A 288,358-nucleotide genomic window follows, 5' to 3' on the forward strand; every position below is an offset into this window, starting at 1 on the left:
CCAAGTTTTCTCTCATTGCCAAGCATGAGCAGCATAGCCCTCAGTCTCGTCATATGAGGTAAGTGGTGATGCAGGGTTTTATTTGTAAGGGGGGTAACTTTGCACATGGTGGACACTTCCCCAAATAGGAGCAGCCACACCCCAGCATGGTCACACCCCCACCACATGTGGCCATGCCCTCACAAATCATGTCCTACTCATATATGGATGGCGCACATGGGCATGCTGTAGTTCTACAAACGCCAGCATGCAAGAACACCCATGGGTTGTAACTCATACTTGCCGACTTTTGAGTAGAAGGATGTGGGTGGAGGGACAGGGCTTGGTGAAGTGCGTCATTTATTACCCTGCCCCCGGAGACATAATGATGCTTACGCATCATTTTGCAGTGAGGCCAAAATGACGTGATTCTCAGGCGCCTGTAATCTGCCTGCTTCACTAGGAAACGGGCAGATGCGGGAGAATGCCCTACTCTCCCAGGAGTCTGGGAGACCTACCTGGAATTCGTGAGTCTCCCGGATATTCCGGGAGAGTTGGCATGTATGTTGTAACTGTATGCGCTACATTTTCACATTATTACCTTGGAACCCACCGAGGTACTAGGAGGGGTTCAGTGCTAAAAGGCATTGGGTCCGACCTCTCTAGGTGTGGGCACCCATTTGTTTTTTGGGCCCCCCCTACCCCATGCTGAGCAGCCTCGGACTGGCCTGCCAGGCAGCAGGACTATCCACCGGTAGGCCCGGCTGGGTTGAAGCCCCACCCCCTCCGCTGTTGGGGTGGAGCTTACCGGAGTTCAGATGTCAGCGGCGGCATAGCCGGATTAAGGGGGGGCACGTGCCATTAGCCCCCCGCCGCCCGCATCAGATGATCTCTAAATCTTTCCAATAGTACAGCACCGCAGCTGCTGTACTACTGTCAAAAATGTCCGAATTGGAGCTTCTGCGCATGTGCAGCAGCAGCAGCTTCAGGAAGCAACAAGAAAGTGCGCAGGTGTGAGTCAGTTTCACTGTGCACAGATTGATACCGTTAAAAACTAATAAATCATATATAAATAAATATCAAGAAGGCCCTTCACAGCATAGCATGTTTATTGCTTGATTAAATATGTCACCTATAGCAGTGAGAATATATATATTTTCTTGCTGCTATAGGTGGCTACATTTGACATATTTAATCAAGCAGTCAAGTAATAATCATGCTATGAAGGCTCTTCTTAAATATGTATATACATATGTTTATTTTTTTATCAGCTATATCTCAATAAATATACACTGAACATTAATATTAATGTTTCATTAGTAAAGTAATCACATAAGCCAGCCACTTATATTAAAGCTTGAATGAGAATTTAGTGTATATTTATATATATATATATATATATATATATATATACATACCTCCAAGAGAGGAGTTAGGTGTTCATCTGAGTGTCTGCATGAGAGGGCTGCATACAGGATTAAGTCCTAGCCCAGTGGAAATCCAAGGCTGAACACACACAGCTGGTGGACAGGCTATAATGAAGCAAACAGACCAAAGGGAGAATTTTTTTGCTCATATACCTGAATTGTGGATTTGTACAGGGAGACCGATGCCAGACTGTGACCGGTGTCTAGACAGAAGGATTATGATTAGTAACAGTAAGGTCGCCTGGAGTGATCCTGGCAGAAAGTGTGCTGTGTATCTGTGACCGTGACGTGAACAATAAAAGTACCATTTATTTAGCAAGAAGTTGCTCGGGTGTGCATCACCAGAAGGTTCCCGTGCCACTAAAAGTACATATAAGTACTCCACCCACATCTATATATATATATATATATATATATATATATATATATATTCCTGGTTGACAATGCTGAAACATGAAGCTATTGGGGTCCTGACATTGGACCTCCACACTTCTGCAGATTCGGAGAGTGGGGATGTTAGCAAAACATTCATTCAAGGTTCAAGTCAAATTCATTTTTTCAACACCATAATACTGTATTTATTTACTAGTCATATAAATATGTGTAATGGAACCTAATCACAGGAGCCCAGCTGTGCACCAAATGCTCCTCCAAGGACTTTTCAGCCGTCTAATCAGATCAGTTACGTTATGCTGCCTGATAAATGAGCAGGGTAAATCTTGCTACTTAAGGTTGGAAAGATAATGAATATTGCTTCTCAGATGATAGCTCAAACACCTTCTGAATATGTCATTTAGGATAATTCCATAACTGTAAAAACCTGGGTTATGCATCCAAATAAGTTCCAATTGTATTACTTACAGTCGTTTTCATTTTATGCCTCTTAATGTCGATCTTTTAAGAAAACATTACTTTTAATGGCTTCGATTTTTTTAAGGCAATCAACTTCTGCAATAACATTCTGTTAACTGCAATGCACACTGAACTGTCTCTTAAAAGCCCACGCTACTTTCATTATCTGGATAGTCTTTATCTACTTAAAGAGGAAACTAGTTTCCTATTTCTTTTATTCATAAAAAGATTGCATGATTTTTGAATTCTTTCAATAGGTCAGGATCTTTATCTTTCCCTTTGCTGATTGGATGATACCATGATGATCTTTTACAGCAGGTAGACTCACGCCTCTTGTTCCAGCCTACACTAATAGATCCGGGCCAAACAGCGGATCTATGAGTGGTGGCCATAAGGCCGACCTAGCAGCGTCTCTTGTGACTCCTGAAGGTTCCCTTTGGCTATAAAAACAAAAAGGCAATAATAAAAAAATCCGACATGCTTCTCTCCGTTCAATCTTCTTCACCGCTTATCAGAATTCTCTCTGCCCTGTCTTACACTCTCCTTCCGTCCAAAGCTAGCTGCTTCCTCGTTGTTCTGCTGCAAGGATCTGTGGAAGATGGGAGGCTAACTCTCCCCACGTGATCTCATTCCTAACATTAGTCCTTACAATAAAGAACCATCATTTATACATTATTTAATCTTACTGTATGCAGGGCCGTCTTTCCCATTGGGCACAATGGGCAGGTGCCCGGGGACCCTGCAGCCCAGGGGGGCCCGTCGGAGGCAGCAAAATAAAAAAAACCTGGAAAAAAAGACCATGGAGGGAGCCGGATCGCCAGCTGACCGCAAGGTAAGTATTGTCTTTTTTTTTTTTACCAGGTTTTTTTTTTTTTTTTTTCTGTCTCCGACGGGCCGCCCTGGGCTACAGGGCCCATATATATAATAATTATTTTTTTTTTAATATATATATATATGTGTATATAGGGGCCCCGGTGCACTGCTGTGCCCGGGGGCCCAAGAAGTTAAGAGGGCCCTGACTGTATGTGAATCAAGGAGCTCCCTGTGGGATGCAACAGAAAGATATATTAATTTTTACAGTCACTTCCAAGGGTTCTGCTCAGGACATTTAAAAGGTTATGTTATTACAATTCCTAAAGAAAGGGCTGTATTTCTATTTTGTATAACATGCTATGCTCGGTCAACTAAGAAATCCTCATGAAGCATGGAAAGGACTGGGAGAGAGACCTTGGCCTCCCACCAGATAAAGATTATTGGGCCAACTCAGATGCAGAGTTGCCAGGGCCTTTATTTCACCTTTAATTCTCATAAAGGTGCTTTTCATGTGCTAAATGCAGCTAAATTTACCCTAGTCAAGAATCCAGCACCCCTCCTCTGCAGGTCCTTATATAGTACTCCATGACCTTACAACAATTGGCTATCAATTACAAGACAGAGGGGATAAATATAATATAGTTTGGGAATCGCCGGTTAACCTTCTTCTCCACAGACTGGGTATCTTCTTATCATCATCCTCATCATCCATTTATTTATATAGCACCACTAATTCCGCAGCGCTGTACAGAGAACTCATTCACATCAGTCCTTGCCCCATTGGAGCTTACAATCTAAATCCCCTAACATGCACACACAGACCGAGAGATACTAAGGGCAATTTAATAGCAGCCAATTAACCTATCAGTATGTTTTTGGAGTGTGGGAGGAAACCGGAGCACCTGGAGGAAACCCACGCAAACACGGGGAAAACATACAAACTCCACACAGATAAGGCCATGGTCGGGAATCGAACTCATGACCCAAGTGCTGTGAGGCTGAAGTGCTAACCACTGAGCCACTGTGCTTATTGAGTCAAAACATAACATTGTATAATTTTCTTAAAGCTAACCATAATCTTAGTCTTTCAAAATAAGCTCTCCGTGGTACTTGGGGTGAACACTCCTCCACCGCAACCTTACCAAACCTCTTCCTTCACCACCCTACCCCGCCACATATTGAGTGCCCTATATCACATAAACGTTTAAGGGGTAGACTTACTAAAGTATGGTTTAGTATGCGGCTGCAAACCACTACACATCAGATACAGTTTTCAGATCCAAACCGCAGGATTTACTATTTTATGGTTTGGAGGCTGAAATCTCAAACTGCATCTGATGTGTGGTGGTTTGTACTATGAGAAATAAAACATTTTTGCAACCCATAAAAGTTTTAAAAAAAAAGAAACTGTGCCTATAATAAATAATTACCTAGAACCTTCATTCTTTCTTGGGCTGACGTAATCCAATGGGACGAAGGTAATTAATATGGGGAAAAAAACCACATTGAATGGATGGACTGCTTCCTATTTAATAGTGGGACAGCCAATCAGGAGCGGTCTCTTATCGGTGACTGGCAGAGCGAACTGGGCCTATTCTGAGTAGAATGGGCTTTAAGAAAAAGAATGGGAGGTTACATTTTTATTTGATAGCTCAAACAGCATGTCATAACTATGGGCCTGATTCATTAAGGATCTTAACTTAAGAAACTTCTTATTTCAGTCTCTTGGACAAAACCATGTTACAATGCAAGGGGTGCAAATTAGTATTCTGTTCTGCACATAAGTTAAATACTAACTGTTTTTTCATGTAGAAAACAAATACTTGATAGCTTATTTGTACACTGAAATTTAAAGTATATATGTGTGTGCTACATGAAAAACAGTCAGTATTTAACTTATGTGCAAAACAGAAAACTAATTTGCACCCCTTGCATTGTAACATGGTTTTGTCCAGGAGACTGAAATAAGAAGTTTCTTAAGTTAAGATCCTTAGTGAACCAGGCCCTATGTCTGTATGCTTGTCATTTATACAAATCTCGAATGCGGTTTCAAATCAAGCAGTTTTGATGCATGCACTTTGATGTGCGTCTTGGACTTTAATAAATCACGTGGATTACAAACTGCACTTCAAAACACAAGAAAAAACACACTTTAGAAAATCTACCCCTAAAAGTTGTTAATAAGATGACTAATATATTTGTATTACAATTGTACTTTAGTAAGCTTGAACTCTTATTTACGTTCTAATCTTTCAATGTCGTTGAGAAATAAAAAAGTTTTTAGAAAAAAAAAAAGTTGTTTTTTGGTGAAACTGAGTAATTAAGGGGTTAAATGTGGGAGCCAAAACAATTAAGAAAAAAGTTTACCGTAGTGTTTTAAATTATTAGTAAAATAATATTTTAATACAGACATAATAGAGGCCATAGAGCTTGGAATAGTGGTTGGATGATATATAGCAACATATTTCCATCCTGCCCGACCTACACACAGTAGATTTTTGGAGCACAGATGAATTGTACAAACAGCGATGGAACTCCCCTAAAAGTCATGTTCTGAATCAAACTGCAATATAATCCTTTCACAAATGTGGAAATCTTCAATTGAAGGGGATTTTCCACTTTAATGTTAATTTTAACCAACTACCTTCTCTTTTCTGAGAATACTTTTGCTGTACTTAGTAGAGATCCATTAATTCCATATAGCTAGGCCGCTAATGATCACCTCTGGCGTTGCTCGCGTTTCCCAGGAGAAGAGTAGACCTGACAAAGCACTGTTAATGAAAACAATGTTCTGACTGGAGGAACTAGCAGCCAGATTACATTAATAGCATTTGGTCAGATCTCTCCTGATCTGCAGAGAACCTAACCACACAGTCAGACGACCTGGCTATATGTGAGTGCGGGATCCTGTAGAACACCAAGGGCTAGATTTACTAAGCTGCGGATTTGAAAAAGTGGGGATGTTGCCTATAGCAACCAATCAGATTCTACCTATCATTTTGTAGAAGGTACTAAATAAATGAAAGCTAGAATCTGATTGGTTGCTATAGGCAACATCCCCACTTTTTCAAACCCGCAGCTTAGTAAATCCAGCCCCAAGTGAGGGAAGTTGGTTAAACTCAATATTAAATTTAAAAAAACTCTTTTAACACTAGGAGGAGTGAAAGTTTGATTAGACTGAGGTACTGAGTACTATGTAAATGTAGACATAAATATTTGTAATGCTGATGGAAAAATGAGTAAAAATAAGACGTTTGTGTTGCAATATGAGATCTACATATTAAACAGGAACAGTCTGACATGTACTCTACTCTGCACCAGTGATGTGACCTTTTCAGAAAACACACACGTAACATTTTAGCTTGTAAACACATATCTGTTACAATATATATTATATGACACAGTCTCGGGGATGAAAAAAAGATAGATTGAGATGTACAGGTTTTCTTTTGCTTTTACTCATGTTTTTTTGTATTCCTATTATTTTTCTTTAAAGTTTGTCCATATTGTTCCAAAATTACAATTAAGCTTTGGGTAAATGCATATAACTAATATATATCCAAGATGCTCAGGGCTGTATTTCCTATATAAACACAGGGGGGTGTTGGGTGGCTGCCTGAAGGGGGCAGTAGCAGGCTGGTTTGTTTTTAACAATTTTGTTGTTCTTTTCCCTTACTTGAGGCCAAAATCTGATATAGGAAAGCCGTAGCAGTGTGGTTGAGGAAGGGGGAACGGGGGGGTGGAGGATGCGTTCAAAGGTCACATATTTTGTCCCAAAAAAGGCCAGCAATTCTGTTTTGATTGGATACACACCACATGAAATCTAAGCACATCGGAGGACTGAATGCAGATAAGCTGAATGCAGATAAACGCACCTGTTTGTCACGAAGCAAGCACTTACCTTACAGGGTTAAGTCAGGTGACATTCTGCAGCCTATGGATGCAGGAGGGTGGAGCTAGGCTGTGTTGATATATATTACTGCTTCAATAGGCGTGTTCTCTCTTGACTTCAGGAATTCCCTCCCACCCTCCCAGTTTTGGAATTTTATTTAATTTAGATGTGTTTACTATGTTAAAGGGGGCACAGTAGGCGGGAGAGCTTTTGCAATCAGCGGCTAATTCCCACAGTGCTACCGCTGATTGGCCGCACGTCACTACTCTTTTCGAAGCACCCTGGCTCTTGGTACCTCTGTGCGAGGCCCCCTTGACCTGCCCTGTACGTGTACATCCTTGCGAGCCCATAGGGGAGTAGTCACGATGACGCCAGATTTAGCACTGGCCGATCGTAAAGGACTAGGTTCTGGGACCAGTGGTTAGTGCCCGTGGGGCATACACTGTTCGGTTTTGCAATTAGTCGTTAGCTGATTGGATCGCTCTCGCCGCCACCCTTTATAATTTGTAATTAATAAACTGTGACCTTTTGTTTGCCAAAATCAAGTTGTCAGTGTTTTATTTCAGAGTGTTAAGTTAACCGTTATTATGGTATGGTGCAATGAAGAGGGAATCAGCAGTATGCAGTTTATTAGTGCTACTATAAGGGTGCAGCCAGCATTCTATCAGGACATATATAACACAGGAACATGATTGTGTCCATGATACCCCCCTGCTCCCCAGCCCAGCCTGCCCCTGAGTGGATGGCACTTGCTCTGGTGCATTTGTTTGCCTGTACATGTGTTATATGAAATGTATCTGGACAGTACTTACACTGTCTGGAAGGCTTGGTGCAGTGTGACTGTCCTATGTGGCCTGTCTGCTTTACTTATATAGCTCACTTGACAACTTTCCCACGTACTGAGCCGTGCTTGTCATTTACTCACAGCGGCTGAGAGGTGACTTAAGGGGTTGGGGCTGAATCTGTTGACACCCAAATAGTGACAGGGTAAATGTCAACAGATTCGTTCTGTCCACATGTTTAAAATGTAGACATTGTAAATGCCTTTAAATCATTCTAAGATAATACACATTAAGTAGGGAAAGTCTCTGTTTTGGTTCTGTTTGCACTCACCTCCTTTAGTAAATGAGATTAGTTTTAGGAGTGCCACTCATCTTTCATTTCTGTTGGTATGAGGAGGCTTGGTTTAGATAGGCTGGGTACACACTACTGGTGTTTTCAGCTGATTATCGGGCCAATCACACGATAAACGATCGCTCGGCCCGTACTAAAATTGTCGTTAAACGACGGATCGATGTCGTTCCAATTCTGCACCGGCAGTGTCCATAGATCTCTATAGAGTGCGCAGAGTCAGGATCTTTTCAGCCGATGGTTATGACAGATGAAGAGCACAGGTCTGGTCTGGGGCCCGGGAGTGAGGGGTCTCCACCTTCTCTGAGAACCCGTGGCTCCTCCCCTGAAGGTCCTCTCTGCTCTAAACGAAGTCCTCTTCTGAATGAAGCATGCCCCCTCTCTGCTCTTTTCACCAGGACCTCGGGCATTAAAGGATCATTTTTTGTGGACATTTTTTTTTGTACATTGGTAATGTAATGGGCACAATACAAATTACTGATTATTTTCTACAGTGTTAATACAAATAAATAAGACATATACATAAAAGTCTCTTTTTTTTAACACTCACTTTTTTTTGGGGGGGGGGGATGGGGGGGCAAGCTCTCCGGTAAATATAGAAGCGGATCACAAGTAAGACTTCTGCAAATGAACTGGCTGACTTCCTGCACAGCATCGAGCGATTTGCATAATATTTCTTAAAGACACGCTCAGGCTAGCTCTCAGCAGCTGGGTTCCGCTGCCGCTATGATTACTATATTTTAGATGTGAATTTATTTGCATAGTTTATCTCTTACTCTAAAGTTTCCATTCAATTTAAAGGAAGCTGCTAAATGTCTGAAGTTGAATAATAACGACTGCAAGTGGTGACAAGAAAAATAAAACATAATTAGCAGTTGGGACAAAAATAGTCAAATTGTTATTTATTGTCGGGGTGGTAATTGAATTTGTCCTGATAGGAAGGACATTACTGTAGGTCCAGCAATTTATATTTAAGTGAAAACGAGAGATAGCGTTATCATCCTCATCAACATTTATTTTTAAAGCGCCAGCAAATTCCGTAGCGTTTTGCAATTGAGAACAAACACAGTAATAAAACAATACTGGGTAATACAGACAGACACAGAGGTAAGAGGGGCCTGCTTGCAAATTTACAATCTATGGGATTATAGCAGCATTATAATGCTGCTATAATCCCATAATACCAGTGGTGTAAGTGAGGGGTGTCATACCGCCACTTCTCCTACTGCCTTTAGGGGCGCACGCAGGGGGGGTTTCTGGGTCTCCTTTAAAAATTCCAAATGGAAATGACAATTAATGTGAATAGACGTACGCAAATCCATATAATATAGCAGCAACGCCAATGAAATAAGTAGTCAGCTGGAGACAAGGCTCAATCAGCCAATCAGAAGCATCATCATCATCATTACCATTTATTTATATAGCGCCCCTAATTCCGCAGCGCTGTACAGAGAACTCTCCCACATCAGTCCCTGCCCCATTGGAGCTTACAGTCTAAATTCCCTAACACACACACAGACAGCGTAGGGTCAGTTTGTTAGGAGGCAATTAACCTACTAGTATGTTTTTGGAGTGTGGGAGGAAACCGGAGCACCCGGAGGAAACCCACGCAAACACAGGGAGAACATACAAACTCCTCACAGATAAGGCCATGGTCGGGAATTGAACTCATGACCCCAGTGCTGTAAGGCAGAAGTGCTAACCACTACGCCACCGTGCTTCCCACAGCTAGATAATGCTGCTTATAGTCACTATCATCATTGTGTGCTGTTAGCCTTCAGCACCTGCAAGACATACACATACCTGGGCGCAGTTACTGTGCTTACACATGTCCGTCCGGGAGCCGATTCTACAGGTGTAAGGGAGCACATGTCCAGAATACACTAAAACTAGACACAAGCGCATTTTCAGAGTGCATGTGCATTTTGGAAATGTGTATCTTATGCAAGAAAGTTGCCGTATGCCAAACTGTGAGGCCCATTATGTTTTCAATTAATTGGTACTTGTATGCTTATAAAAATGTACCTGTATGCTGAGAAATACTTCACGTTTAAAATAATCGCCATAAGCTAATCCAACAAGCTCCTCTAAATGTGCAATTTTTACCCTTAAGATTATTTTAATATCCTTCCTGCAAAACAAATCTCAGTATTTTGTGTGTAGAATGAGGCACAATTCCGCATTCTGCAAATAACATCCCAATCTGTCCCCTTCATCCCCTCAATAGCAATTTCTGCTTATTATGCTTTAGTCCAGGTGTTTAGTCATGCTCAACAAGTGGAATCCCGCAAAACATCCCAAATCCCGCATGACTACTTAGTTACCAGGGATAATTTCTTTGGCCAGGACCTGATACTCAAAACTGTGCAGGTACTTTACAAAGTTCAAAGCATCTGCTGTTTGGTGATGGACCACGTCTGGACCCGTAACCAATTAATTTGAGCAAGTTTCCACTTGGTGGACTATGGGGGATGCATTTGTGGAGGAAGAAGTTTGCACAAGGCCAAGTGGAGAAGTTGGAGCAAAGTCAGGGCATTCCTTGTAAAAGCAACGGTGTGCCTAGTTCAGATGGGCAACCCTTTGGCTCACTTTTAGCCAGGGCATGCTGGCACTTTAAACATATATTGATTTGGCCACATTCTAACAAACATTTTTCTGTTGTTAATATAATATACATGTAATGCAAAGTAACCAAGAGATCTTAAGTCTAAATGAGCCCCAATAAATTTATTTATTTCGTAAAATTAAAACAGGGTATTCATAAGTACTAATAATAATGTGTGTGGTGTATATACAACAAGGATTCTACATTCTTCAGTGGTTAGGCAGCTAATCACAAGAGTGCTCTTACAGGAATAGCCGATTATTAAAATCTTCTGTTCAATTGGATCATAAAACAAATACAAAACTTTATTTCAAGACAATTGGTTTACAAATTAAATTTATTATGAAAGCAATTCCAACCCTGGAAAATTGAACTATAACAATATAAGAATAGAGTACTTTAATTTAGTTAAATGGATTGTTTATGCTACAAATTACGGTCTAATATTTATACCGTAAAATATCAAAAATTGTAATTCCACCTATTTAACTTTCTTAGCTGAGGATAAAATTGTTATGATATATGTATATTATTTATTGGTAATGAATTACAATTGAGATGGTTAAATAATGTTTTTATATTATACATATAAAAGATCTTAGTGTGCAATAGGAGTAATAAACAATGGCGCTCACAACAGTATTGTATAGGTATGTAAATACAAGTCCACATAAAACACCTCTTCCACGTATGGAGGCAGCCTTCCTTAGAAATGGTAGGTAAGTCCAAGATATTAAAGTGTATAAAGTGCAGGATATGGCGCAATCAGGTGCGTTAACAGGGGTATATAGCCCGAGTTCAAGTGATTAATAATATAGTTCAAGATAGTTCAATGGTTCAATTGTCCTGGACGATCCTTAAGGACCACAGGTATAAGTCCAGTCGGTAGACATTAAAAGACAGAAAAAAACAGGTATGAGATCAGTGTGTTAGTAATAGCCCATCACCTAGATAAATACACACCATAAGAAAAAAGGTTGCTTATCTGCATATATCTTTTCCAGAAACTGGAACACAGCTATAACACGGCTGTTCTCTCAATGATATATAATCAGCATTCTCTCCAGGGAGGTAGTAGAGTCAGCAAAACTGCATGCCTGCTCACCAGCCATACAACAGCAGCATACTGTAAACACCATAACTCTCCTCCACAAAGAATAATGCACTATATGCGATTTTTGTAAAAAAAGGCAGATAGTGGAGAGTGAAGCAGGAGAAGTGACTGTGAATAGAAGTAATGAATAGATAGTGCTCAAATAGATAAAGGTGGCCATTAACGGACCCCAAAGCTTTCACTGGGTCACATGGTCTTAGCGGTGGCCATCTTGGTGAAGGAGTAATCAATAGTGTGGCTTCAATATCGGCCATCTTGGTACAGGATATGCGTGTATAGCAGCAAAAGTGATTACAGTGATGGGATAATTGTACAGAAGGTCTGTATAAACAAATAGGCATTGGTATATGTATTAAAGTGATCAGTAGGGTAATAGTGACCCTATATGATTAAACATTATATATGAACAATGTTCCTGATATACATGCAATAAATGTTTGTAAAAAACACATATGATAATTACCCACATAGGGCATATAAAAAACATATACATAACAAGTAACAAAGCATAGTAAAAAGGACCAATTATCAGCAATATAAAAAATACAGACAAATATAGTAATAATAAAACTACAATAAAATACAATAAATGAGTTTATAAAAACGGTGCAATTTCATAACCCTCATTAAAGCCAGCGGGAGCCAGAGTACCAAGTTGAAAGATCCAGAACATTTCGCGTCTAGATAGCTTGGTCTGGATGTCTCCCCCTCTACTCCCTAGACGGACATTTTCAATACCTTTAAAAGTAAGGAAACTCGGATCTGAATTATGGGTGCTGATAAAATGTTTGGACACTGAGTGTGACTCTACTCTGTTTTTTATATTTCGGATGTGTTCCTGTATTCGTAGTTTCAATGGTCTTTTGGTCTTGCCCACATATTTCAAACCACATGAGCATTCCAACAGGTAAATGACAGATGGTGTCTGGCAGTTCATGAGTTGTTTGATATCATATTTCATACTATTGTCATAGTTGTAGAACATTTTTTTTATTGGGGTTTGTATACTTGCACACGTTGCAGTGGTTACATTTATTGAATCCATTTATTTCAAGGAATGTTTTCCTGATACTGGGGTTATTTTCAGGTATCATACTGGGGGCTAGGGAATCTTTTAGGTTTCTACTCTTTCGGAAGACAATATCAGGTCTAGGAGGTAGAATGTTAGCTAAGATGGGGTCCATTCTCAGAACCTCCCAATGTTTGTTTAATGTTGATCTAATTCTACATTCACACATGTTGTAGTTTGTGATGAACGGGATATAGCCTGTTCTTGTTTCTTTGTTTTTATACTGCATTAGATCAGACCTGGTTGTCTCTTCTGTTTTCATCAAAGCTTCTGATACTAGTTTATCTGGGTATCCTCTATCTTGAAAACGTTGTGCGTAAATGGAAAGTTGAGTTTTGCATTCAGAATCATGACTACAGTTACGCTTAATTCTAGAGAACTGAGAGAGGGGAATATTTGTTTTCCATTGGTTAACATGGCCACTTTTAAAATGTAGATAACTATTCGTGTCGACTGTTTTTTTAAAATTTCGGGATTCGACTTTATTGTCCGAACCCGTCAGGACCAGATCTAAAAATTCAATGTTGTGTTTATTACGATTTGCAGTGAATCTGAGGTTGTAGTCATTGTTTTCAATATATGTCAGAAAAGAATCAATGGATTCATCATCTCCTTCCCAGGCCAATATTATGTCATCTATATATCTTTTATAGATTTTAATATTCTTAGAAAAAGGATTTGGATTGTAGATATACCTTTGTTCCCAGCTCCCCATTAAAAGATTAGCGAAATTGTTTTTTCATGTAGCACACAAATACTTGATAGCTTATTTGTACACTGAAATTTAAAGTTGATATTTGTGTGCTACATGAAAAAACAGTCAGTATTTAACTTATGTGCAAAACAGAATACTAATTTGCACTCCTTGCATTGTAACATGGTTTTGTCCAGGAGACTGAAATAAGAAGTTTCTCAAGTTAAGATCCTAATGAATCAGGCCCCTGGTGCTTACACTCAGCAAGGTCCGTCTTCAGACTCACATGGATATTTGTGTTATTGATATAATACACAAGTTTCAATTTGAAACAAAGCCAGTGGCTTGTGTCAGGTGACCCTCACAGCCATGTGTGTGTTTATTCCACAACATTCCATCACGGAACACTTTCACAATCCGTTACACAAACAACACCACTATTCTCGAATATCAGGATAGACATCACTGCTTACCATATATGATATATTGTACGTAATATTTTAAATATATATTAATGTTATGTGTGCATTTAGCTGCTAAAGTTAAACAAATTAAGTATAGTTATCCTTCCTCAGCTATCCATTGCCTTCACCCTTGATTAGTAGGACCTCATTCTGCTTCTAGGTTGAGATTAAAACAAAATAATGAAATCCCATCCACAGTGTTTTTCTTTTCTCGGATAACTAGCACCTGATCTGTTGTAAGGGTGCAGGTTCTTGCAGCAATGACTTTAGGTCACTAATGATGCTCAGAAATGTCAAATACAATTATATTTTGGATCGGCCATTGTTAATGTTGAACTTGGTGAATAATACATAATTGAGAATAATGATTATTCTCTGAAGGTGATTCTTTTTAAGATATGCAGTTTAAATGTGCAATTCTTTTTCTATTCATTTAAAGCACAGCAGTTTCATGTTGGCAGGAGGTTAAAATAAGAAATACTGTGGTCTTGAACTAGGAATAGTATTTGGGGAGGGCAGAGTGGGCATTGCCAGGAAGAGTTTAGTAAAACTAGAATGCAGGAAGAAGGTGCTATAAACCTATAGCAAGAAGCCAGATATGTGCTTTGATTTCCTAAACTGTAACTTCAAAGTGACAGTTAAATGTGGTTGCTATGGGTTACACCACCCCTTTTCACTGCACTCATTTTCATGGGAGCTGTTTATTTGTCAGTGTTACTTAATAATGGGTGTTTGGATAATACTTCAGTCCCAGTTACATGTGAAGGCTCATCATTCACTTTTGGTGAAGGTGTCCCAATTTTTATACAAGAAACAGGGACGTGATGAAATTTAAAAACTTTTTTCAAACCTTAATTTTGGGAGACCCACTGCTACAATTACATGTTCAGCAGTCAAGTTCCTGTAAAGCCGAAAAGTGTGTTGTAGGTTTTAATTTATTATAGGGGCTGGTGTGGCGGTTATTAAATATATTTGGGGTCTTGTGGAAGGCGTGTGGAAGCATTGCCTGGGACAGTCTCAGGTCTAGAAGATTTGTCTATGAACTGTTTTCGTTCCTAAAAAAGTCCCTATTTTTTTCAAGTTTAACCATCTACACAGTACAATTCCTACTATTTTATCTATGGAATGGAATTCTCAGTATCTATTGTTATTTTCTGGGCTTTATAACATAACGGTGATTGGACAGCAGCTTTGACAATTCAAATTAAAGGGAATTATAGCCAAGTTCAAAAAGGCATACAATGAGGATTGTAGCCCTCAAATTTTCACTTAGACTGTATCCTACATGACATGGCTCAGCACCAAAATGTTCCTGAAAATCATACAAAAATTTGGGCAACTATGCAATTATGGACTTATTATTAGGGGCAGCACGATGGCTAAGTGGTTAGCACTTCTGCCTCACAGCACCGGGGTCATGAGTTCAATTCCCGACCACAGCCTTAGCTGTGTGGAGTTTGTATGTTCTCCCCGTGTTTGCGTGGGTTTCCTCCAGGTGCTCCGGTTTCCTCCCACATTCCAAAACATATTAGTAGGTTAATTGACTGTTATCAAATTGACCCTTGTCTCTCTCTATGTCTGTCTTTGTGTGTGTGTGTTAGGAAATTTAGATTGTAAACTCCAATGGGGCAGGGGCTGATGTGAGTGAGTTTTCTGTACAGTGCTGCGGAATTAGTGTTGCTATATAAATAAATGGTGAATTACCCAACGCTGAGTGGATCTCCTCCCATAGATTGTAAGCTCTCACGTACAGGGTCCTCTCTACTCTCCGTCTCACGTCTGCGCCTTCTACGTCAACCTCGCATGAACTTTTTCTCTTTTTATGTGTGGTTGGTCATTATGACTCAGTCACTGCATAGTTTTGCAGCCTCTTACAAATAAAGAATGATGATGATGGCACTATGCACGCGAAAACACTAAATATGATATTATGCCAAATTTGCATAAAAGAGGCAGATCAAAGCAGAGACTATAAAAGAGCTTTCACACAGCGCGTCCACTCCTCAAATCCAAAGATCTGAGAGACACTTTTTCTCATAAACACATTATAAGATAATTTAAATTCCTTTTTTTAAAAACACAATTCACGGCAATAACTATCTAAGATGAAAGGGAACAAAATCTAAAGCCCGTAAATTCCCTTTCATTCCATACATTACATTTATTGCATTTTTATTTTAAATGTGCCACTGTTAAATTATATAAATATTGATATATGACAGTTCACAGGAACAGGCGAGAATATTAGCTTGGAAATAAAACAGTGGAATATAATGTAATGGAACGTGCGCTACTTACTGTTTTGCATATTAAACGTCTGCTCCTCACGTTCATAATTTTACTCAAGAGCTGGTAGAACATTTGATGAGTAATCAGCCCAATTACTCCACCAGAAACCTGTCTGATTTTTCCTCTTTCAGTGCTAAATATATGACGAAGGAAATATAATGACTGTAAAACAGGGGTTTGTACTGTACTGGACCAAAAATCTGTTCATAAGCAGAGTTATTTCTAAAAAAAAAGAAAAGAAAAGTAAACTTTGCTAGGAAAAATATGTTTCCTCTTTATAAAGTAAATACAGTATCGTCTTTTTACATATATAGTATAGGCCTCTTTCTGCTGGCTACAATATTACCAGAGCCAGTGCATGTACCCTGGGCACCCTAGCTACTCTTTTTCTCCGTTAAGAGTCCCACCATAGGTGCTGCACATCCCCATCCTGGCCGCCCACAGGGGGTAGACCAGGGAAACATCGGGGAGGTAAATGTATCAAGCTGAGAGTTTTCCGGCGGGTTTGAAAAAACAATCAGGAGTATGGTCACACCCACATCTGGCATGATCACGCCCCCAGCATTTCGTAGCCTTGCCCCCATCCCGCATACCTGGGCTCCGCATTGTACAGTCACTAATCATCTGGGCTCCGCATTGTATAGTCACTAATCATCTGGGCTTCACATTGTATAGCCGCTAATCATCTGGGCTCCACATTGTATAACCACTAATCATCTGGGCTCCGCATTGTACAGCCATTAATCATCTGGGCTCCGCATTGTATAGTCACTAATCATCTGTTCTCCGCATTGTATAGTCACTAATCATCTGTTCTCCGCATTGTATAGTCACTAATCATCTGGGCTCTGCATTGTATAGTCACTAATCATCTGAGCTCTGCATTGTATAGTCACTAATCATCTGTTCTCCGCATTGTATAGTCACTAATCATCTGGGCTCCGCATTGTATAGTCACTAATCATCTGAGCTCTGCATTGTATAGTCACTAATCATCTGAGCTCCGCATTGTATAGTCACTAATCATCTGTTCTCTGCATTGTATAGCCACTAATCATCTGAGCTCTGCATTGTATAGCCACTAATCATCTGAGCTCTGCATTGTATAGTCACTAATCATCTGAGCTCTGCATTGTATAGTCACTAATCATCTGAGCTCCGCATTGTATAGTCACTAATCATCTGAGCTCTGCATTGTATAGTCACTAATCATCTGGGCTCCGCATTGTATAGTCACTAATCATCTGAGCTCCGCATTGTATAGTCACTAATCATCTGTTCTCCGCATTGTATAGTCACTAATCATCTGTTCTCCGCATTGTATAGTCACTAATCATCTGGGCTCCGCATTGTATAGTCACTAATCATCTGAGCTCTGCATTGTATAGCCACCAGAGACCTACCTTTATAAAAGGGCTGACATTGTGTAGTGATCACTATTATGCACTGTGTTTTGTATAGGGGTCAGTAAGGTGCTATCTGTACTGTATGTTGGCCACTGGAACACTTTCCATATTGTATAGAGGACAGGAGGATGCTCTCTGTATTGTATATTGGCCACAAGGATGCTTCCCATGTAGCACTTTGAAATATTTCTTTTACTGTATATTTCATTGTCTGTGTAAAGCCACACCCACATTTGCGCCAGGGTGTCTATATGGTCGGCTCAGAGCACATCCTGGTGCTCACCTACTCTCGTTCCCGCCAGATGCCTCCGCAAGCTGGAAGTGCACCTAGGTGTACAAGGAGGCAGAAAAATCTGCCATGGGGCACTTTGCAAAAGTGTAAACGTTGCATCAAAAGTGCAATCTACATCTATATATTATCAAATAAAACATTGTGTTTCTTTACGCTAATATAAGAGTAAGGGGGAAAAATATGTTCCATTAGAAGCAGGGGATAACACTTCGATGTCCGTTAGCTCAGAGTTTGGGCAAAAATCAAGTCCTTTTGCTCAGTACAAATGTTTATGCGCCCTTCTGCACCGCCTTTAAAAATGCCTCCTCAATGCCCCTATTTATTTCATTTCAATAATCTTGCTCCATAAAATGAAATCACTTTTTGCACTAATCTGCAAATCTAGGCGCAAAAAAAGCGCCTTCACTCAACTCCACCTATCGGCCAGTGTAACCATCTGCTCCACTGCAAATGTCGCCATCTTGCCCTGTAAGCCCACGCTCTGTGAAAGACATCAAGGCGCGTTTAGATAAACCGAGTCATTTTGCCCAACGTAAACTTTGAATTTCTTTCCAAAAATGAATAGAACACCACTTTGCAAAATAATTATATAGTTATAATGTATTTAGCATTTAGTGTCTTTAAGCCTCCCCAATGTTGTTCAGATTCTTCTTGATTTATTCACATTTACACAAATCAACTGTTTTCTAGAAGATTTCCCTATGCTTCAAAGAATAAAAAAAACTATTTCATTTTTGTCAGTTGCACCACAGGCCTACTGCAGATTGAGGTCACCAAGGTAATCTATATGAAAAGTAATAATGGCTTTGTAGCGAGATCTCGGCATGAACATTGTTATAATTAATATAGAAGACAAAGGACAAGTGAGATGAAATTCTAAAGCAAACACTGGCCCTGGCGTTTCTTTAACTTCAAACTGGAATTATCACTTTTGAAAATCTGCTTTAGCTTTTTCCCAGTTGACTGATTGTGTTAGGTATCATACAATTGTATTCTGTTTGAACACACAAATAACAGTTCTAAAATAGATTTAATAGGGGCTTTGGTTGTCTACACATCTCCTGTGTGGGACTAAAACAATCATCAATTCTGGACATCTGGGGGTAAATGTATCAAGCTGAGAGTTTTCCAGCGGGTTTGAAAAGTGGAGATGTTGCCTATAGCAACCAATCAGATTCTAGCTGACATTTTGTAGAATGCACTAAATACATGACAGCTAGAATCTGATTGGTTTTTCAAACCCGGCAGAAAACTCTTAGCTTGATACATTTAGCTCTTGGTTGGGATCTTTCAGAATCTGTTCAGACAATGGTCGATCAGTGTGCTACATAGTTGCCAACCTTTAAAGACTGGGTTCCTGGAGTCTCGGAGTAGAGGTGGGCGTGAGGGGGACGGGGCTCTGCTAAGCTCGTCATTTTGGTCCTGGCTCCTGTGACGTAATCACGCAAATGCGTCATGTTAACACGGGGTGTCAGGCCAAATGATGCGATTCCCGAAAAATCGCATCATGGAGGCTTGCATTTTGTTTGCCCCTTCACTAGGAAGTGGGCAGATGTGGGAGAATTACCAGCTCTCCCGGGCGTCCGGGAGAGTTGACAAGTATGGTGTGCTATCTGGGACCCTAAGCAATCTGGTCGCTGGGCCAAGGGTCGGGATGCACACCATTTGGTTACCCACATGTATTGACAAATTGGACACAGATGTGGCAACTGAATTTGTGTATGGGCAGTTATTGTATGGAAGTAAATTGACTTTAGCCTTTCACTGACAACACCATAAGTTATAGTTGCCTACTCTCTCTGAATATCCAGACGATTCCTGAAGACAGAGAGACCGACCAGACTCCCAATAGAGCAGGAAGGGCGCGTGCCAATGTGCAAGATGGACGGATATATGATGTGATGAGGTAAATTGTAGTATCAAATCATGTCCACCAAAGTGGTTTCTAAATTATATAAATAGCTTTTGTATTGTCATTTTTTTTATTTCTTTCCTCATGGCTATATATGTGTATGTTTTGCATGGAAGAACTACAGTGCTAGAGCGATGTGCTGGTCATACATGTTGAGGAAGCTGCACATATATGTTATAAATGTATATGGGAGAATACAGAATTTTAACATATACATTGGTTTTAACTATTTGATCTATAACATTCTATAATCTATAATATTGAATCCATAAAAACTTTCTCAAAACCTTGACAATGAAAGGAGTTAATAAACTTAAAAGAACTCACTGCTGGATAATATTCTATACAATATGCACAGAAACCTGCTTAATAGGATTAAATAATTGTTTTAAAGTGTCTCATGGGTAGTGAAATGTTTTGCACAGATTGCTGGAGTGACACACGGGACTAAGCTATCCTTTGTATTTTAGCCTTTTGAATCCTCTCAGCAGCCGTTGCAGTCTAGGGATGGTATTTTAGTTTTTGTGATATATAAGGAGTAAATAGTCCATCGCACTCTATGGTTTAATTAAAGATACCTACGTTGGGAAATCAGGGAAGGCTCGAGCATTGCACTTCAACTCCTGGGGGAATATTTACTAAACTGCGGTTTTGAAAAAGTGGAGATGTTGCCTATAACAACCAATCAGATTCTAGCTGTCATTTATTTAGTACATTCTACAAAATGACAGTTAGAATCTGATTGGTTGCTATAGGCAACATCTCCACTTTTTCAAACCTGCAGTTTAGTAAATATACCCCCTGCTCTTTAATGCATGCCCAATGGTACCCAAACAGTGCACCCCATCCAGATCTATTTATCTAAAAACCATCCACAGTAAGAACCTGGCAATGAGTACGCAAATACTTTTTTGGGTCTGCTTTCCACAATCCATGCATCTCATTCACAGTGTTAAAAATCCCAGGTACATGCTTCCCCATTTTAATAAGAACTGAGCTAAGAATTAAGCAGTCTCTGCGGTTTGGACGTTGGCCACTCACCCTCCCTCCCTGTATGACGGTTCTTGGTAGCACGGACACAGGACTGGATGCGTATCGTGTTGGTGCTCAGTTATTGGCATGCTGGCACGGCTGGTGGTGATCCTGGATAAAGATTTGACTAAAAACGCAGTACAGTCAAAGACATGTGGTTGGGGCGCACAGTACGGTAATGGGCACGCTGATCCCGCCTCTCTTCGAGTGAATCGGCTATAGTCTTGGTACAGGTACCGCCCCTGTGGGTTGCCTTGTGGTTGCTCTCCATCTAGCCCAGAGGATGGGCGGGTTCTGTAAGCCTGGGATGCGGTGTCCTGCTAAGGTAGTTATGTGCGCCCGGGGTTCAAGTGTCCCCCACTTGAACCTGGGTTTTGATTGATTGTCCCCCAGTTGATGAGGTCCCATGATTAATTGCTGGGACAGTTGGGTTTTGTCTGGCGGACGTCGGACTGACTGCTTTCATCTCCACCACCATATTTAAATAAACTATCTAAATTTGCCACACTCAGGTCTTGTGTCAGTTATTTAAGGTTATAGTTAAATAAGAGTAAGAAGGTAAAGTCCGGATATCAACCAGAAAGCCTTTTATGACCCTTGTGCTCTTCCGTTCTCTTCTGCATCTCCATCAAACACTCAGAAAACTGAGCGGAATGTAGACAACACAAAGCCAACCAAGCGTACGTACCTGAAATACTACATTACCAAGGAGCTATATGAAATATATGCATAAACAAAATATATTTATTGCATGCATATAATGAAATTACTACCCTGGTGTGATATTTAATTTTGCACAACATATCAAAAAACTACATATAGTTATTCTTTATTTAGATTTAAAATAACAAACAATATCAAACCTCAGTTTATGATGTAATTCCTTATTTAATCGTTGCTATCTATTTTCAAAGCCCACACAGGGAACATAGTCATAACGTATATGATGCATTAATGCTGGTAAACAACTTTTTGAATCAAGGTTGTTTTTATTTGTAGACATTATCAATATATACCCAACATAAGACAATCACTGTGACGCAGAGAAAATGTTCATTATTCATTTCACAAAGAAAATTGTCAATTCCCTCCTTAGTGGAAAATAAGGAAGGGATGATATAATTGGTAGAGAAAATATGTACGATTCTGTAGTTCATAAAGGATTTATATGGCTCGTGCTTATTAGAATACCACAAAGTTTCCTTTATGATTATTAAGGGGAAAATAAATGAGAGGGAAAGAAATTTGGTTTTTGCATCATGACATGTATATGCCTAAAGGGACTGAAAATGATAAGTGCTGCTGTATATTTCTCACGAATGTGTTAGACGGAGGTATTTTAATGCAGTGATAAATTACTGTAAGTTAATTTGCCGGCAGTTGTTTTTGCCGGGAGGATATTTTTTTTAATTTAATTTTTTTAGATTTAAAGTATTAACACAGAACAATTGACGCGGGTAATCATAGCCAGCCAGCCGTATCTATAGACTACAATGGAACATTCTGTGCTTTGGGCCATTACTCCATCATTTCTTCTGTAATAGAAAGCCATGCGTCTGACAGTGTGTGGGCCTGCTATATATTCTTACATTGAGCTGTTATTGCAATACGGTACCCTAATGCTAACCTTATATGTTGTAAGGCTCTAGCAGAAGAAGACAACCTGCTTTAGCGCTTTAGTTGTTATGGAACTACAAGTTTCAGCATGCCCTTAGTTCCATAATAACTAAAGTCCTGTGTTTGTTGTAAGTGTGCTTCTTTACAGCCATATCTACACTACAGGGCATGTGTAAATGGTGACTGATATTGGTGACCGTTACAGGAAAGTCTTTGAATTAAAAGTACACATATGCATGCCAGTAGCTATCACAGAACAACTATGTCCGGGAGACTCCCGAATTTCTGGGAGAGTAGGAACAACTTCCCGGATTCCGGCAGCTTGGTAAGGTAACCTGAGGGGGCGGGGCTTAGGACGCAATTCCAGCGTCATCGTGGCCCCACCCCTGCTGTTATAGGTAAAAAATGGCTATGACCGTTTAGAGGGCGGGGCCAATGGCGTGATTCTCTGAGCCCCGCCCCCAAACGCCCACCTGCCCCTCGGACCTCCCGGAAAGCTAATGCCAAGAGTTGGCAAGTATGATTTATATACATGATTATACTGTAAACCGTACATTTAAATTTCGATCAAATAAAAGTTTTTCGAGTTCTGATGTGAACTTTTATTATACTTATGCGTATACTGAAGTCTGTTCTATGTGCCTACGTACAAGAAGTACTGTGTAGGCAAAGCGTGCTTCCACTCAGATTCAAATTGAAACATATCTTGAGACACGCTCGGATTTGAATATGTCCGGAGCTACGTTCAAGTCGCACGCTCTTATGTGCAGGTTACGTTCAGACATGAAGCAGGCCCATAGACTGCTTGTAACCACCCCAGCCAGAAACTGGAACATTAAGCTGCACCGTGGTACAAACATTGTGTAATAACAGCATGATAAGAAAAGAAGAACTGCTCATCTTCAGTGCATTAGGTGAGCTCAACTACATAGAGACAGAACAGAAACTCTCTTATTTCTGTGCAAGAAAGGCAACGGATATACCCCACAGAATATAGAATGTCAGCAAACTCACAGTAACATCAGGCTGGAATAGCATAAACACAGTTATTTATATAAGACACATTAAAAATGTTTCACAAGACAATGATTAAATACATTTTAAAGACACACCTACATCATTTAATCATAGACATAAAAGCGAACATGCGTTACATAATTAAAGGGAAACTAAAGTTATTTTTTTATGTATACATGGCTGTAGGAGCTCCACTTTTTCCACTGTAGGTCCTATTGAGTGTGAAGCCAGTAAATCTGCCAACATGTTTTTGGGCCACTGGGAAAGTGAAGTATCTGGAGGAAACCCATGTGAACAATGGTAAAGCATTTAAGATTTACACAGATAGCACTATGGTTGCAATTTAATCCAAGGCCACGGTACTACGAGGCAACATTGCTATCCACTGTCCCACCATGCTATAGGACTATTATGGTGAAGGATCCACAGGAAATTACACCTTTGGATATCACGTAGGTGGGTCAGAGGGTCATCAAGACATATGAGAATTGTGCACATCACAAAGTAAATGGTGGAAACACTTCTGTCATTCTATTGATGGGGATATGTGCTCCTGAGTGACCACACATCTCTGGACTCCAGCCAGAGTACTGGGGAAATCAAGGGTAGTCCCTACGGGGCCTGTGTGGGCCCCTGTAGCCTGCCCTCCATAATGAAAGAGCAGAGCCAACAAATTGCCCCTTCAGAGTCACGTGCAGGTGTACCCCTGCCAATGCAGAGAAGAGTATAGTTTGGAGAATGTACCACTTTTGTATACATGGAAGTAAGTGATCAGTGGAGATCAGTAGGAACACTGTATGTGGGTTCTGCGGGCAAAGTGTGCCACTGTAAAGTGTGAGGGGGCGCTCCATGGACCCGCCCTGTGTCTTGTATATAGAATTACTGTAATAATCTGTTTCTTGGGCATGGTTCTGAGCCCTGAGTGAACCTTTAAACCTGGCACCTGCTGATATCCTGATATACGAGGCACGAGGCACTGGGAGAAGAGCCGCTTCAAGGGGATGCTGCTCAGAGTGGCGGTATGTGATACTGTGGTCTCCATGATATGAAGAATACCTGTTGTGTTACTGGACAATTACAACCAATCAAATAGTACACTAACTGCAATACCATAAAGATCAATTACAAAAATGCTAAACTCGTGGGCATTCAGAGATTCTCAATTTTCTCTAATGAGCCTAATTGTCCACCTAGTGCATTCCTAGGTGTACCAATAACCTAGTTTTTGTCCGAGCTATTTTGCTAGGAGGAAAATGCTCTGTGGTTCTCCTCTAAACAAGGAGGTTATATGGTAACTCTTACTTGCCAGGTGGGTCTCCTGGACTCCCGGGAGTGTATGGCAGTCTCCCGCATCTGTCCACTTCCTAGTGAAATTGGCAGAATTAGGTCCAAATGCCGGAATTCCCGGAGAATCGCGGAATTTAGCCCTGACCCACCCGCTGTAAAAAAAGATGCGTTTGCATCATTACGTCACTGGGGCGATGACGCGATTTTCAGATCCCCGCCCCCCACACACCCACCTCCCCCCGGCAGCTTCCGGACGTCAACTAGTCAATTTGCAAGCTGTCTCCTAAGGGGTCTAAGATTGAGATGCAAAGTAAGATTTGTAGATGGGTATATATTTAAACTCTAGTTACTGCAACCAGATGGCAGAAAACTTGTGAACCCTATCTATTGCCGACGTGGTGAGGAAGGGGAGAAACAGAGAATAAGGTGGCTGGGCCCAGAGCCGTAACTTAGAATTCTAGCGCCTGGGGCGGGAAAGACAAACGCCGCCCCCCTAGCCCTCAATTTTAACCAAATTAACCTAAAATATTCCTAAATTGCGCCCCTCTTCAGTGTTGCCCTAGTTACGGCCAAGCCTGGGCCTCCTGGAGGAGCCAGCCACCAGAAGCACAGTAATATGGCTGTGAGGGAAACGAAATACACCCGCCAGGCTGCATCATCTGTCTTGCGGCGCCCGGGGACACTGTGATGATCTGAGTGAGGAGTGGCTCATAGCCACTCTGCCATTGCCGGTACTCATTGCAATAGTCAGTGTGGCCCTGAAATCACATCTGAGCTGGTGCCCCCCTCAGCCTTGCGCTCAGGGCGGTGGCACATGCCGCGCTACCCTAGTTATAGTTCTGTTCACACTATTGAAGGGTCTGAGTTTTTTTTCTAATTGGCAATGGGTTATAGGCAAAAATAAAAGGACCATACCTCCCAACCGTCCCAATTTGTAGACTATGTCCTGCCATCTCGATAAGGACAGCTTTATGAAAAAGTTGGTAAGTATTGTCTGTTCACTGCTGCTCTGCGTGACAGAGCAGCGGTGAACAGGTGAATGAAGGTGTTTTAGGGGAGGGGAAGCCTAGCACTGTCATCTTTAGAACTGTACCGTACTTGTGATTTGTATGATTTTTGAGGATTCTCCCAAAATGCTTGGGAGACTCCCGAAATAGTCATCTCTTTCCGCCTGTGGAGGGACAGAAGACGCTGGAGCCGGTGCCCGTGAAGAGGGCGAAGATATCCGGCAGCGCTGTGCCCCTGGAGGGGCTGAAGAGGTCCCCGATGGTGCCCAGCTACAAGAAAGAAGAGGAGAAGTACTCACCCGTCCATCGATCCAGCGGCGGTGAGTATAACTTCTTTTTTGCAGGTCCTGTGCGCGGGGGAAGGATGAGCCAATCAGGGCTCATCTTTCCCCGCTGGCCAATCAGCGGCCGGATGCGCGAGCCAATCGCGGCTCGCGCCCGGCCATTCAAAAGATTGGCGCCGACGCGAGCCAATCAGCGCTCGCGCCGGCGGATGACGTCACGCCGGCGACTATATAAGTCGCCGGGTGGCGCCATTTGGGCAGAAGTCCGTCGGCGGAGAAGAGAGAGGACGTCTCTTCAAGACGTCCATCAACAGAGCCAGCAGCAGCGGCGGCAGGGGGCCCTTGTAAGGGCCGTGAGCTACCCTGCCGCCAGAAGACTCCAAGCAAGCCGCCGGAGCGGAGATCGCCGGCGGGGAGCCCTTGTCAGGGCTGAGAGCGCCCCCGCCCCAGCTGCAACTGGAGACACAGCGCCGAAGAGGAGAAGAGGCGCCGCCGGCTGGAGGGTCTGGAAGACCCGGAGAAGAAAGGAAGAAGACGGCGTGTCAAGTTGAGTATCCTGCGCAGAGCAGGTAAGTATACTCAACGTTAAGTTCGGGCACTAGGCCCGTGGGCACATTCGGGCACAAGGCCCGTGGCACTGTAAAGTAGGGGCACAAGGCCCAGGGACCTGGGCACTAGGCCCCAACGTGTTAGTGGGCCAGTAGGCCATTAGTATATGTATATAAAGGGGACAAGCCCCTGTTAGATAGAGAGGGGGACTCTGAGCCCCAGAGGTACAAGGGCACAAGGCCCTTAGGTAGTTAGGGGCCTAGAGGCCATAGGAAGGCCAGAGGGCCTGGTTAGGGGCTGGTAGCCCATCTGCTATTAAGGGCACAAGGCCCTCAGTTAGTTAGGAAGGCCACAGGCCTCAGGCAGGGGCTAGGACCCCTAGGTAGTAGGGCACAAGGCCCTAGTGAGTGGGCTCAGAGCCCTGAGTTAGAGAGGGGGCTGAGGCCCATTAGTCAGAGCAGAAGGCTCTGTGTGTAGCTGGGCAGAGACCCATGGTGTGTAGGGCATAAGGCCCTGGTGGTGTGAGGTAGAGGCGTGGGAGCCTCGTGAGAGTAGGCGCGGTCCTGTGTGAGGTGAGCACACGTGGTTAGGAGGTACGGTCGAGCGTAGGCTCCCGTGGTGCTGTAGCAACCTGCTGGTTGGCTAGCAGCGGTGTGTTCGGGTAAGTAGCGGCAAAGTACTGTAGACTGTATTTATTCTGTCTGTGTGGCGAGTGTAGTTTACATTACAGTATTTTGGTGTGCTTTCTAGCTGTGTCCAGGGGCAAGACGTCAGGCCCCCATTAAAGGTAGGCTCTTGTTTCCTGTGGTTTTCCTGTGCTAACCCGTGCTGTGGGGGACAAGTGTAAGTACCAGCATACACATAGTCAGGGGAGAACACATGTAGTTTCCCTGTCCCTTAGGTCCCCGGGGTCACACTGGTACCCAGAGGGGGTGGCTGAGTGAGTTGGTGGCAGTACAGCACACCTTGAGGCAGTTCCAGGGGCGGCCGTGGTTCTGATCAAGGGTCCTCAAGGCCGGTTCCGTGCAGGTGGACCTGTGGTTCCGGACGTAGGGACACGTGTGAGATACCCGAGTACAGGCAGTCGGGCGGTTCAGTTCGATCGGCTGTTCCGTGCGGCAGTCGGCCCGCGGGTTAGTGTGCTGTTTTACTGAGCCTCAGCCGGGCTTAAAGAACCCGTACTTAGGGCCTGTGTGTGACTCCATAGCAAGAAGGCAGCTTCTTGGTACGACCTGGGTGAGGGGGTTAGGAACCGCCCTCCGGTTTAGGCTGTGAACACCGGCTGGTGTTCCCCGTAGCGTGTAACTAGTAGTTCCGTTAGTGCACCACATTTAGTTAGTCCTAGTGTTTGACGTAGTTGCGTTGCCGACCATTAGAACGTTGTTAGGGTCGGGTCGCCGTTTGTAGTTAGTCCAGTTTGTGGGTGCCATCTTAGTTTCACGGAGAGCGTAGAGGGAGGCTGTGTGTTCTTGTCATCCGCAGGAGTCGGGAAGGTGCAGGAGAACCGGATCGGAAGTGGGAGTGTCCCGGTGAGTATCACGCTCGATTCCTCCTTTCGGTTAGGCCCTCACCGGCAGGTGTGTGAGGCACTTGAGGTGGGATTAGTCCTCGGATTAGTCTTGGCCTTCAGTGCCTGTAGTCCCCCGCGTCTTGGCAAGAACAAAGTGAGGAGGCGGCAAGGAGCTTGGACTGACCGTGTCCTTGTCCTTTGCCGTAGTCTCGGACAGCCCTTACCTGGTAGGCACGGCCGTAATCTCTGCCTCTATCTTAGAGGGACGTGATTGGAGGTGGCTGCGGATCTGCTGGGATCGGATCGCAGCTGGGAAATCAGAAGCGGACTGGAGGTGACCATCGTTTACAAGGTGAGTTATTTTCTGTTGCGTCTGTCCCTGTCTTTCCCCGCAGGGGGCGTTACATTTTGGCGTAGTCGGCAGGATCAACGATGGCTCATCGGGGGATCATTCCGCTGTACGAGGGATACAGCTGTGTCATCTCTCGTGACGAAGTGGCAGCGTTCACGAAGCAAATCCTGGAACGTTGTGAGACAAGGAAGAAGAAGAACAAAGGTACTAAACGGCAACCGGTGGAAGAAATGCTGTGCTGGAAGTGTGGGTTGCCTGGACACTTCGCATACCAGTGCCCAGTTGCCGAGGAGCTCTTTGATGAATGGGAGGACGAAGAAGTCTCCGATGAATGGGAAGACGTAGAAGTCTTCGAGTGGAAGGACGAGGAAGCCTTCCATCCATGGTCTCAAGAGAAGTCGGAATCCGGAGGGAAGGATCGGCAGAGCCTGCTGACTGTTGGATCGCAGGTGATCGTCCCGTCCAAGCAAGATTCGCGACAGGAATACCCGCGTCAGCCGGATGCTGGAGCCGGGGTATTGGAGACGTCGGATACGTCAGACGACTTGTCCGTGGCTGTGGAAGAGTTGGTCCCTGAAGACGAAGGGAGAACTGAGCAGACCCTCCACGGGGCAACGCTGTGTCCGGAGACATGTGAAGATGTCTGCCCGGTGGTACCTGAGAGGATGGAAGCCATCAGTACCCCGGAAGAGAGAGCTGCTGAAGAAGTACTGCCTGAAGAAGACTGTACTTTAGAGAGCGCAGCTGGAGAGTGGTGGATGTTGTCACCTTCTGAAGAAGCTTCCCGCACAACCGAGGAGGTATCGGACGGATGGGAGGTTCCGGCATGCGCCGAGGAAGAGACTCCCTGGATACCGACTTCGGGCGAGGAAGTTGCCAGGATGGTGTGGATCCTGCGCGAGAGGGCTTTACCGCGAAGGACCCGGTGGACGCAAGTCAGGGATGCCGGTAAGCGACCCTTGGAGGTGGACGTAGAGGAGAAGACGTTGATTGCGGGGACCACAATGGAAAAAGGCGGCGGAAATGTGGAGGGACAGAAGACGCTGGAGCCGGTGCCCGTGAAGAGGGCGAAGATATCCGGCAGCGCTGTGCCCCTGGAGGGGCTGAAGAGGTCCCCGATGGTGCCCAGCTACAAGAAAGAAGAGGAGAAGTACTCACCCGTCCATCGATCCAGCGGCGGTGAGTATAACTTCTTTTTTGCAGGTCCTGTGCGCGGGGGAAGGATGAGCCAATCAGGGCTCATCTTTCCCCGCTGGCCAATCAGCGGCCGGATGCGCGAGCCAATCGCGGCTCGCGCCCGGCCATTCAAAAGATTGGCGCCGACGCGAGCCAATCAGCGCTCGCGCCGGCGGATGACGTCACGCCGGCGACTATATAAGTCGCCGGGTGGCGCCATTTGGGCAGAAGTCCGTCGGCGGAGAAGAGAGAGGACGTCTCTTCAAGACGTCCATCAACAGAGCCAGCAGCAGCGGCGGCAGGGGGCCCTTGTAAGGGCCGTGAGCTACCCTGCCGCCAGAAGACTCCAAGCAAGCCGCCGGAGCGGAGATCGCCGGCGGGGAGCCCTTGTCAGGGCTGAGAGCGCCCCCGCCCCAGCTGCAACTGGAGACACAGCGCCGAAGAGGAGAAGAGGCGCCGCCGGCTGGAGGGTCTGGAAGACCCGGAGAAGAAAGGAAGAAGACGGCGTGTCAAGTTGAGTATCCTGCGCAGAGCAGGTAAGTATACTCAACGTTAAGTTCGGGCACTAGGCCCGTGGGCACATTCGGGCACAAGGCCCGTGGCACTGTAAAGTAGGGGCACAAGGCCCAGGGACCTGGGCACTAGGCCCCAACGTGTTAGTGGGCCAGTAGGCCATTAGTATATGTATATAAAGGGGACAAGCCCCTGTTAGATAGAGAGGGGGACTCTGAGCCCCAGAGGTACAAGGGCACAAGGCCCTTAGGTAGTTAGGGGCCTAGAGGCCATAGGAAGGCCAGAGGGCCTGGTTAGGGGCTGGTAGCCCATCTGCTATTAAGGGCACAAGGCCCTCAGTTAGTTAGGAAGGCCACAGGCCTCAGGCAGGGGCTAGGACCCCTAGGTAGTAGGGCACAAGGCCCTAGTGAGTGGGCTCAGAGCCCTGAGTTAGAGAGGGGGCTGAGGCCCATTAGTCAGAGCAGAAGGCTCTGTGTGTAGCTGGGCAGAGACCCATGGTGTGTAGGGCATAAGGCCCTGGTGGTGTGAGGTAGAGGCGTGGGAGCCTCGTGAGAGTAGGCGCGGTCCTGTGTGAGGTGAGCACACGTGGTTAGGAGGTACGGTCGAGCGTAGGCTCCCGTGGTGCTGTAGCAACCTGCTGGTTGGCTAGCAGCGGTGTGTTCGGGTAAGTAGCGGCAAAGTACTGTAGACTGTATTTATTCTGTCTGTGTGGCGAGTGTAGTTTACATTACAGTATTTTGGTGTGCTTTCTAGCTGTGTCCAGGGGCAAGACGTCAGGCCCCCATTAAAGGTAGGCTCTTGTTTCCTGTGGTTTTCCTGTGCTAACCCGTGCTGTGGGGGACAAGTGTAAGTACCAGCATACACATAGTCAGGGGAGAACACATGTAGTTTCCCTGTCCCTTAGGTCCCCGGGGTCACACTGGTACCCAGAGGGGGTGGCTGAGTGAGTTGGTGGCAGTACAGCACACCTTGAGGCAGTTCCAGGGGCGGCCGTGGTTCTGATCAAGGGTCCTCAAGGCCGGTTCCGTGCAGGTGGACCTGTGGTTCCGGACGTAGGGACACGTGTGAGATACCCGAGTACAGGCAGTCGGGCGGTTCAGTTCGATCGGCTGTTCCGTGCGGCAGTCGGCCCGCGGGTTAGTGTGCTGTTTTACTGAGCCTCAGCCGGGCTTAAAGAACCCGTACTTAGGGCCTGTGTGTGACTCCATAGCAAGAAGGCAGCTTCTTGGTACGACCTGGGTGAGGGGGTTAGGAACCGCCCTCCGGTTTAGGCTGTGAACACCGGCTGGTGTTCCCCGTAGCGTGTAACTAGTAGTTCCGTTAGTGCACCACATTTAGTTAGTCCTAGTGTTTGACGTAGTTGCGTTGCCGACCATTAGAACGTTGTTAGGGTCGGGTCGCCGTTTGTAGTTAGTCCAGTTTGTGGGTGCCATCTTAGTTTCACGGAGAGCGTAGAGGGAGGCTGTGTGTTCTTGTCATCCGCAGGAGTCGGGAAGGTGCAGGAGAACCGGATCGGAAGTGGGAGTGTCCCGGTGAGTATCACGCTCGATTCCTCCTTTCGGTTAGGCCCTCACCGGCAGGTGTGTGAGGCACTTGAGGTGGGATTAGTCCTCGGATTAGTCTTGGCCTTCAGTGCCTGTAGTCCCCCGCGTCTTGGCAAGAACAAAGTGAGGAGGCGGCAAGGAGCTTGGACTGACCGTGTCCTTGTCCTTTGCCGTAGTCTCGGACAGCCCTTACCTGGTAGGCACGGCCGTAATCTCTGCCTCTATCTTAGAGGGACGTGATTGGAGGTGGCTGCGGATCTGCTGGGATCGGATCGCAGCTGGGAAATCAGAAGCGGACTGGAGGTGACCATCGTTTACAAGGTGAGTTATTTTCTGTTGCGTCTGTCCCTGTCTTTCCCCGCAGGGGGCGTTACACGCCCACCATGGACGAACCACTGGTAGTAACCATGAGGAGGTGTGCTACAAAAAAATGGCCATCACTTTCTAGCACACAGATGTATATTCTTCTCCCCAGTGTTTGCTCAAGATAATTAGCCAGTGAAATTGTCCTGCACACATATTATAGTTGTGAGATTCTAGATCTATCCTATATTAAGGGATATTTCCTTAGGGTTTTGTTTTTTTCAAAAGTAGGTAAGTATAGCATTATTTTACTCTTGTGTTTAGTGCTGTGTGTGCAATACAAATAACACAACAGACAACACTTAAGTTTCTATGTGCCAGGCAGCCGCCTTTTGTACGGGAGATTAGCTTACCCTCCTGGTAGTCTTCTGGATATTTTGGGAGAGTAGACAAATATTGATTTGATTTAGATTTCTCATCTGTTCATTCACTTTGCATTTTTTTAATTGTTAAAAATAAACTATTAACACTTCTATAGCCTAAAACATTTGCACAGTTCAGTATTTCAAATAATTTGGTGGGTAATATTGTGGTGATTATTACTAATTTAAGCCACTTTGTGTTTTAACTTAACTTTCAGGCATTTACACTTTAGGCCGTTACAATTAATATTGGGGGCTACAATATTATTTTTAAATACTTTCAATTAAATCTGATTAATTTCGTGGTGACTTTGCATGAATTTAATCTTTTACCATCACTTGAAAACCTTTTAGTGTTTTCATGTGGATCTGTGGGTGTAAAGTTGTAGAGTTTTACATGAAATGGGTGTGCCTAATATTAAAGGTTATTAAAAGTTATATCTGCCTCAGTCAAAACACCTGTTAAACTAATGTTTGGGAGGAACCAGAGTAAACATAGGACTGCCCAGCCCCACCATATTTTTATTTGAAATATATTTTTTTTTACTTGACATACATATTGTTTTGCATCATGTAATTGGCATGCAGAACTATGCAAGCATCTAAGTACATGCAGGAACATCTTATATAATTACTGTGATGCAATAACAAACGAGAATCGCAGTGTACTGTCCCATCCCGCTCGCCGTACACAGCCGGTTTCACTTTGTTGGCTGCTGAAGTCCGGTACACGTAATCACTGTGAGAGTGTGCGGACCGTCAGCATGGCCCGGGATGGGATGAAGCACCGGGACGGCCGCCCCGAAATGAGCGGCTATAGTGTGTACGAGGAGGAGAACGACAAACTCACCGAGAGTCTCCGGGTCAAAGCCAGCGCGCTGAAATCTGTGAGCATTGACCCCTCCGGCCCCCCGTACAGCTCAGTAGTGTCTATAGGCCTCTCTGATATTGGACTACAACTCCCAGTATGGAACTCTGCTAGCCACCTACGGGCAGAGGCGTGGAGGCATGCTGGGAGTTGTAGTTTCAAATTAACTGTAACTGATTGTGGCTCTTTCTTATCTCTGTTTCATCCCTAGACAGTTTTTGGCTCTCCAGCTGTCTTAGCACTATAAATTCCAGCATGACCATGACATCTTTTGGCATGCTGGGACTTCTAGTTCCATAGCTGGGAAGTCACATGTTGCATAAGACAGTGTCATGCCTTCTAGTAGGCAAGATATGAAGACTTCATCAGTGCCTGGTGACTGCACACATTAAATGACAGCTATTTAGCTATGTTCCAAGGCGGTAAATAATCACCACTTTCTATATCCCACATGCACCTGCTGCACTGTAGTGTGACATGATTGTGGGTTAAAGTATAATAATAGAGCACTATGTGTACTCATACAGGTGACAGCTGTTTTTTTTCAGGTAGTGCTGAAAAAAAATAACTCAAATGGGGATTCCTGATATGTTGTTTCATGTCATTATTACAATGAAGTCGCTGGTTTCAGAAAAGTAATTCCTGATCTGGAAATAAAAATGTGTATATGTTGTCAAAATCAGATCTTTTATGAATCCCACCCTGCACTGTGTTTGTGGCATGTTTATTGGATGAAGTTCACTGTGATTTTTATTTCATATTCAGAAGAGATCATTATAGGGTTAATTTAGGAGCAATTTCAGCTACTGGGTGCAAACATTTTACCTGGATCATCATCACTTATTTATAGAGCACCACTGATTCTGCAGCGCTGTACAGAGAACTTATTCACATCAGTCCCTGCCCCTTTGAGGCTTACAGTCTAAACTCCCTGTAACATACACAGAGAGAGAGAGAGACTAGGGTCAATTTTGATAGCATCAAACCGGAAACCGGAGCACCCGGAGGAAACCCACACAAACACTGGGAGAACATACAAACTCCACACAGATAAGGCCATAGTCGGGAATTGAACTCATGACCCCAGCGCTGTGAGGCAGAAGTGCTAACCACTTAGCTACCGTGCATGCACATGGATAAAATATTTTGTACTGCAGTAAAGCGTAAAATGCAGAACTTTATTTCCAGTTGTGATGGGGGCACGGCCTAGCCCAACTCTAAAATGCAGTGTGAAAGTAGGGCAGGTCAATATGTGTGTGCAGCGTTTGCACCTCTTGCAGTGCCTCATGGTTAGCTCGACTACAAATTCTGCATCCTGGGAAAATTAACACTTAAATCAGCTGCCGTGTGAGCTGCTCCAAAGTCTAATGTGTGACTGTTCCCTAAGCTGTGTGTCAGATAGTGAGTGCTTGTGAGTTTGCACTTGTAGATGTCACCACTTAAAGCATTGTAGCCCAATATTTATAGGGATAGGGTTAAGAAGTACAAATGTCAAACTTTATGGATCTCCTTTTACCATAATTTTAGTATTTTGTTTATTTTGATCTCCCTGAGGGGCCGATTTTTTGTAAAAGATACTTTACAATCCTCATCACATTATTGAAAAGTTAATTTCGTACATTGTTAAATAGCATTACTGCGCACTCCCCATACACTGTTATGGGGAGTGCTCAGTAAAACGATAAGACATGCAAAGCAGCAGAAAGCGGGGATTTAACAGGGAAAGCGTTGATAAATAGGCCCCTATATATGGTGGAAAGCTCTTTCACATAAACCCCACTTCAGAAGTCTCCTTTTTGTTTTTGACCTAAATTATATTTAAATCAGATTTAAAAAAAAATATATAAACATAATAACCATAGCAATATCAAGCAGTTGGTCAGTTATAGCATTGTACGGAGTCCCAAAACGACCCTCATGCTCAACAAAGGCCTTCAGTTCTTCTATTAATTTCCCCATACAATTATGCTATATTGACTAAGTTACCACATATCTACATTGTGGGCACCTCATACCTGCACAATATTATTTGCATGTCTACATATCCCTGACTAGCTATAGCATCATATACTAATCTGCAGGTATTGATCACCGAATGACATGATCTATCTGGTGATATAATTTCCTTTTCAAACCAGTGAGTTTGAGTCAACACTTTTATGTATTTCCACATAACACCTTCACATTTCTGTGGAGTGTTTATACCCTCTCCAAATTAAGAAGACTTTATTTGTATGTCCTCTGTTCCACTTTACAATCTGCTAAATCTGATATATTATCAGATTGATGTACAACATATTTGATTTACTATTATAATTGATATCTAGTTTAATTGATAGGGTTTTATTCTTAACCCAATACTTATTTACACCAGTGTTATTCACTATTTTAGTAAAGTATGTTATTTTAGCTTTATATATTTTAAGGTCATTGTTTTTTGGGTGCTGAAATTTATTCTATACACTGATCTTATTTAATTTATTCTGATTAGAGATATTTATCTGTAGTTTGCATTATTTTCTTTTTCACTTTACTATTCTCCTAGCGTGTGTATTATGGTTAGCCTTTTGATTATATATTGGCCTTTGTCTGTGGTCTTCTATAACCTGCTCTAACAGGCCCCAATGGGGGACAGAAGGTATATGGCTGATCTGCATGGGAGCTAAATGGCTTTATCTCTACAATTTACTCACCTATGTGTGTGACCAGATTGGACTCTGACCATGTCACTCGGACCGAGCAGCAAGATTGTAATGTGTGTGGGCGGCGTTAGTGTCACAACCCCTCATCCAACTTGGGTGATACGTTTTTCGTGTAAACTCCAAAATGCCCTGTAGTGACCTTCACAGTATGTGGATGGTTCTGACTCTGTCACCAACAACACTGATTCAAAGCAACGTTTACCACACAAAAAACATTTGCCATAGTCTGTCTAACGTTTGACAGCCACTAAAGCAGTATTTATAAAACTGCTGTTGTGTGTGTTTCGTTACCTTGCCTTATTGTACCTGGGCTCTTCAGCGTTCAATTGTGGTATTTATTTACAACGTGTAACTAGGTGTCTAATATGTTGATAGCCAACCAGGGGCCTCATCATCATCACCATTTATTTATTAGGCACCACTAATTCCACAGCGCTGTACAGAGAACTCACTCACATCAGTCCCTGCCCCATTGGAGCTTACAGTCTAAATTTCCTAACATAAACACACACAGAGAGAGAGAGACTAGGGTCAATTTGATAGCAGCCAATTAACCTACCAGTATGTTTTTGGAGTGTGGGAGGAAGCCCACGCAAACACAGGGAGAACATACAAACTCCACACAGATAAGGCCATGGTCGGGAATTGAACTCATGACCCCAGTGCTGTGAGGCAGAAGTGCTAACCACTGAGCCACCGTGCTGCCCAAGGATCTTAATTCATTAAGGATCGTAAATGAAGAGGTATCTCATTTCAGTCTCCTGGACAAAACCATGTTACAATGCAAGGGGTGCAAACTAGTTTTCTGTTTTGCACATAAGTTAAATACTGACTGTTTTTTTCATGTAGCACACAAATACTTGATAGCTTATTTGTACACTGACATTTAAAGTTGATATTTGTGTGTTACATGAAAAAACAGTCAGTATTTAACTTATGTGCAAAACAGAAAACTAATTTGCACCCCTTGCATTGTAACATGGTTTTGTCCAGGAGACTGAAATAAGATACCTCTTCATTTAAGATCCTTAATGAATCAGGCCCCAGGTTCTTTGCAGGTGTATTTCAGATAGGATAGGATATCAGTGTATGTTGACTTGAAAGAGACAAACTGGTCACAGTGTTTTCTATATACAAGTGCTCCTTACTTTAGTCACTATAACTTGTTTTTGGTTTGTTGACAATATTTGCAGTATTCCTGTAGAAAGAATAAAACTGATGCAACAAGGAGGCTATATGACCTTTTACATAAACGTGTTGCACATGCAGCCGGTGTACATTGATGAGTGGTGGCTCAGTGGTTAGCACCTCTGCCTCACAGCACTGGGGTCGTGAGTTTGATTCCTGACCATGGCCTTATCTGTGAGGAAAGTCTTCACAGGAGAGGTGTCACTTCCCCGGGGTTCCCAGAGTAGCCCCGGCATGATGCATTCCAGAGGTGCTTAAATATGCATTGCTGCGATTTGCAGCAATGCATATTTAGTGGCACCATATTTTTTTAATGCATAGACCCCCTGAAGGGCAAGTCCTGACAATGGTATGCACCCCAATAATTTGGTTTACCCTATGAGTGTGCAATGTATAATTTAAAATGGAGGTCGGCAACTTGTGGTTTTTCAGCTATTGTGGCACTACAGATACCAGCAGAAGGAACCACAGAGGACCACTTATTGCTGTCTGCTGTGTGTAAACAAACTGTGCTGTAACCCATAGCAACCGGATGTGACCTTTCATTCGCCCTGACCTCAAAAGACCGCTAAAAGCCGATACAATGTGCAAACATTACCTCAATTAATACAAAAATAACGCAAAGGTACAAAAGAAAATGGACCTCAATAAAAACAAAGTTGAATGAAGTTATATTTTAAAGGTTTACAATATGTTAAAGACAAAACATTAAAAAAACCTTTCCAAAGCTTCCCTAATCCCTCCTCTCATACCTACACCACATCATGCATTGTGTGTGACACAGTGAACTATTTTTCCCATTGTAGCTTAATTTTCCCTATATAATATCCATAAAATATAAATATATTTACCCCAATGTGTTATCAGAAGAAACCTTTATCTGTCCTGAGAAAGTCCATATAAAATTCACTTGCAGGGACCAAAGAATAAAAAAATGATGCCCATTTGAATTGGCTTATTGCAAAATCTGAATTTTGGTTTGGTAATGATGGAGGAAACCCTGCGGTCTTGTGGTTACTATGGGCGAGGGGGGTAATGTTAAATTGTTGAACTGAAGTGATCAGAGCTCCATTTTAATTACAATTATTACTAAACCTTGATATTTAGGAAGATTTCCCAGGTACAATATGTAAATAAACAACTCCAAAGGAAGAATCGACTTCTGTAAAGCGCTATGGAATATGTTGGCGCTATATAAATAAATGATGATGGGTAATGCCATTGACTGAAAGGGCTACCGACCGTGTAAAATGGAATTAAAAGGTGCTGCTGGATGAACTTGTTATATCTAAATTCTAAATTTTTAGATTTCCAGTTTTTAGAACTACTTACACTTTTTTTTTTCTCTTTCTCTTTAGCTTTCTATCGATATTGGGGCAGAAGTAAAATACCACAATAAATTTCTGGGTGAACTGGTGAGTAGTCCGTGCCAGGGGCGGCAAACGATGGAGGAGACTTGTGTTATAGATCAATATTATCTCAAAACGTAAAACAACCACATTTTCATTTTGTATTATTATTATTATTATTATTATTATTATTATTATTATTATCTTTTATCTATGAAGCAGCAATATATTATGCAGCACTGTATATTAAAGGACCATAATACCTTAAGTACAGCGACATAAACAGAGGGTAAAATGCCAAAACAATTAATTCATAAGGTAGCGGAATAATAATTGTGGCTGGCGGTGGGGAAAGTGTGTGTGGACGCTGTTGAGCAGAAGCATTCAGTCACCAATATTAAAACATCTATTGGCATTTAATGCACAAAACATACAGGTTGGCATAGGGGTCATTGATCACTGACATACATTGCCCAAAAATTGCCAATGGCATTTTATGCAAATGGGACAGTCGACCAATCTGGTAGAGAATCTAGTTCCATTCCACATCACTCTTTCCCTACTAGGCACCTGTCCAATAGAATCTCCCACTAGGTGCTTCCCTTTGGGTCTTACAGATAACGTCACGGTCAGGGAGCTATTACAGGTGTAACAAGGGGAAGGGAGCCCAGGGAGGGGTTTCTATTTTGGAAAATGCCGCATAAGACAAAAGTAATGTGGAGTGTTAGGAGATATTTAAATGCACACTTTAATATGAAAAATAAATGTCTAGTTACTGTACAGGCCTGGCCACATGGTGCCTCTCCAGCTGTTGTGAAACTACAAGTCCCAGCATGCTCTTGCAGCTATCAGCTGGCTACCTAATGGCAAAGCATGCTGGGGCTTGTAGTTTCACAACACCAGGCCTGAATCTAGAATCTTTCATTTTACTAAGTTGAATGTAACTCATTACCTTTCTAATACTGTTGTTATCTTTTCTCCAGGACACTGATTTTGACTCGACTGGTGGTTTTTTAGGGTCTACAATGGGCAGACTGAAAGTGTTATCCAGAGGCAGCCAAGCTAAGCTTCTCCTGTACATGATGGCTTTTGCGTTTTTTGTTTTCTTTGTCATTTACTGGTTCGTGAAGCTCAGATGATAGGACATTTTTATTAAAGATTGTGCCAATTTTCAAGCATAATTCTTTTTGTGTACTATACCTCTCAGCGCCCGTCTGAGAGGTGGAGTCATTTTAAATATTACTTAACTGATGCTGACACCGGTCCGGTGTGCGGTTATCAGGATCTACGAGGCGCTGAGTCATTCCGGTAAATCTATAAGAACTTCTCACCTGTGAGTTAATGATCCAAGAAGAACTATTGGGAAATACTCTGTTAAACTGTTTCTAATTACGAACAACATCATCGAGGTGCATTATGGAAATGAAAAATCTCCGTGCTGGGATATTGCAGACGCCACTTTTATTTGTTCCTGTTTTTTTCAATGGAAACTATTGTTATTTCAAGATTACATTTGTTATTAATTTGTAGTAAATGTTAAGAGCTGTTTAATGTCTGAAATATTTCTTTAACATTGTAACAATTTATATAGTATTTTAATTTTATCCACCAACTGGGTGCGTTCTACAGCACCTTATTAATACCAGTGAGTGGTTAGAATGGACGCTTTACATATGTGTTGTTGTAACAGAATTAATAGTTACTCGGCCCATATTTTTTTGCATGCTAGAATGTAGCCAAGTAGTTGCTGTGATTTACCAAGTAACTAGTGTTCAGAGAATGTGCATTTGTATTCTGTGTAATTGAGAGAAAGTGTAAATAAAGTTTTGGATGGACATTCCCTTAAAGTGTACCTGATGTTTACATACAGTAGAGGGAGCCATTTAATGGGTGGAATCAATATGCACGAGTAGGTAGCCTATCACATCACTAGGAGCCAATGACTGCACAGTGGCCTAGTGGTTAGCACTTCTGCCTCCCAGCACTGGGGTCCCGACCATTGCCTTATCTGTGTGGAGTTTGTATGTTCTCCCTGTGTTTGCGTGGGTTTCCTCCGGGTGCTCCGGTTTCCTCCCACACTCCAAAAACATACTGGTAGGTTAATTGGCTGCTATGAAAATTGACCGTAGTCTCTCTGTCTGTGTGTGTGTGTTAGGGAATTTAGACTGTAAGCTCCAATGGGGCAGGGACTGATGTGAGTGAGTTCTCTGTAGAGCACTGCCGAATCAGTGGCGCTATATAAATAAATGGTGATGATGATGACTGATGTCCCTAGTTGCTAGTGGATTGGTAGGCTGCACTTTACTTTCATGTTTTAAAGATTAAGTAAAGTTCCCATTTGGCATGAGTGAGCTGAATCTTCTCCATGAAAGTGACTTCCATTTCAAAAACACTGTGTGGATCAGATCATCATCATCATTTATTTATATATATATATATATATATATAGCGTCACCAATTACACAGCACTGTACAGAAAATGTCATTCACATCAGTCCCTGCCCCATTGGAGCCTACAGTATAAATTACCTAACGCTCACACACAGACTAGGGTTAGTTTTTGTCAGCAGCCAATTAACCTGCTAGTATGTGTTTTTGGAGTGTGGGAGGAAACCAGAGAACCTGGAGGAAACCCACGCAAACACGGGGAGAACATACAAACTCCACACAGCTAAGGCCATGATTAGGAATTGAACTCAAGACTCCAGTGCTGTGAGGCAGAAGCGCTAACCACTAAGCCACCGTGCTGCCCCAGTTGGTTGTTTTGTACATAGGGGGCAGGACCAGTGATGTCAAAGCAGCTCAAATGCCTGCATTGCCAGAAACCATCAGGACAATGTCCTAAAGATGTGGCAGAGGCTCCAGCTGTCTTTAATGTAGTGGGAAGGTGATACTTTATTTTATAACAGCCACACTGGAATGCCAGGTTAGTACTAAGCTGCAGAGCTCACCATTAGTAGTACTTTGTTCTCAGGAATATTGGTTCAGCCCATAAAATTGCTGCCTTATTGTCTGCAAGTGACAAGTAGACTTTAAAAGCCCGGTGTATCTTTGTATGACTTTGTTTATTCTTTTCTAAGATGATTACACATTGGGGTCTTTTTTAAATACAACAATCATGTTTCTGTGATATCTTTTTCTAAAATAGATCTGTAGCTACAACTGCAAATTAAAAACTGTGAACAGCTTTCTCCACATTTAACAAAAATATTTAATATTTTACAGTAATTTATTTTTATGTACATGATTTTATTTACATTTTCAACATTTGCAACAGATTTGTATCACAGAACGTATTCAGAAGACCTGTATATGTCTTCTGTCAGTGAATGATAACCCATTCAGTTTTTAACTTTGTTTTATTTCTAAGACCATACTTTAGTTAGGAGTCTTTAAAATGTCTCTCAATTCACTTGAGTGGGATTTTCAAAAAATACTGAAAGCTCTCATAAACGTCTGAGTGTTTGTCTTTAAAAAACAGCAGGTAAGGTGTTGAAAATGAAGACCGCCTCATAAATAAATAATAAAGTTTTCATGCTGAACAGTTGTCACAAATGTTTACCATTGTATTCAGTTCTGTCTATTCCGTTGCTCATCGAGATATCAAATAATCTTCATGGTGGCAAAAGAAAACATGCTAAGGGGCAGATTGTATTCCTTAAATATCCGTGCGAGGTGTCTCTGGGATGGTTCAGAGACACCTTGCGCGGATATTTTTTGACAGAAGTAATGCTGATTTGTACTCGCACCCCATAGAGATGCGAGCAAAACTCAGCGTTACTTTTTACCGTACTAACGGTAAAAAAGCGCTTCCATCGTGGACAATTAAATCTGACCCTAAATATAATCATTTTGGCGGGTGTTGAGGAAATTAATAAAGAAATGAAGATGAGGTTTTTCAATGAGCAGGTTAATAGTTACTAGTTCTATGCAAAACTGAGAAAAAAAAACCAACCCCCTTCTTATTTTTCGGGTCCCTCCTAAAGTACCGGAGTTTTTGTTTATTTTTCAAAGGTACGGTTCTTTCCTAAGCAATGTTAAAGCGATTTTCAGCACATTTACTCACCTCCCGCCATAGGAACCAACTTTGTGGTTCACCCCACAATTTTTGTGCTGCCTCAGCCACTAGCCAGGTCTATGCCATTTTTCAGTCCTATGGGGGAGGGTTGACGGGACCTTTCTCGCCCTATAATGTTCCCTCAGCCCTTGCAAATGGGGCTTTTTATTACTGCAGATTAATTTGTTTGTTTTAATTATACAAACAGCAACACATTAATCATTTTGTTACTTACATGGCTTTGCAGTTAGTCTTAACGTTAACCTATCACATGCACATGAAGGCGGCCATTTTGTGGACCAAATCAACATTCACGACCGTGCAACTTATCAGTTCATGAAGATCCAGTGACATCTGAGGTACTTTATTTGCAGATATTCTTTAGGTGCTGGTTCTTAGTAAACTTTTGGGCTGCATTTTCATTAAATTAGTGAATCCACAAAACAATGACCGATACATTGTAAATATAATGGCTATGTTTTGCAAGTTATATCCATATTGCAGATGTTTACACTTGTATGAAATCTAAAGAAATGTACATGGTTATGTACTTTCCAGTTTAGTTAATTTGTTATATTTTCTACTGTGAGAAGAATGTGCCTTCATTGGAACACAATATTAGTTATCCATGATAAATGCTTTCACAATGTACACAGATTTATGGTACCTCAGCTGAGGTATTTTGATCTACAACCAAGACATTTGGTTTTTATGTGTGAAATCTAAAAAATCCACGATGTCCAAGTTTTACTTTTGTCTTTTTTTTTTTTATCATAATTCAGAATGCTAAAATAGTTACCTCAAAAACAAAACAAAATGGCTGCCGCTTACACTTTTAGTTTTGTGATTTTAAAGATAAATCTCAGCATTGGGCATAAAGAATAATTCTGTCAGGAGACAATGCAGATTTTAGAGGTAATTAAACCACATATCTATTTTCAGAACCTAGTTTCTCAAACCTTCCTCCACCTACATATCCACGACGATGGTGCTGGCTGGGCGAACAGCTGGTATCTTTCCTATCAGTGCTTCTATGTCATTAGGGACTGCATATAATAAGCATGATGCTTGTCGTGCATTAATTGGACTCCATGTAATTATAGATCACAGCACTGCAGGCACAGAGGGTTGGCAGTACATATTTTATAATTGGCAGGCTTATATTGCAGGTTTCTCCTAAATTCTGCAAAAATAGGCCTCTTGCATTTAAGAACAAAATAACCTGTAATAAGATAGGACTGAAGGGCAGAAGGTATACGCTAGAGGGAGAGAAATAAGCATTGGTTGTCAGTGTGCATAGGAAGCCATTAACTTGAATACTGTATACTCAGTGGCAGATCATCTTTCTAATGTCTGGTAGTAGAAATTTGAAAGCCATATTAATTTTGCCAACAAGTGCACTGAAGATGTCAAATCTGTCTTTTGCATTTGAGATGAGTCGATTAAGGGGACCGTAAAGAGCACTACAGGTGCGTTTGTATTACAGATTAGGGTTAAAAACCTGGATTTAGCCTTTTTTTTCACAGACATACCGATCAGCAGAAGACAGTCTGCACTGTGGTTGGGGGGACTATTGATGAATCTCCGTAGAGGTTTTAGCTCAGTAAACCCCTCCCGAAACTGCAGTTTTTGTAGGATTGCCACATTTTAAAGTACTGTGCCTATTTGTTATTAGAGGATCGCAGCAGATATCGGAGATATATCCTGTGGTCCCAGCATCTTTGATTACGGATATCTATGGGGACTGCAAAAAAGCCCTCTTTATCATACGTGCCAACTTTTTAAGATTTGGGGGAGAAGTCGTGACAATGGGTAGAAGGGGGGCGTGGTGTGGTGACATTGTCGCGTCACCATAGCTCCGCCCCACTATAAAATGCTGAAATTCACGGCATTAAATGGCGAGGACGGGGCTTAATGACACGATTAAGCCCCGCCCCTCCATTCAATGCCGTGAATTTGGGCGAACGCGGGAGCTTTGCCTACTCTTCCAGGAGTCCATGAGGACTCCCCGAAATTCGGGAGCCTCCCGGGAATTCTGGGAGAGTAGGCAAGTATGATCTTTATCAAGTTACAAGATTGACCCTGACAGCAGATGGCGTTAGCTGTTTTATCTTCTGTAGAGAGCAACGCAGGAGAGGGATCTTTGGCCCCCCTCCTTCCTATCACAAATTATGCAAAGGCCATCAGAACCTGTAAGTGTTATAAACTCTGCACCGAGACAGACTCCTGTCTGAGCCATGGGGGTATATTTACTAAGCTGCAGGTTTGAAAAAGTGGAGATGTTGCCTATAGCAGCCAATCAGATTCTAGTTATCTTTTGTTTAGTACATTCTAGAAAATGACAGCTAAAATCTGATTGGTTGCTATAGGCAACATCTCCACTCTTTCAAACCCACAGTTTAATAAATATACCCCTTTGTCTCAGCTTAACAATGTTAATAAACAGACAAGTTAAATAATTTATCATTGCGATAAGAAATGGTAAAGTGGAGAAAATGCGATGGGCCAAATAGCAATTTAATATCGCATAAATATTATATAGCAATATGGCATAGTGTACAATACAAATCTCCACTACGGTATTGCCCTTAAAATGTTTTAAGTGCATTTTGTTTTTTTCGTTTCACACATTCAGTCACCTTTCCATTTGATGAATTTGGGTCTGCAGACCAAACCCCCCATTTTATTTTTACTGCCTATATCAGGTGCAACAATTCTCACCAAACTAAAGTGAATATTGATTACATTGGAGTTAATGAAAGTATTTTAATATGTGGCAGAGGGGGGTGGATGTTGCTATCATTCCATTTCTTAACCGCCAGGACAGCTATTTTTATTGGAAAAAATCATTCAAGAGGTGTTCCCTGCACACTGCAATATTTCTGTGAAAGTCCATCCCTCACTTGAAGTTACTGGGTTAATGAAACAAACTGTCGCACACAATGCACTGCAAATGCAGAAAGCTTTTTAGTAATCCTCATTGTAAGGAGTCGTTCCCCCTGCTTCTGGTTGCACATTATAATGATTATCAGAAATTGCACAAATGACTTGAACTGACAAAACAAACTAATCATACAATAATTTATAGAATAATTTAGTTAAAGAACTTCGCTGTAGCTTTTTATCATATGTCATGCATCCGTTCAGCTACAACAGTGGTGCGATTCAGGATTCTACTGACAGCAGCAGTTGAAGAATCTACTGATGCTGATTTGTTGGGAGGTATTTCAGAATAACGAGGGCAGTAGACATTGGCCCACAGCCGCTCTATTAGGGGTTAATATGATAAAAACCCAGTTACGGGTGGCACATTTTTCTTAAAATATTTGTATTATGCAGTACTTATTATATAGTACATATCACCTGTGTGGACGTGTTCGTTTTCTGTAGTTGGCGTTTAAAAATGATTGCCATATAGGATTATTGCACACATATGGAGATACAGACATACCGGATGGCATTCACAGATGGTTCTTGCCTTCATCAACACACAGCGAAAATAAAAGAAAACATAAAGGGAAAAACAGATGGTTATTTCATCCCAAATTGCCCAGAGTTTGGCCAAGACTTTCTTCCCGTAGTCTAGAACAGACCGCGTACCGCAAGCAGATTGTAGAACTGAAAAATGTTTGATCTGATTTGGACTTTTAATCATAGAACTAGTTCTATAGCCAAAGTCCTTGTTTAGACAATATTCTAACATCATTAGCTGTTGTGCTTTCTCGGGTTCACAAGAAGAGAAGGAATGAAAAATTGTTAAGGGCCGAGAAATTGTAGCACCTAAGGCCACAGCGAGTCATAATACATAAATGGGATTTGCTTAGAAACTATGGTACCCTGTGAATTTGCTTTTATTGATTCAAATATTAATGGCACGCAAGTGTTTATAATGTTAGCTGTAAAGAATTACATAAAATCATTTGAAAAGTAAAGTACAGGAAAAATCTAAAGGTCACAGAAAATCATGTAAGAGACCAGAAGTTTGTTAGTTTATATGTCATTACCAGGACCGATACTACTGTTAGGCAGCTGCCTAGGGCGCCGGGCTCTGGGGGCCGCCCGCCTACGCACAGCTTCAGATACAGAGAAGGTGGGGGGGGCCGACCCGCCCCCTCTCCCTCCCCCTCCGATGAGACACACTATCTGTTGTGTGTGTGTGAGGGTACATTTGCATCCTTTTCTGGTTCAGTATTAGTTAATTTTCTAACCTCCCCTTTATTATCCACAAATTTATTCTATTTACATTCCCTTTATACCTATGAAAGGTGCTTTTTCATTTTTGTTGGTTACCCCCCTTTTTAATTATGTGTTTTCATTTTATTCTTGTACATTGTCTCTCATTTACTGCTCTTCTTTCAATTTTTTCATTTAATTTTTCTGCAATTGCACTTGTGAGCAGGGACCAATGAGAGTGAATTGGGATGGCCTTAGAGGCGGGTCCCTTATGGACATAAATACCGCCTAATTTGAATTGTACCCATTACTGTCTTCCATCCTGAGGAAGCCCAGGCTTTGAGGGGTGAAACGTGTTGATTGGAGGCATTATACATCTACATATCATCGTTTTATATTGAGAAAGACCACTGTACATTTGCAAATCTTTGTATGAACTCCCGGCGTACGGCTCAGAAGTTCGGCATTTGGAACGCAGGCTTGTTTTCCAAATTACAGGAAACTACAGGAGAACCACTGAATGAGCCGGAAGGAAAAGTTCACCTTGTGGAGCCCCTACATGTCTGTTAAAGATCTTGGACTATCGATATCCTTATGAGATACCACTTGAACTTTCATTTGAACTTTCATTTGTAAGTACTTTTCATTTATCTTTGCTCTTAACGGATTTTTTTATTCATTTTTTTATTTTTATTTTTTGTGTATACACATTTTAGGTTCTTTTTCGATATTTCTATACTGGAGTCTATTGAGAGCCTGCTTTTGGACACCTTTTTTTGGACATTTACCATGAGATCACATATTGCAAAAATCACCATTTGGATTTTGAACTTTCATATTTATTTTATGTATATCCATGTAAGATTTATATATAGAAGATTTTCTTGTTAATCTACATTTCTCATATACCATTTTTTTATATATCATTTTTTTAGCCAGTTAGGCATATCTACAATAAATTATCAGTTTGACATATTTGTTTTTTTTGTAATAATTGGCATCTTTAGCAGTTTGCTCATAAAAAATAACAGTTTAATGAAATGTAATAATTATGCTTGATATATACGTGACCTTTTAGATTACTTTTTGGGCAAATCAGATGTTTCACAGTCTGGGTTATGTATTTTTCTTTTAGCGGACAATATCTTGTACTGGATATAATAAGGAGGTACAACATTATGCAGAGAATTATAGGACTTCACAGCATTAACAAAAATCTGGGTACAAAGTTGAAATATGAAAACAAAAACCTTCAGTACCTAATAAGTAGCATGCCCAATGTTATCTGGTATAGTCAGTGCATACAAGAGGACACAAGCATTGCAGAATTTACTGCACAATCATCATTGTTATGCAAAGATCCTCTCCCTCTATAATGATAATTTTAATGATTCCGGTAAACTCCTACAGAGAACTGTCTGCAGCATTTGCTTTGTGTCTGAGAAGAAAGATCAAGACAAGGGAATATCTGTAATATCAGTTTGTTGTTCATTTTTAAAATCCAGAAGGTAAAGCCCAGCAGGAGATTTTTAAGCATTTACGTTTAGAAATTAGAATTAATATAAATGATTTGCTTTACTTGTACAAACTGGTATCTGGCTATAATTCAGTTCCATAACACATTAGACACAACGCTGCACCTAGAAGTGAGAGGATGTAAAAAATGCCAGAAATGACTACAGTAAGCTGGAGGAACATAAACATTAATGATACTTTTACCGTTACAGGAGGATTATAGCCCAGAGAATTCAAATCTAAAACGAGCATAAAATAGGAAAATACTGTTATAGTGTTACTGTATTTTATACATGTATCTTATATGCTCATTTGCACTCATTTTAGACTGGTCACACACCCATGGGGTGATTCTCCCACTCGACCCAAGCTTTGAGTGACACATGCAGTCGGCCAAATCAGATGATGGACGGATATTCAGCACTCGGGCTGGGAATCATCATAGCAGCCAGTGTGGCCGTTAGATGACTACACACAGTGACAGATATCATCAAACTCATACTTGCCAACTCTCCCTGAATGTCAGGGGGTCTCCCTTAAATAGGGGTGATCTCCCTCACTCCCTGAAGTGTCTGGCATTCTCCCTGATGCTGAGCCAGTACAAGACGTGGTTGGCTTCACCATCTGTGGCATGATGACACAGTTCAGAAATTGTGTCCTATGTCCATGTATGGACATAGATGGGTATAATGGGTGCTGGAGAGACAGTTCATCTAAATAATGGTATGTAGATACTTATTGACTGTCGCCTTGATGCTTATTGTGATTTTTAGGTCGATGTCCTTGTTGTCGTTATTGTTGACATCGTTAATACGTACCCCACCCGATTGTTGTAGATTATTGTAGTCATAGTGAAACTGATTACCACCAACAACATTCTTGCGCCTTTATAATAAGCCCTTATTGACAACCTTATTTTTAGTTAATCGCTCTGGCTTTTTCCCCTTCCTCTTTCTTTCTCCCCTCTCCCCACTATCCATTTAAGTTCAAAAAATATTAAAAGGACATACAGATCATTTCCTTTCTAGAGATGCTCATTGACCCCCGTGAATTGGTTTTGGTTTTGGATCTGGATTAGCTTCGTGTTTTGGTATTGGCAAATCCGCCCTCGTGTGTTTTGGTTTTGGAATTTTTTAGAAAAAATCCTAAAATATGCTAAAATCACATAATTTTGCTCTTTTTTTGTTCCTACATTATTATTAACCTCAATAACACTAATTTCAAGTCATTTGCAGTCAATTTTGACCACCTCACAGGTCACAATATTATTTTCATACACTTTCGGACAAATACTGCAGCGACCTGGCTGGATGCTAAGTGACAGAGCAATGACACAAATACACGGCAGTTCCTACCACATCTACTACACATTGGCACACAGCAGTGGCAGAAAAGAAAAATGGTGCAAGATGGAATTGTCCTTGGGCCCTCCCTCCCACCCACCGTTATGTTGGACCTTAAAAAGGAATCCAAAACTCACGAGATCCGACGACGTCACAATGACATTTTGCCTCATTTTCAATTCCGAGGGCGCGCAACAGTACCGAGCCGAGCGATCCCCTAAGTTCGGGTGTGTTTGGTTCTCAAGGAACCGAGCCTGAGCATCTCTAGTTATTTCCATCTTTTATTGCTGTTTTTTCAGTATTGCATTGCCGCTATCTTGCTGAACAAGTTTTGCTTATTTCTTCTGTTTGTGCAAGTTGTGAAACGAAACTAAAACGTTTAAAACAAAAAATGTGTTACATATCTATTTCTTTATTCAAATGAATAAAACAACATGCTTCGTCATTCGCTTGACCAGTGCTTTGATATTTTTCCTAATTACAAAAATGCGAGCATACCCCAACTCCCTGTATTATAACTAAATCCAGCCCCTGAACATGCTCGGCTGGTTATTATATGGCGAGAGACACTGACATGGTCACTAAACCCCAAGTGGGTCAGTATGTGGCTGGTTTCTGTCATTTCCTTATACATTCCTTGTTGACTTTAAGGGGGTCATTCAATTGTGCACAAAGTTCCATCGTTTTACTGAAACCAGGAAGTGTGAATTGAGCTCTGCCGCCATGACAACGCAGTGTGGACACAAACTGGGTCACATGACATGCTAGTGTGGAATAACTTTCCATAGAGCAGTTCTCATGGGGTTAAGTAGTGTGGCACTCATTGTGGAGGGCAATACGACCTCTACCTGGATGCTTTGTAAATAGACATAATGCTTTCTCTTTCAGCGACTGGATTCCGGCTGCGACAGACTAAAGAGAACTTTGGAAACTTTATAGGAAGGTGCATTATTAGCAACACATTATTTTCTGGAGTGAAGCCAGTTTATTTATATAAGAGAGTCAGAGTGCTATTAAGTGCTGATTCAATGCTACCAGTAAGCACACCCTGGAGTACACTGAAGAAAAGCATCTTAGGTTATAACTCTGATAGATTGGTAACCCCTGTCCAGCTCCACATCCTAAAGACCCACATTTGTTTTTAGAGATGTTGATTTTTGTTTTATGATGTGTAAATTCCCTGGGAGATTTATATCTGTTTCATATAAATGAATTCCTTGGTTATAGCTGTATAGTGTCCCCTATCTGTGGTGGATCTACAGAGTAAAGCAAGTAATAAAATGAATACTAACAGAACACACTACATATTTTCATGCTGCATTCTAGAAAAACATACGCTTCAATAATGTCCCCTATTGTGTATCAGTTCAGTGAGGTCCCTTACGTGAGACTCCAACCATTAACTTGTATTCAACGCTGCCGTCAGAGGAGAAAACTTCCGAAGCTTAAAGAGTTTGTATAATGCAAAAAGGAAAATCACCAAATGTTTTGGGGCACGGTGGCTTAGTGGTTAGCACTTCTGTCTCACAGCACTGGGGTCAGGAGTTCGGTTCCCGACCATCTGTGTGGAGTTTGTATGTTCTCCCCGTGTTTGCGCGAGTTTCCTCCGGATGCTCCGTTTTCCTCCCACACTCCGAAAACATACTGGTAGGTTAATTGGCTGCTATCAAATTGACACTAGTCTGTGTCTGTGTGTGTGTGTATATATTAGGGAATTTAGACTGTAAGCTTCAATGGGGCAGGGACTGATGTGAGCGACTTCTCTGCGGAATTAATGGCGCTATATAAACAGCTGATGATGATAAATTGATTGCGTTTTAAGGTGCCTCAGTGACACCATGGAATCTTGTGTGTATATAATATATATCACATACTAGGTTTCTTGCTCCTTCCTAAGCCTGATACTCATATTTAGTAAGCTTAGGTAGGCGAGAGCTCGCTGGTGATTGGTGGAGGGACTTCCTTTAATTATAAAGGAGTGGAAGGTATTGTGTTAGTCATGTTCACAGAGCAGACGGAATGCTCTACTGAGAGCTCCCATATAGACTCCCCTTAATAGGCGGGTCTATGGGGTGTCAGTATGCTCATAAAGTCACTGACAGGCAGGTAGAGTTTGCAAGAGGAAGTGAGTAAAGGAGAATAAATAGTGATACACAAGATTCTACAGCAGGGGTCAGGGAACTTTTTTACCTTTTACTCCAAAATATATTTAGATAAGCCGACGTTATCCCCTTGATTTGAAAGGAATAAAATCATATATTATTAATTATTGGAATTCAAAATTGTATTGAATCTATTCAAAATTTCTTTGAAAGCTTCAACTTCAAAACTTCAGGTTTTGGAGAAATAATGTTGCTTCATTTTTGATACGAGAGCATCAATATTGGGGCAATTTGATGTCAGAGCAATTTGGATACAGTCTTCAGCGTCCAATCGATTTCTCCGATTTGTTTTTATGTTCGTTAGAGTGGAAAATCCTTGTTCGCACAGGTAGGTTGTTGCAAAAGGCAGCAACTTTTTGACTGCCTCCTCATGTGCAATTTTGATGCCTTTGTAGCTGTCGACATCCAAAAATATGACAGATCTGCTTTGTTTTCAAATGCAATACGTGCTTCATTATTGCATCGAAGTTTAAGAAGTGCCTCTGCCAACCCTTGAGGCTCTTCTGGTACAACAGCAATTTCACATTTAAAGGGGTCTACAATGCAACTGACAGCATGTGAATCAGCAGCAAAACCCCCAGGAATTTCATTTTTACCCCATTTGGGGTAATTTACCCCTGTCCCCTGACAGTGATATAAATTTGCACTGACCTGCAATAATTTAGCCCATAGATTACAATAACCGATTGTATTTTTTTTTCCATTATACAATCCTTTTAAGAGGGGTACAATTAGGCAATAAAGACATACCTTTGCATAGCATTAGTGAAAAAAAGAAGAAACATTTATAGCTTTGAATTGATAGTGTTCTTATCTATGGTTAGAATATTTCACAACCTCTATATATAGGGATAAGTACACTGATCACACAACTTATTCTACAAGTAAGGACACAAAAAACTACAAACAAAAGCTTTGTTTACTTAATACAAATAACACCCGTCAACCAAGAAATAATTTAAATTTGTGAGGTATTTATTCAAATATTATGTAAACATTATTACGATTGTAAGCAACAAATGAGAACGGGAACAAACAGAAGATTATACATATTTCTGTTGACACAATGTACTTCTTTAAATTGCCTTATTACATTAGTATTTGATTTTTACTGTGTTTCGGTAATCGTATAAAGTTGATCTTTTCTGTTAGGACAATAACAATGTTAGATAGATTTATTTTTTACTTGGCAGAGTTCCCATATATTTGCATATGATTGCAAGCATGACTTCATCTGCACCGGCTCCGATGGAGAGTAGCCTGGAGTCTCTGCAGAAAGACAAGGACGAGTTTAGTTCAGAGTATACTCCTAATATCCGTACCACAAAAGGAACCCACTTTCACACATAATTTACATCACAGTTTTACACGGATTTAAATTTCTGTATCCTGAGGCTGCTTTTGTACCCCTAACACCTACTCCACCATGTATCATCTCTATACACAAACATATTACTGTATGAGGATACAGACCTCACCATCCCCTTCCCATCAGAAGTACCTACTGATAAATTTAGAAGGAAAATGTTTAATAAGGGTATTAGAGACTGTTAATCATACTTGCCAACATTTTGGATGTAATTGGGAGATTTTGGTGGCAATTGAGGGGCACGTTGGCGTTGGAATTGCATCATCGTAGCCCTTTGACTCAATGTTGAGATTTCCAGCATAATAAAGTGGCGACAGAGGGGGTTGAAAGTGGGGACAGGGGACAGGGGGTAGGTGGGTCCAGGATCAAGGGATTCACTGTAAATCACATCATTAAGCCCTGTCTCAGCCCACATCACTAGGGAAGTGGGTTGGATGCAGGAGAGTTGCCTGTTCTCCCAGAAATCCCGGAGAACTCTCAGAATTCCGGAGTCTCCCGGACATTCAGCTACGCTGTTAATATGAACACAGGGATGCCACTACAATTTTGCCACCATATGCCAGGATCCATGTCCACAATACCACATAATCCAAAATAAACATGCAGCAATCAGAAAAAGTCCCACAAATGTGACATGATTTTTTGGGAGGCAAAATCTGTATTTTTAATATTGACCAAATTCACAGTACAACTTTTCGTGTTCCATAAGCTGATGCAATTCTCACTGCCTGTTCTTTAGGCTCCACAAGCTGATTTTCTATTGATAGAAACTATTTACTCTGCATTTCAGTAAAATGACATGATCAACGCAAGCAATTTGCTTAGATGCACTTCCCCACAACTAAGCCTTTGGAAATGGTATTTAAGTACAATGGTTATTACAGTGAAAACGAACAGGAAGAATATACTGGGATTAGTTTAATTTTACACTTCAATTTTATTTTGTATATTTGCATTAAATGATCAGTGCTGAGGCAAAATTAAGTCCAGTGGCACCGAACTACCAGTCAAATCATCAAAAGCATAACTTGAGATTACAAGAACTCTCTTTGCAGTGACTATAAACAGTCTTCACCTCGTTATATTTCACGTTTTATTTTTTACATGAAGGATTCAATTATTTTAAAATAATACATTTTTTAATAATTACATTTTAACAATTTGACAGTGAATAAATTAGTTGGAACTCTCTCTGGCCAAAGTAATCTTATTAATAAAAATTGAATATTTTATATCTTAAGCACGCCCATAAATACACCTAAATTGGCAGAAGTGAGTGTCTAGATTTTCACCCATCCACATGGAATAAGATCACAGCACTTGGAGGTGCATCAAGATATTGGCAATATCTGTTCTTTCACCACTAGGAGGAAATATAATGAAGTACTAAAGATTTATCCAGACTCCTCCTCCTATCAGAAGACACTCCTGCTACAGGATGTAGTCTATAGTCCCATTAGCAAAGCCAGGACAGTGAGCTGTAAAAATGTCATCCAAAAACCGTGTGGGTCTAAGTACTCTGACATTGGGGGCCTCCAAAATAGGATTATATGGTAAGTGAATATATCCCCTTTTATTGGAATGGCTCTATGTCAGCGGGGTGGACAGCACGGTGGCTTAGTGGTTAGCACTTTTGCCTCACAGCGCTGGGGTTATGAGTTCAATTCCCGACCATGGCCTTATCTGTGTGAAGTTTGTTCTCCATGTTTGCGTGGGTTTCCTCCAGGTGCTCTGGTTTCCTCCCACACTCCAAAAACATACTGGTAGGTTAATTGGCTGCTATCAAAATTGACCCTAGTCTCTCTCTGTCTGTGTATGTTAGGGAATTTAGACTGTAAGCTCCAATGGGGCAGGGACTGGTGTGAATGAGTTCTCTGTACAGCGCTGCGGAATCAGTGGCGCTATATAAATAAGTGATGATGATGGGGATGCCTCAATGTCATCAAGGAAAAACAGAACTTACAAATAAGTAAAAAAAAAGGAAGAACGAACAACAGCCTGCAAAACTTTACAGGACAACTATGCAAACTGAATGTCATCAATGTGACAGATCCTCTCCACTGATACCATAGTGAACTGAGGCCGAGATGAAAATCCACACACTTGTGAGATTACAAGGACAAAGGAAACCAGAATGCCAATGTGCTATATTAATAGTGACCGCCAGCTGGCAATTGTGTATTGACGCACCATAATTTATCAGTACACAGTCGCTCTACCTGATGCATCGTATCAGAGACCACATACCAGGTCTAAGCTATGGAGTAATTGTTTCCCTTTGCTGCGCAGGTGAGGGCTAAATTACCAAAAGGGCAGTTTCCTTATCAATGTAGAAGGAATCCTCTGCTTTAGTTAAAAATTACTTTCACTACAAGAAAAGGTTCAGAAACTCAGATCAGAGAGCCAAAAAAAAAAAAAGTTCACGGGAGACCAGCCCAAAGGGAGGACCAGATGGATTTCTGAATGGTGGTTGAATAGTGCAAACAACTTGGAAGAAACAGCAAATGACAGGGCGTTGTTATCTATTGTCTGTATAGTAGTTCCAAAGATGCAAATCCAGTAGCAGGAAAATCCAGTATATGTGTAATGTCGCAAGACCAGGCAGGATAGCCGAAGAAAGGGACACCATTGTATGTAAAAAAATACTCTCTATATTGTGTGATACACTCTTGAAGTACATGACATTCTTGTTTAAAGCCAAGTCTTTATAACAAAGACTTAGAATGCCTTCGTTCTCCAGATATGGGCTTCCTTTGCCAGCTATAAACAAAGATGAACTCCCCGGCGCTAAGATAAAATGATGGAACAAGAACCAAAAAGGGATAAGGGTAAATTGTTTATAAACATATATAGTAAAAGGAAATAAATAATACCTATTCTTTCCACATTATACTTGATATTCAAAGGATATCTAAAACAAACACATAAAAAACAAACAAAAAAAATGTCTGCAGACAAAAGTTAAAATCGCAGTCCAGAAGAAATGTATATAAAAACAATATGTATAGCTGAAGCAAATGCAGCCGATAAAGATTTTTTTATCACCGGGGAGTTCATCTTTGTTTATTCTATATTTATTTAGCGAGGATTTGGGATCTCCCCATAGTTTTGGCAGCCTTATTTGTAGGACTCATAAGGAGAGCACTGGTATCTTTCTTTTGTTTTTTTGCCAGGTAGTCTAGTGGGTAAATAGTGTAATTCTGGTTAAAGGGGTAACTTCTACGGCTGGCACGCTGACATGTTGTTGATAAGATTTAAGCATCATGAGATGGTGCGATCAGGATAGCACAAGCGACTCCCATACTAAGCTTTCGAATGATGTGTTGAAACTGTGAAATCATATAGACCACCATAAACTGTCATGGAATAACCAAGATATGAACAAACACAGTCAAATGAGAGCAATGTCTGTAACATTGCTGAAAAACCTTTTTGTGTAGTGAACAGGAACACGCGGGTCCAGGGTGTTATAGCTTAGGAAGTCCACATCCAGATTTTCTAGGCCTGGAAAGATCTCCGTTATCTGTTCAATGCATGATTTTAGAGGCTTTCTGCGTGATCTGGGTGGAATCTGTGGGTTGAGTCAAGTGGTGTTTTTCTTAAGCATTTTTTTTAGAGCCAAGTGGAGAATTTCCATAGTTGGTTTAGGCTCTGTTCCTGTTCCTCTAGTCTGGATGGTGTTAAATATCCAGAGTGGTGTGGTAAATAGTTTTCTCCAAAACATTTTTGGGGAGCAAGTGGTGGTGATGGTGAACAAATAAAAGTATAACACTGAATAATAATGGAAGATAATGTATAATACAGTGATAAAGAAATGGGTTGGCTGCCAGGTGAATATCAGTAAAGGAGACGCCTTATAAAAAGCAATCAAGATTTTATTACATTCTTTACAAGATCTAGGGAGTCGCAATAACAGAGGTCCTGGCACCAGTGTTTAGTTTTATGTAATAAGTTGGCAGCAGCTGATGTAAGGATTGCAGTCGATTAAAATCTTTATATAATGATGTTTCAATGCACTTGTCCGTGGGTTCCTGCAATGAGAAACCATACTCGTTGGGAAGAAAGGTTTGTTCCACACCTGCATAAATCCTTCTAGCCCTGGAAATATGTGATAAAACTTTTTTCCTAATACGGTATGTCTCTGTGGTTGCTTCTATTCCTGATTTAGAATATTCATAATGGATATGAAGAACACAGGAAATGATCTAAGGTTGGCAGGAACTCCGTCAAAAGCATTTTGATTCTGAGGTGGGGTAGCGGAAGAAGTGGAATCTTCAGAAGAGTCCTGATCTGGTGACTGTGGCTGGGTCGCTTTATCTTAACATATATTGCTTAGGAAATAAAGACGGCTGAAGATGAGGAAGGTGAGCGTGGTCTGATTTTGACCTTTTTTGTTTGTGATCGCTGTTGTGTTAGATCAGAAATACTCACTGCCCCCAAAGTCTGAGGAGCTTCTTGAGAGGGCCTAGTGGGCACCATCACTTGGGTTCATAGTGTGCTGTTGTCTTCTGAAGCATCCTACGAAAAGATAAATGAGGGATGGTCAGAGGATACCCCAGGGTTTTTTGTAGTAAGTGGAAGGTCCTGGGCCCAACTGAGATCTTGTAAACCCAGTACGCCTGGAAGTTACAAACTTTACTCAGATTTCTGGGGCTAGTTGGGTAGAAGAAGGATTTGTAGATCACATGTATCACATCTTGATCTACAGGAATCCATAACACATGAGGCAGATGAAGGATTAACAGAACTAAGCCATAAAAGAACAGGCAGTGTGGTGTGTGTAGTAGCACCGAAGCTGAATGTAAACAATAAATAAATAATAAATCAGTGTCAGGAGAGGCTGAAAGAAGTGTCACCAAAAAATGGCCACATGAAGGAGCTGTGAAGGTGCAAACAGGCAGCTGAAGGGATGTCCCACTGCTCCCAAAAGCCTTCAAAGAGGCAGAAAGGGAGTTTTAGGAAAAACCTGAAGCCGACTTCTATGCCTCAAGTGGGCGGACCTGAAAATCAATTAAACACTATCAGTGGCCAAGTGCAGGAGAAAGCGGTCTACCACTATAGTCCACTTTCTGCAGCAGGGTTGCCCGGAGCCAGGAAAAGGAGTTGTCAAGTTAAAACTTCAGTATTAGATTGTCCTGTCTCCCAGACACCACCTCGTCCCTACTGACATCGAGCCGTTCCAAGAAATCATACGATACAATGTCAGCTTTCTCTTTGGCCAAAAAGGAGCTTCCCTACAAACAAACACTCGCTGGGAAATAAGCAGACATTAATTTTTTCTATTTTTCCTATTGCTGTAGAAGGTACAAAAATAAAAAAGCCAGATGAGAAGTTTCTGTTCCAGGTCACAGCTTTCTGGGAATGTGCAAAATGTGAAAAGTACATTTCCATTATTGGTAAACAGTAGGTCCAAATTCTTGACCTCATCCATCTATCCTGCTGCAAAAAAACCCCCAAACTCCCCATTCTCAAATATTAACTTTCATCGGCAGAAAGATGAGACAATATATTTACAAGACGTAAAAACTGTAACAGTTTGTAATGCTAGTTTTCATCTTGTATTGCAAAAAAGGCAAGAAAATGATATATAAAAGACAACAATGATTACAAAGGAAAACAGTAGCTAGCAAACAGAAAAGTTTACTGCATGCAAACACATGCTTAGCCTAAAATAGCATTACATTAATTGTAGCAATCACTAGGTCATAATTGTTGTTCTAAAGTCCGATGATGCTTAAAGGACTCACTGTTTTTTTGTGCGTGTAATGAAAATAACACATGTACAATTTCAGTCATTTACTGTTAAGGGATATAAAAAGGTTTGTTTTAGACGTAAGCAGAGAGAAAGTAATGGATTAAAACATTGGGCAAGTGAGGCCGTACCAAGCACTGACTATATCAAAGTATGTAAAAATACCAGGCATCTTACAGTGTTAGAAAATCCCGGCCTGCAGCAACAAGAGAAACTATAGCAAAGAAGATTGTGTAACTGACACTAAACAGTGATAATGTTACATGGATTTAATATAAATCAAAGTGAAATAACAGAGTCTCTTTGCATGTTGCAAACATGAAATCACACACTCTATATTTACAATAATATATGACTTAATTTTGTTTAGATAAATAAAAGTAGTTATTTTATGATTTTAATGAACGAAAAAACAAAAACAAAAAAATAAATTTGCTATGAAGTTCTTGTAGAGTTGAACTAACAACTACACACTTTAGGCTCTTGCCTAGGTCTAAACAAGGCTAAGGGGTCTTTACAGTTCCACCTGTTTTTACAGAAATAAACTCTGGTTAGAATTACTATTTATTGAAAGAGGAGCAAAGTTTTGCTCCTTGTGATGGACAGGGCCATCTTTTCCATTGGGCACTATGGGCAGGTGCCCGGGGGCCCCACTGGCAAGGGGGCCCCATAGGCATGGCTCTTAATTAGAATAAATATCCCTGCAAAAGAAAAAACCTGCAAAAAAAAACCCTTCAAGGGTCACTGAGCAAGTACATCTATCTATCTCTATTTCTATATATCTATATCTATATCTCTATACATCTATATCTATATATGTAGGGGCCCCGGTGCACTGCTTTGCCCGGGGGCCCATAATGTTGTTATGATGGCCCTGGTGATGGACCTGGCTGGATATGGAGAGATTAGACCTGTGTACGAAGAATGTGCCACGTTAATGCGTTTCTGTGCATGAGTATAGACATTATATATTATGGGCAGCACGGTGGCTAAGTGGTTAGCACTTCTGCCTCACCTTCCCACTACATTAAAGACAGCTGAAGCCGCTGCCACATCTTTTGGATATTGTCTGATGTTGGCTAAAAAAATGACAATGCAGGCATTTGAGCTGCTGTGACAGCACTGGCCCTGCCCCCTGTGTATGAAACAACCAACTGGGGCAGCACAGTGGATTAGTGGTTAGCACTTCTGCCTCACATCACTGGGGTTATGAGTTCAATTCCAGACCATAACCTTATCTGTGTGGAGTTTGTATGCTCTCCCCGTGTTTGCGTGGGTTTCCTCTGGGTGCTCCGGTTTCCTCCCACACTCCAAAAACATACTAGTAGGTTAATTGGCTGCTATCAAAAAAATGACCCTAATCTCTCTCTCTGTCTTTCTGTGTGTGTGTTAGGGGATTTAGACTGTAAGCTCCAATGAGGCAGGGACTGATGTGAATGAGTTCTCTGTACAGCGCTGCGGAATCAGTGGCGCTATATAAATTAATGGTGATGATGATATATTCTAATAAAGGGGTGGCATGGTCACATTTTTGGAGGCATTCCTCACACCTTCATCTGGCTTCCTTAATGTGTGTCCTACCCCAACCCCACTTCCTTTGTTTCACCTGGATCTCAATCGGTTGCTGCCCTGTCATATTTAGCAAGTCATCTTCTGACATTATTGAGGGCCACCGATAATTGATAATCCATCAGAGGCACCAAATACTTGCAGTTGGCTAGTGATTTGCTTTGTGACCTTCTAAGTTGCACAACCAATGAAGAGGACGGACTTAACACAGCTATTGAACAGTTGCAACCTTTTTTGTTTTTTTTTGGTGATGTTCAAATTTTTCCAGACGCACCATTTGCCTCGCTGACGCAGTTCTTTACATCCTCATCAGCCCGCAACTTTACATGACAGTGCCCATTGGATATGGGGTACAGTCTGGGGCACCAGACTATAAGAAGAGCAATGGAAAAGTCGAGAGGGGTCAGAGGCGGGTATCTTCATTATTATAGTGACAGGAAGGGTTAAATTATAAAGAGAGGTCAAAAACAAGGTTTATTTCCTTTGGGAAAAAAAGGTGCCTTAGAGGTGACCTAATTATCATGCAAAAATATAGGTCAGTATAAAGATTTGGCCAGCAACCTTTTTGTACCAAGGACCATACAGAGGTCAAGGGGTCAACAATTGTGAATGGAAGATGATTTCACCATGAACATAGGAAAAGGGTTCGTTACTGTAAGGGTGGTTAATATGTTGGATTTCTTGGAATTTATAAAAGGTTGACCTCGATGGACTGGTGTCTTTTTAACCTGATTATGTAACCTACAACTTTAACCGTACTCCAGCTTAAACTGCTTCATTATAGGTTTCCGTTAATCAAATTGAATCAGCTCAGCATAGAAGACAGCAGAGCGCAGAATACTACATAATCTGTTATTCAGGACATATTAGACAGCAGTGGGTGTTAGATAACATAACGTGATAATTGTCCTTGTCATACTACTAACATTTTATTTATTCATTTTGTTTTTGACGAGCCTGTAAAACATTCTTGGAAATCTGTAAAATCCTATTTGCAGAAAAAAGCAAATGTTGTGGCTCCAATGCAAATAGAGTAAATACAATTCTGATATTATTATTTATACAGAACACTAAAAATGCTTAAGACGTGACTCTTTTTCTCATGCCTTTGGCAGTATTGAACATGTAATGTAACAATACAATGAAGACCATCTACAAAACGCAGTCGATGCACCGTGCCAAGCACCTCGATGGACCGTCCTGTGCATATCAACACTGCGTCTGAGGGAGACGCCTTTGCAAACTAGGAGCGTGACTGTGTGCGGAACAATCTGGACTTTAGAACCACTACTTTCATTCAATGATGTATTTTAGAGCCACTACTTTCATTTACTAATGTACTTTAGAACAATTATTTTCATTCAATAAAACGTTTCAGATATTTTCTAAAACACTGCTCATTTTAGCCTCATTTACGGCTTTAATTAATGATGAGAGATACAGGTTATCAGAAGTGTCTTAAATTACATGCGGCACATTTGTGTGTGAAGCTATTTTTTACATTAGGCAACGTGCATCTTGGAATGCGCTCCTCAACCGGAAAGGTGCAAGGTGTGTCCCATTACAAGTGTACGACAAGGCTTGGGGCTAGATTTACTAAACTGCGGGTTTGAAAAAGTGGAGGTGTTGTCTATAGCAACCAATCAGACTCTAGCTGTCATCTTGTAGAATGTACTAAATAAATAACAGCTAGAATCTGATTGGTTGCTATAGGCAACATCTCCACTTTTTCAAACCCGCAGTTTAGTAAATCTAGCACATGATCTGCACCAGGTCAGAGCTCTTGCAAAAATCAAGTCCTTTTGAGGAGTGAAGATGGCCGTGCACCACTCTGCACTGCAAGAAACACCCCCTAAATATTAACTATTTTCACCTCTTTACACAAGTTCAATAATCTTGCACAAATCGAGCTAGTTTGCACTTCTTTAATAACCTTTAATGAGTTATGAATACGAAATGTTGATTGAATGAACTAATTTGGATGTCTTTGTTTGAGCACAGGTGAGTCAGTAAGACATTTTGGCCTCTCGATGACCGCTTGCCATATATCTACAACAGGATTGTGCAAAGTAAATAATTGACAGTTAACGGTGACACACACAAGACATCCCAGAGTTCACTGACTCCACCGGACGTTGTGTAATCAGGTCAGGCCAAGTTACACAGTTCGTTACATAGTGAGCAAAGAAAATGATCCTGCAGACGTTCAGTGAGCAGATAACACCCCTGCACTGAGTAATAATGAGAGCAGTGACTTAGTGATGTCATTGCTTCCTTGTGACTTTGATTTTTATAAATATGGCCGCCTCCACTGTTTTTACGCAACGAGTGTCCTTTAAGCAACAAAGACAGGAAGAAAAAAAAAAAAAAAAAGGGGTCTTTTAATATTTGACTTACCTATAAAACCGGCTTATATGAACCTCGTTAGTGAAGCCCATCCCTCCCCAGAACTGGAGGCAGCTGTCGCTCAGCTCTCTCGCCAGACGTCCAGCCTTCAATTTGGCCATGGAAGCGAGTTTAGTGACGTCGTTGCCTTCAATATATAATCCTATAATCACAACAAAAAACAAAGCAACGAATAGTCTACAACCCTTGTGATCAGCAAAACACTTTGGAATTGATATCAGACCGGCAGCTCTATTCACCATCATCTGCATTTCTACGCAGCGGCAGGTCAGATTCCTGGACGTTTTTTTAGGTGTTTATTGTAATATTTTCGTAAGCGTGTTACTATTACAAAGCCCATAGCAATGTGTCAGCGCAATCAGAATGTGGCTGCCTCTATAAACCCTGTACTGCCCTGTGATACCGTATGCACGCCAGTTCCGCTATATGCTGATCTGTTAAGGCATATACGATATTCCCTGCGCTTTCCTATATCAAGTCTAGACAACCTGCAGCTCTCCAGGGGTTGTGAAATGACAAGCTCCAACATGCTTTACCAGCCAATAATTTACAAGGTATGCTGGGATTTGTAGTTTCACAACATCCGGAGAGACACAGGTCCTCCACGACTGTCCTGTATGATGCGACAAAAGGCTCCGTTCCATATTTATGGGGGTTATTCTATAGAAGAGGAAGAAAGGAAATGTTGCTTTAACTTGTCTTTAGGAAGGTTGTTCCTTCTAACCTATAGTCTGTAACATAATATCACAACATGTTAATTAGTAAAAGGTGGACGTTGTTTAGTTAATGTCACAATAAAGTGTCACTCCCATAGGATACATGTAATGTAGTCATTTGTATTTTGTTACTGATTCCACATTAAAAACGGAGGAAATGATCCTGTCTAAAGAGACAAGAGAATGACTGTAGGGCCATTTTTCATCCTAAATAAATACTTTTAATAGAATGTCACGTAAAAGTGAACAGTTGAACATTTTCCATTTCCTTTATGCTTTTAGAATATGTTGTATACGCCGCTCTGTAATACCAGACATGACCATGCTAAATGTCCATGGGCAGGTTTATTCCACCTGTGCTGCACCCGATTTTACTTTCGCTAGACAGCAGAGCGATGCCGGAACACTAGGGAAGATTAATTCCCAAGAGACAGAGTGTGATTGGTACACACAATAGTCTTCACACCATGCAGGATAGAGGTGAATGGGAAAACATTGCATGTTCCCTTTTCTCTTTGTCACTATGAGCGGCAAGATTGATTTTCCTTGCAAATCGTTATTCCTCTGCTGAATCACTCTGTCAGTCTCTACACTGGTTGCCTGTTTTCTACCGAATCCAATATAAAATACTTTTACTAACCTACAAGGCCATCAACAAAGCTGCACCAACATAAATCTCCTCTCTTGTCTCAAAATATCTCCCAACTCGGCAACTCCGTTCTGCACAAGATCTGCGTCTCTCATCCACCCTCATCACGTCCTCCCATTACAGGACTTTTTTCGGGCTGCACCCACTCTATGGAATTCTCTCCATCGCACAATAAGACTCTCCTCTGGTCTACAAACTTTCAAGCATTCTCTGAAAACCCACCTCTTCAGGCAAGCTTATAATATTCCTCAAACACCCTCTTAACCTCACTAGATTACCCTATTACCACCCGTTACACAAATTCACACAAGACAACTACCCACTGACCAACATTGTTGTGTGACAGGATCATTTAGCTTATGAGTCACTTTTACCTTTGCAGTCTGGCTGGACCGAAATGCAAAATGTAGACTTAACCTCATGTATCAAACTCCCATTGTCCCATAGATTGTAAGCTTGCGAGCAGGGCCTTCTCACCGGTTTGTCTGTTTTACCCAGTTTGTTTCTTACTGTATTTGTCCCCAATTGTAAATCGCTACGGAATATGTTGGCGCTATATAAATAAATGATGATAATGATGGGTTAAAAACTTTTTTGTGCACATACATACAAGTTGACTTGTTTTGTTTTCTGTTATTTCCACCCCAGTATTTCAGGAGAATGTGACATCACTGTAATGCATAACCCACCATGTCTAGTTTACCATGTAGTGGAAACTTGATATTGTGATTTCTGTTTGACCAACAGCGTGGGAGTAATTATAATTTGCCTGAACACAGAGAACATTGTCAAACAAAACGTATTATAGAAAAGATGATCTACTACATAGGTGGGAGTGTGCTCTGTGTGGCATGGAAACTCACCGACCGTACGATGTAGCAATGACCGCAGGAGTTCAACCTCAGTGCTCAGCTCTGCCAGGCGGAAATGGACAATCTGGTTGCTCAGTAGCGGTTGATTGAAGATTTTCCTCTGGTTTGTGTAGTTTATAGTTTCTAGAATGAGGTTTTCCATGGGAGTCAGGACTGAAATTGGAACAGGAACATGTGCAGTTAGACAGATGTGTAAATATCATAAGCAAATACAATATTACAACAAATAGCAAATATATGATGGCCGACAGAGAGGCCACGATGTGAGAGGCTGAGGAGGGCCGCTGACGGCACAAATAGAGGAAAGGAAAGTCAACATCTCCGCCATGATGTACCGCTCATTAGAGGAAGAGATGCAGAAACAGGAAATCATACATCCACAGAGGAGGACTCCGTTCCACCCATCACCCAGGATATCAGCCACCGCCAGCATCAGCTTCAGGCACTGATTACAATGACCACAGAAGGACCAGAAGGCAGTAAGCCTGAAGTTTGGAAGAGAGACTGGTGTCACAGTGTCCTGAGGACATTTACACTACCTGAGACGGCTCATTGGGTCTACACTACAATATCCAGAGACTACCCAGCTATCCCCATTGCCACCATGGAGGACGCACACCAGTGAAAGTCGTAGTACATGAAAGCTCCTATTTATGAATGGATGAATAGCCCTATTGGGTGTTTTCTGCCAGCAATAGGGCTTCTTTTGGCATAAATCTATGGATCAACCAACCCCATGGAAGACTCTCCTATCCTTATGAACAAGTATCTCAGATAGCATCATCAGAATACAAAAGGGAAGTTCTTGGGTCTGTCCATTATTCGGGCCAAATCCCTATTTTTTCCCCATTGCCCCTTAGCCCTCTGAACCCCCATCACTATCCCTCCCTTTACAGTGGGTGAACCATTTTACCAACATAGTTTTGGTGAGATCAGCAGTTCCTCAGTCACCCACTCAATGGCTATAATGTATTATTATTGGGGTCGGCAAATAAATTATTTAAAATCCTGTTGTCCTAGTCAGTCTTGCTCTTCCTGATTTTCATTACTACTGTTAGCTTGCTGAGCTTTGTCACATTTCCCGGTGATATGGTTGTAATAGTCCCTAAGTTACAGGGGGTCAAAACATCAAGGTACTTAGTCTACAAGCTATTAAAAAGTTATCTTGGCAGCTCAGTCAGATCATCACTAGAGGTATTTCCAATCCACTCATATAGTTAAGGATGACTACTCAAGATATCCAGTGTCTAGCTTTTACTTGTGTCTGATTAGAGAGGGGCATGCGTCTAGATTGCAATAAAGACAATCTTGATGTCTCCTCAATCTCATGATTAATTTAGGATTTAAACGAGGCTTAACGGAGTAGCATTTTAGAAAAAAAAATGTAAAAGATTAAGTTAATGAAGGGGTGGTATCTTGGCCTTAGTAGTACAAAGTTATAGTTATAGTTTGAAACAGTGGAAATGTTGCCTACAGCAACCAATCAGATTCTAGCTATCATTTTGTAGAATGTACTAAATATATGATAACTAGAATCTGATTGGTTGCTATGGGCAACATCTCCACTTTTCTAACCCGCAGTGTAGTAAATATACCCCTTACTGTCTTTGCTAGTCATTTAAACCATCCACACTTGGGGGTAAATTTATCAAGCTGCTGGTTTGAAAAAGTAGAGATGTTACCTATAGCAACCAATCAGATTCTAGCTATCATTTTGTAGAATGTACTAAATATATGATAACTAGAATCTGATTGGCTGCAATAGGCAGCATCTCCACTTTTTAAAACCCACAGCTTGATAATTGTACCACTTGGAATTCAAGAAAAATTAGGAAGTAGCTCTCTGGGCGTAAATATATTAGTAGACTCTGTCAATCCTATATGACCTTCATCGCTGACCAGTTTGGCCATAACAGTAAGTGCAGGGAAGGGGCAACAAAAGTGGAGGAATCTGAATATGTTATTGGAGTGACTGATGGACTATACAATTTCCCACCATAATCCATTTAAAAAAAATAATATTTTTTACTTATTATGTAAAAATGTCTCTTTATTGGACCCCTTTCAGCTCTTAAAAAAAAACCTGCATTTCATATAGATGATCTTTTTGTTACGGCATTAACTAAACCACACCCATTTTTTTCTCAGCATATGGAGAGGTGAAAGGAGCTGAAATAATGGTAACTTAGCGTTCCATAATACGGGAGTACAAAGAGGGACTATACTAGAGACGAGTCAAAGCAAAATTTCCATTTCTTCTCTATTATAGCATATCCCCTTATTAGGGATAATGCAATTCCACTTTAGTGCATATCTGTACAGCGTTGCTGAACCTTTGTGTTGCCCAATGAATAAAGGATAATAATAATAATAATAATAATAATAATAATAATAATAATAATAATAATAATAATAATATCAGATGTATTTTCCTCACCTGCCCTATGAATTTATGATCTTTTTAATTTGAAACTATTTGGTCACCCAACAGGCGCAGATAGAAACACAAAGAGAGCAGGTTGCGGTCCCTGTAGAATGTACGATGATGACCTCTTAAGAGTGGGACAGCCATTGTAGCGAATCCTACGATTAATCATATTGATAGAATTAAAAAATTAGGTGACTATAAAGAGTATTCACCCCCTTTGACATTTAATTTAATTTTAGAATAAATGTATTTGAGAATTTTAACAAAAAAAACTCTATGGGCCTTGCTTACGGCAAGCACTGGATGCGCACCGCCAAAAGGCCTTGGCTTTGCACAGAGACCGTTTTCTCCACGCATACGGAGGTGCGCGTCTACTCTCCTCTCTCTGCCGCCGCAAACTAGAATTGGATCTAGGTTTGTGGAGAGGTGTAAAAGTGTTATCATCACATGAAAGGTTCACCTGCTTACCTCTATATAATCGTCCCTTCTAAAATAACAAACACAAAAAAAATAATCTCTTACTCTTTTCTTCTAAAATAACGCTCAGTGTAGCCTCATCTATGCATTAAATGAACCATGAGGGTGAGAAGCATCGGGGCCGTCTGGATGACACTTTTGTTCGTTTGGCTATGAAGCGCATTTCTAGTTGCACTCTGTCCAATGTAAAAATAAATAGATAAAAGCTTTAAAGTGCAATGAAATGTTGTAAAATACGGTTCAATAAAAGTACAAGATGACACCTAATCTCTGACCAGCTCTCGCAGCTGGTGCTAAAAAGAGGTCTTCTGTGTGGAGTGCAAACGGATGTGCACCCCTACGTACAGGAAAGAACACCCCTAAATATGTGCTATTTCCACCCCTTTATCTCATTTCAATAATTTCTCTCTTCAAAACGAGATCTAATGTTTACACCGATTCACAAAGCTGTGCGCAACAGTGCGACTACTCATAGCTACATTCTATACAACAATAGGAATGGAGGTTTTGTCTTAACTCAAACCCTGTTCCATATTCTATAACATTCTATTGTTTTTTTACAACTTTCTTTTCCTGCTGCTATTAGAAGTTATCTTTATACCTACAGATCTATTTTTATGAAGTTGCCATTTTGTATTCAGTATTGAAGGTTATGTAGGATTTGAAATATATTTATTCTTCTTTTATCTCTATATACAGAGATGTAATTTTGGCCAAGGAATATGAGTCAGGGGAGCCTGTGTAATGTACAGTTGTGTAGGGGGAAGGTCTGCTGTGGATTTTGCCCAGAACATGACGGGTAATCACTTTTGTAACACACTAAAGCAAGACTTAAATGGGTTTTTATCTTAAACATGAAATACAGCCATCGCTGGGCACTGATTTATAGTGGAGCCTGCGTTTTACCGAGCTACATAACAACCTGTGAAACTGAAATGTTTATTACTAACATTCTTCCCAGCTGGCTCTCTCCGCCATTGGACTGGCTGTTCGATGGGTAGATTGGCACAAGCTTGCACAGAAATGGCCCATGTTTCAATGCGTCGTGTGTATGAGAACAAACGGCATAATAAAGAATAGAATAGTACCATCCTGAGGGCCTTATGTAGAGTTGGATGCATTTTATGCAAAACACATGGGGCTTGAGTTGTTAAGGAAGGCAAAAAAAAAAAAAAAAAAATGAGTAACTTTGCACCTTGGCAAAACCATGTTGCATTTGATAAGAAAGCAAATTAAAAATGTGAGGCAGATTTATATTTGGGGTAGAGCATGTCCTAGATCAACTTTAAATTTCAGTGTAAAAATAAAGCATTTGAGTGCTACATTAAAAACGATATAATAAACTAATCTGCACCCCTTGCATTGTAACATGGTTTGTCCAGAAGACAATGTACTCTTTTTTTTTGCCTTGCTGCTGCTGATGAAGTTGATTAGTGCCCTATATATAGAGAAGCTTGAAGGGGTATTCATAACATTTATCCCACTGACATCTGTGACGAAACTGTGATTTATAACGAGGCGAGGAAGATCAGGATTTCCTTTTGCGACTTTCGTCATTGAATTTGCAACACGCACTATTGGAGACTTACACTGCAGGAAATCACGGCAGAAATCCACGGCATGAGATCCTTTGGACCATCTACCATTCTGCAAGTACTTAGCGAAAAATCTTCATCTGTCCGGGTTTACTTGTGTTTAATTGCAAGTGCACTTTTTCAAAAATATCCATTGACGGGGACCTTGTTTCCTTTGCTAAAAGCTTTTGCGACGCTTTGCCGTTCCTCGCGAGCCTATAATTGTTTATTGTTACGTCTATTGATCACCCAAAGACCACACACACACAATTGATTTAGTCCCCATAAATATTTTTAGAATACTAAAATAAAATAGCCTTTTACTTTATATATGTGGATTGTGGACTGAAGTGTTTATGGTTTGACGGTTTTCTTAACAGTTGCTGCAGGGCCGTCTTTCCCATTGAGCACAATGGGCAGGTGCCCGGGGGCCCTGCAGCCCAAGGGGGCTCGTCGGAGGGGGCAAAAAAAAAAAACCAGAAAAAAAACCTGGAAAAAAAAGACAATACTTACCTTGCGGTCAGCTGGCGATCCGGCTCCCTCCATGGTCTCCTCCTCCGTCGCGCACGCAGTGCATGTCGGGCGCGACATCATCACGCCCGCCCGACATCCAATGCGGAGCGCGACGGAGGAGGAGACCATGGAGGGAGCCGGATCGCCAGCTGACCGCAAGATAAGTATTGTCTTATTTTTCCAGGTTTTTTTGTTGTTTTTGTTTGCTGCCTCCAACGGGCCCCCCTGGGCTGCAGGGCCCATATATATATATATAATACCCGGTGCACTGCTGTGCCCGGGGGCCCAAGAAGTTGTTAAGAGGGCCCTGAGTTGCTGATCCAATGTTCAAATTCAACATACATCAGTGGCAGCAGAAGGGTTAATACTCAGAATGTTGGTGTGTCTGTTTGTGTAACACATTTCCAGCGAAATTAGTAAAATCAAAAGCCCCTCGAGTCACCTCCAGTCTGTGTGGGACTCACTGCAGCGAGGAAATGGCTTTGGACAGCTGGCAGTATAGACTCAGCCCTGTCTAGCTAATTCTGTGACGCTATGTGGTCTTTAATATTTCACTATTTCATATTTTTCCTACTTAATCATTCAGATATTCCCTGGCCACCGACAGTTCAGTGGAACTCCAGAAAAGCACGTCACTGCAACCAACGCAAGAGATCCTATTTATACACCTCCTGCAAACGGCTAATCCCATTTTACTATTTAATAATAAAAACGCCAGTCGCATTAATACTGAAAGTTACAACATATGAAGCTGTGAACGGGAAATAAGTAAAAAAGAAATAAAAACATTCACATTGAAGTTTCTCACTTCATTTCCTTAGAATAGGCCAGGAATAGAATGAATAACAGTCTTACCGTTGGCAACTCCCCACATTCGCTCCTCCTGAAATTGCAACATCTGATAGACGAACCCCATTCCCTCCTCGCCGATCAAATGTTTGCTGGGAACTCGGACGTCCTCGAAAAATATCTGAGCCGTGTCTGATGACTTCATTCCCATTTTGTCAATTTTTTTTGTGACATGAACACCTAAGAAAAAACAAAAAAACAAAAAACTAAGACTAAGAGCTTGAATCTATTAACAGAAAAATCAGGTAATGTCTATTTTCATTATATAGAGCCGAGTAATAAGGATTGGTAACCCTCTGAGCTTTCTAGCCAGGCCTTCATAACATCAAGCAGTGTTATTAGATAACACACAAAGATACTCTCTGGATATAATTGTATCCAAGGCCGGAAGCAAAATGGAGCGGTTTTCTATCTCAGTGTAACACAACCTCTCTGCCTGATGATATAAATACCTGACTGAGAAGCATAACACACAGCTGGAGAGATTAAACAATATATTCAGTATAAACTGCAAAAGGTTATACACCAATAAATAATGTCATCTGCAGGTGAACAAATACTTTAAAGCAGAATCCAGTGAAACGGAACAATAACAAGTAACTGTTATTAAGGCAGCCCTGCGGGTTCCAGATTCCAAGCATTGAAATGCTAAGCTGTGAAACCCTCTAGTATAAGAGTCACCTCAGACAATTGGTCATGTTATAGGTGCTGAAAGTGACAGGTTAGTCAGAGAAATACAATGCAGTACTCTCCTTAGAACAACCTTCTCTTGTTACCTGCAGTTAATAATCACCTTAAAGAGATGTATATATTTGCAGTGTGACTGTTGACAGGGGCTAATTTAGTAACATGATGCAAAGCAATGATGGGCTTTAACCCATAGCAACCAATCAGAAATCAGCTTTATGTCACTAATAATAACTAATACAGGTAATATCTGATTGCTTGGGTGATGATTTACGTGTTCTACGAACACTATCTTGTAAATACTGTAGACTACAGTGCAGACTATTCTATCTTTGTTCCTTTGCAAACATGGTCATCTTCTTCTTGGAACAATCCTCAAAACAGGGACAATCATATAACATTAGAATCATGGACACTATATAACAACTCTTTTGTCACTCATTCGCTATGAAAGTTACCAGGGTAGAGCTTCTCAATTTTTCTGTAGAACATACCCCTGACGAAAGTAAATGTTTGCAAAATACCCCTTATTGTAAGCAAATCTACCCCACTAAAGTGTATACATTCCTTTCAAATACCCCCCTAATGTTATGCCATTGGTTACTTAAAAATCCCCATCAGGTTTGCTTTAAATGTGTTTTAATTATTACGAATGCATTAAACTTATAAGTTTAAAGGCTATGTCCACCTTTGGACTTTTTTTTTTTTAGGAGATAAATGTGGATAATAGAAAGGGACTATAATCCTTAGGACACGTCTAATCATTTGCCAGATACACCTGGTGGGCTTGGTGCATGTGGACCCCATTGCCTCTAATAAATCCGACATCACGAGGTGTGAACGGAGAAGCCAATAGCATTTCCCGGTGTTCCGTTCAAATATATAACGTTAAAATGACTGGAGGTACCTAGAAGCCCCCAAAAGGCGGAGAAGCTCAAGAAGGGAAAGTGGAGGACTCGGCAACAAAGGGTTAATATAGGACCTCTTGATTCTATTTTGCCCATTTAACCACAGGTGGACGTATTCTATAATTGAACATTTCTCTCTTGAACCTGTCTGACCAGGTTGAGTGACCCTGACTTATACAAGACTTCACTCTACACAGTCATAACGAGAAGGAACAGAAAAGCTATGCAACAATTCTAAAACCTTTTATAATATTTTAAAGTGAGAAACTCACCCGGTGACTTCATGGGGACACATATGAGCGACTTATTTTTGTGAGCGGGTCCTGTGCTTGTATTGGTGAGAAGACAGATCCAGTCAGCCTGGCAGCCATTCGTGATCCACATCTTGCTGCCATTGATTATATAATCCTCACCTTTCTGCACGGCATTGGTCTTAATACCTTAGGAGAAAAAGCACAAACCATTATAACAAGAATAACACTTTTGCTATTATACATGGGCTGTGTTATATAATAAACGAGTGATCAGATCCATAGTAAAGAGAAATATGTTATTTCATTTTTTTTATTTTTTTTTTCAGTTGACGAAACGGGTATGACACTGAAATACTATCAATTCTATATTCAATCATTTACGTACATCAATAGATACAACAGGGGCTGGTGTTGGTAATACCGGAGATCTGGAATAGACTAAGGGGCCTGGTTATAAACCCTGCAGAAACTGCTTTTTTATTTTCATGATTTGGGCATTTTTAAGTAAAATATAAATTTAAAAAAACACTAACGCAGGAGATATCTCCTGCGCTAGGCAAATTACCACATTAACCGTAGTCCCCATAATACTCAATGGGGACTGCGGTTTGGGCAATTTTATCAAGTTCCGAAAAAGTATAGCTTTTGGGAACTTTTCCGCAATGGCCTTAACCATTGAATACTATGGGGAGAGAGTGTTGCGGTAGAACGATCTTCAGATCAATATCACAAAGCAACTTTGTCATAGTGACCGGAGTTTTAAGGTAAGTAAATTCATCGCTGGGACAGACTCTATTTGGACGCCCTGTCCCAGGATGATTTTTTAATAAATGATTACGAAAAATCATCTGTCATCGCAATGACAGGTGATTTGATGATTTTACGTAATCATGTATTAAAAAAATCCCTTTTAATTAATAAATAGGCAACTAAATCATGTCTTATGTATAAAATTTAAGTCTATTTTTTAGAGGACTATTTTATTTATTTTTTTACTTCAGTTTACCAAAATTTAAAAGTAGTAGAGTAGTGTACAAAAAAAAGTGCTGTGCTTGTGTGTCAGTCTCATTCTGTATTGTGCAAGCTATGACAATTACATTAGCACAGGATACAGCAGAGATTCAGTGACTCTCAGCGATGTGAAAGTAAATATGACTCATAAAAGGAGAACACAAAGAAGAGTATAACATTAACTGCAATCTCTGAGGTCAGCCGGGGTGACCTTGTATGGGGGCCACTCTCACAAACTAGAGGGATGGGATAAAAGATACTGCGTCACCAGTCCCTCCACTCCCCCCCCCCCCCCCCCCCTCCCATGCCCGTGACACAACAGTACATAGAGCCTTATAAGTCAGCTCTCTTTTATTCACAATTCTTTATGTTTATACTTTTTGCCAACAGAATGAAACAATTGTCACACACCGCTCTCCGGTTATCTCCACCCGAGCCTCAATTGTCACGGTCGTCTGAATTTCTTGATCCGATTCGGGACCCTTGGGACTAGCTGGAGCAGGAGTGAAACAGAACTTAGCAGCCTGGATGAACTTCTTGCTCATGTTCGTGCTGATTGTAGAATATAGCAGGGGAATTAGCAGTCTGGAACTGTAGACAGGAACACTGCACTTGTAATGCAGTCAGGAACACTGCACTTGTAATGCAGTCAGGAACACTGCACTTGTAATGCAGTCAGGAACACTGCACTTGTAATGCAGTCAGGAACACTGCACTCAGGAGTGCAGACAGGATTACTGCACTTGTAATGCAGTCAGGCACACTGGAGCCAAGAACTATCCTCTGGAGAGAAGTGTGTTGTTCTGGCAATGAACAGATCACAGCAGCAGGTTTAAATAGGATGTCCCAAACAACTATTGGCTGATCAGTTCATGTGATCACAGCTTCTGAATCTGGTTGGTTTGGAATGATCACCTGACTGCATCCAAGATGGCCGCGCCCATGCTGCAGGACAGACAGTATGTGTTGTTTACAAATGAAGGTGTGGAGAACGGGAATGCTGCAGATGACCAGAAGGGACCCAGGTAGCCGTAATATGACATCGGCGGATGAGGTAAGTGCGGCTAAGATCCCGATTTGTGACAGTACCCCCTCCCTTACGAGTGGCCACTGGACACTTAGATTGGGGCTTAGTTGGAAACTTGCGGTGAAATTTTTTGATGAGAGATGGAGCGTGAACATCAGAAGCTTTGATCCAGGCCCTCTCTTCTGGACCATAGCCCTTCCAGTCGACTAGATATTGTAAGGTTTTATGTCGAAACCGAGAGTCCAAGATCTCTTTAATTTCATATTCGTCACCATGTTCAGTCTGCACTTCAGGAGAAACCAGTTTGGGTGTATAAAACCGATTTAGCACCAGTGGTTTCAAGAGAGAGATATGGAAGGTGTTGGGTACCCTGAGGTAAGATGGTAGATGTAATTTGTAGGACACTGGATTGATGACTCGGGAGATGTTAAACGGTCCAATAAAGCGAGGAGCGAATTTCATAGATGGAACTCTGAGGCGTAGATTGCGAGTAGACAGCCAGACTCTGTCTCCGGGTTTCAAGCTTGGAATGGCTCGTCGCTTTTTGTCGGCCTGAATTTTGTAGCGTTGGGACGCTTTAAGTAGAGATTCCCGTACCTGGCGCCAGTGGCCTGAAAAATTCTTTAGGAAAACTTCAGAGGCAGGTACTGAGGCTGTAGGAAGTGGAGTAAACAAGGGTACCCTGGGGTGTAGGCCATAGACCGTATGAAATGGAGTGGAAGCAGAGGATTCGTGATAATGATTATTATGAGCAAATTCTGCCCAAGGAAGCAGATCTACCCAGTCGTCTTGAGAAGAGGATATTGTCACGGGCACTAGGAGTCTTTACCCAGGGATCACCAGGTGATAGGCTTACCAGAGCAGTATAGGTGGTAATATGGTACTCTGGTAGCAGGGTGATCACGGAACAGGAAATAGCAGATGATGAGATGCTCAGGAAAGTCTATGACTAGCAGCACTGGCAATATGGAGGTAGTAATACACGAGGAACTGTATGGACAAAGGACACGTGAAGGTAGTCAGTGGTCTGCGGTAGCAAGTTGTACCACTGCTATAGTGAGGAGGAATGTCCAACAGAAACGAGGAGGTGATGAGAATCAGCGGTCTGCGGATAGCAAGTTGTACCGCTGTCTGAGTGAAGGAATGGAATCCAAGTGGAGATATCCGGGGAGTCAGTGGTCTGCGTTAGCAAGTTGTACCACTGCTATGTGAGAGGATACTGGAACAGGTGAAACTGTAAACAGGAGTCAGTGGTCTGCCACTAGCAAGTTGTACCACTGAATATATATGTGAGGAGGTGCACGGGGAGAGACTGCAACACAATATATACACGGGCACCTTGACTTTGATCCACAGTAATATGCACAATATAAATGTATAAATGACTGAACAATACTGCCAATATAGAAAGTCTCTTGAAGTAGTCCAGCATAAGATAACACAGTCAATGATGGCAATAGACTCAGCGGATAGCACACTCCAGAGGAGAACCAACACAGTCCAGCAAGGTATGCAATACACAGCACAGTCAATGAGAAGTATGCATACCGTGGTTCAGGAGGCAGTCAGACAGGAGTGCAGAGATACCTGAACGGCAGGAGGCCGGCAGGATGCGAAGTCCCTGGATGGGTGAAGCGGTGGTCTAGTAGGTGCAGCGCACGGGAAGGTAGACCAGCAGGGAACACAGGAAAGCGTGGAGAGCGGATCAGCAGTAGATGGATGAGTAGTGCTGAGGAGTAGCAGCAGCGGGTCTCTGCGGGAACACGGAGGTAGCCAATAGCAACCAGCAGGTGCAGTAACGATGGGACACGGGAGAGCAGAGTTGAACAGGCACTGTTGATCACGGAGAATAGCGGGTAGCAATAGTGGAGGCAGACTCAAGGAAACACGGGAGCGTTGACAAGGACTGAAGACTGAAGCGCACAGAGGCAGCGGATAGGAATCAGCCAAACAGTCACGATGAAACACAGACGGGTTGCAGGTTGAAGACTGTAGTGCACGGAGGCAGCGGATAGGAATCAGCTAGCAGTCACGATGATGAAACACAGACGAGTTGCAGGTTGAAGACTGTAGTGCACGGAGGCAGCGGATAGGAATCAGCTAGCAGTCACGATGATGAAACACAGACGAGTTGCAGGTTGAAGCCTGTAGTGCACGGAGGCAGCGGATAGGAATCAGCTGGCAGTCACAATCATGAACAGGTGAGTGGATGTGGTTGAAGCCTGTAATGCACGGAGGCAGCGGATAGGCATCAGCTAACAGTCCCAATGATACATGGTAGAGTTGAAGTGATTAGAAGACTGTAGTGCACGGAGGCAGCGGATAGGAATCAGCTCACAGTCACGATGATTCAGTAGATGGTAGAAGTGGTATGGGAACCACAGTAGCAGAAGTGGTTTGGAAACCACAGAGGTAGAAGTGGTTTGGAAACCACAGGAATCAGCAGAGCTGAATAAACAAGGAAACACAGGAACACCTTCAGAGACTCATGGGGAATGAGACTCCAAGATCAGGCAACGTGGTGTTGACCACAGGTGCTTAATATAGGGAGGTTGCCTGATCTGCCAATTAAGTTAAAGGAACATACACTGAAGGTTTGGAAAGGGCTGCGCATGCGCAGTCCCTCAGGATAGAGGACGTCCACGGTTCCTAAATGTCCGGGAAGAAGCACTCACAGTCCGGTGAGTGACAGTACCCCCCCTTTTAAAGGTGGGCACAGAACGCCTGGAACCGGGCTTGTCCGGATTTTTGGAATAAAACTTCTTCAGAAGGGCAGGAGCATTAAGATCTTCAGCTTTGATCCATGAACGCTCTTCAGGACCAAAGCCCTTCCAATGAACGAGGAAACGGAGGACTCCTCGCGAAATTTTTGCATCCAATACCTCAGTAATCTCGAAATCCTCCTCCTGATGAACTTGAACTGGCTGCGGTGCTGAGGAAGGAGTCGAGAAACGGTTGATGATGAGAGGTTTGAGCAAGGACACATGGAAGGCATTGGAGATCCGAAGATTCTTAGGAAGAAGAAGTTTAACACATACTGGATTGATAACTTGAATGATCCTATATGGACCAATAAAACGAGGGGCGAATTTCATAGATGGAACCTTCAAACGAATATTTTTGGTAGATAACCAGACACGATCTCCAATTTTTAGTGGTGGAATAGCCCGCCTCTTCTTATCTGCGAAAGACTTATATTTGTTAGATGTCTTCTTTAAACAGGTTTTGACCTGAGACCAGATATTTTTGAAGGTCTGACAAGCAGTCTCCACAGCAGGAACTTGGGTGGGCGGGAGGGCAGGAAATTCCGGAAAAGACGGATGGTGACCGTAGACCACAAAGAATGGAGTTTTGGATGATGACTCATGGTACATGTTGTTATGGGCGAATTCAGCCCAAGGGAGCAATTCTACCCAGTTGTCTTGGTTGGCTGAAGAGAACATCCTAATAAAAGTCTCAAGATCTTGATTGACTCGTTCCGTTTGTCCGTTAGATTGCGGATGGTAAGACGATGAGAGTGCTAATCGTATGCCCAAGGTTTTACAAAGGGCCCGCCAGAATCTGGAAACGAATTGTACTCCTCTATCTGACACAATCTCAGACGGACATCCATGGATGCGGAAGATTTCTTTAATGAAATGTTCAGCCAGAGTAGACGAGGAAGGTAAACCGGACAGAGGGACGAAATGAGCCATCTTCGAAAATCTGTCTACCACTACCCAAATAGTATTGTGATTCTTACTTGGTGGCAAATCAGTAACGAAATCCATACTAATATGGGTCCAAGGCTTGGACGGAATGGGTAGTGGTCGCAGCAACCCTGCTGGAGTTCTGCGGGAGGATTTGAACTGAGAACATAAATCACAGGAAGCAATAAACTCTTTGACGTCTCTCCTCATTGAAGGCCACCAGTAACTACGAGAGAGAATCTCAAAGGTCTTATGTTCACCGGCGTGTCCAGAAAAACGAGAGGCATGGAACCACGAAAGGATTTTCCTCCTCAGAGTAGGAGGCACGAGGGTCTTCCCAAATGGTAGCATTTTGGTGGATGAAGCAGCCAGAGAAATACATTTGGGGTCTAGAATAGCATGGTTGGGAACCTCTTCTACATCAGAGGACGTCACAAAAGCTCGAGATAGAGCGTCAGCTTTCTTGTTCTTAGCAGCTGGTTTGAAGGTTATAATTAATTCAAAACGGGAAAAGAAAAGAGACCATCTTGCTTGACGAGGGTTCAAGCATTGAGCAGATTGCAAATATGACAAGTTCTTATGATCCGTGAAGATCGTCACCGGATGGCGAGCTCCTTCCAACAAGTATCTCCATTCCTCTAATGCAGCTTTGATGGCCAGCAACTCCTTGTCCCCGATAGTATAGTTTTTCTCTGCGGGCAGAAGACCCCGAGAGTAGAAGGCACAAGGATGTAATTTTTGTTGCTCCGAGCGTTGGGAGAGAATAGCTCCTAAGCCCACATTAGAGGCATCTACTTCTAGGAAGAAGGGGAGTGTCACATCAGGTTGTCGCAGAATGGGAGCAGACGAGAAGGACTCTTTGAGGATTTGAAAGGCTTGGAGAGCCTCAGATGACCATTGCTTAGTATTAGCCCCTTTCCGAGTTAAGGCCACAATGGGAGATGCAATGGATGAGAAGTCTTGAATGAAGCGTCTATAGTAATTGGCAAAACCTAAAAAACGCTGGATGGCACGAAGAGTAGTTGGCTGAGGCCAATGTAGTACAGCATTTACTTTGTCTGGATCCATCTTCAGGCCAACTCCGGAAACTATATACCCCAAGAATGGAATCTGGGGTAACTCGAATGAACATTTTTCCAATTTACAGAACAATGAGTTTTTCCGTAGTCTGGAGAGGACCTCTGCCACATGTTGGTGATGAGAAGGCAGGTCCTGTGAGAAGATCAATATGTCGTCCAGGTAGACAACGACACATACATATAATAAGTCCCGAAAGATCTCATTGATGAAACCCTGGAAAACCGCGGGGGCATTACACAGCCCGAAGGGCATTACTAAATATTCGTAATGCCCATCTCTGGTGTTAAACGCGGTCTTCCATTCGTCACCGGAACGGATTCTAATTAAATTGTAGGCACCACGAAGATCCAACTTAGTAAATATCCGAGCTCCCTTGATGCGATCAAATAGCTCAGTGATCAGCGGAATGGGATACCGATTCTTGATAGTAATGGCGTTGAGTCCACGAAAATCTATACAAGGGCGTAATGATCCATCCTTCTTTTTGACGAAGAAGAACCCAGCTCCAGCGGGAGAGGTGGAAGGTCGAATGAACCCACGCTGGAGATTCTCCTGTATGTACTCAGATGTGGCTTGAGTTTCAGGTAACGAGAGAGGATAGACCCGACCCCTGGGAGGAGTCTTGCCAGGTAGAAGGTCGATCGGACAATCCCAAGAACGATGAGGAGGAAGACGTTCAGACTGAGCTTTATCAAACACATCGGCAAATGAAGCATACTGAGGAGGGAGTCCCGGGGAGGAAGATGAGATGGAAGATTGCTGTACTTTAAGAGGAATAACTTGAGAGAGACAACGATGGTGACATTCAGGCCCCCAAGACGTAACTTGAGGGGTGCGCCAGTCAATCTGGGGAGAGTGACATTGAAGCCATGGAAGGCCTAAGACAATCGGACTTGTCGTAACAGGAAGAATTAAAAACGAAATTTCTTCATGGTGTAGTACACCAATCTGAAGGGTTACTGGAGACGTACTCTGGGTGATGAGACCATTGATGAGACGTGATCCATCTATAGCCGTCACAGTAATGGGTGTTTTTAAAGTGATCACTGGTAGGGACCATTGATTCACTAGTGATTTAGAAATGAAATTTCCTGCTGCTCCGGAATCAATCAATGCCTGTGACTCAAAGGATTTAGTAGCAAAGGAAATCGTAACATCGAAAGCGCAGACTTTAGATTTCATAGACAATGGAGAGGACTCCAGGGACCCTAACTTCACCTCTCCAGAACTAGTTAGGGCCTGGCATTTCCCGATTTCTTAGGGCAAGAACTGAGCATATGTGTGGAATCAGCACAATAGATACAGAGTCTATTCTTTACTCTTCGTTTCCTCTCTTCTAAAGATAATTTGGAACGTCCTATCTCCATGGGAATCACAGAAGGTGAAACTGGACGAAATTGAGGGTTTAAACGAAGAGGTGCTTTAGCAGAAGTAGTTTTCTCAGATTCTCTTTCACGAAATCTCATGTCTACACGATGGCAAAGAGAGATCAAATCTTCTAGTGACGAAGGAAGCTCTTGGGTAGTCAGTGCATCTTTAATTTTATCGGAGAGCCCCTGCCAGAAGGCGGCAACTAATGCTTCAGTGTTCCACTGAAGTTCAGAGGCTAAGATCCTAAATTGAATGACATACTGTCCTACTGTATGGGAGCCTTGTCGCAAACGAAGAATGCTGGAAGCAGCGGAGGTCACACGACCTGGTTCATCGAACACACTTCGGAACGTGGAAATGAATTTGGCACTATCTTGTAGAATTGGATCGTTTCTTTCCCACAGAGGGGAGGCCCAAGCCAGGGCTTGTCCAGAAAACAATGAGATAAGATAGGCCACTCTGGAACGATGGGTAGAAAAATTTTGAGGTTGGAGTTCAAAATGGACTGAACATTGGTTAAGGAAACCTCTACAAGTTTTGGGGTCCCCGTCATATTTTGACGGAGTAGGCAGGTGAAGCGTAGGAGCTGTAGACACCTGGGATGGCACTGGGGAAACGGAGGAAAGCACAGGAGCTTCAATACTAGCTGTAACAGTCTGTCCAGATGTTCCTTGGGAGGTTAACGATTGGTAACATTGAAGTAACAGCTGTTGGCGAGCATCCTGTTGCTCCACACGACTGACCAGATGCTGCAGCATCTCTTTAGCAGTAGGTTCCGTATCTGGGTCTGTCATGGCCTGATCTTACTGTCACGGGCACTAGGAGTCTTTACCCAGGGATCACCAGGTGATAGGCTTACCAGAGCAGTATAGGTGGTAATATGGTACTCTGGTAGCAGGGTGATCACGGAACAGGAAATAGCAGATGATGAGATGCTCAGGAAAGTCTATGACTAGCAGCACTGGCAATATGGAGGTAGTAATACACGAGGAACTGTATGGACAAAGGACACGTGAAGGTAGTCAGTGGTCTGCGGTAGCAAGTTGTACCACTGCTATAGTGAGGAGGAATGTCCAACAGAAACGAGGAGGTGATGAGAATCAGCGGTCTGCGGATAGCAAGTTGTACCGCTGTCTGAGTGAAGGAATGGAATCCAAGTGGAGATATCCGGGGAGTCAGTGGTCTGCGTTAGCAAGTTGTACCACTGCTATGTGAGAGGATACTGGAACAGGTGAAACTGTAAACAGGAGTCAGTGGTCTGCCACTAGCAAGTTGTACCACTGAATATATATGTGAGGAGGTGCACGGGGAGAGACTGCAACACAATATATACACGGGCACCTTGACTTTGATCCACAGTAATATGCACAATATAAATGTATAAATGACTGAACAATACTGCCAATATAGAAAGTCTCTTGAAGTAGTCCAGCATAAGATAACACAGTCAATGATGGCAATAGACTCAGCGGATAGCACACTCCAGAGGAGAACCAACACAGTCCAGCAAGGTATGCAATACACAGCACAGTCAATGAGAAGTATGCATACCGTGGTTCAGGAGGCAGTCAGACAGGAGTGCAGAGATACCTGAACGGCAGGAGGCCGGCAGGATGCGAAGTCCCTGGATGGGTGAAGCGGTGGTCTAGTAGGTGCAGCGCACGGGAAGGTAGACCAGCAGGGAACACAGGAAAGCGTGGAGAGCGGATCAGCAGTAGATGGATGAGTAGTGCTGAGGAGTAGCAGCAGCGGGTCTCTGCGGGAACACGGAGGTAGCCAATAGCAACCAGCAGGTGCAGTAACGATGGGACACGGGAGAGCAGAGTTGAACAGGCACTGTTGATCACGGAGAATAGCGGGTAGCAATAGTGGAGGCAGACTCAAGGAAACACGGGAGCGTTGACAAGGACTGAAGACTGAAGCGCACAGAGGCAGCGGATAGGAATCAGCCAAACAGTCACGATGAAACACAGACGGGTTGCAGGTTGAAGACTGTAGTGCACGGAGGCAGCGGATAGGAATCAGCTAGCAGTCACGATGATGAAACACAGACGAGTTGCAGGTTGAAGACTGTAGTGCACGGAGGCAGCGGATAGGAATCAGCTAGCAGTCACGATGATGAAACACAGACGAGTTGCAGGTTGAAGCCTGTAGTGCACGGAGGCAGCGGATAGGAATCAGCTGGCAGTCACAATCATGAACAGGTGAGTGGATGTGGTTGAAGCCTGTAATGCACGGAGGCAGCGGATAGGCATCAGCTAACAGTCCCAATGATACATGGTAGAGTTGAAGTGATTAGAAGACTGTAGTGCACGGAGGCAGCGGATAGGAATCAGCTCACAGTCACGATGATTCAGTAGATGGTAGAAGTGGTATGGGAACCACAGTAGCAGAAGTGGTTTGGAAACCACAGAGGTAGAAGTGGTTTGGAAACCACAGGAATCAGCAGAGCTGAATAAACAAGGAAACACAGGAACACCTTCAGAGACTCATGGGGAATGAGACTCCAAGATCAGGCAACGTGGTGTTGACCACAGGTGCTTAATATAGGGAGGTTGCCTGATCTGCCAATTAAGTTAAAGGAACATACACTGAAGGTTTGGAAAGGGCTGCGCATGCGCAGTCCCTCAGGATAGAGGACGTCCACGGTTCCTAAATGTCCGGGAAGAAGCACTCACAGTCCGGTGAGTGACAGATATGTACAAACGGAGAAATGTTTCTAGGTCTTGATTAACTCTTTCCGTTTGCCCGTTGGATTGGGGATGATAGGCCGAAGAGAAGTTTAGTTTGATCTGTAGTGCTTGGCACAAGGATCTCCAGAATTTCGCCACAAACTGAACTCCTCTATCTGAGACGATTTCTTCAGGACACCCATGCAAACGGAAGATCTCCTTTATAAATTGCTGAGCCAGGATAGGTGCTGATGGGAGTCCACGGAGAGGAACAAAATGCGCCATTTTAGAGAATCGGTCAACGATGACCCAGATGGTATTGAAATTATTAGAATTGGGCAAATCGGAAACAAAGTCCATAGAAATATGGGTCCAGGGTTTGGTGGGAATAGGCAGAGGCAAAAGTTGACCAGCTGAAGATTGTCTTGAACTTTTATGTTGGGCACAGCTGCCACATGCGGAAACAAATTGCTGAACATCCTGATGAAGCGTAGGCCACCAGTAGCTTCTCAATATGAAAGATTGAGTTTTGCGGATGCCAGCATGACCGGCAAATCTGGAACAATGTGCCCATTGGAGCAATTTTTTCCGCAGATTCTCAGGAACAAAAGTTTTCCCCTGGGGAGGTGTATTGTCGGGTCTACTGACTGCGATGCTGAGTGGGCTGATAATAGGCCGTGGATCCACAATGATGGAATCTTCTTCTTTTACCATAGAACGTGACAGAGCATCGGCCTTGCGATTTTTGGAACCGGGACGGAAGGTGACATGGATATCAAATCGAGAAAAGAATAGTGCCCATCGGGCCTGACGTGGATTCATGCACTGTGCAGTTTTAAGGTAGAGCAGATTCTTGTGATCCGTGTATATTGTGACAGGATAACGAGCTCCCTCAAGTAAATGTCTCCACTCTTCAAGCGCCAATTTGATGGCAAGCAGCTCTTTGTCCCCTATGGCATAATTTCGTTCAGCTGGTAAAAATTTTCGGGAGAAGAACCCGCAGGGATGCCATTGCTCATCAGCTGGTTTTTGGGAGAGAACTGCCCCTACTCCGACAGATGAGGCATCAACTTCCAAGTAGAATGGACAGGTTAAATCTGGTTGCCTCAGTATGGGAGCAGAAATAAATGCTTGTTTCAGAAGTTGAAAAGCAGATTGGGCTTCTTCAGACCACTTGGCAGGATTAGCTCCTTTTCTGGTGAGGGCGGTGAGTGGTGCTACTACATTAGAGTAGCCACGAATAAATTTTCGATAGTAGTTAGCAAATCCCAGAAATCGCTGTACTGCCTTTAGTGTAGATGGTTGAGGCCAGTTAAGAATAGCTTGCACCTTCTCTGGGTCCATACGGAGACCGGTGCCCGAGATGATATACCCCAAGAATGGAATGGATTCAACTTCGAAGGTGCATTTTTCAAGCTTGCAATACAGTTTATTCCTTCTGAGACGGCTGAGGACCTCTTTAACATGTCTGCGATGGGACTGGATATCAGAGGAGAAAACGAGGATATCGTCCAAATATACCACAATAGTATGGTACAGTAAGTCCCGAAAGATTTCGTTTATGAAATTCTGAAAAACCGCTGGGGCATTGCTCAGACCGAATGGCATGACAAGATATTCGTAGTGCCCATCCCTGGTGTTAAAGGCGGTTTTCCATTCATCGCCACGCCTGATACGGATCAAATTGTAGGCCCCGCGGAGATCCAACTTCGTAAATATTTGCGCACCTTTGACTCTGTCAAATAACTCTGTGATGAGGGGCAGAGGATACCGGTTCTTGATGGTAATGTCGTTGAGACCTCGGTAATCGATGCAGGGACGTAATCCACCATCTTTTTTTTTTACAAAAAAGAACCCGGCTCCTGCCGGTGAAGAGGATGGGCGAATAAAGCCCCTTTCCAAGTTCTCTTTTACATATTCAGACATAGATTTTGTCTCAGGGATAGAAAGAGGGTAGACTCTGCCACGCGGTGGGGTTTTACCCGGAACAAGATCAATGGGACAGTCCCAATCTCGATGAGGTGGTAGAGTTTCAGCGGCCTGCTTACTGAAAACGTCTGTGAACTCTTGGTAGGCAGAAGGAACTGGCAAAACTTCCTTATCAGAGGTGGAGCAATGTGGAAGAACACGTTGTAAACAGAACCCGAAACAAGTTGGAGCCCACGCCAGGATTTGTGGAGTCGACCAGTCAATATGGGGGTTATGCGTTTGAAGCCATGGAAACCCGAGAACCACAGGGCTAGTGGCTTCTGGGATGACCAAAAAGGTAAGAGACTCGGAATGCAGAACTCCTATTTGGAGCGTCACTGGAGAAGTCTGATGCGTAATGGTACCCCCTGGAATACGGCTACCGTCAACCGCAGAGAGAAAGATGGTCACTGGAATTTTCTCTAGTGGAATGGCTAGTTCAGCAGCTAATCTGGCAGACATGAAATTCCCAGCTGCTCCAGAATCCAGCAGGGCTGAAATGTATTGGGAGCCTTGAGCGTGTTTCAGAGTGACTGGGATAATACAGTCCTTGCCTTGTGGGGAGCGAAGAGCCACTCCTAGGCTCACTTCCTCATTGTCAGCTAGGAGGTTGTGTTTACCCGGCTTACGAGGACAATGATGTAACAGATGTCCGGAACTGGCACAGTATAAGCAAAGTTTCTCTCTAACTCGCCGTTCTCGCTCGGTGGGTAAAAGACGTGCTTTGCCTAATTGCATGGGTCCTTCAGGGAAAGGAGACGGTACACGGACCCGTTGAATAGGGTGGAACTTGGGGTGTTTCAGCTTCCTCTTTTCTAGAGTTCTTTCTCTGAACCGAAGATCAACCCGATTGCAGGTGGTAATCAATTGGTCTAGCGTTGTAGGTAAATCCCGAGACGCTAATACATCCTTAATGTGGTCAGACAGGCCCTGCCAGAAAACCGCAACAAGAGCATCGTTATTCCAAGATAGTTCAGAGGAAAGTGTTTGAAATTGAACGGCATATTGGCCCACAGATTGCTGCCCTTGCCGAAGGCGCAGAATATCTAAAGCGGCTGACGTTGTTCTTCCAGGCTCGTCGAATATTCTGCGGAAGGTAGACAGGAAGCTATCAATGTCAAATAAAATTGGGTCAGATTTTTCCCAGAGCGGTGATGCCCATGCCAGAGCTTGCCCTGATAGTAGCGAAACAATATAAGCAGTTTTGGTACGTGCAGTGGGGAAATTTCCGGGTTGTAATTCAAAGTGTATACTACACTGGTTGAGAAACCCGCGGCAATTCTTCGGATCGCCATTGTATTTAGCTGGCGTGGGAAGATGGAGTCTGGATAAAGTAAGTAGTGAAGCAGGTATTACTGACTCAGGCGGAGTATGGGATGGTTGACTGCGGAATAACTGCAAGGTATCCATACGTGTAGAAACATCCTGCAGCAATCTCAAAATTTGCCCCTGGTTAGTTTCTTGTCTCTCAATGCGTTCAGCTAATATTTGGACAGAGTCCTCCCTCGGGGTATGTTCCCCTAGCGGATCCATTAGGCCAGAACAAACTGTCACGGTCGTCTGAATTTCTTGATCCGATTCGGGACCCTTGGGACTAGCTGGAGCAGGAGTGAAACAGAACTTAGCAGCCTGGATGAACTTCTTGCTCATGTTCGTGCTGATTGTAGAATATAGCAGGGGAATTAGCAGTCTGGAACTGTAGACAGGAACACTGCACTTGTAATGCAGTCAGGAACACTGCACTTGTAATGCAGTCAGGAACACTGCACTTGTAATGCAGTCAGGAACACTGCACTTGTAATGCAGTCAGGAACACTGCACTTAGGAGTGCAGACAGGATTACTGCACTTGTAATGCAGTCAGGAACACTGGAGCCAAGAACTATCCTCTGGAGAGAAGTGTGTTGTTCTGGCAATGAACAGATCACAGCAGCAGGTTTAAATAGGATGTCCCAAACAACTATTGGCTGATCAGTTCATGTGATCACAGCTTCTGAATCTGGTTGGTTTGGAATGATCACCTGACTGCATCCAAGATGGCCGCGCCCATGCTGCAGGACAGACAGTATGTGTTGTTTACAAATGAAGGTGTGGAGAACGGGAATGCTGCAGATGACCAGAAGGGACCCAGGTAGCCGTAATATGACATCGGCGGATGAGGTAAGTGCGGCTAAGATCCCGATTTGTGACATCAATACACTGACTCTTACTTTAATTTTCTTCATTGTGCAGGCTGTCAGCTATGGTTTGCACCTGTGTTTCGCCTGTTCAGCCATTGGTCAGTCCTCCTTTATAAGGCTCCGCCTTTCACCTTCTCATTGCTGGTTCTTCAAGTCTACACCTGGCCTGTTTCAGCCTCTTCTCTCCGTTGTGATCACGCCCGCTACTTACTCTGCACTCGCCGCTGACTACTGCCGATTAGTTCCACATCCATGTGGTAAGCTGTGGCTCCTCGTTTGCTGCATACCTGGATACTACTGATCTCTGCTCATCTCAGCCGTGAAATTCGCTGTGATCAACACCCTCTACTTACTCTGCACGCACTGCTGACTTCTGCTGATTCGTTCCACCACATCCCTGTGGTAAGCTGTGGCTCACCATCTGCTGCATACCTGGATACCGCTAATCTCTGTTCATCTGGTCCGCTCGTTACTGGTAACTGCCATGATCATCTTGCACGATCTACTCTACCTGCAGCGCTGACCACTGCTAATTCCTTCCACAGCCATCATCATCATCATCATCATCATCATGTGGTGATAGTTGTGGCTCATGCTTCATTGAACGCTGCATATATGTTCCACTCCTTAGTGGTATTTGCTGTGATCCACGCTCACTATGTCTTCTGCCTGCAGCGCTGGACTACGCTGACTGTTTCTGCTCTCCAGTCTAACAGCCGTGGTCTATCATCTGCAGGACACTCTGTACTCCATTGAACTTTGCTTTTATGTTCCACTCTTTAGTGGTAATTACTATGATCACCATCTGCTATTAGAACTGTATCTCTCTGTATGCTGCCTAAACTAGTTCTCTAATCTGTCTCACCGGGAACTTCCCTGGAGGGCCGCGCCCTGCAGGGTGGAAGCCGCTGAAGCCCAAATTCCCTTGCGGGAATCCCTGGTGAATACCTTCCATTCTGTTAGACTCCGCGCCTCTAGGGAAGTCTAGCCAATACCAGTTGAGACAGCAGGATCTCACTTATCCTTCGTGTACAAACCTGACAACAATATTGGCTACAAATGCGGTGAGCTAGACAACAGTAAGCACTACTGGAAACTCATGTTAACCCTATATATAATTGTAGTTCATCCATTTAAAGTAGAGATGCTTGGGCTTGGTTTTCCGAAAACTCAGCCCACCCGAACTTAGAGGATCCGAGCAGCTCGGTACTTTTGCGCGTCCTTGGATCTGAATCGAGGCAAAACGTCATGGTTGCATTGTCGGATTTCGCGGGTTTTGGATTCCATAAGTACCTCCCTCCCCAGGAGATCCAGCGCCATCACTCACACAGAAACAGGGGTAGCAGTGTTCTTGTCACTCTCCAGGCTCCAGTGACATTACTCAGTGCCATTGCTCACACAGAAACAGGGGTAGCAGTGTTCTTGTGACTCTCCATTCTCCAGTGACATTGCTCAGTGCCATTGCTCACACAGAAACAGGGGTAGCAGTGTTCTTGTCACTCTCCATTCTCCAGTGACATTACTCAGTGCCATTGCTAACACAGAAACAGGAGAGGTAGCAGTGTTCTTGTCACTCTCCATTCTCCAGTGACATTACTCAGTGCCATTGCTAACACAGAAACAGAGGTAGCAGTGTTCTTGTCACTCTCCATTCTCCTGTGACATTGCTCAATGCAATTGTTCACACAGAAACAGGGGTAGCAGTGTTCTTGTCACTCTCCATTCTCCAGTGACATTACTCAGTGCCATTGCTCACACAGAAACAGGGGTAGCAGTGTTCTTGTCACTCTCCATTCTCCAGTGACATTGCTCAGTGCCATTGCTCACACAGAAACAGGGGTAGCAGTGTTCTTGTCACTCTCCATTCTCCAGTGACATTACTCAGTGCCATTGCTAACACAGAAACAGACGTAGCAGTGTTCTTGTCACTCTCCATTCTCCTGTGACATTGCTCAATGCCATTGTTCACACAGAAACAGGGGTAGCAGTGTTCTTGTCACTCTCCATTCTCCAGTGACATTGCTCAGTGCCATTGCTCACAGAAAGAGGGGTAGCAGTGTTCTTGTCACTCTCCATTCTCCTGTGACATTGCTCAATGCCATTGCTCACACAGAAACAGGGGTAGCAGTGTTCTTGTCACTCTCCAGTCTCCAGTGACATTGCTCAGTGACATTGCTCACACAGAAACAGGGGTAGCAGTGTTCTTGTCACTCTCCATTCTCCAGTGACATTACTCAGTGCCATTGCTAACACAGAAACAGAGGTAGCAGTGTTCTTGTCACTCTCCATTCTCGAGTGACATTGCTCAGTGCCATTGCTCACACAGAAACAGGGGTAGCAGTGTTTTTGTCACTTGACCAAAAATTGACTGGAAATTAATGTTATTGAGGTTAATAATAATGTAGGAACAAAAAAAAAGAGCCAAATTATGTGACTTTAGAAAAAAAAAATCCAGAACCAAAACCAAAATACACAAGGGCGGTTTTGCCAAAACCAAAACACGAAGTTAATCCAGATCCAAAACCAAAACCAAAGCATGGGGGTCAGTGAACATCTCTAGTTTAAAGTGTTTCAAGTACATGTTTGGTAGAATCTTTTGTTCTTTGACAGAACAAAATCCTTCACTTGACACAGCTCTGTGATCGATTTGCATGCAAATTACTATCCACTAAACAAGTGGGGACTAGCAAACCGAATGACAGGACTTAATTAAAACGTGTTCCTGCTTTACACTGAAAAACCCACACCATGTTAATGCTGAATTGTGACACTTGCCAGTCATTTAAAAAAAAAAACAAAAAAAACAATTAACTTCTCAACAGCAAATAACTTTTACAAATTTGTGAACATTGCTGAGTGGGGGATGCAGATGATTTGATTAAATTGTTATATATCAAACATTCCACAAGTATCTGCCAAAGGTGTAAAAAGTGTGTACTTAAAGTGAACATTCCATGTTGTGAGCTACAGATGAGGAAATTGTGATGTTCTTGTTGTGTACAAATGTTACTGTTATATAATCAGGAGCAATGGTCTTTTTAGGCTGCAATTTACGGTCAATTAGATATAAAATAGCTATTTTGCTTTTAATTAGGTAATTAACATATTGTAGCCTTTGCTGATTCAGACATACAGCCTCCTTTTTAAGAATTGTTTTTGAATTCATATAGACATAAAGCAAGTGCAGTAGATGTATTTAAAATGACCCCTAAGTTTGGGAGAAGGAACCAAGATTAAAATTGGCAACTGATTGAAAAAAGTGATACAGACATCCAATCGGAATCAGGAGCTGGGTACCATTACTTGCTATGGGTTCTATTAATAAGGGTGAGAAAAGCCAGGTGTTCTCCCTGTTAATCAAAGACTACTGCCGTGCCATCGGAGAAGCCTACATAACAAGGATCGCCGGATTATCTCAGGATGGCGATAAAAGGATAGATTTATTAAAAATATATATTTATTTAAATAAAGCATTTGTTCAAATAACAAAAAATGTTTGGCCAAGTAGAACTGTAAGCCGGGTGGACGCATCCGCCAGATGAAGACTGGTTCCCGCAAATTGGTAAGACTATTCTTTTTTTTTTTTCTTAAAGCACATTTTTTATTGACATTTTTTACATTATTAAAAAAACCTTAACAGTAAACTAAAGCTAACCCCCACGCAGGAGTAGTAACAGTATATTGTAATCAAACCTACAATATTTAAGCATAGTGTAAATCAGAAAATATTGGTGGTTAAACATGCAATATGAAGTGTCCTTTGTCGCAAAAAGTGGTCTTTATCATTTCAAAATAAGCATATATAGGTCCGAGTATGAAGGAGCGGGGATTATACAATAACCCTTTAACCAAGTTTGTTTAACATTTCACAATAGAAATCTGGAAAGCACAAAGGTCGTCTCTTGCCTTTATTACGTATTTGGGGATGTAGAATGTTGCACGTACGTATGGGATTACCTGAAGGCCACATATTATGCCAATATGCAGGAACAAGTTTTAGTTTATTGGGACAACATATTTAAATAAGATAGAGGATGGAGAGGGCACTCTTGTTTGTGGGTGGCTGCAATGACTTTTCTCCACATACAGGGAAGTGGTAGAATCAGTCTTGGTCTCTGCCTTCAATCAGACGCTTTCTGCTCCTTCTGTGAGCACTATTGTCCGGAAATTGCATTTCTATGCACCTTACTTCATTATCAGTGTATGCAGATGTACAAAAGTCAGTGATCAATGACTTGCTGATAAAGAGCTGGCTCATTACATTTAGGTATTGACATTGTTACATTGCAAAGGTCTCCTAGCAGCATTCAAAGAGAACCTGTCACCTACATACAGTGGATGAGGTCATTTTGTAGGTTGAAGCAATACTCATTGGGCCCATCAATTCACTTGTGACATTACGGAGAATGCAGCTCGTTAGTTCTCTAAGAAACTGCGACATCACTGAGGCACGAAGAGTCTAAGCAATGTCACCGACCCTTAGTGAATTCATAGGCTGCATTATCATATGGCAATAGTTTCAGGCCATACAATGACTGCCTCCAAAGTATGTAGGTGATACTGAGTTTTCTAACCAACTACTTTGCTGTAATCCAGTTCCTGGCTTTACCTACTTGCCACATCGGATCCAGCTCCGGTCTCGCTGACACCCAGACACGCGACTACATCTCCAGCAATAGTTGGTGCAAGGAACTTGCGCTTCAATTCGTCACTGCCAAACCTTCAAATCACACAAGAAGGAGGAGAATCAGCAGAGCTCATTACATACTATCTGTATCCTGCAACTGCTTTGACATCACAATATTAACAAGATTTTATATGTTTTTGTTTAGTATTACGACTAAAGAGTGAAACTTTATTTTCATAATTCACCTACGAACCCAGACTTATAAAATGGGACCAGTTTCACTCCTGTTTTCACCAAACTGGACATTTAACCCTGAGACAGAGGGTTTTCAGAACCCCAGGGTCTTAGGTGTTGTTGTCAAAATAGATCCCTTGGTGGAATTTGTGTGAGGAATCCTCTGGCTTTCGATCTCCTTGATTCAGAGTGGTGCGGCCAAAAATTGTTTTGGGAGCGATGACGGTAGATGAAAACAGGAACTGACAAGTCAAATAATTATATAATTTAAATAAGAACCAAATGTAGAATCCACGTGTGGTGAAACGCGTTGGAACACAACACTGGACTATAGTTTTAGAAGTTTGCACATTATTTTGTTATTTAATTTTCATTATTATTCTTACTATCGACTTCCATATACTCATTTTTATTCACTAGATTTCATTATTGAAGTTCTGGCCTATTTCACGTATTTTATTATTTCTTTTTCCCCTATTTTTACAGACCTCTTTCAGTTCATTTATTACTTCAGTTTCATCATTCTATTTTTACACATAATATTTATTCCCCCCCCCACCAGCTCCCAATCAACATTTTGAAACTTAAAACATCTTGTAGCTTGTTACCACAATAAGCGTATATCCCACCTTACTCTTTTACATTTAAATTCATTCATCTTTTACATTATTTATTAATCTACTTCACTTCGCATTTATTTAACTGTTTTCCGGTCTAACTAGGTGGAGGATTACCGTGATTGTAGTGCACATAACATTTCCATACAAGCCAAACGCACATGTGAACCCATAAACTAGTTATGGACAAAATATCAAAATCACTTTGTAAGCAATACCTTATTCCACACGAAAATCAGGTGGGTAGTTGGGCAGATGACTGAAAGGATTTTAAGAAGAGGGGGGATTTTAATGCCCGTTTGAAACTGCTAAGATTTGGGGAGTTTCTGAGAGCACGAGGGAGATCGTTTCAATGGAGGGGGGCACCACTACAATCCATCCTGAACAAAATTCTGGTTCTCATCTGCAATGCTGCACCCTCCTACATCTCTGTTCTTCTCTGTATACCACCATGTGTGCCATGGTCTGCCAGTGATCTACTTACCACCATGTGTGCTATGGTCTTCCAGTGATCTACTTACCTCCACCTCCTATTGCCACCTCCAAGACTTCTCCCATGCTACATTTATACTCTGGAATACCTCAGCCAGTCAGACAAACCTCCTACCTTCATAGCTTTAAGCTTCCTCTGAAAACACATCTCTTCAGCGACGCTTATCAAATTTCCTAAATATACTGGTATTATTTAGTTTAGAGGTTGAACACTCCATCCTCCAGTGGCGGAACTACCACTGGGCCCAGGAAGATAATGGGGCCTGCTGCATGGGGAACTACCAAGCTGTGGGCCCCCAATTCTTTCCTTCCCACATCCCTGCACCGGGGCCCATAGCTTGCTAGTTGCGCCTCTGCCATCCTCTATCACCTACATCTATCCTCCACAACTTACTTACACTTCATTTAATTCAATCACTACATCCTTCAACTTCATCCATCTTCACCTGCTCAACGCACTTTATATTTGTGCTTGCACAGAAACTAGCTGGGTGACCGGTTCATATAGCATTATGTACACATGGGGCTGCTCCACGTACTGTAGCTCTCATTTCTATTATCTCTTTTAGATTGTAAGCTTTAGCAAGCAAAGACCTCTCACCTTTTATTTCATTGTTTGTCACAGCCTCTGTCAGTCAATGGACTTTTTATTTATTTTTTTCCACTGATTGCACAACACAGTGGAAAATGTTGGCATGTAAAATAATCATAATGTCCAAGAAATACAACCTTATAGTGCCATCACATAGCCTCCTTATAACCTAACTTAGCCTTTTATAATGCCTATAGTGAACTCCAATGTCATACTTGCCAACTCTCCCTGAATGTCAGGGAGACTCCCTGAAATAGGGGTGATCTCCCTCACTCCCTGAAGAGTCTGGCATTCTCCCTGATGCTGAGCCAGCGTGGTTGGCTTCGCCATCTGTGGCACGATGACACAGTTCAGAAATTGTGTCCTATGTCCAAGTATTGATGCCTATGGAGGTGGCCATTTTCATGAAGACCAAGTTTTAATCAAAGACTGACAGGTAAGACAACATGACTTCAGTAATGGAGACAGAAATGTAAAAGACACTTCAGTATCTAGAGATTCATTAGCTGCTTTTCTTTAACGCATAGTTGCCTATTCTCCTGGAATGTCTGGGAGACTCCCGCATTTCTGGGAGACCTCCCGGGAGAGTAGGGCAACCTCCCGGTTCTCGCCCCCCTCAATAGATAAGTGGCGGGGTTTAACGCAAATATCGCGTCAACTTAGCCAAAATTACGCAATTTTTCAAGTCCTGCCCTTGCACGCCCACCGCCCCCTGGATCTCCCTGAAGCCAACGAAGAAAAGTTGGCAAGTATGTCCAATGGGCTGCAGGTCATTATAGGAAGTGAAGTCTTAGTGCTGTACACAATCACAGTGCTACAGTTTCTATAAGGAGTATCAGTAATCAGATTCTAGCTATCATATAGTGCATTCTAGAAAATGACAGCTAGGATCTGATTGTTGCTATGGGTAACACCTCCATTTTTACTCTTTATAAGGTTTGATAAATCTACCCCTAAGAATGATCACATGCACAGTAGGCGTAACAGAGTTTGTTTGGCACTGAAACTTAGCGACTGTCTATCCTCATTCTGTCTAAGCGGAGAACATTTATTGTGGCCTTATTCTTTAATTGCATTTTACAATGATATATAAACTGCCTTTGCCAGTTGTAAAAAAAAGTGGTTCTGTTAAAAAAAACAATTCATAATGACGGCTTCCTTTAGGAGTTAAGCAAAAAAAAGAGAGCACTATATAATGAACTCTACACTCCATATATTAAAAATGTCCTCATCATTTTTATTTTATTTTGAAGAAGGGAAAAACAGGGAAAAAAAAAAAGTAATTTTCACTTACTCTGCAGTGTCATTGGTATTATGCAAATTACATTGCAGATTTGACCTTTAAAGAAAGTGAATAGATGGATAACGTGTAAATGAGAGAATTAGACTTGTCAGCTTCTTTTCAGGGAGCTGTGTTATATAGATGAGAAGGATAGAGAATGTCAATCTGTATATCGTCTTCAAATATCTACAATTTATTTTCGCAATTTTTGCAGCGGTGCGTGAATTAGCCGGTTGTACGGACAAAAGAGCAAGATTATTTTACTTTTGGCATTTCTGAAGCATATTAACAAGTCTGAAAACTATTATGTCACTCACAACAATCCGCCTGCTGGAACTTGTAATGAATGCCCAGCATTACAAAAGAGAAAAGTTCCTCTAGCGCACAAAACTTTTGAAGGAGATTGCACTCACAGTAAATTAAAAAAACTAAAAAGTAAACAGTGATTTGGCACTCTAAGGCATTTCCATATAGGCTGGATTGCGAGAGGTCTTAATAGCTTCAGCAGCAGAGGACCTGTGCAATCCCCTTAATGAAAGAAAGCCTTCAGTTATATCATTAGTCAATAGGCTGTTTTGGCGGTCTCCTGTGGGCACTGTTTATGGGATATCATTACTAGAAAGATGGGCATTCTCTGAGGCCGGCAGCTTGGCGTGAATCCCAAGCCATTTCGTAGATTAATTTCCTTGAAAATCCAACAGCGAACTGATATATGATCGGCTACAACAAGTGCTTCAATTATTTAACGAAAGAACAAACAAGGCATCATCAAACAGCTACCTGTGGTTTTAAAACTGAAACAAACCCCAAAACTAAATTTCCTTGAAAGCCAGAAATGCTTTGTACACTAAGAACATCATTCAAAAGTTGTTCACTGCATTCTGCCACATTTAAACAAATTCATCCCAAGAGATGGTGTATGCAGGGACAGCATAGACACTTTCAATATATTTTGCACATTCAGACAATAGAAAAAAAATAAAATAAATAAAGACCACAAAGGACTTATCCTTAAAGTCATTAGTGCTCATTCACTAATTCAGCAATTAGGTGCAAGATTTGCATTAAACCACAAACAAACAATCAGACATTTGCTTTCATTATGTAACCTGCAGGACACAGATAAAAACTGATTGTTGGTTTATGCAGCTCATACCCCATTCATACTGCACCAAAATCCCGGATTTTTCCCGGGGCGAGCTCAAACAACCCGGGTCTTGGTGCAGTATGAATGGTACAAGTCCAAAATCACGGGTCTAAAAACCCAGGTCTTCATCCCGGGATTTATCGAGGGGTAATTCCCGGGTCGGACCCGGGTTGCCTGCACTATGAATGGTGCAACCCGCACAGAAAACAAGATGATTGGCTGTCTGCCTGTCAGTGAATCATGAAGAACTGTGGGGCAATGGTGAGGGGTATGTTTTATAGTACAGATCTGTGTGCAGCATATCTCACAGTGATTCTACTGTGCTGTGTACATACATTTTTTGGAACTGAAGGTGACCTCTCAGTTTTCTTTATTCTTTATTAAAAGGGGAAAGAGTAAAATGTAGTAATTGGGTTTGGATTGTGAGAAAATTAAGAACATCAACCAGAATAGAGCTACAAGTACACTAAATTTGGAATATAAGTAGTATATAAAGGTCATCAACAATTAAAGGTCATTTAGCCAGTCCCTGCAGCTGTATAATGCTCATTCTTCAGCCACAGAGGGGTCACAAAGAAGAAAGCTCAATGTACATGTCAAGTTGCTGCCTCGTTTTTTTACCATAGAGTAAAATTAAATTCTAAGCACCAATAGTTATTATCCCTGCACCTTTAAATCACAATATCTTGGTACACACCTTCTTACCATACCTTTTTGTAAATATTGTGCAGGAATCCGAATGATAAGTTCAGTCGCTGAGTGATGAAGAAAGGTACTTAGATCCCAAATACTATACACATTATTATATTGATTGCGTGAATCATCACATCCCCAGATTATGAGACATATAAATGCTGTGTTCCAGCATTAACCAGTCACCTTTCAATGACATCACCATTTTTCAGCCAATGAAAACTGCTCTGGTGATGACTCCCACAAATTGCCAGGGCACAGACTTGTGCAGTATGAATAGGGTCAACCCAGAAAATTCCCGGGTCCGAGGTGCAGTATGAATGGTGTTACTGAGCTGGGACGCTCCGAGACCCTGCAAAAACCCGGCTTCAAAAACCCGGGATATTTCAGGGGCGGCAGTATGAAAGTGGTATCAGTGAAAATTTTGCACCTAATGGCACTAACTGAGCAGTCACAGTGTGAGTTACAGCTTTGTAGACTTTCTCTGAAATGTACAGTATGGATTGGCTGATTCATAAACAGGGGCAGGGCCAATAATATCACAGCATCTCAAGTAACTGCAATCTCCTATCTCATTAGGACTGCTCTAAACACATTAAAAAAAGAAGATGAAAGGTTGATCAGTTACCTTGCGAGAGCCGGTGTAGCCATGTCAGACTGAACTCCTATGGCCATCGGTATCCCACCGCAGTTAATATTTCCAAGTTCTTCTGCAATGGCCATACTATACGAGAAGTCCAAGCCCATTCCACCATATTCTAATAAAAGACAGTGCAATGACCATATTACTAATGCTTGAACACAACATACTATAGGTACACATAGAAGATTGTTCTAACAGACTATAAGAAAAGTGGGTTTATTCATGTTCAGTTAATTAATCTTTCCCATGGAAGCAACCATCTTTTTTTTTTAATCCATTTGAATTTAACCAGAATTAGGGAGGCAATGTCATTAAAGTAGAAGAAAAAATTAAAGTATAACCAAATCACTAGAGAGTAAAGTTGCTATGATGTTTAAGTAACAGTTTATGTACTATTTAATCAGAAGATTAAAGATCACATTTTACTTACAGGCACTGTAGTAGAGGCAGCCATTGTGTGTGTTGAAATAATATTAAGAGAATGTAGGATATAAATTCACCAACAACCAGCGATGTCACCGAGACCCTAACTGACCAATATTCATGAGCCTTGACTAGTATGCAAATGAGGCACTGGTTCCCAATGAGTTCATTGGCTGCATTCCTACGACTGGCTCAGACTAAGATATAGCTCCCTACACTGGAGGTCACGCGCTTGACGCATAAAGCAAAATTATCTGGTTTTCCTTGTCACCTAGAATTTGGGTTCTGGCGACCAGCTGCCAGCCCCTGTATCCATTCTGATTTGGTTGGGACGCAGAGATATTTCACAGCAAACAAGTCTACAGTGAAAATGTTCATCCTCTGTGCCTGCCCCCTGCACAGATGGGTTGGTCTGAGATCTGTCCTGCAGAGCATGTGCAGCCTAAGTAGAAGAAATTGGATCTGCTGACAGTCCTGAAGTGTCACTATATTTCTGTGTCTTGGGGGTTAAAATGAAAGGGTGTGCTAATGTGATGAATGGAAGGTAGATTGGAGGAGAAGGAAGGATAAAAACAAGGTTAAAAAAAGAGAAAAAGAAAACTATGGGAGGTAAGAGAATGAAAACATTGATAGACAGAGAAAAGGAAAAGGGGAGGGGGAAGGAAGAACATGGGATGGAGACTGAATATGGCAGATGAAACGGTCTTGTTTTTCTATGTTCATGCTGTATGTACAAGACAGAGCTATTGTGACAAACGCTTCGGGAGACTGTCAGAACAACAGCCAAATAAACTGTGCAATAACTTGCTCTCACCAATTGCTTAAAATAAACCTTTAGTTTGTCATTTTTGCATCCGGTTTCTCCTTGTAAATCACACAATCTCCATGATTAGGAAAATTAATTGCAACACTGGCGTGTGCCAACTACTCCAAGCTGTGGCCAACCACTGGAGGTGCTGCGGGTAAAATACAGTTTGTGTAAGCAGCTCTTCTACATTACACAGACCACCCTCAAACTAGCACGCATGTCACATGTCCTTAAATCACCATCAGCATTACATAAAACTTTCTGTTATAAAATTTTCTTCTAAAATACCACCTGGGTTTGCCTTATGTATGGCATACATTAATCATGAAGGGGAGGGGGACATCGGGACTGTCTTTATTGCACGTGGACCTTTGCATTTTTGAAGATCTGTTTTACAGTGAAATAATCTTCTCCGTCAAAATGCAACTGGAAGGGGCAACATGCATCCATTAGAAGTATAGGACGTGACAATGTCCACCTGTTCTTAGATTTATAAATAAATATCAAATCCTTTAGTGGAAAGGAAATTGCCATGAGCCCCTTGCTTTAATCTAGAAAGCAAGTGTGACAGGATGGACCGCCTATGCCACTCTGTCTGCCGTTGCTGGGAACCGGATGGGTTTACTTTGCCATTGTCCCCTTTCGTTATAACAAATATGCCCCTCCTGTCGCAGTAGGAGGAGCCTGCTGCCACGACTGGGCTCCTTTATGGCACCCAGAACCACGTTCCTTCTGGGTAACTGTCACTGCTAGTGTACTCCTGTGCTGATACACTTGGGCAGGTACCCCTGACCGCTTACTATGGAAAAGGGTGCTATGGATGGATCCCCCCTGGCCTATCACACTGGCCAAAGCTGCTGGGTAGCGGCAGAGCAGTGGTACTGGAGAGCTGGGTACAACCTCAGAAACAGCCGGAGAACGGATTAGATTTAGGGTCTAATCTGCAGGTCACAGGATTACAGCAATACTGAAGAAGTTGTCAAGCAGGGTCTTGAAGCAAAGAGTGATGTTTTATTTCGCTCAGGTGCCCTGACAAGGACAGTTCCACCGATTAAAGGTATCAGTGGTCAGGTCAGATGAAACATAAGAATGATACATTTCAGTGTACAAGACAGTGCTTTTTATACTGATTTGGACACAAGCTATTTTTAGAATCAGGAAGCAATGTGTTTACACAAACATGGATTTACATGTATTGCAAAGCTAACAATATTTACGCTTATCTGTGATATCTTAAAAACTTGCTGTGATACCCTGCATCTTACAGTGGACAACAAGTCTAATTACATCTTCCCATGACCCTCACACATCAAAAGGTCTAATTAGCATGAGTCCTGTCTTCGAACAGTTGCATAATACACATTTCCTCCAAAGAAATGAATTCCCCAGGAAAAGTTGTAAACCACAAACAAGACATTTCCTTACACAAAAGGCTTTCAAAACAAAGGTTAATTGTATCATATATATATATATATATATATATATATATATATATATATATATATATATATATATATATATATTTATTTATATTTGAGGCATTTCCTCTAGAAAGGTTAAAACAGAAAAAAACAAATTTTCTCCCCTTGTTCTCATAAATTAAGGATTTCCCTTACCAAAATATACACAATATCAAAAATAAGTGCATGTGCAATTATATAAATAAATGTATACCATAAGTTATTTATAAGTGATCCAGTCACAGCAAGGGACGACCCTAAAATGTGCCATTATCGCTCCTTTATCTCATTTTAATATTCTCACGCCGGAAAATGAAATCTTGCTTTTCAGTACTCCGTAAAACCAAGCGCAGACTTGTGCGCACTCCGTACTTTGTGGTTAACGTATTCCCTTCACACAACTACAATCAACAGATGCTCCTCTGCAAACACCACTCTCTTGATCCAAAAACCTACGCACTCTGGCGAAAGCCTAAGTGCACTTGTAGCCTTTTTGCGCTTTGTAAATGCTCCCCGCTTGCTTCCTTCCTCCGCTATTGGATTATCATGAGTCCTTTTGAACCTGTAACTATCCGGCTCCTGCGACAATTAGAAACTTTGCATCTGATGTTAATAATGCATATATGGATTTACATTATATTTTCTTGAACTTTTATATTATAGAAATATTCTTTGCCTTTCTTTGGTATCAGAAATTTGTATGACTCCATAAAGACAAACAAAATTTCTACATTTCCAAACTTAATTCTAGCTGCTCTGCCAATAGCTGTTACATTATTTATAAATTATATATAATGCTCTTCAAAACATATGTCAAACTTATTTTCTCCTAACATAAGTTTAAAGGATGTGCTATTTCCCTCTTGTCCATAGTGTGTTAATCACTATGCACTATACAAATACTGTAATTGCCTTTTGGGTGAGAGCAGAAATGAACAGGTCATGACATTTTTTTGAACACAGAATGTGAGGGAAGATAGGACTCCCTTTTATATCTAATCACCCGTTCACAGATTGAGGTCAGGTCAGGCAGCCCCCAAAACTGGCTTCTTTTTCTGCAGGAATCAGCAACGCACCTGCTGCCCTCAGAGTTGGACATGAACGAAGATGACAGATTCTGAAGTGCCAGTGTATTTAATTAGCACTGTTTAATACAGCTCTCAAAAGAGGAGACTTTCTTCTAAATTACCTAGTGACTCCCGGTTAAAGATTATTATATGTCACGGAGTATTCTAATTGCAATAACTGACTGAGAAACGAGTGTGATTAAACAGATTGGCACATGCACAAACGACACTATTTCTTTGAAACAAAAAAAATGTCCCCTATAAGTATGATTTCTTTTCATTTTACTTTCTGTTAATGTTGAATGATATAAAAGAGGAAGTCATTCTGGAGACAGGATCATTAAGCGGGGATACCAAATATCACACACTTCCTTTTCAGAGATCCCAGTAATTATTACTCTGCAGTAGATACAGAGAAAGGAGGAATGGATACAGAATACTGGAGGACTCGAGCCATAGGGGAACAATCAGACTTAGGAGCAAAGCAAAAAAAATAATGCAAAGTTGCACCTTGGCAGAACCAAGGGTGAATGGGTCAGGACTCTGAAATCTACCCCATGATGTGACACGCTGGGGGCACTCAATCAGTAAACAAGCCAAGGCCCCCTGTAGTGTGCCTTATACAGGAGCAACAAAGCCAAGCTAGGCTTCTGCCTGCTGTTCTCCACCTCCCCTCCAGGGGCGCACTAGAGCCCAGCTTCCAAAAACAATACATATTCCATTCAGTTCTACCCTAACTTTCCACTGCAGCTCTCTTAAAAAGAAAATTAGGGTTCAGCAAGTTTTCTTTCTCCGCTTTAGAACACACAGCTGAAGCCACAGTCTACTTAGGTCATTTCCGAACCTCAAAATGTGCAACTGTGCCTAATTGTCTGCTTCATGCACAGTGTTTGCCTATAGAATTCATGCATATCAGTTTTTGGAACTACCCCAGCGAGACATTTTGCAGGTTGGCGGATCTAGCTGGAGATGTTTATGGTGGAAAGAGTAAAAAATATCACTTCAATATCCATCCTACTCTCACTATCCAATGTCACCGCTTTTGTGCTTTATGAGGTCATGGCAAGAAATAAGATACAGGTGTACTGAATCGAGGACATACCAATCATTTCTGACCGGTGGCAGCAATGCATCCCAGTACTCCTGCCAGTAACAGCAATCAAGGCTGAGAAGCAACAACTGATTGAAGCTCTTATATATCTTCACTGTCTGCCAAGTCTTCGCATTGTGGTGTTGAAAACCTCAACAGTGTATTGCCTGGCTATAGACTTCAGTTTTTCCTCCCCCTATTCTACAGTCTTCTCTCCTTGGACCACAGAACCATTCCTTCCCACTCGCCCTCCTTGGGACAAGCTCCTTGGTCAAGACTGTTTGTTTCTGAAAGCCATTCCTTCCAAGAGGCCACTACCTTTTAGTCTACACTCCAGGAGTCTCCAACCGGACCTCCAGTAAGAAAGGTCTGTGACAACAGGAAGTATTTTAGTTTATCAAAACAAAATAAACATATTTGTAAACTGAAATGTTATTATAAAGACATCAAGCCTCCACTAGCATGTACACAAAGATCAAGCAGCTGTTTATGTTCCTGTGTACTTCTCCTGTTGTCTAATTCCCAAGAAATGTATCTCAGAGCTTTCCAACAGCTGCGTGACTTTACAAACACTGGATAAAAAACAAGATCACTTTTCAATCACGTTGCACGAGCAAATTTCAGCGGTTCCTGAAAACCGATTTACAAATGTCACCAAGAGGGAAGAGTGGTCGGAAACCATAAAAAGTAAATGTGAAACAAGAGCTTTTGTTGCACAAGATGTAGAAGAGAAAAAAGCGGAGGCTGCATTAGTTTATGTGGTATGTAGATGAACAACGGCAAGGTTATGTGGAACAGAGCACATTCAATGAAGCCCATATCTTGTTGAACATCACTGATAGTATTAACAACATATCTAACTTTGGATTTGGAAGGTATGACAGGTGTATGTTACCCCTGGGCACAAATAATTTAAGGCTGTTTGGCAGCTACCGCTGAGGAGTGCAACAATGTTTGTTATTATTCCGAGAGTGACCATGTTATTCTATGGCGAGTAAAGTAACAAGATACAGGATAGTTACAGTTGCAGACAACCTTTACGGTCCTCAATATCACCTGCAATGATTTTTTTTTTACAACTAATTATATAAGTAAATGTATTGTCCGCTTTTGGGCAAGCCCCTATAATATAACCTCTCCCTATATCAAATACGGGTAGGGTCTGCTGGAAAGTCCCCTGTTACCTAAAGCTTGATGGCACCACAGCCGGTTCATATTCGCTGCAGCCGAAAGCAGTCTATAACGCTCTATCTCGTCTTCTTCACTACAGCACTATGGACCGCTTATCGCAGAGGACAGGATAAACGGAGAACCAGCTTCTGACTTCAGGTAATTGGAGCGGGATCCTCTCTATAACTGGGGTTGGGGGGTTCATACTAAGTAGGAGTTTCCTAGACTGGAAAACCCTGTAATGAGGTCACTAATCTAAGAGATAAAATACAATTCTTTATATCACAGATATTATAATAATTATTATTATTATTATTATTACCACCATTTATTTATATAGCGCCAATAATTCTGCAGCGCTGAACAGAGAACTCACTCACATCAGTCCCTGCCCCATTGGAGCTTACAGTCTAAATTCGCTAACACACACACACACAGAGACAGACAGACAGACAGACAGACAGACAGAGACACAGGCTAGGGTCAATTTGTTAGCAGCCAATTAACTTAACTTAATTACCAGTATGTTTCTGAAGTATGGGAGGAAACCGGAGCACCCGGGAGGAAACCCACGCAAACGCAGGGAGAACATACAAACTCCACACAGATAAGGCCATGGTCGGGAATTGAACTCATGACCCCAGTGCTGTAAAGCAGAAGTGCTAACCACTAAGCCACCGTGCTGCCTTATTTCACAATAACTGATACATGAAAAGTGTCACTTCAGGAAATTAATCACACTGAGGGCTTGTGCACACCTGTTTGCTTTTAATCCACTAACAATGGCCTGGCCAACTTGTGGTTCCTTGTGAAACTACAAGCCCCAGCATGCTTTGCAGTTAGATAGCCAGCCAATAGCTGGCAGAGTATGCTGGGACTTGTAGTTTCAGAATACCTGTTGAGCCACAGGCCTGCACTAACATTTATGAGCTCTGTTAAACATATGGGGCCTGAGTCATTAAGGAGAGCAAAGCATAAAAAAGGAGTAACATTTGCATCTGGGCAAAACCATGTTGCATTGGAGGGGGAGGTAAATTTAAAATGTGGGGACAGATTTATAGTTGGGGTAGGGCATGTCCTAGATCAACTTTAAATTTCAGTGTAGTAATAAAGCTATTAAGTATTTGTGTGCTACATGAAAAAACAGCCAGTATTTAACTTATGCACAAAATAATAAACTACTTTGCACCCCTTGTATTGTAACATGGTTTGTCCCAGAGAACATTTACCCATTTTTTGCCTTAATGACTCAGGCCCATGATGAATAGTTTCTTACAGACTTGTTCCCATCATTACGTACTAAAATTTCAACGCTGCATTGGAAATGCTGGGACGCGGCACAATCTATATCTCATGCGTTAACACGTGATACCAGTACAAAACATTGTATAGATAAAAGCACAGTGCATGTAAAACACATCTATAAAACTTTACCCGTTTTCCCACAGTATATCTAAACAAAATGCTCTAACACGTTGAAACTCTGCCACGTTCTATTAATCTCAGCCTCCGGAAATAATTTATTGACATGTAAATTACTGCTAATTAACATGAATTTGAAAAACGACATGTCGCTGTGCATGAATCAAGTGAATACATTTATATCCATTAAACAAATGCAGAAGTATTTGGAAAATTTAGTAAATTCTTGGAAGAAAAATAATCATTATACCATATGCAAGAGCGAAGCAATGTGATAAAAACGTTCAAACATCATCACAGTTATTAATAGGGTTAGGACGAAGAGAAAATTATCTATTTAACTGAAATACGAAACGTCACCCGACGGGATCCGCTCTGTTCACCCTGCGATGAATTGAGCAGGTTTGGAACTTGGAAAGAGATAACAATAATGATACCAGTTCTTATGGGGAGCACCTCTACCAAACAGCTGATAGAGCAGGATACATTTAGGTTCCATCAGATGTTGAGTAAACTTCTCATCTTTGCGCAAGTTCTTCCCACAGGGATCAATTATCCTTATTTTCCGATCTCCATCCCTGCTCCATTTGTTTCTCAAACACTGGGGGGAGTACGAAGAGCACATGTTGTGTGTTTGTATATAGCTTCAGATTAAGTCATCTGATACATTGTATTCATCTTGTTTAATGCAAACATCATCATCACCATTTATTTATATAGCGCCACTAATTCTACAGCGCTGTACAGAGAACTCACTCACATCAGTCCCTGCCCCATTGGGGCTTACAGTCTAAATTCCCTAACACACAGAGAGACAGACAGAGACTAGGGTTAATTTTGATAGCAGCCAATTAACCTACTTGTATGTTTTTGGAGTGTGGGAGGAAACCGGAGCACTCGGAGGAAACCCACACAAACACAACACAGCGCCGTACAGAGAACTCACTCACATCAGTCCCTGCCCCATTGAAGCTTACAGTCTAAATTTCCTAACATAAACACACACAGAGACAGAGAGACTAGGGTCAATTTGATAGCAGCCAATTAACCTACCAGTATGTTTTTGGAGTGTGGGAGGAAGCCCACGCAAACACAGGGAGAACATACAAACTCCACACAGATAAGGCCATGGTCGGAAATTGAACTCATGACCCCAGTGCTGTGAGGCAGGAGTGCTAACCACTTAGCCATCTTTAATGAAAGATCCCTAACTTCTTGGACTCATGCATCCCGTCACTTCACTAGTGAAGAGGCTGGTGGCGGGGCTTGATGACACGATTGACAGCGAATTGCTTCATCCTCACCCCGACCCTGTGTGATGCGCAAATCGAGGCAACGGGGCTGAACTTATGTGATTCGCACGGTCACGCACTTGGCACCAGGCTCACCCAGATGGAAGATCGAAAATGTTGGCAAGTATGAATTTGAATTATTTTTATTCTTCTGGATTAAATTCTTACCACATAACTTTATTTAAAAACACCAAAGTGGCAGCCATTTTGTGGGCTGAACCAAAATTCATAAAATTCAGCCTCGCCATTCACTAGTTACATCACTGAGGAATTGGTATAGCCCACAAAACAACTACCTTGATAGTGTTGGATTTTATTGATAAACTGTGACACATTTATAGTAAACGGATAGGATAAATTCTCATTAATAATGCTATAGCCCAAACACTGGCTGCCACAGTTGTAAATAAGCAATGGGTGCACTTACTGCTACCATCCATCCAGTAAACCCCTCACTTCGACTAGAACTTATAGAGCCCCAGTGTCTGAGGCTGCAAAGACAGTTTCTTGACTCCTCTGGTTGCCTAAAGCTCCCTCTAGTGATCAGTCAGTGGCTTCTGTCATTAACCAATAAGAAGCAGCAGCTGCTACCTATTGATTATTCAGTGTCATGGGGCTGGTTGCTCACAGGAGAGAATCACATGGCTCGTGGAACTATAGAGTCACACCATGACAGACCAAGGCCTAGATTTACTAAGCTGCGGGTTTGAAAAAGTGGGGATGTTGCCAATAGCAACCAATCAGATTCTAGCTTTAATTTATTTATTACATTCTACAAAATGACAGCTAGAATCTGATTGGTTGCTATAGGCAATATCCCCATTTTTTCAAACCCGCAGCTTAGTAAATCTAGCCTTAAGTCTCCTGAGCGGTGAAATCATGAGGGACAAAGATGAAATGGATGGGTTGGAGAATGTAAAATCCTGTGGACTTAGCCAAAGCTGATAAACAGGCAAATAAATGAAATCTCGAAACACCAGCAGGGAAACGAAAATTCCAACTTTGCTTGTGCCAGAATTGGTAGGAGCGAGGGTCTTCTAAAAAGTTGCTTAATCCTAACTGACTTGACCATTACCAAATGCCGATTGCAGTAAGTGAAAAGGAATGTGCAGTCTGTATTGGTCCACATTTGTCACGGGCACTAGGAGTCTTTACCCAGGGATCACCAAATGGTAGGCTTACCAGAGCAATGTAGATGGTAATAGGGTACTCTGGTAGCTGGGTGATCACGGAACATGAAATGATGGCCGATGAGATGCTCAGGAAAGTCTATGACTAGCAACACTGGTAATAATGAGGTAATGATACACAAGGAACTGTATGGACAAGGACACGTGAAGGTAGTCAGTGGTCTGCGATAGCAAGTTGTACCACTGCTATAGTGAGGAGGAATGTCCAACAGAAACAAGGAGGTGATGAGAGTCAGCGGTCTGCGGGTAGCAAGTTGTACCGCTGTCTGAGTGAAGGAATGGAATCCAAGTGGAGGTATCCAGGTAGTCAGTGGTCTGCGGTAGCAAGTTGTACCACTGCTATGTGAGAGGATAATGGAACAGGTGATACCGGAAACAGGGATCAGTGGTCTGACATCAGCAAGTTGTACCACTGAATATATATGTGAGGAGGTGCACGGGGGAAGACTGCAACACAGGATATACACAGGCACCTTATACACGATCCACAGTAATATGCACAATATAGATATATATATATGTAAATGACTGATCAGGTCTGCAATCTAGAAAGTCTCTTGAAGTAGTCCAGCACAATGATAACACAGTCAATGATGGCAATAGACTCAGCGGATAGCAGACTCCAGAGAGAACCAAACACAGTCCAGCAAGATATGCAATACACAGCACAGTCAATGAGAAGTATGCATACCGTGGTTCAGCAGTAGCAGTCAGATGGGATTGCAGCGGTACCTGAGCGGCTGGAGGCCGGCTGGATAGGAAGTCCCTGGATAGGTGAAGCAGCGGTCTAGCAGGTGCAGCGCACAGGTGAGTAGACCGACAGGGACACGAATCCACAGGAGTCAGCAACACGTGGAACTGGACTCATAGGAAACCCAGGAGAATGGAGATGATCCAGCAGAGGGTAGTAGGAGAGATACAAATCCAATGCTGACAGGAGGGTAGAGACCAGTGGAACACGTGAAGGCGTGGAGAGTGGATCAGCAGGAGATGGACGATAGCGCTGACCACAGCGGCAGGACTCAGCGGCACACGGAGGTAACCAGTAGCAACCACAGGAACCAACAGCGATGGGAAACAGGAGTGCAGCGCAGGGCAGGAGCTGTAGATCACGAAGTGTAGCAGATGGTAATGAAAAGCGGCAGTCTCGAGGAAGTCACAGCAAAGATGAGATGAGAGTGTAGTGCACGGAGGCAGCGGATAGTAATCAGCTGGCAGTCACGATGTTGAACACAGGCGAGTTGCAAGCAGGAGACTGTAGTGCACAGAGGCAGCGGATAGTAGTCAGCTGGCAGTCACGATGTTGAACACAGGCGAGTTGCAAGCAGGAGACTGTAGTGCACAGAGGCAGCGGATAGTAGTCAGCTGGCAGTCACGATGTTGAACACAGGCGAGTTGCAAGCAGGAGACTGTAGTGCACGGCGGCAGCGGATAGAAATCAGCAAACAGACTTGATGAGAAGCAGGTGAGTGAGGTAAAAGCTGGAGTGCACGGAGGCAGCGGATAGCAATGAGCAAACAGTCACATTGATATAAAATAACGTTGAAGTGGTGTAGAAGACTGTAGTGCACGGAGGCAGCGGATAGGAATCAGCAAACAGTCATGATGATACAGTTGATGGTAGAAGTGGTATGGAACCACAGTAGTAGAAGTGGTTTGGAAACCACAGGAATCAGCAGCGCTGAATACACGAGTAATACAGGAACACCTTCAGAGACTCATGAGGAATGAGACTCCAAGATCAGGCAACGTGGTGGTGACCACAGGTGCTTAATATAGGGAGGTTGCCTGATCTGCCAATTAAGTTAAAGGAGTATACACTGAAGTATAGAAAAGGGCTGCGCATGCGCAGACCCTCAGGATGGCGGACGGCCACGGTTCCTAAATGTCCGGGAAGAGGCACTCACGGTCCGGTGAGTGACAGTACCCCCCCTTTTAAAGGTGGGCACAGAACGCCTGGAACCGGGCTTGTCCGGATTTTTGGAGTAAAACTTCTTCAAAAGGGCAGGAGCATTAAGATCTTCAGCTTTGATCCAAGAGCGCTCCTCAGGACCAAAGCCCTTCCAATGAACGAGGAAGTGGAGGACTCCTCGCGAAATTTTTGCATCTAGTACCTCGGTAATCTCAAAATCCTCCTCCTGATGAACTTGAACTGGCTGCGGAGCTGAGGGAGGAGTTGAAAAACGGTTGATAATAAGAGGTTTGAGCAAAGATACATGGAAGGCATTAGAAATCCGAAGACTCTTAGGAAGAAGGAGTTTCACACATACTGGATTGATAACTTGAATGATCCTATATGGACCAATAAAACGAGGGGCGAATTTCATGGATGGAACCTTCAAACGAATATTTTTTGTGGATAACCAGACACGATCTCCAATTTTTAGTGGTGGAATAGCCCGCCTCTTCTTATCAGCGAAAGATTTATATTTGACAGATGTCTTCTTTAAACAGGTTCTGACCTGAGACCAGATATTTTTAAAGGTCTGACAAACCGTTTCCACCGCAGGAACTTGGGTGGGCGGGAGGGCAGGAAATTCCGGAAAAGACGGATGGTGACCGTAGACCACAAAGAATGGAGTTTTGGATGATGACTCATGGTACATGTTGTTATGGGCGAACTCAGCCCAAGGGAGTAACTCTACCCAGTTGTCTTGATTGGCTGATGAAAATATCCTTATAAAAGTCTCAAGATCTTGATTGACACGTTCGGTTTGTCCATTGGATTGTGGATGGTAAGAAGATGAGAGTGCTAATCGTATGCCCAAGGTTTTACAAAGGGCTCGCCAGAATCTGGACACGAATTGTACTCCTCTATCAGACACAATCTCAGATGGACATCCATGGATACGGAAGATCTCTTTAATGAAATGTTCAGCCAGGATAGACGAGGAAGGCAAACCAGACAGAGGGATGAAATGAGCCATCTTCGAAAATCTGTCCACTACCACCCAAATAGTGTTATGGTTCTTACTAGGTGGTAAGTCAGTAACGAAATCCATACTAATATGGGTCCATGGTTTGGACGGAATGGGTAGTGGTCGCAGCAACCCTGCTGGGGTTCTGCGGGAGGATTTGAATTGCGAACATAATTCACAGGAAGCAATGAACTCTTTGACGTCTCTCCTCATTGAAGGCCACCAGTAACTTCGAGAGAGGATCTCAAAAGTCTTGTGTTCACCGGCGTGTCCAGAAAAACGAGAGGCATGGAACCACGAAAGGATTTTCCTCCTTAGAGTAGGAGGCACGAGGGTCTTCCCAAATGGTAGCGTTTTGGTGGATGAAGCAGCCAGTGAGATACATTTGGGGTCTAGAATGGTATGGTTGGAAACCTCTTCTATATCAGAGGACGTAACAAAGGCTCTAGATAAGGCATCAGCTTTTTTGTTCTTGGCAGCTGGTTTGAAGGTAATTATTAATTCAAAACGGGAAAAGAAAAGAGACCATCTTGCTTGACGAGGGTTCAAGCATTGGGCAGACTGGAGATATGACAAGTTCTTATGATCCGTGAAGATCGTCACCGGATGGCGAGCTCCCTCCAACAAGTATCTCCATTCCTCTAATGCGGCTTTGATAGCCAGTAATTCCTTGTCTCCGATGGTATAATTCTTCTCTGCGGGTAGGAGACCCCGAGAATAGAAGGCACAAGGGTGGAATTTTTGCTGTTCCGAGCGTTGGGAGAGAATAGCTCCTAAGCCCACATTAGAGGCATCTACTTCTAGAAAAAAGGGGAGTGTCACATCAGGCTGACGAAGGATTGGAGCCGAAGAGAAGGACTCTTTTAATGTTTGAAAGGCTTGAATAGCCTCAGTAGACCATTGCTTAGGATTAGCCCCTTTTCGAGTCAGGGCCACAATAGGAGATGCAATGGAAGAAAAGTCTTGAATGAAGCGTCTATAGTAATTGGCAAAACCTAAAAAACGCTGGATGGCACGAAGAGTAGTTGGCTGGGGCCAATGTAGTACAGCATTTACTTTGTCAGGATCCATCTTCAGACCAACTCCGGAAACAATATACCCCAAGAATGGAATCTGGGGTAATTCGAATGAACATTTTTCTAATTTACAGAACAATGAATTTTTCCGTAGCCTGGAGAGGACTTCTGCCACATGTTGGTGGTGAGAAGGCAGGTCCTGTGAAAAAATCAATATGTCGTCCAGGTAGACGACGACACATACATATAATAAGTCCCGAAAAATCTCATTGATGAAGCCCTGAAAAACAGCGGGGGCATTACATAGCCCGAAAGGCATTACCAGATATTCGTAATGCCCGTCTCTGGTGTTAAACGCCGTCTTCCATTCGTCACCGGAACGGATTCTGATTAAATTGTAGGCACCACGAAGATCCAACTTAGTAAAAATATGGGCTCCCTTGATGCGGTCAAATAGCTCAGTGATCAACGGAATGGGATACCGATTCTTGATAGTAATGGCATTGAGTCCACGAAAATCTATACAAGGGCGTAATGATCCATCCTTCTTTTTGACAAAGAAGAACCCAGCTCCAGCGGGCGAGGTGGAAGGTCGAATGAACCCACGCTGGAGGTTCTCCCGTATATATTCAGATGTAGCTTGAGTTTCAGGTAACGAGAGTGGATAGACCCGGCCCCTGGGAGGAGTCTTGCCAGGAAGAAGATCAATCGGACAATCCCAAGAACGATGAGGAGGAAGACGTTCAGACTGAGCTTTATCAAAAACATCGGTAAATGAAGCATATTGAGGAGGGAGTCCCGGTGAAATAGCTGAGATGGAAGCTTGCTGTACCTTGAGAGGGATGACTTGGGAAAGGCAATGATGGTGACATTCAGGCCCCCAAGACGTGACTTGAGGGGTGCCCCAGTCAATCTGGGGAGAGTGACACTGAAGCCATGGAAGGCCTAGGACAATCGGACTTGTCGTAACAGGAAGAATTAAAAACGATATCTCTTCATGATGCAGAGCACCAATCTGAAGGGTTACTGGAGACGTACTCTGGGTGATGAGACCGTTGATGAGACGTGATCCATCGATAGCCGTCACAGTAATGGGAGTTTTTAAGGTAATCATTGGTAGAGACCATTGATTAACTAACGATTTGGAAATAAAATTTCCTGCTGCTCCGGAATCAATCAATGCCTGTGACTCAAAGGTCTTGGTAGCAAAGGAAATAGTCACATCAAAAGCGCAGACTTTAGATTTCATAGACGATGGAGAGGACTCCAGGGACCCTAACTTCACCTCTCCAGAACTAGTTAGGGCCTGGCATTTCCCGATCTCTTAGGGCAGGAGCTGAGGACATGAGTGGAATCAGCACAATAGATACAGAGTCTATTCTTGACTCTTCGTTTCCTCTCCTCAGAAGATAACTTGGAACGTCCAATCTCCATGGGAATCACAGCGGGTGACACTGGACGAAATTGAGGGTTAGAGCGAAAAGGTGCTTTAGCAGAAGTCGTTTTCTCAGCCTCTCTTTCACGAAATCTCATATCAACACGATGGCATAGAGAGATCAAATCTTCAAGTGACGAAGGAAGCTCTTGGGTAGTCAGTGCATCTTTAATTTTATCGGAAAGCCCCTGCCAGAAGGCGGCAACTAGGGCTTCAGTGTTCCACTGAAGTTCAGAGGCTAAGATCCTAAATTGAATGACGTACTGGCCTACAGTATGAGATCCTTGTCGCAGACGGAGGATGCTGGAAGCAGCGGAGGTCACACGACCTGGTTCATCGAACACACTTCGGAATGTAGAAATGAATTTGGCACTATCTTGTAATATTGGATCGTTCCTCTCCCACAGAGGGGAGGCCCAAGCCAGGGCTTGTCCTGAAAACAAAGAGATAAGATAGGCCACTCTGGAACGATGGGTAGAAAAATTTTGAGGTTGGAGCTCAAAATGGACTGAACATTGGTTAAGGAAACCCCTACAAGTTTTGGGGTCTCCATCGTACTTTGACGGAGTAGGCAGGTGAAGCGTGGAAGCTATAGACACCTGGGATGGCAATGGGGAAACGGAGGAAAGCACAGGAGCTTCAGTAGTAGCTGTCACAGTCTGTCCAGATGTTCCTTGGGAGGTTAATGACTGATAACACTGAAGTAACAGCTGTTGGCGGGCATCCTGTTGCTCCACACGGCTAACCAGATGTTGCAGCATCTCTTTGGCGGTAGGTTCCACATCTGGGTCTGTCATGGCCTGATCTTACTGTCACGGGCACTAGGAGTCTTTACCCAGGGATCACCAAATGGTAGGCTTACCAGAGCAATGTAGATGGTAATAGGGTACTCTGGTAGCTGGGTGATCACGGAACATGAAATGATGGCCGATGAGATGCTCAGGAAAGTCTATGACTAGCAACACTGGTAATAATGAGGTAATGATACACAAGGAACTGTATGGACAAGGACACGTGAAGGTAGTCAGTGGTCTGCGATAGCAAGTTGTACCACTGCTATAGTGAGGAGGAATGTCCAACAGAAACAAGGAGGTGATGAGAGTCAGCGGTCTGCGGGTAGCAAGTTGTACCGCTGTCTGAGTGAAGGAATGGAATCCAAGTGGAGGTATCCAGGTAGTCAGTGGTCTGCGGTAGCAAGTTGTACCACTGCTATGTGAGAGGATAATGGAACAGGTGATACCGGAAACAGGGATCAGTGGTCTGACATCAGCAAGTTGTACCACTGAATATATATGTGAGGAGGTGCACGGGGGAAGACTGCAACACAGGATATACACAGGCACCTTATACACGATCCACAGTAATATGCACAATATAGATATATATATATGTAAATGACTGATCAGGTCTGCAATCTAGAAAGTCTCTTGAAGTAGTCCAGCACAATGATAACACAGTCAATGATGGCAATAGACTCAGCGGATAGCAGACTCCAGAGAGAACCAAACACAGTCCAGCAAGATATGCAATACACAGCACAGTCAATGAGAAGTATGCATACCGTGGTTCAGCAGTAGCAGTCAGATGGGATTGCAGCGGTACCTGAGCGGCTGGAGGCCGGCTGGATAGGAAGTCCCTGGATAGGTGAAGCAGCGGTCTAGCAGGTGCAGCGCACAGGTGAGTAGACCGACAGGGACACGAATCCACAGGAGTCAGCAACACGTGGAACTGGACTCATAGGAAACCCAGGAGAATGGAGATGATCCAGCAGAGGGTAGTAGGAGAGATACAAATCCAATGCTGACAGGAGGGTAGAGACCAGTGGAACACGTGAAGGCGTGGAGAGTGGATCAGCAGGAGATGGACGATAGCGCTGACCACAGCGGCAGGACTCAGCGGCACACGGAGGTAACCAGTAGCAACCACAGGAACCAACAGCGATGGGAAACAGGAGTGCAGCGCAGGGCAGGAGCTGTAGATCACGAAGTGTAGCAGATGGTAATGAAAAGCGGCAGTCTCGAGGAAGTCACAGCAAAGATGAGATGAGAGTGTAGTGCACGGAGGCAGCGGATAGTAATCAGCTGGCAGTCACGATGTTGAACACAGGCGAGTTGCAAGCAGGAGACTGTAGTGCACAGAGGCAGCGGATAGTAGTCAGCTGGCAGTCACGATGTTGAACACAGGCGAGTTGCAAGCAGGAGACTGTAGTGCACAGAGGCAGCGGATAGTAGTCAGCTGGCAGTCACGATGTTGAACACAGGCGAGTTGCAAGCAGGAGACTGTAGTGCACGGCGGCAGCGGATAGAAATCAGCAAACAGACTTGATGAGAAGCAGGTGAGTGAGGTAAAAGCTGGAGTGCACGGAGGCAGCGGATAGCAATGAGCAAACAGTCACATTGATATAAAATAACGTTGAAGTGGTGTAGAAGACTGTAGTGCACGGAGGCAGCGGATAGGAATCAGCAAACAGTCATGATGATACAGTTGATGGTAGAAGTGGTATGGAACCACAGTAGTAGAAGTGGTTTGGAAACCACAGGAATCAGCAGCGCTGAATACACGAGTAATACAGGAACACCTTCAGAGACTCATGAGGAATGAGACTCCAAGATCAGGCAACGTGGTGGTGACCACAGGTGCTTAATATAGGGAGGTTGCCTGATCTGCCAATTAAGTTAAAGGAGTATACACTGAAGTATAGAAAAGGGCTGCGCATGCGCAGACCCTCAGGATGGCGGACGGCCACGGTTCCTAAATGTCCGGGAAGAGGCACTCACGGTCCGGTGAGTGACAACATTATTAGAGGTAATAATAACAAGAGATGGTCACTGACCCCCGTGTTTTGGTTTTGGATTCGGTTTTGGATCTGGATTACCGTCGTGTTTTGGTTTTGGTTTTGCAAAACCGCCATTGCGTGTTTTGGTTTTGGTTTTGGTTTTGTTTTGCTATTTTGTTGGAAAATACATGTTTTTGTGCCTAAAATAACCCAATTTAGTGCTCCAACTGTTTTAGAGATAAGTAATCTAATTGTTGAGGTAATAAATCATCCAAAAAAACTGTTTAATTCTTCGTTGGTAGGCCTTCATTTATTCTACACACAAAACAGATTGTCTTCCTCTCCATCTATGCATATTGGCAATGCAGCCATCGTCTTTGAATCTATATTACACCCTACACTTATAGTTAAATATGTAAAGAAATGGAAAAAGACAGTTTGCTTTCTGTCTCTATAGGCCCCCTCCACTTTTTTAAAAAAACAAAAAATTCAGCCATTATAGACTGTACAATATTAATTGACATGGAGAAAGCCAGTTTGGTTTCTGTCTCTCTAGGCCCCCCTCCACTTGTATAAAATACCAAAAAATCCAGCCGTTATAGACTGTACAATATTAATTGACATGGAGAAAGCCAGTTTGGTTTCTGTCTCTCTAGGCCCCCCTCCACTTGTATAAAATACTAATAAATTCAGCCGTTATATACTGTACAATATAAATTGAAATGGACAAAGGCAGTTTGGTATCTGTCTGCATCAGATCCTCTCTCCACTAGGAGTAAAATAGAAAACTATTCAGCCGTTATATAATCTAGAATATAAATAGAAATTGAGAAAGGCAATTTGGTATCTGTCTGCATCATAATCATCAACATCCTCATTAGCGCCCTCGTCGCCTACACAAATCTCCCCCTCATCCTCTTCTAATTCCAAAGTGGCATCCTCAATTTGGGTATCACCGGCTACACTCGGGCTATTAAGGCACACATCAGCAGAATGCTCACGATTAGACATCCCACTGTTGGATGGACTCTCCACAGGGATTGTTGTCATTTGTGAATCAGAGCAAATATTCTCCTGTAATGCCTCACTGTTATCTTGCAGCTCGGCTTTGACGCGTAACAGTAGTTGTGCACCAATTGTAGGCTGGGTAACTTTTTGGGATCTGCCACTAATAGCCAAAGGTGAAGGCCTCATTCTCTCTTTGCCACTGCGTGTGTAGAATGGCATGCTTGCAATTTTTTTTTTTATCGTCACTTAACTTTTGCTCAGTTACACTTCTTTTTCGCTTCAATACAGTAAATTTTTTTGGGGTTTTTGTTTTTTGCACTAATTTGAAAACAATCTGTTGTTTGACATCGACTTGGCCAGATGACGTACTGGGAACACTAACATCAGGACTGGTGACAGAACCTGGTTGCTCATTCAGATCATATGTGGACTGCTTTGAATCCATTCTGAGCGCAAACCACTGGGGAGTGCTAAAAATTATTTAGTAGATACTGCTGACAGATATGACTTTTGACAGCCAGAAATATTAATGCACAATTAGGGAGGACACCCCAAAAACACTGAGGAGTGCTAAAAATTATTTAGTAGATACTGCTGACAGATATGACTTTTGACAGCCAGAAATATTAATGCACAATTAGGGAGGACACCCCAAAAACACTGAGGAGTGCTAAAAATTATTTAGTAGATACTGCTGACAGATATGACTTTTGACAGCCAGAAATATTAATGCACAATTAGGGAGGACACCCCAAAAGCACTGAGGTGTGCTACAAATTATTTAGTAGATACTGCTGACAGATATGACTTTTGACAGCCAGAAATATTAATGCACAATTAGGGAGGACACCCCAAAAACACTGAGGAGTGCTAAAAATTATTTAGTAGATACTGCTGACAGATATGACTTTTGACAGCCAGAAATATTAATGCACAATTAGGGAGGACACCCCAAAAGCACTGAGGTGTGCTACAAATTATTTAGTAGATACTGCTGACAGATATGACTTTTGACAGCCAGAAATATTAATGCACAATTAGGGAGGACACCCCAAAAACACTGAGGAGTGCTAAAAATTATTTAGTAGATACTGCTGACAGATATGACTTTTGACAGCCAGAAATATTAATGCACAATTAGGGAGGACACCCCAAAAACACTGAGGAGTGCTAAAAATTATTTAGTAGATACTGCTGACAGATATGACTTTTGACAGCCAGAAATATTAATGCACAATTAGGGAGGACACCCCAAAAACACTGAGGAGTGCTAAAAATTATTTAGTAGATACTGCTGACAGATATGACTTTTGACAGCCAGAAATATTAATGCACAATTAGGGAGGACACCCCAAAAGCACTGAGGTGTGCTACAAATTATTTAGTAGATTCTGCTGACAGTTATGACTTTTGACAGCCAGAAATATTAATGCACAATTAGGGAGGACACCCCAAAAGCACTGAGGAGTGCTACAAATTATTTAGTAGATACTGCTGACAGATATGACTTTTGACAGCCAGAAATATTAATGCACAATAAGGGAGGACACCCCAAAAGCACTGAGGTGTGCTACAAATTATTTAGTAGATACTGCTGACAGATATGACTTTTGACAGCCAGAAATATTAATGCACAATTATGGGGGACACCCCAAAAGCGCTGGGGAGTGCCAAATATGAAGAAAAAATAATAAACCTCTATCCTCCTCTCTGCACTAGCGATTTTGGTTAGAGCAATTGCAAGAACAATATTGTATTCTCTGTCCCTGCTCTAATTAGCCTATGACTACACCCTGCTCTCTCCCTCTGTCAAATGGCGATGGATTGCTGTGGAGGCGTGTATTTATAAAGTTGAAGTATCGCAAAAACCGAGTCCCGAGATCCGACGACGTCACAATGACGTTCGGCCTCGATTTGGATTCGGAATGGGCGGGAGAGTACCGAGCTGCTCAGCTCGGTACTCGGATACCCAAAGTTCGGGTGGGTTCGGTTCTCGGAGAACCGGACCCACCCATCTCTAATAATAACTAATACCGACCCAATTACCAGTGCTAAATTACTGAACTACCTCTCTGGTTATCCTCTTATCTAATAATCCGTTGTGTTGACCTTTGGTTATTTCACCTAAAAATTTTGTGCTTAAAATTCTTGTTTGGCAATGCTATAACATACAATAATAAATATAAGTGTGCATTAACTCACACAGCGCTCAAACTGACTGCAGCCGATCCTACCTTTAGAAAACACAACGCATTTCACTCATTTATTTTACTTGTTCTTGCTTTATATAAATATTGAATGCTGTTTATATGTATCTCGGTTTCGTGTCATCCTTTTCAACATCCAGTGTTCAAATAAAGTTTTACTGCCTCAACCTATCCTCAGTCTAAGTGGCCTCTTCACTATCAATTAGCATTACAATTTAAAATACCGATCTATCTAAATTGATTGATAAAAACGCTTGCCATCTAAAACTTGGTTTTATAATTAGAATCCAATATGAATTCTAGTTTGAACAAAATAGTTTTCATTGTATTCTGCGAATATCAGAATAACGTATTATATTATTTACATAGCATGGTCATATTAAGCAGCGTTTACTCATTCATAACTCCCTTATCACAAACACACTAGGGCCAATTTCAAAGGAAGCCAATTAAGCTGTCATTATGTTTTCAGACTGCAAGACAGCAATGCTAACTACAGAACGGCTTACCTAAAGTCCATCAAACAAGCTTTACCATGACCCATATCCCTTCCATCCAAAACCCACACGCCATGAATCTTAGTCACAGACATAGGGGGTATATTTACTAAACTGCGGGTTTGAAAAAGTAGAGATGTTGCCTACAGCAACCAATCAGATTATAGCTGTCATTTTGTAGAATGTACTGAATAAATGATAACTAGATTCTGATTGGTTGCTATAGGCAACATCTCTACTTTTTCAAACCCGCAGTTTAGTAAATATACCCCATAGCCTTCTCAGTACCGCACTGCGTAATAGGATTGGCACCATATAAATAAAAACCAATAATAATAATAATAATAATAATAATAATAATAATAATAATAATATTTAATCAGGGACCCTGATAGATTCAGCAAACAGTTTATCCAATGCAATTATGCTTATGTTTAGTATTTTAACCTTATACAACATTTTAATTTTGGATTGGGGTATCCTTTATTGCACATTGAGTCTTCCCTCTTTCTTTTCCCTAACAGATCATGTGTAAATCCCTGTAATAACAAAGATAGAGAGAATACCTGCACTATACTGACCGAGCTGAGAAAAATAAGATCAATATTTCTGAAGAATACCCCTATTTTTACCTATACACATTTTAAGGATTTTTTTGGATCTTTTCGTAAAATTACAGCACATTGTTATCCTGTACATGACTTAATTTATATTGAATATAATCTCTTTTTTTAAATAACTGCATTAATATATCCTTGTCACTCTTCCGACGTACACAAGAGTTGGGGTCCCAAGGGACACAGTGCAATGATTACTTGCACCCAGCATATAAATTGGTTTCTTTCTCACTTCGCTTGCCCTTTTTAGCACATGAGAGCGACTACAGATAACCTGTTTCCATGACCTTTCATGCGCTATTTCACAAGCACAAATGAGATTTTCCCTCCCCACGAAGGCCAGCTGAATCACTTACACGTATGGCAGGCATGGCTTAGATTCTTCCTCAGCGTTTGTGTGAATAGAACAAATATTTTTTTTTACACAGCAATGACCACCAACTGTACTATTACCATAGACCAGTAAAAGTCTGTGGTCTATTGAAAGTTCCTATAAAGGACAAGTAAACACAAAAAGCAAATTCTTTTAAATCAAATATCTACAAGCAACATTCACAAAGATACAAGTGTAGGCTGCTGCCCACAGGTACCCACCCGCCATGCATCGTGCCCAAGGTGGGTGTAGGGGTGGCACTATCGGTGCAGTAACTGAGGAGGTCAATTACAAATTGCCCCCTGAGACTCACCACAAAATACCTATAACTGCAGCACTTTATCTCAATGATGTGACTCAACGCATGGAGGGGCAGGAAAAATCCTTATGGGGTGCAGTGTGCAAAAGTGTAACCATCACATTAAAATACCTACCTACCTACCACCCCTTTCAATTAATGTTTCAGTTTCTCTCCTAAAACACTGGGCCTCATTTGTGGCAGATTCCCCGAGATGCACAGTCAGAGCTGCGAGAGGGGACACAGGTAGAGTCCCTACACACAGGTATGTCGTCTTTTACCTGGAATGTTTAGGGGTTTACACAGAATATTATTGTCTGCACTTTGGAACACCATGCCTAAAATGCATTAAATTACATTTAATAATTACCCCAATCATTTCCCAGACTGCCCCTATCATTCCCTTATTACATGCAAAAGCTCATGTCTGTGTGAATCTCACATCCCAACTGTCCCGATTTTGGTGGGACAGTCCACATATTAGGGCTCGGACCCATCCACGAACAGGTTTGTCTGGCGGGTGGGAAAGATGAGGAGCATTGAACAGGCGACTCGCACACCTGCGTAAGTGTGTTGAGAGGGGAGTTTGCAAAGGGTCAGCCTAGCGCTTCACAGTGCTGGACACGCCCCCTTTGTGATGTGGACACGCCCCCACTGATTATGTCACACCCACATCCTGGAGTGACCACGTCCACCCCATCTCAATTCCAGGATCTCAAATGTTGGGAAGTGTGGTGTATGACTTTTCCCTGTTCCTTGAATTCTGAAGCTGCTCTCCTCACAGTGACTGTGGGGTCAAACACTTGGTGATTATGTCTGTCTACATCAGTGTTGGCTAACCTGTGACACTCCAGGTGTTGTGAAACTACAAGTCCCAGCATACCCTTATAGCAATAAACTGCTATATATTGGCAAAGCATGCTGGGACTTGTACTTTCACAACACCTGGAGTGTCACAGGTGAGCAAACACTGGTCTACATGACATGATAACTGAACAGCAATAATTTACATTTTTCTTCTAAGTTCAACCTGACATCTAGAGAACATCATCACCATTTATTTATATAGCGCCACTAATTCTACAGCGCTGTACAGAGAACTCACTCACATCAGTCACTGACCCATTTTAGCTTACAGTCTAAATTCCCTAACACACACACACAGACAGACACACACTATGGTCAATTTGTTAGCAGCCAATTAACCTACCAGTATGTTTTTTTTGGATTGTCGGAGGAAACCGGAGCACCCGGAGGAAACCCACGCAAACACGGGGAGAACATACAAACTCCTCACAGATAAAACCATGGTCGGGAATTGAACTCATGACCCCAGTGCTGTGAGGCAGAAGTGCTAACCACTAAGCCACCGTGCTGTAGATGGAAGAGATTTCCTAGCCTGACATAGAACATTAATTATTTTGCTGAAAACCCCATTCACAGATTTGAACATTGCTGCCACGGAGTCCCTGGTGCTCAAATATTGCTCTTCACATATGAAGGACACCGAATATGTGTCACACAAACACACCCCACAATTCCATTGAATATCAATTTGTCTAGTTGTCAGAAAGGAATTTTTAGGAATAGTAATCATATTTTTATTCTCTCCTGAAAGCATAATGACAAAGTCCTTTATTTTAAGACTGCTAAAAAACTGGTCATTCTGTCTCTTCCTCTCATTTGCATATTAGTGCCACTGGCACGAGACCGAAAACAGGTTAAAAAAACAAACAAGCTAAAAAAGTAGTAATTTCAGAAAGAAACAGTGAACATGATTTATAGGTAGCTTTGTATATATTCAAAGACGAAATCATTAATTAACAGCGTCAAGTACATTTTCATATACAATATCTCCTTCAGACTATGAATTAAGATAGAATTTCCTAGAGTTCAACAATAATCAAAAATGTATTATTCACACTACAATTAGTGCCTCACGAGGGTTCGTTTGCATTACAAATGAATAATATGCAATTAGCCTACGACTAAAGTGCAGGAAATTACATTTCATGCGGATCTCTCCTGAGAGAAACTATTTTGTACTTTTCATTCCTGTTATTTTACACTGGCAAAAGAAAATTATTCTCAATAGAGAAGGACAAAGCAGACGCAAAATAAGCTTTGAAATGTAGACATAATAATAAATATAAAGGATCAGAGCAATTAGACAATGAACTGCTGGATTAGCTACCGGAGTGTCTCCAGCTTCACAGTGCACCAGTGAATCTCTCTACGTTACAAGCATTTCTAAAGCATCCTCCGTACAACCTTTGATAAAAACAATAAAAGCATAAAAAAAAAAAATCAAAAAGTAATCAAAAACAGAAAATTATACTTAGCCTCCAAAACAAAAAACATATGAAATTGTAAAGTAGGATTCTAAACAACTTCATACATTTAAGTGAGGACTGCAAAGGACACCCCTATGAGTTGTGAACAAAAATTAGCAAAGATTATTTGCTAGAAAATTGTGAGGTAACATACCTCCCAGGTTACTATGGGACCTCGCTGCTGAATGAATCAGCCCCAATGTGTATTGTTTTCCAAATAATCAAATCTGTTCAATCTGACCATACATGCTTAAAATGAGGCAGTCTCTCAATGAGGTCACTGGTTTGTAGCAAATCAATGCACTGCATACTGGATAAGTTGTGGATAAATGGTAGGTGACAGGGCTCATTGACACATGAGCCCAGAAAATTGGTAAAAATGCAGAAAATCTAACTGGCACTTTAAATGCATTTTAGCATCCATTCAATTTTTTTTTTTTTTTTTTTTTTTAATTGTTTCCATACACTTACTTATGTGTTGAACTTGCACTGATCCAAACCAATGTGCTGGCAGCGGGCATTTTTGCATGCTAAATATTTCTCTTTAAACTTTTTAGAGATCAATCATGCTGGATAATAGTAATTGTATTAATAACAGAAATAAAAAAAAAACAGTAGTTGTCTTATTGATGTAAAATAGCATAGTTATCATCATCATTTATTTATATAGCGCCAGCAAATTCCGTAGCGCTTTACAATTGGGAACAAACATTAATAAGACAGTACTGGGTAATACATACAGACAGAGAGGTAAGAGAACCCTGCTCGAAAGCTTACAATCTATAGGACAATGGGAGTTTGAAACACAAGGACATGTGCTACATCGTATTGCACAATGGACCGGCTAGAATGCAAAGGTAAAAGTATTGAGTGGGCTGTGTGTGTGGCAATGTTGGTCAGAGGGTTGTTGTCTTGTGTTAGCTGTGTAGAGGGTGGTAATAGGGTAACCTAGGGAGATTAAGATGGTGGTTGAGGAATATCATAACCTTGTCTGAAGAGGTGGGTTTTCAGAGAACGCTTGAAGGTTTGAAGACTAGAGAAAAGTCTTACTGTGCGAGGGAGGGAATTCCACAAAGTGGGTGCATCCTGAAAAAAGTCCTGTAACCGAGAATGGGAGGATGTGATGAGGGTGGAAGAGAGACACAGATCTTGTGCAGAACGGAGGTGTCGAGTTGGGAGATATTTTGAGACAAGTGAGTTACAGTCAATAAATTGTGACCACTATAACAGGTATGTAGATATTAGACTCTTGTAAACTGGGGTAAGATTAGAAGAGGGTAGACCTCACATTAAGCTAATAAGTGGTGGTAGGGGGGAAACAACACACTAGCAAGGGAATTGAGGAAGGGGGGAAAAATGCAAATTAAAAAACACCACACAGATAGTGCCCTGGTCAGAACAAGCCCATGGCCCCAGCATTGTGGGGCAGCAATGCTAACCACTGTGTCACGGAGTCATACATCCGACAGGTTGGTGCATGTAGGGACTGGAAGTTTCACATGAGCTTCCTACTCCCACGTTACAGGAACAATAGCAACACAAAGCTGAAACCTGGCAGCTTCCTACGTTACAGAGCTAATGTTTTACATTTTGGATTCTGGACGCTGCAGATAACGGGAGTGACAGCGGAAAGCTGCTGGAAGAGTGATGACCGGGATGAAGGGTTGTGCTACCCAGGCGGTTTTTTCCTACAGATACAGAATTGCTGCAGTAAATCACACAAAATAAGCACTGTGGTCAGCTCTGTGAAGTCAAATTGGTTTTCCCTCCATCTACTGAATACACAGGGAAAATCTATGTGCATGTGGATAGCATAAGTCTAGCGATTCAGTTTAAAGAACTAGATATAGCAACATTCAGCTGTAGTGTTTTATCTTTTATTAGAAGTTGCTTTTTAAGGCCAGTTTACATCTCACACAGTTTAAAGCGGATCTCTGTAGTGAGTTATCCTGTGGGACACACTAATATTCGTGCAAATCCGACCTCTCAATTTTCAAGAAACTAGTGACGTCACGGAGGAGGCTCAGTGCTACCCAGGGGTAATGTTCTGATATGAGACACTGGGTAATTTAATAAATAAATAATAACTGTGAAATAAAGAATGTAAGATTTCTATAAGCTGTTGAACAGTTATCGACGTCTTGCATGACCTCTCTATAAGTCACACTAGGTACTGACCAATCCTGAGACAGAGGCTGGAAATGTCTAAGTTATACCCAGGGCTGGACTTAGCTCACTGGAGCCTATAGATTAAACCAAACATCCCATCAACCATTTAAAGTTGTACTTAAAACATGCCACAGATGGCCCTGTCACAGAATAGACTATTGACTCCCCACAGAGCTCATCCTGAATGGTTTAATCCAGTATATTTTCCTTTCCCGATTTCCAAAAATAAAAACATGAGAAAGCTAGAGAAAAGAGCCTATTGAGTTTACTGCTCAATCGAGACCTGGTAATAGGAAACCCCCTCGGTTTGCCTATGGTGTGTGTGTGTGCGAGTGTGTGTGTACTTGAATTCTTATACTTGTGGGGACAATAATCTGTTTACATTCCAACACTGTGAGGACCTCATTCGTAGTGGGGACACAAAATGAGGTCCCCATGAAACTGACTATGCTACCCAAAGCAGGGGACTTGGTGAAAATATCAGAATCAAAATCTGGCACGTCCCAACGACTCACTTTTGTTAGAAAATAAAATGTGTGTTTATGCCCTGGAGGGGATGGAAGTGGAAGGTCAGGTTCACACACATTTGATCACGTGTGTCAGAAGAGAAGGGGGCTGCACCTCTCCCACACTTTTATACATAACAGGAATCAGAGGGGCATGACACAACCCAGGATGGGGTGGTGGCTCCGATTATAGTGGAGAGGAGTATGTCCCTGACCCTTCGGAGGAGAGTGGTTCAGACACCAGCAGTGATGTACCATGGAGGGGTAGCGGAACAAAAGAAAAAAAAAAAGTCTCGCTTTACGCACAAAGATTCTTGACCTGATGGCTGCAGTGTTTTTAAACTCAGAACCCCACACGGAAATGTGCGTGGCAAAACATTACAGTGGGTGCGGGAGTAGCATGGGTCATAGCCGCTATCACATGTAGAGATCTATATAACACACAAAACAATTAAGATTTCTATTGAAATAGACCTGCAGATTGTAAGGATTGGAAAAAGAGGCTGGAATAGAAACAGTGACAGACTGTTCATATTGGTTGTCATGACATCTCTTTGGTGCTTAAACTTACATCAGTGCTGAGAAGGACGATTGATCCACTGATAGTTTTGGTCTCTGCTTGTTTATAAGGCTGTCTGCACAAGTGACTCATTACCTGTTATACCATTTGCTCACTTAGGCATTGTTTGAAGTCTACTTGTGGTTGACCCTGCTTGTTCTGACTATTTTGTGTCTGCTGCCCCCATCTTAGGTGGTGTAAAAGTTTGCAGTGCCTGATGGGGGGAGTTGAGCTTTAGCGCTCACATGCAAAAAACGAGATTTGGTTTTGCAGCATTAGAATATTTAAATCTGATAAAGCGGAGAGAGACATTATGGGGGTGTTCCCTGCATCGGGGGGCGCACAGCCTACTACCACCACCCACAAAAGGACCTGACTTTTTATCACCTCTGAGAAGGCATAAATGGGGTCTCTTCCTGAACTTTCAATGGGGCATCATTTTTGCATCTTCCTAAAGAGCATTTTTAGGTGCACTGTGAGCAATGTATTGGACACATGTAATAATGACAGTGCCTATGTCTCCATTCATTTTGGCATAAATGAGACTAAACAGAGTATTATTTTAGGAGAAAGAGACACACAGCTGTTATTGTTCCCATTGGAGCACACTTTAAAAAACTAAAGTCCTTAAAAACCCAATAAACCAAACTCCGTTTTATCTATATTCAACTCCCCATGGTCTACACCGATACTCAGGTAGGCATGCCCCCTTCTCTCAGTGACCCAATTCCAAAAGTCCTAATGTTGGTAGATGGTATTATTAGTAAAATAATATTTGTTAACAAGTAAAAACAGAAGTGTAGCTGTTGCTGACATCCAAGCTCACGTTGCAGCATGTTAACACTTTGTTTACACTTACAGAGTGTAACACACAATTAAAAATCAATTTTCATTCATTAGAGGCAGTCATAGTGGCAACAGACAACAGAGGGTAGGTACCTTAATGGACATGCCCATGGTGGGGGCAGGTTTCAAGTAATATATAAGGGAGCATAAAAGGCAAAGCTGTGGGGCAGGCCAGCCACACCCTGCCACTATGTCAATATTACCTTTTTATAACGCGTGAAGGCGCAGGCCGAGTCCTCTCTGGGCTATAATCGTGCAGGTATAAGAGAGCAGTTCATGCACCAGAGTGGCAGGAAAGATTATACTCTTCATAGAACCATAGAGCATGTTTTTGGGTCAAGGGGGTATGGGTAAGTATTATTATTATTACCATTTATTTATATAGCGCCAGTAATTCCGCAGCGCTGTACAGAGAACTCACTCACATCAGTCCCTGCCCCAATGGGGCTTAGAGTCTAAATTTCCTAACACAGACACACAAACACACACAGACTAGGGTCAATTAACCTACCAGTATGTATTTGGAGTGTGGTAGGAAACCGGAGCACCCGGAGGAAACCCACGCAAACAAGGGGAGAACATACAAACTCCACACAGATAAGGCCATGATCGGGAATTGAACTCATGACCCCAGTGCTGTGAGGCAGAAGTGCTAACCACTTAGCCACCGTGCTGCCTCAGTATCTCTTGATAGTACCCCAACAGGTGTGACAGGACCAGGCTTCCTAAAGTGTCTAAGTAAGTGAACTATTCGGGACATTCAGAAGTATTTTATATTTTAGGCTTAGAGCAATTCTACATTTAGCACTTTAAAAGCGCAAGAAAACAACATTTAAATGTAAAACTATCTTTTTTGTTTTGCATGTAGTGCTTTTAAAAATAGTGGGTCTGATTCATTAGGGAAAGTAAAGCAAAAAAAAAAAAAAGAGCAACTTTGCACCTGGGCAAAACCATGTTGCATCGGAGGGGGGAGGTAAATCTAAAATGTGGGGACAGATTTATAGTTGGAGTAGGGCATGTCCTAGATCAACTTTAAATTTCTATATAAAACTAAAGCCATCAGTTATTTGTGTGTTACATGAAAAAACAGCCAGTATTTAACTTATGTGCAAAATAATAAACTTATATGCACCCCTTGCATTGCAACATGGTTTTGTCCGGGAGAAAACATACTCATTATTTTGCCTTACCTTTCCTTAATGGATTAGGCCTAGTGTGTCTATATCTGCATCTGAATAAACTTTACAACTCCCTTGTGTCTGTTATATCAATCCCAACTGTCTTGATTTGCTGGTGATGACTGTATAATACACAGCACCACTTGTCGTATATATTTTATTTCTGTGCCTCGGAGGGACGGATGAGCTGGAAGAACCATATTTTTGGCTTATGCTTATAACAGCTGTACAGTGATGCAATATTTCACACTAACATTTCAGCCCAATATCATGAAATAGTCTTCAATCTTTATACAAATCAATCCATATTTTATTTTACTTTTATATGATACTTTTTGTGTTCATTGCCATCTTTTACCCCTAATTTTTTTTTTAAAATAAATTCTAATGATTGCTGTATCAGAGGAAAGCCGGAGTGTTCTGTAAAAAGTCAACAGATGTTTCCTTCTAATCAGAAAATGTTCTGACACTGTGTAAATATGTTCATATAAAAGGAACACACACACACACAGCCAGGCATGGATACTTGACAGCAGAACATAACAGCCACAAAGAACAAAAGATGAGATCGTTCACCAGCCAAGAAAAATGAGACCGGATAGTTTGGAGCTGAGCAAGAGCAACATATTTCTCTCATTACAGGACGACTTCACAACAATGAAACAGTCTCCAAGCCAAAATCTGTACCATAACATGGTCTGCAGTAAAAGTTAATAGATCAGTTAGTAGATTAAAGCTGCAATGCCATGGAAAAATCTAATTTATTTTTTAACATAAATCCCTTTGGTAGGCTATAAGAAGAACGTTGGTATTTACCATTTTCCCTTGTGTTTTTTTTCCTTCAATTTTCTATTAACGATTTATGATTCCGGACTGCCATGGCAACCACAGTCACACGGCACATGATGTAGTGAGTAGAGATGGTTTGAAACACACCTCTAAGGTCTGTCTGCACTGCAACCTTCTCCTCCTCCCCCCTTTACCAGCACATGACATGAGGAGAGCTGTGAGCCTGTGTCTGTGTAGCAGACTGACAGTGTTTGGCAACCTTTTGTAGATGCCAACCAGAGAGCTTTTGAAAAGGAGATACAATGATTTGTTAGAGGATAGCTATGAAAAATGACAGATGTATGCTTAAAGAAAAAAAAAAAATCTTCTACATGGGATTGCTGCTTTAATTACTAAATTTTAAATACATAAATCATGGTAACACTGTGAAGTGTAATGAAAATTTTCAGGAATACTCATTTTGTGAGCTGAACCTATATTAGAATGTTGATGGTCAATTCTTTGAGAACTAGTGACAACCGTGAGGATCCGGATGACCACATTCACGATGCGCATTGAGAGGCTGATGCAGAGGGAGCGGACGCGAGAATGATTAGCGCATCTTGCGTGAAATTGCTCAGGAAGTGGGAACACGTATATGTAGACATGCGTGATGTGGCACTTACACCGGCTGCACCTGTAGAGGCGAGGCGGGCGAGGGAAGGGGTGTTCTAACATTGGCTGACAGTAAAAGGTATGTTTACGCGAATGTGACTCACGCACAAACCAGCAGAAATAAGCACATTTGCCCGTTAGGAGGTTATAGAGCAGGTGCAAATACAAGAGGATGATGATGACTAGTTATAAACCAGGTGCATTTGCGGCTAATGCGGCGGCATCCCGGGATGTGTACTGCATGTCTCTTCATATGGGTGGAAATACGCTATTTTTGTGTGTTTTTATTTACTTATTTTTCTATTCTGCATCAGCTCCTAAATGCGTATTGCAAAGTGTTTTTACTTCGCAACTGTTTGCCTAGATAAACAGCCCTACATACATTAGGGTGATGTCTACCGTCGGGTTCAGGAGACACCTCAGCGAACTATAAATACACCTAGGTGCACTGCTCATGTTCATCCCCCTACCTCATTAGAACCATATCTTTCAATCCAATAAACTTTATTGAAGACAACAATATAATACAGACTGTGATGGCGCTGATGTTCTTCACTAAGTCTAATAAAACAAAGTTTTATCAAAAATCCGGTCTGAAAGTCTCTTTCTTTTTTCGATAACTTTTGTGAATCATCATCATCATCATCAACATTTATTTATATAGTGCTGGCAAATTCCGTAGCTCATTACAATTGGGCATCATGGACCTTATTTTGAAAGGGTTTTCTTCAAATTTTGTGGCTAATGAAAAAAATTCATCTCCATGCAATGCGGGGGGGTTGGGGCGGGGGGGGGCGGGGGGGGCGGACGGAATTATAAAAATTGTGTAAGCAAAAGAGTTTTGTTTTTTTTAAACCACATTTAAACCCAAATTTAACACAACCAGTGTGTAACGTGACACGTGAACAGTGATAACACCACCGTGTCTAGGAATCATGCAATCAGGACTTGGTAAGCATGACTAACAGAGTGTAACACTTACACTTTTACTGCTGTGTTGAAAAGGTTTTTAGCAGTGTCATTTTATGTTGTTCTTCTAAAGAAATCTTTCACAATATTCTAAGTAAGAGAAAAATGTGTAATAGTGTGTAATACTGCTCGGTTTGAAGTTCATGTTAGATAACTAATTTGCACTCACATATGAAAATGAATAAATCTGTATATCAAGCAATCAACCTTAGCATGGAGATCCATTTATTTATATCCATATTCTCTGTACAGCGCTGCGGAATTAGTGGCGCTATATAAATAGATGATGATGATGATTTAAGTCCTAAGAACATTCCTTTATAGTTTCCAGCAGCATACCCCCCAAAAGGTATGGACAAATTCTGATAAATGTTAAAACAGCTTTAATGTTATAACAAAATATAAAAATGATAACACACTCCTTTAAGCTGGTAATGCTTAAACTCCTACAAGATAGATGAAAAAAATTGGGATGTAGACCTAAACTCCTGGAGGTAAAGTTGCCAAACACCCTGGTAAGGCTGGGAGTTTGACCAGACACTACAGAAGATTTCTCCCGATGTGATATCCTTAACAATTTTATTAACAACTGAAATGAAAAAAAATAGCCCCGACTTGCATGTCAATTCATGTGTACACATTATATACACGTTTTACAAGATTAACCTTCAGATCTGTGCTCTTCATCTGTCATAACCATCGGCTGAAAAGATAGTGACTTTGTCGACTCTATAGAGATCTATGGACACTGCCGGTCGTGAGTGCGTACACACTGCAGAATTGGAACGATATCGTTCCATCGCTGAACAAGAATTTTAGTCCAGTTGGAAAATCAAAGGAAACCATACGATTAGGTTTGGAACCATAATTGTTCACCGTTGGAGCGTACACACTAATGTGACATCGGGCCAAATGGTTGTTTATTGTATGATTGGCCCGTAAATCTGCTGAAAACCCTGTTGTGTGTACCCAGCCTAAGAAGGAAAGAAATTCTGAAAGGAGAGAAAAAAATCCAGCTGAAAGTGGTCCGTGATCACCCAACGCGTTTCAATACCAAAGTATCTTTTTCAAGGTTGGTGAAACAACAGTCTACGTTCATTAATAAAGTCTCTATTATCCAATCAGAATTGATCTCTAATATAAATTGGTGAACAGTTGTTATAATATTGCACACATGATAAAACATTCTAACATTAAGAACACAATTCATCAGAAAATTACCTTAAATTTATCAAACATATATTAAACTACATAAATTGGTCAATATATACTGAACTATCTTTGATCTGATTTACAAGAATATAATAAATTTAAATACGGCAGTGTAAACTCCAATTGTTGGCTTGCAAAACAATTTCTCCAAGCTTGAAAGAGATACCTTGGTAGTGAAATGCGTTGGTTTATCGCGTACCCAATTCAGTTGGATCTTCGTCTCTCCTTTTGGAATTTCCTTCACGTGGTTCTTGTTACCTGGGTGTTTATCAACTTTACTGCACAGCAGATTAAGTGTACATTATTCAGAATTTTATAATCTTTCTGGTAGGAGTTAAAACATTACCAGCTTGAAGGAGTCAGTTATACAATTTTTATATTTTAATGTAACATTAAAAGGTGTTTATGTTTTAAACACATTATATCAGAAGATTTGTCCATACGTTTTGGGCGTATGCTGCTGTAAACAATAAAAGAATGTTCTTAGGACTAAATGGATCTCTATGCAAAGGTTGATTGCTTGATATGCAGACTTATTCATTTCAATATATGAGTGTAAATTAGTTATCTAACATATGATGTTTAAAACAAACGGTTTTTGCACGATTACACTTTTTTCTCTTACTTTATTGTTTTTCTAAAGAAATCTTTCACAATATCCTCAAAGTGACTCTGCCAAAATCTCGTTCAAAACGCAGTAAAAGTGTACGTGATACTGTTTGTCACGCTTACCAAGCCCTGATTACATGATTCCTAGACACGTTCACGTGTCACATTATACACTGGTTGTGTTAAATTTGGATTTAAATGTGGTTAACAAAAAAAAACAAAAACATCAAAATAAGTTTCACGACTCGTAAAAGTTATCAGAACTTATCAAAAAGTTTTCTGATAAAGACTGTGAGGGCGCTGATGTTCTTCCGAAAAAGTATACTAAGACACTATTATAGTTCATTGTTGTGTCCATTTGAGGTGCGTGGGTGAAGCTCAGGGGGAGTGGGCTGCTCCTGTTTTCTTTGGAGCGCAAATTAGCTTGGTTGTTTAGTTGTGTCAAACCTTTTTGAAGCTCTGCTCACTTTAGTCCTATGAGAGGGAGGGACATTAAAACGGTCCTTATGACGTGTCACTTCCCACTGAAGTAAAAGGTACAAGACGCATTTCACTCACAGAACAGAATGGGCCGCGATCTCCACCACCTCAGAACTGGCGCAAACAGAAAGTTCCTTTATGACTGGTCTGGCCAACCTGTGGCTCTCCAGGTGTTATAAAACTACATATCCCAGCATTCACTGCTAGTAGATAGGCAGCTTACAGCTGGCAGGGCATGCTGGGACATGTAGTTTTACAACACTTGTAGAGCCACCGGTTGGCCAGGCCTGCTTTATGATCATGCTCCAACAAGGAATGCCCCTAAAAATGTGTCCTCTCCAACACTTAACCTTATTTAAAGAATCTCACTCTGCACAACGATATCTCGTTTTCGCTTTGCTTCATAAACTTAGGAGCATCAGTGAACAAAGAACACCCTCAAACCGCTCCTTCATAAACTCCGCCATCCTTCTCCAAAAACCTATGCGCTTTGCAAACAATCTAAGCACACTTGCAAAATTGAGGCGCAAAGCCACTAAAAATTTGACGCTTTGTAAATGAAACTCACTGGAGGTATCCATTTTATGGGATCAACCTAAATTCAAGAGAATGCAGACTATCCATTCAGAATGGGCTGGTGTAATCACTGAGGTATGAGGCAGAACACCCTAGGGGTTAAATGTATCAAGCTGAGAGTTTTCCGGCGGGTTTGAAAAACCAATCAGATTCTACCTATCATTTATTTAGTACAGTCTACAAAATGATAGCTAGAATCTGATTGGTTGCTATAGGCAACATCTCCACTTTTCAAACCCGCCGAAAAACTCTCAGCTTGATACATTTACCCCAAGATGTTTTCTCCTACTCACATTCATATACAAAGAAAACAAATCTCCCACTTCCGTCACCATGGCAACAGCCGGGACAGAACACGGGAAGTGACGTCCCGGCTGTTGCCATGATAGCCAGGACGCAGCTAGTGGAATTGAGCTGCGTATCTCCGTGGCTCGTTACAGTATTTTATATTTGGGACATTTGTTTTCTTTGTATATGCGTTTCTAACAGAGTCGTGTCCCGACAACGCTGGGCAGTGTGGCACATGCACATTAGGTTGGCAAATAGCCTGTGGGCTAATTAATTAGCCATTAATTAGGCAGCCCCTGAGGCTTATTATGACACTCCTCACCTCTCTTCTCCGATTGGCTACTTTGTGTAATTAAGGCAGGGAGGACTTGGCCTCCCTGCTGGTTATAGTGTCTCTTTGAGGATTGCTGACCTGCTCTGTCCGTGTGTTCTGTGGATTCTGTAGTACACTGGATTGACCTTTCGTTGTGACCCTTGGCTTTTTATTTGGACCCTGCTTGTTTGCCGATTCCTCTGACCTCTAGATCTGTTACTTGGATGTTCCTGTTTTCTGCCAGCCCAAACCTCATTACCTTTCCCTGACCATCCTGTCTGCTACGGCCCACTGACCCTGGCCTGTTTCTGACTACCCACTACCATCCGGATACCTTCCTCCTACCTTTCCACTGCGGTATTATTCATAAACTTGCAGTATATTAGAGTTATATGACCTGGGGGCATCAGAGTACCTGTGGGCGTGTCAAGCTCTACGGGAAAGGCGGCTTCTAAAGACGAAGACCTTTAGCGCTAGTTCTGCAAGTTTATGACAAGAGCCGCTAGGCTGACAAATACTTAACATTTTATAGGAATAATTAAAAGATAGGTGACTTAATGCCCCACTTACCTAATGTTTTTATATTTTCCCATAGGATTTCACTAAGGGAGTTATGTCATAATACTGTAATGTAATAATGCCAAGGCAGCCTCTCTGCCCTTGGATAAAACATTTAAAGGAGAAAAACTAATCATGGCACAATTTGGACTAGCCCCAATCTGACCAAATCCCACCAGAGATCTGACAAAACACCCCCCTTATGTCTCCAATTTTACCAAAGTCCCCATCGCAGTACGCCGTCCCCTTTTGGGGAACAAAAATTAGAACGATTTTGCTAAAAATGGCAACTATTGCATACCTGTTGACATTCCCGTTTGGAAAATCATAATAAAATAAGGCCTCTGATCAGCACAAACCACATCCAGAGCCTGAGAAACTAAAGACCTTTCAGCAGCCAAAAACCAAGACAGGAAAATCTGTAATTAGGAGATAATGAGTGTCCTCTGCCTTACCATTTGTGTAATCTGTAAGCAGTGATGCCTGAAAAATTATATTTGAGCATCAAACCTGCACTGGCCAACATGAAGCCAGGAAACAATGTGAAGGTACTTTTATATTTTTATATATTTCTAATGTATTTTACTCCCTGGGGGCTCCCGTACGCTGAACTACTATCCCACGTCTAGCTGCACACCAAAAATGATGGGGGGGGGAGGGAGGGGGCAGAGCAAGGGTGTAGCATATTTCATTTCAAGTTGAAAGGTTATCAATCGTGATAGGGAGTGCCTCAATAGGGGCATGGTTGGGTTACATTGGGGCATGCAGCCTCCCCTGGGAATGTGCCTAGTGCTTCTGACCCCTCTCTCTTCTCCGGCAGTTGGGACAAAAGTTCTGTCTATTGGGAAGATGAGACAGTCCCTTAGAATCAGGACTTATCTGTCTAATTGGGGCAGCTGAGTGCTCTTTAAAATTTGTTTTTTTTGTTGTTGTTTTTTTTCCCTTTTACTTCATATCAGTTTTGTTATTACTTCATAAAAAGTCATTTAGCATTTCAATCGTCACTAAGGACATTTATGAAACCTATATAGATAAGGAGAGGCTGCCTAAAAGCGACCAATCAGATGTTTGCTTACAGTCACTGTACTATAAGAAGGATACTTGATAGCTTATTTGTACACTGAAATTTAAAGTTGATATTTGTGTGTTACATGAAAAAACAGTCAGTATTTAACTTGTGTGCAAAACAGAATACTAATTTGCACCCCTTGCATTCTAACATGGTTTTGTCCAGGAGACTGAAATAAGAAGTTTCTCAAGTTAAGATCCTTAATGAATCAGGCCCTATATTATTAACAGGTGACAAAGTGAATATTTTTTTTCTGTGAGTTTGCCTTTGGAACTTTATACTCCACATACGTATAGGACGTATCCTGCAGTGTATAGTCCATTAGAGCAGGCTGCACACAGACCCATATTCATCCACAGACGTATCGTCAGATCCGAAGCTTGTTGAATACAGACGTGCGTATAACCGATATATGTAAAAACAACGCACAATACGTGGAGAATCAGGCCCATAATATTATATATATAATATATATGTGTTTGGATGTATGTGAATAAAACAACAGAAAACTTAGTTGGGCATATGGGAGTGACTAACTGCAAGCCGGTTTAGTGTTCTCCTTATTGCACTCTGTGTAATCCTCTTTGTCTTGTAATCTTCTGCACTCCTTGCTTAGTCAGCACTTTCCCCATTTGAGACAGCTGGTCTGTGGAATCTAACTGGATTTGTGGCCTAATGTGTTTGGCGATGCGGTGACATCAGGAACAGGAGACTCATTACACAGTTACTTGTACTAGCAGCAGCTGAAATGAAATAAAAAAAAAAACATGTTTCTAAAACTGCAGAGAGTGTGAAAATAAAAAGAATTGTGATCTAATCTCCTGGCCTGACGGAGCATCTCCACAGCCTATGTGTCAATCTCCCAGAAGCAGCGTTACCATCTCTGCTGAAAATCCGCTTCACGCTCTTCTGCGGCTGTACAGTAAATTATAGCACTGAAGAGACGTGGGTCATATTCCTCATAGTGAGGTGTGAAGATGACATTGCACATACTGCATTTTTTCATATATGCTCTATGTACAAATAGCGAGTACCTGTAAAGTTATTCCATCTGCAATCAACATATATTTGAAGTGAAAATAGTAAGTAATAAAAAAAAAAACATGATGCAGCAAATAGAAAAAAAAACAACTTATGAACAGACACCAGCACCTAGTGAGAAACCAGGATGACTGATTTGCCATGGGGACAATGAATACTCAAAGCTCGCTGCCTAGGTGTAATCCTTGACTCACAACTATCATTTATTCCCCACATCAACTCTATATCTAAATCATGTTACATTCATCTAAAGAACATTTCTAGAATATGCACATATCTCACACAAGACACTGCAGAAACTTTAATTCATGCACTCATCATCTACCACATCGACTATTGCAATTCCCTCCTTACTGGTCTTCCCAAAGTCAGACTTGAACTCCTACAATCTATTTTGCACGCAGCAGCTAGATTGATTACCCTTGCAAACCGTTCTTCCTCTGCTGAGCCACTCTGTCAGTCTCTACACTGGTTGCCTGTATTTCAGCAAATCCAATATAAAAATTCTTCTACTAACATACAAAGCCGTCAACAAAATTGCACCGACATACATCTCCTCACTGGTCTCAAAATATCTCCCAACTCGACACCTCCGTTCTGCACAAGATCTGCGTCTCTCTTCCACTCTCATCACATCCTCCCATTCTCAGTTACAGGACTTTTTTCGGGCTGCACCAACTTTGTGGAATTCCCTCCCTTGCACAGTAAGACTTTCCTCTAGTCTTCAAACCTTCAAGCGTTCACTGAAAACCCACCTCTTCAGACAAGGTTATGATATTCCTTTACCAGCATATTATTCTCCCTAGGTTACCCTATTACCACCCTCTACACAGCTAACACAAGACAACAACCCTCTGACCAACATTGGTACACACACAGCCCACTCAGTACTTTTACCTTTGCATTCTAGCTGGTCCAGTATGCAATATGATGTAGCACATGCCCTTGTGTTTCAAACGCCCATTGTCCTATAGATTGTAAGCTTGCGAGCAGGGTTCTCTTCCCTCTCTGTCTGTATGTATTACCCAATATTGTCTTATTAATGTTTGTTCCCAATTGTAAAGCGCTACAGAATTTGCTGGCGCTATATAAATAAATGTTGATGATGATTACACGGGAGCAACAGTTCCAACTGACATGGGGTCTCCACCAAGGGTTTTTTAACCCTTGTACTTAAGGCCCTTATAAATTTTTGTTTTGTGTCCACAAATGTCTAGATTACCCCTCTCTCCGAATACTCAGAATTTATCCCGTTCTCCGTGTACAGGAGAATACCATTTTGACGATTTAACAATAAGTGTGGAACAGGCAGAGACTTTTTGCATTACGCAGACAGCGCTCACATTTCCAAAGCCACAGAGGAACATATGTTTGAGGATACAATAACGCTTACTCCTCCAGAGAGACACAGATCCTATAAAGAGTTAAATAAATGTTTGCCGAGTTTATATTCAGCTAGGCTGGCAGAAGATGCTACAGCTCAGATGATCCCGAGAGGCTTAAGAGTCACATTACAGTCTCTGTTCTGTAATGGTCACGCAACGAAAGCACGACACATGCAGCCTAAACGTTACATTACATACCATTAAGAGCCTACAGAAACAGGAATGCTTTACTACTGGTTCACTTATTAATCCGAAATACAGCAGAATATGATGGTTTTATTTCTGAAACGCAGGCGGAGCTGTTTGCGTTGCGAGGTGAGATTGTGGAAAATAAACTAAAAGAAATTCAAACATGATATAAGAGATTATGGGCTAGATTTAATAAACTGCGGATTTAAAAAAGTGGAGAGGTTGTCTATAGCAACCAATCAGATTCTAGCTGTCATTTATTTAGTACATTCTGCAAAATGAGAGCTAGAATCTGATTGGTTGCTATAGGCAACATCTCCACTTTTTCAAACCCGCAGTTTAGTAAATATACCCCTATGAGTTTATAACTGGCAGAGGGAGAAGTTTTACAACAGACGTGCACGTGCTCCAAGATGGCACCAGAGACGCTGCTCTCTGAAAGGGGAACAGACAATTCTCTCCATTCATCCGAACGGAGCAACAGAAAACAGATCCTATAAGGAGGATTCACGATATCAATCTCAGTGGATTAAATAAAAGTATAATAAATGTATTCACAAATAAGCATAGAAATACATTTGCATCTATCACACAGAAATATATGTAGGTGTATTTTTTCTGAGAATTGACAACCACAGTATTGCAAATCGAAATCCCCATCATGAAGCTATAATTCCCTCACTCAGATTATAAAGACTTACCTCCACAGAATTCCATCTCACTAGTCACAATCATTGATATCCCAAATAAAATTCAGAATAAAAAACTCACAGTCAATTTGAGGTTTGCTAGGAAAATATTGTCCCAAGCAATTTCGTGCTGTTATTTGAAAGTAGTTATTTCCCAATGTCTATCGTGTATACCCTCCAGAGTCCTCTTGATTGTATTTATTGTATTAGTAACAATAAATACCACCCTGCAATTCAGAAGAGTTGTATGGACCTCACAGAAACAGTAATTACTAAATGTGAACCCCCAAGTCAATCTGTAGGAAAAAATATTGTTTCAACAAGTTAAGTGAGCTTCGGATGATTTCCCTCCGACGGCCGCCTGTTATACAATAAAGGGATCTTACGAAACTCACAAATGAAGATCAGTTACTCCATGTTAAGTATGTTAAGTATGTATATCCTGCGTGTTGTCAGTCTCACTTCTGACAGCTGAAGTATTTCGTTGAATAGACAAAATTTTTCAAAAAGGTGTATATTTTTCTCTTTACAGGTTTAAATAATCTCTCAAATTAAACATCTTCCTCTCCCACTAATTATTAACCACCACAGTTATTAAAAAACTACAAGCTGGTATTGTCAATAAAAAAATTCTTTGGTTACATTGTATCAAAAACAATTAGAAACAACGCAAGTCTCTTTGACATATTAGTTGCTACAAGGAAAGAAACCACAGTATTCTATTATAAACACACAATCATTGTAAAATTGTTTTTTTGTTATATATAACAATATAATATTTATTTAAAATAGATATGTGTAGACATTGCTCTAATGATTAGAGCAAGGTCTACACATATCTATTTGAAATAAATATTATATTGCTATAATTAGAGTCTAATCAAAGCTTGAACCATATATTCTCATTGCTCTTCTATAGATATGATCATTATCAGCTATTTATATAGCGCCACTAATTCCGTAGCACTGTACAGAGAACTCATTCACATCAGTCCCTGCCCCATTGGAGCTTACAGTCTAAATTCCCTAACATACACAGATCGAGACAGACTAAAGTCAATTTAATAGCAGGGAATTAGCCCACTAGTATGTTTTAGCAGGAGTGTAGGACTAAACCGGACCACCCGGAGGAAACCCGTGGAAACACGGGGAGAACATACAAACTCCACACAGGTAAGGCCATGGTCAGGAGTCAAACTCAAGACCCCAGTGCTGTAAGGCAGAAGTGCTAACCACTGAGCCAGTGCTAACCACTGAGCCACTGTGCTGCCCCATATTGCTCATATACAACGGAAGCCATACTTATATCCTCCAGATTTATAAGAACATTATTGTGATGAATCATCCCCCTCTCAATTAAACAGTCAGACATCAATTTTATCACTGCTCTAAACATATAAAACATGTAAGGGCCCCTTCCAAAAGCAACAATTCCTTCCTGTCCTCTACATTTACCCAGTTAGTTAGAAATTCATATAGCAATAGTTTATTCACCATTTTTTATTACCATTATTTTAATTTTTGTTGTCTATACCCATATGGGGTAAATACCAATTTTTCAGGGTTAATACCAATATAAAGAGAGATGAGGTTTAAAACAGTTATGTGCAGAACATAGTAAGATACCTTAATTGTACCAGTCATTAAATTCTAAGGTTTCATTAAGTCCCTCTGGGGACACAGGCTGTAGCTTAAAAATCCATTCTGCCTCTTTAGCACAAAGTTTATTGAATCTGTCCGCTCTCTTATCTATGGCCTCGATAATTTCCACTCCTGTAATTTTCAGGTTTGTAGAATCTTTATTTTATGTGTTATTGTAAAACGTCTAGAGAAACGATGTGTCATTAATCCTTTCACTATGTTTTGCCTGGGTTTGCAAAACTTTTAATGTTCTTGTTGATCTCCCCACATATTGAAGCCCACAAGGGACATACACTATATGGACAAAAGTGTTTGGCCACACCTGTTAATTATTGAATTGCGGGGTTTCAATCAGACCCGTTGCCAGAGGTGTATAAAATCAAGCACCTAGCCAAGCAGTCTCCATTTGCAAACATTTGTGGTACAATGTGGGTCGTTCTGAAGAGCTCGGTGACTTCAAGCGTGGTACTGTGATAGGATGCCACCTTTACAATAAGACGGCTTATGAAATTTCTTCCCTGCTGGATATTCCTCAACTGTAAGTGATATCATTAGAAAGTGGAAGCGTTTAGGAACAAATGCAACTCAGCCACGAACCAGAAAACCACATAAAATCACAGAGTGGGGTCAACGACTGCTAAGGCACATGGTGCGTAAAAGTTGCAAAAGCATTGCTGATTCCATAGCTGAAGAGTTCCGAACTTCCACTGGCATTAATGTAAGCACAAAAACTGTGTGGTGGGAGCTTAATGGAATGGGTTTCCATGGCCAAGCAGCTGCATGCAAGCCTCACATCACCAAGACCAATGTCAAGCGTTGGACGCAGTGGTGTAAAGCACACCGACACTGGACTATGGAGCAGTGAAAACATGTTCTGTGGGGTGATGAATCACGCTTCTCTGCCTGACAGTCAGATGGGCTAGTCTGTGTTTGGCGGATGCCAGGAGAACGTTACCTGCCTGACTGCACTATGCCAACTGTGAAGTTTGGTGGAGGAGGGATAATGGTATGGGGCTGTTTTTCAGGGTTTGGGCTAGGCCCCTTATCTCCAGTGAAGGTAAATCTTAATGCTTCAGCATACCAACTAATTTTGGACAATGCTATGCTTCCAACTTTGTGTCAACAGTTTGGGGAAGGCCCTTTTCTATTCCAAAATGACTGTGCCCCAGTGCACAAAGCAAGGACTACAAATACATGATTTGATGAGCTCAGTGTGGAAGAACTTGACCGGTCCGCACAGAGCCCTGACCTCAACCCCATCAAACACCTTTGGGATGAACTGAAACAGAGATTGCGAGCCAGGCCTACTAGTCCAACATCACTGCCTGACCTCATAAATGCTCTACAGAATGAATGATCACAAATTCCCACAGAAACACTCCAACATCTTGTGAAAAGCCTTCCAAGAGGAGTGGAAGCTGTTAATGCTGCAAAAGGAGGACCAATGCCATATTAAAGTATGTAATGTATTTGAATATAATGTCATTACAGTCCCTGTTGGTGTAATGGTCATACAACCATCTGTAATGGTCATACATCCATCATCATCATCACCATTTATTTAGCGCCACCGATTCCGCAGCGCTGTACAGAGAACTCATTCACATCAGTCCCTGCCCCATTGGGGCTTAATAGTGTTCTTCTATCCAAATTTCTAGCATAATCTATATGCTTCATCAATGAATTATCTGGTTAACTTATGTCTATAAAATTCATCTTCATTTTCTTTGCTTGCATCTCAAAATCTAAAGCACAAGAGTATTTCATTTCTTAAGTGGCCCATCTGACCCTTGTGTATGTTCTTTATCCAAAGATTTATCATGATCGCTCTTGAAATGCAGATAGCTACCAGAGTCAACAGGTTTTATGTAGTTTGTAGATATAGATTTATCACCCTTGATAGATAGGGAGACATCCAAGAAGTTTGTATACCACAAATCCACATGGTGAGTAAATTTTAATTTAAATGTTTAAATGCGCAACAAAAGCAGATGCAAAGTCAGGCTCCCATCCCAAATAATAAAAAGATCATCTATAAAACGGCCATAGAATAGTAGGTTCGAAATTAAGGGATCGTTCCGAAAGTAAAGGTCCTCAAACACCTCCTTATATAAATCAGCAAAGCTCGGGGCAAACCTCATGCCCATGACCGTGCCAAGTGTTTGTAAAAAAAATACATATGATAAAACGAAAAAGAATATGAAGAATAATAATATTCTCCCCAAGAATCCTTCATCAACCGTAACATAGGTCCTAATTGGTTCCAAACCCATGTCGTGTGCTATATGCGTGTATAGGGCCTGAACGTACAGGGTCAAAAATCATACCCGAGGCTCCAAGTCACTCCGTCCAATGATTTTAGAATATGCATAGTATCACGGATGTGGGATTTCAGGGAGACCACGTAATTCTGCAAAAAGTGATCAATAAAACAAATTCAAAAAGTGTTAACTTAATGACCCAATACCAAAAATAATTGGTCGGCCAGGTGGGGAGTGAAGCGATTTGTGTATCTTGGGGAGAAAATAAGACAGATGTAATTAGATGCTTCGTGGTTTAAAAACGGAAAAGAAAAAAAACCGCCTCCCTGGATATCGCCCCAACTTGCGAGTTCTGGCCCTAATAGGTTCTGTAGTTACAAATCAAACATTTGATCTTCTGTCTACATAGATTTAGTAGTTTCAGTACTACTACACCTCCTCCTTTATCCACCAATCTAATCACGAATCCTCCCTCAAATGTTTAAGGGCCAATCCTTAATTTCTGTTGAGATTAGAATGTCCCATATACTCTTCCATATTCTTATTACACATAAATCATCTAAATTATCTCTGTTAAACATTTGAATAGCCGGGCTTCATGACATAAAAGGAAAAAATTCTGTGTCACCTAATTTGTCAAGATATCTGAGGATTAGAATTTAGGTGTCTGTCACTAAGGAAACCATTGTTATATGGGACAAATCTGGAAATATTGAGGAAAGTTCAAGTCAACTGAAAATTGTTCCCTACATTAAAAACAAAAAACAACTTAAGAATAAACGATTTATATATTAGATTCCTTAAAGAAAAGGTATTAATACTACAAAAAACACTCAGTATTTTTTTGTTTAATAATTGCTCACCCACATACCCCAATAATGTACCAATTAAATAAAGTGCATTAGGATGTGAACTATCCCCGTGGGAGTCCAATTATATCAGCAACAAATTCTCTCCTGAAGTCTTTGGATCTATTAATTACAACAGTTTTACGATGGATAATAATACACCAAAAGCCTTAAAGATACAACTTAATTTTTGAATATTTTATATATTACAAAGTAGCAGTATAGGCATTCCTTATGCCCAAATATTTGCGGATATCTATAAGACAGGCATTGATAAAAAAATATCTTTAGAAAAGGGCAGCACGGTGGCTCAGTGGTTAGCACTTCTGCCTCACATCGCTGGGGTCAGGAGTTCAATTCCAGACCATGGCCTTATCTGTGTGGAGTTTGTATGTTCTCCCCGTGTTTGCGTGGGTTTCCTCCGGGTGCTCCAGTTTCCTCCCACACGCCAAAACAAACCAAAACTTATTGGTTGGTTAATTGGGTGCTTTTAAAAACTGACCCTAGTCTCTCTCTTTCTGTGTGTGTGTTAGGGAATTTAGACTGTAAGCTCCAATGGGGCAAGGACTGATGTGAGCGAGTTCTCTGTATAGCGCTGCGGAATCAGTGGTGCTATATAAATAAATGGTGATGATGATAAAAGTGATACATAAGGAAAGGGGCTGATTAAATTCTGGACAAGGCTCCGTAAAAACTTCGCACAATGTACACTTTACCTATGGTACCCAGAACATCACTTATTTTCATGCACACCTCTATGGGTTACGAGGAAACATTAGAGAAGATACATCGCTGACGAGTGCCTCCGTAGACTGTTCAGGAGGCACATGGCCGAGAGTTGAATTAGAAGGTATAAAAAAATGTTTTTGCTACTTTTTTTTTTTTAATTTAAAGTGTCAGCATTTTAGTCCACAATGGAAAGGGTTCATTTTCTTCTTCCTCAAATGCAGCTATATTCATCATTTTATCATCATTTATTTTATATATATTGTAAATGAAATTACCTTCAGTTAGTAATTCATGTACAAATTGGTGGACAGATTTATACTCTAGTGCTACAGAATGTGATTTTTATTGAGATCCGACATTCTCCTTGACTTAATTATCTTCCAAAAGAGCAGAAAATGAAGGCAAAAAGCAACACATAGTTCTAATAAATATAATAACCTAATTAATTAACATGTTCATTTCTTGATGGAGCATATAACGTGGATCAACGAGCCTATATTTTGAAGCAAGTGTTATTTATACCTATAACTAATTTGTTAAAAGATCATCACTAGAGAGAGGAATGATAGAATGCCTGTAATATTAACATATTGTTAGGAACTTAGCTCTCCTCGTTCCTGCTCGAGATCGCAGCCGCTGCCCCGTGCTTCTGGGTCGGTGCGCGGCTACGGTCACGTGACTCGAGAGGCGGGGAATTTGAAATCTCCTCTCCTATTTCTGGCGCCCTGCCTGTGTCAGAGCAACGAGTTACTACGACACACTGCCTGTGTCAGAGCATCGAGTTACTACTTGGCGTCTGGCTCCCCTGTGTGTACCTCTGCTGATCCTGCTGATTTCCCTGTGTATGTCCTCTGCTTATTTGACCATTCTGCTGTCTGTGTCCACTGTGTATACGACCCGGCTGACATTTGTGTATCCGACCCAGCTATCTATTTTGACCATTCTGCTGCTCGCTCCCTGGTGTATCCGACCAAGCTGAATTACTGTATATCGGACCCGGCTATTTCTACACTGTTCTCGGCTACCCGTGTTCCCAAGTATCTAACCCGGCTGTGCTCCTGGGTATCCAACCTTGCAACTCTCCTATCTGTGGTTAGCTTCAGTGTATCTGACCCGGAACCTCACTGAGATGCGTCAGGACTCTTCATCCTGTGCTGTTACTCTCAGCTAATTATCCTGCCCAGCTTTACCACCACAGAGTCTGTCCGCTGAATCTCCCATCTACTGGTTTCTCTCTTTATCCATTACGTCAGGGGGACTAACCTAGGGGTCGCGACCTGCGGGCCTCTGGCAGCAAAACCCATCCCGCCTTGCGGCGGTTCTTGGTGAAGACTGGGAGGTCCGTTAGACCTCGCACCCAGGGAAGGCCATTGTCAAAACTGACTAATAGACATCTCTCGCGAGACGAAACACATATAGGACTCGCTGTGAACAGATTAAATGAGACATTCATAAACATTGGAGAGTTTTACGACCCATCTTTTGGCAAATTAATTAGAAGTAGCACATTAGCCTACGGAAGTAGGGTACTTAGTTACATTAGGAGATTTACAAAAGAAAAAAGAAAAACATTTTTAGAATGTATTAAATCAGACAATTTCCCCAGTCTGCGATTCCATCATTAATGGTGAACTGGTTACTCAACATAACGATGGGTCTGTTTATAAGATCCTTGGATGTCATACATGTAAGAGGGACGAGGTCTTCTCATTAAGTGTCCTTGTGGTTTATGTTATAGTCAGATTAATAATTATAAACCAGAATCCATTGGTACCACAGTAAATATAAACCCTTTCTGGCTAAATATTGGTTGAATCCTAAACACAGAGGGCCCGAGTCATTAAGGAATGTATCTGCCGATTTTGTGCGTATCGTTCGCAGAAATCCCTCTGTACACGCTCAGAACCCTCCGATAGGCAACAGAACGCAGCCACGTCCAAGTCATCATCGAACGCAAGACGACACTCACTTCAGCCTACATTTTCGGGGAGTGAATGGGGTGGGGACTGGGCGGATGCACGTAGGCAGTGTACAGTAAGGGCGTTCCCGTGCAGCCGCGTCCAAACCAGACTCGGACGCACACAGACGTACGCTGGTTTTCTGCCGTATCTCTTGCTCCAGCTATAGGACTAGTCTAAGTCCTGAGTCCTAGTTATGTCAGTATCGTATGCATGATATAACATGTGTCTGCAAACAGGAGCAACTGTACAAATGTCTGCACAGTGGACATTAAGTGCATCCTAATAACTGTTTTTTCAAGAAAGAAAAAAAAAACAATAATTTTTTTAAAAGTTCCATGTATAATCATAAATAACTATAATATTATTCCACATAGGTATTGTACATATCCTGCTCAGTGGCGGATCCAGGGGGGGGGGCGATCAGGGCATTTGCCCCCCCCCCCTAGCAGCAGAAAGCCTACCTTTAAAATAGGTCCCGCCAGCTGATCAAAACGGGAGGGGGCAGGGCCAATCGCAAGCGGAAGGCGGGGCTAAATGCGGGCCAGCCAATCTGAGTAAAGGAGGGGAGTGATTATGCAAAATCTCCCCCCCCTAAACATAAAGTCTAGGTCCGCCCCTGATCCTGCTGTGTCTGGTCTAGTACAGCAGAGTAAACCTACAACTCATAGTCATCACCACATGTATCTTTAGATCCATTCATTGTTGATTTCGGGAGTACGTAGAGCCAAGTTATGTGCAAGTTAAAACAAACGCACAATGCGCTCTGTACGCGTACCTTAATGTCTCAGACACAGGAGTCGCTACTATAGAGGATACAAATAACAAATTGGGGGTGATTTACCAATTTTTAGATTAGATGCCAGATTCATTCATATATCAGTCACAGTGTTCCATAGAAGGTTACACCAACAATTTTAATTTGTGCTGATATTTTTGTAGAATACAGGGTGCATTATTAGGATCAATGCCTGATGCATCTGTGAATTATCAGTATATCACTATATAATAAATTAGTAAGCGTTATTTCTGGGGTTGAACAATAGCTGACGTACCTGTCAGACCGATCACTGGCACCTTTATTCTGTCAGTTCAGCTATTTACATCTAGCAGAAATACTGTTACATCATTATTTTTACATATTTCTAATCTCACAAGTCTCCAAATGAAGTGATTGAAAACCACAGTTTTCAGCCTATGCATGTAGATGGTATAATTTACAAGTATTATAAAGTTTCTGTTGCTTTTTGCTGTAGCAGCTATTGTAAGTAATTTACTTGTTTGCGTTTACAGAAATATAATACCTGTATTTTATATGATATATTTCTAACTAGATTTCCACAATTTATATTCTTTAAATTGTATCTGGAAAACAGTCCTTTTAAGTTGCACAATTGCCCATACTCTATTGTGATTGGCTTTCAAAAGATCATCTGATATCACTTCATCGTTATTATAGACCTATGTCATTTTTCTGCTTCATATTATTGGTAGCACCTGGGACCTCTGAAAATTTGTGTTGTGGGCCCTGGGGGTTAACTTATAGATAATTAGGAGTAGATTTGCTAAAATTTCTAAAAAAGTGGGAGGTGTTGCCCGTTGCAACCAATCAGAATATAGCTATCATTTCCTAGAATACACCAGATAAACTGAAGCTACAATCTGATGAGTTGCTATTGGTAACACCTCCACTTTTCAATCCTAGAAGTTTTTGCAACTGCCGTGTTTCCCCGATAATTAGACCTACCCAGATAATAAGACCTACCCCTACTTTCCCCGTATGCTCCAAATTAAGCCCTACTCCAAAAATAAGCCCTACCTAAATCCCCATTTTGTCCGGTCCCTGCGCTTCAATCCAATGCCCCAGCTCCGCCTTCCCGCATGAAATGGATGCCGCTGTTAAACATTTTACAGTGGTATCCAATCACAGCTGCAGCGTCTCACTGTCTCATAGTGAGCGCGCACCCTCCCCCGTGTGTGCCTGCTTCATTTACAGCAGCGCTGTGGAGGAGAGTACCGAAAAGGAGGAAAGTGAAGAAACGGTAAGTAAAGTATTAAAAAGCAGGACTGAGGGGGCATGATGTTGGAAGAAGCAGGACTGAGGGGGCATGATGTTGGAAGAAGCAGGACTGAGGGGGCATGATGTTGGAAGAAGCAGGACTGAGGGGGCATGATGTTGGAAGAAGCAGGACTGAGGGGGCATGATGTTGGAAGAAGCAGGACTGAGGGGGCATGATGTTGGAAGAAGCAGGACTGAGGGGGCATGATGTTGGAAGAAGCAGGACTGAGGGGGCATGATGTTGGAAGAAGCAGGACTGAGGGGGCATGATGTTGGAAGAAGCAGGACTGAGGGGGCATGATGTTGGAAAAAGCAGGACTGAGGGGGCATGATGTTGGAAAAAGCAGGACTGAGGGGGCATGATGTTGGAAAAAGCAGGACTGAGGCGGCATGATGTTGGAAAAAGCAGGACTGAGGCGGCATGATGTTGGAAGAAGCAGGACTGAGGGGGCATGATGTTGGAAGAAGCAGGACTGAGGGGGCATGATGTTGGAAGAAGCAGGACTGAGGGGGCATGATGTTGGAAGAAGCAGGACTGAGGGGGCATGATGTTGGAAGAAGCAGGACTGAGGGGGCATGATGTTGGAAGAAGCAGGACTGAGGGGGCATGATGTTGGAAAAAGCAGGACTGAGGGGGCATGATGTTGGAAGAAGCAGGACTGAGGGGGCATGATGTTGGAAGAAGCAGGACTGAGGGGGCATGATGTTGGAAGAAGCAGGACTGAGGGGGCATGATGTTGGAAGAAGCAGGACTGAGGGGGCATGATGTTGGAAAAAGCAGGACTGAGGGGGCATGATGTTGGAAAAAGCAGGACTGAGCGGGCATGATGTTGGAAAAAGCAGGACTGAGGGGGCATGATGTTGGAAAAAGCAGGACTGAGGGGGCATGATGTTGGAAAAAGCAGGACTGAGGCGGCATGATGTTGGAAAAAGCAGGACTGAGGCGGCATGATGTTGGAAGAAGCAGGACTGAGGGGGCATGATGTTGGAAGAAGCAGGACTGAGGGGGCATGATGTTGGAAGAAGCAGGACTGAGGGGGCATGATGTTGGAAGAAGCAGGACTGAGGGGGCATGATGTTGGAAGAAGCAGGACTGAGGGGGCATGATGTTGGAAGAAGCAGGACTGAGGGGGCATGATGTTGGAAAAAGCAGGACTGAGGGGGCATGATGTTGGAAAAAGCAGGACTGAGCGGGCATGATGTTGGAAAAAGCAGGACTGAGGCGGCATGATGTTGGAAAAAGCAGGACTGAGGGGGCATGATGTTGGAAGAAGCAGGACTGAGGGGGCATGATGTTGGAAGAAGCAGGACTGAGGGGGCATGATGTTGGAAGAAGCAGGACTGAGGGGGCATGATGTTGGAAGAAGCAGGACTGAGGGGGCATGATGTTGGAAGAAGCAGGACTGAGGGGGCATGATGTTGGAAGAAGCAGGACTGAGGGGGCATGATGTTGGAAGAAGCAGGACTGAGGGGGCATGATGTTGGAAGAAGCAGGACTGAGGGGGCATGATGTTGGAAGAAGCAGGACTGAGGGGGCATGATGTTGGAAGAAGCAGGACTGAGGGGGCATGATGTTGGAAGAAGCAGGACTGAGGGGGCATGATGTTGGAAGAAGCAGGACTGAGGGGGCATGATGTTGGAAGAAGCAGGACTGAGGGGGCATGATGTTGGAAGAAGCAGGACTGAGGGGGCATGATGTTGGAAGAAGCAGGACTGAGGGGGCATGATGTTGGAAAAAGCAGGACTGAGGGGGCATGATGTTGGAAAAAGCAGGACTGAGCGGGCATGATGTTGGAAAAAGCAGGACTGAGGGGGCATGATGTTGGAAAAAGCAGGACTGAGGGGGCATGATGTTGGAAAAAGCAGGACTGAGGCGGCATGATGTTGGAAAAAGCAGGACTGAGGTGGCATGATGTTGGAAGAAGCAGGACTGAGGGGGCATGATGTTGGAAGAAGCAGGACTGAGGGGGCATGATGTTGGAAGAAGCAGGACTGAGGGGGCATGATGTTGGAAGAAGCAGGACTGAGGGGGCATGATGTTGGAAGAAGCAGGACTGAGGGGGCATGATGTTGGAAAAAGCAGGACTGAGGGGGCATGATGTTGGAAGAAGCAGGACTGAGGGGGCATGATGTTGGAAAAAGCAGGACTGAGGGGGCATGATGTTGGAAGAAGCAGGACTGAGGGGGCATGATGTTGGAAAAAGCAGGACTGAGGGGGCATGATGTTGGAAGAAGCAGGACTGAGGGGGCATGATGTTGGAAAAAGCAGGACTGAGCGGGCATGATGTTGGAAAAAGCAGGACTGAGGGGGCATGATGTTGGAAAAAGCAGGACTGAGCGGGCATGATGTTGGAAAAAGCAGGACTGAGGCGGCATGATGTTGGAAAAAGCAGGACTGAGGCGGCATGATGTTGGAAGAAGCAGGACTGAGGGGGCATGATGTTGGAAGAAGCAGGACTGAGGGGGCATGATGTTGGAAGAAGCAGGACTGAGGGGGCATGATGTTGGAAGAAGCAGGACTGAGGGGGCATGATGTTGGAAGAAGCAGGACTGAGGGGGCATGATGTTGGAAGAAGCAGGACTGAGGGGGCATGATGTTGGAAGAAGCAGGACTGAGGGGGCATGATGTTGGAAGAAGCAGGACTGAGGGGGCATGATGTTGGAAGAAGCAGGACTGAGGGGGCATGATGTTGGAAGAAGCAGGACTGAGGGGGCATGATGTTGGAAGAAGCAGGACTGAGGGGGCATGATGTTGGAAGAAGCAGGACTGAGGGGGCATGATGTTGGAAGAAGCAGGACTGAGGGGGCATGATGTTGGAAGAAGCAGGACTGAGGGGGCATGATGTTGGAAGAAGCAGGACTGAGGGGGCATGATGTTGGAAGAAGCAGGACTGAGGGGGCATGATGTTGGAAGAAGCAGGACTGAGGGGGCATGATGTTGGAAGAAGCAGGACTGAGGGGGCATGATGTTGGAAAAAGCAGGACTGAGGCAGCATGATGTTGGAAAAAGCAGGACTGAGGCGGCATGATGTTGGAAAAAGCAGGACTGAGGGGGCATGATGTTGGAAAAAGCAGGACTGAGGGGGCATGATGTTGGAAAAAGCAGGACTGAGGGGGCATGATGTTGGAAAAAGCAGGACTGAGGGGGCATGATGTTGGAAAAAGCAGGACTGAGGCGGCATGATGTTGGAAAAAGCAGGACTGAGGCGGCATGATGTTGGAAAAAGCAGGACTGAGGGGGCATGATGTTGGAAAAAGCAGGACTGAGGCGGCATGATGTTGGAAAAAGCAGGACTGAGGCGGCATGATGTTGGAAAAAGCAGGACTGAGGCGGCATGATGTTGGAAAAAGCGGGACTGAGGGGACATGATTTTTGAAATTGCTGTCAATGTTAATTAAAATAAGACCTACCCCGATACATTTTTTTGGACCTTCAAAAAAAATATAAGAAAGTATCTAATTATTGGGGAAACGGTAGAAAAGAAAAAGAAAGAAAAATCTGTGAAAAGTATAATTAACCAAAGCTACTCAGTAACGGTCATTTTGTGCTGGTAACGTGTCCTACCGGTCGGTTTGCTCACTCCCAACATTCCGGCACGTCCGAGGATTTTGAAGACATGGTGAGCAGGGAACTGTTCCTCTTTCTCCCATTGGTCTACGTACGGGTTAATTTCAGTGTCTATGATCTGTATGTGGAGAAAAAAAGAAATAAGATCACTCCTTTATCAGGATTTCACACCCAAACAGTGGCCGCACTTTTTTCTGTGGCTTAAAGTTACTCCTCTTAGCACGTTTAAGTGGTAATTCTGTCTAAAGAGGAGCATGGAATTATATTGTTAATTCTACAATTCACTTTTTTGAGGCAAACTTTCAAGAAATCACCCACATCCTAAGGTCTAAATCTGCAGAGTACAGAGAATCGCTCAAGAGCTTGTCTTTTAAAATTAAGAATAATTGGCCAACATCACATTACTCAATACTGCATTACTACATCTGGACTAATGAAATTGAAAGAACTTGAAACAAGTTAGTAATCACTTAGTTACAGGTTATAAAATAGATTGATAATCTTGTTTAGCGTTAATGTAATATTGTATTGCATAACAGAAAATTTTTGAACGCTTCATTTTATTTTTGAAAAAGATACAGGACTAGATTTACTGAACTGCAGGTTTGAAAAAGTGGAGATGTTGCCTCTAGCAACCAATCAGATTCTAGTTATCATTTATTTAGTACATTCTACAAAATGACAGATAGAATATGATTGGTTGCTATAGGCAACATCTCCACTTTCTCAAACCCACAATTTAGTAAAAATACCCCACAGTGTTTTGTATGCTTGCATTGTAAAAACTAGGAATAGTCTGGTGCATTTACTACAATGCATTCACAACGAAAAGAATGAAAAAGAAAATGGTCCACCGTTTTGGATTTTCTTTATGGACTTTCTCCTAAGTTTGACTTAACAAATCCAAATGGTCAATTCCACAACCAGTAACGCCTACAGATTATTAAGCACGTGCAGAGGAGTGTCACAGGTAGACAGGGGCGGATCTAGAAAACTGGTGTACCCAGGACGATTTAGGCCCCGCCCCTTTCTAACATCTTAGGCTGCCGACGGCTGCATACTATGTGCAGGTCCGTCCAGCCGTGACAGGCAGGGACAGTGTGCTGCCCGGCTGCTCTGATTGTGTTTTAAACACAGTCAGAGCAGCCGGGCAGCACACTGTCCCTGCCTGTCACGGCTGGACGGACCTACACATACTGTGCAGCCGTCGGCAGCAAGTGTCTGCTAGGGGGCGCGATCGCCCCCCCCCCCTGGATCCGCCACTGCAGGTAGATGATCCACCTTCCCAGGTGTTCGGGCCGCTAATGAAACTCACTCAAAACTCTACAAGCAGAGCAGAATTTTACACCTCAAAGGATACAACCAGCTTTAAATGAGACCCATGATGTGTATGGCGATTAGCTAGAAGGATACTTTGAGGCATGAAATATTGTTGTACATGCAACAATACAACTTGCTGCTTACCGTATGCTAGTACAGACTTCCATTTAAAAATTATTATTGTTTTTAAAACGCCCGCAAATCCATTTATCTCCAAACTGCAAAAGAGAAATTTAATTACTGCTACTAAGAAGGGTAGTTGCAGTGGACAATAGCTTGGAGTGCATGAAAATAAAATGTAATGTGACATATATATCTCAACTAAGATGTTGTACAGTGACCTTTACAGGGAATTACTGCATGGGAAGGTTACTGTCTGTCTCAGAAGATACTTGCACAGAGAGCTTGTGGAAAGCTATGTGCCCTACTCTTCAATATTTGCATGTATTAGCAACATTAGCATACAAATTATATACATATGTGTGCTAGAACCATATGCATAATTCTATATGTCTATTATGTATATGGGGTCTATTTATGAAGCCCTAGAGCATGCAGAAACTGCTTTTTCACATGGTTTAATCATTTTTAAGTAAAATGTTCATTTAATAAAAGCCTAACGCAGGAGATATAGCAGATATCTCTTGCATGGGCAAATTACCTCACTAACCACAGTCCAAATAATTGTCAATGGGCAATTTTAAATGTCATCTGAAAGTGGCGTTAGCCATTGAAGCATATGGGGAGCACCGCAATAGAGGGATCAACGAATATCTCACCACAGCTTACCTGATCTCCCCTCCGGTTACCATTGCAAAATCATCATCATCACCATTTATTTATATAGCGCCACTGATTCCGAAGCGCTGTACAGAGAACTCATTCACATCAAAAGGTCTCTGCATAAGCCTGACTTTAGGATGCTTTAATCCGAAATGTCATCTGTCATCGTTGCTATGACAGATGATAATTAACGGAGCAAGACCCTGTTAATTAATAAATGGAGCCCATAGTAGTTATCCAAGAGTCAGCAGCCTCGTTATCTATCATCTGTCATCACAAAGAGAACAGGACATGTCGGATTAATTTATCAATATATCATCCCGGGACAGCACATCCAATAGGAGGCTGTCCCAACGAAGACTTCACTTACCTTAAAACTCCCATTGTCTGTCTGTCCGGTCACTATCGCAAAGTGGCTATGTGCATGCATGACGTAAGGTAGAGACACCTTGTGTTTGTATCTGGAGGGGGGAGCAAGTAAGCTGCAGTAAGGGATCGGAAGATCCCACTACCGTAATGCTCTCCCCATAGGATTCAATGGCTAACGCCAGATCCAGATGACATTTAAAATTATAAAATTATATTTAAAACTGCCCAGACCACAGTCCCTACTGACCATTATGGGGACTTTCACATCAGGTGGTTGGTCAAAAACTATATCATATCATAAACATAAGAAAACCTAGTGCCTGAAAACCCCCCTCCAAGCCTGGGGCACTGTATAATTGAGCTGCCTGGACCCTGCTCCCTCTTCACCCAGCTCTGCTTGAAAAGGGAAGCGGTGCACGCAGCATTGCCCATGTATATTATGGGGATAGGAAGAGTTGGAGAGCAGCAAAGCACTCTCTAAAATTATAGCTACGCCCCCATGCATACTGGTCAAGCCCACTGGCGGCGTGTTGTGGAAACCCCACTCTACAAATCCTGCGATTGCCCCCGATAAAGATGGTTATGAATGAATGTCTGAGCTAAAAACACAAGGACACTGATGATTTACGTGGTAATTTGCCGAATGCAGGAGATATCTGCTATATCTCCTGCGTCAGTCTTTTATTAAATGAACATTTTACTTAAATATGTCAAAACCATGCGGAAAAAAGCAGCTTCTGCATGCTCTAGGGCTTTATGAATAGACCCCAAAGTACCAATTCCAGCAAAAAGAAAATAAAATATATACTGCACTTCAGAAGAAATTGTATGTAATACAAATACATTACACGGGTCACTTAAGTTGTAAGGTTAGGACAGAAAAGATTTTTTAAATCTTCAGCCTGGAGGACTCATGGCACCTGGGAGACAATCCCTTTCTTGCCTTCTCATCCAACCAACATCACCAGATTTTAAAGTGCAAATATTTAAGCACATTGGGACAATCAAATCAGCAACATCGTCATTTGCTTTGCCTGTATCCCCTTTCAGTGTCCTTGAGTTCTTAGCTCAGACATTCATTCACAACCATCTTTATGATGTAGTTTTTGACCAACCCCCTGATGTGAAAGTGAAATTCAAGATAGTATGGAAGGAAGGCGCAGTGAGCACTACACGACTGAACGGTGTTAGCGGAGAGAACAGAAACATCTGGGTGATGCAGCAAAATCTAAGCAACATTATAGTTCAAAAACGGTTTGGCTGGGGAAGAACTCCTTAGGTAACCTATAATTCAATTATTAGATTTCAGCAGGGCCAAAAGATTTGGAAATCAAAGGAAAACCTGATGCATTGAAATCCAAGAGGATATGTTACAATTGCTGACACATATAAGTGCTGCATCATCCGCGTGTTATAAGTTCAAGGATTAATGATGGATATTTGAAGCCTCGGTGCTGATATGCCAGATTCAGCTGAAGAACACTGTGTTCTAGAAATCCCATGCAGATGGTATAGTATTAATTTTGCATATTTTTTTCCATGTTTTCCCTTGACGTCTTTCACCTTGTCTCCTTTGACAAGTTACCTTCCACTCTGTGAGCATCTGCCCCATTTTCACTATTTATGAGACAATAGGAATATAGCTGGAAACCAAAGTCAACGTTGTCAGAAGGAATAGACTTAACATAGAGCAACAATCTGCAAGTGGTTCCCAAGGTAGACGATCGGAACAACAAACAACAACAAGTATCCAGTAAGATTCAATAACTTGCCGAGTAAACTTAAAGTGGAACTAAGCACAAATGAACTAACACTTTAAATGTTTTTGAGAGGGATCATCCTAGCAGCTCCTGGTCCATACTATCATCATCATCATCACCATTTATTTATATAGCGCCACTCATTTCGCAGCGCTGTACAGAGAACTCATTCACATCAGTCCCTTCCTCATTGGAGCTTACAGTCTACATTCCCTAACATACACACACACACAGACAGACAGAGAGAGAGAGACTATGGTCAATTTTGATAGCAGCCAATTAACCTACTAGTAGGTTTTTGGAGTGTGGGAGGAAACCAGAGCACCCGAAGGAAACCCACGCAAACACAGGGAGAACATACAAACTCCACACAGATAAGGCCATGGTCGGGAATTGAACTCATGACCCCAGCGCTGTGAGGCAGAAGTGCTAACCACTTAGCCACCATGCTGCCCAATATGCGGAAGAAACATGGACAGTATACATAAGGATGCAAAGTGCGGAACACTGCCGCTGCTTCTAAAGTGCTATTATTCAGAGTAATAAAGACATTTAATTTCTATGGGTGGGATCACCCAGCTCTTAATAGCAGAGGTGGGTGGTTTCTGACATATAAATTTCCCTTCTCTGCAAACCTCAAAAGAGTGGATTTGGTTGGTGGGTCACAGTTCTGAACACAGTCATTTAGTGCTTTCGATCATTACTTTTGTTTTTTTTTTGTTTTTTTTAGATATTTTCTTGATTTCTCAAATATAACAGGGATATGGAACAGAAAGAGTAAATAGCAGGGGGGGGGGGGGAGTGTACGCCACAATGCAATCACCAAACAGCAGCAATGGAATTTTAACTAACCAGTGTTCTAGAACTAGGGTGAAGATCATCCAATTTCACCAGAAGGGGACCAGCTAGGAAGTAAAATATTAGGTGATCAATGCTTTGAAGCGATACATTTTTTTAATTTTATTTTTGTGGTGGTACTGGTTCCATTGTCATTTAAAGAACTTTAGGACTATAGCTACTACACTGCAAGATCCAGGCAAACTGTAAAGCAATTGAGGGAAAGTGGAGCGGTCACCAGTCCAACGCCTAAATATAAAATCATCACATTAAAGGGCGTATTTATTAACCTCCGAATCACGGTGAATCCCCAGGAAAAAGCAGATAGCAGTTTAACGTGAAAAGGCTATTTATTATTAGAGGATCAGAGACATCTGCTGCGGTCCCAGCCTCCTCGATCGCCAATCCAGTCCCATAGGTGTCTATGGGGACTGTCTTTATGCCCTATTTATCAAGCTTGGAAATTCGGAGCTTGACCCGACAGCTCAGCGTTAGCCGTTCTGGTCTATCTGGAGAGCATCGCAGGAGAGGGATCTTCATATCCATTTCCGGCAGCCTTTTGTGCTCCTACCCACTGCAAATTACGCAGGTCTATAAGAACCTGCACTATAGATTATTTGCCGATGAAAGCTCCTCTCAGAGCCGCTGTCCAGGCTAATCAGTTTCAATAAATAGATACATTAATTCATTTCTTACCACTGTGATAACAAATGATAATTAACGTATAGAAAATAAAAGCAGTGGTCAACCCCACGGTGCTTACAAGTTCCCCCACTTAAATGTCTATATTAAGCAACAACAGCATTCTATGGGGCTGAACCTGGTGCCAGGGGCAACAAGACCATGGTTACCCAGATTTGTACAAGACTAATTAATTACATATATATATATATATATATATAGCAGGGTTTAATATAGATCAGGATCCCAAACCTTCATGCCATTTATGATGCTGGATCTCTCATGACGTTGCTGTGCAAAACTATTGTATATTACAAATGAATAAACACATCGGTCCAGTTGTATTCTTATACGCTTCCTACTATTCCAATAATCATTTTAATGAAAAATCAAATATATTTAACTGTACGCCATTATATTAAAACGGTGCTAAACTGTGTCCCAAGCCTATAGAGATTTTCCACCTTAAAATTACATGAATTGATTGGCTTACACATGACCTCCTCCCAATTCAACTAAATACTATTTCTAGTTTTCTTTCTGTTGTTTCAGCAATTTCTTTATATTATCAGCAAGACTGCTCCCTAGATACTAATGAAGAGAGTGGAGTATAGTTGTCTTGTATCCCAAGCGACGAAATTAAACAACTCGGCCTGATGATATAGATACATGACGGAAAAGCACAGAAAGGCAGAAATAAATCATCTATTTAGTGAAAGATGCAGGAAGGCACATAAAAGTCGCTACATTAAAGTCATCTGAAGGTGATAAACGCCTTTTAATATGGGCCTATAGATATTTATGCTCTATAAACCAGTTGAAAACAAGAATATGAAGGAGAAAACTAGAAAGTGACAATAATAAAGCCTGATAATAAGAGAGTGGGATCCGTACTGCACTTAAAGCTGACAGATATATGTTTGTTTACTCTCCATAACTACAGTCCTCTAGTACGTCTCTATTGTTATCTTTTCTATGGCAAGTTGTATGAAACAGGAAATTCCTCCGTGATCAGAGGGAAGACGTCTCTGCCTCCATCGTGAGTCACATCCTTTTATCCACTGCAGATAAATCACCTCCATCAACAACCACATTATTATGCTCTTTTCTCCATTATTTGCTAGGCTGTTAAAATGCCCATCTCAGTAAGGACACCAGCAATGACTAACAAAAACGTGGAACTGCAAATATTAACTAGAGATGCTCAGGCTCGGTTCCTCGAGAACCGAACACACCCGAACTTAGGGGATCCGAGCCAGCTCGGTACTGTCGCGCGCCCTCGGAATCGAAAACGAGGCAAAACGTCATTGTTACGTCATCGGATCTCGCGAGTTTTGGATTCCTTTTTAAAATCCAACATCACGGGGCTGGGAGGAAGAGCAGACCCCCATTTTTCTTTTCTCCCACTGCTGTGTGCCAATGTGTCCTAGATGTGCTAGGAACTGCCGTGTGTTTGTGTCGTTGCTCTGTCGCTTACCATCCAGCCAGGACGCTGCAGTCTTTGTCCGAAAGTGTATGAAAATAATAATGTGACCTGTGAGGTGATTGACTGCAAATGACTTGCAATTAGTGTTATTGAGGTTAATAAGAATGTAGGAACAAAAAAAAAAAAAAGAGCAAAATTAAGTGATTTTAGCATATTTTAGGATTTTTTTCTAAAAAATACAAAACCAAAACCAAAACACACGAGGGCGGTTTTGCCAAAACCAAAACACGAAGCTAATCCAGATCCAAAACCACTTCACAGGTGTCAGTGAGCATCTCTAATATTAACCAGTGTTCTCAATGGTGCCTTGTAGTAAAAAACCCAGAAAGGAACTTTGTAATTTTGACTAGGGCTTAAGCACCATATAGTAGTATTATAATCTCCCACACATCCAGGATATTCACAGCTTTGAAGTGGGTTTAGAGAGAATATCCTCCAGCCAATAAGATTATTGTTATGTTCACAGCAGCACAGGGTGTTTCAGGAGAGGTTAGTGTGCAGAACTTAGCATGTGGATCTGACTGCAGTAGTGCGTCCCCCAGGACTCTCAGCTCACAATCTATTTTAGTATTATATATTTTGGGATAAAAAAAAAAATATTTTCTGTTTATTTAACATATTTATTAAACTTATTTACTTCCATCTTCCATTAGATTGTTTATGAAATGCTGAAATTTTGTCAAAAGAAACTGCACTCAAATTGCGACATTTTCAGGCGACTACCGTTTGGTATCACCGAGATGTTCTGTTCAGAAGTTGCCTTGTCTTATTATAGTTAGCGAAAGCAACCCGTCAGCTACACCATTTAAAGTGTACCTGTAATGCGGATTTCCTAAATGTGGCAGTAACAGTACAGACTAATTCCACTGTACAGCAAATAACACACACCATTCTAGAGAAAACCGACTAATATTGTGCTTACAGCTATTATCACTTACACAACATGCATATTAACTAGTAGTGGGGGTCATCCCGTGGAGCCTGCATTGTAAACTGGGAGTCTATGTTTTTAACACTTACTGTCGGTTAACAATGCCACAAAGATCGATATGCATAATCTATATTGGATCTCTATTTTAGGCTATGCTTGCATGCACCCATTTAATTTTTGAGGGAAAGTGCATGAAAGACATGAAAAAGAAAACTTGCATTAAAAAGTTTGACACTTTTTAACGCATTTTAAGTGTATTTTTTATTTTGGTTCTAAATTGTTTTTGCTTTTATTGTATAAAACATCAATAAAGCACAGCAAAATTATTTTCATCTACTTTTCTTGCATGTTCTATACATTCCGTTAAAGTAAATTAACATGCATTAAACCTACACTACCATCCAGGAAAATATTTTAGGGTGGCTCAAGCTGGACCCCTGGCTACATGCAGCAGTTTCCCTCTCTTTCTGTCCAGCCATAGGCAAACCAAGGGAGGGGTGCTAGTGCCTGGAAACGCCCCTCCAAGCCTGGGGCACTGTATAATTGAGGTAGCTGCACCCTGCCCCCGCTTCACACGGCTCTGCTTCAAAAGAGAGAGCTGAATGCACCTAACAGTAGTGCACGCAGCATTGCCCATGTATATTATGGGCATAGAGAGAGTTGGAGCCAAGCATTCTCTAAAATTATAGCCACGCCCCCATGCATGCTGGTCACGCCCACTGGTGGCGTGGTGTGGAAACCCCCTTCTGCAAATCCTGCGTTTGCCCCCGCCAGCCTCGGCTGAAACCAGGGGTCTGAGCGAGAGAACCAATCACAAGACACAATCAAGAGAGTGCGGCTTGTAATTGGTCTCTCGCTACCAGTTAATGTTGGTTAAGAAAATGAATTTGCCAGTTCTGAATAACGGCTCAGGCTCTCGGTGGTAGAGCAGCTTTATGAGCAGGAAAAGAACAGAACACGCTGTCTTCTGAATCTTAACTACAGAATTAGAAACCATTGGGGCTCAGCTATAAAATGTAAATGTAATTTGAGAGCATTGTTATTTTTCCACCACAACCTGCATTTTTAAATCATTTTCGAAGCACTGAAATGCCATAGCGGAAGGGTGGTCTGTTTTAAAAAAAATAAGGAGGGAAATTACATAAAATCCATTTGGAAACAAAGAGCTCCAGCTACAAACATACAAACAAGGCTTTTTTATTTTTTTTTATTATTTTTAAAACACATCCTGTCTATGACAATAGAAAAATGAAACGTCTTAGAGGAAGCAAGATTGATGTAGTGAATTACAAATTCATAAAGCATGTTGATGCAAACAGCACCACAATGCTAATGCAACTTCCTAATACTAATTACTGTACTAAAACGATTATTGTCTGGTGACTCTGAAAGTCTTGTACCTTATCTTTTAAAGAGATCACCTGAAGATATTTGCACACTGGCAGGTATTAGGCTGTATCCCTCATCTCTTCATTCACCAAACTGGCCAAGTTTTGTTTCAGGTCAATCAAGGATTCAGAAAAGTGTAGGGATAGGGAGCATTGATCCCATTAATAGACACAATGGACCTGAGTTATTAAGGAGAGCAAAGCAAAAAAAAAAAAAAAGGAGTAAGTTTGCTCCTGGATAAACCATGTTACACTGAAAGGGGTGAAGATTAGTTATTATTTTGCACATAAGTTAAATACTGGCTGTTTTTTATCTAGCACACAAATACTTGCTAACTTTATTTTTACACCGAACTTTAAAGTTGATCTAGGACATGCCCTGTCCCAACTATGAATCTGTCTACAAATTTTAAATTTACTTCCACCTCCAATGTAACATGGTTTTGCCCAGGTGCAAGCATAATCCTTTTTATGCTTTGCTCTCCTTAATGACTTAGGCCCATTATTGTAACAGCAGTTAAAGCTGCAGTAAATGCATGCATCACCCAAGATTAATATAAGCCAAAATTCATGTATCCTTCAATATCACACAGAAGACTATGAAGTTCAGCTTTTACACAGGGTGCAAAAATAAATTCTAATACCCTTATAATAAACAGCTTTTTTGAAAAGCCTAAAATGGTGCTTTCACCCTAGTGCTCGTAAAAATAAGTGAGTAACTGAAAAAACTTGCTCTTACGTACCATTCAGACCCTCCTCCAAAGAGGAAGGGTCCCTCTATCCCCGACCCCCGGATTCATAAGGACCCTTAGGGGGCAAGGGTCTCCAGACCCCCTTCGCCGCAAGGCTAGTGGGGTCCCTTTAACTAAGGGTTCCGCCGAAGCTTCCCCCTTGGTACTTATGCTTCCCCCCGAAAGAGGAGACCTCAGATGGTTTCAGGGGGGTGGGAGCCACTAGAAGCACACCACCCCCCCGGCCAAAGCAGTGCACCGGGGCCCCTACATATATATATATATATATATATATATATATATATATATATATATATATATATGTATAGAGATACATATATAGATATAGATAGATAGAGATATAGATAGATGTACTTGCTCAGTGACCCTTGAAGTTTTTTTTGCAGGTTTTTTTCTTTTGCAGGATTATTTATTCTAATTAAGAGCCCTGCCTATGGGGCCCCCTTGCCCGTGGGCCCCCCCGGGCACCTGCCCATCGTGCCCAATGAAAAAGATGACCCTGGTTGATACAAGTACTCATGGGACTTGTTTTAAAAAAAATAAATAAAAAAAAAGACTGATGAATAAATGTTTTTGGTTTTTTTAACCAAATCATATTGGAGCTAATTTACATAATTACCAATTCAATATAGTCCATATGTAAACTAAGACCTATATATACACATTTTTTATTCCTGTTATCCCTGAATTCCTGTGTCATATAAAGCCATTCGCTGTGACAGACGTATATGTTCTGACACACTGCTTGGGAATTGTGCTACATTTTCCATTCTCTACTGACAAAAGAGTCCATGGCGGTTTCCAGAGCAGGTAGGGGACAAAGACAATGCCTGGGAGGGCCGTAGGTCTGTCAACATCCAATTGGACAGCTCTGGTTCGTACAATGGTGAGACTTAAATTTCTAAAAGGCTGCCAAACGCCCTATAATATGTTCCAAATGAGAACAGCACAGTGGCTCAGTGGTTAGCACTTCTGCCTTACAGCACTGGGGTCATGAGTTTGATTCCTGACCATGGCCTTATCTGTGTGGAGTTTGTATGTTCTCCGTGTGTTTCCTCCAAGTGCTCCGGTTTCCTCTCACACACCAAACAAAAAAAAACAAAAACATACTGGTAGGTTAATTGGCTGCTATTAAAATTGACCCTAGTCTCTGTCTGTCTGTGTGTGAGTGTGTGTCTATATTAGGGAATTTAGACTGTAAGCTCCAATGGGGCAGAGACTGATGTGAGTGAGTTCTCTGTACAGCGCTGCGGAATTAGTGGCGCTATATAAATAAATGATGATGATGATGATGATGAGAGACAATTTTAATATTTACTTTGTGCCTGTTTGTTCATCTCCTGATGAGCCCACACAATCATACATGGATAAATTAGAACACAGGCAGAAATGTAAGCATTTTCAAACCTGACCGTGCCTATTGTTTAAAGTTTTTTGCAAACTACAACTTCATTATATTTTGTCAGCTAAATATTGCATCTGGTTTTTTTTTAACAAGAAAGTGCTGCGACAAGCTGTTCTGTACACGTGTGGAAGAGAGTTATCCTGTCCGTTTCCTCTGCAGCAGAACTCAGGATATGCCAACGACAGTGATAAGAATGGCAAGAAATGTCTTCAAATCACTTACGGAGACTTCAAAGCTGCAGCTGAAGTGGGGGCACATTACACTCTTAACAGATGTTTACATTAACACTACACAGACAGAGGTTCAATCCCTCAGTTAATCACTGTCGGATTGGCCAATAAAATATTGCCACATTTCTGCCATGATCAGAATAAATAGAATGGTAGATCTTCTAAAAAGAAAAAGTGGAGGTGTTGCCCATAGCAACCAATCAGATTCTAGCTATCATTTATCATTCTAGAAAATAATAGCTAGAATTTAATTGGTTGCTATGGACAACACCTCCACTTTTCCTTTTTAGAAGGTTTGATAAAAACCTCAAAGTGCAAAAAAACGCACTTGCATGACATAGTTATTTTGTGATATCATACATCTATCTTTGCAAATATAAAACATTACGGACGGGTCGATAAGTGTGTCTAGATAGAAGTAACTTTGGGGGGTTCATGAACTGCCCCCGGCTGCTGTACAGCATCTTCTCTGTGGATTCTGTTTTGCCTACTTCAGATCCTTCCTGCAATAGGTTAACATCTCATCATTGGACTTGGATCCTAATTATCTGTAACTGGCATTTGTAAGACTGCCTGTTCCAGCAAAACTGTGCCAGTTCATCATTTGTCTCTGCTGCTGGTCTCTGAGAAACTCCTGTGATCTGGTCCTGTTCTTCCCTAGTATCTGACTTCTGCTTGTTCCATTGTCCGGTTTCTTGTGACCCAGAACCCGGCTTTATTTGACCTTGCCCCTTTCTACCCCCTGGCATTGTTGTGGATTTTTCCAGCTTCTGACCCAGGCTTGCCTGACCTTCCTTCTGTCTGATTCTCCCATGAATCATCATGTGTTCTTAGCTCCTCTGCTAGCCTTGGTAATCCTGGTTTCCTGTGCCTGCAATCATACTATTGTGCCTGGTCTCCAGGTCCTCTGCTAAACCTGTCAATCCTGGTTTCCTGTGACTGCCTGCAGTCATCCTATTGTGCCTGCTCTCCAACTCCTCTACTTAACCTGGTAATCCTGCTATCCTGTGCCTGCAGTCATATTATTGTGCTTGGTATCAAGCATCTCCAGCTTCACAGCTAAACCTGGTATATTCTGATATCAGTGTCTGCAGTTTACCCTTTCTATCCGGTATACAGTGTCTCCAGTTTCCAAGCTAAACCTGGTTATACCGCTGTTCTGTGCCTTCTCTCCACCTTTTGTATGTTGTTTTACCATTGACTGCATTTTAGTTATACCTGTGTGATCCGTGTTTAAATAAAGACTGTGTTTCTCAACTAATCTCCATGGTATTCATACTGGTAATCCTGGCAGGGTGAATAGCTCCTGCTAATTTTGAGAATAAGAAGTTCCTTGCTGAATGCAAGATTCCTAAACACATTGTTTCCACCATTCCCATTTCCATCTGGGCTCACAATAAACAAATATTTGTGCAGAGCTTTACCCCCCATTTTTGAAACTGGTCGTCAGGTGATTTATTTATGCGCCTGGACACATAAGTGCATTTTTGCATAACTGAATGCATGGTGTTTAGGAATATTCTGCCGTTACTAAATGAATCTCAGGTTAATGTCATACAAACGATTAAAACAATGGCTTTTAATTGAGGTATTTAATCACTAAAGCAATGGTACTTGGTAATTAACGGAGACACAGAACTAACGATTGTAGGGCCTGGTACATCTTGGAACACAACTTGCACTTAATAAAACCGCACGTTACATGCACGTCCGTATCCAAGTACAAGTGGATCTCAGAAACGTTTCCATTTGAATCTGGGTATAAGTACACTCTGGATATATATGGTACTTGCTGTATGCAAACAGACACAACAGACTGCAGTACACGCACATGTGCAATAAAACGTCCCACCAGAACACATGCAAAAAAAAAAAAGATTTTATAAAAGAAATGTAAAGCCATTAATTCTATAATCAATAAAAAAAACATATGTAAAGAAAAAATTAGTTTTTAAATTTTTCTTTTACATGAAATACCTAAATCGAGATGTTCTTAATGCCTACTGTACATAAAATGCATTATTACAGTTTATCTTGCAAACATATATTGTGGCACTTATACGTGTCAATCATCACTATCAGTCAGCACTTACACCTGTCCTGTAGCTGGTGGAAATTAAACAGCTAAAACACATGTAACTAAGAGATGCCAAGAGATTGAATCGGACAAATGTGTGTGTTCTCGACACAGCACGCCCTTACAGTACATTGTCTACGTACGTCCACCCTCTCACACTCGTTTCGCCCCTCAAGTTGTAGACTGTCGAAGTGACATTTGCATGCGGTCATGAATTGGATGCAATTGCGTTCACTGGTGTAAGGTCCGTTTCTGGCGCATGAGCAGACCAATTTCACTCAAAATACGGCATGAAACGGGACTTACGTCTGAAGATAAATCAGGCCCATAGTGTGTGTAAAAAAGATAACTCCGAGTCTTCTTTACCATATGTCAGTGCTTTATCAACTTAAAAAACCGAATATTTCTTGCTCAGATGATATTACATTTACTAGTTACTGATATGCCTTAGCCCAAGATTTGCAATCACCTTTTCAAGGAGTTAAAGTAATGTGCATGTAGTCATGTCCACAATTATTATCAGTTATTCACTGTAAACATGCATTTACTATGTACTAATAAAATACTCATGATTCAGACTAATTACCAGCTGCTAGCATTGATTGAATTATTTGTAAAATTAAATACATGATCCAAGTACATCCCACTGCAGTTGCATTTAGTCAGACCTGTAACATAGTGCATATAATGTACCTTTCTTAATGACTCCCTGATTGCATTGTGCTCCGGGGTGTACAGGGCACTGGCAGCCTGGGGGGCTGAGTGTCTAGCAGAGGCTGATAGGGACAAGAGCCTGCATAGAGATCCGGGCCTGCTTCTGAGAATATGTAGAGAGCCCAGTCTATGAGCCATAGCTACAGTGATCCGTCCTCAGGACTATGACCTGCGATGTGACAAGGACACAATGTAACCAGATAATGTATATGCAGCATTGCTCTCACAGAGTACTAGTAAATACAAACTACACAGGTTATATCACTGCTATGTAAGCAGGGGGGTAATGCAGAATGGTATAATAGTCACGTTAGAGGTTGTCTGCACTCACTCTGCCAAGTAAACAAGGTTGCAAACTTCAGTCGTGCTCTCCTCTTCCTGGACAATATCCGATGACAGACTACTGTGGTCACATGACAGAGTGACGTCATCGGCTGGTCCAGGGAAGGTTGATGTATAGTTTATATAGCATTGTTTCAGCACATGGCTGCTGGTCTTGGCAGTGGCTCAGTCAGCTGTAACAATTGCAGCACTGTAAGTTATCTATTATTTTGCTTACCATAGGATAGAGATAGATATGGGTTTTTTAGATAGCTATAGAATAGATAGGAGATGATATATAGAATTGAAACGTGTTATAGACAGTGTTGTTTGTAACAATCTGTGACTCTATTCATAATATTATTGTGAGTGTATCATATATAACAGGGATAAGCAGCGTTTGCAAAACTACAAGTCCCTGCATGGATAGTACATATTCCCTGGGGGGGGGGTACAGGGGCACATCAGGGGCAGGGCCATCTTTTCCATTGGGCACGATGGGCAGGTGCCCGGGGGCCCCACTGGCAAGGGGGCCCCATAGGCATGGCTCTTAATTAGAATAAATAATCCTGCAAAAGAAAAAACCTGCAAAAAAACCCTTCAAGGGTCACTGAGCAAGTACATCTATCTATCTCTATATATCTATATCTGTATCTCTATACATCTATATCTATTTCTCTCTCTCTCTCTCTCTCTCTCTCTCTCTCTATATATATATATACATACATGTAGGGGCCCCGGTGCACTGCTTTGCCCGGGGGCCCATAATATTGTTAAGATGGCCCTGATCAGGGGGCCCGCTATCTTCAGCCTGGCTGTCACTGTGACAGAGAGACTGAAGGCAGCAGCTAAGACGCTTCAGCAGTGGAACAGTTAAGGTCAGAAGTATCTCTCTCCCTCCCTCTCCCCTAATACTAATATATATATATATATATATATATATATATATATATATATATATATATATATATATATATATACATATACATACACACATACATATATCATATATATACTAAATTAGTATATAGTCTATATATAATATATACTTTATGTAAAAAAAAAAGTGATTATATGTGTGTATGGAAGAGAGGACCAGGGAGGGAGCTGGATCGTGACCACAAAAGGTAATTTTTATTTTTTGGGGTTTTTTTTCTACAGGATTTTTTTTTTCATTGCCTTGGGCCCCCTTTCCCCCTGGGCCCCCAGGCACCTGCCCATAGTGCCCAGTAGGAAAGATGGTCCTGGTTCATGGGAGGGGGGTCATCAGGCGGGGTCATGGTGGGTGTAGGTCATCGGGGAGGGGGGGGGGGGCCCTGCCTGCTTCATTGTACTGGGCACCACGATTTCTGATGGCGGCCCTGATTCCCTGTGTTAGTATTTATGAGATCAGGGCTATTGAATAGGAACATGTTGTTCAGGATTAGTCTTATTTATGGTAGTATCATGGATTCCTCAATGCATATCATACAAGACAGAATAATCTGATCCTGTCTTTTTTTCCCTCCTCAGGAAACCACAGAGGTCGTGGTTTATGGTGGAACGGGTCAGCAGGATGCACAGAAAGGGGTGTTTACTCCCTAGGCAACAAGCTCCAGATGTTACCTCAAAAAGATTGCTAAGGATGAGGGTTACAATCCAGACTTCCTTAATGTGAATGTTCAATAGCCCTGACTCTTGCATCAATGTGCCTTGAATGTGCTTCATAATGTGTTTCCCATTTAATTATTCTAACTGTACAACACGGGTAAAGGAACGTTCGGCTTTAAAAATGGCCAATACATAATTTAACTACCAAAAATATTTTCTATTATACTATAGATAAAAATAAAAAATATCCTTACTTTGCTCTTGTATTGTTTATTTTAGTTTTACAAACATTAAATGTAAAACTCCATATAAGTAGTACCATGGGGTATGTACCCATAGCTGGGAAGCATATGGCGATGCCTATTATTCTTCCATCGATATTGGTTACTATGGGAGAAGAAAGCTGAAACTGGCGGACTGCAGAGAGGACTGTTGGCATAAGAATATTTTTTAAAGAATTATTGCAAATTAGAAATGGTTTGGTTTAATAAATCGGGAAGTGTTGCAATTTTTTGTTTTCAACTGGACATCCCCCTTTAAGTATATTTGATTAAAATGCACCTATCACAATAAATTAACAGGTACCAATTAAGTGGACCGTCATATATAACCTCTATTATACTAGTCATTTATTACATTTGACTTGTTACTTATTTAATCTGACTGCCTGATTATTTGCAGACAGTTCCTCTGGTGCCAGTGGATGCAGGCTTTTGCTATACCCCGGGTGAATTAGGCCACGCCCCCTTTCTAATTTCTAAGGCTGCCGGCGGCTGCACAGTATGTGCAGGTCCGCTCGGCAGTGACAGTGTGCTGCCCCGCTGCTCTGATTGTGTTTAAAACACAATCAGAGCAACCGGGCAGCACACTGTAACTGCTGAACGGACCTGCACAGTGTGCAGCCGCCGGCAGCAAGCCCCTGCTAGGGCCCCCCCCCTGGATCCGCCACTGAGTGGATGTGCAGTGAAGGAGGAGACAGATTCAGCAGTTAAGCCAGTATTAAAAAAAAAAAATGGTCTCTGAAATTATAAATTGTAAAGGGTTTGGAATGAAAAAGCAATGACAAACATTTCTTTCTGAGGTTTTAAATGTATGTATATGTGTTATGCTGGACACGGAGCTGCCAATCATGCCTCTTGGTCTAGACCCAAGATTTAGGATTTGGCTCCACACGTGGGTGGCCAGATTGGATGAGATCTGGCATTCATCGCTTGGGGGGAGCAACTGGACGCTTTTGGACCACATTGGTTCTGTTAGTGCTGTTGGAAGCTGACCATATACATAAGCCGCCTGAGGTCAACTTCCGGTCACATTAATTAACATACTCAGAAATTACCCAATCAAATTTGATTTGATTATTATCTGGTTTTTATTGGGGGCACACATGGCAATATTTGTCTATTTGGCTGATACTGCTGCATGTATTCTCAGCTTAAGGACACCCAGAGATATGGGTAAATTGCTTTTTTTGATCAACTTATTTTACTAAAATCTATCATAGCTCTCTGGTAATTGCTACATTTTAAAACAATCAAAGGACAAAATTCACCTTGGGGGGGGGGGGGGGTATTCAATTGTCAGCGAGTTTGTTTTTTTTTCCCCGCAGCATGAAAAAAAAAAAATCTCCCGCGGGATTTTAACGCCAATAACGTCCATTTTTAGTTAGCGCAGCGGGAAAACTCCTGCAATTCAATTGAAAAAGAGGGAACGCTGCCCCCGCACGTTAGTCATTGTGTTTGCGAGTTTTTAGGGGAGTGAATGGGAGTTTTAACGCGGTCACGTATAACACAAAAAAAAAGGTTATGCATACATTTCCATACATTGGATTGCATTACACATTGCTAATATCTTCATTACAGTACTTTCTTTAGCATATGTTTTAATTGAACTATTTTTTACCATACAATCATCTATACCATGTGAAAACACATTACTACATTTATATTTGTAGCAAAAACATACATAAATATAATTAATGATTTTATTTATTATATTTTATTTTATGTTTATTTTATTTCATTAATTTTCACAAGAAAATCAACTTACACATGTTAGGCATTCGTGATAAACATAAGTTTAACTTTTTTCCAGATTATTACATGAATTCAAATACTTTTCAGAGGTTTTTTATTTTTAACACACCCCAAATAGGTGCGAGATAAAACAGCATATTTTCCTGTTTAACGCGCAGCGTTAAAAAACAATTGAATAGCTTTTAACGCAGCTGCCTCTCGCACACCCTATACTTTCAATAGACCTTCTACTGGAGCGCGAAAGGACCGTTTCATGGGAAAAAAAAACAGCGTTAAAATGCCTTAACGCGGTCAAAAAAGAAACTCGCTGACAATTGAGGAGTCTGTTTTGAAAATATAACCACTATGCTACGTCTCTAGCACAGCATATTTAGGACTTTCCTGCAGACTATCCCTATTCTAAGAGCCCTGCATATGCATTCCTCTATGTTTGCTGTGCCCCCACCAGGGGCCTGATTCATTAAGGATCTTAACTTGAGAAACTTCTTATTTCAGTCTCCTGGACAAAACCATGTTACAATACAAGGGGTGCAAATTAGTATTCTGTTTTGCACATAAGTTAAATACTGCCTGTTTTTTCATGTAGCACACAAATACTTGATAGCTTATTTGTACACTGAAATTTAAAGTTGATATTTGTGGGCTACATGAAAAAACAGTCAGTATTTAACTTATGTGCAAAACAGAATACTAATTTGCACCCCTTGCATTGTAACATGGTTTTGTCCAGGAGACTGAAATAAGAAGTTTCTCAAGTTAAGATTCTTAATGAATCAGGCCCCAGCTCTTTAATTGAGTAGCATAAATAGTTGTGCAGTTCACACCACAGGTGTCAGCATGAAACCTCACAGGGGTCCATGTGTAGACACCTGCACCCATTCATATAGCGTAAAATCTTCAAATTTGTGCCGCGCATGCCCACGAAACAAGCCAAGGGCATATGCCACAGGCAAAATACTGATAGAAAAGCTAAAGAAAACCTTAAGTTTTGTGCAAATCTTGACTTATACAAAAATCCTCCGGTGAAGTCATCTGTCTCTGGCCAGACTTAGGTAAGCAGAGCTGCCTGTACTGATTAATAATGATGGGGTGCCTTGTGTGAGACTTTAGATGCCAAAATCACAGACGAGGGCACTTTATAACCTGCGCAATTACTTTGGACACACTTGAAAAGTCTTCTAAGTTGCATTTTGAGTGTTTAATGAATTTAATATTAAAATGCATTAAGGAAGCATAGTTATATAATCCCACTGAGACATTGGGTGGCAAGGTTATATTCGCTGATTGCAGTTTTCAATGTCTTAGCCACAATGGGCGGGCGATGTTGCTACTAAATGGAGACATGTTAGAGCTCGCAGTACGATAGGGTCATCCTTTCACATACATTTATATCTGTCGGGTGACAGCCAACTTTTAAAATAGACTTTATCAAAGTTTAATAACATCGTTTCCCCCACCTAAACTGATAACCATAGCTGTCCAGTTACTGTGATATTATAAATGTGTCTACAGTGTGGAGGAATAAGGAGAGGATCAGTGCAGAGTTCTGTGTCAGATATATTTGTGCCATTATTGGTAACTGGTTTCTTTCATTTACTTGTTATCATTGCTGCTTACTTTTTAGAGATCTTCTCTGGGAGATACTGTGCTCCTCTTATCTCTCCTCTGGTCATCATCATCATTTCATCATCCTGTGCAGGTCCTGGAGATCAAGTCACACTGTGTCATATCGTCAGCCCCAGCACTCTGATAGGTGTATAGATCCAGCCATTCGCCAATCAGTGTATAGGGAACTCCTAACACTCTGATTGGTGAATGTCCAGCATCATCCACCAATCAGCATGATAAGAGTCATTGATGGGTATGACAGCATACCCAATAACTGTGCAGCAGCTGAGAGACAAGCAGAGGATGCTCCCTGGCGGTGTCGATCGTGTTTATGATAAAGCACAATCAGAATGGCTGGGGAGCATCCTGTACCTGACCCTCGGCTGTGCAGAACAGCCCAAAATTTTACCAACCCAGACGGGGTTCTTTCCTCTTTCCCATCAGAGAGCTCCTCTGTCTTCTTTTTGAGGTGTGATTATTTTCTCACAATACAATAACCCGTGGGCCTGACATAGGGACTAGGGGCTAGATTTACTAAACTACGGGTTTGAAAAAAGTGGAGTTGTTACCTATAGCAACCAATCAGATCCTAGCTCTCATTTATTTAGTGCACTCTACAAAATGACAGCTAGAATCTGATTGGTTGCTATAGGCAACATCTCCACTTTTTCAAACCCGCAGTTTAGTAAATATACCCCTAGAGATAAGTGTGTCTTCATTGGGGTAGGTTATGATGATGTCCGTGAGGCTGTGGTCAGGTCCATAAAGGGCGAAAACTGTCCCGGCAGCAGACAAGAGGTGACAGATATAGCCCACTGTAGCCTGCACAAAGGATAACATAAAACTACGTTTAGCATGACATTCCCCTGTGCTAAGTACCAGTAAGCAAAGATAATGTTTTGGTGTTACAGTTCTTTTAACCATACCATCCATGGTACTGTCTAATCGAGCTTTGGTGGACTAAAATTCAATGATGGTGCCAGTAATAGAATTTTGTACACTAGGCTCCAGGATGGGGATCTGATTTTTATACTAACTACCAGAACTAGTTCATTTAGCGCATCTAGAGGGGGAATTGGGTTTACATTCGGGAGTTGCAAAAAATTTAAAATCGGATCTGTTTGGTTATAGTGTATTTTTTTGTATTTTAAATATTGCCCTTGAATAAATTTAACTTATAGTGTCAAAGAAAAGGTCTACATAGTGAGAACCGTACCTGAAGAAGCATTTACTGTGCAGTTGATTAGCATTAAATTGGGGACAGACAAATCTTTGAGACTTTAAGGGCATCTATGAGCCCTGAAGATTCTACGCACAGCGCAGATGCCGTTGTCCATTATCACAGGTCAGAAGGTCACGGGAAATGTCCTATGTGGTAGTGAGGAAAGAAAATAGACAGATTCCAAAGTGCCCTGTAAATACAAGGAGGTGGTCATTCATCTGGGGAAAATTGGTTTGTGGGCAGCATGAGTCAAAAAATGAAAGTTTCAGAAAGTTTTCACATACACGCTGTAAAGAGAGCAGAAACACTGCATTATGGGAAATAGAACATTAGTTCTCTACGTATTATACGTAGGATGATTATTTCCTGTGTACTCACATGTGGCTTTAAAGTCTTGAAGGGAACTAATGGTTACAGAGAGTTATATGTAAAACTTTCGACACATTTCAGTAAATGGTCCCAGTATTGCCAAGTGTGGTCCCAGGGTAATTACTATCCAGGACAAAAATCGTATCATCGTTGATGTTTGTATTGTTCATATTGTGGTTTTATCAGTGTCCGTTTGTGGTCAGTGATCAATTGTGCTGCGAGATCTGTTTGTTTGGTTCAATTACCTATCAAACAAATCTGTCCAATTGTCCATTCATATGTACAACCAATTTGAAGGCATATTCGTATGTTCCACTATAAGTCCAGGGGGTAAATGTATCAAGCTGAGAGTTTTCTGGCAGGTTTGAAAAACCAATCAGATTCTAGCTATCATTTATTTAGTACTTTCTACAAAACGACAGCTAGAATCTGATTGGTTACTATAGGCAACATCTCCACTTTTCAAACCCGCCGGAAAACTATCAGCTTGATACATTTACCCCCAGATCTGGGTTTGTGTGGCCGGTATAAGATGACCCTATTTTTTGCTACCATATAGAAAACATAAGAGAAATAACTCAAAGGGTTATCTTATTAATACGGTGCTGTAATTTATAGCAGCCAATCAGGTTTTAGAAGCCTCCCCTTCTATTTGAGTCATTATGTGAGCTCTAGTTAGTGATTTGTCCAGCTAACTTGATATTTAATCTTGCATTTAATAATAGCCTCTTAGATCTACCTCTGACCTGCGCCTTGTCTCTTCTCTGGTAACCACCTCTCACTGCCACCTACAAGACTTCTCCCGCGCTGCTCCCCACTTATGGAATTCCTTACCATGCTCAATCAGACTCATCTCTTTATTAGAGAATACCCTACTCCCACCTATACTACCAAGCTAATGCATGCTCACATCTCCACTCTCAGCCACACTCGTTCCTCTTGTCTCAATCAAGCCCTCTTCCAATTGCAATGTAAGCTCTATAATGTGCATGGCCCCCTCTACTCATTGTTTTCATGTCTGCATTTATTTTGTCTACCTTATGTGTCCCTATTCTGTGTATGCTCCCCCTTCCACACACACACACACACACACACTCCCCACTGTGGAGCACTGTGGCAAACTCAACAGCAATAAGAATAATAGACCATTATTTACTAATAGCCTTGGTTATGCTATATGATTTTGTGAACTAGTATAAAACAGATCAGGTGCAGTATATAGATGTTTTACAATATTGGGATATGTATGTTCCTGTAAAATTAACCTTATAATTAATTATGATGACTGTTTTTCATATCTATGTGAATTGTATATACTTCAGGCTAAAACATTTTGAATGATGTATGTAGATTTGTGCTGCCATTTAGCAGACTGTTTACTTGAACCGTGTAATTTTTAAATACCAATATAGTACATAATTTGTACTGCAAGTTTACATCACACCATAATCATTGTGTTATTATTAAATTGTAATAAAGATATTTATTGTTTTTTAGGTATATTTATACCATCCTTGTTTATTTGGGTATACTTGTTTTCAGGGGTTAATGTATAATTATATACTTGTTATTAAAGTTTCCTAACAGTGTTTATTTTTCAAGTAGATTTTAAGAGGTAAAGGAAAGCATCTGCTTGGTGGATATGGCTTAGAGCATCTTTGAGCATATATTTTGTTATTCAATTAGCCCCAATGTGTTTACAGAATCTAAAGAGCCGTTTAATCTAAGATTACCTTAGAGCCATTTAATCTACTATGACCGGGTTATTTTCATAGTATCACTGTACTCTTAATTTCAGTGTCATAATAAATAAAAGATAAGGGGCCTGATTCATTAAGGAACTTAAATTAAGAAGTTTCTTATTTAAGTCTCCTGGACAAAACCATGAAACAATGCAAGGGGTGAAAATTAGTTTTCTGTTTTGCACATAAGTTAAATACTGACCATTTTCATGTAGCACTCAAATACTTGATAGCTTATTTGTACACTGAAATTTAAAGTTGATATTTGTCTGCTACATGAAAAAAACAGTCAGTATTTAACTTATGTGCAAAACAGAATACTAATTTTCACCCCTTGCATTGTGACATGGTTTGGTCCAGGAGACTTAAATAAGAAACTTCTTAATTTAAGTTCTTTAATGAATCAGGCCCAAGGTGTTACTAGTTGTCTCATAGGTGACCATTTTAGGTGGTCACTGCTCTGACTGTTGCCAACCATCACTGAGATACAATGATGTGAATAGAGACTTAAAATGACTATGTGGGAATCTCCAGACAAGCATGTTAGCTGCAAGCTTGTGTCTTTGTGAGACCACTATAAATTCTACAAATTACATTGTGTACATTCACATGACATGGCCCTTATTGATTTAAGCCCATTGAACTACAATTTATTTTGTTATTTGTCCTCTATAAAGCCTGTGAATACCAGCTAGGTAGGTTTAGACAGTTGTCTGCAGAACACTTTTATCTCAATATTTGGTGTTTTTTCTTTTTCTCTGTGATCCCCTCTGCCTCTGAATGGAAGAAAGTACTCCATGTCTGCCAAATACCCGAATATGAGGGGGTAGTAGATCAATAAACTGCATTGGCCGGCTCTACAGTGCACAGAGCTAAATAATCACACTTGAATGCAATTTGATATGACACAACAAAGGTTTTCTAATGTGATAATATATCCGCACATAACCATACATTCTTCTTATATTTTTTATTCTGGAATAAAGGTAATTTGATTTACAGACAACATATTTTTATTAAAACAATCTAGTACAACCCATAAAACAAAACGTTACACCTAGGGTCTTTGAACAGGAAGTCCATGGGTGGGAAAACACAGAGTGCAGTTGTTTGGGAATTAAATACAGTCCTTTAGTTGGTTCCACGCTGTGCAGCATTGGGTTCTATAAACATGAGAGACAGAAAGACATCTACACCATTTGTGGACTGAAGAAAACAGTCCTAGGGGGTTCAAGCAATGACACATCCTCCTTTCTCCTTAAATGGGTTCTTGTCTTCTGGAATGCCCTTTACAAGGGGGTCTTCTCCAGAGTTCCCCTCGATATAAGTCTTGATTTCTTCACACATTTTAGAAACCTTGGTAAGGAAACAAATAGAGATGATCAGGTTGATGTTCAATTTGCTTAATCCAGAGGAAATTTATCAATCCAAAAATCATGTGACCAATGGTTAAATTGATCAAGCTGTGATTTTCTGGTGGGTTTGAAAAGTGGAGAAGCCAATTAAGCTGTCATTATTTTTTCAGACTGCAAGACAGTAATGCTAACTACAGAACAGCTTACCTAAAGTCCATCAAACAAGCTTTAGCATGACCCATATCCCTTTAATCCAAAACCCATTCCCCAAAAATCTTAGTTACAGACATAGGGGGTATATTTACTAAACTGCAGGTTTGAAAAAGTGGAGATGTTGCCTATAACAACCAATCAGATTCTAGCTATCATTCTGTAGAATGTACTAAATAAATGATAACTAGGGGCCTGATTCATTAAGGATCTTAACTTGAGAAACTTCTTATTTCAGTTTCCTGGACAAAACCATTTTACAATGCAAGGGGTGCAAATTAGTATTCTGTTTTGCACATAAGTTAAATACTGACTGTTTTTTCATGTAGCACACAAATACTTGATAGCTTATTTGTGCACTGAAATTTAAAGTTAATATTTGTGTGCTACATGAAAAAACAGTCAGTATTTAACTTATGTGCAAAACAGAATACTAATTTGCACCCCTTGCATTGTAACATCGTTTTGTCCAGGAGACTGAAATAAGAAATTTCTCAAATTAAGATCCTTAATGAATCAAGCCCTAGAATCTGATTGGTTGCTATAGGCAACATCTCCACTTTTCAATCCAGCTGGAAACTTGCAGCTTGATACATTTACCCCTAAGTGTGGAAATAGCTACTCCACTCTACAGTATCAATGCACAGATAGGATAAGAGTATGAGAGATTACCCTGGGAAATACTGATACATTGTATATCTTACTACTTTTCCTGTGTGACCTGGTTTAAACCATGGAACATCTGTCTAAAGCAGGATAAGATTTGAGTGCTTACAGTAATAGGATTGATGGTATGGCTGTCTTATTCTCCATTATTACATTAATAATGATCCACACAACAAGAGGCTAAGCAATAATATTCCTTTTAGCACCATAATATAAAAAAATTCCAACAAAAGACATATTATTTACTGCATTCTACTTACTCATTTCTATGCACTTATCACATAAATTCGTGGTGTATAAAATGCTTATCACATAATTGATTTAAACCCCTGAGTAAAGATTAGCAATTGTTGTTGTTACACTTTGCATTGACAATTGTTTCAGTAGGCTAAACATTTTACAATTGGCTCCGTTGGAGGAAACAACACAACAACAGATTGGATTCAAAAGCAGCAATTCTAAGATTAGGAAAACATTGTTTAATTACGGCATAACTTCCCCAGCACTGCTTGATTTCCAGTTCAAATGATCAATTTAAATACCGCCAGGCAGGGGTCCCCGGGAGCACCAAAGTTAATGTACTCATTATATTTCGCAAGAAGTGAGTTATTGCTTTTCAACAGGCGGCTTGGGGGAGATGTCGCCAAGTCACAAAGCCTCAGATCGTTTATTTAACTCAGTGGTAAATTTTTTTTTATTTTTTTTTTCCCCCCCCCCACTGTTATTTTTGCTTCTTCTATTTCTAGGAAAATAATGTCAAAGATGAAGAGGTTTCCTAGGTGTCAGCTCTATGGAGTGAGGCTCAATCTCACACGTCACCTGCAGAAACATCTCAAATATCCAATTATATTATTAAAGGGAAAATTGCACATCCCGGTCTGTGTTACAATGTTTCCATGGAATCTTTACATGTCTAGCGCTGCAGATCAGAGTTAGAAAAAAAAAAAAAAGTTTGCAAAGTTTATTAAAACTTTCCCCCAGTAATCAGATTGTACTCACCAGCGCTCTCTCCATCTTCACTTCTTTCTTTAATTGTTCAACTTCCATTTTTGCTTTATCCTTTTCCGTTAGATCTTCTATATTGATTACCGGCATTTTCTGATGGGGGAAAAAAGGGACAATATATGCCGATGAAGCCTTTCTGGAACTGGTCATAGTACTCAGAGGGTCCCTACATGAGGACTTACTTGTGGTTCAGTGGTCCTGTAAACCGAACTCCCTCAAGTAGGAACTTCCTCTGCCACAGCCTCCTCGTCCACTTTCCCAAAGCCACTCTAACAATAGCAGTTAGCTGTTTTTTAAAGTAATCTGCATAATCTCTGCTAATCTGATTTAATCAAGGGCTGCTACCCTGCATCGCCGCAACACATCTTCCCATGCCCGCAGCCAGGGCGACCCCCCAAAGCCCTCAGCCCTAATTTATTACTATTAATGGAATATTTAGATGAATGCAGTGATTTGTGTGGTTATGTTGCAGTACGGTGGCTTCTTCTGATCGGCTGATGCAGTGACAGGCAGCCGGGTCGTTTTCCAGTCGTTGCTACAAATCCAACTGGGAACTCAAATGGGGTCATCTGGGCATCATGACCTAATCCAGTTAACAAGCAGACTGTTTAATCCAGATTAGTGCAAACGCACATATCTCTGTCTTGTTTGTAAATCGGCTCAGGCTGAAATTTCACTCATTCATAACGAAAAGATCTAGTGCATTATATATATTATTTTTCATTCGTATAAGGGCTCAATTGTAGTTGAACACATTTGTGCACAGAAGAAGGTGTACACAAGTACAATAGAAGCATACTTACATGTATATGTTGAGTCAAAAACAGTATAATTTTCACCAGAAGTGCAACAGGTGTAAAAGTGTGTACACCCTGTGATTGTCTAGAGATGTGACTTGAAAGACTCATCACCATATTTGTACACAATATAATACTGGAATGCAGTGTCATATACACAAGTGAGAATATTATTATTATTATTATTATTATTATTATTTATATATATATATATATATATATATATATATATATATATATATATATATATATATATTATATAATATAGTGGTTAGTACTTCTGCCTCCCAGCGCTGGGGTCATGAGTTCAATTCCCGACCATGTTTGCGTGGGTTTCCTCCGGGTGCTCAATGGACAGAGAGCCCAAGTAGGACACATTGTAACTGGCAGAGCCTGATTAAGGGTTCGGGTCGCCCTAGACGAATACGCTCGTAGTGCCCCCTTGTCTACCTCATTAGGTAAAAACAAACTTGTCCTTAAATTAAAATCCGGCTGCCTATACCCTGCCCCACCACCACCAATGTTTATGTTCCAGTATTTTCAAAACTCAGCTCTACTTGGCTTTTTAGAAGGGTCACAGCAATATGTGCCACTGGCTTCCTTTTCATTAAAACCAGAACTCTATAGCAGAATGGAGGCTCGAACGGGCACTACTGAAGATGAAGAGGTGGAGGTGGAGGGGGCTGCCACGCCTGCGCCTCTCATCGTCCTTGTCTCTCCTACTCGCTGATCCTCAAGTGCCCGCTCTAGGGTGACTCATTGTCGTCAGGCTTTTTACCATAGGAGTTCATCAGGATTAAAACCTTACTACATTTTCATGCATGTTTACTTTGCAGAAAAACTATTCTCTTATGTTTTAAAATGAGTTTTAGTTTATACCTCTCCCTGTCATAATTTTGCACCCCCAAAAAGTCTTGCGCCCTAGGCAGCAGCCTAGTCAGCCGATTGGATAATCAGGCCCTGGTAACTGATTAGCAAAAGTTATAGGTAATGAGAACAGGAGGGAAGAGGGCCTTGCTCGCTAGAGCTTACAATCTAAAGGGATTCTCACTGAATGTCGAGCTTGATGTCATCACGCCCAACATTCAGTGACAAGCGGCAGGAGAGAGGAGGATGCTGGGTCCTGGGCGCCGCCGGATTGGTAAGGTTTTTTTTTTTCCCCCCTCTTCCTGGCCCCCAGGATGCAGAGGGGGCAGAGTGAGAGGAGGATGCAGAGGGGGCAGAATGAGAGGAGGATGCAGAGGTGCAGAGGGGGTAGTGTGAGAGGAGGATGCATAGGGGGCAGAGTGAGAGGAGGATGTATAGGGGGCAGAGTGAGAGGAGGATGCAGAGGGGGCAGAGTGAGAGGATGATGCAGAGGGGGCAGAGTGAGAGGAGGATGCAGAGGGGACAGAGTGAGAGGATGAAGAGGGGGCTGAGTGAGAGGATAAAGAGGGGGCCGAGTGCGAGTATGCAGAGGCACAGTGTGTGTGTGGATGCAGCGGGGGGCAGAGTGAGAGGATGCAGCGGGGGCAAAGTGAGATGATGCAGAGGCACAGTGTGAGTGGATGCAGAGGGGGGCATAGTGAAAGTAAGCAGAGGGGGCAGTGTGAGAGGATGCAGAGGGGGCAGAGTGAGAGGATGCAGAGGCACAGAGTGTGTGGATGCAGAGGGGGCAGAGTGTGTGGATGCAGAGGGGGCAGAGTGTGTAGATGATGCAGAGGGGGCAGAGTGAGAGGATGATCCAGAGGGGGCAGAGTGAGAGGATGATGCAGAGGGAGCAAAGTGAGAGGATGCAGAGGGGGCAGAGTGAGAGGATGCAGAGGGGGCAGATTGAGTGGATGCAGAAGGGGCAGAGTGAGTGGATGCAGAGGGGACAGAGTGAGTGGATGCAGAGGGCACAGAGTAAGTGGGTGCAGTAGTTGAGACAATGAGTGATCAGTGAGTGGATAAAAGTTTGCGTGGTATCCTGGGAGAGGAAGGATCTGATACGGGTGATGTTGCAGAGCTGGAAGCGACAAAATTGGGTGGGAGATTGAATGTGTGGAAAGAGAGGAATCAAGACTGACATCCAGGCAGCAGAGTTGGGGAACAGAGGAGATAGTAATGTTGTCAACAGTGATAGAGAAGTCGGGGGGAGAAGTCTCTTGATGAAGGGAAGACAATTAGTTCACTTTTGGCCATGTTAAGCCTGTGAAAGCATAAGTACATCCAGGAGGAGATGGTGGAGAGGCAACTGGACACCTGAGAGAGGAGGGAAGGGGAGAGATCAGGAGATGAGAGATACAGTTGAGTGTTGTCGGCATAGAGGTGATACTGGAGGCCGAAGGAACTGATAAGTTCACCCAGAGAGAAGGTATACAAAGAAAAGGCAGATGGCCAAGGACAGAACTCTGTGAGATGCCTATGGGAAGGATGGATTGGGGAACAGAGAAGGAGCAGATGGCGAGGTAGGAGGTGAACCACAAAACAGGGAGAAGTGGGCCATGGATTTGGCTGACAGAAGATCATTTTGTGACTTTTGTGGCTTAGAGGGGGTGTAAGCCAGATTGGAAAGGATCAATGATGGAGTTATCAGCTGCTGAGATGGTTGTAGACAAGCCGCTCAAGTATTTTGTAGGTAGAAGTGAAAAGAGAAATGGGGTGGTAGTTAGACTGTGAGGTGGTGTCAAGATTGTTTTTTTTTAGATTGGGTTAGACAAGAGCATGTTTAAAGGATGAGAGGAAGAATCCAGTGGAGAGGTACAGACTGAATTGGTGAGCAAGGTAGGAGCAGGGAGTGTGGGAGAGGGAGAGGGAGCAAAGCAGGTAAAAGGGGATATAATCCAGGGGACAGGTTGAGTGTGGAGGATAATATAAGAGAATGGAATTCTTCAATCATAGTGGGGTGGAAGGAGCACAAGAGGTGGAGTATGGAGGGAGGTCTGAGGGAGATGAGGGTAGCATGGTAGGGTTGGTAGAATAGTGATGGGAGGAGGAGATTTTGTGTCTGATAGCCTCAATTTTTGGAAGTGAAAAAGGAGTCAAAGTCAGTGTCAGTAAGGGAGGATGGGAGGGGTGGAAAGGAGGGGCAAAGAAATGTGTTGAATGTGGTAAAAATGTGGCAGGGATTGGAGGACTGTGAAGAGATGAGAGCCTTAAAGAATGATTGTTTAGCGTGGGAGAGGGCAGAACTGTAGGATGAGAGGATGAGCTTGAATTGAAGGAAGTCTGCCAATGACCAAGTTTTCCTCCAGTGGTGTTTGGTGGTATGTGTGCATTTTTGAAGGGAATAGGTAAATTTGGAGTGTCAAGGTTGGGTTTTTGAGCGGTGAAGTTGGCGCTGGCAGCAGAGTCAAGAGCAGTGGTGAGAGTGTGGTTGTAGAGGGAGGCCGTCTGGTTGGGGCAGGGATGGGTGGATAGAGGGGAGAGGAAAGTTTTAAGATAAGAAGTGAAAATTGCAGGATCAAGAGCATCAAGTTTGCGTCTAGAAGGGGTAGATTTGACCGTGAGGAGGAGTGCAGGAGGTGAGAAAAGAGTGAAAGAGAGTTGGTGGTCAGAGAGTGTGAAGGGAGAGTTGGAGGAGTCAGAAAGAGCACATTGATGGGAGAAGACAAGGGCAAGGGACTGAGTTATTTTGTTATTTTATTTATTTTAAAAACATTGTCTTTACAGTTATTAATAAATGTGAAAGTGGCATTTTCCTTATAAAACATAGTTAAGTACAAATACTTCCACATTTGTTGACATCTATGTGCACCTTAGAGAGACATCTGTGTGCCATTTATAGAGACATCTGTACGCATCTTATAAAGACATCTGTGCGCACCTTATAGAGACATCTGTGTGCATCTTATAAAGACATCTGTGCGCACCTTATAGAGACATCTGTGTGCATACTGTCTTAAATGAATATGGGGCTCAGTTTAGGAAGGATGGCTATTTATTAAATGTGAATATGAATTATTTAATGTCGGGGATGATTGAGGGAAATGGTTATATTTATTAAATGTAAATGTTATTAATTTATTGCTGGAGCTGTATGGAGGGAGGGATATAGGTTTATTTTTCAGGTGTGACTTACTATTTTAATGATGGTCCTGGAGTGGGGTCTCATTATAAAATGTGGGTGCTATTCCGGGTGTGGTTGGAGTTTTCTAAATTACATATGCTCATTTTTTTCCCAAATAGGGCCTCCAACATTCTAGGATCCAGACAAGCAGCAACTAAAAACACCAGCAGCCACAAGTGGTGAAAGTGACAAGAGCAGGATGTCACTCACCGGAGTGTGAGTGCCTCCACTCTGGTACGTGGTTCTCCATCTTTTCCGCTCACACCTGTGTGGAACCGCGGCCGTCCGCCATCCTGTCGCACTGGGCATGCGCAGGTCCCTTTAACAACTACACCTGACCACTAATGTGATTGATGGATCAATCACCCCTCCCTACTTAAGGCACCTGCAGCCTTAGGTAGGGGCCTGATCTTGAAGTCTCACTCCCAGTGAACTTCTATAGGTGTGTGCAGTTTCCAAACTGCTTCCAGCTCTTCTCCTGTGTGCAGTTTCCAAACTGCTTCCAGCTCTACTCCTGTGTGCAGTTTCCAAACTGCTTCCAGCTCTACTCCTGTGTGCAGTTTCCAAACTGCTTCCAGCTCTACTCCTGTGTGCAGTTTCCAAACTGCTTCCAGCTCTTCTCCTGTGTGCAGTTTCCAAACTGCTTCTAGCTCTACTCCTGTGTGCAGTTTCCAAACTGCTTCCAGCTCTACTCCTGTGTGCAGTTTCCAAACTGCTTCCAGCTCTACTCCTGTGTGCAGTTTCCAAACTGCTTCCAGCTCTACTCCTGTGTGCAGTTTCCAAACTGCTTCCAGCTCTTCTCCTGTGTGCAGTTTCCAAACTGCTTCCAGCTCTACTCCTGTGTGCAGTTTCCAAACTGCTTCCAGCTCTACTCCTGTGTGCAGTTTCCAAACTGCTTCCAGCTCTACTCCTGTGTGCAGTTTCCAAACTGCTTCCAGCTCTACTCCTGTGTGCAGTTTCCAAACTGCTTCCAGCTCTACTCCTGTGTGCAGTTTCCAAACTGCTTCCAGCTCAACTCCTGTGTGCAGTTTCCAAACTGCTTCCAGCTCTTCTCCTGTGTGCAGTTTCCAAACTGCTTCCAGCTCTACTCCTGTGTGCAGTTTCCAAACTGCTTCCAGCTCAACTCCTGTGTGCAGTTTCCAAACTGCTTCTAGCTCTACTCGTGTGTGCAGTTTCCAAACTGCTTCCAGCTCTACTCGTGCTTCAGCTTCCACGCTGCTCCCTGCTCAACTCAGCGGCGGTTCCCATACCGCTACAACGCTTCACTTCTCAGCTGATTCCGGATCTACACAACTGGGTATGCTCTACTGACTATTGCCTATTGCTCGCATACCAGTTGTATCCATTGTTGTTTGCTGCACAGGGTACAAGTACCCATATAGACTGTGTTACTGCATTGCTTCATTTAGGACAAGCTTTCACTCAAGCTACGATATCTCCTCACGCTACTACTTAGCGTTATTGTGCATATCTGCTGTGACCAGCTTCTCCTCCCTGCAAGGCATCTACTCCAGACAGACTATTCATTGTGCCTTCCATCTCTGCCTCACAAGACATTGCTCTACTCGCGCTGTTTCCATACAGCCACAGTTTGCCTTTCAACTTCACTCTCCTGCACCTGGACAAGTCCTTATTCCTTCTCACAGCAGTGGTACAACTTGCTGCACGCAGACCACTGACTTCCCTGCTACCTACCCGCACCTGGACAAGTCCTCCTATCACAGTGGTGGTACAACTTGCTATACGCAGACCACTGACTCTCCTATTACCTACCTACACCTGGACCAGACTCCTCACCATAGCGGTGGTACAACTTGCTGAATGCAGACCACCGACTACCCTGCTACCAACCTGCACCAGTACTATTCTTCCCATCACTGCAGTGGTACAACTTGCTGTACGCAGACCACTGACTCCTCCTCTACCTACCATCACCTATCCACGTCCACTCCTCGTGTCTACATTATCTTCAGCCTCCAGTTTACTGCTCCAAGTCGTTGACTTTCCTCTAACAATAGCTGCAAGTCGCTGACTTCCTCAGACTATCTCTACTCTCCTGCTGCTGTGTCGCTCCAATCATTCACCTGCCTGCTTTGAGGTGCGTGCCATAACCCCACCTCTCTAGCAGAGTTCCATCTGGTGAAACTCGGGTAAGCAACTCCTAGTGCCCGTGACACAGGACAGTGTGCCAATTGTCCTGAATCTGGTGGGGCAGTCCCGAATTTGGGTGACTGTGTCGCTTAGTCAGGATTTGGTCCGACTACAAGGACAGTTGGGAGGTATGTCCTGCTTCACACTGTACCGCTAGTGAAGGCAGAGCTGCATGCACCTAACAGTAGAGCACACAGTATTGGCTGTGTATTTATTTCTTTAACATTTGTCTAAAATTATAACCATATTACATCATAGAAGCCCCCCCGCCCGTCTTAAGTGCCCCGGGCTCCTCAAAGTCTTAATCCATAGGCTTGTATTTAGAATATAAGCCCAGCGTGGCTTCCTTGTGCATGTGCTGGCACCGGTCATGCTCAGATGGGTACAATGGGCCCTGAACATCCATCCAGTCCCTTCTGACAGCCCCCCAACACTTTCTATGGCAGAACTACCATAGTTGAAGGGGGTTCAGCTACTAAAGCCTCCCACTGCACCGTCCCCCAAATGCAAGCCTTGTAGCACCTGCCCCCGCTACAACGACAGTGGTTCCACCTTTGTAGGCAAGCATGACTGTCAACCATTTATTTTGGACACATCTAATATTTACAATATTTGTTAACCGACTGTAAGTATCGAACAACCTATTTTTTGTATAACAGCAAGCAGAACAGAACCGGATTGTTAATTGGCGACCAAAGACTTAAAACCCTGAGATGCAGATGTTTTCAATCATTATCATTTTGGTAAGGATTACGGGAAGGGTGATTGTTAAATACAGCAAATGGATCCATATGGTTGGAACAAAAATGTGAATCACCTTTGATGTTCATTTTTGTGTTACTGTCCACCATTTCCTGCTGCTATGGCTGTAGCATTCTGTATAGAGATAGGGAATTGTGGTCACCAGTAGCTTTTACTTGACTCACCCTTGCCAGAAAAGTCTGAGAAATTAGATTTCAGTTTCAGTGGTTAAAAAGCCTCTAAAAAAAGAGAAAGGATAATACTATTTACAGAGAATCCCCTCTCCCTGTAGAGAGGCTCTTTGTTCCTGGAAGTCTTCCTAGTTCTTTTCATTGCTCTAGTGAGACAGACATAGGATCTAAAACATACTATTCTCCCAGAATTCCTGGGAAATCAGACAATGCTGCTATATCCCAGGAGCAGCACAATGGCTTAGTTCTGTCTCACAGCACTGGGGTCATGAGTTTGATTCCTGACCAAGGCCTTATCTGTGAGGAGTTTGTATGTTCTCCCCGTGTTTGCGTGGGTTTCCTCCAGGTGCTTCAGTTTCCTCCTACACTACAAAAACATACTTGTAGGTTAATTGGCTGCTATCAAAATTGACCTTAGTCTCCTTCTCTGTCTGTGTCAGGGAATTTAGTCTGTAAGCTCTAATGGAGCAGGGACTGATGTGAGTTCTCTGTACAGCGCTGTGAAATTAGTGGCGCTATATAAATAGATGATGATGATTTCCTTGATAATGTGGTTCAATGCAAATCGTGTCATCATTCTCATCCATTGGACATCAGCTCCGAGACCTCATAGAGTGGAGGGCCATAAACTAGGCAAATACTACCTAAAATGAACATAAACACTGGGTGATATGGCGTCTGCATACAAAGTAAGTTTTTTTTTGTGCCATGTCACAACTGTCTATGTATTTCAGTGACCCTTGTTCCAGCTTCACTGCACTTTCTCTGTGATTTTAATTGATCACAGACAGTGATCACCCCCGGGCTCATAGCTGCTGGACCCCTTGCATCGGTAGTAGTTCCACCACCGGGTATTTTTTAATCCTAAAAAATAAAACCAATAATATATTTATATTAAAAGTAGGAAATAACACTGATCAGGCACTTAGTATGATCAAAGTTAATTTAAACTGCAGAGCCCAGCTCACCCCAGTTGTTATTTGCATTATCTCCTGCTCCATTAATTAATTACCAAAGATTTGGACCTTCACGGCTTCTTTACTTGTGCAAGTCTGCTTACTTGTCCTAGTGCATTTCAAAGTGCACACTCACTTCCCCGTTTTAGGAAACCATAAAGTGAGCTTGCTCCCACAGTTAAGGAAAATGTGCATCATTAAATGTAGAGGGACACGGTTTGGCTTTTGGCACATGTGACCAGCCAGAGAATTCAATTCCTTTTGTGAGGAAGGCAAAACTAAACCCAGGAAACACCTCCCTCAATGCACCCTCCTCAGCTCATTTAAATAATCCTATCCCACAAAATTAAATGTATTGTGCCCTTAATCCTCAATTAGCACGGACCACTCCTCATCTGCCCAACTCCTTGTACCAGAAGATGCAAATGTTGCACTCCAGCAGATGCATCTATCCTCGGCTGCAAATCAATTAACTTATCGCTTTAAAAATGGGGACAGTAACAGGTAAGTAGGTGATAAGGTCACAAAAGGCCATTTGCACTTTCAGTAGCATTTTCATAAATAACCTTTAGTGATTCCTTCCTTTCTCCTTCTTGTCCTCTGTTTTCAGTTTAAGCTGTTAGACAAGAAAGCCAGGATTAACCCTTCACCTAAGGAGCATTAAGTACAAGTGGATATATCTTTAGATAAAGTGTATATTTTATAAGCTTTGGAAATATGCAAAAATGTGAATAATAATAATAAAAATATTATTATTAATAATAATAATAATAATAATAATAATTATTGTGCAGTTTATTTAAAAACAGAGCTGTAAAGTCATTTAGATACTCATTTAAATCATACTTACCAACTACTTGTAGTTGGGTTCTGGGAGCTGCCCGGTGGGAGGTGGGTATGTGGGGGGCGGGGACCCGAAAATCACATCATATTGGCCCCGCCCCTGTGATGTAATGACGTAATTTTTATGCATCATTTTACAGCGGGGAGCGGGGCCAAATGCCGCGATTCCCGGAGAATCACGGCATTTTGGACCTAATTCTGCCCACTTAACTAAGAAGTGGGCAGATGCGGGAGATTGCCGTACACTCCCGGGAGTCCGGGAGACCCATCCGGAATCCGGGAGTCTCCCGGACATTCCGGGAGAGTTGGGAAGTATGATTTAAATCGTAAAACATCATACATTCTTCTTGTTATAGATATTCGTTTTTCTTTCAATAAACACGATCACATTCTATGATCACATCAATATAAATGCAAAACCTTGCGGTCAGGTAATTTCTGATGACAGTGAAGGTGCTGATTACTTTACAAACCGCTGTGATGGAAGACAGCAGTCAGTATTTACTAGGAATTGAGCATAAGATTCTATATAAGTCATTGTTCCACCATTAGGTCATTTGTAATATATATACACAGAATCTGAGAGCAGTAAATCTGCACGTGTAAATAATTTAATGTAATTGAGTATACAAATAAATATACATGATATACTCATAGCCACAAAGAAGTGACTGCTTTGGGTAGGATAAAGAAATAATGTACAACGTTCTGTCAGACTCTGCTTGTTATTACAGCCAGTGCAGCAATATTTGCCACCTGAAACTTGAAGTAGAGAAGTAATATAATTCAAGTACATAGCAATACATATAAAATATGTGTACAGGCCAGAATAACATTGCTCATAGCCCGCAAGATAGACCAAAAATACCAAATAATAACAGCAGTAAAAGTTATGTGATATCCAGTATATACACCGATTAGCCACAACAATAAAATCACTGACAAGTGAAGTGAAAAGCATTGATTATCTCATTACAATGGCACCTGACAAGTGGTGGGATATGTTAGTGAGTTTTATTAGAATAGTATAAGTGAACAGTCAGTTCTTGAAGTTGATGTGTTGGAAGCAGGAAAAATGGGCACGTTTAAAGATCTGAGCAACTTTGACAAGAGCCAAATTGTGAGGGCTAGGTGACTGGGTCACAGCATCTCCAAAACGGCAGATCTTGTGGGGTGTTCCCTCTTTGCAGTGGTTAGTACCTACCAAAAGTGATCCAAGGAAGGACAAACGGTGTACCGTCAACAGAGTTAACAGAGGATCACTGATGCGAGTTGGAAGCGAAGGCTTCTCCGCCTGGTACATTCCCACAGTAGAGCTACTGTAGCACAAATTGCTATAAAAGTTAATGCTGGCTATCATAGAAAGGTGTCAGAACACACCGTGCATCACAGCTTGCTGCGTATGGGGCTGCGTAACCGCAGACTGGTCAGAATGCCCATGTTGACCCCTGTCCACCGCCAAAGGCGCCTACAATGGGCATGTGAGCGCCAGAACTGGACCATGGAGCAATGGAGGAAGATAGCCCGGTCTAATGATGTTACAATTCAGATACCTGTATTCAGTGCTTTATTTGTAAGAAAAAAGGTGCCGGAACTTACATCACGAAGTCAATCACTGTACACACACCCACACAAGTCAGTTGTGTAACGAAACATAACGGTCGCCTCCCGCAGTAAGCACTCAGCGCGCGACCACACGACCAATCACAAGTTGAACAGTGCTACAAGCCGAGCAGTGCCATCACAATCAGGGCGGACTATGCATGCAACGGAGTCGACACACGAGCAGCCCGCATGCATTGTTTTAATGAATTTACCGCCGACCTGCTATGCTCGACAGGGTGATTCAAGTCCACGTGGACCAAACATCAAATGTTCATAAGTTAATTTTAAAACTTGGAAAATCTGTTGAAAAAAGGTGCCGCAACTCGGTTTCGGTGAGTTCATGACAAGAAAAAGCACTGCCTGTATTTAATCCTGATTAGCACAGGCAGACCAGAGGCGTGGAGTCTAACAGATTCCCCAGTGTTCACCAAGAACCGCCGCAAGGCGAGATTAGCTTAGCTGCCAGGAATCCGCAGTTCCCGGCCCTCGGGATTGCCTCAGTATGTAACACTGGATCTGAATATTTGATAAAGTCACTAGAGAACAGCAGATCCGGAAGGAAGGTACCAGAGTAGTCAGACACGCTGGGTACTGGCACACAGAGATCAGATAGAGAATAGTCAGACACGCCGGGAACTGGTACACTGGAATCAGGCCAAGAGTAGTCAGATACGCCGGGAACTGATACACGGGAATCAGGCCATGAGTAGTCAGATACGCTGGGAACTGGTACACGGGAATCAGGTCAAGAGTAGTCAGACATGCCAGGAACTGGTACACTGGAATCAGACCAAGAGTAGTCAGATACGCCAGGAACTGGTACATGGGAATCAGGTCAAGAGTAGTCAGATAAGCTGGGAACTGGTACACGGAGATCAGGTAGCGAGGTACACAAGGAAGTTCCACAGACTTGGTCAGACAGGTGATTAATGGTACATGATTTAGGCAGAGAAGTACGCAAGGATGTTCCACAGACTTGGTCAGACAGACGATACTGGTACATGGTGATCCGAGGGAGTAGGTAGCGGCTAGGTAGCAGCTGAGGAGAACTGGAAGTAAGAAGCACAGCAAACGAGTTGCACTGACACCGAACAAGTGTCAGTGCAGGTTTAAATAGGAAGCAGTTCGAAACTCCTGCCCTGGAGACCCGATCATGTGATCACATCGAGAGCTGATCACAACACAACAGACAGATGCTGGAACGAGTGACAGGTGAGTATCCAATCAGTGCGATTCGAGCCTGGCTGCAGAGAAGTGCCGAGAGAGGCACAGAGAGACCATATGAGGCATAAACAGTGAGTTTCGTTACAGATGAATCACGTTTTCTGTTCAGTCATGTGGATGGCCGGGTGCGTGTGTATCGCTTACCTGGGGAAGAGATGGCACCAGGATGCAGTATGGGAAGAAGGTAAGCTGGCGAAGGCAGTGTGATGCTCTGGGCAATGTTCTGCTGAGAAAACTTGGGTCCTGGCATTCATGTGGACGTTACTTTGACACATACCACCGACCTAAACATTGTTGCAGTCCAAGTACACCCTTTCATGTTAACGGTATTCCCTGATGGCAGTGGCCTCTTTCTGCAAGATAATGCGTCCTGCCACACTGCAAAAATTGTTTCAGGAATGGTTTGAGGAGCATGACAAAGAGTTCAAAGTGGTCACTTGGCCTCCAAATACCCCAGATCTCAATATGATCGAGTATCTGTGGGACGTGCTGGAAAAACAAGTCCGAGCCATGGAGGCCCCACCTCACAACCTACAGGACTTAAAGGATCTGGAATTACATTGCACTTATACCTGCCCTGCTACTGAAATGGTCAATAAGATTAAATTACAAAAGTGCAAAATACCTGCTTTCAATATTTTAAAAGCAATATTTGCATATTTTTAGCTGTACTCAAGGATATTGCACATGAAAATGGCAGCGTCTTATATTATCCACCCTGGTGGGCTAAAATTGTTATTGATATATGTCGGCCTTTGTCTTGAGAACAACTTTGTCTGTGCTATTCTTGTTGTTCAATTAGTTATGAACACTAGTCCTAGTTATGAACACTATATACTGAAGACCCAGTGCCAACCTGGTACTAGTGAGCCTGCTTGCTTTGTGGGAGTGTGTGAAGAAGACCACACTAGCTATGTCTAAGGTATATACGAGCAGGTTTTAGGGACCAGACAATACACTTTACATGCACAATTCACGTCTGGAATCTGGGTTATATTGACCCAATTCACTTTTATCTAATGAATAATACAGACCCCCATTCACTGTTGGTTAGTGTATAGACTTCATCCACTAGTGGCTAGTGGACATTATAGACACAGTTCCTGTGCCTACAGGGAATTACACATACAATTAATTGGTGCCTAGTTGGCAACATAGACAATATTCAATGGTACTTATCTCCCCTTCTTCACATTTTCTTTCTCTCATGCCACCCAACAGGCCTTGGAACAATCATAACTATTAATAGCTTAGCAACTTAATTCATTTCTTGCATTGAAAGTATAATTTAATTAGAAAACAATTTCTTTGAAAAGTGCTGCGGAAAAATACAGCTCCATGAAGTTTGAAGATTTGAAACATGACGCATATACACAAGTGCCAGGTGGTTCAGAGAAAAGGTACAAGTGCTTTGAAATCTCCAGCTCACAAACAGACTGTTTAGAAAAAAGAAATTCTACCAGTAAGCAGCAGAGAAGTTAAAAACAATTGTTTGCAAGTCATCTTATTATTAGTTGGGGGATATGAATTTTCCATATCAATTTAGTGTTTAGTTCCCATTCAATTGTCACTAGCACTTCATACACAATGCTGTGAGCATGTTGTCTGTCTTGCTTCTGAAATTGGCTCACTGGATTGAGAAGAAAGTAGACCCAAGGGGGGTAGATTTTCTATAGATTCAGAAAAGGAAAAATAGAGGTATTGCTATATTCTAGCTATCATTTATCTAGTGAATTCTAGAAAATTTGGCCCCTTCAATGAAAGAGACACGAAGGGGGCTGCACTGAGAGAGGCAAATAGGGGGCTGCAATGAAAGTGACACGAAGGGGGCTGCACTGAGAGAGGCAAGTAGGGGGCTGCAATGAAAGAGGCACAGAGGGGGGTGCAATGAGAGAGGCATGGAGGGGACTACAATGAGAGAGGTACAGAGAGGGCTGCAATGAAGGAGACACAAAGGGGGCTGCAATGAGAGAGGTACAGATGGGGCTGCAATGAGAGAGGCATGGGGGCTGTAATGAGAGAAGCACAGTGGGGACTGCAATGAAAGAGGCACAGAGGCGGTGCAATGAAAGAGGCACAGAGGGGGTGTAATGAAAGAGGCACAGAGGGGGTGCAATGAGAGAGGCACAGAGGGATCTGCAATGAGAGATGTATGATGGCGGAATGAGAGGGATATGAGCGTAACAATAACACAATAATGACACAATGCCCTTAATTTTGGACAATTGAGATCTCCCCCCGTTCTAAGCTCCCAAAGCATTAATCCAGCTCTGGGGCCAAGCAGGGGTATATCTTGACAAAGGATATGCAATTAGGTGGCAGACACAACCCCCTGAGTGGGCTCATAACCTGTACTGAGAAATCCTTGTCTGGCAGAATTGGTGACGCTATATAAATAAAAGCGCGGACAGGTTTAGAGTCAGGAGGGGGGGGGGGGGGAGGGAGGGGGGGGGGGTGTCCCAGCTCAGTTCTAAATTGCAGTGTAAAAATGAAGCTGTCCAGTATTTGTGAGCTACACGCACAGGTAACCAGTATATTCCATGTATGGAAAATAATAAATGCATTTGCATTGCGTTCATTGCAACACTGTTTGTACAGAAACAAATTTGCTCCTTTTTTTCTTTTGCTCCGAACTCTAAGGGACCTATTTATTAAGCCATAAACCATGCAGAAATGTGCTTTTCCTACATGGTTTAGGCATTTTAAGTAACATTTTTATTTATCCAAGCCAAACGCAGGAGATTTTATAGATATCTAATATAACCTCCCTCCACCACCAGGGGCGTAGAGGTGACATACCTCACAACTGGGGGGAGTGCTTAACAGGAAAGTGTGGGCGGAGTATGGGCAGAACAGGGCGGGGCTTATTTTGTGCTGCTTAGGAATTCAAATTGTTGGGAGGTATGAGGAGGTATAGCTGTAAGGAGTGCGGCCCCTCCACCTGTCCGGGCTTCCTAGTCATACCGCCGTAACTCTGCATCTCTCTGCGGTGAGGTGGCACCCGGAAACCGATAGGCTTGGAACAAAGTAAATGATTTGGAGGAATGTATTTTGCAGAGGGAAGGTGGCATGTACAGTGAAGAGGGAGGCGGGGCATCTAGGGTAAAGAGGTAGGGGGCATGTATTGTGAAAAGGGGGCATGTATTGTGCAAAGGGAGAAAGGTATGCATGGTGAAGAGGGCAGGGCCGTCTCTTCCATTGGGCATGATGGGCAGGTGCCCGGGGGCCCTGCAGGCAAGGGGGGCCTGTCCGAATCCTAAAAAAAAATTATTATTATTTTTTTTTTTTAAATACTTACCTTGCGGTCACATCAGTGGTGATCCGGCTCCCTACCTGGTCCCCTCTTCCGTGCTGTGCTCGCAGTGAATGCTGGGCGTGATGTCACACCCAGCATTCACTGCAACCACAGCACGGAAGAGGGCAGAAGAGACTTAGCGGCGCGGAAAAAAGAAGAGGATCGGACTTAAGGTAAGTTAAGGGGGCTCCTCTATATATATATATATATATATATATATATATATATAGATGTAAAAAAAAAGTGATTATATATATAATCACGGTTTTTTTTACATACATATATATTTTTTTTTACACACACACACACTATTATATATATATATATATATATATATATATATAAAATCACGTTTTTTTTTACATAGATATATATTTTTTTTACACACACACACACACACACACACACACACACTATATATATATATATATATATATATATATATATATATAGATATATATATTTTAGGGGCCCGGTACACAGCATTGCCCGGGGGCCCATAAAGTAGCTAAGGTGGCCCTGGAAGAGGGAGGCGGGGCATGTAGGGAAAAAAGGGAGGGGGGCATATATTGTAATGAGAAAGATGGGGAGAGCTGCAGTTTCTGTGTGGAAGGGCCTGGGTACAGGCTACCACTCAAAATTCCCCTGATAATCCGCTACCGGTACACTGTATCACACAGCCTGGTTGGGGTGATAGTTTTATGGTTCCAAAAAGGCTCCAATGTTACACTTTTAAAATGTATTTCTGGCTTTCATGCTCTATGCTTTAGTTCTTTATTTACATATAAAAATATGCTGATATAATATAACTATGAGGATGTGAATGGACAGCAGGGAAACTTGTGTACAGTGAAAAAAACAATATTTTGTTAGTAAAAGTTGCCTTCTAATTATAACACAGCAATGAGCTAAGTAGACTGGGACACAGCTATGTCACAAAGGATGTGGTGGGGGCAGGGAGCTTTCCTGACTGCTATGAAATATTTCCCTTTTCCTCTGTACTACATATAACTTTACTGTAAGTGCAAAATATCATCTGGATATTCATTTATAACTCTAAATACTCCTCTGAATATAACAGAAATCTTACAAGACGGCTACCAGGTCCTTCAAACACTCAACATCAGGCAGATATTAAAAATACTTTTGTAGAAAGTAGTAAGAGACCATTACTGCAGTATTTGTACAACTTATTTTCACAACTGTATTCACTGTAATAAACAATGTTATTGGTAAAGAATTGAACAGTATAGAAACAGCATGTAGAGAAAAAGCAAAAGACGGTTGTCTTATTCACAATTATTTTTACTGAGAACTCCCAGCCCCAAACTAATAGAACCATGAAGTTCCCATGCCTGGAATTACTGCTATTTCAAAAACACTCATAAATTTTGAATCTGATTGGGACTCATCGAGGGTGTTGCAGCTGAGGGTTATCCTGCTGCTCTGGCGGTCATGTGATATTCGCCTCCAGTCACTGTAGAGGGTCTTGTTTCTGTTGGAGCCCTGTGATTGGCCATTGGTACTGTAAATGGCAGGGAGTGCTTAGACTCCCTCCTAGGGATAGCAGTCATCTGTGTTTTGTATGTGAAGCCTGCTGATCTGTTCATTGATCATATTGCTCTACTGTTGCCTGACCTTTTTGCCTAGTTTCTGGGTCTCTTTGTTTGCTACTTGTCTCGACCCTTGACTGCTTTACTATACCTTCCTGTCTTCTGCCTGCCTCTACTATTGGCTACATTACTGGACCTCCCTGTCTGCTGCCTGCCTCAACTCTTGGCTATGATACTTTTACTCCCTGTCTGCTGCCTGCCTCGGCTCTTGGCTATGTTACTGGTACTCCCTGTCTGCTGCTTGCCCCAAATCTTGGCTATGTTATTGGTACTCCCTGTCTACTGCCTGCCTCGACCCTTGGCTATGTTACTGGTACTCCATGTCTACTGCCTGCCTCGACCCTTGGCTATGTTACTGGTACTCCATGTCTACTGCCTGCCTCGACCCTTGGCTATGTTACTGGTACTCCATGTCTACTGCCTGCCTCGACCCTTGGCTATGTTACTGGTACTCCATGTCTGCTGCCTGCCTCAACTCTTGGCTATATTACTAGTCCTCCCTGTCTGCTGCCTGCCTCGACTCTTTGTTATGTTATTGATATACCCTGTCTGCTGCCTGACTCAACTCTTGGCTATGTTACTGGTACTCCCTGTCTGCTGCCCCCCTTGACAGTCCTGCTCACTATATCCAGTAAACTACTATACTGGTGAGTGGCATTTTCAGTCTCTTTACCATTTTGCTCATCAGTATTCAGATAACTACTAGCGTGAGTTTAAGTCCTGGGGACACCTGAGTACCTGTGAGAATATTACACTCTACGGGCTAGTCGGCCTGCTATAGGTGAAGACCCATTTAATTCTGGTTCTAGGGATTCATCTGGTGTTGTAACAACAACTGAACTGTGTTTCAAACTTACATGTGCAAGGACCCCTTTTCACCCACAGATCCTAGGGCTACAAAAGAGACTGAGCTAGCTTGTGAAATCTGAGAGTGAGAGGTAGGTGTAAGTGTGGAGAGCACCTGCAACACACACACTGGTGGAAAACTGACTACAGCATAGCGACCAATGTGGGACCCTCCACTTCATATGGAAGTATGAGCACGCCAAAACGGGATTGGAGCTCAAGGACACATAACTTGGATGCAGTACAGTTAACCCTGCCAGAGCAACATCCTTGGATACCACTCACCCCCATACACACACAAAGGTTCCTTATAAGGCGATGACCCATCAACTATCCATCCCTGGATGATGACACAGTGGATTACAAAGCAGTGTGTGAGGTGGTATACGAAACGAAAGTATATCTGAGAGAGCTTGTTGCCAGGGAGCAACCCTGAAAAACTGTATGTGGACTGTTTATACAGCAGTGAATATGGGGGAATGTGGTGCTGTTCTGACCCTAGAGGGGAGCGAGGTGAAGAGTGCCCCATGAGAAATCAATGAAGTCTAATTTGCGTCCACAACATTGCAGAGAACCACAGAGAGAGTGACTAATCCTAGTGAGATGGACTGTACATTGCTTCTCTTTCCAGAGGTTGTGGGGAGAAAAGAGAGGCCCACAAACTGAGAGATGAATGGCATATTGCCCCTCTTCTAGATCAAGAGGGACAGAGAGAACCAGACCAAAACTGATATACTTGCTGATAAACCCAGGAGCGGAACCCAGGGAAAGTTTCTGAACTTTTTGTGACCCATCCCCTCTGACACAGAGATGTAATGGAGTGAGGTGGAGAAGAACACCAATTGAAAAAATGCTACTAAATGTCCATGAGAGACAGAGAGTGGGGTAACCTTGAGAGTGGGCAGCACGGTGACTAGTGGTCAGCACTTCTGCCTTACAGCACTCATGAGTTCAATTCCCGACCATGGCATTATCTGTGAGGAGTTTGTATGTTCTCCCTGTGTTTGCGTGGGTTTCCTCCGGGTGCTCTGGTTTCCTCCCACACTCCAAAAACATACTGGTAGGTTAATTGGCTGCTAACAAATTGACCCTAGTCTCTGTCTGTCTGTCTGTGTGTGTGTGTGTGTATGTGTATGTTAGGGAATTTAGACTGTAAGCCACAATGGGACAAGCAATGATGTGAGTGAGTTCTCTGTACAGCGTTGCGGAGTTAGTGGCTCTATATAAATAAATGGTGATGATGATGTGATGATCTCCTACCATTGCTAGCCAAGATGGCAAGCAAGGGTAGGAGAACAATGGGTGGAATGGAGAAATCCTGCCAACAATCTACTGGTAGAGAAGGAGAGATAATTCCAACAAAACCTGCCAAATAATTGAGCAGGAATTCCACCTAGGCACTTTTCCAGAAAGTCCTGCATTGTTTATCTCAGCAATGGAGTGATGAGTTCCAAAAAGAAACTGCTGCCATTTAGCTCTGTTTGTGTTTGAAGCTGCTGCAGAAGAAATTGTTGAGCCATCCGAAGGAGTCAGATATGTGACTATCCTACTATGAGACTTATAATGGAATGGTGACATGATCAGTGATGGATAGGGCTGTCATGAATTTGCAGGATCCGAGCTGTCAAGACTAATGTCAGCCCTTGGGGCTCCCACATTACATGGACCACCTCCACAGGCTACACATTATCATTTATTTATTTATATATAGCCACTAATTCTGCAGCGCTGTACAGAGAAATCATTCACATCAGTCCCTGCCCCTTTGGAGCATACAGTCTAAATTCCCTAATACACACACACAGAGACTAAGGTCAATTTGATAACGTCCAATTAACCTACTAGTATGTTTTTGGATTGTGAGAGGAAACCGGAGCACCCGGAGGAAACCAACGTAAACACAGGGAGAACATACAAACTCTACACAGATAAGGCCATGGTCAGGAATTGAACTCATGACCCCAGTGCTGATAGACAGAAGTGCTAACCACTAAGCCACCGTAAGATAGGTTTAAATGCGCAAACCAAAAGGAACCAATGGGTCCATGAAGTCACTTTGCCCAGCTTTTAATGTGGCTCAGCTGAGGTTGTAGATTGGGCCATCCAAGCTAAAAGGAGCCCCAGGTGCAAGTAATTTGAATCTGACCCACCCCTCTTTCGCCCCTGGGCAAGAACCCCTGTGGACAAGGCAAAATACTCTTTGTGTTCTTAGCCTTATTGCCCTTATTTTGTCCATTGGGGTATGGTACTCACCACATGCAATCGTGTAACCAGAACCAGAAACCATTGAAACCAGTAGTGTCTACACTGGAAAGCTGGCTAAAAAAGTTTGCAGGTGGGGGTTGGCTGAACTCAGCACCTCGACCCATATCCACGGCTGTGGGTGACAAGTAGAGCAGGCTCAGCCCTAAAAGGGAGGGAACTGATTTCACATAAATGTGACAGAGTGTAAGCTTGCGAGCAGAGTTCTCTTAGCTCTCTGTCTGTATGTATTACCCAGTATTGTTTTATTAATGTTTGTTCCCAATTGTAAGGCACTACGGAATTTGCTGGCGCTATATAAATAAATGTTGCTGATGATGATGATGATTGTGGAGGAGGTCATGAAGAATAATAACTCACTGATTGCTCCAGAAGAGCCTGGGCAGGACAATCAAGTAAGGTCAACCAGGCACCAGTAGAGAAGGTGCCAACAAGCAGGCAGAAGAAAGGAAAAAGGACTGTAACCTTTAGATCCTCATCCACTTATACACTGTCAGGATCTCGGGTGGCTGGATGGATATTTAGAGGAGGAAGTTCCCAGCCTGCACATTATTATAAAGGTTCCAATCATTCCAAATGGGCCACAGATTCGTTAGTGCTCCATCCAGCAACTCCAGAACCAGAACTGGCATGTACAAAAAGGCTCAGTAATTTGTCATGGTACTAGAGAATCCCGGGTAAAGTCTATACGATGGGGTTAATCTGATGGGAGATAAGGGCAAGCAAGCATTCTGGATATCACCCGATGTGCCACCTTCTGGGGTGAAGTCCATAATAAGAAGTTGGTTAAGCTGTTCAGGGGTCAAAGCATCCTGATGCACAAAGTCCTTTTGATTACTGACCATGGCAGAGAGGTCAGGTCCTTCTGGCACTACCTGGGATGGTGACAAGATAAGAAAATCCCATCATAGTCACTACATCACCTGAGCCAATTAAAGGCCCCATGACTTTTATTATTGGGGTTATTTGTGGCTGCTGTGTGTCAAGAGGGCCCCAGAATCCCATCTTTCGACTATGGGAAGGGAGGGAGACATAGGCAGGCCTGGACAGGGGCTAAGTTTGGCTTTGTGCCATTTATTGTTTGCACTGATCTGATTGTAATGTTGAGAGGCCAGGATCTGGGATCCAGAGAACTCTTAGGACTTATTGATATAGCTCTATCAGTGTGTACTGTTATTAGAATGCCAATTTTTACTGTACAGTGGGAGAGATTAAATTACCTTTTATACTGCTACCTTGATTATTTTTTATATTATAACAATGAGTATTATCTTATGTGTTTGCTAATTGTGTGAAAAGTACGCTCTATATTGCATTTGTCATCCAGTGTGAGCCATGCCTTGGGGAAGACTACAGGGTGTCCCCAAAACCTCCAGGATGTGACTCATCATCCTTGATCTAATGTAAGTAGTGGAGGATGTAGAACATAGAATAGGTGACACAAATAAGTGTCAGTAAAAACATTCAGTAAGTAACTCCTGGCTTAGTCATCCTGTGATTTTGGCCTTAAACCCTGAGTACACTGTACTGTGACTAAGAAGTTTGAGTGTCAACCTGGGATCCTGAGAGTTCCAATGTAATTGGGCAGTAAAAAAATAATTTTTTTTGTTAATACCACTTTAATATTAGACCTTATTTGTCAAGTTTATACAAAGTTAGTTTTCTTATTAGCCATACTGTTCCAGGGAATATGACATTTTTTTAAATTTTTATTCAATAATCCTGTTTTCACTTAGCTGCTGCATCCAATTAGTGGAGTCCTGGGATCTGCTTGCTGAAACCGTTTCTACAGTGTAGCAATGGAAAAAGTTTATTGGTCACCATTGTAAAACAGTGATGGGTGTGAGCGGGAGGACTAATCAGCACGTGTTATTTTCTCCACAAGGGGGAAGCAGCAGGAAAGTTAAAATTTAACAAGCAGCCGGGAATGCTGCTTAAGAAGGACTACAGCCATACCAGTGGTATAGGCATATTAGGAATTTTGTAACATACATTAACAATGGAGAAATATTAAATATTTATTTAAATGCTTCTTTATTTTGGTGAACAATGTATTCGTTAACTCTCTATCCCTTTAAAATGATAGACCTTTAACTGAAGAAAAATGTAAGAAAACAATCCTAGATTTTTTATAAATAATTTTAGATATTTTCACTCTTCTAAAAAATGTGAGTAAATTGCTCCCGCTCCATTATATTTGTTATAATGTATTACCTAGTAAATTATAACAATGTTAGAAATCACTGGTGTGCTCCGTGACCACACAAGGGCAGATGGCAATGCATGCTTTCATACATGTTATGGAAATCTGTCAATATTTACAGTAGGTCTATCTTTTAGAATACACACGTTTATATAATAACACTGAAGGGATGACATCAGAACTCACCAGTTATATAGCTATCATTGATATGAGTGTACGTCCATTTGTGTAGCATTTCTTGCGCTCAGAAAAGGACCGTGCACCAATCATCTTCATCATCATCATTTATTTATATAGCGCCAACATATTCCGTAGCGCTTTACAATTGGGGACAAACATAATAAACTAATAAACAAACTGGGTGAAACAGACAAAGAGGTGAGAGGGCCCTGCTCGCAAGCTTACAATCTATGGACCAATGACCAATGACCAATGACCGCAGTCACATGCAATTCATGTCTGAACGCAAGTGACACTTGTAGCTGCTTAAGACTTGAGAAGCGAAACAGTGGAGGGAAGGGATGGACTACCACAGGCCATGTACAGTGAGGGCGTCCCAACGCAGATGCGGCCAATTCAAGTCCTGGACTTCTCGTAAGTGCCCTTCTTTTCATCCGTATCCTTTGCACCAACTCTAGAGCTGGTGCAATTGTCGCTGGATAGTGATGACTGACACGGTATAAAAAGTACACGTATGCTTGCCGATAGTTAGCACAGAACAACTGTATAAAAGTAATATAAACAATAAAATGCATTGTATGTACAGTACACAATGAAAGCATCTTTAAGTAATTAATGATAAATATATATTAATATTTGAAATATAATATTTATATAAATAATTATGCTGATAACAGTTGTTATTTTATTTCATAAGAAAAAATGTTTTCATGCGTTCTGAGGTGACCTTTTATTGTACATACACTATACTGCCGTCAGTTCTTTGTGTCTACGTATGACAAGTACTGTGTAGGTAGAGCGTATTTACACCCAGGGATATATATACTAATCTGCGGGTTTGAAAAAGTGGAGATGTTTCCTATGGCAACCAATCAGAGTCTAGCTTTCATTTATTTATTGCATTCTACAAAATGACAGCTAGAATCTGATTGGTTGTTATAGGCAACATCTCCACTTTTTCAAACCCGCAGTTTAGTAAATATACCCCTCAGATTCAAATGGAAACGTACCTGGAGATAACATGGGATTTTAATACTGTCAGAACTAGGTACAAGTTCCATACTTTTTTTTTTTCGAACATAACTAGAGTGCAAGTTAAATTCAAACTTGAATGAGGCTCACAGTGCGCAACAGTGGATCAAACGCGGAACTCAAAGACAGAAAAGAATAAATTTTGCCGTAACTTCACTAAAATCAACAGGAGAGAAGAACCGAGTTTCATATGACCGTACACATGTCCTTGTTAATGTTCGTTAATTATTTACTTTTAAACACACAGTACATGAAGTCAGACATAATGGGGGCAGGTTCTGTGGATTCCACGGAATAACCTAAATTATCAGGATGTTGTTCATAGCTGAACTACTCATAATCCATACACAAACTCTGACATGCTCTTAATCTCTTGTCAACAGGAAGGGGCATAATAGAAGGTGTGACCAGACCGGCTATGTGATAAAAGCCGTATTGGCTTCAACAAGTGTGTACACGTATCACCTGTAGTGAGTCACCAAAGATTCAAAGTCTTAAATTCAAGTGTGGAGAAAGATTCAGGCTGAGGTATTCATTACAAGAGAACCTGTATCCCCAAACTATTACTATGCTATGGAAAATTAAATATAACAACTTTAAATTAACCTAATTTAAAGAATACTCAACCAGTAAAGCACTTTGTGAATGTGCAGAAGTACAGTCATGCAGTTCAAATGTTTTTTTGTGACCTCACTTGTCTATATTTGCACGTTGGAGTTTCCGAGGCACAGTAGTATGTAATTATGTTTGGTGGGTGTCTTAAGATGTGGGAATGGATAAGTTAGATGGGGAATGAGAGGGTTAATAGGCTTACATTTGTGTGTTGATGCTCTGGCAGGGTGGTAGTTCCCTGGGGGTATATTTACTAAACTGTGGAGATGTTGCCTATAGCAACCAATCAGATTCTAGTTATCATTTATTTAGTACATTCTACCAAAATGACAGCTAGAATCTGATTGGTTGCTATAGGCAACATCTCCACTTTTTCAAACCCGCAATTTAGTGAATATACCCCCTGGTGTGGGTTCCTTTTCTTTCTTTGCTTTCCTTTTCTGTGTGGTGGCCTTTGCGATTTTTTTAGTGGAGTATGTCCTTTTGTCAAGGTCGAGTGGTGTTTTTGTGGTGTTGGTTCTTTTTTTCTACCTTTTTTTTCTTTTTGCGTTGGCCTTTGTGGTCTGTGTTAGATACAAGGGAGAGAGAAAGTGGTAATAAGGTAGAGGGGAAATGAGGTAGTGGAGTATGCAGGCGAATAGAAGACAATATTATGATAGAAATGTGTCAGCTAAGATGGCAGCGTGCGCTGACATTTCCACCTACAGAAAAACTGCTTCACTCTTTTTAAGGCTCATCACTGCAGGATAGGATTTTCAGGTCAGCATGTGAAGTGCTTTAGAAAAATTGTACCTCAGGAGCCTTCCCCCATCACTAGAATTTCCTGCCTGTCAGCAAAGTTGCATTGTGTTGCATGGAGACGGCGCTATCTATGAGATTGTCTTCCACATGCGAGCCGGCCAAACCTTAGAACGTTAAGGGGGCCAGAGCCGTGTGCGATTTACATTGCTGGCCTCCTAAATGTAAGACAGGTCCTGGAGTAAATTCTACATCTATGGCAGGTACAGGACAATCTGGTCACATGCTCACAAGGTAGCTTTGGTAACCAGGAGTCATGTGAGGTACAGCTGTCTTACATCATGCCATAAAAATTACTGCTATTCCTGCAGAGTGCTTGCTAAAGGCCAAGAAAATACCTTTATTCTCCGTATTATCTCTGCAGCCAGTGATATATTTAGGGGAGAACCACACTCCAGCAGCTACCTGTCAGGGCCAATTCGTTGAACTTGCAATTTAATGCCTCATATTTGCACCACCACTTAGGACTGCTTTCTGAGCAAAATGGTCAATCTCGTTGGTAAACTAGTTGAATCATGGTGAGAACTACTGGTAAAACCAAAGTTTAATAACCAGTCACGTAAAAGAGAGTGGTAATAAGGACTTCATGCCTCGAGTGAGTTAAATTTACTTAATACGCCATCAGAGTTCTGTAGGAGGAGTGAAGATGTCTTTTATTGTTTTATTCTGATACTGCGCAGCCTAAGCTCAGAGTTATAGGCAATTTAGCTATATAATAAAATGTGCATAAATTGGAGATAGAGGGTCCCCTTTGGGAAGCGCAGAATGTCAGAGTGCAACGTGAAACCCTCTGTGGAGGCGCTATGTGTCTCAATTTGCACCATTATCTCCACCAAAGTGCACAGATTTATGGAACAAGATGGAGAGTTTCCAGAGAAACAGAACTTTGCACCACACGATAGGAGGAGTACAAGACACAGCAGTGCAAAAAAACTAGATTCCAATTTATAGAGTGAGAGTAGTGAAAAAAGATAAAAGGGTAGAGGGGTGAATTTGTAGGGGCTTTTCCTATAATTTTAATGAGGTGTATCTTGCACCCTTTAGTAACACTTAGGTGAAGAATCACATTTCTAGGTGCACTTGCTCAATGTAAAAGAAATCTAATGGCTCGGGTTGGACTACTCATGTGATGTTTGTGCTGGGTCAGCGTAGGATTGTGGGTATTCTCCAAGATGGTGCAATCACCTTGCTGCCACAGGTGCAGGATTTTTAGACCATCTGATACCTATGTGGGATTACTATTCACTGATCTCTGGGTTGCAGCAGTGAGGCCTCAAGCTCAATTAACAAACCTGCTGCTTCTTTCTCATTACATCTATGTAAACATGATTCAGACAATGACTAATGACTGATCTACTGCTGTTAATGAATTGCATACACTTGAGGGTAGTTCCCACAGGCCTATATAAACAGCTTCCTGGAATTATCAATCTGACAGTGTATTGGATCTGTTTCCTCAACCTGAGCTCCTGTAACCCTCTCTTCCGGATTGCTTTTTTGTGTATGACAACCAACCTAACTCTTAACTCCTTGGCATTGAATAACAGCTCTATTAAACTCTGTTAACCCCTGGCCTTCCTGCGGACCTCTTCTCATGGCCTCATCTCTGTGGGATTTATTAGTAATAAAGGTAAAAGGACTTTGTATTACATATATATGCTCCTCTATGTGTTGAAAGTGCATTGCTTGTTTTCCTAAGAAATACCAGTAAAGAGCTTTTATAGTGCAACAACCAGTGTATTCTCTTGTTATCCATCAGTAAACATCACAGGGATCTTACTATGCCATTAAGTGTGAAATTATATGCAGTGGCTTACGTCTGTATCCTTGCTTGGATCAGAGTGTCCCTGCAAATTAGTGCAGGTTCATCTGCAAAACCAAACCCACCACACAGGGCCTGATGCAGAGTTAGATGCAATTTATGGCAAAAACATAGATGTAAATGGAATCCTGAAAATATACTAATGAGCGGGACTCATATGGAGATGCTTCCAGGTCTGCATCGAACGCATTTGTGCTGGGTTCATGTCGTAAGTATCTTCAATGCATATTTTGCGCCAACCCTCCTGACAGGTGCATCTTTATCTGTGTTCAGGTCAGTCTTAGTCACAATTGCGTGAACACATCCTGCTGTAATTGGCCCTTCCCTCCCCGTCTGCCTCTCTAAACGTAAGGAGTTGTAAGTGTAAGTTGCCTGGGCAGGGACTTATGCACCTTTTGTAATGTATAGTTTACACAAATAAAGGGGCAAACATCCAACAATGCATGAGCCCCACAATACTTAATTTTCTGTAATTTAGACTTATGCTGCTCCCACACTCACAAGATAAGTTCGCCTAGGTTCCTGTAACTGTTTACCTTATTAAGCACTGAAAAGGAAGTATCATTATCATCATCATTTATTTATATAGCGCCAACATATTCCGTAGCGCTTTACAATTGGGGACAAGCATAGTAAACTAAAAAACAAACTGGGTAAAACAGACAAAGAGGTGAGAAGACCCTGCTCGCAACCTTATAATCTATGGGACAATGGGAGTTTGACACATGAGGCTAAGGCTAAGTCTACACTTGGCATTTCGGCCCAGCCAGGCTGTACAGATAAAAGTGACTCATGAGCTAAATGATCCTGTCACACAACAATGTTGGTCAGGGGGTTGTTGTCTTGTGTGAAATTGTGAAGTAAATGTTATGACTTGCACAAACCTCAGGTCACATGGGTGTCTTATTTTTTCATTCCAAAATTATGTAAAACCTAACAAAAACCTAAAAGAGGTGGGACAGAACACCAATATGGGCACTAGCATTGGACCTCCTAGATTTGCTCTGTCAACCAGGACCTTGAGTCCATTTACTGTTCTCCGGTCTACAATCTGGCTTGATGTGAGCAAGCTAGCTACCATATTTCTGTGCAAAATATGCAAATAAAAGGTCTTAAATTTTGTATTTACTGTAAGTTACAGACATATTTTTGCAATTAACATTCAAGAAAGATGTCAGATGCTGTACTCGCCACTTCATTAAAATCCATTTGTTTGTTCTTTACCAACTAAAACATTTACAAAAGTGGACTAGAAGTGAAGAACTATGATGGCCATGTTGCTTGTTCAAAACACGCTTTCTTAAGGCCCTGGAATAATGAATAACATCTGGGTACCCGATGGCAGTACTGAGGGAAAAGATGGCTGCTATAGGCCCAGGAGCATGCTGGGAACTCATTCCCCTACACTGGTTTTGGTGTCAGATCATTTCTCTTCCCCTTCCTTATTGTTGTCTCAGTGTTGTCTATATCCTTATTGTCTCTGTGTCCTATTTATGTTAACATCGACTCCTGATATTAACTGATTACTTATTTGGGATTGATCCTATGCTGCAGGGCTTCCTGCTGCAAAGCCTGGTCAAACCAACTATTCTCTTGTCAGGACCCTTAGTTGCTATATCTCTATGCTATGTACCTCTCTGTATAATCTCCCAACCTACATGTCCTGGCCATTTATGTTAGTTCCTGCACTGGGATAATCCCTCAATTACTGATCAATGTTCCCATACAGATGGTTACCCAGGATTATCTTTCGATAGAGAGTACATCTCTTCTACAAAAGGGTCTTAATTACTGTATTGATCTGTTCCAGGACATTTGAATGTCAAATCTGTACATTTTTTTCCTCTAAACAGAAGTTTCATCTGAACAGAGAGAAACAATTAAGGTACAGGTAAAGGAGAGGGGTGGGTCTACTACATTGGGCGTCTGAGTAAACATTTTGATGAAGATGAGGTACAATTGTTCATCATCATCATCATCATCATTTATTTATATAGCACCAACATATTCTGTAGCGCTTTACAATTGGGGACAAGCATAGTAAACTAAAAAACAAACTGGGTAAAACAGACAAAGAGGTGAGAGGGCCCTGCTCACAAGCTTACAATCTATGGGACAATGGGAGTTTGACACATGAGGCTAAGTCTACATTTTGCATTTCGGCCCAGCCAGGCTGTAAAGGTAAAAGTGACTCAAGCTAAATGATCCCGTCACACAACAATGTTGGTCAGGGGGTAGTTGTCTTGTGCGAAATTGTGTAACGGGTAATAGGGTAATGTAGTGAGGTTAAGAGGGTGGTTGAGGAATATTATAAGCTTGTCTGAAGAGGTGGGTTTTCAGAGAACGCTTGAAAGTTTTGTAGACCAGAGGAGAGTCTTATTGTGCGAGAGAGAGATTTCCATAGAGTGGGTGCAGCCCGAAAAAAGTCCTGTAACCGGGAATGGGAGGATGTAATGAGGGTGGATTGTTGCAATATTTATGCAATCTAATGGATAAATCAGTATTTAAATACATTTTAAATGTATTCATTTAGTTTTAGGGCACCTATATATTTACATATTTGCCATAATGCTAAAAAAAAAACAAAATAAAAATTATATTTCAACTAGAAAGTCTAACTGTACTTTTTTTTATACTTGATATCTTGTGTAATGTTTTTATACTTGATATTTTACACGAAGAGATGCAGTGGTAAGCCTTATTTTTAAGTATATTCTAGGTACATAACATGACTTTGATTGAGGTCCTACTCTTTATTTCTTTCTGTAGCTTATCAGTAGCAGGTTCACCTAAAATATCCCTTTCAAAACTTCGGAGATTATTCTGCAGAAGTATCTTTCTGTGCCCTCTATAACCTGAAGTCGTCCATCGTTCACTTCAAATTCTAAGAGCATTGTGTGCTTGGCCTCAGATGATTGCATACTGGCGCTCTCGTCTTTGCCTTTAGCCTGGCCTACTTACATTTTGCTGTCGCTCTTTTGTTCTTTCTCCATGTCATACAATTACATGTGCTATTTTTGTATCAAATTAAGAGAACAGCAGCCCCTAGAGGCTTCATCTGGCAAGCAGTTTGTAAGACGAAGAGGACTTGTTTCAGAAATTGTACGTAAGAGTTTATGTTTATATTTTTTTTTTGGTACTTAAAACACAGTTGATGTTGTTGGGTTTTAATGTATTTTAGATCTTTAATGGGTTGTATGCCCTCAAAAATAATTGTTGTAATGTTTTACGAATAGCAAAACCAAAGATGGACTGCCATGGAATCCTGTGGTTTTGCTGATATAGGTTAAAGTTCCAACTTCCGATAAAATTGTGTCCATATTCCCTTTCTATCCAACTTACTGAACCACAGGGATCCTTCCCAATAGACCTCTGTTCTTACTCTGATACTCGATATTTGAGAATACTCCGAGCAGAGGGGGTAGGGGATTAGAGTGGTTAAACAACTGAAGCCCTAGTGGAGTGTTACGACTCTGCCTATACTTTGTATGTGGCTGCAGTACATTATTTCCACCAGAGGTGCTGCTGTTTTGCCCCTGAAGTTTACACCTCGCCTGTAGGAGTTAATCGCTTTACCTAATTAGTACCAGCACCTGTCTCACAGCTTTATATACCTGCCTCAATCTGTGTTCTGTGCAGTTCATCATTTGTACCTGGCTGCTGCTTGTTTTCTGTTTAAACCGTGTTCCAGTTTGCTTTACTGCTGTCTGATCTCTCTTTGTGACGCTCTGCCTGATTACCGGATTATGTTTGTTTGCCTGTTGCCCTGACCTCTGCCTGGCCACTGGACTCAGCTAGTCTGTCTGCTTCCCTGGGCTGCCTCGTGCCTCTGACTAACTGGAATCCTCATCCCTACCTCCTTAGTCTTGTGCCTCATGCCTCCTGGCAATTGGGTAACTCAATCTACTTGTTCCTGCATTTAAACTGTATTTGTCATTTGAATCATTACTTGGAACCTGTTGCTTCTGTGAACTATTCAAGTCATTCATGACACCTGTACATGTTTGTGTATACCTGCTAATTCTGCTACCTGAAATCAGCATATTCGATGAACTAAATCTTTGTTCACATATTTTGCCTCCTCCTGAATTCTCTAGGAATCATAACATGGAGATCTCCAATGGGGACAACTAGTTAATCCTGTATCTTTTTAGATACTCATACAGGATGCAATTTACATGAGAACACCATTTACTTGGCAGCCCTTTTGGTCAATGTTTTAATAACTTGGTATCCAGAGCATGAATCAGGCCAGAATTGAATCAAAGTCCTACCGACTAAGAAACTTTTTTCACCCTATTGGGGCACATTGGTGCAGGGTAGGTGTCTTCTGCTCAACACTTCGACCACTTCTTTTGGCAACCAGAAAGTTAGTGACATATCTAAGGTATAGGTAAGCGACATTGCTAATATTGACACTTTGACAGATCCAGTGTCCAACAAAAATGTGCAAATCTCCGGTGATCCAGAGAGCCTGATATCAGGACTTCTTTACTTTATCAATAATCTAACTGAAAAAGGAGGATGGCGACTCTACACTTTAACTCCTTGTTTTGTCAGCAGCCAATCACTGAATAGTGTCTCAGGAGGATATACAGCATAAGGTTAGCAACCCCCGAACACAGACTCATAGGGGGCAGGTGGAGATAACATTAGTAATACTTACCCAGGGCCGGTGCTAGGGTCCTCGGCGCCCTAGGCACAATTTCAAAATCCCGCCCCCTGAGTCTCAATGCGCCCCCCTATGCCCCCCTAAATGTTCTCCTCCCCACTTTTTCCTTACCTTAAAGGTGATCCTCGCTGCTGCTGCTGCTGAGTCCCGTCCCTCACTGACACTGTTGGGCCGTGATGATGATGTCAGGCCCGACAGTCGGTGAGGGGAGGGGGGACTGGAGGAGAGTTGTCGGAGGGAAGGTCCGCCCCATCAGCTGTTGGAGGGGAGTAGGGCGGTCGCGATCCATGGCCCCTCTCCCCTCCCTGTGGATTCATCGGAAGCTGTGCGGCGGCCGCGGAAGGTATGCTCAGTGGTCGCCGCACAGTATTAAAGTACAACGGTAATTAAGTACCCTACTTCTGTGGCGCCCTCCAGAGCCCGGCGCCCTAGGCAACTGCCTAACCTTGCCTAATGGGAGCGCCGGGCCTGTACTTACCATGAGGCACCTCAACTCTCCAGACAAGTATAACACACCAATAAGCAGCTGCAGATCTCCCATGGGTGCCTCCCTAAACAGTGCTACAAAAGAAAAAAAGAGTTGGATGTATCTTCATTTTTGTGGTTTAAATAAACACGCTTCCGCACTGCTCATCCTTACAAAAATGCATTTCTACCTGGATTTAAATGCATCTTAGACTGAGACCCTCTACCTTGAGAGGCTGAACGGGGATGGGTACATGTAAGTGTAGCATGCCCACTGGAGATGCAACCTAATGAAACTTGGACGCGCCACCAGATATGCGTCATAGGAGGAGTATGTTGCGCAGCGATTGGAGGCCTGTTATTAAGATACGCGATGATGATGATCATGACATTACTAACACTGTTAAGACTCTATTCTTTCTTGTGTATACAACACTTCATTTTATTATTATATTGTGTACAAATAATGCAATTTCCACTACCACTGTCAAGCCCCATCTCTGTGCTTCCTCTGTGCTATCAGGATCATACACCCGTGTTACTCCTGATGTGAACCTGGTACATATGCTGGTGATGTACAGCTGGATACATGGTGACTGAACATATGGACATAAATGCGCATCTTCATGCATGCAGTATTATCGAGGTGCACATGGATCTATTACATATTACTGTGTGACTTTTGCATTTACTGCTTACTGCCACTGTCTACATACATCTCTAATCTATCGTTGGGCATAAGTCTTTGCATGTGTTGCCTGACGTACAAATACTTCCGGGGTTTCAGTTAGATGTATTTTGAGGTTCGTGCAACTGAAACATAATTTTCACAACTTAGTTTTTGCTTGTATGTTCGGAGGGGAAAATGCGTCAAACTCTAGAAGAGGCCCTAAATTGATAAATGGCAAAGGAGGCTGCGTGAGCGTCCCCTTACCCTGATGACTGATTTACAGTAAGTCATAAATAATCCTAAACCAAGGATTATGTTAGAAGAAAAAAAAAAAAATGAAAAAAGGAGGCTTTCCGGAATTGGAAGTAGCTTAGACTTTTATATGATGTCTCTACTGTTTCCCACAGTCATATTGAATGCCCTTGTAATGTGCTCTTAAGAACAAGTCCATGCACTTCTACACATAAAGAAGCATTGTTGCACTGCAAAAAGTGTTGATAAATGATGTTCTCCTAGATCTTCTTGTTCAGAAGATGCGGTCTTTGGATGTTTACCCAGGACACTGATGACAAACCTTGGAGGGCAGTGTCTACAATCCTGGACCTTCCACAAGTGCTTTGTAAACTCCTTCCCAGCTGCTGGGTAGGGGAGGGCTGGCAAATTTTAGCCCAGGGGGCAAGACTCAACTCAGCAGCCTATATAAAGGAAAAAATGTAGGTGGCCCAATGACCAAGCCCAAGATAGCCCACTAAGGGACCGGCCCGAGCGGCAGATGCCCCCTGCCCCCCAGCCCCTGCTGCTGTGCCTAACTGCTATCACTTTTGCATATAGTAGGGCAGACAATTAATACATTTTACCCAGGAAACCAAGTGACGGAACCCAAAACCCTGTCTATTAGTCCATTAGTTCAAGAAAGTACTTCCCATCTCAGCAAGACATTTATAGCATTTAGACTCCCACCAGACAAGGCATGTAATATAGAAAGACAACAAAGTCGATCACGAGCTAAACCAGGTCGACATCAATCTTCTGTATCTGTGGATAAACTGACACAACCAGGGGCAGAACTAGACCACTGTGGGCCACACAGGAACATTTTCTCAGGGTTTGTGTACATGTTGAGCTGCAACTACTGGAGGTGTCATGGCCATAACAGACAACAGGACTAAAACAAACATATACACATTAGGCTTTGGCATGGGGGGGGTGAACCCCTCTCTAGCAGCAGCACAATAAGCGGCTTATACCCCTGATACTACAGTAGATTTGTCTTTGGACCCACTGGCCAACCATACACTGCTCCCCACGCGCCTGTGCGTATATCCCAACATCAGTGTAAAATGGGGACATTAAGGCCAAGACCCAAGTGTGGCCATGAGATGTCTATTTATTGAAAAGCCACATGGAATTGGCCACATCCATTCTTGCTGACACAAATCTCAACTATTGGTTCTGCATGTGCTGGTATATTGTCTAATTTATCTGTACTTCTCTTTATCATAGAAATAGAATAATATGAAACTTTCTAAAAGCCTCAGTTAGGCCTAGACGTTCTATGGCTCTTATTTAACTACATTCCCAGTGAGTCACTGATTGGCAGAGATTGCTGTTAATTGTGGTTCAACAACAGATTATTATTATTATTATGATCACCCTTTATTTATATAGCGCCACTAATTCCGCAGCTCTGTACAGAGAACTCACTCACATCAGTCCCTGCCCCATTGGAGCTTACAGTCTAAACTCCCTAAATTCCTTAACATATACACACACACAGAATAGGGTCAATTTAATAGCAGCCAATTAACCTACCAGTATGTTTTTGGAATGTGGGAGGAAACTGGAGCACCCAGAGGAAACCCACGCAAACACAAGGAGAACATACAAACTCCTCACAGATAAGGCCATGGTCGAGAATTGAACTTATGACCCCAGTGCTGTAAGGCAGAAGTGCTAACCACCTAGCCACCGTGCTGCCCCAGATTGAAAATGCTGCTTGCCTAACCCTTGCCTATGGCTATTCTGAGAGTTTTAGGTACTATACATTGTGTTGACATAACTCTGGAAAGAAATTACACAAATTTAATTAATATGAGGACGGTATGATGATTTGGCAGGCACTAGATATGCAGTCATTAAGATAAAGTACGTTTATTATAATCCCAAGCAGAAAACATGCCTCCACAAGACTTATTGCCTATAGAAGTTTGAAGAATGAAGATAAAGAATGAAATATTGCTAATTTTTCTCCATTTCAAAGTAAAAAAATGTTAAAAATGTTTAAATATTGCTTTATTCTATCAGGCAATGTCTGATATATGGACACATAGCACAAGTGGTCTTTATCGCATAGATAGCAAAACAAGTTGTTCCAAATTTCCAATTGGGAAGGATGGGAGGAATGCGACTCTGCATATTAGTGCATTATGGAGCAAAACATCTTCAAAACATCAAGCAGTGTAAAGGAGCCTGAAAGAAGTGCAGGTAGAGAGAAACAGAGTGGGAATTTGTCTCATATATCTATTACTGGCTGGAGATTTTAAGGGATAGTTCCACCTAAAAAGTATTTTTTGGGGGGGTGCAATCAGGGGCGCTGATTGCACCCTCTCCCTAGGTGTGACCGCATTGACTCCAGTCCTCCCGCCCCGCAGCCTTTGGGCGCTGTAACTGCGCAGACCTATTGGAAACTATTGGTCTGTACAGTCACTCTTACCCACCCATGATACGGCTCTGATTGGGCCACCCCTCCTCTCGGCGCCCCTAAGTGCAGAAAGTTAAGGTCGAGCTGTGAGAGGACGCAGGATTGCAGCATGAGACTGTTACAGCCAAAGTAATCCCCAAATGATCTGGCAAACTGTGCGTCTCCTGTCCTGTTTTTTTGCAGGTATTCCCTGTGATACCGTGCAGTTGGAAATGTGCCGGGCGGTTCAGGGTGCAGCCAGGATTTGGAGGTGGACTAAATTGTTTTTATTGTTTTTATCACATGAACAAATGGATGAATCTGGCTAATAAAATTGATTTAAACAAAAACTTTTATACTATCCAAGTTATACCTGAAGAATTCACAAATGGGAGGATATTGTAGCAACAGTGGGGTTCCCTATATTCAAGACCAGATTGGATAATCAGTGTGCTTGAAGCAGATTCATTTCAAATATAAAACTCTGGAATCTGGACCAAGGTGGCCACTGGAAGGAGGAAGGAAGGAGCTTCATTTCGAGCACAGCTAGATAAAGATGACCTGGCACCATTATACCATTGGTTATTTAAATAACTAGACAGGTCTAAACCCCCCCCCCCGTAAAAAAATTCATCATCATCATCATTTATTTATATAGCGCCACTGATTCCGCACCGCTGTACAGAGAACTCACTCACATCAGTCCCTGCCCGATTGGGGCTTATAGTCTAAATCCTCTATCATATACACATACAAAGAGAGAGAGAGAGAGAAACTAGGGTCAATTTGATAGCAGCCAATTAACCTACCAGTATGTTTATGAAGGAAACCGGAGCACCTGGAGGAAACCCACGCAAACACGGAGAGAACATACAAACTCCACACAGATAAGGCCATGGTCGGGAATTGAAGTGCTAACCACTGAGCCTCCCACCCCCCCAAAAAAAATTCCCCTCCTCTCTTCGTTCACCCAGGAGGGTGTACGGTAAAAAAATAGTTGGTCACTGGGCAGTCCTGTCTCTCCCTGGCCCACGTCAGACTCTCACTGATCTAGTGTTTTGAGCGCACCGGTATAAAGCACTGCTCCGCCCAGCCGAAAACAATGCTCACCTTGTAGGATGTTCTCTTCTGCAAATGGAGTGGGAAACATATGTGTATCAAGCTTCTATTACTATCTAGTCAGTAGTGTGTCAGCATTAGAGATGGTCACTGACCCCCGTGTTTTGGTTTTGTATTCGGTTTTGGATCTGGATTACTGTCGTGTTGGTTTTGGTTTTGCAAAACCGCCATTGCGTGTTTTGGTTTTGGTTTTGTTTTGCTATTTTGTGGGAAAATCAATGTTTTTGGGCCTTAAATAACCCAATTTAGTGCTCCACCTGTTTCATAAATAAGTAATCTAATTGTAAAGCTAATAAATTATCAAAAAAACAGATGACGTACTGGGAACACTAACTGCTGACAGATAGTAATTTTGACAGAAATATTTATGCACAATTATGGGGGACACCCCAAAAGCACTGGGGAGTGCTAAAAAATATTTGGTAAGATACTGCTGACAGATAGTTATTTTGACAGCCAGAAATATTGATGCACAATTATGGGGGACACCCAAAAAGCACTTTGAGTGCCAAATATTGAAAAAAAAACAACAAACTCCTCTATCCTCCTCTCTTCTCTAGCGATTTTGTTAGCACAATTGGAATCAGAATATTGTATTCTCTGTCCCTGCTCTAATCAGCCTGTGACTACACCCTGCTCTCTCCCTCTGTCAAATGGCGATGGATTGCTGTGGAGGCGTGTATTTATAATCTTCAAGTATCGCGAGAACCGAGCCCCGAGATCCGACAACGTCACAATGACGTTCGGCCTCGATTTGGATTCCGAACGGGCGGGTACTCGGATACCCAAAGTTCGGGTGGGTTCGGTTCTCGGGGCACCGAGCACGCCCATCTCTAGTCAGCATTGAAGATATCATTTAAATATTATATGCCAGTACATCTACCTTCGCATCAAATGTAATGTTCTTGGATGTTTTTCTGTGTCGGTCTCTGTAATATTTCCCCTGTATTGCAGTTTTTGCTGACGTTGCACACAGATAAATCTGTTGTGGGTCAACGCAACACAAAAGAGGCCAAACGTGTAAAAGGGAGGAATTGTAATAGGTGATTAAATGTTCTTGGGTCCTGTTCAAATTTGAGCTTCATACGCAGGAAAAATAATTTTAGAGTGAAGAGATCTGATTAATAACTGAGAGATGACAAAATAGGAAAACTGAACCATGTACCGGGGCTCTAAAAAGAAATTTATAACTTTAAAGTACACTGTACAGTTCAACTACACTAATTTCTTTATATTAAATATGAGGAAATTCAGCTAAAGATTCAACCAAAGTTCTCCTGATTGCATAACATTTTACATTATTTTACACAAATGTACAGTACTGGTGCAGGGTTCTCCTGTCGCTCTGTAGCGCTACATGCGCATTCTGACAGAGGATCCCTATGGTCTGGCGGGGCAGCGGAGCATTCTTCCTTCGGAATGTTGTGGTTTCCTTATCTGAAACTCTCAGCATTCTAAAACTCCTATCTAACCTCCACGCCTTTACCCAGATTAGCACATTAGAATGCCTAATTGAAGTTTAGGGGCCTGATTCATTAAGGATCTTAACTTAAGAAACTTCTTATTTCAGTCTCCTGGACAAAACCATGTTACAATGCAAGGGGTGCATTAAATACTGCCTATTTTTTCATGAAGCACACAAATATCAACTTTACATTTCAGTGTACAAATAAGCTATCAAGTATTTGTGTGCTACATGAAAAAACTGTCAGTATTTAACTTATGTGCAAAACAGAATACTAATTTGCACCCCTTGCTTTGTAACATGGTTTTGTCCAGGAGACTGAAATAAGAAGTTTCTCAAGTTAAGATCCTTAATGAATGAGGCCCTAGAAGTTTATTTATGATGTAGCGGCGATAACAAATATTTTTTTATAGCTATTTAGTCTAATATTGCTGCAATTTACCATTACAAGTTCACCCAAACAGCCCAGTGGTGCTCAGGTCCAGAGAAGTTGAAAGATGTTTTTCACATGTTCAAATGATAAAAAAAATTGCTTTGCTTAATTATTTCTTGTGTACACCCTCTGCTATTGCTATCCTAAGATGGTAATATCGATAGGAGGACATTGGTGGTACTTGTACTGTTGCCGTCCTGGTTAAATAGGCTTCCCTATACTTTGCAGATAGCCCCGGGAAAGCTATTGACTGCAATACCCGGCAATGGCTAACTCCGGGCCGGGGGATTTGCTTGAGCGGGAGATGCCAAATCTCTGGTGAATACTCTCGTTTTTGCTGGAGAAAGAGATTTTATATCCAAATACGACCCCTAATTTATAATAAATTGATGCACAATTACAGATTTGTTGCTCTTTAATATCTACAAATGTCTCCTTACTAAATGGATTATGGTGTTAGAAAACAGCAATCCGCACAGACATGGTTACTTGGTGATCTGCAACTCCTCCCTGACACACCTTGTTTTTCTTTGGCTATGAAATTGTATATTTCCATAGAAAAACATTTGTGTTCGCCAGCCTCGCTGCAGGCCTGTTTATAACATGGTGTGATGTGGCATTGGAACTAAGATTACATAAACATACAGGATAGTGGAAAAAGAACAGTACAGTCTGTTAGGAAAACGGAACATTATTCACAATCTGATCTACAAATGGACATGGAGATAGGATGCAGTGAAAGGATCGATGTGGAACAATAAGAACCAGGCCTTATCGCCCAGCGTCTGTGCCCGACCTCACTAATCTTATTGTGGATATTTTCCAAGCTCTAGTGGAAAGTCTTCGTACAAGAGAATTAGTGAGGTCGGACACTGATGTTAGGCGATAAGTCATGGCTCACAGTTGACACTGCTCGGCCAGTGTTATAGCAGCAAAGGTGGGGACCAACTCCATATTAATGTCCATGGTTTTGGAATAAGAAGTTAAACAAGTACATATGAATGTGATATCCGGATGTCTATATACCTTTAGATATGTAATGTACTATGCAATGCCCTTAAACTGCAGACTGCAGAGGTGTTTCTGCTGTTACTACAACCTTTCCTACATCTTTAACTACTAAGCTTAACACTAAAAATAATGACACTTGACAATTTTTAAATTTGGAAAAATGTAGGTCACAATTTATTAAAATTTAAATTTGAATTTAAATAGCTGGCGGAGAAGGCAAAATTGTGAGGCGGCCCAATCGACGTCAACATACCAGTGTACGGTCATCCGGCACTAACCACTGGACCCAGGACAAATCCTTTACAGTTGGCAGGTGCTAAATCTGGCTTCAGCGTGACTACCCCCCCTCTGGGCTCACAATGCCCCGTCCGTACAAGGCAGGCCAAGGAGTCCTGTTTAAAGGTACCAAGAGCCAAGGTGCTTCGAAGAGGGTAGTGACCTACGACCAATCAGCGATAGCACCGTCTGACCGGTTGCCGACTCACAAAATGCCTTTCTGCCAAATGCTTGCTCCTCAAAGCAATAGGTTAAGAACAAATCAACAATATATTACGGGAAGGTGCGGTGTAATTTCCAGCAGGGAGAGATGATCCAGCATGCCTTGCTCAGGGATATATACTCTGCAGGAAGTAACCACCCAGCAAAATCCCATTGGCTGGAAACTGGAGAGGAGTTAACCCCCGATAAGGTAAGTACCATACATAGCCCTATCATCTGCGTATAGGGACATTTAGCTTATGGCTGCACTTGTCATTCCTTGTACTGACCACTGTTGTCCCCTTATAAAATACTGGAGTTTTGTGGTATATTTGTGTTTTTTTTCCCATTGTCTTTATTTTTTTATTTTTTTTCACCAAAGGCAATAGGTTCCGTATGTGCTCTTATAATATCCTGTACTTTTGTAATTAAGAAAATCACCTCCCACTTTTGTCACATGAGCCATTATGAAAGCATTTTGGAATGGAACATCCTTGAAATCAAAACAAAATTAGGAATAGCACAGGACTTATGTCACCTGGCATCCTAAGGCCACCTGTTATAGAGATCATTGATCTCTATGGTAAATGCGACCGCTGTATTCACTGAGAAAAATATCCTTTATGGGCCTGATTCATTAAGGAGAGCAAAACAAGGAGTAAATTTGCTCTTGGACAAACCATGGTGCAATGCAAGGGGTGCAAATTAGTTTATTGTGTTGCACATAAGGAAAATACTGTCACAAATTCTTGATAGCTTTACTTTTACACTGAACTTTAAACTTGATCTAAGACACGCCCTACCCCAACTATAAATCTGTCTCCACATTTTACATTTATCTCTCCCTCCAATGCAACATGGTTTTGCCAAGGTGCAAAGTTACTCTTTCTTTTTTGCTTTGCTCTCCTTAATAATTCAGGCCCTATGCGTAGATTATCTGGTCCTTAGATATATTTCTCCCCTCTATTCCCCAACTGGTCTCTAAAATTTCCCCACCTCTGTTAAACCCAAATAAGTTAAATATTTATAGTACCTTAATCCCTTTTACTTGGTGCTGAAAACAAGTCTGACATATGCACTGTGCAAAGAGATAGGTGACTTTCAGTATTTACCTCCCTTAACCACACGCTTATTGTGCCTAATTCCAAACACAGGACAACATTTAAGGCACTTCAAGAATCATGTTTTTGGCAATAAAATACAACTTTAAAACGGCATATGCTACTGAGATCGGTTTATTTAAAGAAGGAGAAAAAAATGGCAGACACACATGTGGATAAACGTACAAAAAGGCTAGATTGTAACTATAATGTGTTCATTTAGTTCATACACTAATCCAGCTCATTCCAGTTATGTTACTGACCTGGCTGGCTTCACTCAACATATCAGTACACGTCTGCTAGAAAACTCCCACATTCCAGATGAATATAGAGCTTCATTTCCCAAGCGTTCTCAGATGTATTACATTGATAAAGGTAAACTTGAACTTCATTCCAAAATATTCCAAAACCATTGCAACAACAGAAATACTACAATGCAATAAGGCCAAATTCAGGAACAAGATGTTGAAACTATAGAGGTTGTAGAGATATTTGTATATTTATATCTGTAAGTACAGTGTCCACCTGCCTATGATTTGTTCCTGCCCGTTGTATACTGCACTGTGCCACTCCATACTGCTCTATGTTCCTGTGCCACTCCATGCTAGTCTATGTCTCTGTGCCACTCCATACTGCTCTATGTCCATGTGTCACTCCATACTGCTCTATGTCCATGTGTCACTCCATACTGCTCTATGTCCATGTGTCACTCCATACTGCTCTATGTCCATGTGCCACTCCATACTGCTCTATGTCCATGTGTCACTCCATACTGCTCTATGTCCATGTGTCACTACATACTGCTCTATGTCCATGTGTCACTCCATACTGCTCTATGTCCCTGTGTCACTCCATGCTAGTCTATGTCCATGTGTCACTCCATACTGCTCTATGTCTCTGTGCCATTCCATACTGCTCTATGTCCATGTGTGACTCCATACTGCTCTATGTCCATGTGTCAATCCATACTGCTCTATGTTCCTGTGTCACTCCATACTGCTCTATGTTCCTGTGCCACTCCATACTGCTCTATGTCCATGTGTCTCTCCATACTGCTCTATGTCTCTGTGTCACTCCATACTGCTCTATGTTCCTGTGTCACTCCATACTGCTCTATGTCCCTGTGCCACTCCATACTGCTCTAGGTCCATGTGTCACTCCATACTGCTCTATGTCTCTGTGCCACTCCATACTGCTCTATGTCCATGTGTCACTCCATACTGCTCTATGTCCATGTGCCACTCCATACTGCTCTATGTCCTTGTATCACTCCATACTGCTCTATGTCCCTGTGTCACTCCATGCTAGTCTATGTCCATGTGTCACTCCATACTGCTCTATGTCTCTGTGCCATTCCATACTGCTCTATGTCCATGTGTGACTCCATACTGCTCTATGTCCATGTGTCAATCCATACTGCTCTATGTTCCTGTGTCACTCCATACTGCTCTATGTTCCTGTGCCACTCCATACTGCTCTATGTCCATGTGTCTCTCCATACTGCTCTATGTCTCTGTGTCACTCCATACTGCTCTATGTTCCTGTGTCACTCCATACTGCTCTATGTCCCTGTGCCACTCCATACTGCTCTAGGTCCATGTGTCACTCCATACTGCTCTATGTCCCTGTGTCACTCCATACTGCTCTATGTTCCTGTGTCACTCCATACTGCTCTATGTCCATGTGTCACTCCATACTGCTCTATGTCCCTGTGCCACTCCATACTGCTCTATGTCTCTGTGCCACTCCATACTGCTCTATGTCCATGTGTCACTCCATACTGCTCTATGTCCATGTGCCACTCCATACTGCTCTATGTCCTTGTATCACTCCATACTGCTCTATGTTCCTGTGTCACTCCATTCATTGCCAAGGATGTAAATAGACGGTGCAAAATGTGTCCCATTAAAAGCACAGGATGAGACCGGACCTCCATCGACTCAGAGCCGATGCAATAATCAAGTTTTCTTCCAAAATGCAAATGCCTGTGCACCACTACACACAGCAAGAAATGACCACAGAAAGGCACCTTTCCATCCCTTTATCTCATGTTAGTAATCATGTTTTGCACATTAGTATGGCTACTCTAAACTTTAAAAGGAAAGCCTTAACTACACCAAACACCTCCAATAGGCCAGTGAAAACTCTGCAGGAAGCAGGATAAGTTCCAAACTGTAGAGTTTCCACACCTCAGTGGTATCTCACTATAAGAGTCCTGATTGGATGACACTGCAGCTGTCCAATCATCACTCAGCACAAAACATGTCAGAACTCGTGAATGTGAACTGACCACTAAGCAGGTGCTGGAGTAAGTCAGACCAGTCACTATGAAACAATCAAAAATAATCCAAAAGAATGGAACAGTCACTGTCACATGACCACAACCTTATACACGTAGTGATAATTTTTCTATTCCCACCATGAGCATTTCCTTCTGAACTCTCAATCCCATAAGTAGTTGCAGAGCAGGGGAGGGATGGGAATTTTAGCCCAGGGGGCAAGACTCAACCTAGCAGCCTATTTTAAAGGAAAGAAAAAGACCCAGCCCAAGGTAGCTAAGTATGGGTCTGGCCCAGGGGGTAAATGCCCCCCTGACCCCTAGCCTAGCCTGCCCCTAGTGCAGAGTATCTTTTCCTAGGCAGCTCCCAAAGGTGTTGTCAGGTTTCAGCTGTAGACTAGAGAGCAGAGGCCACTAACCGGTATTAGCACTACTGAACTAGCAGGTGCGGAGTCTAACGTGCCCCTAGTGTTTGCCAGGGACCCCCGCAAGGAGGTTTGGACTTCGCTGCTCGAGGCACGCAGGTTGCGGTCCTACTGGCCAGTTGCCGGTGTAGTGGTAAGGAGAGTCAGACGGTCCGGGTCAGAAGCCAATCGGGAATGTGAGGTACCAATAGGAAGATCCAAGTGGGTAGTCAAACAGGCCAAGGTCGCAGGAACAATATGGGGCAGAATGCAGGAGAATGGTCGACAAGCCGGGTCACAACAGGAGAGCACAATACAGGAGAATGGTCAGGAGCACCGTGTCAGAATCCAAAATACACACACGAATATGCTGGAGACGGGAACCTGGCACCCTAATGGCGCCAGAGCCAGGTTTAAGTAGTAGGAGGAGGCCAGGGATTGGAGGGAGGACAGAGAGGCATGTGCCCGACAGCGGAGGCAAGGCGGAAGCCGCGGCACGCCTGTTGCTAGGCAACAGTGCGCCTTGGCCGAGAACCACCAGGTGTCTGTCCCCGCATAGCGGAGGAACAGCGGGGACTGCGCCTGACAGGTGAAATGTGAGTAGGCAATTATAGATAGGTTGCACAACAAACAAAACATCTGTGCATAATTAAATGTACTGCAGGTCATATATTCTAAGGTTCACACATAATGTCCATTGTCCTCTTGTCCAAGCTCAGTGAATTGAGACATATTCTCCATGTGAACCTTATTGAAATCCTTTATGTACTTATATGTCTCATGTCTTCCAGGCTGCACACAGAAAGCCCCCACATGTCCTTGATGACAAATTCTGTGGTTAGGGCCACAAAGCTCTAATGGCTCACAATGATTGGTTATATGTCTGATTTCTCAATAACAGGCCTGGGGGAAGAGCTGATCTTCTGGCATCCACCATAGGCCTTTTTTATAAGACAATTGTAAAACAAGTAAATAATCAGGCAATGGAGATGTTCATCCCATGTGGCATAATGACAACTCTAAACTTAGATCTACAAATGTATCCTACAATCTCTCTCTCTCTCTCTCTCTCTCTCGTATATTGCAAGGGTTAGGTTAGGTAACAGGAAACATAGTAAAGATTTTGTCCACCATCCAAGTAAGAAGATCCTGTTTTCGGATTTTGCAGTATTACTGATGAAGTTGAGTTTAAGTTTACAGACCTAGAGGGCACATAGAGGTTAACCTCCAACAGTACAGTGACTTTATTTAAAAAAAAAGTCTTAAATTGTATGCAATTTCACTTACGTTTATCAGTAGTCACATAGGACCACATCGTACTGTTCCTCTCTTCTGCATCACTCTGCTATGTGTTTTGCGATAGGCAAGAAAACTCATCAACTAGCTATGCCACTCTGCCACTCTGGTGGAGGATGGTTCCCTCCTTTAAGTCTAACATATACTACCGTGCTAGCATCTTCAGTGCAAACTACAGCCGGCTTGGCATGTGGCTCACCCCGCTTGATTAGAGACATAAGGAAGAAATATTTCTGCAAACATCAATTGACTAGAAGGATTTATGTTTTCTAACTGGGATTCGCTGCCAATGATTTGTGAGGAAATAAACAACCTAAAAATATTAAGATATGTTTTTACACTGTGAAATTACTTCCTTGAATGTATTAATGGGCTTGCAGTCTTAAAGATTGGCAGAATTTACACACCACGTAACACATTTGTTTATAATTATTATAGTTTTGTTTTATATACATAAATGTAAGACTTTGTCCATCAACCCTAGTGCAATCTAAATCAGTGCAACAAAATCTGTTGGTTGGGACTGAAAAGCCTGATTTTGGGGGTCCCCTGATTGTGAGTTGTGCAATACACTCTGCTGTCCTCTTATGGGGTCACAGAATATTGGCACAGTGATTCTTAGTGGTTGATTCAATTCTTCATGATGTCACATTGGAGCCCTGCAATTTGTGTGATTTTCAGTACCCAAAACATCCCTGGTTTTTCCTTGCATCATAGCAAAAATAAGTTGTAGGCATAGGCAACCGAGGGGGGGGGGGGGGTTCCTAGTGCCTGGAAACCCCCTCCAAGTCTGGGGCACTGTATAATTGAGGTGGCTGGACCCTTTCCCCGCTTCACACGGCTCTGCTTGAAAAGGGAGAGCTGCGTGCACCTAACAGTAGTCCACGCAGCATTGCCCATGTATATTATGGGGATAGGAAGAGTTGGAGAGCAGCCAAGCACTGTCTAAAATTATAGTCAGGCCCCCATGCATGCTGGTCACACCCACTGGTGGCGTGGTGTGGAAACCCCCCTCTACAAATCCTGCGTTTGCCCCTGGTAGGTACCGTAATAACCCGGAAGTGTGTGCACACGAACATTGCACAAGTCTTCTACAGGACTTCTGTCAGACGCCGTCCCCGCTCTGAAGCCGGGACGACCAGCAAGCCGGGATGCTTGCTGGCTTGTCCAGTTGCTAGGCAACGGAACGCTTTCTCATGTCGCTGACCGCCGTTTTTGCATCCTCCTATCCCAGCTGGCTGCCTCTATTTAAACCCTGCTCTGGCATTAGGGTGCCATAGTATCAGGTCTCCTCCAGCTTAGTTGTATGTTCCTGCTCCTGTTTTCATTCTGACCTGGATTCCTTGACTATTCTTCTGGATAGTGCCCTATGGTCTCTTGTTGTGACCCGGGCTTGCCGACCATTCTCCTGGACTCCGTTTATATCTTACTCCTGCGACCTCGGCCTGCCTGACCGTTCTGTGGATCTCCCTCTAGTACTGCATATTCCTGATTGGCTTTGACCCGGACCGTTCTGACCACTCTTTATAACTACTCTGGTAACTGGCTAATAGGACCGCGACCTGCGTACCCTGTGCAGCTAAGCCCAAACCTCCTTGCGGGGGCTCCCTGGTGAACACCATGGGTACGTTAGACTCCACACCTTAGTTCAGTGGCGCTAATACCAGTTAGTGGTTTCTGAAGCATCTATAGTCTACAGTGCTCCTTGAAGCCTGACAACTTTGTGCTGAATTGAATTCCTCCCATAGGGTACCAGAACAGTAAGACATTGACACTTATGGGCCAAAAACAATGGCACACTGACACTCAGGGTTCCAGCATAATTGTACAATGACCAGTGGAATCACAGCACAATGGCACACTATGATTTTGAGTTAAAGAACAATGACACATTGACACTTGTCGTTAAAGAACAATGACACACTGACATTTGGAGTTAAAGAACAATGACACACTGACATTTGGAGTTAAAGAACAATGACACACTGACATTTGAAGTTAAACAACAATGAAACACTGACATTTGGAGTTAAATAACAATGACACACTGACACTTGGAATTACAGCACAATGGCACTCTAATATCTAGTGTTAAAGAACAATGACACACTGACATTTGGAGTTAAAGAACAATGACACACTGATATCTAGAGTTAGAAAACAATGGCACACTAATATTTGGAGTTAAAGAACAATGGCACACTGACACTTGGAATCACAGCACAATGGCACACTAATATTTGGAGTTAAAGAACAATAGCATACTAATATTTGAAGTTAAAGAACAATGACACACTGACATTTGGAGTTAAAGAACAATGGCACACTGACATTTGGGGGCATATTCAATTGTTTACTTTTTCCGCCGCAGAAAAAGTATTACCGTTATTACGGTAATCTAAGCCGGATTTCAGCTCACAACTCCCTGAGCCGCGAGCTAAAATCCAGTGTGAAAAGTACCGTAATAACAGTATTTACGCGCACTATTACCATAATGATGGTAACAGTGCGCGGGGCGCGTTACTTTAGGCTGTAACGTCAACAATTGAATATGCCCCATGGAGTTAAAGAACAATGACACACTGATATCTAGAGTTAGAAAACAATGGCACACTGACATTTGGAGTTAAAGAACAGTGACATACTGACACTTAAAGTTACAGAACAATGACACTTGGAGTTTCAGAACAATAACACACTAATATCTGGCGTTAAAGAACAATGAAATACTGTAGCCTATTTATCATACATTAATTCTGAGTAAAAACTGATGTTTTTGGGGATTAACCGCAAAAATGTAATTTATCATCTTTGCATCGTATCTGTGTTCGTTTTACTGAGCAGTACCCATAAAAGTAGGGACCGTTCAATAATGCTATTTAACAGTAGTCAAAGATAAAAAAGTTTCTCTTTTTTTTCATGCTCAAGCAGGCATACATTATCATAACTGAAAACTTTCAGTGCTGTCAGCTCTGCTCCGAAGAGCAGAACTGGATAGCGCATGTGTGGAGGGATCATGTGATCCGTCCCTGTCACATGATACACTGGCAGTAGGACATGGCTCTCTGTGCCCATGCCCGATACTATCAGTCGGCACATGACACACTGACACTTGGAGTTAAAGAACAATGACACACTGACATTAGGAGTTACAGAACAATGGTACACTGACAATTACAGAAGAATGGCACACTGATGTCTGGAGTTACAGAACAATGACATACTGACACTTGGAGTTAAAGAACAATGACACACTGACACTTGGAGTTAGAGAACAATGACACACTGACACTTGGAGTTAAAGAACAATGACAGACTGACACTTGGAGTTAAAGAACAATGACACACTGACACTTGGAGTTAAAGAACAATGACAGACTGACACTTGGAGTTAAAGAACAATGACACACTGACACTTGGAGTTAAAGAACAATGACACACTGACACTTGGAGTTAAAGAACAATGACACACTGACACTTGGAGTTCCACCTGTTAAAAGATGAGCACCAATGATCTCTAAGAAATTGGCAGTTCTGCCAATACTGAGAGCTGATTCAAGGCACGTATCTGCCGATTTTGAGCGTATTGTATGCAAAATCTCTATGTGCATGCCCAGATTTGGCAGAAACGTCTGTGCACAGTCCTGTTCCATGTGCCTACAGGCGCAAAAGACATTTACAACAGCCTACGATTTTCGGGAGTGAACTGGGCGGGAAAGGGGCGTTTTGCAATTGTGCATTTACCATAGGGGCGTGCCAAACTCCAGCACACACAGCAAGGTCCGAATCAAGCGCTGAGTGTCTGAACGATCCTTGTATCTCTTCCAGCTAAAGGACTAGTCTAAGTCCTGAATACAAGTGATGACAGTCTCTGCTATAACATGAGTTTGCAATCACGTGCAACCTTAAAAAATGTATTTTATGCTCAGTAGACATTAAGATCATCCTAATAAATGTATTTCATGGGAAGACTGTTTTATCATTAATGCCTAAAGGATTAGCAGGTGACATTAATTCAATATATTTTTTTTCCCGTGCGTTCTTTTGTGAATTTATTGATCCACATTGGGATTGGACGCATCCTGCAGCGTCTTGTGAAGTAGAGCACAGCCCCCGATTTCAACAGCGCAGGTATCTTGAGATCCGTGTCTTGATGTATTTGGGAGCATGCAAAGCCTAAATACGTGCGTATAATTCTGAATGTGTGTTGCGCTCAGAATTTGTTCCATGATGAATAAGGCCCACAATGTGCTATTTTATATCCAACTCCTGTACTAATTATAGCTGTTAATGTCTCACACAGCTTTGGCATCTCAAACCATTTGTCATCTTTCACACTTTTACTTTCATAACTGCCTCTTGTCTTGTCAGAGAAACCAACACACTGCATAAGTCACGTCAGTATCCTGAGGAATAACGTTCTCCAGATAATTATTATTAGAACTCTGCTGTCATCTGAAGCTTTGTCTCCACAGACCACCACACTCTGACTATGAGAATATCTATCATGCAATTTCCGAGGGAGCGGTCACTGCAACACCCAGTGAAACACAACTCCAAATAACCAAACATAACTCTTGCAAAACCCTCCTCCCTACTGGGTGACGTTGGTTGTGCATAGTAAGATTGGATAACACAAACCATGAGTTAAAATAATACATGATGAGGTCTACTCTAACCATAAGGAGTGAGTCACAAAAGCCACTCCTTCTAGGGGGGGACCCCCCTCTGTCTACACTGCTAGGGGGCATCCACTCTTTATTCTGTATAAAAGTTCTCTGTAACTTAATTCTGTTCATCATTTACTTAGTGGAGCTCCGCCTCGTACAAGCAACTGCCTGGGAGACTTACAGTCCAGAGTCCAAACTCAGTCCCAGCCATGCAAGTCTATGTGGTCCAGGCTCTTGTTGCTGCCAGCCTTTTGGTGCAAGTTATTATTGGATCTGCACAGCCGGGAGAAAATGCAACAAGAAGTAAGAGGGATGGGGAGAGATAAATGGAGTAACAATGTAATCATTCCTGGGGCTTGCAGGAGGCAGGATCCAGTCCTTATTGTATCTTTATATGAAGAAGGAAGTGTGTGATAGGATTTACAGCTAATAATTACTTTTGCATCCACTTTTAGTTTTTTTTTAATGTAATTTGTAAATTGCATTTTAACAGTTGTGTTAAGTGTGCGGGACTTTACCAGTCCCTGCAAGCACTGAGTGACGGCTATAAAGTGAATGTTATTTGAGTGCAGATTTTTTCATAACCCAAAGTATCTGCATCTTGCCTGCTGTTCAGGGGGACGCTGTGTAAATATGGAAATGCTTCAGCACACATTCCTATCTTGGAATGCTTCACAATACTCAGGGGGGAGGGGGATGGGGATAATTGTTTAAAGACAGAAATTAAGAAAACTTTTTGCAGCATTTTCTGGGTGCAGTTTTGGAACTGGGAAGTAACTGAAAACATTGATCTAATGTTTAAAGCACTTAAATAAGGATTGCATGTCATTTTCAATGGAAAAAGTACAAGTTTTGGCAGATGCACACTGGAAGTTTAAATCTGTTACCTTCAAACAATCCTGCTGTGCCTGTTAATACTTTGAAGCTTCCCTTTTCATTACTGAACTGCAAGTCTTTCACCAATTTGTGGTTATGTGCTTTGTGTATGAGAATGTGTAATAGCTAAGTATGACCTGACTATATACTGTGACCTATATACGAAACTCTGATTACATTGCAGATAACATAAAACTCTGATTACGTTGCAGATAACATAAAACTCTGATTTTATTGCAGATAACATGACCGTTTGTCTCCTGCCAAAGGTTGAGGGCTCCTGCAGGGCTCTCCTTCCTCAGTATTACTACGATAGGTACACACAGACATGCGTGGAGTTTCTTTATGGAGGTTGCAATGGAAATGACAACAACTTTGATACTCTGGAGGACTGTGAAAAGACCTGCTGGAAAATCAAAAGTAAGTCCTTAATTTAGCGGTATGCAGACATCATTTGTCAGTTTCTGACTGTATAATGCTATCTTTAAAGGAGTCTCCGTGTTCTCCAGAGGCATGTTATTCCCAATGAGAGACTACTGATGTAAAGACATATTATTTCAGCAATCGTTACTATATCCTCTGGCAGTTAATTTAATGAGTAGTAGCTGTCTTGATATATTTTAGACACATAGGCCCTCATTTGTCAAGTGCACATCAGTCAAGGTGCAGTGCAAACCCTCTCTGGAGGTGCCTTGCACCTCAATCTTACAAGCACACCTATATCACCTCCAAAGTGCACTGTTTACAAAACAAGAGGACGAACCTTGCAAAATACAGAATAGAAAGGTGGATGCACCTCATTTTGGGGAGCAGTGCAAAAATTAGATTACAAGCTCATAACGAGATTATTGAAATGAGATAAAGGGAGGAAGAGAGCAATATTTAATGGGCAATGATTTTGCACCAGCTCAGCTGGTGTAGATGGGGTCTTGTCCTGTACTTTTAAGGGGATGCTTTTTGCACCTTCCAGTTGTACTTCAGAGGAGAAGCGCCTCTCTAAATGCATATTACTCAATGTAAAACAAAGCTTCAACGTCCCATCATTATCATGATTTACTTTAGTCATAAATGAGACTAAACTGAGGAAAAAAAAACCCAGAAAAGTTCTGTATCATGACCGTGGTGGTTCTGAAGCGGTAGCGCTCTTGTTGTGATGTTTGCAGATTTCCCTACCTCTCAGCACTTACTAGGTCTCGGACTGTCTCTGGAGAGTGTAGAGTAAGCGTGGACCTTGGTATGTGCAGGGAGACCTGTTTAGGAGGGTGGGTGCAAAACAAAGGCATTTAGTGCTGGCTGCGCCTCTAGCCGGCTGCTTAATGAGCTCCGTGGACACACAAAACAGAATCGAGAGCAAAAATGTCTCCATTTACTTTGCACATATTCCCAGGTGCCAGTAAGTAACAGCAGGGTCTTCTATTCTTGGAAGACATTACTTGCAAAAATGGTGATCTCGTTAAAACTGCAGATGTTCAGTGAGTCAGGGATCAGCAGAATACAGTCTTGGAAGTATTCCTGTTTACACAGAGGTTTTTACTTCCTAATATTTGTTTCATACATTGGCTTGTACCAGCATGCCTGACACTTGTACTAAACATATTGGGCCTGATTCAGAAAGGAAAGCAAGGCAAAGTAATTTGTATGTTTTCTCCTGGACAAAACCATGTTACACTGCAAGGGGTGCAAATTAGTTTATTATTTTGCACATAAGAGATATACTGACTGTTTTTTCATGTAGCACACAAATACTTGATAGCTTATTTGTACACTGAAATTTAAAGTTGGTCTAGGACATGCTGTACCCCAATTGCATGGTTTTGCCTTACTTACTTACTTTTGCTTAACTTTCCTTAATGAATCAGGCCCTATATTATTAATAGGTGACATTCATTAAATAGTATTTCTTTTTTTCTTTGTGTTCTTTTGTGACATGATATTGGACATATTAATTCAGTATCCTGTCTATTAGTGCAGAGACGTAGACCCATATTCATCACCAGACCGATCTTCACGCTCCTGTTGAATCCGGATGTGCATATACCCAATGCATGTGTGTTTTTTTTTTAAAAAAAAAGCATATTACATTTATTTTGCGCTTGGCAAGGAATCAGTCCTGCTCTGTCTACATTGCAAGTTCCTCTTCCATTTCCTGCGGGTTTGAAAAAGTGGAGATGTTGCCTATAGCAACCAATCAGATTCTAGCTGTCATTTTGTAGAATGTACTAAATAAATGATAACTAGAATCTGATTGGTTGCTATAGGCAACATCCTTTAATAAGTCAGTGAGTAAATGTGTCTTAGGGAAATTGTGTTATACTATGTCCATTGTAGATCCACACTCAGGAACTTATATGTTGTTCCACATTGTACTACAGTATTTCGGATGTGCTTGTCAATGTGTCACTGTGGATTCAGTTTGGGATTTCTTATGAATTAATATTTTACTCTCCTTCCAAACTTTCAGAAGTCCCTAAAATGTGCAGAATGGAGTCGGAGCCAGGGCCTTGCCGGGGCTATCTGAAGCGATATGCATACAACCTGGTCACCTTGAAGTGTGAAGAGTTTATATATGGCGGCTGCTATGGCAACGACAACAATTTCAGAAATGAAGCCTCTTGTTTGGAGAAATGTGCTCCCAAGCGAAGTAAGTGACGTCATTCATGTTCTGCAGCCGAACATCATGTCTCACGTATCGTTAATATAATGAGCTAATTAAATGATTAAAGCCTGTCAAGTAGAATAACATAAATTGAAAACTAATAAACTAGAGAAACATAACATATTAATAAAAAAAAACTGCTAAACCAAGGGTGTTTGTGAAACTACAAGTCCCATCATGCTCTGCCAGCTATCAGCTGGTTATCTACTGGCAAGGCATGCTGGGACTTGTAGTTTCACAATAGTTACAGAAGGTTTATTCTTTATTGACTTTGTACATCAACTGCATCAGTTCCAGCTGTTATAATAAGGTAATGGGGGGGTTTCAGGGAGGGGAATTAAGAATATCCTCTTTAAATTGTGATTTATTTTTAAACATTAGAAATATCTTTGAATTTAGAATAGAGATAAAGTGATTTTGATGTAAAATGTTATAGATTTTGATATGTGTGTGCTTTGTGGTGGGAGCAATTTGCTTTTGCACTTCTAAACCTGGTGGTGGCGCTGTTTCTATCACTGTCTTTGTAGGGCGCTTCTCATAGTCGGTTTATGATCATCGCAAATATATAAATGCAATAAAGAAGAGACTATATTGTCCCTAAAACTACATTACACCGTAGTACTTTGCTTCCCACTTAATATTCCACTGCTTTACTTGCAAATCGGACTTGTTCCCTTGAAGATTTTTTTTCTATCTAACCTGTATATAAAAATTGATCAATAAATTATCCCAGTCAGTAAAAACTATCAGTGCATTCACCACATCGATGCTTTTGGGCCCTAAAAGGGTAACAAGCCCCGTATTTTCAGCATAAATAACGGTTCAGTAAAAAAACTTTGGCAGTTAGTCCATTTTTTTTTTTAGAAATGATCACTAAAGATTATTTTCAAGAATTGGAATCTCTGCTGCCTGCCACAGCTCTCCCGATTGGCATCAATATAACCACTTCCGCGAGGGTTACTCCGAGCCCAACTAAAAGTACATTATATGCAAATGAAAGTAATAGGAATTCTATTATATTAGTTCTATTATATATTCTTTTTAACTCACAGATAAAAAAAACAAAATCCATATACTTTTTAAATGTTGTAAAGGCTAGGCCCACATTTGTGGTCTTTGTTTTGATTATATCAACAAAATAGAGTCAAGGTGAGGCAGGAGAGCTGTGACGGAGGATGAGCGAGCGTGAGTCTGTCTCCGCAGCCGCCATTCACCATTTGCATACAGTGCCTGCAGGGCCGCACGCAGGATTGTCAGGGGGGGGGTGGGTGACCCGAAAAAACCCCCACTAGAGAGAGCTGCTGCGCATGCACCCGCGCATGGGCAGCAGCTCCGTTTCGGCAGCGCTGTCCTATACAGCAGCCGCGGCGCTGTCAAAGAAGCGTCCGTGGCGGTGCTGTATACAATACAGCACCGCCGCGGACGCTTCTTTGACAGTGCCGCGGCTGCTGTATAGGACAGTGCCGCTATGGTGGGCACTAAGTTAGCGCAGGGGGGGGGGTTTCTGGAGGCTCAGAAACCCCCCCCTGCGTGCGCCGCTGGCCTGAAGCATACTTGCCAACTTTTCCTCGTTGGCTTCAGGGAGATCCCGGGGGAGAAGGGGCGTGCGGAGGCGGGGCTTGGTGAAACGCATAATTTTGGCACCACCCCTAAACGATTGGCAGAATTTTGGCCAATTACAGCAGGTGGCGGGGCTAAGATGAAGCAATATTTGCGTCATTAAGCCCTGTCCCCCGGCACTTATCTATTGCGAGGGCGAGAACCGGGAGGTTGCCCTGCTCTCCCGGGTAGCCTGGGATGTCTCCCTAGAAATGTGGGAGTCTCCCGGACATTCCGGGAGAGTAGGCAACTATGTGCTAAAGAAAAGCAGCTAATGAATCTCTAGAGACTGAAGTGTCTTTTACATTTCTGTCTCCATTACTGAAGTCATGTTGTCTTAGCTGTCAGTCTTTGATTAATGTTTGGTCTCCATGAAAATGGCCACCTCCATAGGCATCAATACATGGACATAGGACACAATGTCTGAACTTTGTCATCATGCCACAGATTGCGAAGCCAACCACGTCTTATACTGGCTCAGCATCAGGGAGAATGCCAGACTCTTCAGGGAGTGAGGGAGATCACCCCCAGTTCAGGGAGTCTCCCTGACATTCAGGGAGAGTTGGCAAGTATGACCTGGAGATATATTTGCTTTCTCCCAGGCAGAGGGAGCTGTGGGGGACCAGAACAGACAGGTTCTCTAAACATGATGGTTGCCAGCATATAGTTTATAGCTATATATTATATAGATAAATTTTGGCACAAAGTCTGAATGTTTACTCTTCTATTGTTGGATCTGCAGCAGTTTATACTGTTGCTTGAAACTAACGAAGAATACTGCAGCCCCATAATTATCAGTGGGGCACAATTCTGGACCAATTCATCAAGTTTCAAAAAGCTTATCTTTTTGACCCTGATAACTAATACCATCTTTGGATGGCATCAACAGCTATAGACGGTAGTCTACAGCATCATTGGATGCCTCCTGGTTGGTTGGACTGTGCCCATACATGGCCCGATGGACGTACCATTGCATTACAGACACCAGATCAGATCCCGGAAGTTCTTTCGTTCGCCGCTGCAATAAGCATGTGGTGAGAGAAGTGTAAATAGGGACCGGTTATCGATGAAAGTGTTCTCCATAGCCTGGGGAGCCAGGCTACATAAGTACAGAGGAGCAAGAGATATCATGAGACATGAGGAATTACCCTGCGGGTTCCTTTGCGGGGCGATTCATCATTTGGGCCAAGAGTTCAGTTCAATCAAAGCAATTAAATCTTTTAAACAGAAAAGAAAAGTTATTGAAAAAAACATTGTTGTTTACAATGGTAAAGAAAACAACTGCGTCTCCAATGCAAAATTCCCCTGCAGCCTCAAACCTGAATGCAACGCAAATATCTCTACCCGCAGAAGGTATAGGGCACAGAGAGGGGTATAATGTATATAAGTCGGTCCCCGGATCTTTATCATATATAAAAGAATGCAGTTAATGGATTATAATTATATACAACATAATAGTTGTAAAACTGGATGGAACTGGATAATATTGTGATGCCTTTAAATTGATACATTATACATATATTGCAATGTGTATCATTTATTACACAAATTGTTACAGTTTATAATAAAAACAATCAATATTAAAACAATTTCATGTCCTCTGTAAAATATCTCATCCGCTTATTAAATGATTACAAGTTCTCAGTGTGCCAATGAATTGCACCTTTTCCCTGTGGATATAAAGTAATGCACATAAGCCTATAGCCAAGCCCCTTTGCGCAGCAGCTGGGCCCAGTGAAATCATGTTTTGCCTTTTATCTGTTATGGTAAAAGTACAGTAAACGATCTGGACTATGTATGTTGGATTCTTCTTACTGGTTAGTCCAAGCAATTCCAAAAATTGTGGAACATGTGCACAACATAAAAGATAATTTAAGTACTCATGCTAGTATTTTTATGGGGTTATTAAAGAACCCAAGTTTTTATAACCATTTTATCCTACATTATTATAAATCATTATCTGCATTTTTTTATATACAATTATAAAAAAGACTGGTGACTTGTTAATGTATATCATACTGCCTCTTTGCGCCATATACCTTCTGCAATTGTTTGCTCAATTTATTGTTATTTTAAACTTCAATTTTTGCAATCAGTACCCAAGGGCATAACTACCAAAGTGGCACAGGGTGCTGCTTCTACAGGGGCCACAGCTGATGGGCCCTGCCTTCCCTATGCAAGCACCATTTGTGTTTGGGAGTTTTTAAACAGTGGGTGGTACATGGAGGCCCTTGAAAAATTTTGCTACAGGGCATTCAAATATCTAGTTATACCCCAGTGAATACCACTTATCAAATATTCAGCTATGTGAGAACTTCTGCCGATTTGGATGTTGAGTCAAGAGACCTGATATCTCTTAAGTGACTGTTTTTGTACAAACACACTTGACCTGCACGCAACAGTGATTCCAAATAACAGAGAGAAACGCGTCAAGACAGTGCTATGCATTTTGCAGAACAAAGCATACAAATATATTTTTTTTATGATAGTGCCCACGTAAAAATTTAGAATTTTCCTGCATTGACGCTTTACATTATAGCGGCTGTTTGGTTTTGTGTTTGTAGATGCTCCCAGCTTCTGCTATAGCCCAAAGGATGAGGGATCTTGCTCTGCCTCTGTTACCCGCTATTATTTCAACATTGACCGCAAAACCTGTGAAGAGTTTACATACACTGGTTGTGGGGGAAACGCTAACAACTTTGTCAGAATTGAAGACTGTAATAATATGTGCAAGAAAGGTGTGTGTGGATATTTATCGGATATTGTTTAGCACTTGGAAAAAAAAAAAAAGGTTAACGGTACAGAAAAGTGTAAAAATTAACTTGGTTCCATAACAAATGTTGAGGCAGAGCAGCAATCGTACAAGGAGAACTCTTCCCTTTAAATTTCATATACTATGACTATGAATGTTTAATCAGATAATATTGTTGAACTTTTATATGTGTTGTTTTGCTATGGTACACCCTATTTTCCACTTATATTTAAATACTAAAAAAAAATATTTGAAAAAAATCATATTGTTTTAACATTATTACTCAGTTGTGCCAAACAAGCACTTTATCAATTTTTTGACACTGTTCTATTGGATTTCATGGATGACATTACAAATTACCACTTTTAAGAAGTAATATTTAAACCATCTCTAATGTTATTAAATACAAATTTCAGATATTTTCCTAAACATTACAAACAAATAAATATAAATCCTACTTGTATATTTTTCCCTAAATAAAATAAAAATCTAAACATTTTACATGTTATTTAGCCGAACCAAGTATTTTTTCCCATTTTTCTGTGCTTGTAAAAATAATAAACTGTATGGTAAGTTGAACTGAATATTGCAGACACATTATTTTAATGTCAACCCTTTTTTTTTTTTTTTAAATACGTAAATTGCTGTAAAACTCTTTACGCTACATCTATATTTCTTCATTAATTTATTTAGCTATTAATATGCTAATTTATTTTATATGTATTATAATTAGGGGGTAATAATAACAATATTAAAGAACATAAATAATTATAAAATGTAGCAAAAAAAACAGCAACATATTTTATGTGTTAAAAAATATAAACAGAAATCTCTATAGGATAGATGCCAAAGTAAGTCAATAGAGTCAGTTTTTTATAAGTCAGTTTTATAGAAAAGAACATTAGTCTTATGTCTAAGGGTGTTGGGAGCTATGGGCACTTTATCCAATAATTTAAGATGATGATAATGGGCCTGATTCATTAAGAAAAGTTAAGCAAGAAATTTAGTATGTTTTGTGGACAAAACCACACTTGATAGCGTATTTGTACACTGAAATTTAAAGCCCTACCCCAACTATAAATCTGCCATCACATTTTAAATGAATCTCCCCTTCCAATGCAACATGGTTTTGCCTTACTTACTTTTGCTTAACTTTCCTTAATGAATCAGACCCAATACCATCAACTCTGCTTGCTTATCTAGCTATATTTATTATACCAATAACTACATTCATTTAATTTTTAATTATTAATTTAAAGCATAATTTAGGACTCAAAGAATGCCTGTAAAATCCAGGCCAGTCGACAGTGTAATAATTCATTACTGTATGTGTATTTATTTAATATAAATGTGTTTAAATGCTCTTTAAAACATTGTATATTTAATATGACGAATTAAACATGCAAAAAAAAAGAAATAAATATGTAAAATTAAAAGAAAAATAAACTTGGTAATTGAATATATGTTCCCTAATGTAACAAATTATTGTTGATTTTTAGGAAATAAAAAGCCAAGGATTAGGAATCGTATTCCCAAGCTGAAGACACTATCTTGAGTGGAGAATGGGGAAGATAACACTTTTATATGTCAAATTTAGGCACTTTTTGTTTTTCTTCGGACAACTGAGATACATCCTGCAGAGAAGAACTAATTTTACAATATAATGGGAATATTGTACTTCCGACCAATCCCATGCCATTTGAAGTTTTCTTCCTGAGCAATAATCTACATATACATATTTGATACAAGTTTATAATTGTCTGTTAGGATGCTAAAGACTTTTGGATTGTAACTAAGCTGACAAGCATTTATGTCCTATGAATAATGCAGTGTTTAATGTGAAAGAAATGGAGAATTCCTTAACAGTATAGGATCAGGAATTTGGCACAGTTACAAGGAGGACAAAAAAATCAGTGGCACGTGGAAGCAAAGCCAGTATTACAGTTCTTCTGGCCGTGCCACGAGGGGACAGTGTTGTATATTACAAAGAGATGACTAAATGCAAGTTTTGTGTGGCCGTTGACTGTACATGTTGGGTTACTGACATTGTTATAGATGGGAAGTACGTACAGACCCCCAAGTGCAACTATATATAGGGAAATCCACCCCTGCATGCTTTAATAAAAAGGCAATAATTAATCAATATACCACTAATAAACTGTGATGGGCATAAGACGTCTAAAGAAGTATGAATGGAATCAATAGGGCACATTCACTAAAATTGCATTTTATTTTGCAATGAACCACTGCAACCAATCAACAATGGGCTTGTATATGCCTAGTGCAAGTTAGGCAATGAAAACAAGAGTTTGGTTGCTACAGTTTAATGCAAATGTTGCAATGCTATTAAAGGAGCCTTAGGTGTATATTTAACAAACCTTCTGAAAACGAAAAATGGAGTTGTTGCCCATAGCAACCCATCGGATTTTATTGTATAATTTTCTGGAGCACACTAGATAAAGGATAGCTGGAATCTGATTGGCTGCTATGGGCAACATCCCCACTTTTACTTTTTCAAAGGTTTCATAAATCTACTCCCTAATGTCAACACTAGTAGTAATACAGCCACATAAACTGAGATACAGATTAATCACTGTACAGACTAAAACAATGGCAATTGGACATTAAAGTTTCCTTCTTAGGAATGTATTTATATGTAAATATCATTATGTAACTCTTTGGTGATAGATTTTCTTTGAAAAAAACAGTGTACTTATAAGGATGGATATTGCCTTACACATCTGGAGAATTATATATATACTGCAACTCCAGGTTTCTGTCTTACAGCCCGTTTTACACAATATTGTTTAGTGGAGTAACCATGTTGTTTGTTGGGTGAGAAAGTGTTATTACATACGAACAAGTGAAATTTTTCTTCCTGGTAGCAGAATTCGGGCCATTGAAAGTCCATAACTTCTAATTATTAATCATTTAGCTTCAGAATTCTGAATCCGTTACTAGAGACCAATAATTGTTGCACTGCATTACATTCCTAAAAGGCACTAAGGTGCCTTTTAAATCCGTCTCTAGTTTCTGGCTTTTGGCACATTGATGGAGAAGAGATGGAAGCTCGCTTGACATGAAGATCATTGATCTTTGTGGGGAAACACCAGGGTAGTGCACATGGCCAATGAAATCTGGGGTACGAGATATAAGTTCTCAAATACAAATTCCGCTACTATTGCTAACAAGTGTGATGGTGGTTCCATAACAAATACCCTTATTGTCCCTTTAATAAAACAATGCTGCTCTTTGCACCTGTCCAAAAGTGCAACAAAGGAGAGACAATGTGATAACGGTCTTGACAAACGGGAATAAAAATATGGTGTACCTCCAAATTGGTCTATATACAGTACCTACAGAAGCCACTTTATAGCTAAATAATAGTCCTAGGTGGTTTAACATGCGCTGCAGAGGGTGGGGGGCAAATTTACAATGTATAGACAGATTTGAGAGTTTAGAGGGGGCATATCCTAGCTCAACTCTAAATTGCAGTGTAAAATTAAAGCTGTGCAGTATTTGAGCGTTACATGGAAAATAAGTTTTTTACCTGCCTGCAATTAAAAAAATAAATGTATTTGCACCCCTTGATGTGCAACATGGTTTGCTCCTTTCTTCTAAATGCAGTCCTAGCTGTCATAGCAATTCTGGTTCTCAGACTTGGCCTGGGAGTACGAGCCCTAACATACCTGTACATAACATTATTTAGGAAACATATGTATAATGTTTAAAGTTTTGGATATTATGCACTATCATAAGTTTCTGTATGTATGCAAAGAGTTAACAATACAATATAGGCACTTCTAGGCTGTGTGAGTTATCATTTTGTTGTTTTTATACGTATGTGTGCACGTGTGTGTGTGTGTTTATTATAACATTTCATTGGACTGTTCTTCGTTTTTCTATGGGAAAATAAAGAAATTATTGTTTGTGATAAAAAATGTGGAATTCTCAATTTATTTAGTTTCTAGAGATCCACTCTGCTGAAGATACTAAGAGAGAGGGATTGAAACAGGTATAAGCCATAGAGCCCTTGAGCCCTAAAATTGTTAATATTTATATTTATATATATATATATATATATATATATATATATATATACACGTAGCACTTAGCGGAAAATATTTAATCACTGGCATCGGTCTAAATTATTTGGAACAGGACAACAGACATATCCGCACTATAGGGTCCATTTTACCAAAACCCTATTAACCTACCATTATATTTTTGGACTGGGTGAGGAAATCGGAACACCTGGATATCTAAAATAAATGTTAATTAGCTAAATGGATCAAAACAAAGAAATCAAATATATCTGAAAGAGTCAATCTAGATGCAATACATATAGATATTTATTGAACGATGTGCAATACTGTTAATACCAATAGAAACATTAAAATACAGGCTACTCCGAATTGTTGGAAGCGACGACATTTCTTGTAGTATGGAGTAGGTGCTCATAGTTATCCCGAAGCGAGTAAGTAAATGAGATAATGAGCTGGAGAAGACGTATCTTTAGCAGCGCTCCCTGCTGTTCTGAGGGGTGCACAACCATTACTAATCCATCATCATCGCCATTTATTTACATATCGCCATTAATTCCTCAGCGCTGTACAGAGTACTCACATCAGTTCCTGCCCCATTGGGGCTTACAGTCTAAATTCCCTAACACACACACATACACACACACACACAGACTAGGGTCAATTTAATAGCAGCCAATTAACCTACCAGTATGTTTTTGGATTGTGGGAGGAAAACGGAGCACCCGGAGGAAACCCACACAGACACTGGGAGATCATACAAACTCCACACAGATATGGCCATGGTCGGGAATTGAACCCATGACCCCAGTGCTGTGAGGCAGAAGTGCTAACCACTAAGCCACTGTGCTGTTTCCTCCTATTTTAGGACACACTGTTCTTTTCAAGGTTGGTCGAGAAACGCAATTCTAGCCACAGTCTAAACAATATATTAAAAAAAAAAAAAGTCTTCAGTTTTATTAAAAATCTTCAACCATACAAAAGCACCACATGTAAAAAAGACTAAAACTAGCAGCGGTGTAGGAGAAGAAAAGCAAAGATTTATTTATTTATTTAAAGTGGAGGTTGGACTTTTGATGTATGATCGTTCCCCTCTGGAGCAACATCGTGGTCCCGGTGTGTGAGGCGTGGGTAGTCAAGTGGATGATGGTATGTGCTTGCTTGGTAGACCACTACCAAAAATGGTTTTGTTCTCTTCTGAGACTGGTAGCTCAGTAATAAAATCTAGAAAGTGTGATCTCCATGGACCCAGCAGAACGGATGACGCAGAAAACACCAGATGGATGAATATTCCACAAATATGGCGTTTTGGTAAAGACACAGGGGTAACAGGCAGACACATGGTGATAAACAAATTCCCTTATATTTGGCCACCAGTAGAAGCGTTAAACAAGTTCCAACAGTCTTATGGACCCATGGGTGTCCTGATGTCTTAGGATTATGACTCTGGTGCAGAGCCTCCTGCTGTTGTGCTAATAATAATTTATTTTGCAACCAAAGTCCCATCATCTTGGATCATTATTCCAGAGTATTGTTTACAAATCTTGGGAAACAACAGACAATACCCTCACTTGTAGATGAGTGTCCCTAAAGCGCCTACTATAGAACCATATGGTGAAATGGATTTAGGTGTTGATCGAGATTTAGGTGTTGATCGAGACTCTCCGGGTTTCTCAAACGGCGAAGATGGCGTCTGCGTTAGTGTTCCGAGATTCAGGGCGATATGCACATGGAACATAAATCATGAAAAGGAAAGGGGCCATTGGCTTGTTGAGGCTGATTTTAAGTATCTAAAATGTTTGTGATCATTGTATAAACCGTAATCAGAAATTTAGTTCCACCAGGTGCCTCCATCCCTAGATCCAGTTTTAAAGCCAAGAATTCCTATGCCAAAGTTCCTTTCTGATTGCACAGTGAGGCAAGACCACCTGGGTTTGCGACAAGATGTTCCCATAGCTCCATTGGAAATGTCTACCTCCAAGATAATTGGGCTGGTAGGATTTGAGCTGATATTGGTGTAGGGACAAATATATTTTTGAGGGTTGCTTGCAGTGCCTCAGGAGGACAGCAAAATGTGGTATTCTTATGAGTCAAAGTCATGAATAGAGATATGACAGAAATAAAGTAGTATATAAAGAGTCTGTAATAATTAGAAAAGCCCACAACATGCTGAATCACTGACCATCTGTTATGCTTTACGGGAAATAACGTGTACCAGAAAATGTGATATTGATACTGTGATATCACATTTCTCCAATTTCAAAACATTTTCAGGCAAGGACATCCTGGATATGTATCTTGTGTTTTGGGGGGGAGTTTGAGAGTGTAATATGTCATCCAAAACAATAGGCATCACCTACATTTTGACCATATCTAGTGTGAAATGCAAGATTCCACTCATCCACCTTTCTGATTTCCACCAGGTTGTGGACTCCTTGGAGGTCAAATTTTGTGAACTCCTTGGCAGTTCTGAGTCATTCCAAGAACTCTGGGATTAGGGGGCTTAAATAGGGATACCAGTTGGATCAGGGTTCGATAGTCAATACAGGAACATAGTAATCTATCGCTTTTTAACTAACAGTATGTGAGCAGCGTTATTTAAGGAACCAGGACTGAAGCGGTTGTGATGGGTATTGGTGTCTTAGGGCTAAAGAACGACCAATGGTAACAAAATTGCTTGTAATACTGTGAGGGGAAAGAGAGTTTTGTGTCCAGTTGATCAAAGGGTTTTGCAAGGTTAACCAAGTATAATGAGCACAATTGGTGCAAGGATTTCACTCGTGTAAACGTAATGTTTCCTGATGATCCTCTCTGATTATGAATAATAGGGGTTCTGTTTCAATGTTCAATGGTCTTGTGGTAATTGGCTGTATGGAGGTAAAACTATTTGGCAATAAAGTTACCCATGGAACCGGGGTCCACCAGAGCCAGAATTTCAAATGTCTGATCAGAAGTTGCAGGTAAACGCAACACCTGGGTAATATGGTGGAGGATCAAAGACGTAGAATGGAAGGTTCATCAAGAACCAGACATTGTTCCTTTATGGCATCTCGATCCAGGCATTTCCTGCCTCCAGAAGTTGTTCTACAATGGGCATTCCTTCAGGAAATGTTCAGAGCTGGTATAATTCAGACAAAGCCATTGATTCACTGGTGCCGATGTCCTTTTCCAGTGAGGTGTCCCCATACAACAGCATATTGTCTCCTTACATCTCTGCCTAGACAGGTAATTGCAAAACACTTGGCAAACTGTAAGAAGAGAACTGAGGAACAACAAACAGCTCTGTGATTTTTGCAGGACACCAGAGTGATTTATGTTATAAAAAACACACATAACTTTTATAGGGATTGAAGCTTTACGAAGGAAACACGATTGCTCAATTGTTATGGTTTATTTCTGTATAACTTTTCTCAGTGAGTCTCTATGATCTCACTTATGTATATGGCTGTATTACGACAACATTTTGCAACTTCGCAACACCATGTTGCACTGCAGGGAGGGCAAAATTAAATTATACAGTTTGGAGGACGGCGTGTCCTAGCTCAACTCGTAGTGTTAAAATAAAGCGGTCCAGTATTTGTGAGCTACATGCAAAAGCAGCCAGTAATTTTCCTGCATGCAGAAGAAAAATGCATTTCCAGCCCTTGCATTGCAACACGGTTTGTTCAGTTGCAAATTTGCACTCTTTGGGCCTGAGTCATTAAGGAGAGCAAAGCAAAAAAAAAAAGGAGTAACTTTGCACCTTGGCAAAACCACGTTGCATTGGAGGGGAAGGAAATGTATAATGTGGGGACAGATTTATAGTTGGTGTAGGGCATGTCCTAGATCAACTTTAAATTTCAGTGTAAAAATAAAACTATCAATAAATAAAACTATCAAGTATCTGTGTGCTACATAAAAAAGCAGCCTGTATTTTCCTTACAAGCAAAATAGTAAACTAATTTGCATTGTAACATGGTTTGCCCAGGATCAAACTTACTCCTTTTTTTGCCTTGCTCTCCTTAATGACTCAGGACCTCTAGCTGGATTTGCCCCTAAGTCTAAATGAGACCCTAAGTCCATACCTCCCAACTCTCCCGATTTAGGCAGCATAGTCCCGATCTGAGGGCTACTACACGCTGCTGCCCTGATGACCTGCGGTTTGAAAGTTGGGAAGTATCTCCTGTTCACTTTTTGGAGTGGAGGACAGGTTGGTACGGGCTATCATAGCACTTCAAAAAAGCTAGTGTGGCCACCCACCCTTTGTGATATGGCCACACCTCCATCATGATATGACCACACACCCTGTTCTGTTTGAAGAATAGACTAGGTTGAGTAAGTCTCATGTAATAACGTTGCATTTAGGTGCAAAATTTGCAGTACACAATAGCAACCAATTATACACTAGACAAATAAAAGCGTAGCGCTGATTGGTTGATGTGGTTCACTGCACATGTTGCACCCGCTGTATATGCAATGTTAGCAAATGTGCTCGATTGTCTAGAAATGTCCATTATAGGGAAATAGATGAGTTAAAATAGTCACTGTTTTTAAATATTTTCACTAAAAAAATAATTTTCCAGTGCTCTGATTGTGGCTGTTTAAGGGAAATTTCCACCTATCTGGATACTCCTACTAATTATGCTAATTACACTATTCATTTGATTTGTTTGTGTGTACCCTTTCACATGGGGATAATACTCCTGTAACCAATCAGATCATTGGAATGGTCAAAGCAGCACAAGTATATCAGGAGATGAGTGTGCTGGTCTTGTTGGAGAAGATATGTCCAATTATTTGACAAGGAGCAATTTTTATTTTTATTTTAAATATATTTCATTAACATTTTTGCAATAAATTGTAAGGGAGGGGGATACAGAAGGGAAGAAGGTGGTGGGATGGGGATGTACATTGTCCCATTGAATAAGAAACATACATGGCATTAGAAAGGACGAGGTATACAATAGACAATTTCACAATTGTACAGTACAGAATCTGTTAATAACTAAGAGAATCTAGAATGAATCAGGTATCGCAGTACTGTTTAAGGGTTGGGGGTCAAGGAGGGGGGACTGGGGGAGTGTTAGTAAGAGTAAAAGTGAAAATGGTAACCGATTTGTAAACCAGGAGTGGTTATAGAATACAAAGAACGGACAATTATGTGACGCGAGATGGTTTGTCAGAATAGTACAATGTTCAGGCATTCCAGGTATTGGAAAATTGTAGGGGGCGATCATGTATAGGATAAGTTCTTGAGTAGTGGGGGGGGGGTCTACTTTTTTCCATATGCTTCGGTGTGTTGGGGATTGGGGGTGGGAGAAGATGGTAAGAGAGATTATGTGGAAGGTGGACTTTGTTGACAAGTGGGATTAAGTTGCAGACTTCTTTCCAGATGTTTGTGATTTTTGGATAGCTCCACCATATATGGGACAGGGTGCCCTCCGCTCCACAGCTGCGCCAGCAGGAAGGAGAAGCTGAGGGGTAAACGGCACCAAGTCTTTACGGTACCCGGTACCAGTGGAAAAGTAGTTTGTGCGCGATCTCTTTTAATTGCGTACAGGTTGAGTTTTTAGCCACTTCCTCATGTATTCAGGACCAGTCCTCTGGACTAAAGGATTCACTCATGTCTTCCTCTCATCTAAGTTCCTATAGTTCCTTGGACAGTTGGCCATGTTTGAAGAAATGAGAATAGAAAGTAGAGATCAGGCCGCTGGAGGAGGATCTACCCGGGCAGAAGGCTTCTAGTGCGGAGGGGAAATGAGGGTTCAGGCACTTAATTTTATTATGGTAGAAGTGGTGAATCTGTAGGTATTGATAAAAAGCAGTTGTTGGCAGCCCAATTCAATTCTGAAGTACAGAAAACTCGGGAAAGAAACTTGATGGTGCAGTATCGTGGGAAAATTTGATGTTGTGAATTGTTCAACACTTAAATGTACTAGGGCCAAGCCGTGGAGAGAATTCCGGGTTGTTCCAAGAGGAGTCTTTTGGAGGGGATCGTGCACCAGGTCAAAGGAGCGGGTACAGTAGATCCAAATTATCAGTAAAATTTGCAGAGTTGGGGGGAGGAGTGAAGATTGGGAGCGATCTTTGGGTTCTATCCAATAAAGGGTATAAGGGGGGTGCATATGGAGCAAATGGTTTTAAATGTCTACCCAGAGTCTAGTGTGGGCATGCAAGTGGGTCAGTACAACCTATGTGAGATGCGTGGCTAGATAATACTTATGGAGCCACCACCTTTTGGATGCCTATAGAGGACTTTAAGGCGGACTCGGGGTCTCCTATTGGTGCGTTGGTAAATTAGCAGAGACCATTCAATCATAGTGTTTGGTGATTCCTAAGTATTTCAGTTTGTGTGATTGCCAGGGAAATTTGAAGCTAGTTTAAAGCTTCAGTCATATTGGTGTTAATTTTAAATTTCGATGGAGGGTCATATTCGTTGATCGCGTCCAGAATAATAGGTACAGTGATGTGAGGATATCATCAGCATAGATGGCCAGCTTATGATCTTGAGGGGCACATTCCGAGGAACATCGCAACTGCACATTTTTACAGTTTATACAGTAAAAAGTAACGCTCACTTTTGCTCTCATCTCTATGTGATGCAAGCAAAAGTGAGCGGATATTTCACTACAAAAAATCACCACATAATTTTTCGTGGCCTTTCTGGCACACTGCGCGACACTTTTGTTTACAAAAAAGTAAATCTTGATTCCTGAGACATCAGGGTTATTCCGGAGGTAGGCTGCCAGGGGTTCCATGGTAATAGTGAAGAGGAGGAGAGACAAGGGACAGCCCTGTCTAGTGCAATTTTTTATGTGAAAGAGGGGAGAGTAGCAGCCTTTTGTGTGGATCGACGCCATGTGGTTATAATAGAGCGCTAATACACCTCTAAGGTAAGGGCCAAAGAAGCCCATTTCCCATAAGGCGTGATGCATAAATGGCCAAGTTACTCGTCGTATGCCTTTTTGGCATCGGGTGCCAACACCAGAGCAAAGATCACAGTCTTGTTGGCAATGTGGATCAAATCTATGACTTTGCAGGTGTTGCCAGCTACTTGATGGTCAGGATGAACCAAGGTCGGTATGACCCAAGTCAACCTTTTAGCGAGTAATTTGGCAAAAAGCTTGAGGTCTTTATTGAGCAACGAGATAGGCCTCGGCTTTCTTTGGGTATAACTACAATGACCACTCGACAGGGGCAGTTTTAAGATGTGAGGAAGGGAACTGAGGCAAATAGACTGAGAGTTAGATAATAGATGGAGCAGACACTCTTAAGAAGCTCCTGGCAGACTGATGTGGGACAATTGTTGCATCAAAAGCTGCTAAATATCTGGCACAAAAACCGTTTCATGTCTGGGCTATAAAGGGCCTGAAAATGTTCCTCTATCTTAAGAGAGAGGACTATTCATTATCCTGCAGGTAGTATTAGATAGCTTCTATTAGAGAGTGTATCTAACCAACTCAACAAGTTTGATTGGGATTTCTGTATACAAAAATCACGCCTTTGGGTCATTTTGTAAAAGAAGTCAGCAAAGTGAATGTATCCTTTAAAACTGTAGGGCACTATTGTAGGTTTGCCTTGATATACTATTAATCTCCATGTATTCATTGTATAAAGCAATTTCATAGGAGAGGTCTCATACACTGGTGATAAGTTAGCGTCCTTTTATATTATCCTAATAGATTTGGTGAGTGTACTTTATTCGCTTTTCCTGACTTTTTCTTTTGCTGTAAACAAAATATGAAATATATATATATATAACATTACAACACATAAAATCTCTGTCATTACAGGTGACCCTAATATCTGCCTCCTTCCTAAGGAAGTTGGTCCATGTGAAATTGACGTCCTCCGCTACTACTACAACAACGCAGACAAGAAATGCCACATGTTCTTCTATGGGGGCTGCCTTGGGAATGCCAATAATTTCAAAATGAAAAATGAATGTGAAAAAGCTTGTGTGAAAAAAGTGCAGAGGGTTCACTCTAAGCCCAGGTAAGTTTTGATAGCGTAAAGGAATGTGACAGTATGTATTCATTGAGGGGCTATTGCAAGCGTACCTCAATTACACTGGAGCGTACAGCTAAGTCCTGGTATGTGAAGGCACAGGGTATCAGGGCATATATTTACTCCTTAGATTGTCACCATCAGCCTCACCTGAGTCATTTAATCAAGCGTCAGCTCCAGACCCCTCTTATAAGTCCAATTTTACAATTTCACTATTCCAGATCTTGGCAGCTAGACAGCTCTCAGACTACAAATATATTGTATAGATACATTGCCTGGTTACATTGTACAGATACATTGCACAGATATGTTGTATAAATATATTGTACAGATACATTGCCTGGTTACATTGTACAGATAAATTGTACAGATATGTTGTATAAATAGATTGTACAGATACATTGCCTGGTTACATTGTACAGATACATTGCACAGATATGTTGTATAAATAGATTGTACAGATACATTGCCTGGTTACATTGCACAGATATATTTTACAGATATGTTGTATAAATAGATTGTACAGATACATTGCCTGGTTACATTGTACAGATAAATTGTACAGATATGTTGTATAAATTGATTGTACAGATACATTGCAAGGTTAGATTGTACAGATATATTGTACATATATATTGCACAGACACAATGTGTGGTTACATTGAACAGACATGTTGTACAGATACATTGTACAGATATGTTGTACAAATATATTGTACAGATACATTGTGTGGTACACTGTACAGATACGTTGTAAAGACATATTTTACACATACATTGTAAATATACTTTGTACAGATTAGCTGCACATATACATTGTAGATTATATTGTATATATACGTTGTAGAGCTATGTTTCACACATTCATTGCACAGATATATTGTAAGGTTACATTGAAGGTGTTAAGCTGGGTACATACTTATGCAATTATCGTGCAGATCACACGATTCGTTTTGAGCACATGTTTATGGCAGATGAAGATCACAGGTCTGAAGGTAAATTGTGTAGGTGTGTACACATGAATCAGCATGTTCATCTGGACTTTTTAGTCATTGGTGAAATTGTTAGAGACATTGTATCTGACGTATGATTGTGAGGTGTGTACCCAGCTCACCATTATTAAAATAGTACAACCATGAAGCTGCAGGAATGTTTATATGATTTAGAAATGATCTCAATACTACTGTGGTGATATGAATTGAATAAAATTTGAATGGTTATATCCTTTAACGGGTTAGGTACAGTTTAACGGTGCGGATAATTCCGACACCGAGGAGTACTACACTTAAATTCCGAATGTGTTAAAAAACGATTGTAATATAAGCAGACTTACCTCCAAACTGACTCTGAAGATCTCCAATCGCAGCAGGATGGTGACTCGAAGTTATTCCGACTAGTCAGGTGTCTGTCAGTAGATTTTGATGTCATTTAAAGTGGCAATGTCAGGACCCCACAGTTTAAGTGTTTAAACACTTAAGCCAGAGAGGTAACTCTGCTTATGTTACAATAGTTTTTTTAACACATTCGGAATTTAAATGTAGTACTCCACGGTGTCGGAATGGTGGTAATCATGAAAACGATTACCACCACCTTTAACAATCCTCTTTTTATCCGGTAACATTATAGAATTGCTCATAAGAGAACACTGAAAAGATTTCATTACTTGCCAATGTTTAACAAGGTATTTTTGAATAGGGTGAGAGCTCATTTTTGTTATCAATCTTCATCTTCTGCTTATTTCTGTGTCTCCAGGATTGAAGTGGGCGTAACCATCTGTATCCCATCAGGCCATTGGAACGCTGGGACTCTCAGAGCAGCACAGAATATTTCAGGAGATGAGTGTGTCCATCTTGTGGGAGCCAGTGACCAGTGACATTTGAAAAGCAAAGGAAAACCTCCAAGTTTGCTTGTTCATCTCCCCTTTCAGTTCATTTAAATATCATGGTAGCGTGTCTACCTACTTGGATTTCCAGACTTGTCCTGCGCTAGACCACACAAAAGTGTCCGTCTTCCAACTTTCCCTGTGCACCTCATTGGAAAATAAATGTTTGTGCGCAGATACAGGAAGGATGGAGAATTACATCACGGACTTGGAATTTCAGCTCTTACACTGCACTGGTTCTCTATGGTTCTGAATGTTGAAGCATTACAGTAAAACTTAACAGTAAGAAGTAAACATGCATGTTTTTCTGCACATTGGACAGAATTTAACCATTACCTGCCCTGCCGACAACAATGTCTTTTATATGGAGTCATCTGATTTTCTTTCAGTTTCTTTTTCCAAAAGCTGGAGGAGCATGCTGGAGCTTGTAGTTCCACAACAACAGCAGAGCCACTAGCTGTCTAAGCCTGGTCTAGATACTGATATCATACAGTATAGAATCTAGTATCTGGGATGCTTTATACCTAGAATTTTCTGGATAAGGGTTTTAACTGAGTACCATGCCTTAAATATACTAAATTACATTAAAATCTAAGGAAATGTAGTGTTTGATAATGTTTGAGCAAAACATGTATTACTGACTGTTTATAAAATTCAAAGGAGTTTGCAATCTAGTTTAGGAGCTGCAATGTGAAATTATTTACCTCTATTTTGACTGCCAATGAGTTATCAATAAGAATTAACAGTCAGTTACTACGTTCTTCATTGTGGCCCTTATTTCTATAAGTGTGGTCCCCATCCTATTCCACTGTTTTATGCTATACATTATAAAGGGTTAACTTCCTGAAATCATTTTGTTTATTGGCTAGTCGGTTAAGGTTTTCTAGTTGCACCATTTAGAATGAGGGTTGAAATGTAGCAAACTGCAATAATCTAAATTACAAATACAGTTATTTAAAAATGTAAATGAGCATTTGCGCGACCCTCTATAGAACTAATACAGTCCTCAATGGATTTTATCAATATAGTTCTCAGAGTTTTTCAGTTTGACATCCCTGTTTTGGGATAACCAATGGTCATAAAATACATTTATTAATTACCATTTTTAATTTATTGTTTCCAATATCAGCATAGCCACTTGTGTTATTACTTGCATTTGAACGTATTACAATTGCATTACAGCACAGTTTTCCAATTACTTCTTGCTCCTTTCAGTGCGTTTAACTAAAGTTAAACGCATTGAATCCAATGCAGTGTCCTTCAATGACCTCCGAACACACGTCAAATTACTAGTTAACAATCACACTTCTAACACCAGTGATTGTAAGGTATTACTGCATAAGTATGTCTCCTATTTCCTGTGTAATTGTTTCTCAGATTCCTGTTTATGTCTTATTTTGGTTCAGCATTACAATGGAACCGACTGTTATATTGCTGTCAATTATAACTGTGTTATTAATGTTGTCAACAAACAAAAAACTTATTTTTCCTTTGTATCGTTTTATGTAAATACTGTGGGACGCATATAGGGGGAATTCAATTGGCCGCGTTACAAGTAAAAGTAATGCGGCCATTATTACGGTAATAATGTGCTTTATTACCGTTATTACGGTAGTTTCAATGCCGGCTTTTCTGCAAGCAAAAAGCCAAGTAATAACGGTAATAGTTTTAACACCGCGCAAATTCGGGGGGAATTGAATTCCCCCCATTGAGTTGGGTGTACGTTTTTTTTAGCACAAAATGCAAATTTCAGCACTAAAATATGGCTACTGTATGCGGATGTGGCTGTATCTTACGCTTACGACCTCTTATGATAGGAGAGCCGGTACGGAGGATGGAAGGGGCGGGCAAACATAGGCGATGTAGCTGAGATGTTATAGGAAGTCGCAACCATCTTAATTTTTATTTTTCCTTTTGTATTGTGTCAGGAAAGTATTTAATTAATTTCACTTTATTTACTTGAATTTAATTTATGGTAAATGAAACGTTCACAGTTATTACTAACACTGTCATGACACTAATTTTTCTTGTGTATTTGATACATCACTACATTTTTATACTGTGTAGAAATAGTTTAATGTGATTTATGTATTTTATTGCTAATACTATCAGGTCACACCTAGGCTACACTTGTGGCTCCTGATGTAAACCTGGGTGGTATGTTAGTATTGTAGAGCTGGACGCATCGTGAGATGGACGTCACTGAGCATCTGCATGGATATTTTTTATACGTGCGTCTTTTCCTGTTGATGTTTGGGGAGCGATTATGTCCAAATCTACATGAGCCCTAATTGTGGACCTCTAAGTTTGTAGTCTGTGAATTTAAAGACGCTTGTTAAGTTTTACATTGGGTGCATTTTGGGTGCAGTTGTATCATTTGAACCAATAAGAAGTGATTTAAAGGGAACTTGTCAATGTCCAGAGAGAGGCTAAGTTTATCTACAGTGTCCTGACATGGTACTTGGATAAAAGCATTTCTTTGATGCATTGTGGCTCAATGATTAGGAATGGTAATGTTCCCATCCTGAATAGCTAACACATTTACTGCTGCTGTAAATGAGACTTAGAGACGCAAACAAACCTCAATATCTCTTGTCTTGCCAGGTATACAATATTGTTTTGTTATCTCATGTGTGTGTCTTCAATTGTGTGTACCCTTAAGGAAAACCTGTAAATATATCAAGCAGGAGATCGTTGTCCTATAAAACCTTAGGGGGTATATTTACTAAACTGTGGGTTTAAAAAAGTGAAGATGTTGCCTATAGCAACCAATCAGATTATATTTATCATTTATTTAGTGCATTCTGCAAAATGTCAGCTAGAATCTGATTGGTTGCTATAGGCAACATCTCCACTTTTTCAAACCCGCCGTTTAGTAAAAAATACCCCTAAGTGTTTATTTATGACACATGCAGCTGTGTAAATGCACAGTAGTGTTGAATATCTTGAACTTTGTGAAACACTTCAGAGAAATGAAAAGGACCACTAAGAAAAAAGCTTCTCTACCCTCCTTGGCCATCACTACTGAGTCATCTCTCTGACGTCAGTGGTTTAAACTGATTAGCACAAAAAAACAACTTGTGCTGGTCAGTTCAAACCTGATTATGGTGGATCTGAGGTGTGGAAGTGGGAACTGGTTGTATACAGAGGACCGCATTTCAGATCAAGACGCGGACACTGTCAAATATCAAGGTACTTGTTAGATACACTCTGCTAAATACTATATTTAATCAATGGCTAGAGATAGGATTTGGGTTATAGTTGCAAAATTACCTTTTGGATATTTTGCACATTTAATTCATCATCCCCACATCTACAGTGACTTAACAACAAACCCTCATCCAAAGGTGTACCTAAGATACTGCGCTACCTGTGCTGTATAAAAGTACTGTCATTTACTCTGATTTAATTACCCTTAATGGGGTGAATAATGCACTCACCTCTAATAATATAATGAAGCAATTACATTTGCTACAGGCCTTCTTCTTAGAATGTATACAGGTGCTGGACCCCAAAAGTATTCAGATCCAGGTGCATGTTCTGCTATGAATATAACTTACATATGCATGCGCTTGCGTGCAAATTTTTCAGTGGCAGGTTACGCTTATACTTGCATTCCACTCTATATAAGGCCAAGATATCTTATCAGTATACATGAAATGTTACGTTTTAAATGTTTTTCTTTTTTACAGAATTTATTTGTTTTAACATGGGGTTTTATTTTTTCAGATCTAATTATCCAATTTGAGCGGAAGTGTACAAATGATCTGAAGTGGCTAAATTTAGCAACATTGTAATCACCATTGAAGCTTAAATTTCAGATAAAGTGCTGTTATTGACATTCGTAATTATATTGTGATATGTTGTGTATTATATTGTGATATGTTGTGTATTATATTGTGATATGTTGTGTATTTTCAGCATGTATTCCTGTGTTTGTCAGGATAAGGTATGATGATGTTGATCCTAGCTGGCTGCAAATCTCTGAAACCTTGTTCTGCTGACTGTATAAGTGTGTTTAGCACTATTTAAATAATACCTGAGGAAGTACATTTGTGTAATATATGTAGCGCTGTTGGTTTAAGCAGATGTATGTGATATGTGATTACTGTTCAAATAAAAGGTGCAGGAGTTTGCATTGCAAGAAATCATCTTTGCTTTATTTGTCTTTGCATTATTTGCATTTTAGATCTTGTTGCGTATTATCACGGTCATAGTATATTTTCATGTCAATGCAAATAATTTATATTTAACTATTGATATACCTATCTGTCCGTAGTAATGGAAAGCTGAACGGCTACGGCAGATAAGTAACTTTACTTCTAAGTTTACTAGACGGGGAACCTGTGCTAGCAGAGCACACACAATCGCTCCCTCTATAGCCAAATGCAAATTATTGATATGTACATAATTATGTAAAACAATTTCACTTTTTTTGTTTATTAAAATGATTATGCTTTAGAAATATTCACACTTGTGTTGCAACATCTTCTTCATACTTGCCCACTCTCCCCAAATTTCCGGGAGTCCTCGTGGGCTCCCAGAAGAGCAGACACCCTCCCGGAACTCATGTGAAGGTGGGGCTCAATGTCGCGGTTCAAGTGATTAAGCCCTACCCATACATCACAATTCTATGAGTGATTCATCACCGTGCCCCCTCGCACACCTGTCACCCAAGGGGAGCAGCAAAACGTTGGCAAGTATGACCTACTTATTTCAGCCATAATACCCTATAATTTCCCTTGCACTGTATATTGTGACACTCCCTCCTGTGTCTAATCACTGCTCTGACTTAACACAAGAGATAGCTACTGCCTGAGGGCCCATGATCTGTGGGGCCCGCCTGCTGGCATTTTGTTTTTAGGGACCCCTGATGTATCTGCACAAGTGTTTCTTGTTTATCATCCTGTAGAGGAGTGTAGAGGCGTAGACCAATAGGAAGCTTCAAGCACCGGTCTTTCCGTTACAGCTATATATATATATATATATATATATATATAGACTCAGCATTGCTATCGCTTTTTAAGAAATATAACATACATGCTGTAACATGTAAGTGGCCTGTGTCATACTTGAAAAATCCAATTGGTGGGCCAATCATAAGTCCCTTTTTCTTCTAGGGAGAATAGTCTGTAAATCTCTCTCTTTTCTCATTGCATTTAGTGAGTTGTTTTTTATAATAAACTATTATTAATATTGCTATGTTTTTCCTGGTTACTGATTTAATTCTAATCGGTGTATGCAATTAGTTCATTTTTGCTTGAACTAGGCTTGCATTATCTAAATAAGATCTTATATATATACCATCTGCATCCTCTGACATATGTATTCTTTTTCTACAAAACAGGGGTGAGTATTTTTCTTCTAGTATGGATTATTACACTACCAACACTCAAACTGAGCAAAAATAATTATTTAGGCAGCCTGTGAGCTGTCTCCTTCACTACAACTCTCCCCTTCTGTTTCTGACTTTAGCATTCCTCCTTTTGATCTTTATGCTTTCCCCATTGTATCTAAAGAAAGTTGTTACGTTTCTTGTCCAAGTGTGGGGCCTGATTCATTAAGGATCTTAAATGAAGAGGATTCTTATTCCAGTCTCCTGGACAAAAAGATGTTACATTGCAAGGGGTGCAAATTAGTATTCTGTTTTGCACATAAGTTAAATACTGACTGTTTTTTCATGTAGCACACACATACTTGATAGCTTATTTGTACACTGAAATTTAAAGTTGATGTGTGTGTGCTACATGAAAGAACAGTCAGTATTTAACTTATGTGCAAAACAAAACACTCATTTGCACCCCTTGCAATGTAACATGGTTTTGTCCAGGAGACTGAAATAAGAATCCTCTTCATTTAAGATCCTTAATGAATCAGGGCCGTAGAATCTTTTTTATTTTTTTCATGTAAAAAATTGTTTAATGTCTTTCAGAGCAACTTTCTTATGCATCTTTTATGTTCCTTACTGGCTCTATCTATATATCTTATGAAAGGAAAATAAATGGTTTAATTTTAAAACCCATAGTAAACAATTATGATACAGAAACAGTATTGGATACAAGTTTCTGAACAAGTCATAAAGAGTCAGAGTACATAGATTAATGTTTAAATGAAATCCCCTGAGTGGCTGGTGTTCAGTAAGGCGCACACTAAAGGAAAACACTAAATGACATCATCTCATTTAGTGTTTTACATACCCCTGAAATATTGTTGCCCTAGGTGACTGCCTGTGTTTGCTAAGTGGTACTGCCAATCCTAAATGGTGATTAAGTGATCAGTGGTTGCAGGGTCAGACTTGGCCACTGGGGAATTGGGGAGATCCCCGGTGGGCCACACTTTCTGAATGCCCCGCCACCTTTTGTTAGGGAGTGGGGCCTAATATGTGCACTCAGAGCCAGCATGCAGTAGTCCAAGGGCCCTCAACAGACTGGAGCAGTACCATGCTATAACACTGAGTCGTTTCCAGGTCAGGTGTTTCCTGGTCTCCTCCTTCAGAAACCTCTGCTGTGCTGTCATTGGCTGAGTGACATCACACACTCACTCAACCTATGGGAACAAAAATACTCCCCCTACCTACACTGAATGATCCCTGGAGGAAGCTAGAGACAAGCACAGCAGGAAGAGGGAAGTCTGTCCCAATTGTAAAGCGCTACGGATTTTGCTGATGCTATATAAATAAATGATGATGATGTGTGATTGTGTGTCAGTGTGTGTATGAGAGTGTTAGACAATGTGTATGAGAAATATGTGAGTGTGTGCTTATGATAGAGTGCCTGTGAGACAGTGTGAATGAGGTATGTGTGTATAGGACTGTATGTTAATGTGTATGAGATATGTGTGTATATGACAGAAGTAGTGCCATTTAATGTGTATGAGAAACTGCATTGAAGCTAATTCAGTTAATTCATTAAAAAATTGTTGGAATCCAATGGGAGCGTACACGATCCTCATACAAACCTATATTTTTATGATATCTTCTTCCAATCACACTATCAATTTTATGTACTCTGTTTCTTTTTATCCTTCATCTGAAACTGAGAGCAGAATTAGCAAAAATAATGGGAGACGGGAAGAGACCAGTTTGCTACAGTCTTACCACGCACAGGAGGGTCAACAATTGAGTGAGTATCTGCACCTGTAAAATGATGCTTACCTGCACTGGATTGTACACTTAGGTGTATGTGCACTGAAAGAGGGAATCAGTAAGTCAGAAACATCCAGCATTAGCGAGAGTTCACTCATAGGCACCCAAACCAACGTTTGGTCTTTGAGCGATTCAGTACTGTATTCACCTGCCAGATTAGTTGTAGCCATCTTGCTAACCCTAAATGTCAGGTGGATTTGTTTTCAAACCGTATACAAAGCACATTGCAAAAGAGCAACCCAATGCCAATATACATAGTACTTAAAGATACAAACAAGCTGATGTGATGTGATGACTTAGTCACAGGCTTAAGGCCGGGAGTTCAAGATTTAAAAAAAAAAACAGTTTAGGTGAAAGAAATGGTTCAGCGCTGAGGAGCTACAGTAAAAAAGAAAATATAATCTTTATTTTCTGGGCTGGCCACACCCCACTGGTGGCTGACCACACCCCTCTGGTGGCTGACCACACCCCTTTGGTGTCGCGCACACACAATGTATCATGGGCCCGACCATTGCATTGTCCCGGTGGTCCCTTCATGCCCCAGTCCGACACTGAGCGGTTGTGTTCAGCAATGAGAATGCCTTAGTGTCAGACACTATGGTAAAACTCTGTGAAGGAGTCCTCTATTAAACTGCAATACACACTGTCCAACTGCTGAATCTGAACAGTGCAGAATAAAATAGTTCTAAGTAAAGAAGAAATAAATAATAACTTGTCAGAGACTATTATATTTTATGTAGAATATCTGGGCTATTTTAGTATATTTCTCCCTACATGAAACCCATAACACTCAAATATATTTGTTTGCAAATACCCTCTATGTCCAGGAAAAAACAATATAGAACTCACTTGTATGGACTAAAAATGGGGGCAAAAACACTGTGGTCTTGAAATGGTTAAGCTGCATTGTGAGTATGTCTACAAATAGGCTGCTGTCTCAGGCAGCACATTTTTGGGGGCTGCAAAACTAAAGGAATGATTTTGAGAAAAAGCTATTCTTTGGGGCTTCAGGTAATGTAAAAAGGGGTGGTGGTCCTGAGGGAGAGGAGGGAGGGTCCTGAGTGAGGGTAAGAGTCCAATAGTAGTCTAGACCTTTAAAATATAGAAATGCTTATGTTAGTGTGAGTGAGGTATGAAAAGGGCCTCAGCAGAGAGGCAAGGTACCACTAACCTGCATTGCAGTGTGGTTTAACTGTGGTGCAAGGCAACGTCAGTAGAGATGAGCACTATTGTGGCTAAATTTTGCTCAAATTAATTTTTCAGTGGAACAGACCATTCCGCAGGGGTGCGCAAAAGTCCGACCGTACCATCTTCCGTGGAATGTCACTTCACTACACATCTATAAATTTGTATTTTGCCAGGCAATAATGGTCAATTCATTCTGATGTGCGGTCCAGTTGGGGCATGACTAGGAACACTTGAGGCAACATTGCTTATGGTGAAATGTGAAAAAAAAAAATCTTACTATTGGAGTTTATTGAGAGGAGCTATTGTTTTACTTTTTAATTGTATTTATTTTTTCCCGATACAGTGGTGCTCATCTTTGCCACAGCTAACCAACTGGACAAAGAATTTTACTGCAAGAATTATCACGCTACGTGGAGTCATACAATATACAATCAGATTGATTAGAGCAGACACTAGACAAGGATCAGAAAATAATCAGTATTAGGAAACAAACAAATCAGAAAGAATGCAAAAAATGTGTGATTTATTAGAATTTAGAAAAATATAGATGGGAAACTATGCAATTTAGTATAAGAAAATTAGCTATTGACTAGCTAATAAAGTAGGTATAAAAATAATAAAGTAGGTTAATAAGGGTAATTCTGCCTCTTTGCAATTTATTTTATATATTATTTTATTTAGTTTCTCTCATTCTACATATCTGGGTATTTTTTTTTATTCCAATCCTGCAAAATTAATTATGCAACAGTGCAAATTGCACAAATTAAAAGATTTCACTTATGTTCAATGTCAACATTGTGTGTTTTGCGTTGTGAAATATTGACATGAAACTGCAAATTAAATTCCATCAGTCTCATACCATAGATAAATATACAGATCTTCTCAAATTTCCCTTTGGATCACTAGACAGAATGAGATTAAGTTTATCTTTAGGTTATTAGACTCTAGAGTGTTAACATATCTCACAGTGGGAATAATTAATATTATGCTATGGGCATAATAAATGTCAACCCAACAGAGAGAGAGAGAGAGGGATTAGAGGAGTAATAGACAGCACTGCCACATTGGAAATACATTGACTGAACTGTAAAGTATATTTTAAAGAGATTTCTCATCTCATTGGTGCTTTATGAGATTCATTATAGTCATTATAATATATATATAAACGCTGCAATAGAAATAGTCTACAAATCAAAAGCTCTAAGCACTGTTTCAGTACAATGACACACAGAGCCTTTCATGTTAGAGCTTTTTAAAGTTGAAAATAAAATATACAGGACTTGTACTATATACTTGTAGAATGAGTTGACTCGGCAACACCACCTGCTGCTTACAATTGGTATTGCACTATATTATATATTAGTAAAATCTATGTATCTATCATTTGTTATTAGTACCCCATATTAGGTCCACCAGGCGCGAATTTATGGGGTGATGCCCAGAAGCACCCTCCTTCCCCGAGCGCTCAAATCACACCCCGCTGTAGTGTCACAAATGCTGGTTGGTTGAGTGGAGAGGGGTTAGTTGTAGAGGCTATAAGTATTCAGGGCAGAAAAATCACAGAGATGGCCTGAGGGCCCTTTGTCTCCCCTGTCCAGAAGCTCCACATCATCCCTTCCCCCACTAGCATGCCATATGCACAGGAAGGTGTAATGTTATTAATGTTATAGAAACAGGGGGGTTTTTCACCTTGCGCTCAAATATATTGGTGAGTAGAGTATGAATGGAGGACTGGGGGTGTAGCTAGGGTGGTATACTGCCACGGGGTGGTGTGATGTTGCACACTCAGCTATTGCTGAGAAGGAACGGGTAGTGCGTGAGGGGATGTCCCTTATGGTTGAGGGAAATGCAGAAATAACCGGTGTGTTCAGAAGAGATGAATCAGGATGGGGATCTCCTCTGAACACACTGGTTATTTCTGCATTTCCCTCAACCATAAGGGACGTCCCCTCACGCACTACCCGTTCCTTCTCAGCAATAGCTGAGTGTGCAACATCACACCACCCCGTGGCAGTATACCACCCTAGCTACACCCCCAGTCCTCCATTCATACTCTACTCACCAATATATTTGATTGCAAGGTGAAAAACCCCCCTGTTTCTATAATTCTACTAGGAGTCCGGTTCACTCCCTTTCACCCAGCTGCTCGTATATTGTAGTTGCTTTAGTGCATACACCCCCCCTTATTTATTAATGTTATCAATGTGTCTAAATCATGCTTACCTACTCTCCCGGAATATCCGGGAGACTCTCGCTATCCGGGTAGGACTGCCGGTAGTGCAGGGCATTCTCCAGCATCTACCCACTTCCAAGTGAAGTGGGCAGATTTGAAGCCGCCATGATGCGATTCCCCTGGAATCGTATCATTTTCAATTACACAGTTCATCTCGCCCTGCCCCCACACACCCACCTCCTACCTGCATCTCCCGCAGACCAACTTTAAAAAGTTGGTAAGTATGGTCTAAATCAGTCCATTCTAGCTCATCTATAATTAAATATTGCCACTGTGAGATACATTGCTAATTTTTTATTAGTGATGTTGGATGTTGGATGGTTTGAGGTCTAACAAACTGACCAGAATTTATAGCTATATAGGAACAGGCTCTTTTATCCAAAAAATGAATTTGTGATGACGTGAGTCACAGTGTCCCTTTTTAGCATCTGTAATATAGTTGTTATGATAAAATTACAGTTTCTATCTCTTGACATATTATGCAGGACAGTATGAGAGATATTCTCGCTGGGTTATTAGGATTATTTTCCCAGCAGGACAGGAAGGTGAGATCGGACATACGGAAAACATGAAAATCTTTCAAGTACTCTTCTAAACTATAACTTTCTGACATTTTATAATGTCCGAGCTTGTTAGATAGGGATTCTCTAAAGAATAATTTTAATTCTATAATATATAGTTATAAACTATTTTGGAACAGAAGTCACAAATTCACAGGGTTCAGGAGTTCTCCCAATGTCTTACACGTGCCAAGTGCCACCTTGCTGCCTCCTGCTGGCAGCATGTTGGTGGGCAACCCTCTGCCTGTCTGAACAAAGACTGGGTTGGCAGGATAGTGTATAGTTACACCCGGCTAGATCAACCTAGCCACCTATAAAACAATCCTGCCCCATCCCTTACAGTTCTTTTTTTGTATATTGTCTTATTAGTTTATTCATGGTTTGTAATTAATTTGCAACTAATTTACTGGCCTCTCTACAATACAACACGGTTCCAGTTCCGATCTGTCAGATGCACCGGTATTTAACAATACTTTATCCGCACAAGGAGGACAATCCTGGGCGCTGATTAAAATCAATACAAGATAATACTTAAAATAATACCATGTATCATATAGATTGTGTAGCCACCATTACATTAACAAGGAGAGAGATTAATGCAGCTTTTTTAGAGATTGTTGTGTAATCAATCTTGATATAAAATAGACTAATAATAATAATAAAAGCGCAAAAAGATCCCATCCTTGATAATTATATACCGCCAATACAATGTATTGAAATATTTTATTAAAAACAATGTTATAATAACATAGCCATAAATAAAAATATGGATATTTCACATATTAATGGAGGAGCAAGAAAATAATGTATAAAGAGGTCAAATAAACAAGGAAAAAAGACAAATATATGATATAATAGTCTCTCACTTTAAAGCTCGATGGTGCACATATAAAGTGAAATTTGTCTGTTACCGTGGTAATCAGCAAGATGTATAGAGACTTTAGGAACTCATTAGCAATCCCATATAAATGGCTTTTTCTCTGTGCCGTGTAGAAAATCTCTATCTCATGGACATACGTTAAGATTGCAGTAATTTTGGAACTAAGAGTCCCTCTTGTATTTAATTGTGTGAGCTAACGGTCCGGAATTGGTAGTGCTGCAAATTGCCTCCTGGTCATGTTTTGTACTCACAAGGAAGCTATCCTACTACCCAGCTGCATGGGTGATATAACCTCCGATTTGACATCCAACAGAGATTGCGGCTTATTAACTCCTTTCTTGATATATATGGTATGAGCATCAATCTAGTGTCATTGTTGTAACTAGTCTTAGTAAAGCACAGTAATCAAATCAAATAGTTGGATCCAAGATTATCTTACTTCTTCCACGGAAGTAAATGCTTGAGCACTAAATCGCTTGAACCTCCAAATTAATACAGAATACTGACGCGTTTCTCCACATTAACCTGTGGTTTCTTCAGAGATTAGTACTGGTATTTAGTATACCTGGCAACACTAAGGTCTAACCTACATGGGCGATTTTTATGCTAGTTTGCACAACTGAGCACCTGAGATGAATCTCCCTGAAATCTAATAACAACAGTCAAAGAACAATTTCCTCTCCTGAATCGCCTAAAAAAATATCAAATGCAGGAGCAATTAAAGGGTGATTATTCACTCATCCCATTGTAGTTAATGGATGTGATTGATTGCTTGAAGTTCACGCAATACAATTACATTGTGGTATTGCAGGATCAACAGAGATGATCTGGCTCGAACAATATAGCATTTATCAAATGCTCCATTAAAGAAATTTGCCCAAAACTTCAAATTTAGTACTGGGTGGAGTCTACTATAATTCCTGTCTCTTACTTACAGTAGAAGTATCATACAGGAGTGCATGGGACCACCAAGGGATTCAGGAGACCCAGCAAATTGGGTGAATGGTGCAATGAGCAAGAGAGATGATTTCTAGTGAATACCACCCAACTCTAGATTATAAGCTTTGAGAAGTGTTCTTCTTTAAGCCTATGAAATTGAGAAAGTGTGGGATGAAGCGATATAGGGAGTTTAATAAAATATACAAACAATATATTATATACAATCTATAATAAAGTCAATGGTTAAAACTAGCATGGATTTTTTTTAAATAGACTACATCATCAGCATGGACAGAGAAGACTTGACACTTAGTTTGGTTGACAACGTTCTAGTGGTTAGTTCTGAAATGATAACGAGGATATGACTAATACACTCACTCTAGAGAATTCTCTCCATTATCATTTATTTATGACTAAAATATCTTTGCACACCCTAAGGCAGATAGATGATCTCAAACATTTAAATGAAATGATAATGCCGGTTGCTGTGGAGAGGATAACGTACAACTTAGATACAGCACTGTTGTCGGTAATATATCTGTCAGATCATAGACCATGAGGACTGAAGAACAATTCAGGACACAAATAATGTAGGTACAGTTTATACATTTTATTTTATCATGCTTTTAAATCTAAATATAGTTTCAGCAAAGTATGCTTTTTTGTGAATTAACATATTTGAAGTTATTTAGGATTGGCAAATGCAGGGCAAACATTTATGTCTACCTGAGCACTTATTGTGCCCACGTTTGCCATGAATTTTCCCAAAAGGCTAGATTAGTCTGCAATGGTATTATATATGCCTTTGTAAAGCTGTACATGTGTATAATTTACACATGGCTTGATAACCTTCTAATCTATACACAGTGCATGTTTTGTATTTTGCCTTTGCTCGTTCTTAATTTTGATTTTCGATCTCTCCTGTTAGGATATTGGGATTGCCTATTGAACTCTGGTACGCATGAGTCATTGACTGTGTATCTTGACATTACCTCTTCAGCTGTTGTGAGCTTGAGTCATTGTACTCTGGACTCCTACACAGTCTCCTCTCTTGGATTCTCCAGTTTACCAAATTCTTGTAACAGCATATAAAGAGTTCAGACTCTGCACCTCGGCAAACAGAATCACTACTCCAACTCAGCATTCTGGCATCCAGCTTGCTGTGAATACTCTCTAATTGAATACAGCAACTTGAACATAGAACTGCGCCTATGCTGAACATTTGTCTGCTGGCTAGGAAGATATCTTTCTATATCACTCTGCCTGCTGATACCACATTGGGGGGCTCTGGGCTCCTCTCAGTTGCGCTTGGAGTTTTGCTGCCTTCATCTGATCAGGAATATTGTCCATTAACTAGATTGTTTCTTGTGTGTACTGTGTCTCATTCTACAAATATGAATTTAAATATTCTGTGTGAAGTAATACAGACTGCCAGGGTCTCTGGAGATCTCTTTTTCAGTGCAACTATCAGAGACTACCATTGCTAGAGACTTTGTTCTGTGCTTATTAATCAGTAGCAAGCTATGTTTACTCTGTAGATGACCATTGATTACTCTGGATGTTTTCAACATATTCAAATAAACTCACAATTTGAACTTCTATCCGGCCTCTACCTGGCATTGAATTACCCAACATCTACATTTTATGGACTATGCTCTTTTACCTCACTGTACAAAGCTGCAGAATGTTGTGGTGCCATACAAATAAATAATAATAATAATAATAATAATAATAATAGTAATAATAGTGTAGGTCGGTAATGCTAGTGGACATCCCTACACGTCTTCTACTGTATTTATAGTAGATATATAATAACTTTTATCTTTTTGGCTAGTAGAGTGCCCATTACTTTCCCAGTTAGTCCCAGACCCAACAGTCCCGCAGATCATCAATCAGTTCATCAGACATCTGTGACATCTGTGGCAAGTCTTTTTCCACCATGAGAACCTGAGCCACAGAGGAATCTAGGAATGGGAGAAGAGCAGGAAGAGAGGAAGGCTGGTGGGCATAGAGATGTCAAGTTACAGTACATTGAAAATAGGGACTTGTGTTGTGTTTTAGGCTTAAAAAATGATAGATGTAAATGTTACAGTTATCTACGTTTTATTGAGCATGCTCATCTAGAGCTTCCAGAATGAGAAGTAACCTTTATGGCTCTGGATATTTTTTGCAGTGCGTCAGCTGCTACAGCGATAAAATAACAGTAAATTACTGTTATAAACGACCAGGGCCATCTTAACAACATTATGGGCCCCCAGGCAAAGCAGTGCACCGGGGCCCCTAGATATAGATATAGATATAGATATATAGATGTATACAGATACAGATATAGATATAGATATATATAGATAGAGATAGATGTACTTGCTCAGTGACCCTTGTAGGTTTTATTGCAGGGTTTTTTCTTTTGCAGGATTATTTATTCTCATTAAGAGCCGTGCCTATGGGGCCCCCTTGCTCGTGGGGCCCCCGGGCAGCTGCCCATCGTGCCCAATAGAAAAGATGGCCCTGTAAACGACAATAAAACATTTCAGTTTTCAGTGCGATAATGGGAAGGCTGATAAACGGAGCCCTAACTATGCCTAACACAGGGGAATGTATACACACTATTCATAGTCTTGCGTTATCTATCTCTGCTGCCTATGAAGAGAGTGAGGGAATCATGTCTATCACTTCTTTGCTTACTATGTCTTATTATCAGACCTTTCCTGACCTGGCCAGTCCCCGTATTGTATTAAACCCCAGCACCAGTGATGTCCAAGATAACATTAATCACCAAACTATTGTATTGTGAAGAGTAAAACATCTCAATAAGATTGACAGGTGAGCTCTGCAAGTAGACATCCTAGCACTGTCATATCAACTAGTAAAGTCCTATTACAAGAATATTTTATATAGTTATGTCTTTAGATTTAAATTAGACAACTACAATGGACATTCAGCATATCTGTAACTTTTTCCTTGTTAATTTTGACCAATTAAGAGAAAATTACAGGCATGTGCGTGTGCAAATGGAATCAATGCTTTTGATTTATATAAATAACATTCATACATCTTTATACCTCCCAATAATTTCCAGGAGGTAACCAGGACAATGTGAGAGAAGGGAAGCACACAATAAGGGATGTGGGCATGCTATGTTGGTGGTATAGTGACTCCACGCTAAGGTGTGTCCACTTCCCCATGGTACATGATTTGCATTTCTGAAGCACTAGACCACCACCAACCCTCCTCCTTGTCCCCCAAAAATGCTTTGAATTGCAGATTCCACCAGTGGACACAACTCTTAACTTCCTGTGAGTCAGTACAGACAGGTCAACAATTTCATTGCTTTCATTTTGATGAATGATTTGTTAAGTGGGTTATGAAACACAGGATGTCGACATTATAATTTATAGAGTGTATTATGTAAGGGAAAGCTGTATTAACAGGCATTGATAATTATGGCTCAGTATCAGCACTAATGACATTTAACAGACATTTTGATTTAGAGAAACGTCCTCAAATGACTCATTATTTTCAGAACATTCCCTTGTTAGGACAAGTTTAAAGTCCAGGACATGTGTTGCTGGAGGTGAATCACTAGGAGTTAACATTCCACATGCGCTCTTTAACTACTTGGTGCTGTGTGTTACTTTGGTGTTGAAGAGGGCGTTCCTGATTGGTTGCTTATAGGGCAGTATGTCCTTGGCATTTATTAGCAAGCCTAAAATGTCATATATTAGCAACTAACCACCTCACGCATTCACGTCCCTCTATCTAACATAACTCCATCCTGCCAATATTAAGACTATAAAAAATAAAAGGTGGTTCGGGCAAAGCTGCAAGAAGCTGTTTAATGAGCAGATCTTCGTTCTCTGTGTATACCGGGTTTGTTGTGGCTACAATGGCTGCTGAGCTTTCACTCTTAAAATAAGTTCTATGCTGTTACAGGAATATAGTATTAATAGTCCACTGAACTGAACTTAAGTCCCCACATATTGTAGATGTTTTAGAAGAGCATTTAAAAGGATTTTTCCCAATTGAAACTGTGCATTCAAGGTAGTCAGAGACATTTATGGAGCAAGAGAAAAATGTAGCATTGAGGATAATTACCAATGAGGTGTTTGCTTTAATTTTCTATATTGTACTAGAGTTAGTGTCTAATTAGTTGCTATATGTTATACCACCTTGTGCACCAATTGTTTATATTTTTTTATTTTCTTATTTACTTGAATATTGCTGTGTTTATTATTATTATTATTGTTATTATTATCCTTTATTTATGACGTGCCAACATATTATGCATTGCTGTATATTGAGGGAGATTATAAAAAAACAAATAACATATAATGACATGAAAACAGAAATCCAAATGAGCGTGCAATGTAAGAGGTGGGGGGAACACTTGATACATAGGGTAGCGGAATAACAATTGTAGCTGGTGGTGGGGATAGTGTCTGTGACTATAGTGTGACTTGTATATCAGTACACCTACCAGTGCTTGGAATGAGGAGAGACAATGGAAGGTAAAGACATGAAACATAAACCAGTCACTGTAGAAATCTCAAGACAGTCATCGGCCGGAAACCATGATTGTCCTCACCAATTATCTCAACTGAATCTCCTTCCTGTTCTGGAAAAGGCTTTTGCTCTTGTGCTGCATAGGCACTCCTGCGGTCATCTGCCTGCTAGGACATAGTGTCTGTGTTCATCTGCTATTCTTATATATAGAATGGAGGTCTATTCATCAAAGGTCATACATGTACTTCTCTGCAATGTATTCAGTTGTTATGATCATTATACTCTTCAGTGAGGAGCCACTTGGATAATTACATATTTCTGTTTGACGGATACCACACAGCACCTGACAATATCCCCAACTCAAAAATCAGGACAGAAGAAACCGCACTCTAATCCACCCGAAACCTAGACCTAGCTGATCAAACCACACCTATTTTTGGTGAGACCATGCCCCTTTCTCAGAACACCACGCCTCTTTTTTTAGGTATGCAAATACATCCACATCCACTGAAGAAAAATTGAGAGTAGGAAAAGCCTTCAATTTGGAGTTTATTGTAATCTAAATTTGTAATTTCTTACAGCACGGTGGCTCAGTGGTTAGCTCTTCTGCCTCACAGCACTGGGGTCATCAGTTCAATTCCCGACCATAGCCTCGTCTGTGAGTATTTTGTATGTTCTCACCGTGTTTGCGTGGGTTTCCTCCGGGTGCTCCTGTTTCCTCCCACACTTCAAAAAACATATTAGTAGGTTAATTGGCTGCTATCAAATTGACCCTAGTCTCTCGGTCTGTGTGTGTGTGTCTGTGTGTTTGTTAGAGAATTTAGACTATAAGCTCCAATGGGGCAGGGACTGGTGTGAGTGAGTTCTCTGTACAGTGCTGCGGAATTAGTGGCGCTATATAAATCAATGATGATGATGATGATATAGCGTAAATCCTTTCCAAATCAAACGTCAATTGCTGGTTGTCTGAGATGGAATATTCCCGTATAAGAGATTAATTTCATCAATCAGATGAATTAACTTAAAGGAGATGACTACTTACAATCTTTTAACATGATTACTAACCCACAGTAAATAATAGGATGATTTTAAAACATTGTTATTCATTTCTTTGTTATCTTATAGTTGAAAGTCAGAATTTATATTCCTTGGATTTTATGCTGCATTAAAGTTTAATCCTTTCAGCGCCACCAAGCACCTTCTTGTGTCACCTCAACAGAAGAGGGAAGCTGACACTTTACTGGCATATGCGGTATAATTACTTCAATATCTCATAAATCCCAACTGTCCTGATTTGATGTCAGATGACGGGAACTGTCCCGTCGTCCCACAGTTCAGGACTTTTGTCCTAATTTCAAAACAGTTGGGAGGTATGTCCCAATAACAGATGTCCCTTTAATGCCGCGTGCTCACAGAAAAGGTTTGTAGATATGATATTGCATGATTCTCATTGGTTAGCAGAACTCTCTGGATTAGTAGTGACCCCATAGCGTTCCCACATGTTTTCCACAACAACTTATTAGCAGAGATCAGCCAGGCATTGAATCAGCTGAACGGCTTATAGTAGCTTTCCATTCTGTGGGAAGGGTCTCTAAAAGTTCATTGTGGATTCTGTTCTTGTAGAATGGAATTACCAATCAGCTCTAGACATAGCCGTCAGTCTCTGATCTTTTAGCAGCTAGAGTGTGATAACCTCTAGTTGAGGGGCACAGTATATATAAAAAATAAATACAAAGAATAATAATAAAAAATAACAAAATAAAATTTGATTTGGACATTGAACGCTATTAACTTGCCCAAACAATTTAATTTTACATATGAACACCTTTCTGCAAAATTCTCATTTTTGGCCATAATCCTGGTGATATATGGTATCTATGAATCACAATTTTGCATTTTTTGTTGTTTGGTACACAGGGTGTGTATAATGTGAGAAATTCTCTTGCAAATATTGTTTTTCAAAAGTAGTGTCTTTAACCTCCAAAACCCAGCAATACAGTTTGAATTATACAATTTTAAGAACAGTTTTAAATATATAGGTTTGAGGGTCACATGGGCTGTTTTGGGATTGCAGTTTTGTATTTCTTTTATTGCAGAAAGTTTTTGTACGTCTTTTGTACATCAGTACTTTTGTGTTTGAAGGTTGCACTGTCTATGGATGTTGTAGGATTGACTCTCACTATACTATACAGTCATCTAATCAAAGTTGAGGCAGCTGCTTTGTGGGACGAGTGAATATTGGTGACAGACTATCATTTCGTTAGGTATTATTGCTCTAACCCACACATAAACAAGTATGTGCCATGCAAAATATGACTGACCACAGAAAGACACTTAAACCTATTAAGAAGCACATTTGAGAAATGCTGTCTATTGCAGAATTAAAATGTTACGTTATATTAGTTATAATTTAATTATGCTGATACTTTGTAAACTCAGTTAACACCGACTACATGAAGTTTTACATTTATAATTATATAAGCCATATTTGTTACAATTTATTACAAATAATAAAAAAATAAAAGTATAAAAAAGCGCTCATACATATATTAATATTTATGTACGTGTATATTTATTACATGCTACACGTGTCAACCAGAGATTGGAAGATTGATCTCAGTTGTCTTATCCACGTGGTACCAAGTGACAGGATGAGATTAGAACATATGGCAGCATTAATGTATAAACAATACCGAACAGATATGCTTATATAACACTTTCTAATCAGTACATTTAATCAGAAACACTGGGGCTCTGTAATTAATTCTGTTTTTCATCATCCAAGAGTGAAAGTGTTTCTTTCCAACTAAAATATAATTAATCTTTTAAACTTCGGATCACAACATGAAAACTTTGTTTTAAAATAATGAACTCTGAAAAGCACTTGAAAGAAACACTGCCCTCTTGTGGACATATATTATCACTGTATGCTAGCCTACATATCCCAGGATTTTCTCATACAATCAAACTTCCCTTACTTACTCCCTGTGATTTTACACTTTCCCAGACATTAGACTTTATTTTGTCCTCAATCCCTAATACGCTTCAATAGGCTAATTTCTCACTCACTTTTCCACTCACAAGCAAAAATTGGCTTGGTCATGTCACTTTGGGGACATGTCCACTGCTCTCAAAGCGTCAGATCGATCAACAAACCCTCCTCTTCCGTAATAGTTTGAATTGTTACGTGCACCTGTCAAGACAGGACTGTATATCCATACTTGCCATCCTCTCCTCATTGACTCCAGGGAAATCCTGGGGGAGTGGTGGAGGTGGGCATGTGGGGGCAGGGCTTGATGAGTCACATCAGTTTGGCCCCGTCCCCTAAACGATTGTCACAATTTTGGCCAATTACAACAGGAGCGGGGCTAAGATGACGCCCAATTTGCGTCATTAAGCTCCCCCCCCCCTCGCCACTTATGCATTTCAGGGGTGAGAATCAGGAAGTTGACCTGCTCTCCAAGGAGCATGGGAGGTCTCCTAGAAATGCAGGAGTCTCTCAGACATTTCGGGAGAGTAGGCAACTATGCGTTAAAGAAAAGCAGCTAATGAATCTCTAGAGACTGAAGTGTCTTGTACATTTCTGTCTCCATTACTGAAGTCATGTTGTCTTACCTGTCAATCCTTAAATCCATTAAATCTTGGTCTCCATGAAAATGGCCACCTACATAGGATCAAACCATGGACATAGAACACAATTTCTGAACTGTGTCAATATGCCACAGATGGCGAAGCCAACCACGTCTTGTACTGGTTCAGCATCAGGGAGAATGCCAGACTCTTCAGGGAGTGAGGGAGATCACCCCTATTTCAGGGAGTCTCCCTGACATTCAGGGAGAGTTGGCAAGTATGTGTTGATGGTCATGCCCTGAACTGGTGCAGAATTCAAGTCCTTGAAACATCTAATAGAGGGATGACTGACACAGGACATGTTCTGTGCTGTCTAGTGGCACGTATACGTGTAGTTTTTAATACAAAGACTATGCCATGTCTGTCATCATTATCTGTCGGGACTTACACCTGGCCTGTAGCTGGTGCAAGTGATACGGATGAAAACAGGGGCTCTGCCTATATTTTAATGAATTTTGGCTTCAACAAAATGGCCACTGTGATTGTTCTTACTTTCAGCTTTAGTGTATGGTTCTTACGTTTTGTCTGTAGTGTTCCTGTGACTTCAGGTAAAAGAAAATGCAGTAAACATAAGTTATTTGTGATATTCTTCTGCTGAGTGATGTGAAGGACTAAGTGAATAATACTAATTTTACTATTTTTAAAAAAATTTAATTGGATGTGAGAGGGGATTAGTATTCATTTTGTAGTTTACAAGGTATCACATTATATTAGTTTGTAAAGATGATCAAGGTTGATTTATTTATATTAGGTTAATATTAATGTGTGCTTTGTAATGTACAGATTACTTTATGCCTTTTTTATTTAATATAATAATAATATAATATTTTATACTTTATTACATTTCTACTTCTCTGATTATCTAATTATTGCAACAAGTGATTTTTTTCCCCCCAAAACCAAGCATTTGGAATCCACCCACTAGAAATCCTGGGTTTGCCACTGCCCCTGCCCCTAGAATGTTACAGTCACAATCACTGTCTCTCCTGGTTTCTGGGTAGCCCCCCAGGAAAGCAGGATTTCCTATTACTTTAACTAATGATCCTGCCCCCCTGTTACCTAGCAACACTCACTGCTCCTCCCCTCCTGGCTCCAGCATTGTGATGTCTGTGCTCCACCACCAGCATACTGTAACCTAGCAACACTCACTCACATGATGAGTTCTGCTCCTCCCCTGCTGGCTCCTCCATTGTGATATCTGAGCCACGCCCCCATCATCCTGTTACCTAGCAACACTCACTACACATGATGAGCTCTGCTCCTCCCCTCCTGGCTCCTCAATTGTGATGTCTCAGCCCCGCCCCCAGCATCCTGTTACCTAGCAACACTCACTCACATGCTGAGTTCTGCTCCTCCCCTCCTGGCTCCTCCATTGTGATGTCTCAGTCCCGCCCCCAGCATCCTGCTACCTAGCAACACTCACTATACATGCTGAGTTCTGCTCCTCCCCTCCTGGCTCCTCAATGGTGATGTCTGAGCTCCACACCCAGAATCCTGTTACCTAGCAACACTCACTCACATGCTGAGTTCTGCTCCTCCCCTCCTGGCTCCTCCATTGTGATGTCTGAGCTCCGCACCCAGAATCCTGTTACCTAGCAACACTCACGCACATGCTGAGTTCTGCTCCTCCCCTCCTGGCTCCTCCATTGTGATAGGTGAGATATCCCTCCTATGAGGTTCAGTGTGTGAGGAGAGTGTAATTTAGCAGATTAATCTGACAGTGACTGAGGTTATATAACATGATTCATTACAAGCAGGGGGAGCTTGATACTAGGATTTTAGGTAATACCGGGGGCTCCAAGGAGTGTGAGTAATCTTTGAGGGACAGATCCGGGTCTCTGTGTGACTGCGGCTTCCTCACCTATGACTTTCATGTTGCTGTGTCACCATCTGTCTGCTCACTCCCTGCAACATCTCACATTCATTTATAATCAGTAGACAAATATCTCTTCACTCTCTTGGGGAAGTGTCATGATGGACTACTCTGTATTTGGCTGTTGTGAGTTCCTACTAGTGGCAATTTCTACCTGTATTAGTGACTGGTTCAGAGACGGTAATAATATATAAAATGCCTTTTTGCACTTTTTTACACTGAAAACTCTTCCAGGACAAATTTTATGTATTTCATGTTTTGTTCTACACGTCTTCCTTTATCCTGAAATATTTTTAATAACTAAAAGAACTAAGGGGTATATTTATCAATACACGATGATAAGGGTGACGCTCCCCTGCCTTGGATATACTGGCCCAGACCAGTAAGGGTTAGCTTACCGTCGCTCCAGTCTTGGCTAGCGGCTTCACTTATGTGCAGTGAAATAATAATAATAAAAATAATAATAATAATAATTTAAAAAATAAGATAAAAGTATTTTTATTAAAAAAACAAATACATATATAATAAAAATATTGAAAAATGTTTTATTCTAAGAATACAACATTTTTCAGTTCCTTTATTTTGTTATCCTGAGATAGCGATTACTCCATTTAGCCACAATAAGCAGCAGACTGAGGAATAACAACTGTGACCAGGCTGATTATGTCCCTGCTTACATCATAAAGAGCTTTTGTGATGTCACTTAGCCTGGGTATAAAGGTTTGTGCTGGGCAGTTAGTTATGAGTTGCCTGTGATTGACTGTGGGCTGTATATAGTCACTGCTCATTTCTATGATTACATCTGCTGGATTTGAAATTACATACACTAAGGTAAGATTATAATACAGCTATTTCACATTTTTCAAAATGTTTGTTATTGGCAGCTGAACAATGTAATCAGATGTTACAATGAAAGCTGTACAAGGAGATAAGAGTTATCACTCTGGAGGTCCCCAATCTGCTGTACTGCGAATGCGTGAAACTGGAAACCTGGTTTGAGTTTCCAGTTCCATCCACTACTATTACAAAACCCAACAAAATAAATACATGCCTTTTTTATTAATAAAGGTAACAAAATACTTTTAGATATAAATCTATATCAGTGCATATATTAAAGGTTATAGACTCTCAATTTAGTCAGCAGTAGGACTTACCATCCATTAATAAATTGTCCGTCAGTAAGTTTTGTGAAATATGGAAAACTTAATAATTACAACCACAATTTTTTTTGGGATATGTATTACACAATATTGTTTGTTTTACATTACCACTTTCTAACGTTACTAGATTGTAGTGATCTTAGTTAGGACTTGAATCCAGGTTTTGGATTGGGGCTTGGGATAATGTTAGTCTAGGGCAGGGGTAAGCAACCTGCGGCTCTCCAGGTATTGTGAAACTACATATCCCAGCATGCCTTGCCACCTATCTGCTGGTTATCTAGTAGCAAAGCATGCTGGGACTTGTAGTTTCACAAACATCTGGAGAGCCGCAGGTTGCTTACCCCTGGTCTAGGGCTAAAGCTAAATTGGACATGCGCTAATTAATATTAGACAGATGGGATTAAGTTAGTTGAACTAAAGTTGAGGTTTGTATTTTTGTCTTGAATTTCTTAATTGACCAGGAAATCTTAGGGTCAAGCAAATGGTCCCTTATCTGTGACTGGCTGAGCGGTGTAAGAGACCGCTTCTGATTGGCTGCCCAGCTAGTAAGTAAGCGGCCTCACCGAAAATGAAATAATTTGGCGCCGGAAAGAGCTCGCGTGCGGTTTGTCATTCCAAAAGGGTTTTTATTTTATCCCACATATGGATTATATTGGATCAAGAACAAAAGATTATAGATGGGTATTTATTTAGGAAAAATCTTTATAAATTAAGGGGGGGCATTTTTTAATGAAGGAGCAAATAACTTATATACTCAAACAAGGGGCACTACAAATATGTGGAAGATTAACAGGGGTACTTACAATTATTTATTACTCTATGGGGCACTTTATATGATTTATTATTCTAACAGGGCATTGAGTTATTTATGACACTAACGGTGACACTCTATATTATGTATTACTCCAACTGGGATACTATATAATATACAGTACCGGGACAATATTATTTATATAACTAGCGGTCGCGATATTAGTTATTTAAGAAGGGAGCCAACACTTGTAGTGGTTACTTTTGTGGCACTAAAAGTACCAGTACCTGTGCCAGTACAGTATGTTTTATTACCTCCTCCTGTTTAGTCAGCACGTCTTTTATTGATTTATATATCAGATATATAATGCTTCCATTTCTTTGGTGCTTTTATGGACACTGGGTAAAAAAAAATGATCACCTTCAGGTAAATGGTTCTGTGGACCATCCTGATTTATCTATTATCTGGAAATGTTTTCTGATTATCAGTAAATTTTAATTCATAATGTTCACTTTATTGAATTACTGATTACCGAGGTTCCAGACCGGACTGCACTGTCTCCAGAGGTTCTGGAGAAGACATCTCTGTCTCTACATGTTCCAGAGACGACTGACCTGCATATTGAGGTATCATAGTCCTGTAGTGTAATTCCTATCGCCAAAGGTTTATATGCTACATTTTGCTTAAAGTAATTGGATTATAGCATTTGTTGACTTGTGAATGGTATATACAGGTTGTTAACAAAATGTATATTTAAATGTATGTGATTTTTTTAATCTTTGAAAGCCACCCCAAGTGGTACAGAGGGCATTAGGAGTGTGTAATCTTTTCATTGTGGCAAGGGCATATCTACCACCATGGCTTTCCAGACATGACTACCATGTGGTCTAAGGTTACAGAGAAAAATTTACTGCTTCCTAATTAACATAGAGGATAGCCCGGCCCCTGAGGTACTGCCCTTCTCTTTAAGGTTCCAGACAGAATTACACTGCCTTCATAGGTTCAAGAGTGGACTACCCTTCCTCTTGAGTTTTCAGATGGATTCCTTAGAGAGATCTTGTGCAGAGCAGCACAGAGTTTCCAAAGAGGACTGCTCTGTGTCCTTTGGCTCCAGAGAAAACTACCCTACACTGAGAGGTTCCAGCATGGACTGACTTGCAACCAGAGGTTTCAGAAAGGACTACCCTGCATCTTGAGGTTCCTGAGCTAATCCTCTTAGAGCCCTCTGATACAACAGATCAGAGGTTCCAGAGAGGACTGCCCTGTATCCTGAGAGAACAGATCTACAGTATGTCCTGTGGTTCCAGAGAGGACTGCTCTGTGACCAGAGATTTCAGAAAGGACTGCCCTGCTCTATGATTTTCTAGACAGGACTGCACTGCCTCCTGAGGTTCTATGGAATATTTCCCTGCCTCTTGATATTCAAGACCACTGACATGCATCCTGAGGTATCATAGCCATGTTGTTTAATTCCTATCCTTCTAGGTTTATATGCTAAACTTTACTTTGCTTTGTAGCATTTGTTGAATTGTTAAGGATAGTATTTACATGTTGCTAACAAAATGTTTATTTAACAGTATAGGATTTTTTAATATTTGAAGCCAACCCTGCCCCCTATAAGAGGTACAGAGGGTATTTGGAGGATGGAACCTCTTATTGTTGGCAAGGGCATGGCTACCAGCATGACTTTCCAGACAGGACCACCAAACATCCTGAAGTTCCAAAAAGGATTGCTCTGTCCTAAATTTCAGAGAATACTACCCTATACACTGAGGTTTCAGATAGGACTGACCTGTGTCCTATGGTTACAGAGAGGGCTGTAATATGTCATGAGGTTTCAAAGAAATGTGTCCTGGTTCCTGAGTTTCAAGAGAGGGCTGCCCTGCTTTCTGAATTTCTACAGACAGTCGTCTCATAGACCTTAGGTGGAGCAGCTCAGAGGTTATAGAGAAGACTTCTCTGAGCCTTGAAGTTTCAGCAAGGTCTGCCCTGTGACCTGAGGAGGACTACCCTGTGTCCTGAGGCTACACAGAGGACTGTCCTGCATTTTGAAGTTCATAGAATACTGCCCATCCCTCTAATGTTCCAGACAAGGTTATATTGCTTCCTGAGGTTTAAGAGAGAACTGCACTGCCTTTTGAGGTTCTAGATAGATTCCTTACAGAGATCTTGGGCAGAGCAGACTAGAGTTTTCAGACCACTCTGCATCCTGAAGCTCCAGAGGGAACTGCCCTGCACCCTCTGGTTCTAACTTGGAATTCCCTGCATCCAAACATTTCAGAAAGGACTGCTCTGTATCTTGATATTGAAGAGTGGATTGACCTGCTTTATGAAATTCAAGAGGACTGCTATGTACCCTAAAGTTCCAGGGAGGACTGCCACGTGTCTTAAGATTCCAGTGAGGATTGCTCTGTGTCTTGAGGTCCACAGTGAACTGCAGTTCATTCTAAGATTACTGAAAGGATTGGACTGACTACCTCCTGTGGTTCAAGAAAGGTCCGCATTGACTTTTGAAGTTTCAGAGATAGTCCATTCAGAGTCCTTGGGCAGAGTAACCCAGAGGTTGCAAAGAGGTTTGTCTTGTGACCAGAGGGTCTAGATAGGACTGATCTGTACTATCAGGCTCCAGACAGGACTGCTCTGCTTCCTAAATGTTCTAGAGAAGATTTCCCTGATTTTTGATGTTTCAGAGAGCACTGAGCTGCATCCTGAGGTATCACAGTAGAGTAATTCTTATTTTCCAAGGTTAATATGCTAAATTTGACTTTACATAATTGTATTATAACATTTGTTGATCATTGATAATAGTATTTAGAGGTTGTTTACAAAATGTATGTTTAAAAATATGTTTTTTGAAATCTTTGAGTGTCCTGACTTCTCAGATTCAAGAGAGAACAGCCCTGCCTTCTGAAATTCCAGAGGCAGATCACTCGGAGACTTCTTACAGTGCACTTGGTGGTTTTGGGGAGAACTGTGCTGTGTTCCAGTAAATGTTGCAGTGGGAGTAGTTATTTACTAAAGGCAAACAGTTCATACAAGATAATGACCCTGTGTAGTGGTTTTCAAGAGCTCTGTGATAAGATGCCCTCAATTGTGTTTATTGTGGGAGTGGTTATATGTATGCAACCAAAGTTTGAGGGAATATATCTGTTATATGGCTGGAAGCACTATTGTTAAAGCTGGCTGCGTTACCTGAATGTTACAACTATCCCCTGTAATAGTGGTGTGTTTTGGAATTTTCGCCATTTCTCTTTGCTGTAAGTGTGTAAATAATTTCATGGCTTCCACCGTAGAAACCTTTATAAAATGCCTCATGTCACAGATACATTCAGTTATAAAATAAACTTGATAGTTTCTATTGATTTTAAAGGTTAACTTCACTCAAAAATGATTTTGCCGAAGCAATTATGTTGTGTGCTGCAATTTCTAGAATATTTCTGCCTAAGATCATAACCCAGTATTTTCCCTTTGACGTATTGTAAAAACACAACATATATTTTTAGCTTTGTTAAATAAAATGAATGTGCTCTCAGGTCTAAGGTTCTTTGTTAAAAGTTGTCAGTTCACAAAGCCAAACAAGTCATTTTTATGATAATAATGGATGCACCATTGTTTCCTCTAAGGACAATGCTTTTTATAGGATAGTGTTAAAAACTGATTTTTAGGAAAAATCCATTGTTCTTCACATGCTGCATGGATTTCCATAACTGGTCTAAGAGCATATTGGCATGTTAATTGACTTGGGGATTAGTGTGTGTGTTTGCCTGTGATGAGGAAATTACATTGTAAACTCCACTGGGGTATGGACTGATATGAATAAGACCTTACTGTACAGTGCCGTGTAATATGTTGGTGCTATATCACTAAGGATAAGGACTTTGTGCAGCATTTCATTATATTAAATACTGGTGAGATAAAGGCCGGGCTACAAGGTACATAGATAGCTATGTTAATATTCTACTTTAAATCTACAGTAACACAGTGACCTCATTAAATATACAAAAATGCTGCCAATATAGTGCAAGCAAAAATGAACAGTGTTATCCTATTTGTCTCTGCGGCCTTCCATCCATGCTCAATTTGGGTGTAGGGCACTGAGTGTTGACCAGACAAGCTTTGAACACTGGTAACCAGAACTTATAATAACGGACAGCACGGTGGGTCAGTGGTTAGCACTTCTGCCTCACAGCACTGGGGTCATGAGTTCAAATCCCAACCATGGCCTTATCTGTGTGGAGTTTGTATATTCTCCTTGTGTTTGCGTGGGTTTCCTTCAGGTGCTCTGGTTTCCTCCCACATTTCAAAAACATACTGGTAGGTTAATTGGCTGCTATCAAATTGACCCATTTGTGTATGTATGTGTATGCTAGGGAAATTAGACTGTAAGCTCCAATGGGCCAGAGACTGATGGGAGTGAGTTCTCTGTACAGCGCTGTGGAATCAGTGGCGCTATATAAATTGATGATGATGATTATCTCCATTTGGATAATCTAAATACTCCTTTACTTTACACATATGTAAGAACATAGTAGTTTGTGCTCCACTACTTTATTATCTACTCTTTAAGCATCTCTGAAGTGGGATTGTTATCATCAATACATCTGGTTGCTATGGGTAAAACCACCAGTTCTACAACTACCTGTAAACCAGCTTTCATAGATTGTGTGCTCAGCTTCTCCGATGCACACCTTTACTGGTGTGCAAAAAATCTGCTGTATACAATTTATAAAGCTACAATACCATAAAATAAATGGTATAGCCCCGGGGCTCCCCAAGATACTTCCGATTTCCCAACAGCTCACTCTCCAGCGGCCCTTATAGAATCTCCCCAGCCCACCGACCAGCTCTTATCCCCTGGTACCCCTCCCATGGTGGAGACCAGTGGCGCATGCAGGGGGGGTTTCTGGTTCTCCAGAAACCCCTCCCCTCCGGGAACCAACAGTACTGTACAGCAGCCGCGACGCTGTCAAAGAAGCGTCCGCGGCAGTGCTGTATTGTAGTATAATACAGCACTGCCGCGGATGCTTCTTGACAGCGCCGCGGCTGCTGTAGAATTCAGACTCGCTGAAATGGAGCTGCTGCGGCAGAAACCCCCCCTTCTAAATCCTGCGTTTGCCCCTGGAGACATCTCCGGATGATCAAAATGAAGGCTGATATGTCTTGCTGTATCTCTCTGGGGTTATTTGTTTGTTTGTTTTTGATTGGATTGTTTTGTTTTCTCCTATTATTTTTAAATGTGCATTGTTGATATTGTGTGCCTTATTTAAGTTTCAATTTTAATTGAGTGATTCCTTTCCCCCTGCGAAGGGATCCCCTATGTGCTTCCCTTTGTTTGTAATTTCTTTTCCCCTTTCTTTTTTTCTGTACCCCATATACCTTTGAAAAAAAGTTGAAAAAAAATATTGATGCAAACAAAATAAATAAATGGTATGTTACCTTTCTGAACATAGATATGAACCTCAGCATTTACAGGGACAGAGTAAGTGAAGTAGAACCAGCAGCCATCTGCATCTTTCTCTTTGCAGTGTCTGAGAATATATTTTTCTCTGGGCTTTATTAACTTATCACGAGTGCCCACAATAGAAAAATTGGAAGCTTTGCATTTATTGCAGGCTGGCTGCTTCTCTGCTTTCCAGAATGCGATGCACTGGACGCATTCCAATTTTACTTAGAAATAAATTAACGATGAGCACATAAACCAAAAACTAAAATAAAAGCATTCAAGAGAAAAAGGGTCCACTATAAACAGAATTACTAGATTCGGGACATTTAAGAGAGTACCTCAGACTTTCTCTAAGCTGTTTATGTGGCAATTATTGCTTACCATACATGACATCACTAATGCTTTTGTCTCAAACACACATGAACACAAACATATTTAATATATACATTCTTAACTACTTCGTATACAGTTGATAAAAACTAGTAATACAATACACTGGTCACATTTACCATTAAATGACTGTGTATAGTTTGGATTAAACAAACAGGAACTGAATGTAACCTGCTGCTAACACAAAAGGATGAGTAGAGGAGTTTTCATATGAATATCTATAGGACAACAGCACTGGGACAATAGTTATGCTGTGTATCATGACTAGACCCACCTGAGCATGTGTCCCATATGGGTGTGAAAAGGTTAAAAAACACAAAACCACCTAGGTCTATTTAAAAAGGACCAAAAACCTCCACTCACTAATAATCACAAAGTCCTGCTAAGATTTAGTTCAAAATCTGAAATGTCTTCAGTTACTCCATGAAAATGTCACTACAATCTAAATGTATGGTAATCTAACCTATTTTTTTTATAACAGATGTATTGCCCTTTTGTCCAAAAACAGTTCTGTAATGGGTTCTGAAAAGTATACTATGACTCCAATCTGGTACATTGCGATATTGTGTTACATCAACTAAACATGGTATACATATTTTCTGCACATATACATAGGAAACATGATTTGGTGATATTGATTCTTATGGGAGATACATCATACCTATAGGTTCTTTATGAAGCTTATATACGTCATTGACATATTATCTGGTTATACTGAATATATATAAATCCATATATGTTCAACGTATATGAATAGACCAGCACAGGCTTAGAAAATGTTGTAGCATATTATAGACTCTATTACGTTTTGATATTTTTGCTAAGCCTGTGCAGGTCTGTTCATATACTTTGAAGATATATGGATATATTTGTATACCTTTTTGGGTCTGACATAATGTAGATGTGGTTTGCAGCGATGTGCTGAAACCCCACCCCCCTTTCATCTCGCATTATGGTATCTTGAGCTAGTGTTCTTTGTCGGCATGCATTACTGATTTCTATTGGCAGGTAGCACTTATGTAAAACTGCGCTGAGTATGCATATATTGCAACCTTTATAATCTCTGTACAGTTTATGACGTAATCTGTATGTACATAATAAAGTGATGAACAAGGGTTTTTTTTTTACTCTTTTTTTTACTCTATTATGAACAGGAGTCTTAGAAACCCTTGTACATTATTGTGGGACCATTGGGATGTCAAAACTGCCACTCCGAGGGCCTAGTCTTGTTAATTACCCCATCCCACAGCCCAGGCGGGTTAGGAAAACCCTCAGTACTGTTCAGGTTGAGGCTGGTAGCTTCTGGTGGGGCCTATTTTTTGTGGGCCCACTCCTCATAGAGTCATCAGCACTGTACCGACCAGCCTGGGTCCACCTTCAGTAAAGTGAGTAACACATGCTTTTGTTGTGTTTTTGTCTCATACTTCTCAGCACAACAATACTTTTTTACACAAAGACTTGTGTTGCCAAAACTGCACGTCTCCCCCTCAACACCTCCCCTATGTGCATCAAGCCCTGGAACACAATTACTTGAATTAGAAGAAGTGGAAGTATAATACTTACTTTTATTTACTCCTCTCTGACAGATTCCAGAAGGGAGATCCGGTGGCAAGTGTAGGAGGGGGCATGATAACATGATGTCTGATTTGTGGCCTTGATAACGTGATGTCCGATTTGTGGCCATGACAACATAATGTCCGATTTGTGGCCATGATAATGTGATGTCCGATTTGTGGCCATGATAACGTGATGTCCAATTTGTGGCCATGATAACATAATGTCCGATTTGTGGCCATGATAATGTGATGTCCAATTTGTGGCCGTGATAACGTGATGTCTGATTTGTGGCCATGATAACGTGATGTCCGATTTGTGGCCGTGATAACGTGATGTCTAATTTGTGGCCATGATAACGTGATGTCCGATTTGTGGCCGTGATAACGTGATGTCTAATTTGTGGCCATGATAACGTGATGTCCAATTTGTGGCCATGATAACATAATGTCCGATTTGTGGCCATGATAATGTGATGTCCAATTTGTGGCCGTGATAACGTGATGTCTGATTTGTGGCCATGATAACGTGATGTCCGATTTGTGGCCATGATAACGTGATGTCCGATTTGTGGCCGTGATAACGTGATGTCTAATTTGTGGCCATGATAACGTGATGTCTGATTTGTGGCCATGATAACGTGATGTCCGATTCGTGGCATAGCACAGTGGAGGTATGATGACATTAATCTTGTCATTAAACATAGAAACATAGAAATCGATGACAAGACCACTTGGCCAATCTAGTCTGCCCATTTTTTAACCTATGGTAACCTCAAACCCTATTTGATCCTTTGTTCTTTGTAAGGATATCCTTATGTCTACCCCAAGCATGTTTATATTGCTGTACTGTATTAGCCTCTACCATCTCTGATGGGAGGCTATTCCACTTATCCACTACCCTTTCTGTGAAGTAATTTTTCCTTACATTTCCTCTGAACCTACTTCCCCCCAGTGTCAGTGATGTCCTCGTGTTCTAATACTTCTCTTCCTTTAAAGAATGTTTCCCTCCTGTACCTTGTTATAGCCCTTGATATATTTGAAAGTTTCCATCATGTCCCCCTGTTCTTTTCTCTGCTCCAAACTATACTTATTAAGATCTTTTAGGTTTTTTCTGGTAAGTTTTGTGCTGTAGACCATGCACCGTTTTAGTAGCCCTTCTTTGTAAGTCTCTAATGTATTTATATCCTTCTGGAGATATGGCCTCCAGAACTGAAGACAGTATTCTAGATGAGGCTGGGAGGGTTCATACTTTTCCGGGAGCCTGGAAAGACCCCCTACAATTCAGGTGCAAATACATTCCATGGTGTACATTGATGTAAGGTAGGCAGGGCCGCCATCAAAGGGGTACGGCCGGTCCCCCTAACCCCCCTAACCCGGCCACCCGTCTTCTCTGTGGCATTGCAGCTGCTCTCAGACACTGAAAGGCTGGGAGTGGGTGGCGCAGCGAGGCAAGGTAAATAAACAACAGCAATTATATGGGGAAGGAGGGTCTGGCGCATGTATTCTTTCTAATGCGGGGATGGGCATGTACTGTTATGAGATTGGCAAGTACTGTAATGGGGGGCTTGTACTGTAATTAGGGGGGCATGTGCAGTAATGAAATGGGCATGTACTGTAATGAAATGGGCATGTACTGTTATTAGATGGGCATGTACTGTAATGGGGGGGTCTGTACCGTGATGGGGGGACTAGGAAATGTACTGTAATGGTGGGAAGGGGTCATGTGCTGTGATGAGGGGAGGAGGGGATCAGAGCATGTACGGTGAAGAGTAAGGGGATGCTTGTATGGCAATGAGGTGGGGGGGGGGGGGGTCCTGCCAGTTTAATTAGTACTGTGCCCCATAGTTTCTGATGACAGCCCTGAAGGTAGGTGCATCTTCAACAAAGAGACTGCCTTCTGTGCAACCACAAAAAGAAGGAGGTTTAGTTAAGACAAATGGTAAATGACGGTTATGGACGGCAGTAAATCTATGTTTTAAAATTTCTACAATAACTAGTTCATGTTTTGTCTCATCCTCATCGTACAACACCACTGAGAGCTGTACAGAAATGTCAGTCGCCAATAGCTGCCTTATCATTGGAGACTGATATTGTACCTGCCTTACTGTAGCCGCATGAACTTTCCTAACCAGCAATTTCAAATGTTTTTTCGCTACCTTATGTATCAAGAGTTCTCCACACTTCTTAGATTGCAAGCTCATATGGTTAGGGTCATCGTCACCTTCTGTCTCATGTCATTGTATGTAGTCTGTTTGCATCATGTGCCCCTCCATGTACAGTGCTCCGTAATATATCATCACTGTATAAATAAAGGTGGATAATGTGTTTCAGCACCTGCTTCTATTTAAAGTTACAGTTTTGTGAGTTAGTTTTCAATTATACCCAAGAGGGTCTGATGTTTTTATGTACATGAGTTATTTCCTAACAAATGGACTTTAATAAAACTACTAAAACATTGTTCTGTTACAATCATTTTCTTTAACATTTTATATTGTACATATAAATATATCATACTTCTTAGTCCCTTTTCCTAAATGTAACTCGTATGACTGTAGCTGTAGATTTCCCAGCATAGGTGTAATTCTAACAGCGCATATTGTCTTATTTAAATAGACAGTTGTGTTTTCCCTTAAGCCTTTTGCTGCGAGTGCTTTGTGCTGATTTTCCACTTCTAATGGCCAAATAGTAATAAAAACACAGAAAAGCGGCAGTTGAAATTGGCATAAAAAAAAAATTAGAGGGGAAATTGTTTTTTAAAAAAATAATCATAGTTTTAACACTGCCATAGACAAAGCTCACTGTACTTTAGATGATAATGGTAATTGCTTTTAATTTTAATAATTTTTAACATGATATAATACTGTGCAAATAAAATACTGTATTTTATATATTATTAAAGACAGCAAAAATGGAACTCTTAACGTCAAAGATAACTCTCCCATTAAAGCATAAAAGGTTTTGGTTGAATTTGTATTTCATTTTTCATTTAGCTTCCACACTCTGGTCACTGTATCTAGGAATGGAGATTGGTTTGTTTCAAAGTTGGAACAGGAGAGCGGAGTTAAGTGGGGGGCCGTTAGACTCTTTGGGACCCCCTAAGGTTATGGCGATTGGCAGGTGGAAGGTAAAGTAAGCAGTCGTGTTTTTTTTGCCCATCCAAAACAATTTTTTTCCTTTATGAGAGACGTTTAATTTCGTTTTCTAAAGCCACTTTCAAAATATTTATTTATATAGTATGTGATCCCCAATACACTATTAGATAAACTAATCTAATGTTTGCAACTGTTGATTTGATTAATTGTAATTTTTATAGAAGCCCCCCATGATTGGGGGACTTTTGGTGTAAGCGGGATGAAGAGGGTGTCCCAGGATTAAGATGTGAGGGTCTCCTCCAACACCGTCAAGTCCCCCCAAAAATTGTGATAACCACTGCAATGCACTGGGGGTTTTCCATCCTTCTTTAATTCAGATTTTAACACATATATTTATGTATGTCCTTCATAGGAGTGCTGACAGGTGGATGTTATGCTTTTTAACTGCAGTAGAATCATTGTTGCATACAATATAAATGTCCCCAAGGATTCATTTCTAAATGTTCTGTGCTGAAACTAGTTGTACCTGACAAAACAAATAAGTAATAGGAATCATCTGCATAGAACATAAATGCTACTTAAAGGTCATTTCAAAGTGAAAACAACTTTTGTGTAATGTGGAATCATTAAAACTATTTTATATTGTTACTACTGTTATCGATGAAATGATACTTAAGTTGCACAGTGAAAGAGTCTCACCATATGATTTCTTATCTATGATGCTTGGAGTCCAATTACCAACATGCAACATGTTCATATGTCATGGACCTATTTTTGCACACATTTTTAAGTAATGCATATGGGCATGTGAAGATAGTGGGGGCTTACTGTGTTGAATGCCACTTCCAGGGTTCTCCGTAGCACCCTTGCAATTGGGAGAAAGGGAGTCATAGACAGCCCGTGGTTCTTCGGCCTTTGTGGAATGCAAGTATCACACCTTTGGTTGTTCCGCAACAGTTTTATTAGACCTCAAAATATTTACTGACCATGTTCTATGTTTTTAAAGTCTTGATCAAACATAGTCAACACATAATGTGAAAAAATATCTCCCCCTACTATCTTCCTCACCCCTCTTCTTTCCTTTTTTCATCATAGTCCAACAGACCAGAGCTAAAGACCCCTTGAAGACCGGAGGAGGTTTACATCTCTATTACCAAATCCATTTTCATAGATTTGCTCTGCATCAGTTTTGCTGACAATTCATTTTAATTTCATATTTCTTTCAGCGCAAAATTTATATTGTTTTTTTTCTCTTCTAACACTTGGTGGTTTCTTTTGCTAACATATTGAAATAGTGTTATGACCACGGCTAGTAGACGAGCCTTTAGAACCAAGCTATTTAAAGTCTTCACCTTTTGCAGTCGCTTTTCCTGTAGAACTGATGTTGTTCGGAGGTACTCAGATGACCCCAGGACTTAGGCTCTAGGGTAGTAAAGGCTTATCAGTATAACCGCAGTACAGGATGGAGGTAATCGGAATACTGCAGGCTGGTACCAGGGACAGACCAGGATCATGGGTCAGAAGCAAGTAAGGAAGGTCGTGAAACATGCCAGAGGTCGGGACCGGCAGCATACAGTGGAATCCAGGAAACAGCAAAGGTCAAAGGGACACAAGCGTAGAAGCAGAGT

The 288,358-nt window shown here is 41.4% G+C and overlaps 4 protein-coding genes and 1 long non-coding RNA gene across 6 annotated transcripts; 3 read left to right on the forward strand and 2 right to left on the reverse strand.

The window, feature by feature from the left end:
• The first annotated feature begins 33,220 nt into the window (after positions 1–33,220).
• BET1 (Bet1 golgi vesicular membrane trafficking protein) lies at positions 33,221–40,499 on the forward strand. The gene is made up of 3 exons (XM_075211796.1): positions 33,221–33,439; positions 38,669–38,725; positions 39,643–40,499. Exons 1-3 carry the CDS (start codon positions 33,317–33,319, stop codon positions 39,796–39,798), a joined length of 336 nt encoding a protein of 111 aa, XP_075067897.1. The 5' UTR covers positions 33,221–33,316; the 3' UTR covers positions 39,799–40,499.
• A 12,364-nt stretch (positions 40,500–52,863) lies between these two features.
• LOC142158128 (putative acyl-CoA dehydrogenase 6) lies at positions 52,864–167,964 on the reverse strand. The gene is made up of 10 exons (XM_075211797.1): positions 167,864–167,964; positions 167,512–167,701; positions 152,797–152,917; positions 98,242–98,371; positions 92,543–92,649; positions 72,951–73,118; positions 71,090–71,263; positions 65,234–65,395; positions 62,997–63,147; positions 52,864–53,178 (listed from the first exon to the last, which is right to left on the reverse strand). The coding sequence occupies exons 2-10, from the start codon at positions 167,668–167,670 to the stop codon at positions 53,085–53,087; spliced, it is 1,266 nt and encodes a 421-aa protein (XP_075067898.1). The 5' UTR covers positions 167,671–167,701; positions 167,864–167,964; the 3' UTR covers positions 52,864–53,084.
• LOC142158130 (uncharacterized) lies at positions 54,662–61,964 on the forward strand. The gene is made up of 3 exons (XR_012692729.1): positions 54,662–54,831; positions 57,447–57,642; positions 61,715–61,964. It is a non-coding gene; the product is annotated as an uncharacterized LOC142158130 (long non-coding RNA).
• Positions 167,965–177,372: 9,408 nt separating the features above from the next.
• GNGT1 (G protein subunit gamma transducin 1) lies at positions 177,373–180,031 on the reverse strand. 2 transcript variants are annotated; one of them, XM_075211799.1, is made up of 3 exons: positions 179,836–180,031; positions 179,648–179,746; positions 177,373–177,773 (listed from the first exon to the last, which is right to left on the reverse strand). In XM_075211799.1, exons 2-3 carry the CDS (start codon positions 179,741–179,743, stop codon positions 177,648–177,650), a joined length of 222 nt encoding a protein of 73 aa, XP_075067900.1. In that variant the 5' UTR covers positions 179,744–179,746; positions 179,836–180,031; the 3' UTR covers positions 177,373–177,647. The 2 variants fall into 2 exon arrangements, with proteins under 2 accessions (XP_075067900.1, XP_075067899.1); XM_075211798.1 differs by lacking the exon at positions 179,836–180,031 and having other exon boundaries at positions 179,648–179,829.
• Positions 180,032–229,646: 49,615 nt separating this feature from the next.
• TFPI2 (tissue factor pathway inhibitor 2) lies at positions 229,647–241,068 on the forward strand. Its single transcript, XM_075211801.1, has 5 exons — positions 229,647–229,897; positions 230,711–230,890; positions 232,932–233,111; positions 237,290–237,463; positions 238,977–241,068. The coding sequence occupies exons 1-5, from the start codon at positions 229,804–229,806 to the stop codon at positions 239,030–239,032; spliced, it is 684 nt and encodes a 227-aa protein (XP_075067902.1). The 5' UTR covers positions 229,647–229,803; the 3' UTR covers positions 239,033–241,068.
• Positions 241,069–288,358: the final 47,290 nt, after the last annotated feature.

Source organism: Mixophyes fleayi, chromosome 5 (assembly GCF_038048845.1).
Source record: "Mixophyes fleayi isolate aMixFle1 chromosome 5, aMixFle1.hap1, whole genome shotgun sequence".
Lineage (NCBI taxonomy): Eukaryota > Metazoa > Chordata > Amphibia > Anura > Limnodynastidae > Mixophyes > Mixophyes fleayi.

Bases quoted from the DNA above. Each gene is read 5' to 3' on its own strand.
- BET1 (XM_075211796.1), top strand. From the start codon at position 33,317: ATGGCCCGGGATGGGATGAAGCACCGGGACGGCCGCCCCGAAATGAGC. The intron at 33,440-38,668 runs GTGAGCATTGAC...CTTTCTCTTTAG, and splicing joins AAGCCAGCGCGCTGAAATCT to CTTTCTATCGATATTGGGGC. The intron at 38,726-39,642 runs GTGAGTAGTCCG...TCTTTTCTCCAG, and splicing joins ATAAATTTCTGGGTGAACTG to GACACTGATTTTGACTCGAC.
- TFPI2 (XM_075211801.1), top strand. From the start codon at position 229,804: ATGCAAGTCTATGTGGTCCAGGCTCTTGTTGCTGCCAGCCTTTTGGTG. The intron at 229,898-230,710 runs GTAAGAGGGATG...ATTTTATTGCAG, and splicing joins GGGAGAAAATGCAACAAGAA to ATAACATGACCGTTTGTCTC. The intron at 237,464-238,976 runs GTGTGTGTGGAT...GTTGATTTTTAG, and splicing joins TAATAATATGTGCAAGAAAG to GAAATAAAAAGCCAAGGATT.
- LOC142158128 (XM_075211797.1), bottom strand. From the start codon at position 167,670: ATGGCTCATAGACTGGGCTCTCTACATATTCTCAGAAGCAGGCCCGGA. The intron at 152,918-167,511 runs GTACATTATATG...CTCCACATACAG, and splicing joins TCAGGGAGTCATTAAGAAAG to ATCATAGACACTGAAATTAA. The intron at 92,650-98,241 runs GTAACTGATCAA...TGTGATTTGAAG, and splicing joins GCTACACCGGCTCTCGCAAG to GTTTGGCAGTGACGAATTGA.
- GNGT1 (XM_075211798.1), bottom strand. From the start codon at position 179,803: ATGACCAGTTCCAGAAAGGCTTCATCGGCATATATTGTCCCTTTTTTC. The intron at 177,774-179,647 runs GTGAGTACAATC...TTCCTTACCAAG, and splicing joins TGAAGATGGAGAGAGCGCTG to GTTTCTAAAATGTGTGAAGA.